Source organism: Gigantopelta aegis, chromosome 4 (genome assembly GCF_016097555.1).
Source record: "Gigantopelta aegis isolate Gae_Host chromosome 4, Gae_host_genome, whole genome shotgun sequence".
In the NCBI taxonomy this organism is placed as follows: domain Eukaryota; kingdom Metazoa; phylum Mollusca; class Gastropoda; order Neomphalida; family Peltospiridae; genus Gigantopelta; species Gigantopelta aegis.
In genome coordinates this window covers 86,111,191-86,382,024 of record NC_054702.1, presented here as the reverse complement: position 1 = coordinate 86,382,024, position 270,834 = coordinate 86,111,191, and the positions used below count along the sequence as shown (strand labels likewise).

Genomic DNA, 270,834 nt, shown 5'->3' with positions numbered 1-270,834 from the left:
TGTTGTTGGTGGTGGTGGTGGTGGTGGTGGTGTTGGTGGTGGTGGTGGTGGTGGTGGTGGTGTCGTTGGTGTTGTTGTTGGTGGTGGTGGTGGTGGTGGTGGTGTTGTTGGTGGTGGTGTTGGTGGTGGTGGTGGTGGTGGTGTTGATGGTGGTGGTGGTGTTGATGGTGGCGTTGGTGGTGTTGGTGTTGTTGGTGGTGGTGGTGGTGGTGGTGGTGTTGGTGTTGTTGTTGTTGGTGGTGGTGGTGGTGTTGTTGATGGTGGTGGTGTTGCTGGTGTTGGTGTTGGTGTTGTTGGTGGTGTCGGTGTTGATACTGGTGGTGGTCTTTTTGTTGGTGTTGTTGGTGTTGGTGTTGGTGTTGTTGTTGGTGGTGTTGGTGTTGTTTGGTTTCTTTGTTTGTTTGTTTGTTGTGGATATTTTCGTGTTTTTTTGTTTTCTTACTGTTTGTTTGAGGATTTTTGTGCGTTGGATTGATCATTGAAATAAGCATGTTTTTCATTTCTATCCGGTCTTTAGATTAGTATCATGTGCTGCAAATTGCAGTTTGCTGAATCATTGCTTATTTCAGAGGTTATCATTCAGAAATATCAAAACTTTACTGCAAATATGCATTAGTCATAATTATACCACATATTTAATTCTGCCGATCCTTGATAAAAAAAAAAAAAAAAAATGCGAACTGTGATGGATGAGCATTAAAACCAATATGCTCTAGTATTATTTAGAATATCCTTAAAAACATAAACCGAAGAAAGGAGATAACCATCATCTTGTAAAAAAGGTTTAATTATTTTATTTAAACGTATTTGAAAACCCACTTCCCTGGTTTTTATTAACCGTATATCGAAAAGCATACAAAAGAAAATCTAGAATAGATTATACGTTCTTCGCCCTGGAGAATAAAAGGAGACTATAGTTTATATAAAACGTAAAAAGAATCACAAAAGACTGTTTAGGAAGACCAACAAAAGGCTATAGATTATATAAATCTTAAAGACGATAAAAGACTAACAAAACTAAAGTTTATTTAGTTTGAGTTTGTCACAGCAATATAAATATTTCGGTGAAGAGGATGACCAATGGATTGAATATTTCACTGAAACGTTCACCTAGATACCGCTAATTCAATATGTGTAGAAAGTAATATAAGTTTATTGTAGTAAGTAGGCCTAACTAAGCGTGTTTATAATGTAAGTTATTTTGAATGTTTATAGTTTTGTTTAACATTTGTGGGTCAAGAGGATGTTTCTATTTGTAACTGTTGAAACTGCAATCGTATGAATAAATATCCATAGAGGAAGATGTGTTTTATTATTTAAAGGCCTGTTCTAAATATAATGTTACATGATTATAATTGTAATGGGGTGGGGAAAGGACCTTAATTGTTTAATTTGTATACATTTGTAAAAAAAAAAAAAGGATTTAAACATTTCTATTCTTTCATTATTACTACTAATAATATACATTCACTAAAAATCGCGTATTGTTTCTTATGTCATTAAATAATGTATCTATTATTTTGTATTATTATACATATAATTCGATATATATATTACATCAATGTATGAACATTTTTTATATCATGTAAATATACATATACATGTGTATTTTCCAAAACATGGATGGATGGGAACTCTGTTAACGTGCCCATATCCACTGAAGGTTCAGGCACGCCCATCCCGGATCAGGTCAGTGTTTAACGTGCACATTCAGAACAAGTTGTAGCGCGCCCCTGCGCGTGCTGTAACCTCACCGTGGTGCAGGGGTGTAACATTCTCTTTGAGAATGGCCAATACAGCACAAATTGAAGTTTAGAGTAAAATTCGGTGTCCGTAAAATTCTGTGATATTTGTATTTGTATTTTTGCACAGTTCTTTACACTGTTTTTGTTTAAACCTTGAATTTTTATATTGATGTTGATCATCACTTTATTTATTTGCATTACCATAGTTTGACACCCAATAGCCGATGTATTTTTCGTGCTGGGGTGTCGTTAAACATTCATTCATTCATTCAAGTTGTAGCGCACGCCTGTCCTGGGCACAGGTGTCGACCTCAGTTGGCTCTTCCGTCCAGGACAGGAAAGGGAACGGGGCCCATCCCAGATTTAGCCTCTGACTTCACCAGTGACCAATACCGGGACGGGAGGGTTTTTCCAAAACAAATTATTTTGAGAAAATCATTCACTTTTATAGTACAATAATAATCTTCAGTTCTAAATAGACTGAAGGTCTGGTATTAACAAATGGCATTTATACATTTTACTCCTTGTTTGTATTAACCCATTGTTGATAATGATGACGAAGGATTCGATTAAAATCCATGAAGGTGTGTTTTATACTTTCAGTGGAAATAAGATCAAATCGCTGTCTTCTTTTACCGACTTGTAATGGTTTTCAACAAACTTAAATATATTTTATAGACTTCCAATGTGTGCATTCTTTCACTGGATCACATCAAATGTGCAGATAATACCCTTAAGTTATGTGAGCCAATTGTCTCGTGATATTCTATCCAGATGTGTCGAGATACGAACAGCCTGGCTGTGGCAGATCAAAGCCGCGGACGTTGAACAGCTCTCGTTGAGTTTGCGACTAAAATCACAATCGTAAAGTGGGTGCCCGTCAGACTGGCACCGGCCCGATTCATCACAGACACTAGGAAAACCATTCTCTAGTAAAAACAAACAATTGCACAAAGTTCAGTATTCAAACTAAGCTACGGAGAAGTTTATTGGTTGACTAGGAAAACCATTCTCTTGTAAAAATAAACAATTGCACAAAGTTCAGTATTCAAACTAAGCTACGGAGAACTTTATTCACCGGCTAGGAAAACCATTCTTTTGTAAAAACAAATAATTGCACAAAGTTCAGTATTCAAACTAAGTTACGGAGACGTTTATTGCCTGATCAATTTTATAGTTTCTTTCTTTCTTCTTTGTCGCTTTAACTTTCTTTTATTTTTTTGTTTTAGTCCTTACTTTTTTTTTTCTTTCTGTGATTCGTTTTTCTTTCTTTCTGTGCTTCTTCTTTCCTGCCTTTCTTTTCGTTTTTCTTTACTTCTTTCTTCCAATTCATGTGTGCCAAACTTAGCGTGCTTGACATTTAAGGCTACGACGCATCTACGAAATCTCGGAGACTTTCTTTGGGGACTCCCCAAGACTTTGTAGATGTATCGTGGCCTTTAGAGTTATACATGATCACTAATGTACGATGCATCATCACCATCACCATCATGGGACAGAAGAAAATGATGATGATGATACTGATAGAACTGAAAAAAATGGTGATGACATTGGTGGTGGTGGTGGTGGTGAGGATGAGGAGTAGGACTAGGAGGAAGAACACGATGACGACAATGATGATGATGATGATGATGATGGATTTGTTTTGGATTTGCCTGTTTTATTATATAACTTTGAGAGAAAGACTAATTATCAGTTTTGTTTTGTGGTTTGTGGTAATTTTTAGGGCAGAGGAGTTTTATTGGATTTACTGTTGGTTATAATAAACACTCATATTATATACCTTTTTTCTGTACATATATATTATACATGGGGCGAGACATAACCCAGTTGTAAAGCGCTCACCTGATGGGCGGTCGGTCAAGGATTTCCGTCGTTTGGCCCATTGGGCCATTATCAGCCAATGTAGCGGGTTTCCTCTCTAAGACTATATATCAGAATTACCAAATGTTTCACATCCAATAGCGGTTAAACAAAACTAAACCTTACTGGGAGGTGAGGGGTAGCCGTTAAAGGTATGATAGTGAGGGGTTTTCTTTTTAAAGTTGGGCATTTTATTGAACTGGAATCGGTACTTCTTGATGATGTTCCTTTTAAAATGTGTATATAGCTATTTTGAATTATGTTTGTATATATTCAACGAAGAACTCCTGTTGTCATCTTGTCACTGTAAATAACTATTGTACAATAATTCCTGATATGTTGTCGTTTGACGGCCTGAATGTACCGAAATAAAGTAAATTAAATTAAATGTAGTCTTTGAAGAGTATCTGCATGGCTTGATGGATGGTGGTCGAGTTGTTGGTGTCACCTAGAATGCTGGCTTGCTGGTATATATATGCCTTTGTCGTCCCACACTGTGAAGTACCACAACGTGCACGCTCTCCGTGACTCTAGGCGTGAAAGATGCTAAATGTCCCAGTTATTTGGCTGTACCCTGAGTACTCGGCGACAAGCTCTGGGTTGGTAATCTGATTGTGTTGAGGCCTCTCTTTTCTAGTCGTGGAGAGGTTTGGTTATTTAAGTTCCGGGTAAGTTGAGTTCAGGGTGTTTAAAATGCACATTCAGAGCCAGCTGTTATGGTGCACGCCTGTCGTGGACACAAGTTCTGATTACTGCCAGCTCTTACGTCCAGGACAGGAAAGGCTTGGAGAGCACAGACAGCCTGACCGGGATCAGAAGTGAGTGAGGAGGGTGTTTGGTGGTACGGAATTTGCAATGTTTCCTTTTACAAATTATAGTCAAATATGAATGGTTTTGCGGCTAACTTGTTTTAAGAGATTGGGGTTTCGGTGTGTAGACTTCGCTTTTTGTTTTATTGGGGGTAACCGGCTCTACATTGTACACGCCTCACCATTTTGGGTGGGGGTGCATGGAACCTTGGGTTGCGGATGATCCAAGCTGGATGGAGAATCCAGAAGATGTGCGGTTCCTTATCTGGCTGGGCAGATGCAGCAAGTGGGGCAGAGTAGCTGTCGGTTTTGACTCCCCTTACCCCTTTTCCGCCACTGACGCTCTCTTCTTCTTGGGCTGCCTATTCTTCCTTTTTTCCCCTCTTTTTTCTAATCGATTGGAATACTCCTAATATAAAGACAATGGTAACCACAGCCGTATCTTTACGTCGCAGTTTACACTGAAACACATTTAAATCCCGAGACTGTTCATGTTTCGACAGAGAGAATTTTCCAAGAGGTCTTCGTTCTGGCAATCTGCAGAGTCTCGGCTGGAGTGAATGGTCTACCATTTTATGTGTATTTTTTATTCTTAACAAGGGCACAACTATACCCACCCATCACTACAGGTTCCTACGAGCTTGCACAAAACTAAATGTACATCAAGAATAAAATTTTAAATGGTTAATTAAATTGGCAAATAGATTCATAACCATGCCTGGAGGCGCATATTTTGAAATGCCTTATTTAATGTTTTTTTAAGTAAAACCTTCTGCAAACGAGTGCAAAGGAAAGAAATATTTGTTTAACGACACGTAACGGCACGTCAGTATCATTGTTAAAGCCGCACACTCTAGTTCCATCCAGCGAAAACAAATTATAATTTGGTTAATCTACAAACCTGTAACACACTTAGATCACGTTTTTATCAAATGGAGTGAAAAAGCAGGTGTTATATCGATAAATACCATGGGAATCCCCATGTCCCAATTGCTTGAAATAATTTTGAAAGTTAGTATTCTGATGTCACCGGTAGATGTCGCTCGAAGCAAAACAATGCCTACGTCACGACAAATTTCACAGACTTGGGGTGCGTTCGTTTCACCTCTCCTGGACATGTTCCAACTGTTCTGTCCTGGTTGTATCCCCTCTCCAGATATGGTAAGACTTAGCAACATTATTGGTTTTAAGGGTTTGTAACGTTTTGTATTGAGACACTTACTTGTCTGAACTTTATTGTTACTGAAAATGTTCACGAACTGTGAAGAAAAATCTCACAAATGAACAACAACAAATCGGATGTTGATTGGGCGAACCGTGCACGAGAAAACAAACCGAACCAAAATGATAACAGTCACGTGATATACCAACGTCTGTGACATTGAAATGGAAATATCCCCTCTAAAAATAGATTGGACCTCGCTTGCTTAACGTTTTTTTCTCGACAACACATCAGGATTACCAAAAAGCACTTCAGGTGAATGGAAATGTGTATTCTAAATAATAAAATGTAAGTAAAGTGCAATTTTATTTGTGAAAAATGGGGTTTAATAGCGAAAAACAACGCCGTAATGGTTAACAAATAAACGTAACTAGGGTGTGTCCCTTTAAACGAGAGGGGCGGGATTTAGCTCAGTCAATTGAATGCTCGCTTGAGGTGCATACGTCGCAGGATCGAACCACCTCGGTGGAACCATTCAACCTTTTTCCCGTTCCATCCAGTGCACCACAACTTATCAAAGGCCATTGTATGTGATTTCCTGTCTGTAGGAAAGTGCATATAAAAAAATCCCTTGCTACTTTAGGAAAAAATGTAGAGTGTCCGAATTACCAAATGTTTGACATTCAATAGCCAATGATTAATTAATCGATTTGCTCTAGTGGTGTCGTCAAACAAAATAAACTTTCTTTCATTATTAAACAATGGTCTATTTGATGTCTAACACGTGATTATTTTGGCATATCGTCCATACTATAAAATACTTCTCACAATAAGTAGCGAGATGTCTGTTACATACAGTTTCCAATAGACAAGACAGTTACACATACTACAGCCTTTGATGTATCAGTCGTGGAGAGTAGTACTTGGTACTAATGTGAGTCACTGACTGTGACGGGGAAAACATGAATCCATAAAAGGGGATTGATCCCGAGGTACTTTAGTATCACTGAACGACATAGACTGCCCCGTAAGCCGATGGAAAACCTTTGGCAGGTATGTATTACCCATAAAGTAAATGGATCGTGAAAGATGCTAAACGTCCCAGTTATTTGGCTGTACCCTGAGTACTCGGCGACAAGCTCTGGGTGGTAATCTGATTGTGTTGAGGCCTGTCTTTTCTTGTCTTGGTTGTCTAAGAAGAGGTCGGGTTATTTAGATTCCGGTTCAGTTGAGTTTAGGGTGTTTAAAATGCACATTCAGAGCAAGCTGTTATGGTGCACGCCTGTCATGGACACAAGTTCTGACTACTGCCAGCTCTTACGTCCAGGACAGGAAAGGGTTAGGGAGCATAGGCAGCCTGACCGGGATCAGAAGTGAGCGAGGAGGGTGTTTGGTGGTACGGAATTTGCAATGTTTCTTTTTAGGAATTATAGTCAAACATGAATGGTTTTGCGGGTAGTTTGTTCAAGGAGATTGGTGTTCCGGTGTGTAGACTTCGCCTTTTGTTTTCTTGGGGGTCACCGGCTCTACATTGTACACGCCTCACCATTTTTGGGAGGGGTGCATGGAACCTTGGGTTGCGGATAATCCGAGCTGGATGGAGAATCCAGAAGATGTGCGGTTCTTTATCTGGCTGGGCATGTGCAGTAAGTGGGGCAGAGTAGCTGCCGGTTTTGACTTCCCCTACCCCCGTTCCGTCACTGATGCTCTCTTCGTCTTGGGCTGCCTACTCTTCCTTTTTTTCTAACAGGTCGGAATACTCTTAATGACAATGGTAGCCATAGCCGTATCGTTACGTCGCAGTTTATGTTGAAAATTGCCTATCAGTCCCAAGACTGTTCATCTTTCGCCAGAGAGAATCTTCCAAGAGGTTTTCGTTCTGGCATTCTGCAGAGTCTCGGCTGGAGTGAATGGTCTACCATTGTATGTGTCTTTTATAAGCACGCTTTCACACCTTTCACGAGAGCTTTCGTGACAGCACATATATCACGGCTTTCGATACACTAATCGTGGAGTACACAACATATATGTATACGTATGTTTTGTACGTCTCATGTTTGTACATATATATTATGTATAATAAATTAATGTGCTTTAGAGGTGTCGTTAAACAAAGCAAACTTTAGATACATTTACTTGTTTCGGCATGTCTGGGTGTATAGAAACCTTAATTATAACCGTATCTAGTTAGCACTGCAAACACTACCTTCAAATGATTATTTAAGTTCATTCGGTGCGCATAAAGTAAATATGCTTCAAATGCTTACTGAACTAATTGGGTAAACACGTTACTCAGGTACATTTTTAAGACTGTCGTGCTTATATCGGCAATCCAAATAAACATATTCGTATTCGTATATCAAATAAATGTTCAAACATACTTGTTGTGAACACAACGTATATATTTACCAAAACACCAAATGCACAGTGGTAGTGCAAGGGGAGTAAACCCTAAAGACTATTGGCTGTAATTGTTATATCATTTATCTCCCTTTCATTTTCAGTTTAGCAATAGTTTTACCATTAAGTGGCAGTGGTACATGGTGTTTTAACTGTTTATGAAAATATATGGATTACAGACTCGTAGGCAGGTTATTTAAAGTGGTAGGTACAAGTTATTTAGGGGGTACACTAAATTCTTTATTTTTAAATGACTTCAATCGCGAACAAAATAACAATGGTTTAGATGACAATTTTCGTCTTTTTAAAAGTTATTTTCGTGTTCAGTTCGTGTTCGTGGATTTTATTCTTAACAAGGGCACAAATATACCCACCCATCACCATAGGATCCTACGAGCTTGCACAAAACTAAAACAAATGTACATCAAGAATAAAATTTAAAATGGTTAATTAAATTAGCAAACAGATCCAGAACCATGCCTGGGGGTGCATATTTTGAAATACCTTATTTAATGTTTTTAAGTAAAACCTTCTGCAAACGAGCAAAGGAAAGAAATATTTGTTTAACGACACGTAACGGCACGTCAGTATCATTATTAAACGAGAGGGGCGGGATTTAGCTCAGTCAGTTGAATGATCGCTTGACGTGCATACGTCGCAGGATCGAACCACCTCAGTGGATTAATTCAAATGATTGGGTTTTCCCCGTTCCAACCAGTGTACCACAACTGGTCAAAAGCCGTTGTGTGTGCTTTCCTGTCTGTAGGAATGTGCATATAAAAGATCCCTTGCTACATTAGGAAAAAAAATAGCGTGTCAGATTTACGTGTCAGAATTATTAAATATTTGACATCCTATTGCATGATTTGTGCTCTTGTGGTGTCGTTAAATAAAACAAACTTTCTTTCATTATTAAACAATCGTCTGTTTGATGTCTAACATGTGGTTATTTTGACATTTCGTTCATATTATAAAATACTTTTAACAATAAGTAGCGATATAAAGTATTTAAACGATAAGTAACGAGATATCTTTTATATACAGTTTCCCATAGACAAGACAGTACATACCACAGTATTGTATGTACCAGTCGAGGAGAGTAGAACTTGGTAATACTGTGGGGCACTGGTTGTGACTGGGAAAACATGAATTTATAAAGGAGGATCGATCTCGAGTTCCATCGCCACTCAGACCAGCACTTGAATACCACTGAAGAACAAAACTTGCCCCGTAAGCCATAAAATAAAACGGTAGCACAAATGTATAGCACTGTATTAAAACCGTACAATTAAGGAAATGGTCACGGCCATATATATATATATATATATATATATATATATATATATATATATATATATATATATATATATATATAGGTGTGTGTGTGTGTGTGTGTGTGTGTGTGTGTGTGTGTGTGTGTGTGTGTGTAATATATATATATATATATATATATATATATACTCTTCAAAAGAAGAAACGCAAAACCACATTGTCGTAACATTTGGAGAATTGATTTAATTATTGAATGGTGAGTCCGATAATTACCAAATGTTGCAGGATTGTTCACAATTCACTCTAGTCCATTGTGAGTAAGTGATAGGATACACCACCAAGGTCAAGGTCATCTGGAGTCAATACCGGGTGTGGCCTCCGCGTGTGTTGACAACTGCCTGGCACCGCCTGCCCATTGAAGCAACCAGAGTACGGATGACGTCCCGGGGGATGGTGGCCCACTCGGCCTGCAAGGCTGCTGCCAGCTCGGGCAGGGTCTGGGGCTGTGGTTGTCGCTGTCGGAGGCGTCGGTCCAACTCGTCCCATAGATGCTCAATTGGGTTCAAATCCGGTGATATCGATGGCCAAGGAAGGACATTAATGCAATGTTTCGATTCGGCAGGCTTAGTCTTGGCATCTTGTAACTCGTCTACGTCGAAATGAAAATGAGGCATCATTGCGAGCACTGCAGCTTTAAATACCTATCACTACCCCAATCTTTTCCCCGAGTTGCACGTGCATTCGCTAAAATCTTACCATTTCACGCCGATTTCCTGCAATTGTCGCACAACGTGCCACAACGTGCGTTAAATTTGTTTTAGGGTGCATTTGGGTATGCTGTCCCATTCCAGAAACATTAACAAACATGGGTCATTCAGCAATATTGTACCAAAAAAAACCCCGATATTTTGTAAAATCAAACACTTTTGTATATATATATATATATATATGCCGTGGAAATATTTTTACCACGGTATTATTCACGGCAGTTTTATGGATGTGTAAAAGAGGAGTTTAATTTGTTAATATGACAACAACAAAAAAAGCATGAAGAAAAGTGACATGGAGAATTGAAAGTTCCACGGCATGGCCGATTTTCGTGGTTAATTGCCAAAGTTGAATACAACTGCTGGTACATATAAATCAATCTATGCTTGTTCGTACCCAGTTTAAAATAAAAGGGGTGGAAGTACAAGAAAAAAATCATGGCATATTAATTAATATTAAATCTCCGTGTAGATAAAAAATAAAATATAAAAAAAAAGGCACTTTTTTTCTTAATATTATTATTTTATTTTTTGGGGTATTGCTAGGTTCGGCCAGGCTATCTCAGGCTCCGTATTCATAAACGTGTTTATGTCAATGTGTGATACAGTTTATGTTTTATACAACCAAAAGGGGATCTCAAAACCGACTTTCTGTCCATGCGGTCAGAAAGCCTGTGAATTTACCAATCTAATAGGCGAGAAAGGGAGATAAATATGTACTTTATACAGCTGAAATATTAAAACAAGAGTTGTTTACCCTTGTGGTAATATAAGCCGATATAATATAATATCTTTCGGTCCGTATCTTTCTCCCCTCGATCAATAGACACCTTTGGACTCGTCCAGCAAAGCTTTATTACCGGTTCCTCGTTCAAGGACGTTGTTTGGCAGCGAGCAGTCGTGTGTTCCCAATAGTCGTAGTTTCGTTTTTATTTCTGAGCGTATATTTAAATTTTGGACCGGTCACCTTGCGTCATCATGTGGTCTTCTTCGACTGGCAAGCGAACCATCACCACCTATTATTCTGATGGCACCGGGCCCCCGAGATCCGAAACGAAGACCTACACTTTCGGCGGCACCGATGGTGGACCGAGCATCGGTTTCGGAGGGGGCAATGTAGACATTGGATTCGGTTCCTCTTTTGGTGGAAGGGGCGCCCAATTCAGCTACGGCGGAGGAGGAGATAGTGGTGGCAGCAGTGGATTCCGTCTTCCCGGAGGAATTGGCTTTGAAGGATTCACCAGCGGCGGAGGAGGAGGAGGAGGAGGTGGGAGCAGCGGCGGGGGAGGATACCGAAGGCGATGCACTCGGGATACCCAGCCAGACATCATCGGACGGCCGAGCAGGAAGGAGAAGAAAAACCCGTTTTCGGGCGTCAAGAATCAGAGTCACGCCGATATCGTGAAGAAGTGCCAAGAAGAAGGTTTTCTGTTCGAAGACCCCGAGTTCCTGGCAGAAGATGGCTCCATCTTCTTCAGTCGCTTACCCCCCAGACCGTTCGAGTGGAAGCGACCATCAGTAAGTATGCAGCTCGGTGACTCAGTGTAGTTCTATACTTAGATACACCTGGTGCTGTGCCATAACTACCCAAGTCATGCCATCACAATAATTATAATATTAAAACAAACGTGTTTTACTTTTGTCCGAATTTTTGGGGTTACTGAGGTGAGTGGGTGGTTGGGAGAGGGTGGTAAAGATAACTGGTCCAGGGAACAAATATTTTGGTTTTGTTCAATGAAACTTGGCTTAATTACTGATTATTATTCAATTTATTGGGTTATTGTGTTACATGATGACATGGTTGAGTAGACATCAATTTATTATGGCCAGTTCTGGAGTGTTAAAGAAAAAACCTAGTGCTGATTAATATGCTAGATGCCCTTTGCCCAAGGCAGTGGCTAAGCGTGGATAGGGCCACCGGGACAGTCACCCTGGTCCACTGGTTGGGGGGCACAATACTTGCCTTGCCCCGGACGCTGGCAACCCACGCTATGCCACTGGCCCAAGGACTACAGTAGCCTATACGTTTTGACAAAAATCATTATTTGTGATCAAGATTGTATCTGCACAATGCACAGTCATTTTGGGCATTTTGCAAAATAGTGGTTGATTCATTGAATCTCTAGTACCTAGTGTCTATAGCAGGACAGATCCTTCGATGGACCATATACATCCTTCCTGCTCCCAAACTAATCACTGAGCATTGGTTGTAAAAGGATATCCCATCATACCTGCTGCTCCACTAAGCTATATTCTGATACCACTTGATGAAGTCACATACAAGGAATAAAAGTCACTTCCATTTGAAGAAATACAGAGTAAAAGTAAGTTCTGATTATAGAAAAATTGGGGTAAAATCTTGAATGCTTATAAGGCTTTTCTTATTTTTTGGCTGTTCATCAAATGATGCAGGTTTCTTTCAAGTGCTCATCCTGATCCTAAGGAATGTGATGCAAGGTCAAGGTCATTTAGAACTTGGTTGAAGTATTTCTGTTTGCCACTGGCCACATGAAAATTGTTATTGAAAAGGCACAGCTCAATTTTTATTATTATTATTATTATTATTATACACCATGTATTATCAAATTGTGACCCATTTCCATGACCATTGTCTCTCAAGAAGAGATAATGTAGACAATTCCTGAAGGTAGCCTATTTTATCTTGTTTACTCAGTACTGACATGATATATTAATAGTTTTCCTGTGATGGAAGTTCTTGCTTTGTACAATAACTATATATTCTACTTTGTTTAAAATAAATAAATTTAATAAAAACTCCTTCCCTCTGACATTTGTGGTAAAAAAAAAAACAAGGATGTTCACCACCTTATTTTTATATATTGGCTTAATGCTTGAAATGTGCTTATAATTTTTATGGATGACATTCATATTTAATGTGACTCAGTGAGTGTTTTTCAAGTGATAATCTTTGAACAGCATACCACCCTTCAGCAGTCATTTGGAATTTGTCTTTTGTTTTAAAGGATTGTTTTTATATTTTGTAATATACCGGGTACACTATGACTGTTCATAAAGTGATAATGTTTCCGCTAACTCAGTTGGTTCATTGCTCACCCATTTTTCAGTTGTGCATTACATGTACACAATCATAACAGGTTACCTGAATTTTTATTAATTTAATTAGGGTTGGGGGTTTTTGAAAGGGGGGGGGTGTGAGGGCATAAATGATACATTGTAAATGGCTTATTTATTTGAGGCCTAATTTAGATAATTTACTTTGATGCCACAAAAGTTAAACCAATCTACATGTATGTTTTTTTTTAAAGCAGTTTATAATACATTTGTTTATTTAATTAGGTAAGTTACCAAAAAACACTGAATACTATCCAGTGAAGTATATAAACATATGCTTCACCTTTCAGGAAACGCTCCACAGATTGTGTTAAAAGTTATTGTACTTGGAGAAAGGACATTCCTCGGGCTGTTTACAGAAGCTGTAGCTTACTGCTTCCATTATCAATCATTTCAGCTCATACTTGTGTTATGATGTGTCATCCTGGCCCAAGGCTAATTTATTTTGTCCTATTAAACTTCAACTTGTTTATATAGGCCAGAATGAGTGGCAGTAAATATGATAAATACCAGGGTCACGCACGGATGAGAGAAGGGGGTAGTTTTACCCGCCACCCACCACCCCCCCACAAAACTGAAAACATGCATTTGTTAAAAGTGTCCCATTTTTGTTCCTCAGGGAGAACCTCTATTGCTGTGCCTTGATTATTTTTGTTCTACCACCCATCATATTTTAGGGCATGTACAGCCCTGAATACTGAATCACTTAAATTATAAGTTGAGAGTAGACTTGGTTCAAGCCTCATGGTTGTATCAATACATACACATGTTAACAGGTTAATTACAGGTATGTTTGATATACAGAGGGGTCATGCTGTCAGTATAGCTCAATTAACTGCTAACAGTAACAATAATACACACACACACACACACACACAGATATATATATACCCTGTAGATCTTAAGAAGTTGGCTACAGTACATTGTATAAACAGGCATCGAAATAAGTCGAGAATAATTGTTCAGGTTACAAGCAGGTTATCACATATCAAGAAAGTCACCATGCCTCAGTAGTCTAGCGCCATCTTGCCTTCATCAGCACCATGCTGCCCTGAGATTAAACAAGCCTTTTTCACTAATTAATTCTAAAACTGCCTCTATAAAACACCAAAAAAGGTTTTATTAATTAATAAAATATGCCTTTTATATCTTTTGCCATTCATTTATTAAAGCAAGTACATGAATTACATTAATGTTTATTTCAATTAACTTTTATGTATTTTAATGAAATACAAGTGCCCCGAAAATGGTGAAAATGCCCCAAAAGTGTTCTATTGAACTAAAACTAAACTGCCTAAAGTTTGATCAACTGAGTGTTATTTTGATACACATACAGTATCAGTACAATGAAAGAAAGAAAGAAATGTTTTAGTTAATGATGCACTCAACACATTTTATTTATGGTTATATGGCGTTAGACATATGGTTAAGGACCACACAGATATTGAGAGAGGAAACCCGCCATCGCCACTTCATAGGCTACTCTTATTGATTAGCAGCAAGGGATCTTTTATATGCACCATCCCACAGACAGAGTAGTACATACCATGGCCTTTGATATACCAGACATGGTGCACTGGCTGGAACGAGAAATAGCCCAATGGGCCCACTGACGGGGATCGATCCAACGCCAACTGCGCCAGTACAGTGGTATCAATGAATAGCAAAGTGGGGGCGGGACGTAGCCCAGTGGTAAAGCACTTGCTCAGTGCACGGTCAGTCTGGGATCGATCCCTGTCAGTGGGCCCATTGGGCTATTTCTCGCTCCAGCCAGTGCACCACGACTGGTATATCAAAGGCCATGGTATGTACTACCCTGTCTGTGGGATGGTGCATATAAAAGATCTCTCGCTGCTAATTGAAAAGAGTAGCCCATGAAGTGGCGACAATGGGTTTCCTCTCTCAATATCTGTGTGGTCTTTAACCATATGTCTGACACCATATAACCATAAATAAAATGTTTTGTGTTGTTAAATAAAAACATTTCATTTCCTTCGAATAGCACAGTATCAATGTGTATGGTAGGGATTTTATAGTAAAAACAAAAATATAAGATGTGTCTTAACCTAGGTTACCAGGTCTGTATTTTGTGGTAACCTGTACATGAGTTAACACTATAACTGACACATTGTTTATTTTGATGCCTGTATAAATATTGTTTTAGATGGCTAAATAAATAATTTGTTACAGAAATACTTTACATTTTTACGAAAGTGACTACAATAAAACTCTTTCAAGAGTGAGACTAGCTGTGTTCTATGTATGTGAAAGAAGTTAAGTATCATTAGCTAGTTAAGTGTATGATTCCTGTTGGACCGTCCCATTAACCGCTTGTCAACAATCAATACTCAGGGACAGAAATAATAGCTGGCATATGCATATAGCACAATTCACCAGCTATTATGTGTGTTTGCAGTAGTTGGCTCAAACTGCTCAATCAATCAATCAATCAAAATTACTGATAAAACTAAACTGTTTTGTGTTTTATTATAAATATTTACTGATACTGAGCACATGAATTCAATTGCCAGTGCACATGAATTGCCAGTTCTGATAGTACATTTTGTACATGTATGTGTATCAAAAAGAAAAAAAGCAAAAAAAGCAAACAAAACTAAAAAAAAAAAAAAAAAAAAAAAAATGAAAACCCTCATCTGGACATTATTCAGGGAACATTTTATTTTCTAACTTTTGATTAGCAATATTTCTCTAGTCAATTGAAAATTTATTAGCAACTACCTGTATAGTGTTTAATGGTTTAAAATTGTGTTGTGGTCTCTGAAACTTGCAGAGCAAATTGCGACTCAATACTGAACAAAATGTTCCCTATTTATTACTGCTGGCATGTGTCAATGAAAACCTTTACAGCATACTTCAATTCTGAAGTAGTTAAATTCAAATCTTTGCGCACTGAAGTCTGTTTTCCTTGTCTGTCACATATACTAAGTTACAGTTGCCCTACATGTACAGATAGATTGGTCTATTGAGGCTAAATTGATTAGATGCTGGGAGACGAGGTCAAGACCAAGAATGCAAGCCATATGTACCTTGCATTAACATACATGTATTGTATTTATCAATAGTTTTAAGTACACACATTAAGTCATTATAAGTTTTAATATTATGAAACTGCTAACATAATTAAATAATGACAAGTAATGGATCAAAGGCATATTTCAATAAATTATGCAACATTTTGTCAGCATGCATATGTATGTACATAATAAGCAAAATTATTAATTGGTTTATATTACATAAATTAATGTAAATAATTTTTTAACTGACTACTCAGGCCTTACACTGGAAATAAAAAAATTTTTAGCCAGTTTTCAGATAATTATATAAATAATTATTTCTTGAAAATGATTCAATGTAGCCAATTTAAAGACATTTTATAAGTCAAATACTATATGTTGTATTAATTAACAACTGGCTAATTTGGCCATGGATAGGGAGAACTTTGCTACTGCTGTATCTTTTTATAATATTGGAACTTATTTCTGTCCTGAAAAGTTATATGTATGTTCAGTGAATTAGGTATGGCTTGCCTAAAACAGATATCAAAGCAGTACTAACTGGCACTCACCAAATTTGCTAATCAATAATTTGAAAGCAGATGGAAAATGTTAATTTAATTTGGCAAAATCTTTTAATAATTGACATTTTTAGAAAATACCTATCGATTTCTGCAATTTTTTAAGTTTAATAAGAAATTTTTATGAAATAGTTTTGCTCACCCAGAACTATAGCCCTGTAGTGGATTATTGTGATTCATTTCAACTTATTGTCGTGCTTATATCCAGTTAAGGTTCAGACATGCTGTCCTGGGCACACACCTCAGCTATATGGGCTGTCCAGGACAGTGGGTTAGTTGTTAGTGGTTAGTCGTTAATGAGAGAGAAGTGGGTGTAATGGCCTTACACCTACTCGCTCTTGATAAGAGCAGGTACCGAGCTTCGAACTCTGTACCTACCACCAGCCTTATGTTTGATGGCTTAACCATGAGACCGGTGGATTACGGTAGTGTGAGAGAAGCCATATAGCTGCTGCTGGCATTTTAAACTGTTCTCACTGATTACAAACAAAGGAACACAGTGTGCACTTTTCTACAGTTAGCCAATAATTACGTTAATGATAAACCACCATTATCATGCTGTCATGGAGTATTGTGTTTCCAGCATTCCCACATGGTATAACAATTAGCCATAATGGTACAGGGTAGTTTTATGTAGGTGACTGTTCCTTGTAGCTGTACAGGAGTATGACTATTAGCAACTTGGGTAAAAGATTACGCATGAATGCACTGCCGATTTTGGCACTTGTACTTGTAAGAGACTGGTTGCTATAACAACCGTTTATGACTGAAGTGAGAAAGATAATGATGATACCTTTGCTTAATAATACAGATAAGTGAAAGCTCCTGTGTCTTATCAGGTGATGTTCTGACAGTGTCTGGATCACAACTCTGATGAAACCATTTCACAGTTAATTAGTGGGGGTGTAGGTAGTATGTGTTCATGTTACTACCCTGGAATTCACCATTCTAACCTTCACAGGATAAAGCCAATGTTTTTAAGTCAGTAACCAGTTAATCTCTCTCTCTCTCTCTCTCTCTCTCTCTCTCTCTCTCTCTCTCTGTATATATATATATATATATATATATATATATATCTATACCAGCAGAAAACTATAATAAAGCTGACACTTAGTTGTATCATGGTGATAGTCACCTTTTTTAGTTGTCTCCAAAACAAAGAAGAAAGTATTCCTTCATGTATATAAAGGTGTGAAAGCCGTTCAAATTGAAATACATGTATATGCATAAATGTACTTTGTTGAAATACCTCATTTGAATCATAGGTCATGGAAATATAGATGAAAGGGTTTTTTAAGGTGCATAATATATCGGGTTTTTTAAGGTGCATAATATATCGGGTTTTTTAAGGTGAAATGGGGTTTTTAAAGTGCATAATATATCAGTGTTCGAGAATAATGGTATCCTGATATCCCGGGGATACCAAAATTTAATTTTGGATACCAGACTTCAAGAACCCAGTATCCCACCGGGATACCATATAATACTAAATTATCAGGTGGGATACCAGATTTTGAAATGTTAGTATCCAACTGGGATACTGCCCAAATTTTTTAATCTCGAACACTGTATATTCAGTTAAAATTTGTGCACATCCATGCCACACACAGTAAATTGGTAACAAAATATGTTACAAAGTGGGGTGTACGTTTCTGTAAATTTGAAATAGAATTTTACTAGATGAACCAAAACGTCATGACCCGAATAAATTAGGTCTCCAAATATAAGATGTTTTAGAAGATTTGTGCAATTTAGATGTCATGCCAAACTAAAATGCATTGGACGTTTTAAAACTTAAACTAAGCCATTCTTTTAGAAGGTTGCAAATGGTATATTGTAGGGACTGGTTTTATAGGTTTCTATACTTAAAACATTAAATAAACCTGGAAATGTACCATTAGATTATGTTCTACCCAACTTATTGATGGCTCACAAATATTTAGATGAAACATATCGCATAATAATAAGGCTATATGGCATAAGATCTACAGAAATCATACAGTGACTTGGAGGCTGAACTGACTTGCACAGCGACAGATTTCACACAAAAAGTCAAAGCACATTAAAACTGTGAATGTTAAACAATGAAACAGATGCTAATGACCGGATCATTTGGGTTAGATTTATGTATGAATTATTTCAGCTTTTACATCACATAAATATGTTGATGAACTTTCATTTAATTTGGTTGGATTTATAGGTTTAACATTTGTTATTTATGTTTGCCTTGATGATTAACTACTTGTACATAATTATACTGGTAATATATGTACATGGTACATAATCATCGACCGAGAATTTACTAGTCTATCGACAATATCAAATTCTCAGTTGACTACCGGTATATATGTAAATGTGTAATTTATGCAATATTCTGTACAGGTCGATTCTTGTTCACTGTCAAAATATATGCTTGTAATTATAATCCAAGTTGCATAACATTATGATACAATTTTTAAGCAGCTTAGTGTTACATCATGATCAAAATGTGTCATAAACCTGAGAGAATTGAGGCTAATACACTTAGGTAAAAATATGTGGGTTAATTTGGCTTGATCCTTTTACCACTCAAACGATCTCCAGCTAGGGTGTACAAATTACATAGCGTACTGGGACGAAATATCTGTGGAGGGATATAAGCACAAGATAAATCTGTTTCAAGTTAGTCAGGTGTTTTATTCAGTTGCTGTTAGGAATCTAACAGGTGATAATTACCATGTAACCCTTTGTCTAAAGAATAAAAAAGGAAATTAGTTGCTATTCTGTTCCATAAGCAGCAAGGCGTTTTTATATGCACATTTTCAGAAAGGATACTCTAGTACATGTATACAACTCTTGAAATTCCAACTTTTGAAATTTCAACTTTTGAAATTCCAACTCTTGAAATTCCAACTTTTAAAATTCCAGTTGAAAATAACCCACAGGATCCATTTATGGATATTGATCCTATATTCTACAGCCTGTTATATTTCCATGTAGACACTTTGCCATTATAAAGTACACTAGATGTAACCGATGCTTAGCACTGTGATGTTTTGATGGGGTATGATGACCGTACAATGTGATTTCCTCAAACAAAATGATCGGCATATAGATAGCCAGCCCATGGCCACTTCTATGCTAAGTGACAAAGATAATAGAATCCACTGCCATTGTATTGACAGAATGTATGCAAAGTAACAAAGACGGTAGCATCCATTGCCATTGTATTGACAGAATGTATGCAAAGTGACAAAGACGGTAGCATCCATTGCCATTGTATTGACAGAATGTATGCAAAGTGACAAAGACGGTAGCATCCATTGCCATTGTATTTATGAAATTCATCTTTGTATGCAATATTTCACACAATGTGTGTATGGTAGACGATTTGAGTTCAGAAAGATCCTTGCAAAGTACAGCATTGGATAAGTATAAAGAACGTGGTTGGCAGTACAAATCAAAAGATGAGAACCAGTCAGAATGAACGGAAACTTAAAATGGCCTTGCGTGTTATAATAGAGAGGGGGCACAACGTAGCCCAGTGGTAAAGCACTCGCTTGATGTGCAGTCAGTTTGCGATCAATCCCTGTTGGTGGGCCCATTGGGCTATTTCTCATTCCAGCCAGTGCACCATGATTGATATATCAAAGGCCATGATATGTGCTATCTTGTCTGTGGGATGGTGCATATAAAAGATCCCTTGCTACTAATAGAAAAATGTAGTTAGTTTTCTCTCTAAGACTATATGTCACAATTACCAAATGTTTGACATCCAATAGCCAATGATTAATAAATCAATGTGCTCTAGTGGTGTCATTAAACAAAACAAATATTAACTTTTATATTAGAGATCCCACTCAGAAGAACATTAGGAAGATGATGGCATAATTGATGACATACTCATTCAAAGTGACAGGCCATCAGTTTCAGGAATGTTGTCACAAAGTACATGCAGATGTGCTGTGGTAGATGTCTTAGTAAATACGTACATATAAATTAAGGTATGATGTTATATAACATCAATGTATTATACAACTGTTGTGTATGAAGTGTATATGTCCGCAGGCAGTGTAGTATGGATTGGAATTTCTAATAATTACACAAGTATGCGACGGAATTGGCAGCAGATTGTGTGGATCAATATACTGAATTAAGTTTTATGAACTCGCCCATTCAAATAAGTTGTTGTAGGTTTGCTTATGTTAATAAAAAGTAATGAAATCTTAGCAACTATTTGTACATCAAAGTTACACCTGGTGCATGCACTGTAAAACTAGTACCATATTGAAATAAGGACAGCCTATTTTTGTCTAGCCATTATGAAATATGAGACTAATCATTATGTTTGCATGTAAGGTTTACTCAGGTCCCACAAAATATATTAGCAGTTTTATTAATTTGGTTAGAAAATCAGAAGTTAAATTCAAGTTTTAATTACCGTAGCTAAATAGGCTTAGAGACGGTAGATCTACAAAGAGTGGAGTGGAGCAGATAATTTTAACATGCTTATATACCATGAAGGTTTCAAGCATGTCTGTCCCAGGTCCAGTTTCTGGATAGCTAGACCCGGGACAGAATTCTACAAAAACCAAGCAATTTTCAGATTATTTTTTAGATGAATTAGTAATGCAATATATCCACCAAATCCAACTTTACTAAACTAAGTCCAATGGCATAACAACTATACTTCCGAAGCCAGTTGTTCAAGGTAGCTTGCAATGAAAGGTCACCTGGACCTGTAATGACATTGGCTGATGTCAGACCCAGGCAGAACATTGCCTCAGATTACAGTTATCTTCCCATTTGGTTGTCCAAAATTTGACCGCGCAAGTAGTCTGCTGTTTGACTGTGATTATTTCATGGCAGACAGCTATGAAGTGGCAACTATTTGACTGAAGTGACAGGGGATAGCATGTAGTTTGTAAACATGTGTAACTTGTTGACATTGAACACTTGTTTGTGGTAATTCCGGCCCATGCAAAAGTAGTGCTTTTTGTGTAAAATGGGAGTACTCCGGCCTGGTTTAGAGGGTGTGTCTGTTTAAACCAATATGCTGGGAGAAAGAGCTGGACAACAGGGGTTGTCGTTTTCAGGGTATGTGTCCCCCAGGCAGGCAAAGGTACATACAAAACGTCACGGGCCTGCTGATATTAATAAAAATGTTATAGCCACTAAGGCTATATAGAAACATATAGCGAAATTAATTGTGGTCTGAGGCAACATATCAGTAACATCTGACTTCAATCTGACAGCCATCTGTTCTTCCATTCTTCCATTCTTCACTGAAAGGTGGCTGGTACACTGTTGTGTGTGTGTATTGGTGTGTGTGATTTTTATTTACTGGTTTATATTCCACCTCTGAGAGTAATGAAATCTTCCACAGTCTTTATTTTTTATTTAAAATGTAATTATTGCCACATTCTATCATCAGATTCTGATGAGTATGTTAAAGTATTTAATTCAGAAACCTTACAGAACCAGGGATGTCGGAGCAAGGGCAGAATTTGCCTACAGTGCATGGTGGAATTCTCTGATTGCTTTTTTTTCCGATCCCAACCATTGCCAGACAACTGGTATGTCAAAGACTGTGGTATGTACAGTCTGTCTATGGGAATGTGCATATAAAAGATCCTTTGCTGCTAATGAAAAAATGTAGCTGGTTTCCTCTGAAAACTTTGTGTCAGAATTACCAAAGCTTTGATATTTGATATCCAAATTCCAGTAGTGAATGAATGTCCTTTAGTGATGTTAAACATGTACCAATATTTCTGCAAGAATTGATTTAAGAGCAGCAAGATGGGGAATACCTCATCCCACATCCACGCCCTCTGCCTCTTTTAGATCCACTTTCTATTACATACCACAGTATTTGGTGTACCAGTCATGGGACAGTGGTTTGGATGGAGGGAAAACCTGAATCCTTGGATGGCGATTGATCCTGCAACAGTTCACTTTACCACTGAGTTACTTCATACCCACTTTAAAAAAAAAGTTTCCTGTATTTCATATCACATTATTTAAATGATTTGACCAGTCAGTTGGTCAGTAGGCATTTTAAGATTAAAGTATTTATTATTATTATTTATAAAATGTTACATAAAATGACCACTAAAAATAAACATTAAAAATATTAGCATACAAAGAATATGCAAAACAAGCTTTAGATCCACTGTTTTGTAACATTCATTCATTTGAACATATTTTCGTGCTTATATCCAATTAAGGTTAAAGCATGCTGTCCTGAGCACACACCTCAGCTATCTGGGCTGTCTGTCCATGACACTGAGTTAGTTGTTAGTGGCTAGTGAGAGAGAAGTCTGTGTAGTGGTAATTAAAACTTGCTAATGTGGAAGGAAGGAAATGCTTTATTTAACGACGCTCGCTAAAGGTGGGTGGAGATACCAGACTACAAACCCAGTACCTACCAGCCTTATGTTTGATGGCTTAACCACGACACCACCGAGGCTGGTAAAGAATATTCAAAACAATGTTTAGATCCACTGCTTTGTAACAACACATATTTCTGCAAGAATATGAGTACGAGTTTAGAATGTGTGTGTTAATCCCAAGTTGAGTGAGGAGTAGACACAAGTGCCGTGGCCACCTTGCTGCCTATTAGCACAGCACTGTGAGAGTAAACAGTTTCCTCCCATACAGTCAGCACTGATAGGGTTCTGGGCCACACCGAGATCCAGGTGAGTTATGGTATGTGTGGGCCGTTACCCTGGTAGTGTGTTTACCTTTCTAACAGGTGTATTGGTATAAATTTAGTAAAATATTGCTGACCCAGTTACAGTTCTACCGGACAGCTAGTTCATACTTCAGAATGGATATTATCAATGCTTGTTTTATCCAACAGTTCATTCTTCAGAAGAGATGTCGGCATGTTTTACCAACAGTTTATGCTTCAGAATAAATGTCGGCATGTTTTACCAACGGTTCAGGCTTCAGAATAGATGTTGTTGGCATGTTTTACCCAACAGTTCAGGTTTCAAAAATTAGTTGAAAACAGTCATTCAAGTTTTCAGGAGGTTACCACAAAACAATCCCATGGAAAGCAATACTTACTAGTTTATTCTTGACAGCATCTGAATAAACAGAAACAATTAACACTGTACACTTTGATCATTTGTGTTTTATTCAGATTATTAAATTGGGCTACTATGGGCCCAACCAGTGCACCATGCTTGATGCATTTGTCACCTATACAATTGGGCTACTATGGGCCCAGCCAGTGCACCATGCTTGATGCATTTGTCACCTATACAATTGGGCTACTATGGGCCCAACCAGTGCACCATGCTTGATGCATTTGTCACCTATACAATTGGGCTACTATGGGCCCAGCCAGTGCACCATGCTTGATGCATTTGTCACCTATACAATTGGGCTACTATGGGCCCAGCCAGTGCGCCATGCTTGATACATTTGTCACCTATACAATTGGGCTACTATGGGCCCAGCCAGTGTGCCATGCTTGATACATTTGTCACCTATACAATTGGGCTACTATGGGCCCAACCAGTGCACCATGCTTGATAAATTTGTCACCTATACAATTGGGCTACTATGGGCCCAACCAGTGCTCCATGCTTGATAAATTTGTCACCTATACAATTGGGCTACTATGGGCCCAGCCAGTGCACCATGCTTGATACATTTGTCACCTATACAATTGGGCTACTATGGGCCCAACCAGTGCTCCATGCTTGATAAATTTGTCACCTATACAATTGGGCTACTATGGGCCCAGCCAGTGCTCCATGCTTGATAAATTTGTCACCTATACAATTGGACTACTATGGGCCCAACCAGTGCACCATGCTTGATACATTTGTCACCTATACAATTGGGCTACTATGGGACCAACCAGTGCTCCATGCTTGATAAATTTATCACCTATACAATTGGACTACTATGGGCCTAATTTAATCAACTTTGTGATGTTACAGTTCATTGTAAAGACTTGCAAAGATGATGCAATGTTTTTTAAAAGAGCTTAAGATACCTTTTTGAATTGGGGCCCTAGATCTGTATTTTTGTGATGTCATGTATAAAATTAACAGATGCTCTGCTTGCTTTAATGTCTGCAGTTTAAATTACCTGTGATTCATCCGGTGTGAGGGTTATACACTGGTGCTTTGTTATTATTAGTTCATGCATAATTATGACTATTGATCCTATCTTCCTCTGATGCTTACAGACTGAGCTGTTGGTTATCAAGAAATAGCTGTTGGTTCATGAAGTTGGGGTAACTCTCCTCCAGCCCCTCCCCCCCTCCCACACACACACACTTTGGAAAAGCATAAGCTACATGTATATATACTACTCAAAAGAATTTAAGGGTCAGACGATATTTTCAACATTATTTTCTGAATGTCAATTATATTAGCTAGACCATAATGTCATGCATGGTATTGTTCCATTTTGATGAAAGTGGATCTAAGCAACCCATAAATGAATTAAAATCCACTGTCATTGACACTGTCGACTAGTTCTAATGGCGAAAACATGCTTACATTTGCACGTAAATTAGGGAGAAAGCGAAAGGTCTGCTAGTGCCCATAACTTGCTTTTTCACAAAGCGCTTCATTTGCACGCTTTGCACGTGTATTCCATGTTCCCAATGCTGAATTTCCATATAATTGGAGCTTGCGTTCGTGTACGGTGCACACTCCAAATTCGACAATGGTACGACTTCAACTGACTATCGAAGATCGAGGAAGGGCTATTGCTTGGCTTCAGGATGGCAATACGCAAAGAAATGTTGCTCTGAGACTTGGTGTCAGTCAGAGTGTCGTTGGCCGACTGTGGCAACGGTACCAAGCAACGAATTCTGTTCGAAATCGTCCACGTTCGGGAAGACCCCGAAGCAATACAAATAGAGAGGACCGCTACATCACCAATATGGCTCTACGTCAACGCACAACCACTGCACGCCGATTACGTGACAATCTGCGGACTGCGACTGGAACTCAAGTGTCTGATCAAACCATACGCAATCGTCTGAGAGCCAATAATCTACGCTGCCGTCGCCAGGCTGTTCGACCACCACTCCTACCACGTCACAGATCGGCCAGACGTCACTGGTGCACACTTCATCTGCGGTGGCAACGTGTTCAGTGGGGTCGAGTGATGTTCACTGATGAGTCCAGGTTTAGTCTCCAGTTCAACGACGGTCAGGTTCGTGTCTACAGACGTCCTGGGGAGCGCTTCGCTGACGTTAACCTTGGACAACATCACCGGTTCGGTGGTGGCAGCGTCATGGTGTGGGGCGGCATCTCTATCCACCACAGGACCCCCCTCTATGTGGTGGATGGCAATCTGAATGGAATCCGCTATCTGAATGAGATTATCCGGCCGTTGGTTCTCCCAGGCCTTCAGCAGATTGGCGGCGGAGCAGTTCTGCAGGATGACAATGCCAGACCCCACCGCGCCAGGGTGGTAACGGACTTTCTCAGACAACAAGGTATCGCCAGGATGGATTGGCCAGCATATTCGCCTGACTTGACCCCAATAAAGAACGCCTGGGACGAATTAGGCAGGAGAGTTCGGGATAACCATGCCCCTCCGGCCAACCTTCATGATCTGGGTCAACTTCTTATGGCAGAGTGGCAGGCCATTCCCCAAGAGTTCTTCAGACGTCTGATCAACAGCATGAGGCAACGATGTGTCAAGTGTATTCGCGCCAGGGGTGGATTCACACACTATTAAACGAATGTTCTAATGTGTAAAATCCATGTTTGACAACCTTCAACTCTGACAGCATGTCATGTGACTTTCTTGTATACAGTGACGTTTATTTGTGGGTTTTTGTAAATATGGAACAATAAATAAAAAATTTGGTGTAGTTTACATCATCAATCTAATACACTCTGAAACTTATTTGGTTATACATTTTTGACCCTTAAATTCTTTTGAGTAGTATATATTAAGGGAAGTTATATCTGGTAATTCTGACAAATTCTTAGAGTAAACCTGTTCCATATTTTCTTTTGCAGTAAGGGATCTTTTATATGCACTTTTCCACAGATAGGACAGCACATACCACAGCCTGACATTGGATGGGATAGGAAAACCCCCATTTAGATTACCAAAGGCAGTAGGAATTTTAGAGTATTTCATTCATACCCACAGATGCAAGAACTTGTACATATTTGACGATTTTGTGGTTTTTGCATGATCATCAATCCTTAAATTTTTCACTAACCAAATTTGAAAAACTGAAAATGGGGTTGATGTCAAAAGAGTCACACTATGAATTTCAAAAACTTGTATGTAGTAAAAAAAAAAATCCCTTAATTTCCAAAGGTTTTTGTGTTTCTTTTATTTCTAGAATAACTGTAGCTTAGCCAGTGGCTTTATTTTTATTCACTGCCCAGGGGTCAGATTCACACAGCTCTCTTTGACTCTCTTAATTAACAATTAGTTTAGCACATTAGGATCCTAGTTCCTGGATTGTGTGCTCGGGACAGCATAAAACATGTGTACCTGTACAAACTCATGTGGCAGGTCCTTGATTAAAGCTATGGGTTACACCACTATAATATTAAGATTTTATTGTTTATGTTTTATTGGTTACAAGGAAATACTGTTATTGATTTCTTCAACTTGCTAGAATATTATCAACTAGGGAGTACAAATCCGAAGGCATTGATTTCTATTGTGTATTCTGGATGTCCAGTTACAATGTGTGTGCATATTGTTCCTTGGGGTGTTTTTTGCCTGTCATTCAATGTATGATATTGGAAATCAAGTTTATATGTTAATATATATTGGATATGTGTGTATGTAATATTTACTGTATGGTTATACATATGAGTTGCAAGTCAGGTGACTTGTTTTCGTGGTTAATCCGTACACTGACACATGTATAATCTATTTAGTGCAGAAATTGACTATCTACAATTATATTTCTATCCTTTCAACTGCTGTGGTCAGGTCTCTATACACTATACAGAATCTATTTACTGCAGAAATTGACTGTCTACAAGTTTGTGTTATTGATTTGGAAAGTATGGTCTAATAAAATATATGTGTACATCAACTATTTCAATATTAAAGGGTGAGATCAACTTTTGCAGTTATATTTTCTTTTTACTTAATTTCACTAATCACTTTAGCCTATCATCTCCATTAATTGTTACACATACTGTCACACTCCTATAAAGTTCAGTATATGGCAATCCATCTGTGTACTTACTGTCTTGTGAAAGAGTAGCGTAATGTTTAGACAGCAGTATTCATATTGATCATGATGCAGAAGTTGTTGCTAAACAAGTACTCATCTGGTTTAGTTCGTGGTTATCATAATTATAACCTAGGCATGAATTATACCAGAATTCTGCACAGAATTAGTGTCTAATAAATCTGTTTGCTGTAGAACAAAATTAAAATACAAAATTTTTGAATCATAATGTAACATTTAGTTATATACATACATGTATTTAAACTAAAATTTAAATAAAAATTTGCAATTAATTAAAACAATTTTAGAGATATATTCAAGTTAACATTCTCAGTTAAAGTTTGTTTTGTTTAATGACACCATTAGAGCACATTGATTTAATCATTGGTTATTGGATGTCAAACATTTTGGTAATTCTGATTTTTAGTCAAAGGAAACCTGCTACATTTTTCCATTAGCAGCAAGGGATCTTTATATGCATTTTTCTACAGACAGGAAAGCACATACCACTGGTACTGGGTTCGGATCCCAGTCGAGGCATGGGATTTTTAATCCAGATACCGACTCCAAACCCTGAGTGAATGCTCCGCAAGGCTCAATGGGTAAATGTAAACCACTTACACCGACCAGTGATCCATAACTGGTTCAACAAAGGCCATGGTTTGTGCTATCCTGCCTGTGGGAAGTGCAAATAAAAGATCCCTTGCTGCTAATCGGAAAGAGTAGCCCATGTAGTGGCAACAGCAGGTTTCCTCTCAAAATCTGTGTGGTCCTTAACCACATGTCTGACGCCATATAACCGTAAGTAAAACATTTCTTTCTTTCTTCTATGTTATGTACAGGTAATAGTATCCAGGCTAGGCAATTTAACATCCCACAGTGTATTAAACTTAAGTTTGAAGTAACATATCCATGGCTGTAGTTACTAGTACTGTGGTAACAGGTCCTTGGGTAACATGAGTAATCAAAGTGGTTTGTTTACTGTTAGATAAATGTTGTACATGTACCTACAATGGATGATGGTTATTTTTTCTGTTATATGAGAAAAGAATGCTAATCCTATCTACCAGTATAGTACAGGTATCAACACATTTTTTTAAGTCAGCCAGTACTAATATACTTGTAAAGAAAATGATCTATTAACCATTTTTATTGGCTAAATGTTCTCGCTCTAGACAAATTAGAAGTGCCCAGAGTTTATCGTGGAGATATCTTTATCATTTTAAGATAGTATGGATAGTTCAGTTGATTTGTTGAAATCTTATATGTGTACATTGAGTTCTCACATACATGTAGTACCAGGATACATGTACTTTATAACCGGCCTTGGTGGCGCGCAGTGGTTAAGCCATCGGACTACAGGCTTGGTAGGTATAGGGTTCGCAGCCCGGTACCAGCTTCAACCCAGAGCGAGTTGTTAAAGGCTCAGTGGGTAAGTGTAAGGCCACTACACCCTCTTCTCTCTCACTAACCACTAACCAACTAACATAAAAGTTTGTTAGTTTTGTTTAATGACACCACTAGAGGACATTGATTTATTAATCATTGGCTATTGGATGTCAAACATTTAGTTATTTTGTCGCAGTCTTAGAGAGGAAGTCCGCTAAATTTTTCTGTTAATAACCAGGGATCTTTTATATGCACCATCCCACAGACAGGATAACACATACCAGGGCCTTTGGTATACCAGTCATAGTGCACTGGCTGGAATGACAAATAGCCCAATGGGCCCACTTATGGTGATCGATTCTAAACCGACCGCACATCAAGCGAATGCTTTACCATGGGTGTGATTCTTGTATGGCTAAATTTCATAGAAAAGTGTTTTAAAATCTGTTATTCCTATTGTTTTATTAGATTATGGTCATAAAAATAATAACTAGACATGAGTATTACAACCAGGCATGAGTATTATCATTTGTTTTTTATTTCAATAAGTAAATGTGCATTGCAGTATGTGTTGTAATATATTACAGAATCTCTGAATGTATAAAAAAAAAAACGATGGCTGTATTAAAGAATTCATCAAATAATAAAATATTATTATTGTCAGTTGTATTGTTATGTTGGAAATGTTGATTGGAACATTTATAAAGCAGACACAAAGGAAAAATTGATTAAATAAAACCATGCTACTTGTCCATAATTGAACAGTGAACAAGCATATCCAGAATAATATTTGTCCACTCACAAGTTTACAAAATGTATCCTGAATATCTCTCCATTAATATTCTGTTCTGATCATTAGGCATGTTCGAAACGCTTGTGGTATATGAGCACGTAAACTAGTTACCTACCTACCTACCTACCTATCTAATCTTTAAATAAGTTGTGTATATTAAGATAAGCAGCCAGTTTATATTGATTTAATGAATGTAATGAATTAACATGCAGAAATGCATTGACATTCCCATCACAATTATCCAGAATTTATCTTACAAAAGTCATGGTGACACAATGGTCTAAAACTTTACCATGATTAATCCTATTTGGATTTTCACATTCTAATACAGTGAAACTCCTCTAAACCAGACACCCTCAGGACCAAGTAAAACATCAGGTTTAAAGAGGTGTGCAGTTTAGAGAGGTTCTCTACTGTACAGATATTTAAAAGGGGACCACAAAAAGGTCCTGTTTTGAGAGGATTCCAGTTTACAGAGGGTCCTGTTTTGAGAGGTTTCACTGTACGTGGTAAATTGGTAATATTGCCCGGCCATAGTAAATACACCATACAAGTAATGTGTGACAGACTGAGCACAGTTTGATTACAATTGGGATATAGCTCAGGTGGTAGAGTACTCGCCTGAGGGGTAATTTTGACATATAGTCTTAGAGAAGAGACCCACTACATTTTTCCATTAGTAGCAAGGTATCTTTTATATGCACCATCCCACAGACAGGATAGCACATACCACAGCCTTTGATATACCAGTCATGGTGCACTGACTGGAATGAGAAATAGCCACTGGCCTATGTCCTGCCCTTAATGTAATATAGTAACCATGTATATTGTATGTATATAGAAGAGGACCTCATCGTAAGTTAGTAAACATGGGCCCAATTTTTGTGTTATTTGTAAAATAAATATGTTTTCAATCAATCAAGTCTGTACCTGAATATGTAAATCATAACTTGTAAGGCATATGTTACTGTCCTGGAATACGAAATAGCCAAATGGGTCACCAACAGGGACTGATACAAAACTGACTGTTCATCGGGTGAGTGCTTTACCACAGGACTACATCCAGGTTGAGTTAGTATGCAAGTGAGATAGGGATGATGCTCTAGTGGTGTTGTTAAACAAAACAAACAAACAAATATTACATAACTGTGTATATAAACTACATATATGTTAAACCGTCAAAGACTGCATGTTTACTAGAATCTGGATATTCTGTATGCATTGTGCATTCTCACTTTTCAGTCACTGCGACCATTTAGAACATCATGGTTTGTTATTTGTATAGGAAATCAGGATGTGTAATTGAAATTAGCTAATGTGTTTATTGATAAACTGGTGATATGGCTTCCACAATTTCTTACAACACATCTATTGATTTGACTGCACACACATTAACATGGAACCATGCATCTGAATTCTAATTAAGAAATTAACTTTATAATTATGTTACAAATGTTACATTTTGGAAATAATATAATATAGTTCATCATTTTATATATAGTTTTGTTTGCCAGGCAGGTGACAAAAGATAAAATTTTGACTTGCTTCATATTATTTTCTGTTGCCATGGTTATGTGCACATTCTGATATATACACATAACTAGTACCGGTATGTAGGTGCCTGGATGTTACTTAATGTTGGAAAATACTCTAGAATTTTCATATAAATGTTTGCTGAACCATACAGGTATGCTAGTAAATATTATTCCTTCAAGCAAAGATTTAGGTGGGACCCAAGGGTCATGGGTTACTCTATTTTTGATCAAGTAATTAATTTTATATTTGTATAATGTGATGAGTCTTGTTAATCAACACCACCAAACTGTATTACATTGATGTTACCTCCCACCACCACTCCACCCTACCCTGAAAAAAAAGAAGCTATATCTGCACCCAGCTTGTATTTTAGCTTGAAAGAATTGTCACACCACAATACTGTTTAATTTTTAATGGACATTAATGGTTTGTCAGTAACAAATATTCCTTGTGAGCAAGACCGTGACTGTTTTGCTCTGATTGCGACTGTGAAGTGTCCATTGAACTAGTGAACTGGTTGGAGTTTGTCATTTATATACATGGGCAGACTTGACATCAAAGGGTTCTATATATATACAGTGAAACTCTCAAAAACGGACCCTCTGTAAACTGGAATTCTCTCATAATCGGACATTTTACATGGTCCCTTTTTAAATATTTGTGCAAAAGAGAGTATCTCTAAACCGGATACCCCTTAAAAGCAGACATTTGACTTGGTCCCAAAGGTGTCCGGTTTAGGGGTGTTTCACTGTATGTGGAATGTCATAAGCAGTTTGTAAAGAAAAACATTTTAAAAATTCATGCATGACTCTAGAAAGCTGATATTACACTGTAATACAAAGGAATGTAATTTTCTCTGATTTCAAATGATCATAATGACAGATGCAATGTACTTGTACTGTCAAACATTGGATAATAATTCCAGTTACTACATAGATTGCTTTATTGCTTTTTCTTTTTCTTTTAGACTAAGGCCATGTTGAGATTTATCCATTTTTGTTTATCCGCATCTGCTTCTGCACATGTTACCCATCATCTGTGGTCTAGTTTGTACAAACACCTGTCACATGTTTTAGCAAAATAACTGTCCACATGCAAACATATTGGAAATCATTTCTTTTCAAGTTTGATATATATAGCTGGAAGTCACAAACTGCTGAACACTGATGATAACGCTTTGACCACCCCCTCCTTTCCCCTTCAATGAAAATCAAATTAATATATTAACTCACCAACCTGTCATTCCGAATTGCTGTCTTCGGCTGACACCTATGATCATTCCAGCATGAAATTCATTATTATGACTTGATGTGTAACAGATGTATCTACATATGATTCTCTCCCCCATCCCCTTGAATTGCCATAGTTTATAAAAGCACATGTTATGATTATATATATGAAGAGCAAGACTTAAAAGCAGAGGTCTAAAATTGGTCCTAGAATGATTTGTGCAGACAGGTGTAAATATGCCAAAATGGGCAGAACTGTTTACATCAATTGATTTTAGTGCAAGTGAACTTGACAGACAATGGACAGTATGTGCAGAATGAGGTCTGGATGAAAGTAAAAAGGATACATCTGATCACAGAGCTCTTAAATTAAGATGTACCATTATTAAATTGTTGTTGAAAACATGTCTACCATCAGTTTTATTTTACAAACCTGTTCTATGTAAACAGACAGCCCAGATAGCTGAGATGCATGTTGAGGAAAGCATACTGAAACCTGAAATGAATGTTATGAACTAGATACAAACATGAAAATAGATAAATATGGCATTTAAATAATGTAACAGTAAACCACTTACAGCTGACATCGTCATGATTCTGGTAGAGGATTTAGATCACCGTTGTACACTGAACAACTCAATTATCGCATTCAGGACATGTATATAGCCATGTACATGTACTAACAATATGCCGAACATGTAACTTTCGAAACCATATGCAACAGTTATTCATTAAAATGGCCATAACTGACTGTATGAAGCTGTATCAGATAAAAACCGGTATGATGTTAATGGGATTTCCAGTCTATATATAGCTGTATGTACAGGGTATGACAGAAGGTAAACTGTAAGTAAATACCTGTATACACCCACCCATCACATTCCTGCCGGTGTTACACAGTGTCCTGCCTGCAGTTGACACAGATTTACGGTCAGTCAGAGGCTGGTGCGGTCCGAATAACACACATCACACCGAGAGACTTTTACCCTCACTGTTACAAACTCTTGTTTAGCTGTGTTACATGAAGTTTTCAAACCTGCATTGACACATAATCTAGGTGAATATTTCCCTGTGACAGAACAAGTCTCTTTGGCTTTTGCATAAAGCTTGAACCGGTTTCATTCTAACTGTGAAAAGGTTTGTTGGAAAAAGTATACAAACACTGTTATTGGCAAGTCGAGCTGTCCTGAACAGGAGTTCAGTTTTGGAAGTTACACACAGGTTTGAGTTGTCATTGCACCTGAAGCCAGAATGTCTGTGTTTGACATGTTCAAAGGATATCTGAAGGGACGTTCATCTCGTCGGCACAATAAGGATCCGTTTTTTGCCATCTATCATCAGGATTTTGCTTCGATTATAGAGAGTTTGACTCAAGAAGAAGAAGAAGGGGTTCTTTTCGAAGACCCAGAGTTCCCAGCAGAAAACGATTCATTGTTCTTTAGTCAGGACCCCCCACGTGAAATCGAGTGGTTAAGACCAGGTGTAAGTTTTACCTTTTCATGGTAATATTGTTTTAGGTTTTGTAATTCGGTTTTATAAAAGGAAGTAGCCAGTGTGTTTTCATAACATAGTGTTTATAATAACTTCATGCAGATGAAAAGGAGTAACCTGTGTGGTGGCAGCAGGTTTCTATCCTGCACATCTAAACCAAGTGTCACATATCAAATAGTTTAAAGTGTTCTGAAAACATTCCTTTTCTTCTTGTTTTGTTTAATTTTGCTAACATGGCAATTTTTTAAAGTTTACTCAGGTGTTAAATTGCTTGTAAAATAACAATTTAATAATGTGCATTTTATAGGAGATTTTGTACATGTACCAGTGTTGTTTGGGGGTGATAGGGATAGTGGGTTGTCTTTCCTGAAGTGAACATTTTGACATTAGATTTGGAGGAAAAGGAAAAAAACCCAGTATAAAATATGCTACATTAAGCCTCGCCCTTACAACTGATGTTTCACAGATGTATGCAAAATATATAAACTGGTATATGTTCATGTGGTGAGTGAGACCATTAAGAAATCTACAAGCAGTATTAATTTAACACATGTATCTAGTCAAAACCTTTGTTGGCATGCAAGCAGGCACTAAAATGGATATAAAACATAGGGCTCCTCTTTAAAAAGGTGGCTGCTTACTACAGGTCCATTTATACTTCATGATTAGGATTAATAAATGGCCTTGAGGCTGATTAGGGGTGGCAAAGCACTTGGTTGATGTGCATTTGGTTTGGGATCGATCCCCGTCAGTGGGCCCAGTGGGCTATTTCTTGTTTCAACCAATGCACCACAACTGGTAAAGACTGGTATGTGCTACCCTGTGTGTGGAATGGTGCATATAAATGCTTGATAGCCAATAGCTGATGATTAATAAATCAATGTGCTCTAGTGGTGTCATTAAACAAAACAAACCTTTTTTTGTGAGACTGATTGGTGATTATAAGTTAAAGGAGGATATTTGAGAAAGTTCTACTATACGCAGGGGTTGAAATTCTACTGTCCCAACCAGTTTTTGTCTGTCAACATCACCATGGGCTGGAAGATTTTATTGCTTGTCATCCCATCAGACCTGCAATTATTTTATGTTTATTATTCACACATTAGTTTGAATGTTTGGTCCGGCAGGTTTTGATTTGGGTCGGCAGTATTTGTAGCTTGCCGAAATTAATATCTGGCAGGCATGTCAGCCAATTTCGATCCCTGATAGTGATTCTTTTATAAATGTACTGGATTATTGCATAGAATGGACCAAACACAATATATGTTCAGGCTTTGATATGTGGAGCATAGAATAATAAAATTCACCTGATAGTATCTACTGTATACAGGGTTAATCCTTACATCTTAGGTAGATGCCTTTGACCATTGAAAGACAGTTGTATATACATCTTTTCATCAGAATAAGTTTCTAAAATTATTATGTCAAAAGGTTTTCAGCTTGTCTGACATTTTCATGTTCCAGTTGAAAGACGACAGTAACACTGGATTATTGTGTGACTGTAGTAGTTAAAATACTCTTTAGTACATGCAGGTGGGTTATGTTTATGATGCTTTTAAGTTTATACAGAGGTAACCTCCGGAAATTGAAAACTTATAGTATTGAAGGTGTGCATGTGTACATGTATGTAACTAGTGCAGTTATACACTAGACATACAACTTAAAGGAACACCAACTGTGTACACTTACTTGAAATTTAAAATTCTAATGTATAGTGTTAATTGTCAGTAGCACATATGTCCACAACACACATCACTACATGCACTGAGTGTACCTTGTCTTCATGCTAGAAATTAAATCACAGTTAAAGTTTGTTTTGTTTAATGACACCACTAGAGTATATTGATTTATTAATCATAGGCTATTGGATGTCAAACATTTAGTAATTTTAACATATAGTCTTAGAGAGTAAACATGCTACATTTTCCCATTAATATGCACCATCCTACAGACAGGACAGCACAAACCATGGCCTTTGGTATACAAGTCATGGTGCACTGGCTGGAATAAGAAATAGCTGATGGGGATCGATCCCAGACCGACTGTGCATCAGGTGAGGGCTTTACCACACAGAAAGAAAGAAATATTTTATTTAACAATGCACTCAACACATTTTATTTATGGTTATATGGCATCAGACATATGGTTAAGAACCACACAGATATTGAAAGAGGAAACCCGCTGTCGCCACTTCATGGGCTATTCTTTTCGATTAGCAGCAAGGGATCTTTTATATGCACCCTCCCACAGACAGAATAGTACATACCACGGTCTTTGATATACCAGTCGTGGTGTACTGGATGCAACGAGAAATAGCCCAATGGGCCCACTGATGGGGATCGATCCCACAACGACCGCACATCGAGCAAGCGCTGTACCACTGGGATATGTCCCACCCTTTACCACACAGATTATTGCTCTTGGGGTTGACTTTCATTTATCGTGGAGGTCAATAACAGTAATATTGGCTGGTGCATGCTTGGGTGAGCCAAGCTGTCTTCCAAGAACATCCCACATATGTTCAATGGGGAGAGATCAGATTATTTAGTTGGCCAAGGGTAATTAAAGCATTGTTGATGCATGAATTTGTCTGCCTTAAAGGTAGACTAAACTCCAGCAAGATTGTTGGAAAGATGCACACCCGGGCCACCAAGACATACTGACACTTTAACAAATGAAAAACGCGTAATTTTAGAATTAATAAAAAACTGTGATTATTCCTGCTAACTGGGGGCAGCCATTGTGTTTTGTTTTTGTGACGTCCGGTGGTATAGCTTGGGGCAAAGTGACGTCAGCTCAGGTCCAACTTCTCTATTAAGCACAGTGTAAACAAATGCTCTAATTTATGACAAGGCGCTTCGCTTTCATCAACCTGACTTGTAAAACAACATAAATGACTTGATAGTATAATAAACTATTTAACTATATATATTTCAGTTTGCATCAATATAACGAAATGGAGTTATAGTTTTGTTGGGTTTTTTAAATCCAAAGAAAAAATGCATATTATTAGGCCTGTTGGTAGGATACGTTCGAGCAAAAACAACCACTCACAATACTCAAGTGATAATTGTCTTTTCTCTGCATGGGACTACGTAATTGGTCAGTTTTGTGATTTTAGATGGGGAAAGTCTACTTAATCAAGGGTTTTACAGAATTACTTACAGTAATAAAGCTGGTAAAGTCCATTACGATTTTAGGTTATTACACAATACCCTGTGATCTTCATAAAAGAGGCACGTCTTTTTAGTGTGTCTAGACACAGTGTCTAGGGACCGTCTAAATATACACCTGCCAATCAAGAACCACAGGTACAGGCCACGGAAAGAAAAGACCAATTAAGCAAGAAAACACTCCGGCTATTATTTCAGTATGTGGGTTAATTTATATACAAAATATAATACAGTTATTTCAACACTTTGACAATGGTTTTTTATTTTTGTATTGAAAAATAAACCACATATATACATTGCTGTGTTACTGGGATGAATATTATTACAGAACATTGCGATGCATCCGCAAAAATCAGGTATGTTTTGTTTCTTCAGTTCGAAGACTAATTCCTGACGTGACACGTTAGGTATTACGTAACCACCAGCTCGCCAGAGGGCGTATTCACTGGGGTAGTACAAAATGGTTGTGTCCATTATATATAATAGCCATCACATTTAACCGTTTTATTAATTAACTATATGATTATACTTGTTGATAATATGCAATAATGTGCATTATGTATTGTTGAATATGCACACCAGTCCAAAAGCCTTGCTTTAGCATTCCTTTAAGAAGTGTTCTCACGTTATGATATTTGTAGAGATTTGTAATAGTGTGTAGAACATGTTCTAATCGCTATGATGTTGTCACAACTTGGGAGTATCTACAAAAATTATTACAATTTCGGGGTTCACATGTTACAATTCAAGTCTACTACAAGTCGTTACTATAAAAAGCATAACATGAGAATATCACTTTTTGGTTACGAGCATTGTTACATTGAAAAACAAACATGGTCCCATTCTGTTAGTCAGAAAAAATTACAGGCAGTAATATTTCCTCAAAGTAATATTGACATGTCAGGTTGCTATGAATGATCACCAAAGTTGTTGTGGCTGTAAGTAGTTCCACCTCACACTGTAACACTATATATCTCCCCGATTAGACCCATGAGTCATCTTTTGGTTCCTTTAATTTTTGCACTTTATATCATTTCCGACAAGTTTTTAAATCTTGGCTTCTCCCAATAAATTCTGTATCATTTAATGATGGATTGATAACTAGTTACAACCCTGTTATGATTCATACTATACTTATTTCTGTCCATATAATATATAGCACATAGCATGCATAACTTTCAAGTTTTATTTTCTTTCAGTTAAATCCTATGTTAAATTATTGCAAAATGAGAAATGAAAGGCAATAAGTTGTGGAATAAGTGAGGACAAATGCTAATGGGTATGACACATACTTGTATGTTGCTGGGTTGGGTTTGTTTTGTTGTTCATTTAATGTATTATGTCAAGTGATCTGCTATATCCTATATATTACACATGTACAGTAATCATACTGTAATGTATGCCTCACATGCAGATAAATTCAGTGAAACCTAAGGCAGTGTTAGAAGATATTCTCTTATAATATCACTAGCCTTAAGTCAGTAGATTGTTGCATGCATACAGTGGTGTAGGAAGGAAGGAAATGTTTTATTTAACGATGCACTCAGCACATTTTATTTACAGTTATATGGTGTCAGACATATGGTTAAGGACCACGCAGATATCGAGAGAGGAAACCCGCTGTTGCCGCTTCATGGGCTATTCTTTCCTATTAACAGCAAGGGATCTTTTATATGCACCATCCCACAGACAGGATAGCACATACAACGGCCTTTGTTATACCAGTTGTGTGGTGTAGGAAGGTGCCAAAAAGTGGGGGTGGGCACACTTTTATATTTACACACTTTTACACTATTATAAAGCAAATATAAAGCAAAATATCTGAAAAGTGGGGGGGCACATACCCCCCTTGCCCTCCCCCCTCGCTTCCTACGCCAGTGGCATATATAGTAATACCAGTGAGTACCGTATATTAGATGATTTTTCAAATAAGATGGTCTAGACAGGTGGCTGCTGATACAGAAGTGCCATTTGAGAAAGTCTGACTGTATGTGTGTTGAGTGTTAGAGTAAAATTTGTCAGAGGTCTGAGAAATGTGTATACAGTAAACACTGTGAGCTATGAGGATGTAGCTGGAAATGTAAAAATAGATTAATGTGTCAGCCAGGACATATGGTGCAGCCTTGTTAGTTCCTCTACAAAGCTTAAATGCTGGGTACCATACTAATATACCACACCATGATACCATACCATACCATGTGTTTCAACAGTTGCAGACTGTGTTGTTCATGGTAGTTGGTATTAATTGATACCCGTCAGTATGGTCACTTTGTCATTCATCGTCTTTGCATCTCTCAGTAGTTAACTGTATGCTGACCTAGTGTACCAGTTTGTCACTTGAAATCAATAATTGTCCTTCTTTTATTCTGTCCATTGTCCATGTATTACAGTATAGGTAAAACTATGAATACCGGTACATCATTATCAGGGCTAGCTCTGAGGTCCACAGAAAATTTCGTCAAAATATCTGTCAAACTTTAAAAACTGCAAAAACCCAGTTATTTTCTAACAAAATACATGTATCTGTTATTTCAAAGCTAGTCCTCGTATACTAAAGTAGTGTCGGAAATAGAATAAAAATGACTTTCGTCAATTATTTCTTTCATATTAAACTGACAAGTAAATATTTTGTAAATACCTATTTAATGATACTCTACCTAATTTAGCATTTACTTGTTTGGGCTCTCGTTGATGTACAAGGTGGTGTTTACTCTTGAAATTAAAATAAAAATTTCTGTAAACAGGAGATTTGTAACCTTTATTGGAACAGACTATAACACATTTTGATTAATATGTGTCAGTTTCATTTACCCTTAAACAAACTTTTAATTTAAAACTGCAAGTTAACTGATTATTTTGAATTGCCGCATAAAGTATTAATTATGACCAGTATATTTAGTGAATATAAAGTTACTTATAAATGTCTACCAATATTTTGTTTTGGGGAGGGATAGGGGTAAACCATGGTTATCAGAAAGGGTCCCTCACATTTATTGTAACAACAATGAAATTGACACACATTGACCAAAATGTGTTATAGTCTGTTCCATTAAAGTGCACAAATCACCTGTTTACTGACATCTTTCTTTTAATTTCAAGAGTAAACAACACTTTGTATATCAATGAGAGCCAAAACAAGTAAATGCTAAATTAGGTAGAGTATCTTTAAATAGATAGTTACAAAATATTTATTTGTCTGTTTAATATGTAAGAAATAATCAACGAAAATCATTTCTATTTCCGACAGTACTATAGTAGCTGTTAAAACTATAGCAAGAATTCAAATCATTGACTGTAAAAAAAAAATGTAATACATAATTTGTGACAAAAAAATATTCTACCCTCACAAAGACTATTTTATTTTCAATTAGTGTCATGTGGTTATATATATTTTCCCATACATAGGACGGCATGTTCTATCCATAGTCACTACTGTAGCCTTTTATATTTATAATTTAACAGTTGTTGAATGTTGCTTGTAATATGAAGTAACTATTAAAACAGGGCTTCTAGAATTTTTATAAAATCCACTAGCCATGGGATCAGTGATTTAAAAAATTTACAAGCCATGATTAAAAATTCACTAGCCCTACTTTACCTCAAGTCAATACAAATGACTAAATAATAGTAAAAATTGGATATTTCACCTACAGAGAGAGATATAGCTTAAAAACACTAACATTGGGGGTGGGGACAGGATATACATATTTGCAAAATAGACGTAACTGCAACATTTGACCAAAAACATTTCACTAGCCATCGGGCATGGCAATAGCAATTATTTACTAGCCCAACATTGAACATCACTAGCCATGGGAGTGGGGCTACCATGATCTAGAAGCCCTGTCTGGCATAGCAATAGTAGTTATTTACTAGCCCAACATTGAACATCACTAGCCATGGGAGTGGGGCTACCATGATCTAGAAGCCCTGTCTGGCATAGCAATAGTAGTTATTTACTAGCCCAACATTGAACATCACTAGCCATGGGAGTGGGGCTACCACAATCTAGAAGCCCTGATTAAAAGCTGCAAACAGTTCATTCTTACAATTACACACAATTAATCCTCCATCACTGGTATGCATCAAAGACCATGGTATGTACTGTCTGTGTTTGTTTTGTTTTTTAAATATCTTTGTTGCTACTCAGTGGTAAGAATGGATTTAATTTTTATGCTCTAGACCACACAACACAACTAGTACTATATTAGGCTAAATATTATATTATTAATACCATTTTCTTTTTTATGATATTATATTTTTAACAATCTAGTAATAGTATTCCATGTAAATGTATATTATGTTTAGTTGCATACATGTGTGATTTGTATGTCCTGTAACATCATATGTATGTATTTTGTACCAGCTCTGTTTGGGGCGTTTTTGTACCATAAATACTGATTGATTGACAATAATATAAGCTAAAGATAAGTGTCATAGTGTTCTTCTCCTCTCATCCACCCAGTATTTTGTTAACACAAGTTGTGAATTCTTCTAGATTATCAGTGACTATTCTGAGCAAGTTACAGAATGCAAGTTCCCTTGATGGACAGGGAGACAGAGATTATTTGGGTGTGTATTGATTGTTCAGTAAAGTGATACCTGACTACAAGTTGGTAATGATGGTATCAGGTTCATGTCCTTGTCTGTGGGGATCTGCTCATAATGCCAGGTGTTTACTGGCTGACCTTTAGGGTCTAACAAGTCAGAAATCATCAGAATACCATGCTGTTAATGTTGGAAACAACCAGGTGATGGCCAGTGCATTCGAAGCTGTGGTTCACTTGAATGCTGTTACTTTTTCTGGAGTAAGGGTACTGTTACAGTGAAACCTATCAAGACTGGACCCTCTGTAAACCGGACGTTTTACCCAGTCCCTTTTTAAAAACCAGAACAGAACTTAACCTCTCTAAACCGGATATCTCTTAAAATAGGATCCCAAGGGTGTCTGGTTTAAAGGGATTTCACTGTAGTACAAATATCACATAATATATTGTAGTTTTGACCCATTAAAACAAAAACTTATTGTCCGTCCCATCCTCCTACAAAAATGTTTTTTTGTAAATAATTTCAGTTTGGTTTGACATAAAAAGAAAAGTAAAAGTGTTTTGGAAATAACAAAAATATACTATTTTTGTGTCTAATTTACAAAACAATCGGCTTAGAAATAAATAACTTGTAGTAAATTCCATGGTATGAGAAAAGGCGTTCCCTTTGGGATGGACTGTAGTTCATGTTTTGTCCCAGTATTTATTTACCGGCGTCGTGGTTAGGCCATCGGTCTACAGGCTGGTAGGTACTGGGTTCGGATCCCAGTCGAGGCATGGGATTTTTAATCCAGATACCGACTCCAAACCTTGAGTGAGTGCTCCGCAAGGCTCAATGGGTAGGTGTAAACCACTTGCACCGACCAGTGATCCATAACTGGTTCAACAAAGGACATGGTTTGTGCTATCCTGCCTGTGGGAAGCGCAAATAAAAGATCCCTTGCTGCTAATCGGAAAGAGTAGCCCATGTAGTGGCGACAGCGGGTTTCCTCTCAAAAATGTGTGTGGTTCTTAACCATATGTCTGATGCCATATAACCGTAAATAAAATGTGTTGAGTGCATCGTTAAATAAAACATTTCTTTCTTTCTTTCAGTATTTATTAACTGGTGATAATACTGTGCTAGATAACAGTACAATAATGGAAAACAAGGGAAAAAATATGTTTGAATGTGCAATACATGTATTTAATTGAGCTCTAATGTTCTGTGATAACCAAGGTCCCATTGAAATACTAGTATTATTAAATTACATTGATGACAATTTCATTTAATAATGTGAATCTCCCATACACACATTTTATTAGTAAAATGTCACAGTTTTGTTTTGTAGCTGTGAAGAGAAGCATTATATTACTAAGTAGCTGTCATTTTAAAAGAATTTGTCAGAAAATTATCATTCTGCCTATCTTCATTATCCTCGTTGGTGGGCCCATTGGGCTATTTCTCGTTCCAGCCAGTGCACCACAACTAACATAGCAACGGCTGTGGTATGTGCTATCCTGTCTGTGGGATGGTGCATATAAAAGATTCCCTGCTACTAATGGAAAGAAATGTGGCAGGTTTCCTCTCTAAGACTATTATGTCAAAATTACCAAATCCAATAGCCGATGATTAATAAATCAATGTGCTCTACTGGTGTTATTAAACAAAACTAACTTTAACTTTATGCTGATAACAATTTCTTTTAATAATATACATATTTGCAAATCTATAGACAGACACATTTTGTTGGTAAAAGTTTTACAATTTTTTTTAATTTTTTTTGTAGCTGCGAAGTGATGCATTATACTTAGAAACTGTAATTTTATAAGAATTTGTCAGACAAATATCATTCATCTTTTTCATATTGTTGTTCAAAATAAAGTCCTATTTTCATTACGAAACAAACATTTAAACTAGTATTAGTAGTATTGCTTTATTCTTTAATAAAGTGAAGAGCTCTGGCACTGCCCCAAGCTGGTATTGGTGAAATAGAAAGTAAACTGCATGATGAAAGGAAATGGCTTGCTGCAGGACCAACGAGCGTATACTGTGGAAAATCACATATGATCTCTCTCAAATGGACTGTGCCTGCATTCCATTTTTGGTCTGGAACTTAGATATGCTGCAGGCAGTGTAGCTAGACTCGCTCTATCCAGTCATAGGTACGCTCTATCCAGTCATAGGTAGGGTAGTGCTCAGTCACTGTGAAGTGGGGATATCAATGTGAAAACATCTACAGTACACTTTAGACCTGGTTTCAGGAAGTGTATTGTAGATGAAACATAACTTTCTCTAAATATTTTTTATTCAATCCATGCAGTTGTTCACATTGTATAATTATAATCTACTTTACACAGAAATAAAAAAAAACCAGGAAGGAAATATTTTATTTAAAGAGGCACTCAACAGATTTTATTTACGGTTATATGGCGTCGGTTACATGGAAATAAAGTTATATAGTTAAAAGTGCTATGTATATGACGGTTTCATTTCTGAATAACCAAATAGTATTGCTGTACATTTATTATATGAAATGTAATGAAAACGTTAAAGTTTGTGTTGTTTAATGACACCACTAGAGCACATTGATTTGTTAATCATTGGATATTCGATGTCAAACATTTGGTTATTTTGACATCTATATAATCTAGTCTTAGAGAGGAAACCCGTGTCAGGTCAGGTCATAGGTTTTAACTGCACATTCAGAACAAGCTGTTGTAGCACACGACTGTCATGGGTTTTAACTGCACATTCAGAACAAGCTGTTGTAGCACACGACTGTCATGGGTTTTAACTGCACATTCAGAACAAGCTGTTGTAGCACACGACTGTCATGGGTTTTAACTGCACATTCAGAACAAGCTGTTGTAGCACACGACTGTCATGGGTTTTAACTGCACATTCAGAACAAGCTGTTGTAGCACACGACTGTCATGGGTTTTAACTGCACATTCAGAACAAGCTGTTGTAGCACACGACTGTCATGGGTTTTAACTGCACATTCAGAACAAGCTGTTGTAGCACACGACTGTCATGGGTTTTAACTGCACATTCAGAACAAGCTGTTGTAGCACACGACTGTCATGGGTTTTAACTGCACATTCAGAACAAGCTGTTGTAGCACACGACTGTCATGGGTTTTAACTGCACATTCAGAACAAGCTGTTGTAGCACACGACTGTCATGGGTTTTAACTGCACATTCAGAACAAGCTGTTGTAGCACACGACTGTCATGGGTTTTAACTGCACATTCAGAACAAGCTGTTGTAGCACACGACTGTCATGGGTTTTAACTGCACATTCAGAACAAGCTGTTGTAGCACACGACTGTCATGGGTTTTAACTGCACATTCAGAACAAGCTGTTGTAGCACACGACTGTCATGGGCGCAAGTATCGACTTACGCCGTCTCCTCATTCCAGGATGTGGACATTTTTTTTCCATTAGTAGCAAGGAATCTTTTATATGCACCATCCCACAGGCAGGATAGCACATACCCACCCCTGTCTAATAAAAGACCTCAAAACTTTTATTACATTTTGAGATGGGACATAGCCCAGTGGTAAAGCATTCGCTTGATGTGCAGTCAGTCACGGATCAATCCCTGTCGGTGGACCCATTGGGTTATTTCTCGTTCCAGCCAGTGCTCCACAACTGGTGTAACAAAGGTTGTGGTATGTACTATCCTGTCTGTGGGATGGTCCATATAAAAGATCCCTTGCTGCTAATCGAAAATAGTAGCCCATGAAGTGGCAACATCAGGTTTTCTCTCTCAATATCTGTGTGGTCCTTAACCATATGTCTGATGTCATATAACCGTAAATAAAATGTGTTGAGTACGTCGTTAAATAAAACATTTCCTTGCTGTTAGTAGACCTAACAATTATCAGATGTAATATCTTCTGAAATGTACATAATGGGTAGTCAAATTTTGTGTTAAAACTTTAACTCATGGTAAAAAGAATTTAATGCATTTGTTATGACCCATTTCTGTCTTATCGAAATGCAAAACAGATGGCTTAGTATGCCAGACCACATAGTTTTCATATGCATCTTGGCAAACTAAGTGATAGTTTGATAAAGCTTTGACAATTACTGACAAAACATGTTGATCTATACTATATAGTTATAACCCTCACAATTTTGATTCCACCCTGAACTTGTTTTCAATTAATATTCTTCTTTTTATTTAAAAATTTATACATAATTACTGTGGTACAAATATTTGTAATTTTGCACAGCTCAAACCTCACATGTAGGAACAATATGGGATGGTAGTGTGTCATGTACTATTACTAGGTCACTGTGACCTACTTTTCATAGTCTACTGCACATAACAGTAAATCCTTGTCCGGACCATATGTTGCATACAGATGCATACAGGACCATCAAACCTCACACGTAGAAATAACTTGGGATGGTGGTTGGTCCAAAACATAATTAGAATTGAATCATACCTGTAACATATTCATTAATATAGGTATGGTTTTCCATTAAACTCCTGATGGGGGTATCATGTACCTCACTGGTACTCTTGTGTTGTGTTATGCTGTGGTATTGTTATTTATTCATTATACATCACACATGCATTTCCAACACATGATATACCTGATATAACTATTGTTCGTACAACAATGACAGTAAAGTTTCCATCAAAACATGATCTATGCTCAGTGAACAAGATGTTGAACTGTGCTTTGTGTGATACACTATGTAACTACATACACTATGTCATGTTACAGCAGAACCATGTTTTTTCTCTCAAAATGATGTATAAATGGATTTATCACATTTTGGTTATCTTCGACATAAAAAATACTGATCGAAAGAAATAAGGGAACACATTGAATTGTTGACCAAATTTAATTCACTACCAGCATAGTAATGTCTGTATTTCTTACAAATGGTAGTGAATACCAGTAATATCATATTGACTGCCAGGACACTATGGATTCGGGGTTTTGGCTGCAGTCTATTTTTGGCTGTAGTCTATACTTGCTGTTAGGCCTACACCTACGTGTGGTGTAACTTGGGCAATCGCCCGGGCACAAAATTATGGACTGGTGGAAGGGACTTGGGGAGTGCTAATGGTCCACAGGTTAGGGAGCACAATACTTGCCTTGCCCCGAGCGCTGGCAACCCACGCTGCACCACTGAGACCTACTATTTGTCTGATCCGTTACTTTTTTCCTTCAGTATATGTACATTATGTTGACAGGAACATTCCTGTGTGTATTTTTGATATGATAATCACTTGAATCAGCGGACCAGTTGACATTCATAAACTGAATTGAAATTTTTCAGTGAAATACTTCTACAAACCAACCTTCCAGTTCAGACTGACTATTCACATTTTATCTGAATCACCCGTCATACACAATGCTATAGGCTCTTTATGTTTTATATATATATATATATATATATATATATATATATATATATATATATATGTACTATGGTAGTTTTACTCAATGTTTAAATTATCCGAACTGTTGTATTTCATCTTAACCAAACCAATTAACCATGGATTGGGTAAAGAATGTAGAAAGAAATATTTCTTCAAGAACAGCCCTGCACTTGGTTAAACATATATACTGTAGGCTGTTATAAAGGTGTCAAGCACATGGTGTATGTAATTGTAATAATGTTATAAAATACCAAGGGATTATTGTATGATGTTTAGATAGAATTTAAAAACCCTCATTAAAGTGAATATCCTTTGATATTATACCCATCAAAATAAAGCCTTGTCATTTTAGTCTTATATTGAATTAGGTAGCTTTTTCCATACAGCTAATACATGTGTATAATAATTTATAATACTGAAATATCTGAGACCATACCATCAGAAAAATAAATTGAAACTTACCAGTACACTTAAATATGTAAATAATTTAACTCCTAAAACTATAACTTGTATAATTTTGGCAGATGTTAATTTATTGTTTGTGTTCATATTAAAGTGTATAGTTAAAATTATAAACTGCTTACAAAACACTGCCAAATTATCACTCCAGTAAGTGCTTGTGTGACATTTATCAAATGTTAAATGTCAACCTGACCAATGTTTTATTAATAGGTCCTGCACTTTAAATGGTATTTTCAGACAGGGTGCAAACAGGTGAACTTTTGTAAGTGGGGGAGGTGGGGACTGACTGAGATTGAGAATGCCAAACTTTTTGGGGTGTTTAGAGGCATTCTCCCCTGAATATTTAAAAAAACCTAGATGTTCTAAAATGCAGCTTCCTGTATTCAACAAGTGAAATTCATCGAGACAAATGCTGATAAATGAAATTCTTTTTAAATGCATTTTTTTACAACATATAATATATTTGTGGTATACTTGTGTATACATTGAATATGTACCTAATTGTTGGATCCATTGAAATAATTCACTACAATTATAAATATTAATATTATTTTTTTTTAATCATTTGTTGTGCAAGGTATTATTAAATTACTATTTAAAAAAATGCTAAAATGGTTTGACTCCCTTTGGGATTCTCCAGTGGTACAGCGCTCGCTTGATGTGTGGTTGGTTTGGAATCAATCCCTGTCAGTGGGCCCATTGCGCTATTTCTCGCTCCAGCCAGTGCACCACGACTGGTACATCAAAGGTCGTGGTATGTGCTATCCTGTCTATGGGATGGTGCATATAAAAGATCGCTTGCTGCTAATCGAAAAGAGTAGCCCATGAAGTGGCGACAGCGGGTTTCCTCTCTCAATATCTGTGTGGTCCTTCACCATATGTCTGACACCATATAACCGTAAATAAAATGTGTTGAGTGCATCGTTAAATAAAAAATTTCCTTCCTTCCCTTGGGGATTCTGGGACATATTCTTTATAAATAAAATTGATGTCCAGAAATGCAATTTCCTGCATTCTGCAGGTAAACTTTATTATGACAAATGCTGGTAATTAAATGCTAAGTTTTTTTAATAATTTTTTTAAAATACAGAATTATTGTGGGAGGGCTAAATCCCCCCTCCCCCCCCCCCCTGCCCTGATACCCAAACCCACTCTGACATGCCTGATCTTATATTACAGAACTAAAAAGCTGTTGATTGTAATTTCTATCACAAGATTTGTCATGCACTAAATAATCATTAAATCATATTATTGTGTTACCTGGAAAATAAAAGGTATAATGGCATGTTTAGATTTCCCACCCTGCTGTCGTATCAGTTTACTCAACCTCTTAGTCTCACCTCCACTCATATCAGTTTACCCCAGTTCATCTCAACACAGACTTGTGATGTTATTTATTTGGTTACTTAAAGGGACAGACCCTAGTTTTTAAACACTACAGCATCTTTTTCACTATTAGAGCTGTTTAGGATCACTGAAATCAAACATGACGTATATTTTATTCTTTAGATTATCCATTTCCATAGAACTGAAGTGATTCTGGTCATCCTGGTGTTTTTAATACCACAAAAATGCATTTATAATTTTTTTTTTAAACGCACATGCATCTGAAAAGTAGCGATACCAGTCTTGGTGGCGTCATGGTTAGGCCATCGGTCTACAGGCTGGTAGGTACTGGGTTCGGATCCCAGTCGAGGCATGGTATTTTTAATCCAGATACTGATTCCAAACCGTGAGTGAGTGCTCCGCAAGGCTCAATGGGTAGGTGTAAACCACTTGTACCAACTAGTGATCCATAACTGGTTCAACAAATTCCATGGTTTGTGCTATCCTGCCTGTGGGAAGCGCAAATAAAAGATCCCTTGCTGCCTGTTGTAAAAGAGTAGCCTATGTGGCGACAGCGGGTTTCCTCTAAAAAACAGTGTCAGAATTACCATATGTTTGACGTCCAATAGCCGATCATAAGATACAAAAATCAATGTGCTCTAGTGGCATCGTTAAATAAAAAATACTTTACTTTACTGAAAAGTAGCGGTTTATTGATTCGAATTCTAGTCTATTTTTAAGGATACATGTATTTCCCGTTTCAAGGTCACGGACTCTTCTTTCACTCTATTATAACTTTATTCAAATGAGTTACAGGTTTGTAAATTAACTAAACTTTGTGTCCATTTTAAACGGGTTAAAACTAGGGTCTGTGCCTTTAATATTATTTATTGACCTTGTAGGGTCAAGATGTATCTCATTAGTAGAACACTTACCTGAAATGTGATCTGTTGCCTTCAGTGGAATTTTGTTTGTTTCTTTGTTTCTTTCTTCTTCTTTTTTTGGTATGATCGATAATCAAAGATCATGTTATGTTTTGTCTTGTCTATAAATGGAAAAAAAAAATGTGCTACTTTTTTGATAACAAGAGATTTCTTGTCTTTGTCACCAAACAGTTATGGTTTGAAATGTGCTGAGGAGTTGTTGAATAAATTTTCCTATCCTTTATTTACCCAGTACCTACTATGCTAGATATTACAGTTGAATCCTGTTGGCTTGAACCCTGTCGGTGCTCGAGAAAGTGTTCAATCCATCAGGTAGTTCAACCTAACCATTCAGTCAACAACGTGTAAGTGTAACTCGGGACTTCGGTTTTGGTTCGAGCGTTGCGGCGTATTCGACCCTTCCGAGTTCAACTCAACGAGATTGTACTGTATTTATTTACCTATTGCAGCCAGTAGTAAACAAACAACCTGTATATATTCTTAACTTCAGGTAACTGGGCATTCATTTTTGTGGATATCCCTAAAATCTTAGCACCAAGATCGCCTCAAGTACATAAGGAAGTTTAGTAAAATGGTGTGTCAAATCTCAAGCAAGTCAGTGCTCTATGTAGTATGATATAATATATTTCAAAGCACTGCAATATATTTAGATTAGCTTACATTAGGCAATGAATACATGACACTTTATATAGGCCTAGGTCTAGAATTGTGTGAATGTGTGCGTGTGTGTGTGTGTGTGTGTGTGTGTGCATATATGTGTGTGTGTGTGTGTGTGTGTGCATGTGTGTACATGTATGTAGATATATGCAATACATGTGTATAATGTTGTTCTTGTCTATGCTTGCTACATATCATTTATAATATATACATCAAGGTATGATATGTAATAAGCATTCACCAGTATTCAGATTAACACTCCACTAAAGAATTTACCTGTACATGTAGCTGAAAGATGACCATCATTTGATGGGTTAACCTGTAAATTTGGTACATATAGTATTGCAATTTTGTGATTTTATTTTTGTTTTATTTTAGGAAATCTGTGACAATCCTGAGTTTATTAGTGAGGGAGCCACTCGCTTTGATGTCCAACAGGGAGAGTTGGGTGAGGATTAAAATATTTAGACATTGGTATCCCGTATGTTAACCTAAAATAATTGCTATTTATAAGAGCAAAAAGCTGTCAAGACTAAGTAAATGAGCTTTTCCAGAAAATAACTGTTCTTATTAGTGGAATTAATTACTATTACTATTAGTATTACTATTTCTAACTCATAGTCACCAAGTAGGGGCATTTACGGTATGTTTTGGTTGTATTACCTACCATCAAATTATTTTTTGGCAAAAAGCCTAGAACTTGTGTTTGCTTTTATCATAAAGTCTGCTATAAGATAATTGTGGTAATAATATCAGACATGTTATGTTGCAGGTACCTCGATGACTAAGTTTTATACCTTGATATCGCAGAAAATAATATGAATAACATTTTACCATTTTAGAATCTGTAATGCATTTTATTGAAACCTTCTAATCATATTACTCATTAAAAACTTTTTGCCTTTCAAACCACATTAAACCATATGATCAAGATATCTACCGGTATCCTACAGCACATAAAGTATGGTATCAATATATTCTGCAGTCACAGGATATTAAATGAGATCTTTTATGGCATGATTATCTCACTCATGTTGTTTTTACTTGTAGGTGATTGCTGGTTGTTAGCGGCAGTGGCCTCCCTGACGTGTAACCCCAAACTTCTTCACAAGGTGGTTCCCCGTGATCAGAACTTCACCGATGGCTATAGCGGAGTGTTTAAGTTCAACATCTGGCACCAGGGGGAGTGGGTGGAGGTGGTGGTCGATGACCGCCTGCCCACCTACTGTGGTCAGCTTGTCTTCATGCACTCCACAGAGAAGAACGAATTCTGGAGTGCCTTGCTGGAGAAAGCTTATGCAAAGTAGGTTTATTTTTTTAGGCTAAACAAAATATCTTCTCTCTGAAGGGTGATTTAGCAATGTGTTTTTAAAACGGATGAATTGAGGCATGTTGAAATATTTAGAAGTTTGGAGACAATTATCAAAGGAGTTTTCTCCGTATGAATAAAGATAAAATATGAGGGTTGGGATTTAGCTCAGTTTATAGAATGCATGTCTGAGGTGCTTTCGTCGCAGGATCAAACTTCGTCTGTAGATCCATTGTCTGATTGGGGGGTTTTCTGTCCCAATCAGTGCTCCACAACTAGTATATCAAAGGTCCTATCTGGAAAAGTGATTCTAAAAGATCCCTTGCTGCTAATAAAAAAATGTAGATGGTTTCCTTTGAAGACTATGAGTAAAAAAGTGAAGATCTTGGAATTTAATTACTCCTTTTGATTCGTAGTATTGGTTTGTTACTAACGAGCTTGTATATCTTACCAGCTTGAACCGTAGAGATTTGACAAAATGAAAACAAGTTAGATTTTTATGTGGCAGCATTCTTCTTCATGTCTATCAATGTTTTGGCACATACTGTAGATGCTGGGAAGACACTCAACACATTTTATTTATGGTTATATGGCATCGGACATATGGTTAAGGACCACACAGATATTGAGAGAGGAAACCCGCTGTCACCACTTTTGTATACACCATACCACAGACAGGGTAGTACATACCACAGCCTTTGATACACCAGTCGTGGTGCACTGGCTGGAACGAGAAATAACCCAGTGGGCCCACCGACGAGGATCGATCCTACACCGACAGCGCATCGAGTGAACGCTGTACCACTGGGCTATGTTCCGCCCCTTGCTGGGAAGAGAGGCATATTTCTTTCAAAGTAATAGACAATGTTGTGATTGTATTTCAGTTAGATTGACGTGAGCACACAATTGCTGGGAAGAGAGGCATATTTCTTTCAAAGTAATAGACAATGTTGTGATTGTATTTCAGTTAGATTGACGTGAGCACACAATTGCTGGGAAGAGAGGCATATTTCTTTCAAAGTAATAGACAATGTTGTGATTGTATTTCAGTTAGATTGACGTGAGCACACAATTGCTGGGAAGAGGCATATTTCTTTCAAAGTAATAGACAATGTTGTGATTGTATTTCAGTTAGATTGACGTGAGCACACAATTGTTATTTTCTTGTTTCATTCAATGTGGATAAATATTATATGTTTTTATTTCAGTTCAGGATATGTGGATTGTATGTGACTTATTTTCTTATTCAGGCATACTGAAATATTTAGAAGTTTGGAGACACTTATGAAATTAGTTTTCTCCATGTGAATAAAGATAAAATATGAGGGTTGGGATTTACCTCAGTTTGTAGAATCTTGTCTGAGATGCTTTCGTCTCAGGATCAAACTTCATCAAATTTTGTCAATCATAAAAGAGTTCTCTTTTCTTTTCATTTCATTTCAGACTGTGTGGATCCTACGAGTCTCTTAAAGGTGGCAGCACCAGTGAGGCTATGGAGGACTTCACTGGAGGTGTCACGGAGATGTTTGACCTGAAGAAAGCTCCACCGAACTTGCTGAAGATCATGCTGAAGGCGTACGAGAGGGATGCTCTATTGGGATGTTCCATTGATGTATGTTACTTACCTCCCTTGCATGCAGCTAAAATCAATTTCTCCTTACACATATGAGCAGAGTTTTAAACTGTTGTTCACCAAGTCACCAACTGCGAATTAAAATTGAATTTGGCAAATATATACTATTTAAAAAAAGTAGGGGAACTTTAATAAGAATTTACAATTGCCAAAATTGTAAGGTATATTAGCTGTGGGGAATGGTTATATGATAATAGTGAATTAATTGGGCAAACATTACACCCGGTAGTTCAGTATTACAGTAGGTTTTATGACCACCAAAGATCTTAATTAAAGGACGATTGGGGTCAAAAGTGAAATATGAAAGTTGAAATTTTTTTATCAGTAAATCGCAAATTCAAACAATAAAAATGACTAAAAACAAAACAATAACAACTGTATGATCAACAGAATGAAAAAGATTGACAGAAATAATGTTCCACAGTGATTAATCGACCTTCCTGGAAATTGTCAAAATCGAGAATGACACCCCACGCACGTGTATGGGGCAACTGCGTGATGCACGTGCAAACTATGGAATGTGTTTCGGTGGGTTGATAAACAGACCTGAACATTCTTTACTAGGATGTCTGTGGTCAAAATGCATGTTACATCTAATAGTTGATATTAACATTAATATTTCAGGTTCCCTACTTTTTTTGAAGAGTATATTTTATTACTAATTTACCAAAAAGTTCATTCAAAAATTATCTGTTGTTTATAGATGTACTTCCATTTTTTGCTGTTTGGCTAAATGAAAGTCAAATTTGTGACAGATTTTGTTTTAGTAAATTTGCAAAATTGCTAATATTTTATTAGCCTATTAGCCTATTAGCTCCAGCCTAAACCCAATATGAGACATTACATTTTCATATAAAGAAAATTATAATGGCATCTATATGTGTGTATTAAATATCTCTGGGTATATGATATACAAATATTTTAGATATAGAGTTTGAGGCTTTTTGCATTTTTATTAAATTAGATGTTTTAATTGTATTTGCTAAATTTGTTTTAATAATTTAAAGAAGTTGGCATTGGTGGCAGGTAATCAGGTATCATATCCATATATTGGCGATATCAGAATCTCATCAAATATACACTTTGTGTTTTTGCTATTGTAGTCTAGACTAAAGACTGTCCCAGAAATTAGCATCTGAAGAGTGTGAGACCATAGTTTGTTCTATAACCATATAACACACAAAACAAATAACTTGGCATTACATGTTAAAACATCTGTTGCTGCTAATGGAGAAATGAAGCAGATTTCCTCTAAAGACCAAGGGCCGAATTTACAAAGCCTGTTTTAGACTTACGTGTAACTACGTACATTTACAATGCTTAAACACTTGCATTTAAGAAAAACAAGCTTCGTAAATTCAGCTCTAGGTGTCGGAATTACCAAAAGTTTGACATTCAACAGGCAATGATTAATTAATCAATGTGCCCTAGCGATGTCATTGAACAGAACAAAGCATAAAAAATCTTTATATGCATTTTATACAAATTCCATTATACCCAGCAGGCATAAAGTCATAATTCTGGTGAGTCTACCTGACATCCCTATGCTACTTAGTAGAACATCTAGGTGTTTCACTGCATATATTATTTTTAATAAAATGTCAAAACTTGATAGAGCGTTGAAGTTTTTATTTTTTTTATTTGCAGCCTGAAGGCAGTGCTTTGGAATCTGAGTTGGAAAATGGGTTGATTGTGGGACATGCATACAGTGTCACGGCTATCAAGCTGGTAAGCCAGACGACGGCCAATCAATCAATATGTTACAACTAACTTAGGTACTCTCTGATGATTACACGATTCTCATTTCAGAGGATAATAAAACAGCTATCTTGTTATTACCAAGTTTGATAATAATTTGTATTTATTACTGAAGTTTGTAATGGACATAAACTTTATTTTATTTTTAGTAAAGAGGAAAGTTTTGTGATTTTTCTTTTTCATTGAATTATTGAATTAATTGAATTAAGTCATTAATAATGATACTTAAAAATAATATGTCAATTCCACTGAATATTTTAGCATCGCAAAGGTAGAAGATGACACAAAAGTTGTATTATAAATGTTTTACTATGCTACATATTTGACAAACTGTCTCAATACATTAAAGATAAAAATAAAGCAATGGGATTTAAGAAATCTTCTTTTTAATACATTGACAGATGATAAATTATTTTGGAGAATATACATTAACAGTTGTAATGTGTTTCACATTTCAAATTCAGTGTGTATAGCCAGTGTTTATATATTCTATTTATCTTGCACCCAGTTCACCATTCATGTGTTTGCCCCAACCACCACTGCAAGTAAGCTGATGTTTTATAACAGGTTAACTATGTGTTTCCCACACTTCATTGGGGAGAAGTAGGTATTTGTGTGCCGTCAAGCTTGTACTGTATATCTTTTTGAGTTCTCCAATATATATTTTAAAATTACAGACTTAAAACAAGTTAACAGGAAATATGTGAAGTTTTATATGTAAAACCATCTTAGTCATGAAAGGATATTTTTGTTTAAAAAGACATCTCAGAGACAATTCCCATCAAAAGATTTTTATATTACAATTTCTTTACTACAACATAAACTACAAGCTAACCTTCATGTCTTGAAGTTGATACTGGATTTTTTCTAAGGTTGATAATTCATTTAAAATACTTGTCAGAATGCTGTCACTGATAATTAACTTGTTTTTTCAGTGTGAATGTAAAGCATTTGTGAATTTTTTTTTTATGTCTCTCTACTGTTTAAAAAGAGCAGGATTATACTAATTTTTACTTTTTTAACAAGTACAAGTTATGATTAGAAAATTATCATTGCAGAGCTTACATCTAGAATAAATGTGCTAAGTTTACAGTTAGCAAAATCATGTGTAAAAGCTTACATTTAGAAAAGCCACATTCTGCAGCTTGTTGCACATAGTGCCTTAGCAAAGCCACATTTCAGAGCTTACAGCCAAATGGTGCAGCTTGTTATAGTTAGCAAAGCCACATGCCAAAGCTTACGTTTAGCAAAATCACTTGCCAAAGGATATTCTAGCAAAACCACTTGTCAGAGCTTTTGGTTTGCAAATTCACTTGCCAGAGCTAGTGTAGCTACTCTGTGATGTTATGATTTAAGACTAATTCTTGTATTATTTTACACACGCTAAAACAGGATATATCTAAATCAGCGGTAAGTTGGTAACCATGATGAAAATTCCATCCCTGTCTCAGATCATTATTGCTTTTAAATTGATATCACTGTTCTTTTGTTGGATGGCTTATGAAATATTGTTTTGATATAATCACACAACTCAATCCATCCAATCAAGTGAAAGTTCCCAGCTATTTTTTACCGAAATATGTATCTAGATATTTATTTTGTTGTTTGATTCCCATATTTTTTTTAATCTTCAAAATGAACATTTGAAATTTAAATGATCCATATAAGTGGCTGAATTTTTTTAATTTCTTTTAGCAAGGAATTATACCAATTTTAGCATGATCCCCTTTGCTATTAGTGAAGTAATTAATTGGTTAATGTTTCTAAATGTAGGTCTGTTGCTCTTTTAATGTTTTCAATTGTTATGCTGATCATATTCAAACTACATGTATGTTAACATTTATGTAAAATTTAACAAGCTGAAAAGAATTTACCATTGCTCTTGAATTAATGTGTATACACTAACACCATTGGAAACACACCAGTCAGATTTATAGTTGTGTCAAAAGGATATGAGAAGCAATAATAATACATTTAACTGGTTTTGTATAACTGGATGTATTCCAGTAGGCAATAAATAATCCAAAAATAGTATACAAGTGTTAGGGTTATTGTTTATTGTGTAGCAGCCTAACACATGTAACAACTGAAAATTGGGTGGTGTGTATTCAGTAAAGTCCAGTATTCAATTTAATTAAATAAACCATGAACAAGGTTTCAGCTTTGCTTTGGTATTTGAGTTGATAGATTTGATTGAACATTTTAGACTTTTGCAGCTGGATATAATAATTAGTTTGTCTATATTCTGTTCATGAATTTTGACCTCGTATAAAAAAAAAACACAATTCTGAACCTAAAAAGTAAGGTGGGGTTTTTTTTTGGGGGGGGGGGGGGGTTTTTTTGCTTAAACAGGGTTCTTACGCATCCTGGAAAGTCCTTGAATTTTGTGAATTTAAAATCCAGGCCTGGAGTGTCCTAGAAAAAACATTAAATTTTATTGTATCCTGGAAATGTTCTGGATATTTAGGCCAAAAATGTATGGGGTTTTTTTTGGGTTTTTTTGCATCTTTACTTTTGTTGTCCTCATAACCTGTCTAAATTCAGACAACAATTTGTTATAAAAACATTCATTGATTGAACATTTCATGTCCTGGAAAAAAAAAAAAAAGTCCTGGAAATGTTTTTAAATTTAATTTCAAGTGTAACAACCCTGTTAAAAGACATTCATGAATGGAGATGATGTATAATGTTTGTCTTGTTTACTTTGTCAGGTTGATATCAACACACCGCGGATGTCTGGGAAGATGCCGATGGTTCGTATCAGAAACCCGTGGGGTAATGAGGCTGAGTGGAAGGGAGCATGGAGTGACAAGTAAGAAAATGGCTTTCTTAATCCAATGACCATTATATCACTGAAAACGAGATCCAACATAACATCCAATATAAGACAATATTGTAGTGTTAAATATCGTTATATCTGTGGTTGCTTTTCTGTATCATATAAAATGGCTATCGTAATACGATAACTGAATATGAGATCCAACATAACATCCAATATAAGACAATATAATAGTATCAAATATCTTTATATTTGTTGTTACATTTTCTGTATCATGTAAAATGACTTTTTAGATAGACAAACACCAGGGTGATCAGAAATCAGGGTGATCAGAAATGCATTAGGTTTGTCAAAATTAATAATTTACACACAAAAATGTTAAATAAGGTATAATTTAATGGGGGTAAAAGCTGTAAAAGCCTCATGTATTGCTTAAGAACTAAGGTTAGTAACAAGTTGTTAAAATGTCCTTATGCAGCTGCTTAATATAAATATATGTGTGTGGTTTATTTATCCTTTCTATTTGTAGGTCCCCTGAGTGGCAGTATATTCCTGAGGAAGAGAAGCAGGAGATCGGTCTCACCTTTGACGATGATGGTGAATTCTGGTATGTACTATGTGTTCTCCACAGGCTTCTTGCAATACATTTACCACTGTTCATCAATCTAGTCCATTTAGTCTCTCAATCCGTCCATTCAAGTTTTACTTGGATAATTGGTGCTCATTGCACTGCTTTATTGTCAGTGTGTTGTTTGTTAGTATATTTCTTTTCAACATCACCTGTCCTCAACAAATACCCTTGACAACAGGTAATGTATATAAAAGACAAAACACCTCAAATTTTCTCCATTTCTTTTCAACATCACCTGTCCTCAACAAATACCCTTGAGGAAAGTGATGTATCTATAAAAGAGAAAACACCTCATGTTTTCTCCATTTCATTTCAACATCACCTGTCCTCAAGGATATTTGTTGAGAACAGGTGATGTATCTATCAACATCAAAAAAGAACAGGTGAATCTATAAAAAAGAAAACACCTCAAGTTTTCTCCATTCCTTCTCAGAAGATGCAGGCAGTTTATTTCCTATTTCAGTTAGTGCTCCACAATTGGTATACCAAAGGTCATGGTATATGATGTCCTGCATATAACAGAATCCTTCACTGTTAACCAAAGAGTAACTTATTCAGTGGGTGGCGGTTATTTTTATTTCAATTCATGTGTTACACTTAGTATGTGTTTGACACCTAGACAAATATTTGTTTCCTGTTACTAATTATATTGTTAACATCTTGATCTTATTATGCTTACAGACAGGGTTCACATGCATCCTGGGAAAACCCCGGATAGTGCTTAAATTTTATTTTCATCCTGGAAAATTAAAATGTTTTAAGTGTATGAACCCTGTATAGGTTTCTCATTCAGCATGGGTTTGAAATATAACCTGGGTTTTTTATTAAAGATCATCTTTTTTTCTTCTTTTGGATTCATTAGGTATAAAAAAAGCATATGCCAACAATGTGAATTGGTGAAGCTGATCACATAATAGTTTGCCATGCTTTTTTCTTTCTTCAACAATAACACACAGTAATACAAAGTACAGTAAAACAAACACCCTGGTTCTAAGACCACCCCGCTATAAAGACCAATATTTTAAAGACCGGAACATTTCCTTATTTTATAGTAAAACTACCCCAGTATTAAGGTCACCTTGCTATTACGGATTACGGCCAGTAAAAACAGACCCAATGGTCATTTTCAGTGCATTTGGACATCACAAATGCGACCACCGCATTTACTTGTCATGTCACATAAGCGACAAATAAATAATGAGGTAAAATATTGCCCAGTTGTCCACGCCATGGTGTTGAAGTTAATTGCACGTATATATGTTGCTTAAACTAGCAATTAAATAATTTTATATTTATTTAGTTCGAAAGACAAAGGTATTACTTTTGAACTAGATAGTCATAGTTAATTTCTGGAAAGTACGATACACAATCATTTTATTATTTAACTTACACACAGTAATGTTGAAAAGTAACAGTGACACAGAGTAACATGTTTTTGAGGAAAGCAAATGCTATACAATTATGTTTCATAGAAACTGACAACAAACGATTAGCTGCAGTCAGTCAAGTGAGACAGAATTCACGTGTTTTTATTACCTTTAAGACCATGGACATCCTAAAACATCGGGAGGGTATCATTTGTCTAGATAGTTGGTAATCTCTGTTGTGTAATAATTAAGAAAAAGAACAGGTCCAAGGTCACAAACAACTGAAGCAGGTTTGACACTTGATTATTTTTGCATTCCAGTGTAAATGTTAATACACCCTTGGTTTAAATTGTACAATGAAACCCCTCTAAACCGGACACTCAGTGTACCAATTAAAATGTCCGGTTTTAATAGGGTATCCAGTTTAGTGAGGTTAATTTCTGTACTGATTTTTTTTAAAAGGACTGAAAAATGTCTGGTTTGGGGGGAATTCCAGTTTACAGAGTGTCCGATTTTGAGAAGTTTCACTGTATATGGAATTTAAATAAGGTATGGGTTACGGGACATTTTGTACCCGATTTGTTTTGAATGTTAGTAATTCGGTATTAGGACCACCCCACTATTAAAACCAATTTTAATAAGTCCAGCCGATGGTCACAATACCAGTACCAGCATAAAGTGATGTTATTAGATGTTATCCTGCAACCACTGTTTCTATAGACAGATTATGATGACCAATTAAAGCAAAGTCATAAACTTATACTAGCAGATTATGAATTTTGACATCACTCTATGATGTCACACGCATAGCTACATTACAAAATTGCTCATATGACCTCTAGGTCATCGTACAATGTGGCAGAAATAACAGAACTAATAGCTTTTCCCCTTAATTTTTATGGTCTGCAGGATAAAAATAATAACTAGTTACTGACGTTGGATATCTGCTTTATCCTGTTCAGGCCGAATGAGAAATTCCGCTCGGCAAGCCTCACCGAATTTCCCATTCTTACCTTCACAGAATAAAGCAGCGATCCGACGTCATTAACTAGTTATTCTCTATTATGTTCCATTACAACATCTTTGTACATTCATACAAAAATGAATAAAATCATATTGCTATGGCTAGAAAAATGGGATACCTATAAACTGTAATGATTATAACAGAAGTGTAATTGTTGCAGGATGTCATACAAAGACTTCTCGATGAACTACCACAAGTTGGAGATCTGCAATCTTGGGCCCGACTCTCTGGATGACGAGGACCTGGGCGACAAGAAGAAGTGGGAGATGAGTAAACACGATGCTGAGTGGGTCCGCAGGGTCAACGCTGGAGGGTGCAGGAACTTCCTCAGTTAGTACTGCTAACGAGTCAGCAACATTACATTAATAAATACATTTCATTTCAACTTATTTTCATGCTTATATCCAATTAAGGTTCAAGCATGCTGTCCTGAGCACACGCCTCAGCTATCTGGGCTGTTTGTCAAGGACAGTGGGTTAGTTGTTAATTGTTAGTGGTTAGTGAGAGAGAAGAGGGTGTAGTGGCCTTACACTTACCCATTGAGTCGTTAAAACTCATTTTGGGAGGGAGCCAGTACTGGGCTGCGAACCCTGTATTTACCAGCCTTATGTCCGATGGCTTAACCACGATGCCACTGAGGCCGGTTTGCATTACTAAATACCTTGCTCACTTTATAGCATAAACGTAGAAGACAGGGGGAAGGGGGGGGAGGGGGGAGGGGCAGGGGGCATTTGCCCCTCTAGTGCTGGAGCATATTCTAAAATTTGGGAAAACATAGAGATATTCGGGCAAAAATATGTGCTAACCTGAGACCTTTTTATAATGTATTTAGTCATTTCACTGTGTAAAGAGTTGTGCATTCCTTTTTCCATACTGCAGATGTGAAACACTTTGACACCCGAAGGTAAAAATTGTGAGAGCTTGTATGCTGCTCCATTAGATAGGTCTTAGTCTTATTCAACTTACTGTGCTAGCACAACAATAATGCTATACGACATTAAGTATGTATAATGTACACCCACACATGGGCAGACCGTATATCCTCGTTTTTGATTCTGCAGTCCTCCATTGTGGTTGTGTTTTCATGTGCTCTGACTTGTTCGTTACGTTTATTAAATTGTAAAATGTTTTTATTTGTCTTCTTACAATTTCATTCCATTTACTACTTTATACAAGGTCTATCTGCATGTGTTATGTCTACTGTACCATATTTTCTGTTTGTAGATACATCTACGTGGTCTATCTACATGTGCTATGTTTACTGTACCATGTTTTCTGTTTGTAGATACATCTACGTGGTCTATCTACATGTGTTATGTTTACTGTACCATGTTTTCTGTTTGTAGATACATCTACGTGGTCTATCTACATGTGTTATGTCTACTGTACCATATTTTCTGTTTGTAGATACATCTACGTGGTCTATCTACATGTGCTATGTTTACTGTACCATGTTTTCTGTTTGTAGATACATCTACGTGGTCTATCTACATGTGCTATGTTTACTGTACCATGTTTTCTGTTTGTAGATACATTCTGGACAAACCCCCAGTTCCGCGTGACCCTGACTGACCCTGATGAGGATGATGAGGATGAGGAATGTACGATGATTGTTGCTCTGCTCCAGAAGGACCGACGCAAGAAGAGAAAGGAAGGCCTTGACCTGCTCACCATTGGATACGTCATCTACAAGGTTACACTAACACTCACTACATACCATAATTAACAACTGTTAGACTCACTTGCTAACGCTGGTATATTCAGGAGTTTATATTACATGGCCTATAACATTAACTGATGGCCTACAACATTAATCTGTTATTCGCTATGTTCATCTTTGGCCATCAGTTTCATAAAAAAATGTCTTTGATGTACCTACGTTACATATCTTATGCTACATATCTCGCACATTAAAAAGATGTTTTAGGTTTTCAGTTGAGAGATAAGTGCAGGGTCTAGCTCAGTTGGTATAGAGCTCACCTTAGGTGTTTGGGACGAAGGATCGAATCCCCTCGGTGGACCCATTCTCTTTCTGGGGTTTTCACCCATCCCAACCAGACCACCACAACTGGTATATCAAAGGCTGTGATATATACTGTCCTGTCTGTGGAAAAGTGCAAATGCTGGTCACAGTTACCAAATATGCTGCAGATGCGTGTCGCAGTTACCAAATGTTTGACATCCAATAGCTGAATCTTTATTAATCAGTGTGCTCTAGTCGTGTTGTTAAACAAAACAAACTTTAACTTTCAGTTGACGGATGAGAACCAAGGCCCTCTGGATGAGAACTTCTTCAAGTACAATTCTTCTTGTGCCAAATCTCCGACATTTATCAACATGCGAGAGGTGTGTGGACGGCACAAACTTCCTCCAGGAACCTACGCCATTGTTCCTTCTACCTTCGAGCCACAAAATGAGGGTAACTTTCTGCTGAGAATCTTCACAGAAAAACCCAACGACACTGGGTAAGTCTTGTAATGCTAGTTTGTTTTGAGTTGTTACATAGTAGGGCCTCCACAAGTCCAAAATATTGGACTCGGGTACTCAAGGGTCAAACTCGACCCAGACCTGAGTACCCGACACTACATGATAATGACACTAAGGAATAAAGTAAAATAGTATTATGCATCTAAATTCCAGCGCTGAACATGCATACCAAATCATGCCACTGTATTGCATTTAGGAACCGGTTGATAAGTTCAGTATCATGACAGATGGACGGACGGCCAAATTAAAAAGAGACACTAGTGAATGATCATATAATTATTGTGTAACTTGTATAGCTGATTAGTATTAGTGCTGAAATTAATGACCTACATTGTCTCATTTATACGGGTACTCGAGTCCTGTGAATGGACTCGAGTCTTGCTAGACTCTGCCTGTACTCGAGTACTCATGGAGACCCTATTACATAGCATGTATATATTATCAGGCCTGTAGGCACGAGATATGGGGTAGGGGGAACAGGTGATGGGCAGGCCCCCCCCCCCCCCCAACCCAGTTTCTACAGGCGTGATTATTAGTATTTAACATTTACATATTTTTTGCTGTCCCATCTTGTTGGTTGGCTTAAAGCAGGTTTAGTTGTGTACCCTTTGTCTTCGAATAATATTGAATTCCCAATATTTTAAAACTTTGTTTATATCTGATTGGTCAGTTCTTGGGTTAATTCATAACATCCTTCTTACACATATATTTGATCCATTGTACACTGGTAAGAGAGAGATAGGGTTGTGGTGATGCATCAGAGCTTAAATTAATAACTATAATTGCATTCATGTACCTGCTTGACTAATGATGACATACATTTTTTTTTTCTTTTCAAATAATCTTTTTATTAATGAAGGTTCTGGATTGCAAATGAAGTTAAACTTGCCTAGTTTTTGTACTGATATATCCTTGTTTATATTTAATTTGTTTTATTGTATTTGATATGTATTAGTACCCAAATTTGCATGATTTTAAAAATTATTTTACTATGTTGTAAATTTACTAGGAGGCAGTACCCGGTATGTATTTTAACAAATTTGAAAACAAGCATAAAAATTATATTTGAAAATTCTTTTTTTTTCTTTTTTTTTAAATCCTTCCCTCCTCTATTTGAATTTTGAAAATTAACATAATGATGATTGTTTTTGAAAGGATAATAAAACAAAATGGCTGTTAATTCTGAGACAGCTGAAGTCTTTGATTTTTTGCTGCCTGACAGCTAAGTTCACACAGTGATGATAGTATTTGAAACAGTTTAACATTTTTTGGCTAACCTACTTGTTTATAGTTCACTGCTTGCCTCTGTAATGGATTTACAATGTATAATAATTTTTATATTTTGTTTAATCAAATGTGGTCAGAGTTGTCTGCATGTAACTTACTATTACTGGCATTTTTGTATTAAAATGTAAATATTTACACAGTTTGGAAAGCCGTGGGTAAGAAGCTGTTTGGTCTGACATTGCAAGTGCTTGATGTTTAATACACCCGGGCAAAGTTATATTTCTATTTAATCATTTAGAAGACAGTGAAGTAAATCAGATTTCATGGGCAACCGATATATTTTCCTAACAATTAGGAACATCAAAGAAAGGAAATGATTTTTTTAAAGATATTTTTTACTTTTTAAAATTTGTGACTGTTGCTTGGATTTGGCATCTAGATTTTGAAGCTATTCAAGTAACATAGAATTTGTGTGATAGTTTTTTTGCTTTTCATGCCTGAGTCTGAATTCTAATTGAAATATTTATAAGCAATGAGCAAGGTATATGTTAAAAATATTCTCAAAATATTGTAAATAATTTTTTTTTAAACCCCAACAAACTATTATGTAATGTCTGTTTAACATAAGATTATACAAAGTAATTATCTGACCCTTTAAAATTCTTACATTGAGTATGAGAATACAGTTTAATTCAGATGACTTGAAACTGTACATGTATTACACTCATATACATGATGTCATGGATATCATGGATAGCTAAATGCTAGTTGTCTGATTTACATTCTCTGCCTTCATGTTTTATGCTTGCCAGTTGTCCATCCCTTGTTTGCTAGTTGCCCTCCATTGCTTGCCAGTTATCATTGCTTGAGAAATGGTCCTTACCTACATCACACTGATACTAAATAAGGCATTGGTGTTTATAGAACAAAGTTGCATTTTGAAAGTTTTTAATAAAAAAAATTGAGTTTGTTTGCTGTTTCTTGATTAAAATTCTAGACTAAATTCTGATTCAGAACTGACTAAAACACTGACTTTGTTTCTGAACTAACAGATTTTTGAATGTCATTTTCAAAAAAAAATTAACATTGTTTATGCCTTCATTTGTTTTCAATTTTGATAATCCAGTATTAGAAATCTGAATTTAATAACTAATTGTTTGCTGTCATATAGAACCATTGCTTTCTTGAAAATGAGAATGTACATACTAATTTGTGATGTATTGTCCCTTTGTTTATATTGTCTTCTTATGAGACATTGCTACGTTTGTCTGTTTGTTGCTTTTTTAGTTCTGTTTTACTTTTTAATTTTTTTTTTTTTTTAAATACCTAATATAGCTTTAATACAGAAGTTATAAGAAACAATATTACATAATTAACACTTGTTTTGGTTATTATATTATTTTTTTTATTTATGCTTAGCATGTTGTTGGTTTTTATTTGCTGATTTAAAAAAATATAATAATAAATTATTTTGTTCTTTCCTGTTCTACTAAATGTGGTTTTTAGTTCAGTATTATGTAAGCATTTATTTTATGTTCATAGTTGCATAAGCATTGATTTTTAGTTTTGTTTTGTATAATTACTGGTTTTATATTATGTTGTTCAGCTTGTTTAGGGATTGAGTTTTGTAATTTTTGTTAAATTATATGCTGTTTTGAATTTTGTGCTAATAATATTATTGTTCAGCTCTTTTCTTGTGTGTTATATTAATTCTGATATCAGCATCCAATTTTCATGTGTCTTTTTTTTCTTCTTTTTTTCAGTATACTGGATCAAAGAACGGGTTACTCGGATAATGTGGTAAGTGATTAGAAAGTAGTATAATTAGTACAGCTATCTATTTCTATGATGGTCCATATTGTAAATCACCCCACCCCCACACTCCTCCACTGTCCTTAAAATTAGTAACACTATTTTGGTTCTATTTATAAATAAATTTATTATTGTTGGCATTTTAAAAACAAATTGTAGTTCTAATTTCAAGGACCGCTTCTTGCGCATCTTGCATGCACATGTAAATTATAGTGTACTTCTTGTCACCTGTTTCCTTTCTGCAGACATAAAATAGACTTACAAATAATAGTGTACATATTCTGTCTAATAGCTTAATATTAGCAATAGGTAAATTTTTATCACATAGTATATAGTCAAAGATTCTTGGTGTTTTTGTAAACAGTATTATCCAAGAATAAAATGTAGTGATGGAAAGAAATAAGGGAACTCATCAAATTGTAGACCAAATTTAATTCACTACTAGCGTAGTAATGTCTGTATTTCATACCAAGTTGTAATGTTGGATTGAATGTCTGTAGTGTTGAATGAGCTGCCTGACAATATGAATTGATTTTTGATACAGTCATTATTTCATGTTGCTATCTGTGTGATCCTTTCTTTCTATCCATCAATATATTCTGTTCAGATTATTGGTTCATTTTGAATATTAGGATCATAGGCTCCCATATTTGTAGGGGTGGAGCAGGCTGATTTCCTCCCCCCCTTCCCCCTCCGAATTACACGAAAATGCCAGAATCTGGAAAAACAACATTTATTCACATACTGCCAAACAGCTATATATGGTTGTAAATGAATCACTACACATTTTTACATGGATTACAACTAATTTTGTGGGTACAATGATGGAAATACATGGTAAAAAAAGGTTTCGTGTCAGCACATTTTGCCCGAATATCTCTATTATTTTTGCCCGAATTTAAGAATTTGCTCCAGCATTAGGGGGCAGTTCCACTTCCTCGTACCCTTATGATTAGGATTAAGGTTAGGGTTAGTTTTAGATTTAGAAGAAACTATTTCAGGGCTGATGATTTTTTTTTTTTTGGTGGGGGTCTTTTTTTTTTTCTTTTCTTTTTTCGCAGGGGTGTTTTCCATTTTTGAGGTGGTAAGGTTTTTGGTTAAATATATTTGTTATTTTGAGAGAAAGTAGATTATAAAATAATTTTGATCTTTTTAATACAAGGTATCAAATACAAATATAATATATTACAGATAAATTAGTGTATCATGTTTGATGAAAATAAATGCATAATGGACTCATTCTGAATAGGCTTTTTTAATGACTCAGTTGATGTTATTATTGAAGACTCATCCTGAACAGGTTTTCTTATTCAATTTTGTGAAAGTATTCTAATATAAATAGTCCAGTCCAAATTTCTCAAAATGTGCTTTAAAAAGGCGTTGTAGGCTTTTTTTGTTAAAAGTAAGCAAACACATTTATTAGCGTAGTTCAGGGGTGCTGATTTCAAATATGTTGTTTGCTTAGCTCTATTTTGAGTTTTTAACCCCCCAAAATTCAAAACAAAATGTCCACCATGCAGGATACTTTAAATGCAGTGTTTTATATTATAACTAATAATGAACACTTTACAAGTTAGGCAAAGGTTGGAAAATAACTATTTAAACATGATTTAGATACACCAAATTCAGTAAAGGTTTTTCTCACTCCCACCACTTTTCTTCCATTGTTTTGTCAAATACCAATTTCTTGTGAAATATAAAGATTATACTTTTGAAATATAAAGATTATACTTTTGAAATATATGCCTTCAAAAACAATTGCATCTAAATTTACTACAGTTTTTAAAATTCACGTTATTTCAAAATCTAATAGAGATGACCAACAGTTTAACACATGACATGTGATTTTGAATTTGAATTGTATCTCCTCATTGACAAATAACTGAATGCTATTTTAATTAATACTTGAATATTTTCTATGTAGGTACTTTATATTTTTCACCAAGGATTCTTAAGAAAACGTTTGTTTGGCATCAGATTAAAACACATTATAATTTTAATATTCTTGAGTTAATTATGCAACAGTTATGTGTGGGATCGATTAATTTGTGACTAGTTGTAACAAATATATGTAAAACAGCAGAATATAACATTTGTAACTTTGAGACTACACCTTTAAATATATTTGGTTTTATTTGTGATGTATAAGTTACTTTGCACTGCCTTTGTAGTATAATATGTATTTTATCCCACTTTGTGATGTGTAGCGTCGACAGTACGGAGGCGCAGCTCCACAGTCACAGCGGCCAATGCAGTCGTCAGTAAGTTGCTGTCAGCGTGTGTGTGCATAACTGACGAGGTTTCTTCAGTCTTCGAGGTGTATGCCTTGGCATGGTTACGTTCACATGTCTTTAACAAGATTGTCTTGTGTATGAAAAAAAAAAAACTTACATTTCTTTCAGCCAAACTGTGTGGATTAACAAAAGAATGTGATTGTGAATGCCGTACTTTACTCACAGCTTGATTGATATATGGAAATAATGCATGTTTCAAAACAGTGTTCATGCTTGTAATAGTTTCAAGAGTTGGGATTAATGTTAAAGATGAAGAATCTACACTTGGGCTGCCTGTAGCATTGGAATTTTTTTTTTGAGTTTGATTCTGTAGTTGGATTAAACAAATTTAATTAGTTGACCTGATTTCCAAGCCTATGTTTTGCATTTCACTTGTCAAAGTGATTCAGCATTAGAAATTGTATGCATGTTGTCCACCTATGTTGGACATAACTCACTGGTACATTACTCACCTTAATGTATGATGGATATACATTTTACTCCCCAAAGTAGACTCCTTGGGTTATTTCCCATTCTAGCCAGTGTTTCATGTGCTGCCTTGTTCCATGATACGTAATGATGATCTAGATAAGGCATCTTAACATGACCCTTTAATAATGATATAATAAACTATATACTGTAGTTACATGAGTTTTAACTTTCAAAATATCTCTAATATTTTGTATCTCAAAGGCTGTGGTGTGCTCTCTTTTGTCTTTGGAAAAAATATATACATGTACATGTAATCTCTTAAAGGCATACTGTCAATGATTTAAAGACCTTATTTCTCTAAAATGGATAATGAATTAAAATTACATTAATTGTTGGAAACCAAATCTAGTTATCGCATCACCTTAACTGAACCATGATGGAGTGAAATCCATGTCATCCCTCTCGGCAATTTTAGTTTTTGAATTATGGACTATTGCCATAATTCAATTATTTTTGCAAAATGTCATTAATATATGGAGTATAGTGGTTATGAAGATGGTTGAATAAAATACATGTAGGGACAAATCAAATTATATTTGTTCAGGTAATACTTTGTTAGATCATTAAATAGGTCAGTGGTCTGTGACAATATGCCTTTAATAACTGTACGACAACTGATATTTCAAAGTCTGTGGTATGTGTTATTCTGTCTTTGGAAATGTACAGCTGATAATAAAACAAATAGGCTTTGTCGTGGCAACAGATTTCTCCTCTTGGGCTCTAAATAATGTATTGCAGTGTTACACCTAACAACTGCAGATTAAACAGTCTACTTGGAGTGTTGATAAACTTTCCTTACCTTAACATGGTTAATATGTGTGTACCCTACTTGTTGTATTGCATGCTGTCTTCAAATGATTCAGTTGGGATTTTCGGGAATTTTTTATTCCAAAGTTGGGGATTTATCCAGGATCTTTTGGCAGGGTCCGGTGTCTGATGGGGATTGGGGAAATTAGTGCGAGTAAATCATACTTGGGATATTTTTCAGACCATAGAATGATTGGATTGGGAAAATTAGTGCGAATAAATCATACTTGGGATATTTTTTCAGACCACATAATGATGCAGTATGCCACTGTTAAATTAATTGATTACAATATTACAACAGATACATATATATTGGGAAATTTTAGCATACAAATTGGGAATTTTCAGTGCCACTTTCATTTGGGAAGGGGCCTATCTTTGGACCCACAGAACACCTGGATAAATCCTTGGAAGTGTGTCCATTGTTTATTTCTTAGGGGTATTTTTTTTCATTTTAATTTAAGTTTTATAATTATGTTCAGTGTGTTCATGCTATGAATCTGTCACCCAGTTTTTATTTTAATATCACATTCCTTTTGTTTACGTTTAACTGAATGCACATTTATTGAAGTGTACTTTGTTTTAATTGATAATTTGTGTAACTTAATTTTGTGTGTGTTTTTCTAAAGCACGTGTACATAATATTCTTATTGCACGAGGTTGTCTAGATATTTAAAATGTGATATTTTAATAATTATTTTGTTATTAGTATTTCACTTTGTTTCACTTTTGTAAAACTAATGAATGTTTTAGATTTTTTGGTAATTATGTGTTTTCCATTTTTTTTTTTAAATAGTTTGTGTACATATAGCCTACCTGTATTTGTGTTCAAATATGATTTCTTTATAGTTTTAATATGTAATCTATATTACTTCTAATACCTATTATTTCTATAAGTGTTGTTTTTTGGCACTCTTTATTTAAGTATATACTGCACATAGTTTCAGGGTTTCTTCTTAGGTTGAAAATAAATTGAAATAATTGAATAATTCATATATGCAATGTTTTGCTAACACTCAAATTCATGAACAAATCAGAAATGGATAAAATTCATCAGTTTGGTGCATTACTACTGATCAGACCATTAAACTTGTAATGGGTAGGTGTAAACCACTTGCACCGACCAGTGATCCATAACTGGTTCAACAAAGGCCATGGTTTGTGCTATCCTGCCTGTGGGAAGCGCAAATAAAAGATCCCTTGCTGCTAATCGGAAAGAGTAGCCCATGTAGTGGTGACAGCGGGTTTCCTCAATATCTGTGTGGTCCTTAACCATATGTCTGACACCATATAACCGTAAATAAAATGTGTTGAGTGTCGTTTTTTTTATTTTTTTATTTGTATTACAGAAGACAGCAAGTTTATGAACTGTTTTAAACCACTGAATTTTATCTGTACTTCACATTTGCTTGACCAAATCTAGTACACATATGTTATGTTAAAGGATAGTATCTGTGTTTTCAATGGAGCATGGACTAATTATCTTATTTATAATGCAAAGCAATAATTTTCTATATGCAATTTGAAAATAAACTCAGTGCATGTGCAGACATTAAAATATAGTTTTTGGTTTATTATGAAAATTCTTTTTTTCTTTTTAAATTCTGCAATTCAAAATGCAACCTTTAGATGTAACCCTGAACACTGGTTTTCCTATTACTCTAGTCTGTATATAATATTATAGTTGTGTGTTCTAGTTGTTTGCTCTATAAAGCAACACTGGTTTTCCCAGCACTCTAGTCTGTCTATATACATGTAGTTTGTGTTTTGAAGATGTTTGCTCTATACACCTATGCACTTTATGTTGTTGTTGTGATATATACCTTATAGTGTATGCTTCTGTTTATGGGTGGTTTATGCCTACCACACTGGTACCTCTCAAGATGAGGTTGTTGCCACACCTGCAATTCCAGTGTCCGCTACACCGGGGAAGGTATTTCTCTTATTTCACATAGACATCAATGAACTGCTCATATTAACTGAATTTAAATTTAAAAGCATATTGTAGCTGTGCCTCAGGGCTTCTAGAATTTTTATAAAATCAACTAGCCATGGGATCAGTGATTTTGAATATTTACTAGCCAAGATTAAAAATTCACTAGCCCTACTTTACTTTTAAGTTAATTCAATTTTACTAATAGTAATAATGTTGCCTAAAGAGGGAGATAGAGCTTAAAAACACTAAGATTAGGGGATGGAGGTGAGGGCAGGATATTCTTATTTTACAAAAATATATTTAAATGCAGCATTTGACAACTTTTTTTTCACTAGCCATCAGGCATGGCAATGGTAGTTATTTACTAGCCCAACATTGAATATCACTAGCCATGGGAGTGGGACTACCATAATCTAGAAGCCCTGTGTGCCTACATCTATACCAAGAAGAAACAGGAAGAAAGAGAATTGTACAGCACTGATTTTTTACTGTATTTATTCAATTATGAATTTATCACAAATAATTTTCAAATTCATGCTATATTTTGTGATCCTGTTAATGTTAGGCCTTTTCAAAGTCATATTAATCTCAGTTTGTATACAATCATACCTCATGTCTGTTAAGGCTATTATACACTGTCACATTTTAGGGTTTTAAGATGTCACCCACCAAATTGCCAAATGTGAATTGGGAAATTATTTCTTAATAAATTTCAAAAAAGAAATGAAAAAAAAGGCTAAGATTTAGCATCTTCTTGGAGCTTTTACATTGAATTTAGCTGAAACTTTTCAAATTTGCTAGTATTATTTTTGTGTAACTTAAACCCTGTTATTTCTAACAGAATGTAGAATTCTGCAAAAAATAGCTTTGTTTAATAGTGTCTTCTACTCAAGTCTTACCTTTGTGTATAACTATATAATAATAAATATTATTATTACACTACAATTGCATTAACAGTACAGTAATTTAAAACACAAAATTGAAAACAATACAATTCAAATTTAGCTTCTATAATTCTTATACAGATATTGTGTTTAAAGATTCCAAGTTTGATATTTTCATTTGAACTTTATGTTACAAATTCTCAATGTTATCTTTTCTTATTTGTTAAGATTTACACCTGTAATTAGCACTGTTTGAACTGTTGATTAAAGCCATATTATTTGTTCATCTTGTACAGGTTGCCAGACGGATTGTAAGTTATATGAGTGAAGTTACTTCGTGTCGTACAGTTCTATACTTACAAACTTATCATCATTTTGATTCTTTAATATGTATTTATAACTTGTGAGGTGTGAATTGTCAACATTATTTTTTTCTTTTTTTTATCTTAAAAACAAAACTCAAATCACTGATAAAGCATGGTTTTTCTGTTCCAGTGAATGTCCTCATTGGTCGTTTTATTATTTTGATGGAAAACATTTACCAGAAAATAACCATTATGTCATCAATTTCTGAAAATGTATTGTTTGTATTATTGTGTCACACTTGTGCTATTTGTTTTTAATATCTGTTACAGAATTATGTCACAAGTCTTGCTTATACAAACTAAATAAAACTACAACTACTGGGTATGTCCTTAGAGAAAGATTTGCAATACAAATATTACACTGAAAACAATTGGGTGGTTTTTTTAGTACATCACACAATACAAATAGATATAGTTCATTCACACTTTTCTTTATTATTAGCTAAAGTCTGTTTTGAATGTAGTGACAAGTTGTGTTTAGTCTTGTTGACGTACAAGGTCATAGAAATTATTAATTAGTTTTTTACAATATTGTTCACTTGAATTTAAATATCACCTTCATAAACTGCAAATATATGTGACTTACACATCAAGGTATAGTAACACTGAATGTTTGACCTACAGTTAATTGTATATTTAGTGTAGCATTCAATCTTGAGGTGGTTGTTATTGGGAGGTTTTTAGGCAGGGAGAGTTTATAGAAAACACAAGTGCTAGGATGACCAATCTTGTCATAGTTATATCTAACGATACACAGGGGCTGATGCTTTCACATTCAGAATACCCATTTAGTTTTAAGGCAGGGAGAGTTTATAGAAAACACAAGTGCTAGGATGACCAATCTTGTCATAGTTATATCTAACGATACACAGGGGCTGATGCTTTCACATTCAGAATACCCATTTAGTTTTAAGGTGCTTATATGAGAATATATTCCACTTTTACGGTTTTTATATGAGAAAGGGTGGGATATAGCCCACTGGTAAAACACTCGCTTGATGTACGATCTGTCTAGGATCGATCCCCGTCGGTTGGCCTATTGGGCTATTTTTGGCTCTAGCCAGTGCACCATGACTGGTGTATCAAAGGCCATAGTATGTGCTATCCTGTCTGTGGGATGGTGCATATAAAAGATCTCTTGCTGCCCTCCTTCCAATTCATCCTGGACATAAACATTGATGCATGCTACAGAATATGTCCATGCATGCAGCCAATAGACTTCTACTTGTGTTTCCAATTCTGAAATCAGCTCAGTTTCAGCATGATTTTCTTTTGTTGGCTGATTTGTTTTTCTCACGTTTATGAAGTTAAAAGGTGAGATATAGGTACATGTATTACTTTACCAACAGTGGCAGCAGCCATGGCATCAAGTTTTGTGTTTATCACCATTTGTCACAAACTATAAATCTGACATCAATCAAACTTGGTTTATAGTTGCACCTGTGGATGTTCATCACAATGCATTTCGAAAATTAAAAAATATATAGATATAAACATTTTATTGAATTTTTTTAAACTAGTTTTATTAAGTTTAATTTTTTTTAATAACTTTTTTAATTTTTTTTTTTTTTTTTAACATGCATTAAAATGAATATCTGTAAATGCAACTGTCAGTGACATTGAATGTTTATGGTATGTGAGACATTTAATTGCACAGAACTTTGTTTTATATGACGGTCAACTGATTGGGGGTTTTTAAGGGGTTTTTTTACCAATGGACATTCCAAGCTTCCTAAAATATTTCCTTGTTTTGTTACTATTTGTTTATTTCATAGGTTTTAATAATATGTTTCCTCTTAGAGAAGTAATGTGCAGGACTTTGCACATATTGTGTAGCAGGCGTAAAGTGACTGTCTTGAGTTTTTAGGACTTCTGTTTGTTCCCCCCAACAAAATAAACACATCCTGCTATTTCCTGTTTTTTTTAAAACATTATTTTATTTTAACATGAAAACAAAACCTTAACATGTTTTAAATTTATAGTGGATAATTACATTTGGAATTACCTTTGCACAAATTATTTCAAATTTCATTAGGCCACCAAAAGAAATAATAAATTCAGATGTACAGAATTATTTTACACAAAAATCGAAGTTGAGATACTACAAAATATTGCAATGTCTAGAAATGCATTGTTATTAGAGATATTTATATTCTAAGAAAAAAATGTAAGTAAATTGTAATTTTAATAATGTAAAAATATTTTATTTGTTGAAACCTTTTAACATGGCATCAAACTGAGGATTTTAGTCCCTTTAATGTTGTTAATCTGCATGTGTGAAATAAAGGTAGCATGTATCAGTCATGTTTTAAGCACATATCATGGCTTATTAATGTCAACTTTATTTTGTTTTTATTATTATTATTTTACTAGACTGTTGACTCCGGAGAAGAATACCTGGTATACATCATACAATTGGTTTATGCATTGGATTTCACAAGCTTCAGCTCTTTGCTTTCATATATTTAAAAAGAAAAATTAAAATAAAATTTTGATTAATCATTTTTGAAAGAGAATATGCCATTGGCAAAGTATTAATTTTAAAATTAAATTTCTACAGTATACATAGACTTCTTATGCGTAGCTGTATTTGGTTTTATTGCTAGTTGCCTGTAACTAAATACAGTTATTATGAATTTATATAGTGAGTAATTGTTCATTTAAAATAAGTATAATTTGCTAAGCGTAGTGAATTTGTTTTTTGCTTTTGTAATAATGGTTTATAATCTTGTGTTATACTGGTACATATGCAACATTTTGTTACTACATAGTATAGGTTCCATTTCATATTCTAAATACAGTGACTATTATTTTATGGTTTTATGGTGACAATATATATATATATATATATATATATATATATATGTGTGTGTGTGTGTGTGTGTGTACATGTATATTGATCCAAGATCACAATGCAATATAGATTTTTGGGGTTTTGTTTACAGTTTTAAATTTTATTTTAAAGTCATTGCGTACCTTTGCAATATTTAGATTACATAGATGTTTCATCGTAATAAGATGTATCAATGTGTTGTGTTTACTCTTTTTGGTATTGACAATTTGTATATCAGGTGAACATGTATAGCAAAACTGAAATATATTTATGGATTGTAATACTTACAGTGTGATCTGTGACTCATACTTAAAGATGGTTGTTTTGTATATTATTTATGATGTACATGCTGCTGAATTACCATAATAAGGAATACTTACATTAGTCATAAAGTTGACACAGTAGTTTTTGACAGCTTTCTGATATTTTTTTTAAAACTAGTAACATAGGTGACTGAGGTTTACAAACAATAGAAGCAAGTTCATCATTACATTAGTGTCATGCAGTCTGTATTATTAACAAACTTTAAAGTAAAGTTTATAATGTGATGTCACGCACTAATAAATGACTGGCGGGCAAAAAAAGATTACTTGTGTATTAAGGTAATATGTTCTGGTTGCCAAACCTTAGTTGAATACACACCACAACTCTAAATCAACATGACTTTGATTTTAGTTATAACATTGATAAGATTCTGATTTTAGCATTTCATTCATGTTTGTTTCAGGTTCAGAAAATCTTGTTTTGTCAATAACCTATGTATGTACCGAGATAAGATACAAGATGGGAGTCTTTGTATTATGATGATAAAACAAAAAATACTTGAATATGCTTCAGAAGGTTTATTTTTTGCAGGACTAGTAATATGTCAGTTGACTTTATGCACACTTAAATTAAATTCTATCTTAAATATTACTTTTTCACTGTTGAAGGTTAAAGCAGTACAAAGGTACTGCATTATTTATTCATTACAGATACATGTATAGATCTGAAATGTTATAATTTTTATGTTTATAAAAAGCACACAGATATCTAAGTATGAAACAATGTGTATTACACTTTCAGTGTTTAGTTTCATACCAATAGTATTTCATTATTTATTCATTATGGAATATAGATAAATGTATGTACATATAAGCTATATCTATGAAAAGCACACAGATATCTTAAGTATGAAACAATATTTATTACACTTTCATAGTTGAGTTTTAGACCAATAGTAGGGTCTATTGTATTATTTATTCATTATAGAATATAGATACATGTATGTATCTGAAATGCTATTTTTATAAAAAGCACACAAGTATCTTTTCAGTATGAAATAATATTTATTACACTATCACTGTTGAGTTTTAAACCAATAGAAGGGACTATTGCGTTATTTATTCATTATGTTATATAGACACTTGTATATATCTGTAATGCTATTTTTGTAAAAATCACAGCTTTATGATGTGTGATCGGTGATACTCATCGGTATGTTTGTCCTGTGTGTTATCCAGGAAGCTCCGCCCCCAACTGATGAGGAACAGCAGCAGGAGGATGCGCTGAAGCAGAGTTTCAAGAGGATCTCAGGCGAGGACATGGAGATTGATGCCTACGAACTCCGTGACATCCTCAACTCAGTCTTCACCAGAGGTAACAACCAGCTTTATTTACTTATATTATAAATGTTACAGTAATACTGGCAGTATGTCTTCACCAGAGGTAACTGACAGATCTATTAGCATATAACATAAACATTACGGTAATACTGGTAGTATGTCTTCACCAGAGGTAACACCCAGCTTTATTAGCATATAACATAAACATTATGGTAATACTGGTAGTATGTCTTCACAAGAGGTAACACTCAGCTTTATTAGCATAAAACATAAACATTACGGTAATACTGGCAGTATGTCTTCACTAGAGGTAACTCCCAGCTTTATTTATTAGCATAAAACATAAATATTACAATAATCCTGGTAGTATGTCTTAACCAGAGGTAACACCCAGCTCTATTAGCATATAACATAAACATTACGGTAATACTGGCAGTATGTCTTCACCAGAGGTAACTCCCAGCTTTATTAGCATATAACATAAACATTACGGTAATACTGGCAGTATGTCTTCACCAGAGGTAACACCCAGCTTTATTAGCATATAACATAAACATTACGGTAATACTGGTAGTATGTCTTCACCAGAGGTAACACCCAGCTTTATTAGCATATAACATAAACATTACGGTAATACTGGCAGTATGTCTTCACAAGAGGTAATTCACAGCTTTATTAGCATATAACATAAACATTATGGTAATACTGGTAGTATGTCTTCACCAGAGGTAACTGACAGATCTATTAGCATATAACATAAACATTATGGTAATACTGGTAGTATGTCTTCACCAGAGGTACCGTATATCTTCGCCTGTAAGTCGATCTCGGCTATAAGTTGAGTCCCTAATTTCAAGCCCTGAAAACTTATTTTTTTTATTGACCCGTTTATAAGTCGACCCATGAAAAACAACTTATAAATATTGAAATATTTCTTATTTTCAGCACATGAGAACAATAATGTACAATATTTGAACAAAAGAAAATTATTTTACAAACTTCGGTTTTCACGTTTTGTACATCGCAATATAATCAGACTATTCCAATCAAACTATCATTATTACATAGCATCAAAACGAAATATTCCCTTAGTAGAAAGTGAAAGCTGTTTGACTGTTACTGTATGGTACTGTACAGATGGTTTTGTGCACAGACAACAACTTTATTTATAAACACTGACAACAGATCACTACGATAAAACTAAAAGTATCACGTTTTGCCGCCATATTATTACATGTAAGGAGGATAACTGGAAAGTACACTGGTTTTTGTACCAAATGATGTGTGTCCCTATTGCTCTAGTGAACTGCAGAGATCAGTCTATTTTAAGGGAAGGCTCAGTAATATTCATGAAGTTAATCACCGACAAAACATTGTTTGAACAACCATTAATGCCAGTGACCAGATTTCAAAATAAACTCAGGCAACAGGTAGTTAGTATTGTTTACATTTTTACTATTAGTGATGACTGTTATTTTAACTAAGTGGACTGTTGTCTTGGCATGTGAGTGAGATCGCACGCCTTTTTGCATAACCAAAACCATTCTAATGCCAAAAAAAAATAGGTTATAAAAAATAAATGTGTCTAATTAACATATTTGAGTATAAATACATGGCATACTTCAACAATAAAACTTGTAAAATAATCCCCCAAACAGTAATATTTTTTGGTGAAATTTGTTTACCCTCTTGTAAGTCAACCCCCCAAGTTATAAAATAATTTTTGGGTGAAAAAAAATCGACTTATAGGCGAAGATATATGGTAACTGACAGATCTATTAGCATATAGCATACACATTACGGTAATACTGGTAGTATGTCTTCACCAGAGGTAACACCCAGCTCAATTAGCATATAACATAAACATTACGGTAATACTGGTAGTATGTCTTTACCAAAAGTAAAACCCCGCTTTTATTAGCATAAAACATAAATATTACTGTGTGCCTGGTAGTATGTCTTTACTAGTGGTAACATCCAGCTTTATTACCATAAAATATGACTGGTGGTATGTCATCACCAGATGTAACACCCACTTTATTGGCATAAAACATAAACATTCCTGTATGACTGATAGCAACACACAGCTTTATTAATATATAACATAAACAGTATGATATGATTGGTAGTATGTCTTCAATAGTGATAACAATCAGTTTTATTACCATATAATATTACTGGTAGTATGTCATTACCAGAGATAATACCAAACATTATTAGTATAAAATATAAACATTAATGTATTAGTAGACAAATATTTATCAAGAGACATCCCATCATTCCATTTCTTGATTTGTAATCATACCAACTAAAATTTTATTTAGACAATATTAATCTAGTGAATATGTGCCATTAGTTTTATAGGTAGCACTATATCAAATGTCAAATAGCATTTCACCTGATAAATATTTGAGTAAACTTCAGATAAAGCATTTAATACTGCTATATGCTGAATACTGCTTAATACTGAAATATGTGACCAGACTTATTGTCATATAAAATTTTATTTTATCCAGTTCAAATTGGATCATCTATCTAGAAGAGTTTATCACTGCTTTCATCATTAAACCTCTATTCAATATCACAATATGACTGTTTGCATAATTATGTCAAATAAAACCTATCTGTGAAGAATGAAAAATAAGTATTTAAAACCTGGATATATATTCCAGATATTATGTGTTTAAAACAACAAGCTGCTGTAGGTTATGAATATACTGTAGTCTGGAATATTCCGGTATCAGTAGTTTTGATGGATTGGAAAATACTACACCCAAAACAGTGATTTGAAGACGAGCATATTGAAGATGCAGGATTTTTCTAACTGTGATTTTTATGACATTAAGTAAATACTTCGTAATTAGATTAATACAATCTTGTTGATTTTACTTTCCATGTGTAATATTCTGTGATATCCATATGGTGTCTGTAGTGAATAATTTTCAAGTATTTAATGGACATGAAATGCTCTGAATATGGATGCTGTTATTACATTATTATATAGCTGAGCATACACATCCAATGGACAGTAAATATCTTAAAAAGTTTTGTTTTTATTTCCACTCTTAAAATGTAGTATATTATATTTGATGAACATAATGTAGCCCAATTTATTTGCCTTATACATTACCCAAGGCTGTACTGATAGTAGTTCCTGATAGTAGTAACCACCACCCTCCACGGCTGGACACCTTTTAAAATTGTATATTATCAGTATAGATATCACTATACCAAGTAGCATCTCATCAGGTGTTGGTTCGAAGTACATCCAGTTTTAAATAGATCGTGGAACACTGGAATGCCTACCAGTTGTGAGATATTGACCATGACTTGTCATAAAAGGTTTAGTTTTTAATGTAGTCATCGAATTTCATTTGAATTGGTGACAATGTATCTGGTTCTATTGTGCTTGAAACATGCTATGTGCCACTAAAATTACCATAACAATTTGTGTGTGGAACTTAGATAGTCTAAGATAGAACTAAGATAGTCAAGGATCCAAAATGAGCAACTCGAGCTGCCATTCCCCTCCCTCCCCCATTCCCTGTTTATTATAAATGCCAGGTGACATTGTGTTGATGTCTTTGGTGTACATGTTGACAGAAATGCTGCATGTCTGTGAGATTGTATTTGGTGGTCTGCACCTTATGGTACAGCCATGTGTTTAATTGAACAAACATTCCAGTATTCCACTATTCCAGTATGGTATTGGATAACCAAAGTACGTATTCCAGTTGGCTTTCTTGTCTTACAGCATTAAATTTAATTTATAAGTGACAAATGTACAAAGAACCTTACATTCCAACTTCATTTTTTGTGACCGTATAATTTATATATAGCCATAGATAACTTTAATTGAAATGCAGCTATTAAATCAAGAAAATTACTGGACATAAACATGTGCATGATACCCATGCATGATAAATATGTAAGATTTGTACCTGTTGTATAATGTTAATATCACAATTACAAAGTGATTTCAATGTTATTTTATATTTTATTAAACAACAAAAGAGAAAGTGCATGCATTCATGATACATAATGGAAATAAATGACTCTGTTTTGCAGATTTACAAAGATGGCAAAATATAATAAACATTTGGTTGACACATTTATGAGACAAAATAAAGTTTGAATGATTGAAGTTTAACAACTGTTTGTTTTCGTAGCTTGATTTACTTTGTTGTTATTATGATTACTGTGATCAGTATTTTGTGAAGTGTATTTGTACGTTATTTGTGACCATGTTTTAACTTGTTGATGTTTGTTTGCCAGATGGCTTTCTTGGTAAGACCAATGATGTTCACTTCTGCTTTTAAATGTACTGTAGTGACCTGGTGTTTGTTGACAGTCCACTAGATCGGTGTACGTTCATTTGAGCATTTCACAATAAAGTCGTTTGTAATTGTTTTATCCTCAGTACTAACTGGCAGTGGTTATACTTAACGTTTTTAGATTTACTTGGGGTTTTTTTAAAGTTTAGCTTAATTTGACTCATTATTTTGGAAGTGGGTTAATAGGTTTTGGTGGATATTTATTTATAGGGTTTACTTATTTATTTTACAGTAACTTTCTTTTGTTGCTTATATTCAGTTAAGTTTCAGTTGTTTGAGCTGTCCAAGACAGTGGGTTAATTGATAGCTGTTAGTGAGAGACAAGCCAGTGAAGTGGCCTTATGACACTACAGCATTAAACCATTAAAATTAACACTTCATCACTGAGCTGTTAGAATTCATACTTTACCATTGAGCCATTAAAACTCGCACTTCAGCATGGAACCATTAAACCTCTCACTTCACCACTGAGCTGTTAAAACTCACACTTCAGCATTGAACCATTTATACTCACACTTCATCACTGAACTGTGAAAATTCACACTTCACTATTAAAACTCACACTTCAGCATTGAACCATTAAAACTCACAATTCATCATAGAGCAATAAAAGTCCACACTTTGCCATTGAGACAATAAAACTCACACTTTGGTACAATGCTTAACATAATATTATTATTTTTTACTGTCATTAATTTTTATTATTATATTTTAATGTTTTCCTTATTACCTGCATCAAAATTAAAAATAATTACATTGTACAAAAAAACCTTTTAGTCTGCTATCAGTTTATTTACCAGAACAGTAGAGTATCTCATTGATTGTATTTCACAACTGTTAAAGTAAAATGTGTTTACACATTGTTTTCTTTTGAAGGTGGAATTGTGAAATGCTCATATGTTGCATGAATATTTTTAAATTTGGTCAGATACATTATATACATTTAGTAGCATAATTTAGATTAAACAAATATATAAATACATATTGTACTTTTATTATTTCTTTATGTTTTTCTTAACCACAGTCTTATGGACCTTAGAGCATACCAGTAGTTAAAATAATATATTGACTCCAAGGGGGGTCCAGGGGCCTGGATCCCCCGCTTTTTTGAAAACCAACCATAACCTATAAGGGGAAACATGATTATATTAACTGTCTGTGTAAAAGGAGAGATCAGTCATCACATTTGGACTTCTCCCCCCACCCCCCCACCCCTTTAGAAATCCTTCATCCGCGCCTGTGACCACATGCATTTATACCACAAGACTAAACCTGTGTATAGAGGACATATTATGTTAACACCATCCATTCCAGCATTTGACTTCCAGTGACATGGTTCAAGTTTTTGTTGTATTAAGACAGTTTGGTTTTTCACTGCAAACTCATTGTGAACTTTTCACTCACTACAGCCATTAGGGAGACCTTTTGTGATCAATATTTCCATCTGTGTCTTTTATGCCTTTCTAATTTCTATGTCCGTGTTCAGATTCAGATTTCTCTAAATATTTTTTTTTATAAAATTCTTATTTAGTTGAACTATTTTGTATGGCAGAGATTACAAATAGTGACAGTTTTGTATTATATAAAGGAAATTGCTCATAATATGTTTGTGGTGCCAAACACACAGGTTCTGTTAATTATTTTCTAAAACATGTCATCTGTTGAGTATTTATTATTTATTACTCAATTTTATTAATTTAAATATTTATGCACCAGTAAGAAATATAACATTTAAACATGTATACATAAAACCCCATTTTTTTTACAGTTTGATTAAAATATATATGCAACTGCTTATTATACCTATTGTCTGTCTTATTACTATGGAAATCTTTTAGAATTTTATGAAAGTTTTTTCTAGTCTAAAGACGTGGAGGTGCAAACCCATAACCTTTAACTCTAAGACTAGTGATATAATTTTAAAATAAAATCACTATACTGTATCCCTAGTTTTATATGCATATGTGTAAAATATATATTATTAGTTTCATAATTATTTTTAGTCAGTATATATACCGTACTAGTAGTTTGAATGTTATTATCTATTGCCTGGTTCTGGTTATTAAAATGTATGTAGTTTGATGGAATTATGAAGATTTTTATTACAATATTTGGTTCCAGAATGTGTATTTGCCTGCAGAAAAAAAGCTTCTCAGTATATCAGTTCAGCTTTGTAGTTTATGGATTATTGTTATATCCAATTTCCCTTTGCAGGTTTTTTGTCTTCTTTTTCTCTATCGGTCCCTGTGATTTCGTTTTTTGTTAATTGCTGTACCCAGCCTCCTGAAATCTTACTTTCTTTCATTCATCATTTTGTGTCTAATCATATTAGAATATTTTCTCTCCCACACTTTCTGTATTTCTCTCTCTCTCTCTCTCTCTCTCTCTCTCTCTCTCTCTCTCTCTCTCTCTCTCTCTCTCTCTCTCTCTCTCTCTCTCTCTCTCTCTCTCTCTCTCTCTCTCTCGCCTTCCTTTTTCTCTTTCATTTTCGTTTTGTGTGTAATAATTTAAGAATACTTCCTCTCATTTGAGAGCAATACTTCATAGCCGCTATTGAAAGCTTATAGATGCTTATCATCATGGGTTTGCATGGAATTACCATTATTCAGGTGTTACAGCATGCAAAATGCTGCACAAAGTTATTAGATGGAGCCATGTATCCACCAAAGTTGATTATTATAAGGAAGAAAATAAAAACTTGAATTTTTATTCCAAGTTAAAGTAATTTTGTTAGCAGACTCATAAACTAACAGATATTTAACTGGAAATGTGTTATTCTATTTCCTTTGTCATCCTTATTAATTTGGAAGAGGTTAAATTATAATTATTTTTGTGGTGATGGAGGAATTTTTGTTTATTAAATATTTGTTACATTTGATATAAGTGTAACTATTTCATATTAAAGATTTTTTAAAAATACATTATATAACAGCAAGAGATAATATAAGTTTCATAGTAATTTTATTTTTCAGGACACAACTATAGCCTGTGTCGGTTTTCATGTTCCTATTAGGAGTAATTATTTTCGTACTTAAATGTTTTTTTCTTTGATGATTATTATTAACCTGTTCTGTTTTTGTCATATTGTTCTTGTTGTTGATGTCATATATATGCAGAGGTTTGTTTTAAAATATTGTGTTATTTATTAAGATGTTTCAACCAGTTTGTAACATTTGTCTTTTCAGAGTTTGCCTTCCCTGGTTTTTCTATGGATACAGTCAGAAGCATGGTTGCAATGCACGACGTATCTTTTCTATGGACAAGATTTTTTATAGTCATAATAGCTGTATATGTTGGTATTGTTATATATTTTTTGACTTCTGGCACAGCTGTCTGGGTCATTGAGACATACAAGACCCCTCACCATGTCAAGGAATGGACCATGAAGAGAAGATTTCTTTGTTATATCAGGGTGCAGAAAGTACTCACCCACTCGCCAAATGCAAGTAAAAATTCTGATGGATGAGTTGAAAAATGCAAAAATGCAACAGGCGATCCGTCCTTTTGTGACTGGCTGTAAATTTCATTTACTATTATTTTTATTCTTTACATTAAATCCGCAACTCCGCATCAGCCATGACAGAATTCCAAACCATTCAAACAAACGGTTCAGAATGATGACGAAATAGTTCAATACACAAACATGCATATATGTATGCATGTATATTGATAATTTCAAATTAGAATATTTGCCATTTTGTAAAATTTATCAAATGCCATTATATTTAAGAAGGACCTCCATCTCATTGTGAGCAATGATGTGCATCACATTTTGTTAGAGTGCAATCATCTGTGCAATCATCTGAGACCAACAAAGAAAGATATATTTAGAAAATAAATGTGATAGAAACACATTTCAATTCTTTTTCCGAATTTTATTTTGGAATGTTTGCTTATTCTAATTTTTAAAAAGATGTACCTGTGATATACATTTTTTCACAGCTCTTTATACTGTATTAAAAAACAACCATATTTTGGTATTAGTATAAATAATCATTCCTTCATAATATTAGGTGGAAGATAGAGGGAGAACTAGGGAGAGAGTGAGAGACACATGGAAGAAAAGCTGTGAAAGCTGTTAATAGTTAGTAAAATTGATTTCCCTCCCCAATACATTGTCTGGCTCTATAGATGATAGAAACACATTTACAACGTCACTGGGGCAACCAGTTGAGTGGGATTTATTATATTGCTCTTTATTTGATGCCCAATTTTATGTATTTTACTTCATGTTTGGGTGTTGTAAAATATTAATAAATTAATTTCATGATTTGCATCCTTAGCCAGCTCTCAGGGTGACTTATCTGGTAAGCTTGGCTATGACGAGTTCAAATCACTGTGGGTGGATCTCAGGAGATGGAAAGTAAGTTCATATGGCAGTTCACTGTAGACAGAAACTTATCTCATTAACCTTACCTTTGATGACAGTCTTGCATGACATGTTTTTAATATTCATGCAACTTTATATTAACTGAATCATTAAACGGTTGTTTTTAATACCAATACAATAAAAAAAATATTAATTACAGAATAAATTAAAAAAACGTTTTCACAAACCAAAATTTGTTCACATACCTATATTCAAATTTGTTTGTAACATATGAACATATATTAATACGAAATAAAAAGTTGAAAATCTGAATATTGAAAGTATTATTTCCTTGTTTTGTAACAGATGATTTTAATATTTACCAATTCATTTTAACAGGGAGTGTTCAAGCAGTTTGACCGTGATCAAAGTGGAAACCTCAGTTCCTTCGAGTTGAGAAGTGCACTTAATTCTGTTGGTAAGAAATTCTGCTTTTTGCCATTAAAAGTATTTTCACTGATCTCTGTAATATATTAAAATAATTATATTTTGTTCTCAACTGCAATACATTTGCTAAAGGCCTACATTGAATTGTTGTTTATATAAATTCTATATTATTTTGGACTACGGTTGACCAGTCTCAGATTCACATCCCAGTACCTGTTCAAACCCAGTGTTTTTTAATGACTAAATGGAGGGGGGGGGGATGTAAAGCCATTACTCATACTTATCAGTTACTAAAAATTAATTCTGGTTCCAACAGATCCCAACAAGTGAAAATACAAGCATAAAAATTATTTAAAGATATGTTATATATTGCACACTGTATTGTATTAACTATACAATGTATTTCTTATGTAACACAGTGTATGTGTATTGTGTTATACACTGTATTGTATTAAAGTTATACAAATGTATCACATTATCACCTTCTACATATTAGCTTATATTAACACACTGTATTGTTTTAAATTGTATTGTGTTATGTTATTCATTGATTTATATACCAAGAGAAAAAAGTTTAGCAATTTGGTACTACTGCATTCTGCTTTAAAATACAAGCTACATTCATTGACGTGACAGTTACACATTTCATTTTGTATTAAAAATCTCCTATTATTTATACTAACAAATCATCCATCAATTAAATCCAGCATGTGATTTCACTTTGAAACTCACAAGTTTTCTTTTAAGTTCATTTACCAACTTTTTAAATCTTATTGTATTATGTTCTACCCTATCTTTTGTTCTACCACACACAGGATTTCATGTGAGCAACCAGACTCTGAGATCTCTGGTGATGAGGTACAGCAACAAGGAAGGACAGATTGAGTTTGGAGATTTCATAATGTGTGCAGTCAGGCTGAAGACCATGCTGTGTAAGTCACCATATAAGAATGTCATTTTTTTATTTATCATTCACATCTTTTAAGCATATGCTACTTTATTTTTTATAATTGGGGAGTAATGTGCCATTTCATGGGTGACTTAAAACCAGGCATGGTGGAAGCAAATAGAGATGGGGGGAGGGGGGACTGACTGAGATCAATGGATAGAGACTTTGTTAGGGCAGTGTTCTGTTTTGAAAGAGAAGTCTCCAAAAATAAATATCAGTTATCCATGAGAATACTTTTAAACAAATCACATGATGTGGCGGGTCACACAATCCTGGTCAAAATATCATTCCTAATATATTTGGTTATCAGTAGTGGAGTGTTGTAAACGAGTATTTGTAACCAAATTTAGCAAATCATCAATGATTCTGGATTCATCTGAATGAAATTGTTTTCAAAATCTATTTAGCATTTAATTTATTTAATTAAAAAACCAAAAAAAACCCAACCTGTTTTTATGTTTGTAAATTGAATCATACAATATATTACTTTTTAAAATTTAAAATGTTGGTTGTACATTACATGCAATTTTATAGCTAACTTTATCCCTCGTGAATGGATTGGCAATTTGAGTGGACAGTATGATATAAGTAAAGACAAGAAAATACCAAAAGTACAACGTATACATTCTATTTTCTTTTTAGCTTCTTTCAAGTCCGCGGATGTACAAGGCCAAGGAGTTGCAGCGTTTGATATTGAATCAGTGAGTTTCTTATTTGTCTTCTTTATTGTTATAAATATTTATTATAATGAATGTTACATAAACAGGAGAAACACAGTGCAAACTGTATGACATTTTTTGGTGCTTATTTTTGCATGAAATAAATAATTAAATTCAGTTGTATAATATAACAAAAATACATGTTTTAATATTTTTTTCACACTTGAACACGTTTGTCGTATCTGTGTTGTAAACTTAACTGAGACTTAAAATATTTATTTCTGTTCATATTTAAATTGCATAAATATATTACTGTCGTGGCATGTATGTATTATGGAGAAGGCCTAGTAAGTTGTATAACTTGTGCCTTATCCATTTGGGTTTGTTTTTTTAAGCAATAAAATCTGGTTCAATCAATCAACTAAGACTGTATTGTAGAAATAAAGTTCATTAACAATATAGTGTAATATCAGGCCAACCAGCATTGACTTGTTCCCTATAATCGGCCATTGCTCTTTGTATTCATTCAATCAGATGCATTGGTTACATGTCGGAAGGAATTGCCTTTGTTATTCAGTAAATATTTTAACCATGTCAACCTGTTGCTAGGTGAATGTATTAATCACGTAGGCAGCTAAGGCCAACATGTAGTATTTGACAGCTGTCAAACAACAACATAGAAGTTTCAGACACGAATATCGACCATTGTTTCTGTGTTTTTATTTTCTATGTGATTTTTTATTTTATTTTTAGGCTAAATATAGTTGCAGAAATATAATACGAGGGTGTGAGATATCAATGCAAAACAAATAAGCACCATTTCAACGATTTAGATTGCTATAAAATATATACAGTGAAACCCCTCTAAACCGGACACCTGTGGAACCAATAAAAATGTCTGGTTTCACAGGGATCCGCTTTAGAGAGGTTAAGTTCTGTACTGGTTTTTAAAAAGGGACTCTGTAAAACGTCCGGTTTTGATGGAATTCCGGTTTACAGAGGGTCCAGTCTTGAGAGGTTTCACTGTAGATGGAAAGAAACTTAGTGCCTAATGTACAAAGCCTGTTTATATCTCACACATACATTTACAATGCTTAAACACTGCATATAAGAAACACAGACTGAGTAAATTCAGCCCTTAATCAATTATGCATTTCTTTTCGTTTCTTTTTTCAGTTCACCCAGATTACAATGTATTCATGAATGTTGTTCTCGACCCTCAACGTGCTGTTGTTGTTATGAGTAAAGCTGAACAAAACCACATCATACTCAACTATCTGTTCTTTTACTGTTGTGGACTTTTTAAATTATTGTGTGTCATGCTTATTGTACATTCAAACACTTGTTCTAAAACAAATCTAGTCTTCTAGCACAGTTTTTTTTTTAAACATCCTTTACACATCTTTTATACATTATTGGTTGCCGAAATTCTGATTCATTATTTCAGTTGTGGGTTGGGTGATATGTCAGTATATGCATTCACTTTCTTAAATGTTAAGCTATGTGGTAAATTTTTGTTAGTTTATTATAAAGAATTCTAAGAAATCTTGCCATATAATAATACTGATTCACTCAACTGAACTTAAACTCAAAATAATTTTATTTAGTCTCTTTTAATTAATGGCGAGTAGAGATACATGTCTTCCATGATATTGGAAATGAACTGTTAAATTCAGCAGCTGGGTATATACATGTATATGTGATAACCAGCAAGTGAAATAGTGTTTAATGTAAAAGAAAAAGAAAATAACATTATAATACTGTAACAGGATTTTCATCAGGATTTTTTTCAAGATGACCAAATATGCCAGAAATATTTGCAGCATGTTTGTGTATCATCATTATTCTGTGAGGATGAATGGTGGCGGTTTCTTGATATTTCAGCATTAAACCTTTACTATTCTAAAAGATATGTGGAAATTATACACATGTTAACAGAACTGCAAATTTGGATAAAGGTATATTAACAGCAGCATGATGAAATTTCAAGGTGCTATGTTTTATTTATGTGAAGTCTGCATATATGATAACAGTTTGAATGGGAATATTTTTCTCAAATTGAAAAATCAGTATCTCTGCTATCTATCTGTCATGCATATCATAAATGCTGTTTGTATTCGAATAAAATGATTGCTTTTTAATTTGATATTCTTGTAAATTTGGTTGATTCTTGTCAAAGCCTTATAATCATGAAAACCCCACAAATACATGTAGCTTTAAAAAATTAACCAATTCAAAAAAAATAATAACAAGATAAATATCTTGCATGCATGTCTGAACTCATTGTGTCCATGACAGTCATTTAACTCATTTTCTGTACAATGCAGTATTTCGTATATAGGGCCTAATGATGGAATTGCATGGCTAATTGGAATTAAAAGGTTAGAATCCTAAGAACAGTGCAAAGCTTAATAAAAATGAAGTCGCTTCTTTTTTGTGTCCATTATGTGTGTCCTAATGTAATTATAAATTTTGCCACCAGTAAGTATATAGTGTTCACAGTGAAAACTGAAAATTATGGACAGAAAAGTGCTTAAATCTATACACTGAATGTATCATTGTTGGCATGGTGGAGAAAACCATAAAGATACCATTAATGTCTTAGACTGAACTGTTGTTCGGTTGTAAACATAATGGTAATAAAATGTGAGCAAGTCTCTTGAAATTGAAGTTTCTGTTGTACAGGCAAATGTTCACTGAGGCCTTTGTTATGCATTTTTTTCATAAATTAACTGTTTACAATAAACACTTTTCAGCATTTTGCTTGTTTAATACTAAGCTGTGATCTTTGTTATATTTATACTGTTTATATTATCTTGGTTCATGTTTTCGAAACTGTATGAAACCGGCCATTTTTTAACAATTAATTTCTGTTATTTGATGCATTTTTCATTCTTTTTAAGAAACTTTTTTTTAACATATGCATTCATAATATGGTACACAGGGTTATCGGTTGACATACATATGCAATTTTAAGACTTTAATAAATTCATCAAGAGATAACAATTTAAAAAAATCTTTATGTATGGATGTAATAATTGCCTGTTTTAAAGAACCTAACTTTAATATTTAGCTAAAGTTGTTATGAAAACATTAGTGGCATAAATAGCTGACGGGCAAGAAAAGGAATCTGCCATTTAGAAATAACAAAAGAAACTACACAATATCAGTGGTGGATCCAGAAACTACACAATATCAGTGGTGGATCCAGAAACTACACAATATCAGTGGTGGATCCAGAAAATCCATTTAGGGGCCCCCAATGACATGTCACAAATGTTCCGAAAGGGATTCCTCCAATTCTTCAATGTAAAATAAATAAGATTGAAATATAATTTAGGGGGCCCACTTTAGATCTGCCACTGAATATTAGTTGTCTTGTACTCCATATATTTCAGTTTAAAAGAGCAGCTAAATATTAGTACATTTGTATACTATATATTATTCTGATCTAATATAAACTCATAATATGCAACTTTTAATATTAGTAATTTAACTACTTACGTCCAATTCCCTTTTCCCCTGTATTAGAAGATTGACTTTATTGTCTTTGTGCAGTATTTATCAGAATTAATCTTTACAGTGTATCAATGTTTGTGTAATAGTTACTGTTAGTAACAATAAATAATGTTGCATAATTGTCTTACTGTTTTGTCATTTGATAAACTTTGTAGTGATATATTTTTTTTTAATGATTTCATCCTGTTGTATTTTGTAACAGTAATGCATTTGACTTGGTTAATAAATGTACTGCTGAACATAGTATGTACTCGCGTGTGCCATATTAAACGTTCATCTGGCAGAGTTCCTCATACATTTAAAATTTTGTACCATCTGAAATGTCAACAACACAAAATGTTATCCTGGATTCTATTTAAAAAACAAATTATATTTCTAAATTAGTTGTTTGACTTCTATATTAATGACAATCATTTATTTGAAAAAACGCACAAAAACTAGTGTGCCATAAGAAATCATTGGTTGAACAATAACTGGAAACAATACATTTCTGAGAAATAAAGCAGTTCTGGTATGCTATTAGCAAGCAAACTCGTGTTTTTATTTTATCCATGACAAGGTTAGAGTGGTTCATTTAAAAAGGCCCACAGCATATTTATGTTTTGTGGGTATGAAGGACAGTGTTAAAATATTACCATAACATCTTGCTGAACAAACGTGAAGTTGAAATGTGTGTGAATAATCTATTATATAACTGTTATCTTGTCCATAACAATTTTCCATTATTTTTATACTAATGTTTGACAATTATGTAGCCACTCCCCTTGCCTGAGAATAAAATAGGGTTTTTGGTTCAATTTTTTAAAATTATTATTTTGTTTTACAATGTACGAGTGTTATGAACTACTTTGAACATAATTTTAATTGTTAGTATGTCTATAAATATATTAACATCTTAAATACTTAGTTTGCTAGTGTCTTTTGTAACTGTATTATTATTTTTTGTTTTTGTTTTGTTTTTGTTGGTCACTTAATGTATTAATTTGCGAATGCAATCCACTGATGCAGGTTATTTTTTTCAACTGAATTATTTGTGGGTTTTGTCCTCAATTGTAACTTTTATTGTTAGCTAGAAAATGTTTATTAATTTTGTGAATGTAAATCCACTATTACGGGTGTTAACTCAATCATATTTCAAAATGCAAACTTCTTTTATAAACCTGAAGATGTTTGCTATACCACTGCTTCGGTTTGCTGTTTTAAAATACATATTTCAACTTCTCAGCTTCCATTGTACTAGTATAGCCTTTAGTACATCAATGTTGAACATTATTTCAGTTATTTTTTAAAATAATATATAACTACTTGGAGTGTTTGTAGGTATTAGTTGTAAGTTATAGATTAGTGAATTATTAATTTATGGTAACTATCTTATTAGTGTTCTTTTGTGCATAAATTTATGTTCAGAGTTTAGAGATTTTATTTTCATTCTATCAATTTATATAAAAGCATCCAAATACAAATATATGTAAATGTAAGGAAAACAAATAGAAAAGCTATTGTTGAAAAGGGGTATTTATATATTATGGGGTAAATAATGTTTGTTTGGGGGGGGGGGGGGTTTAATGGGATGGGAGATTGTAACTAAATATTGCTGTTGCAAAATGCTGCAAACAGTATCAAGAACTATAATGATGGTTACAAATGGAGTGTTTCTAATAATGTAGTTAAGAAATATTAATAGAATAGTACATATCAGATCCACAGGTACCCTCAGACTGCTGCAAACCCTTCCAATTGTCTTTATTAAATATACTGATGGAGAGAAATATGGGTGTTATATTGATATTGTAGATCGAATTTAATTAACTACTAGTGTAGGAATGTCTACAGGTGTAAAATATGAAGATATCACATGGGATTGAATATGTTGAATGAATGTCAGTAACACAATAAACTTCCTGATACTATGGATGAGGGTTCTGGTTGCAGTCAATATTTGCTGTTATTCGTTTTTGGCCTCTTTTTATTTCTTTCAATCATTATATAGTGTAATACCTCACTTTTGCGGTTATTATTTATGTGCCTCTTCTTTCCATCATTCTTGTGAAGCGGTTGGTCATCGGATCGATCCTTCTCAGTAGACCCATTTGTAGTTTGGGCTGTTTTCCATTCTAACCAGTGGTCCACAACTGGTTCATCAAAGGACGTGGTATGTGCTGTCCTGTCTGGGAACGAAAGTGCATATAAAAGACCCCTTGCTGCTTATTGGAAAGAGTAGCCTATGTGGCAGTGGGTTTCCTCTAAAGAAATATGTCAGAATGACCATATGTTTGACGTCCAATAGCCGATGATAAGATAAAAGTTTGTTTTATTTAACGACACCTCTAGAGCAGATTGATTTTTCTTTTTTACTTCTTTCCATCAATATATCATTAGTATAATACCTCAGTGTTACCCTCAAACAATAGTTTGAGGGTATCTGTGATCAGATTACTGGTGGAGGAACTTTTGTTGTTTAGTATAGTAGTGTGTGTTATTGTGGGAGTAGCTAGAATGACACATACTTTGTGTGGGAGTACTAGATTGGAGACAGATTTGTTAAAGACCAGATTTTAGAAATACAGTCAACCTTGTTAAGCAGCCAGCTGACAGAGTATCAAAAAGCGGCCTCTTAAAGCAGGCGGCTGCTTCATATAGGTTAGTGTGTACTATATTAGTTGCTTGGGTGGATTTTAATGCAGTCTATTAAAACTGGCATCACCAGGAATTGTTTACCAGGTGTTCATTTTCAAAATGGATCAATAAATTTTTTGGCTAATATATATTTTTTTGTTCAAAGGCAAAGAACTGCAAAAAAAAAAAAGAGGAACAAAAATTGCTAAAAGGCAGTTCATTTGCATTCCCTAAATCACCTTGTTGATATACCAGGTGAAGACAGGTGACTGCTTAATGGAGGTGGCTGCTTTAGCTGGATTGACTGTATTGTGTTTAACACTGATCAGCAGTGATGTTCTGCTATGCTTCATGAGCTAATAATAACTTGTGGTGAATTTACCAAGCTGTAGTTGTAGATTTGTTAACAGTTTTCTTTTTGTTGTAAATTGTCGCCCTTATTTCTGCTATTGCAGATATACTTTGTAACCTTATAAAATAAATTTTGAAAAATGTTATCTTTGGCTTTGTATGTGTGTGAATATTATATATTACCTTTACTTTGGCACCCAATAACATAATCATGAGGTGGGATGTAGCCTAGCGTTAAAACGCTTGCCTGATGTGAGGTCTGTCAAGGATCGATCCCCATCAATGGGCCTCATTGGGCTATTTCTCTTTCCAGCCAATGCTGCACAACTGGTACAACAAAGGCAATGGTGTGTACTACCCTGTCTATAGGATGCTGCATATAAAATATCCCTTGCTGCCAATTGGAAAGAGTAGCCAATTATGTGGTTGCAGCTGGTTTGCTTTCATCATCTGTGTGGTCATTAACCATATATCCGACATGATATAAGTGTAATAATTAAAATGTGTTGAGTGCATTGTTAAATAAAAAATATTCCTTCCAATAATATTGCAATGACCAAAACAATTCTGTGTCGGTTCGAATGTCAAAAAGGCCTTGAGCAAAACCATGTGTGAATTGTCTAGGATTAATTGTATACATTTGTGATTAAGATGTTCAAAATGTAATAATAATATTTTGTCCATAATCACAGATAAGAACAGACAAAATTCACTTTTCTTTTTGAAAAATAAATTGTGAAAAATTACTAAGGGAGAATAATTCTCATAAAAGGCTTTGGTCAGTTAACAAATGTGTTGCACACTTCAGTACAAACGTTTGAGTATAGCTGTTAACTTGAAGAGCATCTCAGTCAGGTTACGGTTACTGCATTTACCACATCGAGATGTGTAAAGAGGACTCGACATATAAATATATGTTTGCCTTCTAAAGAATTTGGTAGAATTGCTAACCAAGTTACATTTAAGTTTATTAAATATCAATATAGTCACAGTGGTATCTGAATATAGGTGACCTTATTGTTGCTGTTTTATTATTTATTGGGGTTTTTTTGTTTGCTTCATTTGACCAGTGGCTGGATAGATGACTGAAAGAAAAAGGTTTTAACTTATTTTTCAGTTAAATGCCAACTGGTCCCAGATTATCTCTTAAAAAGCATCCCACCTTGTTATTTTCTAACCTGATGCAATTCCTAAGTATGATATCATTAAGATTAATGTTAATGAGGCTTCAGTGGTGTCATGGTTAAGCCATCGGACATACGGCTGGTAGGTACTAGGTTCGCGGCCGAGTACAGGCTTCCACACAGATATTCTCTCTCATTAACCACTAACAACTAACCCATTGTCCTAGACAGACAGCCCAAATAGCTGTGGTGTGTGCCCAGGAAAGCATGCTTTAATCTTAACTGGATATAAGCATGAAAATAAGTTGAATGAATGAAAATGAATAATGAGGTCGTGACTTTGTTAGTAGGTCGTGCATTTTGTGTTTCAGGGGCAGGATGTAGCCCAGTGGTAAAAGCGTTTGCTTGATGTGTGGTTGGTCTGGGATCTATCCCCGTGGGTGGGCCCATTGGGCTATTTCTTGTCACAGCCAGTGCACCACGTGGTATGTGCTGTCCTGTCTGTGAGATGGTGCATATAAAAGAACCCTTGCTACTAATGGAAAAATGTAGGTTTCCTCTCTATGACTGTCAAAATTACCATATGTTTGACATCCAATAGCCGATGATTAATAAATCAATGTGCTCTAGTGGTGTCGTTAAACAAAACAATTATTTTTTTTTTTTTTTTTTTGTGTGTTTCAGTACTTAATTAAGCTAAGCTATCCATTTTCCAGTACACAGGATTTTGTAGATATGTAACAAAGAAAACAAACTACATAACTGTTAAATCTACATTCGAAACAAAATAGCTTTGATTTGATGCAACTAAAAGACTATTTAAAAGCAAAGAATCTTACTTGAAATACAAAACTATGCAAATAGAAAACATCATTTTCATATTATAAGACTATTCAAACAAACAGTTGTACATGTATTAAAATGATATTCAGATATGGTACATCCTAGATGTACTGAAATAATTTCACGTAAAACAATAATATTAAAATACTAGTTCATAATTAGTTCACCAAGACTGGTTGATTATATTTACAAGCATTTCATTAATGTTTGGTGAAAGAAAAACAACATACTCTCCCAGTATAAACACAGGCCCCTAGCCAATGGGGGGTCGGGGGGGGGTCATTCACCTCCCACCAGTGGCTTTTTTTTCAGTATGAACCAGCCCCCCCCCCCCTTCCAGCACTTCGCGCCTCAACATAAGCCTATACGACACCCCCCACCCCCCCCCACCCCCTTCTCAAAATCCTGGCTACAGGCCTGAGGCATATTAAGTTGTTCAACTCTTAAATGCAGTTTAAGATTCTGTCTGTCCAGGAATAAAATTATCTTAAAAATATGTTTAGGTGGGGTTTTAGGTTTTGTGGAGGTTTTACTGAAGTATCTGATTTGACCCGTATTGTACATAATTAGGTGGTATACAAAAAAAATCTATATACATAAGATATTAGACATATAATAATAATTAACAAACAGGCAGTTCCAACTGAAAGTAGCTGAGGATTTCTACTGAAGTAAAATCCTGCACATTTTTAATAAAATATTTATAAAATATCAGTGGCAGATCCAGAAAATCCATTAGGGGGCCCCTAATGACATGTGATTGAGAGCCACACATGTTCCCAAAGGTATTTCTCAGATTCTCCAATGTAAAACATGAAAATAATTAAATTAAACTATAACTGTCGCAAAAGTTAGGAGAGGGGGGTGGCCTACCCCTTAGATCCGCCACTGCTGGTAGTAAGAAACAAATTAAAATAAAACTATGGAGATTTATTGATAACATGATGTTCATATTTTATATTGAAACAATTATTTTACCACTAAAAATACGACATTATTACTTGTCCGCATGTTGCTTTCTCATGCCTCTTGCATCAAACATAAATCACTTTTGTAAAATGAAATCCCTTTCAGAACCCTTTCCCCATTCAATATAACTCCCAATTTAAACATTTCACAGCCATTAATACCTAAGATGTCACAATGACCATTTCTTAAATATATAAAATTAAACCTGGTATCTTTTAAAAAAAATGTTTAAACCGTAACAAAACTTGTATTAACCACTCCATACTTCTCACATTGCACACATGTAGCAAAGACCGGTTAACAAGCATAAATTCATCACCAACGCTGGGCTTACACGCTCTACACAGTTTGTTTGGTGAAACACGATTGCACAGACTACTACCAATATTAAGATGTTTTCCAACCAGTTACAGAGATAACACGCCATTTAGACTGTGAGCGTATTGGCTCAGTTTTCGATCCAGTACTGATCCGTGCTGTTGTACCACTTCCACAGGCACGCTGACCACTCCAGGGAGATGTTGGGGTTGGTGTCCAGTTCGCGCACGTAGTGGCCCCACAGTTTGGGCAGTTCGCCGTTGCTGTCGGGGAAGGTGGATGGTGTTTGGTTGTCAAGGGGTGGTTGCAGTTGTAACAAAAATTCTTCACCTGGAATAAAAAAATAAATAATAAAATAATAATAATAATGAAACCTCTCTAAACGGGACACCCACAGTTTCAAGTAAAAAGTAGAATTTAAGGAGTATCCGGATTACAAAGTTATTGTCCTTTACTGATATTTAGAATGGGATCGTCAAAAACGTCCGGTCATCTATTATTTTGGTGACACGTTTATTTTTGTATCGCAATTGGCAAGTCCTATACCATTGTCTGTGGCAACCGAAACGGGGTGTAGGTAAACCATAAAAAAAACCTGCAATCCACATTCACTGACACTCGTAACTGTTATGACAAAAACATGATTTCATTTCCACCCTAAATAAGGCAACGCGAAAGGGCAGTTGTGTATAGTGTACTAAACGCTTTATTCGCACGTTTTGCATGTGCCATCTGTTTTCCCATGCTTGACTATGTATGGATCTTGCGAATGTCGATGGTGCGCATTCTAAATTCGGTGTTAGTTTATCATTAGGGCCTATTCGATTGTAGCAACGCTATTTAATTGGACAACGAACTAAGTTCAAAATTGTTAGCGAATAGGAAGACCGTTAAACCGGACAACAAATCGAGAAAACAACTTGTGTCACTTATCATTATCACATGTAATATGGCTCCATATGGTCGCACCACCACTACACGCCGATTATCAGACAGTCTGGATCCGGGTGTCCGAGAAAACCATACGAAATTGCCAGAAACCCAAAACTGCGCATCCGTTGCCAGGCAACACAACTGCTACTCCCAATCACGCCACAAAATGTCTGGACGTGACTGGTGCACAGTGCACACGTGTGTGGGGGAGGTGATCGTGGTGGTGTTTTGTTGTTGACAGGTGTATGGTCTTCAATTTTATTTGGGGGGCAGGCTGATTTTTGCCCGAATTAAAGGGACATACCTTAGTTTTTAAACACTAAGACATATTTTTCACTATTATAGACGTTTTTGATAACTGAAATCGTACTTTACTTAGATGTACATTCGAAGTGTTTTTGGTCATCCTGGTGATTTTAATACCACAAAATGGATTTCTCATATATTTAAAAACGCACGTGCGTCTGAGAAGTAAAAATTATGGAGTCGAGTTTTACTCTGTTTTTAATGGCTATTTCCCTATTTCAAAGTCACAGACTCATGTTTCACTCAATTGTAACTTTGTAGATTAACTAAACTTAGTGTTAATTTTCAAGGGCTTAAACTAGAGTCTGTCCCTTTAAACGAAAATGCCCGAATCTGGATAAAACCGGGTTTTTTTTTTTTTTTTGGGGGGGGGGTTGGGGTGTGTGTGTGTGTTCATATTAGGATTACTACCAAACTGATTGCAAACGCATTATTACGGGTTTCTCTCTTCTTCTTCTTTTTTCTTCTTTTTTTTTCACCACAGATTACAACTAATATGAGTAGAATGATGGAAATACATGATGAAAATGTTTCAAGCTAGCTCATCGTGCCGGAATTCGAGGATTTGCTCGGGGAGGGGTGGGAGGAGGGGCATCCTTATGTTGTTGCTATAAGTTTTTCAATACATTGGCTATTCATAACTACAGGAAGTACATGGTAACACTAATGTACCGTTTCAAAGCTACTAAATTATATTTAGTGTGTAAATATAGAACTCATAAATTGACAGGTGTTTGTTATTTTGCTTTAGAAACTTACCAATTGCTGTAAGTGTCAAACTCGCGCAATTAATAATAACAGTTTTGCAATACATAGGTCTGAAACAACCCTTCTTCCTGCCTCGTTTTGCTCGGTGGCTTTCTTCTATCGATATTCTCATTTGGTTGTTGCCCAGTGAATGCTGCATAAACTGAATCTTCAGGAATTTAACGTTTTGCATTAAATAAATGGCCTCCACGGACTTCTCCATCGTATGAGGTGCGACGTTTGAATTGGCGAATCTCAGATACAGTCGACAGGGCTTGTTGATAAAGGGCTGCAAGAACAGCGGATAACTTTCCATGGGCACCATCCATATTGGCCAGGGGTTTTGGAATGGTTCTTGGACCAAGCTTATTTCTCCTGCAGCAGGGTCTCCGTTGCTTGATGAAAATATGTGCTTGCTGTTGACAGATTCGACCGCGTCGTCATAATCAGACGAGCTATTTGATGGGGATTCCGACAACGCGTCCCCGGCATCCCACAGAGAACGGTTAAGTACGTTAAGCTGATCGTCGATTATCTTCAGTCTGTCTCGGTCTTGGACGATATCTTCGTGTATGTCATCTTCAGACGGTTCTACGCTAACTTCATACTGATGGCCCTCTTCGTACACAACGACCACCTGCCTAATCTTTGGAATATTCGGTGAACTGTGTAGTGTGGCGAGTTCAGGTATTGGGCCCGGGTCCTTTTCAAATGGACTTTTCCAAAAATGCCTTTGGCCAGATTTGGGGTCTACTCGCGGCTGTCGAACCGGTGGATCGACCAACCTGCAATAGACTTGATAGGGTCTCTGGCGTTGTCCATTCCTGGCAGCACTCCAGTCTACAGGTCGACGTTGCCGGTGACTAGGCCTAAATCGTTGTCTGATTCTGGTTAGGCCTTGCCCCATTTATTTTCTTTTTGGTTTTTAAACGCCATTATTTAGTACAACGTGACTATGAACGTGTGTTCGTGGATGTACGCATCGTTGCCATAACAATGGCCCCAACAACTGAATGACGTAAAAGTTTAATTTTATGCTCATTTTAAAAGCAGATATTCATCAATTACGTTGACTGATTATGACGTCACAGTTACACAGAGAGGGGTGTGGGGAGAGAGAGAGAGAGAGAGAGAGAGAGAGAGAGAGAGAGAGAGAGAGAGAGAGAGAGAGAGAGAGAGAGAGAGAGAGAGAGAGAGTTCTAAGCACCCACCTTATTTTCCGATTTCACTATATTTAATAAATAATAAAATAAAAATAATAAAATATAAATGATATGCAGGAAATGGAACCAAGGCAATGGCTAAACAATATGAAATATTGTTAAAAGATCGCAATTTCGATATATACAGGAGTATGAGTCTATTTGAATATGTAGGTGCTGTGAGCACTGTGATAATCAAATTAAACTGTTTCGACGTAAATTAATAAAAATGTAAAATGTTTGCACGTTGCGTATACAGCAAATAAAATCGATGTTAAAACTTAACATACATTCCGAAAGAAAAATAAGATATTGTATTAGATACTATTTCAGTTAATAAATCTATACTTCTATCGCTTTGATAATAAAAACAACAAATTCAAGGATTTGTATAATTTCAATTTTATAAATAGTTTGATTCTGTTATAAACTGGAGTTCAGTTAATTAGTGTTCGATATACATGTGCTGTTATTAAAACGTACACGCGTACTTAAAAACATGTTTTTAATGAGGGCGGTTTTGGGGGTTTTTTGGGGGTTTTTTTTGCCTTTAAAAGCTTCCATTCCAATCTGCATATCGGAAGAAGAGTAAAATAACAATGAAACGGCGAAGAACAAAACAGAATCAAAACACTTGAGATGTTAACATTACAACTTACCAGATCAGCTAGTAAAGAGCGATTCTTCGGGTCCGCCTCTCCTTGACTGATTAGTGAACCAGCCCTGTTTGCCAAAGACGTAATCGTCACGTAGTCTGCTTTCAGCTAGCTGTTCACCAAGGCAACAACCGGGGTAATTGTCGACATGGCGTTCAAGCGCCTTTGCCTGGAAGTCTCAAAAAAAGAAGTAGTTAAAACGACTGGACGCTTTAAGACATAGTTCAGACAATATCAACTGGTAGTAGATGTTGATCAGCCCTACCAATGTGCAGAAAAGAAAAACAAAGCGAAGAATAAAAGAAAGGATTAAAAAGAAAATAGAATAATGGTCCAAATCGTATGGATAATTTTTGCCAATTGAGGCATCACCTATGAAGTCAACTCCCTTGACAACTGTGGGGACTCTCTCCACATCTTCCTTGAGCACTACGCCCAATGGGATTCATGACAACGTTACCATTTTAAATAGGCTACTTAACTTGCACTGTTTTTCAGATTGTATTTTATTTTGGAAAGGATTACTATAAATCTTCATCATTATGGGTTAACCTGAATGTACACTAAAACCTGAAAAACATCTATGTGCAATTGTCACAGCATCTCATTAATAACCCTGCAAGGAAAGCGACTGCTGTATTTAAAATTAATAATAATAAAATCTTATAACTCCTTTAAGACAACTAAGGAATCATGCGTGAGTGGGGGCCATTTACTTATTGTTAAGACGTAGCCACTTTGGTAATTAACTTGAATATAACTTCTCCAACTGTTAAATATGAAAATGTGTAGAGAATTCCAGACTATAATGTATATATATTAATAGTGCTGTTATGTGTGTATTATGATGTTCTGTAAATTAACCAAAGTTTCGGTAATAACAGTAATTATTGCTATTTTGATCCAGGTTATTTAATTACTCTAAATTACGCAGACTGCTGTGACTCGAATGTTTAAACGCATTAGATTCAGTGCCTCATGGACGAGCTAAAGCAGCTAATTAACTAGGCCTACCTGTCCACTAATTAACCCTAGGTGTGAACAACTGCACTTTACAAACACAGATATATTGTTGGAACTGGTCTTCCAGCAGCCCTGTCATGGATAGAACTCTCTGGTAAAGTCAGAGATTGTGCCCACGACTAGCGTGCGTGAACAGTTCTCTGATGGAAGCATGCCACAAATTACCCACACCCTTCCGGCAGCTAGTTGGGCTACAATTAAATAAGTTCCACGAGGTCCATTATGAGCAGATAAAAATCTTGCTGACAAATTATTAAGGAAGTTAAAAGGTTTTTTTTGTTTAACGAGACCACAAGAGAACATTAATTTATTAATCATCAGCTATTGGATGTCAAACATTTGGTAATTCTGATATATAGTCTTAGAGAGGAAACCCGCAATATTATTCCATTAATAGCAAGGGTTCGTTTATATGCATAAGAGAACAAAGGAAAGATAATAAATAAAAAAGAAAGGAAATAAAATGTATAGGAAAAAAAGAGAAGAAAAAGAAAGTCAAACCAAACCATAACGTAGAGTAGATAGAATGAAGGGAAATAAATAAAAGAAGGACAAGCATTATGAGAGCACTGTTCATATCTCCTGAATTTATGGGAAAATCACCATAAAATATAAACTTGATCAGTAACAGGCATTGCAAAACAAAAGTCCAGGAAACAATTATTTTAATCTCCTAAGTTATTTTAATCTCCTAAGTTCAATGGAAGTCAAACTTGATCTGTAACAGTACAGTATAAAGCTATACACACAATTCCAGGTCAATATCTCAAGGCCTTCTGGGAAAAAAAGAGTCTGGAACACAAATTTTCACATCTCCTAAGTTCAAGGGCCATAGGCCCATCAAAAATGGGTAAATTACCATGAAAGTCAAATTTGATCTGTAACAGTACATTATAGGAAGGTAGGTAACTAGTTTTATGTGCCACTGGGGTTTCGAACACGCCCATTCCGAGTCTTTGATATGATCGTGGGCCCGACTCGGGACAGGACTTAATTACTTAACATAATTAAGAAAGTTTGATTTAAGTTATAATAATAAATGGAAAGAAAGAAAGAAAGAAAGAAATGTTTTATTTAACGACGCACTCAACACATTTTATTTACGGTTATATAGCGTCAAACATATGGTGAAGGACCACACAGATAATGAGAGAGGAAACCCGCTACTTTTTTCGATTAGCAGCAAGGGATCTTTTATATGTACCATCCCACAGACAGGGTAGTACATACCACGGCCTTTGATATATCAGTCGTGGTGCACTGGCTGGAACGAGAAATAGCCCAATTGGCCCACCGACGGGGATCGATCCCACACCGACCGCGCATCGAGCGAGCGCTGTACCACTGGGCTACGTCCCGCCCCTAAAAATAAATGGGGTAAAGGGGATAGTTTATTGTTAGACATGCCTAATAATAAATGGGGTAAAGGGGATAGTTTATTGTTAGACATGCCTAAAAATAAATGGGGTAAAGGGGATAGTTTATTGTTAGACATGCCTAAAAATAAATGGGGTAAAGGGGATAGTTTATTGTTAGACATGCCTAATAATAAATGGGGTAAAGGGGATAGTTTATTGTTAGACATGCCTAAAAATAAAATATATTATAATTTAAAAATATACTCAACTAACAACTGACATAACTGACATGATTGGTGGACATAAGCTCCAACTGGCTGGTGTTAGATCCACATGTAATAGTGGAGCTAATTTTAATATATATATATCGTCAACGTCCCTAACTGCGTTATGCTTCAAATTCCGTTCACTTTGTTTTCTCGTGCACGGTTCGCGCAATCAACATTCGATTTGTTGTCATCGGCATGTCGTTCATTTATGAGGTTTTTCTTCACAGTTCAGGAACATTTTTATAAACAATAAAGTTGAGAAAAGTCAGTATCTAAATACAAAACTTTACAAACCCGTAAAACCATTAATTTTACTAAGTCGTTTTTATTTAGTCCTTAAAATTACCGATATCGGGTCCACATGACTCGTAGAAATTGACTTAAAATGGAGAAAGATTAATTAACTTTTGGTGCGTGTCACATGACCTCACACGTGCCAGATCAACAAAGCCAAAGAATTTAATTTTTACGATTTTTAAGACCCCTGTTGTTAGAATTTGTTTTCAATTATTATGTTCGATCTGCAAAAGATATGCTACATTTTTGTGTCTCTATTGTAGTGAATAGTATTCATAATCCATTCATAACAGTTGTAAATAATTTTGAGTATATAAATTGTGTTAATTTAGAATCAATTCATTAAAAAAAATAAAAAATTACAAACTATTCGCAGGTATGAACGTAATGCCTATCAGTATTGACATCAAGTGTGAGCGATGTGTGTTGATAAAACGCGGACCGGGCCAGAACGCTTGATAAATTGAATTTTTCCTTTAAATTTTTTTTATAAATTAAGTGTTCGGCAACTGTACATAATTAAGAAACATATATTTTTTCATGTAGTTGCCTTAAAAATTGAAAATGACGAACCGCACATGCGCAGTACGATACTTTTTGCAAACGCATGCGTCTGAACGCAGTTAGAAACGTCGAACCCTTTGCTGTTTACCGGAGGGTGTTTCACTTTTATTTATTAGAATGGATTTGTTTTACGTCCACATTGTTAATTTTTTACGTTACTTAATTGCAATTTATTTTGTTTCACGTTACTGTAGTTGAAAAATGTAGAATAGTATTTCCGTAAATATCGTATTCGTGTTTTTGTCGTTAGGTGAACGCAGTTTGGACGTCGATGGTATATATATTTTTAATTTGTCTTGTTTTCGAAACATGCTTATTTTAATGTTTGTTTGTTGTTTTATATGTTAAACTGTGAAATAAAGGTGATTCAGCGGGCCGGGGTTTTACCATGTTTCTCACTCTGGATGCGACTAGCGTATGCAACAGAAAAAAAAATTCAACCTCCACTGAGGGGATTCGAACCACGGTCTCTCAATACGAGAGACCAGTGCTGTACCAACAGAGCTAATAGGGAAATTACCACTAGCTACTGCCAGTGCTGTACCAACAGAGCTAATAGGGAAATTACCACTAGCTACTGCCAGTAGGAGCACTTTATTCCAACACTACTACACATACACTACACTTTTTCTCATGTCAGTCTTTCCTGGGCGCTTGGCGCTACCCTTTACCAACCTTTCCCTCAAGGACATAAATAGTGTAATCTTTTTACTATTATTTGTTTTGGAAATTCCCAGTCAAAAATAAGCGTCATACTAAATTATATAAAAATTATTTTAAAGTAAATTTCATATACTATTCGAACAACGCATCATAATCCCACCCCACCCCTTTTTTAAAAATAAATAATTCAAAAGTGTCCTACTTAATATTACCCTTCCCACACCCGACCACTGGCCATGCTAGAGATTGGGTTTAGGAGAGACGTCCCTGGATCTTAAATTATGTAAAAATGCGTAGTGATTCGTTTGTAACCGTATAGGCCTATAGCTGTTTTGTATTAATGCTAATTTGAATTTTCTATTTTGTTTTTGCACCACCAGAAACTCCATATGTATAAAGCTGTATGTTTTAGTTCTGAAAGCGGACCATTTGCTTCAATAATACGCCCCTGTATATATATATATATATATATATATATATAATCCAGATTTGGACATTTTTAATTCGGGGGAAAAGCCCAGCCTGCTCCCCCCAACCCCTGCACAAATGGAAGCCCGACGGCCCGTACGCCTATGTTACATGTACTGTAACATACTGATTAAAATAAAATGTTCACACATGCTAGCTACAAATTTGATATGTAGGCTACCAATCGTGAGCACTGGTTGGACCGTGAAAAAAACCGCATTGGGGAGGTTCGATCTTGGGTCCAAAGCACCTTGAGCGAGCGTTTTACTGAGTGAGCTAGATCTCGCTCCACAATGTACACAACTACCTGGTACTAGCAAAAAAAAAATTAAAAGAAAGAAAGAAAAACACACACACCTCCCTGCCACCACCCCTGAAAAGACCATAACCAAAAAAACAAACCCTAAAAACAAAAAAAACAAAAACCAACGAATAAACAAAATAAAAACAAAACAAAACTGCAGTGTTTGACATCCAAAATAACCGATGATTAATAAATCAATGTGCTCAAGTGGTGTTGTTAAACAAAAACAAAAACTTTTAACTCGCTGAAACGTGGCTGATACGGGGTAGGATTTGTTAAGCAGACAACTACTTCCGGTGATGTCGGAGGAAACAAATATGGCTGACGCGAGAATTCTTTAATTGAAGTTTTATGTTGGTTTTGTGACTGGTCTAGTTAGTGCGATGTCGTGTCAGTTGACCGTATTGTCACGATTTCATGATATTTCAACTGTGAAAAAATTCCTGTTTCCGTTCTGGCGGGGAAACACTCCCGACAAGGAGACTGAAAGTGCTACATTCAGCAAGGAGGGTAATTTATTTTATTAAATTATTGAACACCTCTGTTACTGTAACCAGACCGATACATTCGAGTCACAGTCCTTGACGTTCTGGACAGACGGAACAGTAATAAAACACTCTGGAATACTGTTCCAGAACGGTGTCATACTAAAAAAAATAATAATAGGGGGCTTGTCTGTTCACAGTTAGTGTCCTGGGCCCATATTTTCGAAGCTATCTTAGCATTACGAAATCGTGAAACCACCGTAGGCTGTGACGTCACTATAGCACATGCCATAGTGATGTCACAGCTTACGACGATTTTACTATTTCGTAGGCTAAGATTGCTTCGAAAATATGGGCCCTGTTCCACGAAGCGATCTTAGCACTAAGATCATCTTAAATGCATAACTACCTAATTCACTTAAGATGATCTTAGTGCTTAAACTGCTTCATGGAACGGGGCCCTGGGCTTTTTTCCAGAAACGATCTTAGCATTAAAATGAATTTAAGTATCGTCTCGGTATGTATTATCATGGTGCGGTATGTTTTTTGGCACACTATCTTTAAATAGGAATTGTGCATCATCAAAGAAAAGCTATGACGTCAAATGCAGAAGTTTTTGTTGACGGAAGTATTTTTTATTTATAAGAATAAAGCAATGTTTACAATTTGCCAGTTTGTGGTAAGTATAAACAATTAAAAATACCATGTAACTAACAGTACTATTTTCTGTAAGGCACTTTTTTAACATCTATCAATTTTTATGGATGTCTGAATGAGTCCCTTGTCCTTATTTTACATGCACTGCATACGATTATATTTGGCTAGGATTACATGACCTTCAAGTGCATATTACATCTTAAAATAATATCTATTCAACATGAAATGTGTAGTGGACATTATTTTGAATACTAGCAATAATCAACAAACAAAACAAAATAATTGAAGGGCTGTCAAATTTACTCCACTCTATCAATGTACAAATAGTGACTATGTTTGCACTAGGCTATATTGTTTACATGTGATGATGGGGTTAACATTTATTTTAATGTTGTAATTTTTTACGTGTATTATTAATATGGAATTTATGGACCACCATACTTCATTTCATGTTGTTTGGAGTTATTTTTCTTGAATATTGGTCAATCAGACATTATCTGGATGTTCCACTTCAAAATACATATCGCTTCAAAAAGGTTAGAATAGAAAAAAAAAAAGAAAGAAATGTTTTATTTAACGACGCACTCAACACATTTTATTTACGGTTATATGGCGTCAGACATATGGTTAAGGGCCACACAGATTTTGAGAGGAAACCCGCTGTCGCCACTTAATGGGCTACTCTTTCCGATTAGCAGCAAGGGATCTTTTATTTGCGCTTCCCACAGGCAGGATAGCACAAACCATGGCCTTTGTTGAACCAGTTATGGATCACTGGTCGGTGCAAGTGGGTTACACCTACCCATTGAGCCTTAAGGTTAGAATATTACAGTATACACAAGTAAACTAAAACTAAAACTAAAAATCTCACTATATATTTATATTGAATTTAATGTTTATATTTTAATGATATATATACATTAGGTTATGTCTGTCAATAATAACAAGAAAAACATTGTTATTTTTACACTATGCAAGATCGTTGCTTATCCACGCCAAAACTCATACCATAATATAATTATTCATCTAAAGTGATCTTAGCGCTAAAATTGCTACGTGGAACAGGGCTCAGTAATCAGTAGTCACGTATATCAATAGACAAATAGTCTCGCATGTCACATTGTTTCTAAGCTTGTGAGCATGCGCAACCAGCGACCTCACATTTATTAACAAGTTTACCAAAACACTTCCTGGTTAGTTAACAGAATATGTAAAAATATTAAAACATTTTGATAACTGATTTATTACATACATATTTAATCTTACTATAGTAACAAAGACAATTCTAACAGTGCAATAAAAATAAAAATTATTGCACAAAATTTTGCATGCGTAGTTATGTGTTCACCCAAATAACATTGTGTCCCTAGCTAGAACGTCATTTGGTCTCATGGTATAATATTCTTGCATACCATAAACTTGTGCAATAAATAACATGGCAAAACAACTGGTATGTGGTTCTGTCTATATATTACATAATTTATTTTCATCCATGAAAAGTCTGTTTTCTTTATCTAATACCAAATAATAGGGTCTAGAGACAAAAATTGCTGAACATGTAACAAGAATGGAGTGTACCACTATTCGTTAAATTTTACGTAGTACACCAAAAGTGGGCTCTAAAAACTTGCATTGGCAAATGAATTCAGTAGTAGATATTTATAACAAATAGTGAGTTATATATACAGGGCTGGACAAACTAGTTAAGTAAATAATTATTTTATTGCTTTTTGGTTATGCATGTTTACTGTTTGTCAAATGCCGGACCTGTAGTGACTAGATACATCATTGCACATACATTATCTCTTCTGGATGAAAGGGGGGTGCTTTCAATTCACTAAAGGTGCACTATTTATTTCGATTGGGTTAGGTTTCTCCAGCCTTCTAAATAGTGGATATAGCAGCCATTCAAATCAGCTGTACCTACCTATTGATTTGACATCGTAGGTAGGCAACCTTTTCATGGTTCAGAGTCTGAGAAAGTGCTGTACCCATAGTAGAAATGGCTACTGTATCTACATGTATAGCCAGTGTTATTTACATTCTTATTCATAATACCAGAGGCTGAGTATAGTCTTTTGGCAGAGTAGACTCATCCAAAATGCAATAAATAAGTAACAACAATATAGCACATTTATTATTTTAATGGTATCATTTTAGCCAAAAGATTATACCATAATGTTCTTAAATGAAGACTGTTTAAAAACACTGTTCCTTCACTTCCTGTTATAAGCATCATATTTGATATATGAAGGGCATAGGATGCATTGCCTTGATTATAAACTGCACCACAGAAAAGTTTAATATTAGTACTAAAATTTGTGTAATGAAAAAAAAAGACGTTTTGTTAAAGTTTTATTTTGGTTTTCATATACACTAACGTAAAGACATAAATAATAGAATTGAAAATTAATTTTGTTGTAATTATAATAGAAATAAGGTAGTTAATATTGTCAATTTGATATTTTATTACTGTGGAACTTGTTTAAATATGTGTATAGAAGTTGTTGCCAGTAAACTTATTTTGGCAGTATATTATTTTAGAACCCGACAACTGGGATGTTGATTGGGGATGGAACGAGGAGGAGACTGTAGTGGAATCTGAAGACAGTGCCGGTGTTGTCAATAGTGGTAATAATGGACAACACAGGTGGTTGCAAGAGTGCATTGTGTCTCTGTCTCCAACCAATGACATGGTTGCTTTTGCACAAGAAGATAAAATCTGTGTTTTGACTCGTAAGTTTGTTACTTGTTTTGTCTACATTTCTATTTATGGTATTTCTAATTCCAAAATACCTAAAAAGCAAACAAAACCCCATAAACAAAATCCCCCCAAAACATTTAAATTTCTGAAGTAATTTTTTAATTATATATTTTCTCTTGACACTAATTTTGTCAACCACTAATATAGGGTAGCAGCCAAAGTTACTGTTTTTTTTAACTGTACTGACTCAACTTGTTTAAATATTTTGTGTCTTAGTAAAGTTATTAAAGTTTAGGTGAAAACTTGTGTATAACAGTGCTTTACTAAATGTAACCCTCATTTTCTTTTTTATATTCTTCAGCTTGATACCTTAGAACGTTTACATCTTGTCTATTGTAATATTTAATATATAATTATTTTCTATCACAGAAAAATGGAATCCCAGCCACAAGGGAGAAGACATGGACACACAGTATTCCGTTGCCTGGCAGAGCAGTTTAAGTCAGGAGGAAGGGTGAGTTACTGTCGGCTTTCTTTTTATAGACCTCACCACAGCCCTCTACATAGCAACTGATTTGGTTGCATATGTGACCATTATTTTCATCTGGCGACTAAAACATTTCACTATCTGTATTCAAAAATAGAAGTAAGCGCCATCTGGCTCCTAGATGGAAAAGTAAACGTAGAGGGTGGCTATCACTCTCACTCACCTGAGACTAGTTCAGGAAGAGTAAGTTTTTGTCTGCGTTAATGGCTGCATTTATATGGTATCAATATGGTAATATTTGAAATGACTCTCCATTATCTAAATTTAGGGAAGCAATTAATCACTTCCATCAATTTTTTCACATTGAGGTCTGCTTTTAATCATGTGTCTCAGGATTTAAAAACAAAATGAACTTGCTGCTTTTATTTAAAAAAACTAAACAAGAAGTAACAGTCCAGAAGTTTGTTTTATTTATTGCATACTTGGGATCTTTCCATTTGCTGAAGATAGTTTTAATCATATTAAATACATGTGATCATACAACTCCATATCTGTTAATCATTTTGTTCAAACATGTTTGATATGCTATCGTTCATTATTGTCATGAGAAATACTTTAATGGAGATATTGATGCAAAGTCATATGCAAATTGAGATATTGCTACACATTAGTAAACATTAAATAGTAATGGTTAATCAATTTTAAAATGGATAATAACTATTGCTAATCAAGTTTTTTTAAACAAAATGTTATGTTGTTGCAACTAGCATCGATAATGATTTTTGTTTTTATTTCAGAGAAATAATAAACTGTGTGATGTGTCTGCCATTGGCTTCACAGAAACGGTAATGTCTGTTCACACCATTTGGAGTAATCCACAAAGCAATAATATTGACCATATATAATATACATATACATCAGTCATTTTTTAGAATTAAAAATTTACTAAATAATGTACAGTAGAACAAAGATAGTTAGTACCATACTTGGGTTAATCTAAAATCACACCTTATGATACAATGAAACAGACACTTTCTAAATGTAGTAAAAAAGTCAGGTTATTCATACAGCTTCAAGATCTGTATTTACTTAATGTATTGAATTGTTTTTTATATATATTATTAAGCAGGTGTAAACAAGGCTTTTGTAAATTTTAATTTCATTGATTGATCTTTAATGTGGTTTAATGCCAAGAACTGTGTTGAAAGAAAGTGAGTGTTGTATTGTATTGTTGTATTGTAGAAGTACACAAGGCGCTCCAGACTGGACCTGTGTTATAGTAGGTTTCTCTACGGGCTACATCAGGATGTACACAGAGGTAGGGACAACATACAGACTTCATCTTGTCTGACTTCAATAAACCATCTATTTACTGTATTTATTGTCTTTTTTTTTTTAAATCTGTGTTTAAAAGTTAATGACTTTATTTTTTTATAAAATGAAAAGCACAAGCACAGAATAAATAATCTCGAGTTCTAGATTTTGCAATATGTTTTTTTTTTTTAAAGACTTAATATTAAAGTTTCTATATGGAATATTATGTTATATAAGTAATGAATAATAAAGTTTGGAATGTATTCTTGATGTTCGGAATGAAATAACAGTGTGTGAAAAAGATTAGTAAACAGACAAGAGAATCTGAGATCATTAAGAACAGGAGTAAAATAAAGTAAAAATTGTGAGACAGATTTGCAATGTAAAACATAATTGAGCTCCAATTTCAAAGATTGTAGCTATCAAAATTCTTCTTTGTGATGTTTATTGCAATATCTAGACTCACTAAGCAGATGCATAGATTATATAGCGTGTTGTATAGAGAATATGCCTTTCTGTTAATAATAAATTAGTTCTGTCTGGGACTATATCAGAATATTTATTTATGAATAGAAAATTGTGCTGAATCAAAATAAAATAAGCACATTAGTAATGACCATTGTTATAATAATAATGATTTCAATTTTAAATGTAGACTGGAGTCTTGTTGTTGTCACAACTCCTACACATGGAACCAGTCCAGAAGCTGAAGTGTCGAACCTACGAATCACCCAGATATCTTGGCATGGCAGAACAGGTTGGTCTTAACCTTTTTATATTTTCTGCAATTCGTAGGGCTTGACATATTTACCTTATATTAAAAAGGGATTTGCTGATGCTTTGCAAATCAGCATAAGTTTTGAATTGTGCTAATGTACTGTTTGTATTGAGCCAATACAGTACAGTATTTCTGTTTATGAACTGCAAGTCATTAACAATGGAACTGAAAAATACTGAGGACTCTGCAGGTTTTATGTTGTGTGTTAATAGTACTAATTAATTGGATGACAATAAAATAAAATGAGCTTTCAGTTTTGTGGGAGAAAAGTTAAATAAAATTCTGTACATTTTCAGCATGAAGAGCTTGTGATTCTTTACCGGAAGGCTGTTGTGTCTATAGATGGCTTTAGTTTAATTCAGTCACTTCGTGCATGCAGAAATCAAGTTGCAAGGGGTATGTATTGTTGTAATAACAACTGACTGTTTCTTGTAGATTACTAAATCACACAGAACCGAATATTCCTTTCTAGAAAAATCCTGTACTAATAGATGATGTTAATTATTCTTTTATTAATTTACTGGTCAGATAAAAGTGGTAAACGTTTGGTGCCAAAATAGGAATGTCAAATGTTTAAAAACATTTTTTTAACCCTAGTTGCATTATTTAACTTTACACATTTTTATAATTATATAGTTGATTTCATTCTGAATTATTTGAATGGTGTTATGTAATATTATATCAGGATTCGCACGCATCCTGGAAAGTCCTGGAAAGTGTTTAAATTTAATTTTCATCCTGGAAAGTGCTTAAAACTCTTGGAAAAATGAATTAACCTCCTGGAAAGTCCTGGAATTTTATTTATTTATTTTTTCATTTAATAATAATGATTTGGAAAATATATTCATAATTAATCATGTTTGATGTCTGGTTCCAAACTATATCTATTTATGTATTTTTACAACTTTAGCATCCATGTGATTTATCTAGATTAGGTGTAGCTTATGTTTGAGATGTAACAACCACTGAATAAACAGTGTACTGGGGTGTCGTAAGCAAAAATTCATTTCCAGGTAATGTATTCAGACTCCTGGAAAAATGTTAAAAAAAGGTCCTGGAAAATGAACCATAATAGTGCTTAAAAGTCATGGAAAATTAAAATATTTGAAGTGTATGAACCCTGTATATATTTCTGGAAATATTTGTGTTGAATGTTTAGCAACAGCAAGTGGCAGTGATACAGGACTGCAGCCTCCACCTTTAGCGTACAAGAAATGGGGATTACAGGGTCAAGACAGAATCAACGACCATGTTAGCTGTGGTAAGTTACACATATCTGTTTGTCACATATAATATTATGTTAGGAAATTGATAGTTAGCTTGATTTATTTTCACCGAGGTTATTTAGGTAGTACTAGACCAAATAACTTCCGGCTGGGTCAAAGTTCGAGGTGCACCCAATTTTTGATAGAGAAGTGAACACCACAAGTCCTGTGATTGGTTATAAATGTGCGTGTGTTGGTTGTAAAAAATAATAGTTTCATCTGGGTAAAAAAAAAATGCAATTTTATTTCATCTAGTACCAGTGTGTTAAGTAGCCTTGTGCTTGAAACATGTATGGGGTACCTATAAAAAAAAGTACTCGAATTTTGTGCAAAACTAGGGTAGTCATAGACGCTATCCGTTATCTCAGAAACGAGCAGCTTGACCCCCAATTTTTTCTGATTCACTTTAAGTGTGAGAGGTGGTAGTATTTATATCCGTGGCGTTTATGTCGATTGATACGCTGCAGGTAGGAGTTTTAGCCACATATGTTACTATTGTCGTCTATGGGATTTGATTTGGTAGTATACACCCTTTAGAAATGTTAATTTAAAATATAGTAAACTTATTTACTTGAGTTTGAAAATTTTATTAAATAAATTTAAAACCCCCACAGACCCCCCAAATTTGTAATTTTAACTTATTTCTATGCTTATATCTAATTAAGGCTCAAGCACACTCTCCTGGGCACACACTCCAGCTATTTAGGTTGTCTTTTCAAGACTAAGTTAATTGTTAGTAATTAGAGAAAGAGACAGACATTTATGTAGAGTGCATTAAAATATACTCTGGGTTGGAGCCAATATTCCTTAAAGGTAGACTAAACTAGAACAGCCTTATGTGTTGGAAAGATGCATACCCGGACCATCAAGACATACTGACACTTTAACAAATGAAAAACGCGTAATTTTAGAATTAATAAAAAAAAACGTGATTATTCCTGCTAACTGGGGGCAGCCATTTTGTTTCGTTTTTGTGACATCCGGTTGTATAGCTTTGAGCGAAGTAACGTCAGCTCAGATCCAACTTCTCTATTATGCACAGTGTAAACAAATGCTCTAATTTACGACAAGGCGCTTCGCTTTCACCAACCTGCTTGTAAAACAACATAAATGACTTGATAGTATTATAAACTATTTAACTAAATATATTGTAATTTGCATCAATATAACAAAATGGAGTTATAGTATTTTTTTTTTTTTTAAATCCAAAGAAAAAATGCATATTATTAGGCTATTGGTAGGATACGTTCGAGCAAAAACGACCACTCACGATACCCAAGTGATAATTTTCTTTTCTCTGGGACTACGTAATTGATCAGTTTTGTGATGTTAGATGGGAAAGTCTACTTAATCAAGGGTTTTACAGAATTACTTACAGTAATAAAGCTGGTAAAGTCCATTACGATTTGAGGTTATCACACAATACCCTGTGATCTTCATAAAAGAGGCACATGTTTTTAGTGTGTCTAGACACAGTCTCTAGGGACCATCTAAATATACACCTGCCAATCAAGAACCACAGGTACAGGCCACGGAAAGAAAAGACCTCTCGATTCACTAATATCAAAACCTATATTAGCTTGGCCATTTACCTTTCGACCGACCGTTCAAGATTGTGCCAAATTCCCTCAATCAAAATTGCGCACCCTTTTCTCTTTGGCATTTAACTGCTCCATTCAAATTCCATAGCACCACCACCACCCCCACCCGCCTGCTACCGATTTGTTTGGGCTGCTGGTGCTCCCTTGCACCTGCCAGTGCAGGCGGTCCCTCCTCTCCCCCCACCTTTCCTGTCAAGTCCGACTCTTGTGCCCACGACAGGCGTGCGCTACAACAGCTTGTTCTGAATGTGCACGTAAAACCATATGACATGACATGACAAGACCAATTAAGCAAGAAAACACTCCGACTATTATTTCAGTACGTGGGTTAATTTATATACAAAATATAATGCAGTTATTTCAATACTGACAAAGGTGGTTTATTTTGTATTGAAAAATAAACCACATATACACGTTGCTGTGTTACTGGGATGAATATTATTACAGAACATTGCGATGCATCCGCAAAAATCAGGTATGTTTTGTTTCTTCAGTTCGAAGACTAATTCCTGACGTGACACGTTAGGTATTACGTATAACTGCGCCCGTTATATATAATAGCCGTCACATTTAACCGTTTTATTAATTAACTATACAATTATACTTGTTGATATTAAGCAATAATGTGCATTATGTATCGTTGAATATACACACCAGTCCAAAAGCCTTGCTTTAGCATTCCTTTAAGTCAGATAATGTAACCACTACACCTTTAACATACTAGTACATATATAATTATAGGTTTGCATTCCACCAATGCATTTGATCAGCTGCAGATGGTTTCAATGACTGGAGGTTACAACGCTCAAGTGAAGAGTTCTCCACCAGCGGCCACTCTGTATCTTACAGCAGGCATGGGACCATACACCGGCTTTTATTGTGCTATTGAGGTCAGTATTTTAAACAGTCACTTGTTCAAACCGGCTTTTTAACAATACTGTTTACTGTCATCTGTCTCATGAAAATGATGGTAACATCTTTTTCTAAAATTATGATTTCTTTAGGTTTATTTGTTTTCATTTAAAAAAAACAAAAAAAACAAATGTCAGCATACATCTACCAAGTTTTGCTAAAAAAATTAAGTTTGTCATACTGGAAATCCGATTGTCTTAAACTTATCATAACCTTGTGGGATGATGTGCAAACACTGAAGTGTTCCTCTATTCAAATTGCAAAAACTAATCACACTAAACCCAGCATTATTGTATTGTTACAATTACTTAAAATTCAAACTTTAAATGAATCAACTGAAATGTTAAAAAAAATTCCATCAATTAAATTTGTTTTATTACTTGTGATATTATTTAAGTCATTCTTAATAATATAGTGTATTGATTTTTAAAACATTCTTTTACCAGGGAAGCACACAGCCTATTCTATCTGAAGTCGCACTGGCAATGGCAAACAAAATAAAGACAGCTCTGATATCTGCAGCCAGGTATGTATCTTTTTCATTAGTCTCTGTCTATTCATCCATCCATCCATATGTCTGTTGTCTGGCTATCTGTCTGTCCCATATATAGTTTTTCTGACTTTATTTTGCAATGCCTCAAGATATTAAGCTGAAATTTGGTCTGTAGCTTTATCATGAAGTTTGACTTTCATGGCGATTGGCCTTTTTTTTAAAACAAAGTTATGGTCCTTGAACTTAGGTGATATGAAAATTTGTTGGGTGCTATTGACATGTGTTGTTTGATTTAACCTGCAATGGTCTTTAAAATGTTGATATATTTATTTTTTAATTTAGCAGAGCGTAACTAAAAGATATTTTGAACTTTAGTTAAGTTTTAATGCAAAAGCAAATCCAAGATTATGAACAAGTAATCCTGAGTATAAAGGTCCCTCAAACGAACTTCATGATGTCTTCATGAGAACTTCGCTTTTACATCCCAGTTAAAATAACACTAGTTTGTGTGTGGAAAGAGAGAGAAAAAAATGACATGGTCGTTTGTAGACAAGCAGTAAATATACAAAGTTACTTTCATAATAATTTTATATTTATTAATTTATAAATACATGTAATTAAATATTTGTTTTCAGTGGTTGGCTTGGATTTGGTGGCAGACAAAGAGATGAAGTTAAGGACAAGTTTACTCCAAAGATAGAACCTGCTACACCACTCTCTTCAAGGTTTGTCATAATACATACTGTTGATACAATAGTTATAACGGCAAATTATCCAATAATCAGTAATGATTAATTAGGTAGTCGGCATGACTGGATATTAGTGGAGGAAATGTTATATTTATAATCACACTATTTGAATGTCCGGTCAGATAAAAGTTAATTTGTATTTAAATATCATAGATTACAAACACTGACTAAAATATAAATTATCATACAGGTTTGGCCTGCCTGACCAGCGGAGATCTGGGGACAGTATAGCGTTGTCACCCAATAATAAGTATGCGGCACTGACGGACAGCTATGGAAGGGTGGTTCTCATTGATGTGGAAAGAGGAATCGCTGTCAGAATGTGGAAAGGTATGTAAGATTTGAAGTGTTCTTGTATCAGCCTCATTGGTGTTACCAAATATAAGGCTAGTAAGTAGGGAGGTGTAAGGTCAGTGCACTGACTTCTCTAACTAACCACTAACTATTAACCTTGGTCATATATGGAAGTCCTTATAGCCCATGACACTGTGCTTGAACTACAGATGGATATAAGCATAAAAATAAATGAAAATATTCATATTATTGTTTTACATGAGCTTCTTGGTGTGTTGTTGTTGTTTTTTGTTGGGGGTTTTTCTTTCTTTTTTTCTTTTATTAACACCAGAAACAAATAGTGTCATGGTATTTACATACTCTTAATATTGAATGAATTAAGTCTTTTGGAATTTTTATATTACACTGAATAAAATATTCTTACTTCCAGTACGAATTGTCATAACACTATGAAATTAACAATATTTTACACATAATTTTTTGTTTTAATTTTTGAACTTAAACCATAGAAACCAAACTATGGTTTTCTATGGTTAGAAAAGATTCTTTAAAATGATGACACAATAATTAATAAATATATTTTTATTTAGGCTATCGTGATGCTCAGTTAGGCTGGATACAGGTTCGTGAAGATGACACACAGAGTGGAGGGAACAAGGATCACTCTAGAGTGGCCCAGTTTCTTGTCATTTATGCACCTCGGCGGGGAATTCTTGAGGTATGTTTCATCTGATGTTGTTAATATTGTGATATTGCTTACAAGTGTGATATGGAGAAGATATTATCTTTTGTAACATTTTTTTATGCTTAAATAATCATTTGGAAGACAACAAATAACAACAATAGCTTTTTATATAGATTTAAAAAAGAATACACATTTAAAAAATAGTAGACTAGTCTGTTGGTGATTTTTTTATCCCAACTAGTCTACCATGACTGGTATGTGTTTTGTCTGTGGGAAAGTGCTGTTAATGGGAACATGTTGCAGCTTTCCTTTGAAGATTATGTGCAAACACAGGCAAAGCACATATTTATGTTTTTGTTGTTATCTTGGACAGGCCTGAGTGGTGTAGTGGTTAAGCGCATCATACTTAAGCAAGTTTAATAACTCCGTCTAAGACCACTACACCGACTTCTCTCACACTAACAACTAACCATTAACCTGCTGTCCTGAACTGACAGTCTAGGTAGCTGAGATGTGTGCCCAGGATAGCTTGTTTGAACCTTAATTGGATATAAGCATGGAAAACAGTATAAATGAATGTTAGCTTGTTATAAAACTGCTGTCAACTTCTCTAGGTCTGGACAGCAGCCACTGGGCCGAGAGTGGCGGCTTTTAACACAAGCAAGTGGTGTCAACTTATCTCTCCTAGCCATGGCATGATGGGACTGAATATTGTAACAAGTCGTGGGGTCAAGACGAAAGTGTTTAGCTGCGCACTCATTGAACCAAATGGAACCATCAAGACACTGGAGGTGCCATTTCACTTGGCATTGAGGTTTGTTACGTTATTCAAGACTTGTTGAAAAGTATAATCATTGTTTTGGTTTATTTAGAGAATGAAAATAGCATGTATTACCATTTGCTTGTTGTGAAAGGTGGAAATATATGTACATGGTGTATAATAGTAGTGTTATTAACATATTGGTAATATTAACCTGCTGTATTATTTGTTGTTTTATGGTATATCAAAGTCTGTGTTATGTGCTGTCCTGTCTTTGGGAAAATGCATTACCAAATGGTTGACATCCAGTAGCTGATGATTAAATAAATAAGTGTGCTCTAGTGGTGTTGCTAAATAAAACAAATTTTATTTATTTATTTATTGTTTTAAAGACAAGGGTTGGATACAGAAGGAAGGAAGGAATATTTTATTTAACGACACATTTTTAATTACGATTTTATGGCATCAGTAAACAGCTCAGTTTGAGATTGTGAAGTGTTGTATCAGTATCCCTTGGTAGACTTGTCCAAACCCTTGTCCCATGACTGGTATACCAAAGGTTGTGGTTTATGCTTTCTTGCCATTTGTCACACATTAAATAGTTGTAATTTGCTGAGTTGTTGAACATATTGTTATTTTCTCTTGTTTCAGTGACAAGAGCAGTAAGCGTGCCCGGGATCTTCATCTACTGAGAAAACTCAAGTCTACTCTGAAAGAAAATTCTGAAGCATCAGGTATTAAATACTTTTGACAGCCAATTATATTTAATATGAAATAATAGTTGATTTAACTACATTTTTCAACATGCATTTTTCACTACTTAAGATAAGTAGTTTAGGTAAAATTAATTGAGTATCTCTGATTTGATGTAAAAACCTGAAAATATTTAATTATTAGTATTTTTTTCTGTTACAGGAGCATTGGAAACCACAATTAAAGACTTGATTTTAGATATGAGGATAGCTAACATAGCTCAGCAGGTAAATAACATCCAGATATATTTCTTATTTCAAATCAGTTACAAGTCAGTTTTATATATATATATATATATATACGAGGTATGGCAAAAAAGAAACAAGAGTATGTCAGTAAATCATTTATTATTTAAAAACTGAAAAAATCAAAGATTATCTCCTTCAAAATAATTCCCATTGGCTGTTATGCACTTTTCCATTCTTTTCTTCCATGCAGCAAAACATTTTTGAAAATCCTCTTCTGGGATGCCCTTTAACTGTTCTGTCGTACGTCTCTTTATGGCTTCCACATTGTCAAAACGGGTCCCTTTCATGAAACATTTCAGTTTTGGAAACAGAAAAAAGTCACATGGGGCAAGATCTGGCGACTAGGGTGGGTTTTCCATTGTTGTGTTTTGCTTCTGTGCCAAAAACTGTTTAACCGATGGCGCCGAATGAGAAGGAGCATTGTCGTGATGAAGAATCCACTTGTTGGACCACAGATTTGGTCTTTTTCAACGAACCTTTTCCCTTAAACGTCCTAGCACATCTCTGTAAAGGTGCTGGTTGACCATTTGCCCTGGTGGAAGATATTCGTGGTGCATAATACCTTTAATGTCAAAAAACACAATTAACATTGTCTTCACTTTGGAACGGGACATTCTTGCCTTTTTCGGTCAAGGAGATGTTATCGTTGTCCACTGGAGGCTTTGTCTTTTAGTTTCCGGGTCATACTGGAACACCCATGACTCATCCCCTGTGATAACACTGTCTAAAAGGTTTGATCAGTACAAATGTCCACTCTTTTCTGTTTTTGTTCATCCGTCAGAAGTTTTGGCACTATCTTTGCACACACCTTTCTCATGAACAAATCTTCAATTAAAATCTTCCGAATCGATTCCTTGTTCATGCTAAGTATTTCAGACACCATTCTAATTGTTAAATGGCTATCACTACAAACTAGCTTTTGAACTTTTCTAATGTTTTCATCAGTTTTGGTGGTTTTTGGTTGACCTGATTTTTGGTCATTCGTGCACATCTTCTCGACCATCCAAAAAATCTTTTATGTCACTGAAATACCCGAGCACAAGACATTGTCTGATCACCATAATTTATTTTTAACGTACTGTATGTTTCAGTCGCAGTTTTGTTAGATTTAGCTAAAAACTTAATGTTAATGCGCTGTTCCAAGTTTCTTTCACTCATTTTCTGACAAGGGAGATGACACACATCTTATCAAAATGAACGTAACACAATTAATATTTATCCGAAACAAGCATTTGAGCACTTCTTGGAACCAGGAAAGACTGTAATAAAACAACATAAAAGCAGTTTTATCATATAGTGGGTAGTGCCTAAGCTAAACAATTAGTTTCATTTCTTTTTTGCCACACCTCGTATATATCTTTATGTGAATAATGTATATTTCATGATCTATTGAGAAAAGTAATATTGATATTATTATCATAAAATAATTCACATTTACTAACTTAATATATGTTGTATGTACATTTGAATGTAAATATTTAAAATCTTATCTTTGCTTTAATTTCTGTTAGTACTCTGTTTATATATGTTTAGCATTTTATTCTTCTTGATTTACACAGAAAATTACAGGTTAACGGCATAGGTCATCAGCTTTATCCTGTGAAGGGAACAATGGAGAATCTTGACAAGCAGAATTCCCCATACATCCTGAACAGGATAAAGATTTTAACCTATGCCATTAACCTATTGTTGTTTTTTATCCTGTAACTTTACAAAAAGATTAGGAAAATCTACACAAGCAGCTGTTTTGTAGTATGACCTACAGAATTAATTCTTGTAAGATGCATTTGACACATCCAAAAATAGTTTTTAAACTTGTATATCTGAATTGTTTTATTTACCCTATATAGCATTTTATTTTGATATGTTGTATTGAAATTAACCACTTAAAGAATGTTATATGTAACTGAAAATTTATTCAAAGCAATCAAGTAGTCAGACAGATCATATAACAAGCGATAAACTGCTAGTAGCCATTTATTATTTTGCTTTAAATGGTCACTACTGGAGGTTAATACAAACAGTAGTTACATGATAAAAGTATTTTACTCTTATTACCTAAATGTCTTGTTCCTCAATGTTTCTGTTTCTTGTTTTAATACAGGCTATGGAACGAGTACTTAGTACCAAGTATTTGTCATGTGGCATCATGAAGAATGTTCTTAGGGCTTGCATCCAGCAGATCAATAACAGAGGTAAACAGAAATATCTCATCCTTTAATATCTTTGTAAGCATTTTATAGCAGTTATTAATAGCAATATATGCTCAAACTGTAAATATGCATTTGAAAATAGAAATTGTGAAGAAAAGAAAAGGACAATCCATTTGATCCTCTTGGAAACTGAACTATTTTGTGATTACCATATGATTTTACAGAAATAAATCTGATTCTATTAGGTTTTAGATCAGGTCATAGAGTTTAGCGTGCACATTCAGAGCAAGCAGTTGTAGTGCATGCCTATCATGGGTGCAGGTGTTGACTTATGCCGGCTCCTGTGGTTTTACATAAATATATATAGATAATATTTTCATATACTTAACATTTGTGACACCCAATAGCCGATGTGTATTTTTGTGCTGGTGTCGTTAAACATTTATTCATTCATTCATTCATCCAGGACATGAAATGATTGGGGTGGATGGGAGAATGGATCGCCTGTGCTTGGCAAGTGCAAGAGAGCACTCGCAGCCCGACCAGTCAGTAGCAGGCAGGATTTGGTTTTTAATTTAGTAACACATTTGAAAATCTGATTATAACCAATTCAAATGGTTGGAGCCATTCTCAGACTAGTCTCAAGTTAATGCTAATAACTGTATATAGCCCCATCAATAATATAGTCTAGTTTTTTGTTTATATTTGTCTTGTAATATTTCCAGCTGAAGCGAGCGTGGACATAGACAGTAAGCTGTTTTTGCGGTTTTGCCAGGCTCAGGACAGTCTGTTACATACATACTGCATGATAGAAAAACAGTCGTCGGGCAGTTCTCAATCTACAGAGAGTGTAGAGTCGGAGGCACAGGTACATCATGATAGTCTATTGGTGTTTTTCAAGTATTGTAAATGGCAGAAGTGTTTGGTGGATTTTTTTGTGTTTAGTTTTTTTTACGTATTTATTAATTTACTAGTAAGATTGCATAATGTGATAGTTACTGGACTATTTCAGTTAAATTTACACTTTTTAGTATTTGAAATAAATAACATGATTTTAAATCCAACTTTTATATGTTTACTCTAATAGATTGGGTTTTTTTTTAGTTTGGGTTCTGGTTGTTTGAAGTACTCTGTTTTGTTGTTTTTTAACATTATTTTAAATTATTATAATAATTATTATGTTGTTTACCAAGCAGAGTAGCTTTTGATTATTTACATTTCCTAAACCTATTAAAAGCGTTAAATGTTGTGAATAACATAAAAGGCCATCATTCATTTGACTGACTACAGCAACCCACCTGGTTATATTCTAGATGATAGCTAAAGTGCTGGGTCTGACGATGTCTGAGAGTGAAGCAGTCCTGTCCCAGGTGGGGACGTTCACTTCCGTTTACGAAGCACAGAAGCCCCGAGTGAAGTTTGAAGAAGACAAACTGGGCATCACATCATTTTTACACAGTTTCTCATGTCATCTACACGTCAGTGACACAGACACCAACCGCTATGGTGTCATATCTCTACACAAGGGAAACTCAGACGACAGAAATCTGGCTCTGGGTAAATTAATACAAATCCAGTCAAACTTTATTATATTGATCCCTGTAATTCAGGATATCTGTAGCATAATAACTTTCACCAATGTTTAGTATGTTTATCTTAAAAAAACACCTATATAATCAGGTGGATTGTCAATGAATAAAATATCTTGAGCTAGTTGATTCAGTTCCATAAACATTGAAATAGTAAAATTTGATTATTTGTCTTTTACTGCTGTCCTACTTTTCCTACTTTTTAGGCCACTATACTATTTTCCATACTTATTCTTCAAAATACCACCTTTGTTTTGGTTTTTACTTTTTACAAAATACATCAGTGTAATGGTACCCAAATGTTAAATATTTTATAATATAAGAGATTTCATTTTCTTCTTTTTATCTGCTACAATGGAGGATAAGGATAAAGATAAAGCTGGGACAATCTGTTGAAGAAAAGTTAGTCACTGAAAAGTCTTTTGACAAAACATTTGTTGACAAAACGTTCAGTACTATAAGACTAAAACTAGAAATATGGCTTTTTATGGTCCTCCTAGAGGCGTCCATTCCAACCAGTGCCTCGTAACTGTTATATCAAAGGCCATGGTATCTGCTGTTCTCTCTGTTTAAAAGTGTATATAAAAGATATCTGTGTGCTCTTTGGTAGGCAGTGGGTTTCTTCTTTAAAGGTGTAGATAAGTGATTGAAATAAGCCCCAAATTTAAAATATGCTGAATCAATAAATCAGTACTTATTCCTTTTAGTTTTCTGTACTTAACATGTATATTAATATTTCATGAATTTTTCCACTATTTTCCAGCTAATTTCTTTTTCCACAACTGTCTTTCCAATTGTTCCTCATCTGGTGATCTCAGCATAGTTCTACAAGATTCCAGTCTTTCTCCTGAACAGATTGTTGTAAGTGTTAATAATATATGGATTACTCTCAGTTAGAATTTTGGTTTTCAAACAGATTAAACAGGGAATTAGTTGTTGGTGAAGCAGACTCAGATCATTCACAATACACTGCACAGGTAAATCACTTACAATGATAATTTAGAACTTAACCAGGTATATTCATTCTATGATGTTTCTTTTTATGTAACATAGTTTTAGGCTGTCTTGAACTCTAAAATGTTTGATGCCATACTTGAATGAATATTTTCTTTTCACATTACCTGTCCTCAAACAAGTGCACCTCTCCCCACGCAAATGGTCTGGTCCGAACATCCCAACAGCCAATGGGATGGCCTAAATTCTTCTACTGCATACTGCTCTCTAGTTCCGGTCACATGACTGTAACTTCCTTCTTTTTCTCTTCGCTAAAGGGTCTGGACGTCTTTTCTTTGGCTCTGTTTCAGAGTCACCTTTTTTTATCTTCTTTGGTTTTGTATTCGTGTATTTTGGTGGAATCCTTTTCCTCCATTGTATTCGTTGTATTTATTACTTCGTTTCGCGTATTTCACTTGGTTTTCCAAGTGTATATTTTACTTGAAATGTTTGTTTTATGTTGTCGGTTAGCATCGTGTCGGCCACCATTTGCATAATGCTGTCTTTTGTTGACCAGCTTTGTGCTTTTTCATGGTTGTTTTTTCTTTCTATTTCACAGATAGAAATTATTATCATGTCTGATGTTAGTGTTCAACGTCTTGTGTGTGCGTGTTTACGCTGTAAGAAGTTTACCGCCGCTGACGACCCACACGACTTATATCCGGGGTGTCGTGTTCCGTGTGCTACTGATAGGCTACTGGCCTATCAGAAGATGAATTCTCTGCGTACCTGACGGTGGTGTCAGCGAGGCTAACAAGGTGGACGTTTTACATTCCATCTTGCCGTCCATGCTTCAAGAGACTATGGTGTCGATGGGGACTACTTCCAAACCGGCGGATTCGTGGTCAGGACCGGTTCCAGTCCCCTCTTCGAGCAGTTCGGTTCCTTCGGTTCCACCTGCTGAGAATTCAGATGACAAGCGTCCTGTGGCCTCTACTCAGCCCTCTAAGAAGCCTGCTCATTCCGTTAGACGTTCTACAGAATCCATGGTTCGCCGATCATCGGTACCGTCACAGGACAAGGACAGGGCTTCATCGGCACATCGGAGTCAGAACCGCAGCCGTTCTCTGCGGCCCTCACAGCTTCCTACGGGTTCCATGGACTGTCATTGCAGATCTTCAATTGACGTGGCTTCCAAGGCCTCTGACGGTTCTAGACAGGACCGTCCACGGTCCGGATTACCTACGGCATCCGTTACAGCAGACCGGCTTGCCTGTGCTCAAGTTATGAGACACTTCGCAGATGAGGCTCCAGCAGCCTCCGTCATTGATGGGTACTGAGGGTCTTTCCGGACGATGCGTCAGTGCCTTCGAAGCTGTGACCATAACCGATTTCCACGATCTTCACGGCCTCCCATGGGCATCATGGACTCTCGTCGCCGATCTTCGGTTGAAGCGGCTTCCACAGTTTCTGAGGGTTCCAGGTTTGGTTCATCCGCGGCTTCCAGTCCTGCCGATCGTCTTGCCTGTGCGTGAATTATGAGAGATTTTGCATAGATGATATGAATTCCGTGGACCACATGACGGCGAGGGATTGCCTGGCTGCGGTCTACGACATATTCCGTCACGTCTACTTCCGCCTTTCAAGACAGGCCCGACACCGATGTTTGCTTTGGTTGTTCCTTGGTGGCCGGTACTTTGCAAGTCGATGCTACCAACGATGTTGCAGATGATGTTTTCTTTCATGGCTGCCGCCACGGTTCTTGTGGTTTCAAGGAGGGTCCAGTGACGGTTCCAGCGACACCTTTTTTTGTGTGTGTGGCCCTATCCTGCAGCTTTGCTTTTGCCGTTTACGTCGCTTGCGGCTACTGTGGAAAGGATTTCAGCAGTTTTACTGGGTTAGCATTCGTCATACTCTTCTCATCACCAGTCTGAGTCGTCCTCCTTTCATCGGAGCCGTGCACGCAGTCGGTCTCTACGGCCTGTCACGGGTCCCACGGACCGTCATCACCGATCTTCGGCTGATGTTAGCTTCAAGGCTTCTGATAGATCCCGACCGGACTTTTCATGGTCTCCGTCTCCAGCGACTGCCATTCCTTCCGATGGCCTTGCTCGCATTATAAAGAATTTCTACATGATGTTCCAGCCCCATCTGTGGTTGAAGATACAGTGTTCGCAGTTCATCTGTCGATGTGTGCTTGCCTTGCTGCTGTTGTATGTTACCGTCATTTTCGCATTCTCTGGTACCTTTGACGAAATGTCCCGCTTCGATGTTTGCTATGGACATTCCGCCTGATGACAAACCGTTTTTCCAGTTACCTGTCAATTGTCAGTTCGCCGCTCTTCGCCGATACGTTTTTTTAGAAGGTTGGGGAGCTCATCTCTGCTCACCAGACGCTGTCCGGGCTGTGGTCTCCAGACGAAGCCGATCTACACATCAACCTGTTGGAGATGTTGGCAGTTTACAATGTAATCCTTCATTGGCGACAGATGCTGTCAGGCGCCTCTCTCATGGTAGCCACAGACAGTATCACTGCAGCAGCTTACATCAATCGCCAAGGCGGAACACACTCCAGCTGTCTTCTTCAGCTGACGTATCGTCTTTACGAGTTGGTCGACAACATTCCTCTCCAACTTCGGGCTCGCCATATTCCTGTGGTCTTCAATGTGTTAGCCGATACTGTCTCGCCCATCGGCTCCGCAATCGACGGAATGGATTCTGCATCCGGAAGCGTTTCGATGGGTGTGCGACAACCTTTGGACACCAAACATCGACTTGTTCATGACACGTTTCAACCATCAGCTGAGGGTTTACGTGTCTCTGGTACCAGATCCCGACGCCTTAGATCTAGATGCCTTGGCCATCAGCTGGGATCGGATGGACGCTTACGCTTTTCCACCACCCATCCTACTTCCCAGGGTACTACAGAGGTTTCAGAGGTTCACCTGTCTGCTACTCATCACCCCGATGTCGCCATCCAGGGTGTGGTTTCCAGACCTTGTCCGTCTTGTCCAACCACATCCACTACCTCTACCAGACTGGGATCATCTGTTGTTGCATCCCATGTCATGACTACACTATCCATGTCCTCAGCTGTTCAAACTGCATGCGTGGACATTATCACCAAGAGTTTGAGGAAGTAAGGCTTTTCTTCCCAATTCACAGTAGCCATTTTGAAAGCTCACAGATCATCCACTACTTGCCGCTTACAACGTCCGATGGCTTTGTTTTTACTGATAGTGTGTCCGGCAGAAAAATCAAACCACTTTTTTTACTGTATTTACAGATGTTTTTTTGAAGTTGAAGGGGCCAACCATTGTTGGCTACGTTTCGATCATCGCTATTGTTCGTGATGTTGCTACTGGATCGAAGCTATCGAGCATCCCTGAGATACATAAGAAGATCAAGTTTGTTCATTCTCAACCACCGAAATGGGACTTGAATCTTGTGTTACGAGCATTGTCAACCACACCTTATGAACCGATTGAATCGTCTTTACAAGACTCGGACGACAGTGTTTTTACTTGGATTTGCCATGTCTGCTCGTGTCTATGAAATCCATGCACTTGATGTGGACCGAGACCATCATGCGGTTACCTTGGGGTTCCTCATGAACTTTGTGGCAAAGAATCAGCTACCCGACCAAGCGCCTCGCCCGTATGTCGTTCAAGCCCTCTCCTCCATTGTCGGTCCAGCGGATGTTGAGGACTTGGCTTTGTGTCCTGTCAGAGCTCTACCCCACTACATCGAGAGGACTAGATCTTTTCTCCCCACACCGCAAAAGACTTTTCCTCTTTTGTAACCACAGTCGTTTGACGAATATTACGAAGAACATGGTGACCACCTGGATTCGGTGTTCAATCCTGAGTGCCTATCAGAAAGAGGGTTTGCCTGCTTCATCTGCTACTAACCCGCATGAACTACGTGCCTTGGCTGCCACAGTGTCCCTGCACTGCAACACACCCATTCAGCACCTTCTCACTGGTTGCTTGTGGGTTATGGACTCCATATTTGCTACCTATTATCTGAGGGATGTCTCCACAGAAGACGTTGAGGGGTTGCATCATTTGGGTCCTGTTGTTGCTGCATCGACTCTGGTGACTACAAGCCGTCCTCGTTGTCGTTGATGTCTGTCAGATTCTGGGCTGCATCCTAAGATGTCTATTGAATCGACAGGTGAGGACTGCTTAGACTTTAGTTCTTTTGCACGGTTCACACACTGGTGCCGGAACTTTTGTCACGATAACATTTACACTGCATGTAGTTATCTGTTGTCATTAACTAACAGTTCTTTGGTGTACTAGACAGAAAACACTCGGTGGGGGGCTTGTTCAGTTCAATGTTCTGACAGTTGTCGCTTGTTATTACTAACACTTCAGTACGTGAGGGGTTACCTAACACCAGCATCCCTGGTGGCTACGTCTTCCCACCCTGTCAGAACCAGCATGAGATGTGGCTTTCCGCCTCCTGGTCCATATGTTCTAGGAGCTGTACCTGCCACTGCTGACGGATGCCACCATTCTGGTTGTTGTTACTAACATCACCTGCATTGGTCTGTGATGGGCATCCCCAGGAGGAGGGCTTACCATGGTTGGCCTAATTCTTCCACTAGTCAGCCTCTTTCCGGTCTTGGGGAGTTATCAGATGCATCTACGGATCTCAGAACCCACCACCATCTGTTGAATGCTGCACTTGTTTGAAGACAGGTAATGTGAAAAGAAATGGAGAAAACTTTTGTGTTTTCTCTTTTATGGATACATTACCTGTCCTCAAGAATTTCATCCCGCCCGAGCCTCCCCGCTTCCTGTTCTCCGTGCGATGTGCTCAGGGAAAAAGAAGGAAGTTACAGTCATGTGACTGGAACTAGAGAGCAGTATGCAGTAGAAGAATTTAGGCCATCTCATTGGCTGTTGGAATGTTCGGACCAGACCACGCATCTCAATTATTATTTCGTTTTGTTATTAAAATGAAACTGTAGATTACTTGTTATATTTTCAGACACTTTTGTTGTTATATTGGTTGTCTTCTAACAACAGAAACTGTTCCTCGTTACCACATCTGCATCACATTTTAAAAACATTAACTGGAATGACAGGTGAGTTGATATGAGTTAATATATATAACCATGTAAAACTAAAGAATCAAAATAGTGCTAATAATTAGCTAAGATTCCCAGACCATGTCAGTAATAAGCTTTTCAAAAAATCTATTATTATAGTTGTGTGTAAAATAATGACAGACAGGAATTGGTGTTTTATTTTGATTTTGATTGGTTAATCATATTTTCACTGCAATTTGTTAAGTCTCATGTTGCGTTTCAGATAAGAGTGCCCTGATAGTTGACCACAGTGAAATATCACCTTGGTGGCAGCATATTCGTGATGCCTGCAGTCAGTCAGAAAATATCCTAGCTGCATACCTGTTGGCCATCACTTGTAGAAGTCTTGCCATTGAAATACACAGCAATCAAACCAAAGCAAAAGTAAGTGTTGTGAATATGAATATTCATTTGGCCTGATTTTTAAACCAGTGGCAATTGACACTTCATTCACTGCTGACTGTTTGGTAGTCGATTAGAATACAAGCAAAAATTGGAGCAGTTTTCTAAGATTACTTGTAAATTTGAAATTTTTTGAAATTATGGATGTGAAAATGTCTTAGCTTAAAAATTGTTTAAATATATGGGCTGAATTTACAAATCCTGTTTTTGACTTACAGGCATGTAACAACATGTACAATACTTAAACACATACATTAAAGAAACACAAACTTCATTAATTCAGCCCTATATGTCGCATTCCATAACAATAGTTAATTTCTTCTATGTCATCTGACTTGAATTTTAGAATAAATGTATATGAATAAAATAAACCATCAAATTATTAAAATAAGACTATATTTTGCTGTTTACAATTTCCATGATTTGAACATGTATTGTAAAATACTTTTACTCCCTCACAGTTTATATACGTGTATATGTATACAGTCAGGTTGATGGTGAAGGATGGGGTGGGGGTGTTGTAAACGAGTTATTACAAGTCCCTATGATTTCCACCTGTAGGACCCTGATGCAGACACATCCAGCGTTGAGTCTGACAAGTCTGACCTATCTTCTGAGTGGGAAACGCTGGCCGTGGACATGGAGAACTGGAACCTACTCGTCAAACAGCTGGAGGACATCCTTGCCCTCAGCACCTTGTTTCACCTCCGACTTCCAGCCAATCACAGCACGACAGCTGGAACAGCAGAGGAGCCAATCAGAGTGTCTGTAGCAAAGCTTCTTGAAGGTGGAAGAGGTTTGCATATCCTTAAAAGGATTTTAATTTTATAACAAAATTTTGTGTGTTTTAATTATATAAGAAATAATAAATATATTTAGAGAGAGATTGGATACCAAAATGTAATAATAAATACAAGTTCCACAACTAAAATAATTTTTTTTTAATATTCAACTATACAACTTTGGCCAAGAAATGACATCCTAATAATAGTACAATTTACAATTATTTGAATTTTATACAATTTACAAATCTAAATTTTAAAATGAAATGCTGAAATAGAAACATGTTATTAATACGTATGGTTTATTAGTTAAGATTATACTTTATGTGTGGTTGACTAGGGTCCATCTCGGAGGTGGTAGCCCAGTATATAACACGGATGCACCTGAGTCCACAGTCGTTGTACAAGAACTACCCAGCTGACAGCACAGATGGAGAAAGTCAGCCTGAAGTGGAGGTTGAAAAAGCTGAAGATGATAAAAATAAACACAGCCTATCACCGTTAGAAAGGATTCAAGGTTTGATTTGAATTATGTTTTTTCAATTAGTGATTAATTGTTTTATTGTTTAGCAGGCAGTATTATGTTCTAGTTACATTGACAATTTAAAATGAAGATATTTATTTAATTATCATATATAATGATTGCAGGATATACATGTTTAATAAGCATAAACCCAGATGTTTGACTCCAGAGTATATTGGCAGACAGGTCACATATATCTTATTACCATACAACACAAATGAACAGACAGACACATTGCTTGTGATGACAATAAAACTGTACATTTTGAAGAAGAACACCCTGTTCAATTTAACTTTTTAAAGTATAAGCAATTACTTATATATTACTCATGAAACATCTTGAAGCAAATTTATTTTACTGTTTTTCAGTTCAACTGGACTCTCTTCGTGAGCGGTTTCCTCACAGTTTAGAAAACGATGTCCTGTTGTCAAACTGCTGCTGGGAGTGTGCTGCACTCTGGAACCGCGACCCAGAGGTACTGACTTCAGATCAAGGAGTCGCATAGTTTTCTTATCGTATTTTAGCCTGACCTCTCACCATGTCGATTTCTCTGGACTGGTCTCAACATCCCAATAGCCTATCAAGTGGCTACAATTTTTAATTATGTCTAGGGCATCCACTTCCAGTCACGTGACTATGCTACTGTTAGAATTAGCAAATGTTTGACATCGAATAGGTGATGATTAATTAATCAATGTGTTTTAATGGTATCGTAATACAAAACAAACTTTATGCTACTTTTAGCTCCACAAGAGATTAGAACTGTTTAACTTGGATTCCAGAATGTAGTCATTTTAATTCCTTGAACCTGGAATCAGTTTTATGGTTTAGTTTTCCTTCATGCAATGTCATTTTATGTGAGAAGATATGTATCACATCTGTATGAGGATCTTTAATTCTGATGTTTTAGATGAGATTTGATTAAAACATACTTTGTTAATTTTATTGTTTTATTTTCAGAATATACACAGTCTGCAATTATCTCTTGAGTTTCTCGTGCTTGTACAGAATGCTGTTCTGAGACAAGGTTGGTCATTATCACACTGATTTTACTAATTAAATATTTTTAAAACGCTTAGCATTTTTATTACAGTATTTTAATACTTAACTTTGATCAGATTATGAACTGTGACTGTTGGTCAGAAAATGAAAAAGTAGCTTTTACTAGTTACTGTTTATCCACAATTACAGCTTTTATTGGTGAGAATTTTTGAAAATTTTAATGGCAATTTTAACTAAAAATAAACCTTGTTATGATATTTTCTCGCCTATTACTATTATTACAGTAACTGTATTTGCAGAATTGTGTAACCTTTGTATTTTTCAGGGGTATGTTACATGATGTGGCAGATGTTTATAATGAAAAGAATGTTGGCTGCTGTACATTTAATGGAGAAGGTTAATATTGCTTTTATTTATTATAATTACTCTAGTTTTCTGAGTGTATGAAGATTTTATGACTATCCATTTAATTTTAGTCAGTTGCATGTTGTGACAGCTACTTGGGTTTTTTTCCCCTGTTTATTAGTATTAATGCCTTAATACATGTATGAATAAAAGTTTAGTCATTTAAAACATATTTTTATTTTTAGGTTGGTAAAGCTCCGAAAGAGAGGCTGTGTAAGAAGGTAGGTGGTATAGATATTGATTTAATAGTCCATGTAATAAAGGATTGCTTTTTCAGTTTGCAATCTTCGAACAGTAGTATGGTAAATCTGGGAAGTTTTGCCATTTGCAACCGATTTAGAGTTAAAGATACTAAAATTTCACTTTTTGGGGGTCAGAATAGTGCACTGTACAAAACATTACATATTTATTTCTCCAATCTTTCAAATAAGAAGAATGATGGATTTGTTTTAGGTCGCATGTTGATTCAGGGAACATTTTGTTCAGTATCGTGTCGTAATTCGCTATGCAAGTTTCAGAGATCACAACACAAATTTAAAATGTTTAAACAGTAGTTGCTAATACATTTTTAATCTACTAGAAATATCACTAATCAAGATTTTGAAAATAAAACGTTCCCTGTGATTCTGTATGTATTACCCAGTATATTACAATCTTAATTGATCATATCTTCTATTTTGAATTAATTTGTTGCATTGAGTGACTATTTTTCAGGAGGTTGGGATGATTGACACAGCCATGACGGTGTTTGCTCAGTGTGTGTGTGATCTTCTGCAGACTACCATGGATGTAAGTGCAAAAAAAACCTGACATTTCAGGGAACAGGGGTTTGAAGGAATATATATTCAATTTAAAGTAGACCCAAGTTAAATATGTTTGTTCATGGATGTTTTTATCACTATATTCTTAGCTTTGATATTTACATAATGATAGCTGTAATTGAAAAAAAAGAAGTTTGCTCATGTACATTGATTGATTGTTGTTATTAATACTGTAATGGAAAATTGATAGTTTAATCTCTACAGTCTCTGTTGTAATACATGTGTATATTGTAAATAACTACCGCTGATGGATCTTTTGGTCTCTTTATATCACAGTCTGCAGGTAAAAGTGCTAAAAACATTTGTTCTCAAGTTATTTCTAAGACAACTTGTAATAGGTGTAAACCATTGATATTGCTGTTACAAAAATTTTAAGACGGTCATTTATTGAAAGATCTTTTTCAAGATCTATCCATCATTACATTTGTAGAAATCATTAGAAATTGCCTTAGATAGCTATTCTTTAGACTGTGTTAATATAGCATTCTCTGCCAAGGACCTGCCTCCGAACCTATTAGTGTATTTATTGGACAGTAGATTAGACATCTCATGTAATAGAATGACATTATGTGCTGCCTCCTGTAACTGAATTAAGTCCTGCCCTCATCTTCAGGCCTGTGAGACTTTCAAGCTGCATGGACGACATGATACCCCCGACCACTTAGTAAGATTTATCTCAGTATGATAAAATAATGTATATATAGTTTCAAGTAACACACTAACACTTGAGATTGGCATGCAACATGAAAGTCCTACAAGTTTGTTACATACAGTGAAACCTGTCTAAACTTGATAACACAAGGGATGTAATATTTATTTAATGTAGACAGCATTTGGTGTATAGAGGTCACATTTTAGTATTTAGAAAATTTGGGCCCGTGAAATTTGGTGGTTTTTGATAGGATTCTGGTTTGTTCAGGGTCTGGTTTTGACAGGTATCACCGTGTGTGTGTGTATATATATAATATATTATATCTCCCACCAACAAAAGTAAATATTTTTGTACTACATGTATTATTAATTTTCTCCCATTGATTTGGACGTTGTGAGTCTTTAATTTTATGTTCACAAGTTCTCACTGATGGAGGCAGATAAAAATTACATGAAGATTTTTATATCTTTAAACATATTTTTAGACATTTTTATCTGATGACTTGAGTGGTCTGTATTTTAATTAACTATATGAAGTGAAGTTCATCAATTTTATTTTTAATTTAACAATTTTAAATGATTTATTGCAACTTGAACTTTGTGATTTGATTTACACTTATAGTAACAAGAAATCCATCCATACTACACCTTACTGATTTCTCTAGCAATGCATGCCAATTACCTCCCACCCCATAGATGTGCTTTCAGTTAAACTGATTTGTTGGTGGGACATTTTTGTATCATTTGTCATGTTCTTGTAGTTTTTTATTTTTTATTGTTTAAATGTGCATTATGCTGTTTTCATTTCTGGGTGTTTTGGGGGGGGGGGGGAGGGGGGGTCTTTTTTCTTTCTTTTTTCCATATTTCTTATTTGTTTTTGTTGTTACATTTAGTTTTCATTTGTGACAAGCGTTTCGAGTGTGATTATTGAGTGGAATTTCAAGGTTGTTTTTACATTTACTGTATGTTTAAGATCTCATCTGCCAATACCCAATTTTCTTTTCAACATCACCTGTCCTCATAACTAGTGCATATTCCCTACGATTAGTAGACTGGTTCGAACATCCCAACAGCCAATGGGATGCTTAGATTCTTCCAGTGTGTACCCCTTCTTGTTCCGGTCACGTGACTATAACTTCCTGTACCAAATGCAGGAGCTTTCTGGCGGGAGGGGACCCGCATGACGTCTGTCCCGGGTGTCGGTCACCCTGTGATGTCGAGTCACGTTGTCTACTCTGTCTTCCTCTCAGACCGGCTGAATTGACAACTATTTGAAGGTCTTGTCTCAGCGGGCTAAGAAATGGGATTCTGTTTCGGCAGCTTCCCCTCCAGCTACGCCGACTTTGGCGTTTGTGGCTGAACTGCTCAAGTCACTATTACCAAGTATGGTTCAAGAAACTATCACTTCGCTACAAGCCACTACTAGACCTATGGCTACCGTGATGGTACCGGTTACTACTCCAGTGTCTACTACGGTGTGCGCTATGATGACCACGGCTACCACACCGACGGATGCTATGGTGTCTCGACCGCCTAGGGATTCCACTGCGGATCATCGCCGATCTACTTCATCTGTTTTCCACAATCTACGGCTTATTCCAGTCGCCGTCATCGGTCGCGAAGTATACAGGATCATGTCTCACGGTCACCCTCCGGTTCCCGTTACGGTCGTTCATGGTCTCCACGACCTTCAAGTACTGTGGATCGGCATGCTTGTGCTAGACTTTTGCGGGACTTCCCTGAGAATGAACCACACGGTTCCGCCGTGGATGATACAGATACCGCGGATAACATGACTATGAAGGTCTGTTTATTCGTTGTTACGAGCTTCTACCATTGCTACCTAAGCCACTGGCGCCTACCCGGAAGGGACCGGTTCCCATGATTGCTACTGACACAGCTCCAGAGGATGTTGTGATTAAATCTTCACGGGCTCCATGGATTATCGTCGCCAATTTTTGACTGAAGCGGCTTCCAGAGTTTCTGAGGGTTCCAGACGGGACCGTTTACGATTCGGTTCGGTTTAGCTGCGGCTTCCACTATTGACGATCACCTTGCTGGTGTGCACATTATGAGAGCAGATGCGTCTTCGACTGCTTCCATTATAGATACGGATTTGCGGACTACATGATGATGAGGGGTTGTCTGGCTGTGGTTTACGACATGTTCCGTCACGTCTACCTCCGCCGACGCATTCCAAGATGGGCCCGACACCGATGATTGCTTCGGATGTTCATTGACAGCCGGTACTTTGCAGGTTGGTGCTACTGACAATGTTGCAGAAGACTTTGTTTCCATGACTGCCACGGTTTCTGCGATTTTTTTTATTTTTTTTAAAAGAAAGAAAAAAAAGAAGGCGGGTTCAGTGACATTTCCAGCGACACCTGTTACTGGCCCTATCTAGACTTCGCCTGTCTTGATGTTTCCGGATGCGTTCCATCCTGCGGCTTTACTTTGCTGTTTACATTACCTGCGGCTACTGTGGAAGGGACTTCAGCGGTTTCACTGGGTTAGCGTTCTTCATACTCTTCTCGTGACCAGTCTGAGTCGTCTCACCAGAGCCGTGCACGCAGTCAGTCTTTATGGCCTATCACGGGTCTCATGGACTGTTGTCACCGATCTTCGTCTGATGTTCGCTTCCTGGTTCCTGGGGGATTCCGATGCGCCTTTTCATAGTCTCCGTCTCCAGCGACTGCCTTTCTGTCCGTTTGTCTGCTTATGTGCACATTATGACGAATTTCCACATGATGATCCAGTCTCATCTGTGGTTGAGGATACGGTTAGGATACGCATAGAACCTTCGACGATATGTCTCGCTCCGAGGTTGATACAGACATTGCGCCTGATGACAAACTGTTTTCCAGTTTCCTGTCGATTGTCGGTTTGCTGCTGTTGCTGTTGGGTCACACAGTCAGTTGTACTACGGCATAGATTCGACGTTACATGCGTACCGGGTTGGTGTTGACAACAGAATGCGTCGGTCCAGTGGTTGTTCGATGACTTTACCGATATATTCGGCAGATCGATTGCTACATCCGGTGGTGTTGCCTGTCAGTCGCTACTTCCTCTGGCTCCGGAAGTTCTCCAGTCGCCATCACGCGGTTTTTTTTTTTTTACCGCGACTATTTTACTATGGTCCAGTGCGGTTTATCCTCTCACTGTGTTCACTGTTGTTTCGCCAGAGTTGTATCTCAGGTTCGTACTGCAGGGAGTGCACTACGAGTGGATGGTTTTGCCGTTTGGCATTTCGGTAGTTCTTTGGCTGCTCACAAGAATAACAGCCTCAATGGCGCGGGTTTTTCATCAGCAGGGTATATCATTTTACTCATGTCTGGACGACTGTCTTTTGAAGTGCCAGAACAAGACGAAGTTAGCGGGCCAAGTCAGCTACGTACTTCAGTTCTTGAACCGTCTCGGATGGATTGTCGACCAGGAAAGGTCTCTACTGCTACCAACACAGAATCTCCAGTTTCTTGGGATTCACTTGCGTACCGATCTGGGACTCCTTCAGGTTCTTGCAGCCCGATGGACCAAGATTCAATCTGTGGTATCCAAAGTTCTGGCCGAACTTGTGACTTTCCATGCGTGGCAGAGCCTACTGGGTCTTTTGACCTCAACCCAAGTCTTGACTGGGGTACCTGTCACGAGGCGGCCATCGTTGGGCCACGGGGGGGAGCTTGTCGTCCACTAGTGAATGGTCTAACGATCTACCGGTCACGAACCTCGGTGCAGGGGGACTTGCCAAACGCACATCCATCCAGCTACAGGGTCGCCTGCAGTTACAGCGTTTACAAGTCTTCCTCATTCCGTACATCACGTTGAACAACCCCCGACTGATGATAACCCTTCTCAACAACCTTTGACCCTGTCTGCAATGGTAGCTTATTTCGTCAAATGTCTTAGGCGGAGTCTCTTTGATGCCATTCCAAGCGACCGACCATCTGTTTGTGGACGCCTCACGAGAAGGTTGGGAAGTCATTTCAACAGTCAGACATCGGGGCTGTGGTCTACCATCGAAGCCAGTTTCCACATCAACGTGTTGGAGCTTCTGGCAGTGTTCAATGCGATACGTCCTTGGTGTCGGCACTTGCTCCATGCAACTCTTACGGTAGCGACCGACAACGTGACAGCGGCGGCCTACATCAATCGTCATGGCAGAACTTATTCCAGCAGTCTGCTCAATCTCATCTATCGTCTGTTCAAGCTGACAGATTCAATCCCGCTGTAACTCAGAGCATGTCACATACCAGGGGTGTTGAATGTTCTGGCAGACACGTTGTCAAGACCGTCCGCTCCACAAAGTACCGAGTGGATGCTCAACCCAGAAGCGTTCCGGTGGGTGTGTCACAGGCTGTGGACACCAACTGGTGATCTTTCTGTGACGTGCTTCATTCGTCAATTCCGATCGTACGTGTCACCAGTACCGGATTCCGACGCATTGGATCTCGACAGCTTGGCCATCAGTTGGGACAATCTGGATGCGTATGCGTTCCCGTCACCAGTGTTGCTACCGAGAGTCCTCCAGCGGTTTCAGGAGTTCCATTGTTGGATACTTCTCATCGCTCCAAAATGGCCAAGCGGAATTTGGTATCCAGACCTACGTCTTGTGGCACCAGATCCTCTACCGCTACTTGATTGGGATCGCCACTTGCTTCAATCCATGTCGAGACAGCACCATCCACATCCAAGCTTGTACCAACTACATGCGTGGACCGTATCTCCGACGGTTTAAAGAAGAAGGGATTTTCTTTGACCACATCGGCGATTTTGAAAACTCCATGTTCAAGGGTTTCAAGCACGAGGATCAGATTCAACGGTTTCAGCCACCGAAATGGGACCTTAATCTAGTTCTGAGGGCCTTGTCTCAAGCACCTTATGGTAGTACTATACCAAATAACTTCCGGCTGGGTCAAAGTTCGAGGTGCACCGAACTTTTGATAGAGAAGTGAACACCACAAGTCTTGTGATTGGTTATAAATGTGAGTGTGTTGGTTGTAAAAAATAATAGTTTCATCTGGGTAAAATAAATGTGCAATTTTATTTCATCTAGTACCAATGTGTCAAGTAGCCTTGTGCTTGAAACATGTATGGGGTACCTGTAAAAAAAAGTACTCAAATTTTGTGCGAAACTAGGGTAGTCCTAGACGCTACCCGTTATCTCAGAAACGAGCAGCTTGACCCCCATTTTTTTCTGATTCACTTTAAGTGTAAGGGGTGGTAGTATTTATATCCGTGGCGTTTATGTCGGTTGATACGTTGCAGGTAGGAGTTTTAGCCGCATATGTTACTATTGTCGTCTATGGGATTTGATTTGGTAGTATACACCCTATAGCACATATTCAGTGCATAATAAAAAATATTATGATTTTGTCATTTTATTTAATTAAACTATACTGGTTGATTAATTAGCCATCACTCGATCATGCAAGTTCACAATAACCTTGACCTTGACAATAATCTCTGTACATGGCTCTGAATGGAGTTTGAATCAAAGTTAGCACTGAAGAAAAGTTGGTTTTGGCCTATGATTCATACTGTAAAGATTTCAATAATTTCTTTTTACATGGTATTTGACTTGCCATATACAACTGCTCTTAAATATGGTATTATATATAGGCAACCTGAACTAAGATTTTAATAGCAATTTATTTTTATATTAAAAATAGCATGTGCCAATAGTGGGTTAATGTCTTTAGTTTGTCATTGTTAATTTTTTATGTATGAAATTCTGAAAACTCAAATTTGTAAAGAAGTTGATTTTTATTGTCATTTTGACATATTTATAGGGTGCTAAGTTATATTTTAGACAAATTTGTAGTTTTATGCAAAATTTAAAGTAAATTTGAAGAAAAACTTTACCGAAAACATAATTAAATTTGTTGTCACTATTGTGCCTTCTGTTCTTATTTGTACATAACAATAAGGTTGTTAAACATATACTTAGATCTCCAGATCATTTTTGTTTCTTAATAATCACTTAGCTCTCATGAAAAGCATTTTGAGTTTATACTAGATTCAGAACCAATTTTTTCAGATTTGATTATCTGCCTTGGATTAAGTTGATAATTTATTTTATTGTTAAAGCTGTATTACCTAATGTTACTAGCTAAATAAAATGCTGGATTACAGATTGTAGGAATACATCTAATGTACATATTGTATTCATCCGGATTAGAAAATAATGCCAGAAAATAGATGTTCGGGTAATTTTGTCATTTAAAAATAGTTTTTTTCAGTAATTAATCAAAAATAAATGTGTTAAAGCTGCATGATTATTCCAGATATCACAACTATTAAAACCTCCAACTACAGTAGGCTATAAATAAAATATAGTCAGGAATATTGGTGGCTGCCAATGGTTTTGATGGTTCATTATGAAAATCAGCATGGCCGATGGATTTGAAATTCCCACACCTGGTAACTTGAAGACACCCACACCCAGCATACAGGATTTCCTCCCAACACTAATGTTCAGGACATTAAGTCATTACTTCATACAGGTACAGTCATGTTTGTGTTTCCTTCCTCAGACAGTGTATTTTTTTAATACTGATATTTCTTTGATGTGCCTGTTAAGGTCTTCATAATCTAGGGGTCAATCAAGTGCATGTGTTTTAATGGCATTCTTTAAAGGGGTAGAGGTACTCTGACTATCTTTGTTGTCTCTACATATATACCTGAGTACACACACCCAACTGAAAGTAAATATCTTCAGGAGTTTTATTTTAAAACATTTTGTTGTTTAGTATGACATATTGAATTTGTACAAAACTATATGCAATATATATGCTTTTTGAGGTGTACATTATATCAGGTTGCACTGTAGAAACAACAGTTTCAGTGAGGTTGTCAGTTTATGTCAGAATACACCAGATCCTGGTTGTCATAAAGACACATAGCTGGACACTTTTTGAAAAATGTATGTTATCAGTATAGGTAGTACTATACCAAATAACTTCCGGCTGGGTCAAAGTTCGAGGTGCACCGAACTTTTGATAGAGAAGTGAACACCACAAGTCCTGTGATTGGTTATAAATGTGAGTGTGTTGGTTGTAAAAAATAATAGTTTCATCTGGGTAAAATAAATGTGCAATTTTATTTCATCTAGTACCAATGTGTCAAGTAGCCTTGTGCTTGAAACATGTATGGGGTACCTGTAAAAAAAAAGTACTCAAATTTTGTGCGAAACTAGGGTAGTCATAGACGCTACCCGTTATCTCAGAAACGAGCAGCTTGACCCCCATTTTTTTCTGATTCACTTTAAGTGTAAGGGGTGGTAGTATTTATATCTGTGGCGTTTATGTCGGTTGATACGTTGCAGGTAGGAGTTTTAGCCGCATATGTTACTATTGTCGTCTATGGGATTTGATTTGGTAGTATACACCCTATATTATGAGCCTGCTGCGAAGGCCTCTTAGAGGTTTGGACAAGGAAGACGGTGTTCACGATAGGGTTCACTACAGCGGCAAGAGTGTCAGAGATACATGCTTTGGATGTCGACATGGTGCGTTTTAATCACGACTACTCTTCATTTTCACTGAGTCTTTTGATGAACTTTGTTGCTAAAAATCAGTTGCTGGATCAATGTCCTCGCACCTATGATGTTAAAGCACTCTATTCCATTGTGGGTTCACATGATGTGGAAGATTTGTCGTTGTGTTCTGTTTGAACTCTTAAGCTGTACCTGGAGAGAACTGCCACCTTTCGCAAACATCGACAGAATTGTTCCTCTGTTGCAACCAGAGACATTTGAAAGACATTACTAAAAACACAGTGTCTACTTGGATACGATCCACGATTTTGTGTGCCTACCAATCAGCAGGGTTACCTCCAGTCGGCATCTTAACCCACATGAACTGCGTGCTTTAGCTGCTACTATGTCGCTGCATTGTAACACTCTGGGTTCCAGCATCGTATCCGGGGTGTTATTGGGCCACCGATTCCATCTTCACTAACTACTATCTGCGAGAGGTATCGACCGAAGACGTAGAGGGGTTCCATCATCTGGGTCCGGTGGTTGCAGCTCAAACTCTGGTTAACTCTGGTCGTCCTCGTTGTCATTGATGTCGGATTCAGGACTGTACCCCAAGATGTCCATTGAATCGACAAGTGAGGACTTCATTTGACAAATTGTTTTTGCACACCTTTCTGAAGTTTTGCACTGGTTGGTGTCAGAACTTTTTGTATGGATAACACTAGTTAGTCAATGCACTGCACACTAACGACCTGTTTTCGTATTAATTGAACTAACTTCTCCACCATTTTACTAGTAAGAAAAAATCGGGGTTTTGTTGGTTTAATGTTCTGATGGATGCTTCCACCATATTTGTTTCCGTTTGGTATACAATTATTGGTTGGATGGTTACGTAACACCTGCATCTGCGGTGGTGACGCTTGTCCACCATTCAGAACTTCCTGGTTGGAGAACGAATTTCTGACCCTTTCCGTAATTCACGACTTCGATCAGCCACACCACTGACGGATGCCACCTTTCCCACTGTCAATACTAACAGCATGGATATTGGTTGTTATGCATTGCTTGGAGGATGGGCTAATTTTGGTTGGCTTTCTTTCTTCCACTGTCAGTTTCCTACCGGTCCATGAGGAGAAGACTTGTGCATCTTCGGAGTATGGAACCCGCCACCATCTGTTGAATGCTGCACTAGTTATGAGGACAGGTGATGTTGAAAAGAAATGGAGAAAACTTGAGGTGTTTTCTCTTTTATAGATACATCACCTGTCCTCATGGGATGATTCCCACCCTTCCTCCCCTCTTCCAGTTCTCTGCGATTCACTCAGGGAAAAGAAGGAAGTTATAGTCACGTGACCAAAACAGGAAGGAGTACACAGTGGAAGAATCTAAGCCATCCCATTGGCTGTTGGGATGTTCGAACCAGTCTACTAATCGTAGGGAATATGCACTAGTTATGAGGACAGGTGATGTTGAAAAGAAATCTATAAAAGATTTCTCCAGTTTTTTGTGTGTGTATTAAACATACTTTCACTTTGCCATCCATCTGTCCATCCATCCATCTGTATGTCTGTGCATCCATCCAATCATCCATCCATCCAGTGGATACCATCCATCCATCCTTCCATACACCCATCAATCCACCCACCCATCAATCCATACATCTGTCCATCCATCCAAACATCCAGCCAATGTTTACTTCCCAAATGAAGAAACTAGCCAAGGTGTGTTTGATATATGTGGTAAACATAATTTTTATAAACATGTTTAAATGTATTAAATTATTATGTTTAAATTATCGCAGTGATAACTGTTTATTTTACCCTTGATTTGTGTTCAGATTTGTAATTACATACAAATGATATAAGATATATCATGATACATCAGTGTAAAGTGTACAATTAAATATTTTACCTCAGTAATTTATATCATCCACCTTACTATTTGAAACTGCTTGGATGAAAAATAAATTATCGTTGTGTCCCAAGTTTGTCAGATATTTGAACAATGAAGCTGTATATTTGCAGGCAAACTGTGAGATGAACGAAGTACCTGTGTTTAACTTGGAGCCAATCTGGCAGCATATTCATGGTCCGGCCTCGCTTGGAGAACTCGCGGTGGACCAGAAACCAGTGAACTACCACTTGACTCGTCACCACTATCATCTCGCGGTCATCGTACACGCTATTCTAGTCTTCAACATGAAATCTGTCAAAGTGTTGTCACTCTTCGATTCAAAGGTAAATCTCTTACCTGATAAACACCACACTGTTGTCATCATGCACGTTATTCTAGTCTTCAACATGAAATCTGTCAAAGGTAAATCTATTACCTGATAAATGCCAAACTGTCTTGATGTCATCATGCATGCTATTCTATTATTCAACATGAAATCTGTCAAAAGTGTAGTCACTCTTCGATTCAAACGTAAATCTATTACCTGATAAACACCAAACTGTCTTCTTGTCATCATGCATGTTATTCTAGTCTTCAACATGAAATCTGTCAAAGTGTTGTCACTCTTCGATTCAAAGGCAAATCTATTACCTGATAAACACCAAACTGTCTTCTTGTCATCATGCATGTTATTCTAGTCTTCAACATGAAATCTGTCAAAGTGTTGTCACTCTTTGATTCAAAGGCAAATCTATTACCTGATAAACACCAAACTGTCTTCTTGTCATCATGTATGTTATTCTAGTCTTCAGTATAATGTCTGTCAAAGTGTTGTCACTCTTCGATTCAAAGGCAAATCTATTACCTGATAAACACCAAACTGTCTGCTTGTCATCATGCATGTTATTCTAGTCTTCGACATGAAATCTGTCAAAGTGTTGTCACTCTTCGATTCAAAGGCAAATCTATTACCTGATAAACACCAAACTGTCTGCTTGTCATCATGCATGTTATTCTAGTCTTCAACATGAAATCTGTCAAAGTGTTGTTACTCTTCGATTCAAAGGCAAATCTATTACCTGATAAACACCAAACTGTCTGCTTGTCATCATGCATGTTATTCTAGTCTTCGACATGAAATCTGTCAAAGTGTTGTCACTCTTCGATTCAAAGGCAAATCTATTACCTGATAAACACCAAACTGTCTGCTTGTCATCATGCATGTTATTCTAGTCTTCAACATGAAATCTGTCAAAGTGTTGTTACTCTTCGATTCAAAGGCAAATCTATTACCTGATAAACACCAAACTGTCTGCTTGTCATCATGCATGTTATTCTAGTCTTCAACATGAAATCTGTCAAAGTGTTGTCACTCTTCGATTCAAAGGCAAATCTATTACCTGATAAACACCAAACTGTCTTCTTGTCATCATGCATGTTATTCTAGTCTTCGACATGAAATCTGTCAAAGTGTTGTCACTCTTCGATTCAAAGGCAAATCTATTACCTGATAAACACCAAACTGTCTTCTTGTCATCATGCATGTTATTCTAGTCTTCGACATGAAATCTGTCAAAGTGTTGTCACTCTTCGATTCAAAGGCAAATCTATTACCTGATAAACACCAAACTGTCTTCTTGTCATCATGCATGTTATTCTAGTCTTCCACATGAAATCTGTCAAAGTGTTGTCACTCTTCGATTCAAAGGCAAATCTATTACCTGATAAACACCAAACTGTCTTCTTGTCATAATGCATGCTATTCTAGTCTTCAGTATAATGTCTGTCAAAGTGTTGTCACTCTTTGATTCATGGGTAAATCTGTTGCTTGATTTCCCCAGGGCCTTAAGGCGTAGCGGCCCGACACGCCTTGGTCCGTAAAGTAAGCGCTTTGACAGCGTGGAAGCCCCTTAAATCAATTGCCGCTACGCCTTGATTTGAAGTGCTTTAGAAAAACAATTTTCACAAGTACGAGCGTGGAAGTCGACTACCTCTTGCAAACAATTTGTGTACCAGTATATCAAGCACATCTAATTACTATGACAGGTAAAACACTTCCTAAATACCTAACAATGGACCAGTTGTCTGCTCGCAACTGGTGTTTAGTAATTTTACCACATCTACTGGGACCGCTAATCCGTCAGGAAGGCGCTTACGCGTAACGGGATTCCCGTGCCGAGCAATCACGCTTCAAGGTCGATCATAGAAGATGCCCATTGACAGAATCAGCTGTACCATTTAACTGAATAAACGATAGATGAAGCACTTTTTAAAAGTACAGTTAAGTTGGCAATCAATCATTTCTATCCTAACACCCCCTTCCCAATACTCCCACACACTGAAAACATCCAAGGCTCTCGCTGTCGGTAGTCAAATTTGCCATTGGCTAATTAAAAATTATTTGCAAGTGGCTAAAATTTTGGCTAAACCATTTTCTATCTTCTGATGTGAACAAACAGTTACATATCTATCCAACAGCTCAAACATAATAATAATACCAAATATTCAATTAGTGTAATAGCGATCTTGCGACCGGTAACGAGAAAATCCAGAATACAGTGTAGGCCTTATGATGTTTGTTTATTTTAATAATCACTGTTATTAATTTTAACCGCATGCATTCGACATGTATGACAGCAATGTGATGGTAATTCAATGTCTGGAAGATCTGTAACTTGTTATTTTAACTTTGTTAAGTCTTTGAACCAAAGTAATAAAAACAAACAGACATGTAGGGCTATCCTTGGAGCCGAGTTCAGCCAGATCGAGCGAAAACAAAACGTTCGCTACACTGGTTTGTGTGCTTCACGTTAAACCAAATGGACACGACGGACACCAATCAAATAGTTCGCGAACGTTAGGAAGAACGTTCGTTGGCTGAACCGAGGAAAGCTCTCGACACGAATATACGTCGCGCTTCAGTCAGCTGACACCCACGTGTCAAGAGGCTTCGTTGCGGACATTGAACAGTACGATTACACAGAAGTAAATCTTGATGTAAATGTGTAGAAAAACAATAGTTGTTTGCATCAATGAATACCTGACGGCAGTTTAATTTATTTCCTTTGTCTTTGTTAATTTTGTACCTATGGTCGAGAGATCGCGATCATGGGAAATGAACATACAGTATAAATTTATACAAATTGCAGTTAAACGTACGCTGAATTAGCTTACAATAATCATGTTTGTTAGATAATGTTAGATATATATTTGTACGACTGTGAGGTGACATTTAATAAGTTAGATGGATTTTTAAAAGACCGTAAATTTTAATTTTATTAACAGCTGTTTTGTTGTTGTTGTTTGGGTTTTTTTTATAAATGGAATATACTGTGAAGTCGGCATTCTTAGCCTAGGTATTTTACAAGAAGAAATCACAAGCATTTAACACGACGCTGAAATCAACAGCAACAACATGGCACAAATTATGAAATTGTTGGGGGTGGGGAATTGATGGGTTACTTTTAAAAAAAAAAGCTGGATTGAAGGCAAACACTTAACTATTTTCAACCCACTACCCCACTTATTTTGGCTTGATTTGTGTTATACTGATTCTAAAAATGTAAGTGCCTTAAAAAAATCCTGGGGAAAGGCCTGCACAGTCTTGCTGTCAATATGTATCTTTTCTAGTCTTCAGCTTAAAAATAGGTTAAAATATCGATACTATCTGAATTTAAAGCATTTCTACCTCTCGATTTAAAAAAAAAAAATTCATGTTCTTTTCTTTGAACTATGAAAGCCATTTTATTAACCGAGTGAGTTTCTACCAATATATTAAAACATTTCCAGTTTTATTTAACTCATTTAATTTGTGTAGTTTATAACTCTAGTTGACATTTTTATTTAAAACGAAATACATTCCTTTTCAGGGAAAGAACAGTTTTTTCAAAGACTTGCATTCCCATCCACTTCTTCCAAACCAGAATGTTGATACTGGAATTTCTCTCAGTCGCCGAACGGTAAATTCAGTACACATTTATCTCACAACACTAAACTTAGTACACATTTATCTGAGTACAAGCTTGACATTATTTTCTGTTTTAGATGTTTATGGTAATAAGTTTTAAAATGGTTATATTGTATATAATAAATTCTTTTGCCAACAAAAAGTTTATTTAATACTGATATTTAACAGTGTCAGGGTATTAACGAAGGTAAAAATTAATTACTATGACATTATTTGTCAATTTATTTTTCATTGCAAAAGTTTCATAATACTAGGAATATATATTGATTTGGTGTGTGTAAAGGGCAGAGTAATGTTATGCATTTAAAATAACAATTGTTTATCGTCAATTTCCATTTTAAAAAAATTCTAGTTATCTTTTTTGCTCTATGTACAAAATACTGTCCAGTTTACAAAATCTTGTTCTGTTTTTGTGCTAACTTATCTAAACCCAGTGGTTCCAACATTTTCCCCCACATACAATTTTTTGACAAAAGATTTGTACAATTTACAAAAACAAAATATGTTTTCAGTTTTTGTGCCGAGTTATCTCCCATGCAGTTCAAACCCTGGAGAGTCCTGACAAAGAAGCGTCATCACCAGACAGTCCCACACATGGTGGATCTCTGCACCCTCTGTCGAGTCACAGCAAGAGACAGAAGAACACTGCCTTTAAATGGCCGGTGATGGTTCTCGAGCTGGCCAAGGACTTTGGTCTCGATGTCGACCATCTCAAACGTCATAACGTCTGCGAGCTCTACTCTATTGGTCAAGATAAACTGGCTGAAGAGGTTAGGATTTATTTAATTTACCCAATCCAGTCATAAATAGCATACACACATTTCTCCATATATTTTTTCGCGGTCAGTTTATTAGAAGTTTTGCAATTTCCTTCCAAATTAAATATTTTGAAGGCTTTTTCTAATGTATGTAGAGAGGATGATTTTCCGTTTCAGATTTTGCCACATTCCGTTTCAGATTTTAGCAAATTCTGTTTTTTTCCATTTTTGTGTTCAATTAGTGTCATGTTTTATTGTTATAAACTATATACATTTGTTATATTGTTTCAGCTCTGAGCTGATTTGCTATTGCTATTTTTTTAAATACCTGTAAAAATAATTTTTGAAACAAACTTAAAAAAAAGAAAAAAGTGTATAAACCGCACCACTTGGTTCCCACCTTCATCCGTAAATAAACCGCACCTTTAAATAAGCCGCGGTTAAAACAAAGCCACGAACTTAATTACGGTTAATTATTGTTTGTATTTAATAATAATAAAGAGATCCATTCTCCCTTAAATTCAAACAATAAATAATTGTTGATTGTGTGGCTTTTAGTTTCATTTCATCTGATGGATTATGGGTAAGTTTCATTTATAAACAAAACACACCGTTGACAAACCCCGCTATTTTCGCGAAAATATGAACAAGAACTTTGGTAATGTGTTGTTCGTAATCTTATATTAGTTGCCAAAAACTATGTCTAAATAAATAAATACATGAGAACATTTTATTAGTTCCAGTATGATTACAAAAGCGTGAACCAAAAAAAAAAAAGGGGGGGGGGCACACGTGAGAATTACTATTTTAGTACTCACTCGATTACACATGTATGTTTCTCTGTAACCTAACTAGCGTGTCGTGTGCACAAATTACATATTCAAACGAGGTCGAGTCAATCTGGATATAGGCCAGTAGTAGTGAACCGAAACTAAGCACTGTTCTGTCGATCGTTTAAAGTTTCGACATTATTTTATAACTTTAAATATATATATATATATATATATATTTGCCTAGAATTATATATTCAGAGCCTGTAGCACAAATAACAGCCCAATTTCCAAGATATATATTTTGCAACCCCCTCGGGGAGAGGGGGAAAATGTACACAATGATGACAATGCCTCACCACGGGACCCCCTGAACCGCAGGGTCTGTAGCATGTGCTACATGTGTTACAATAATAAACCGGTGAGAAGAAAAGTAAAATGCTATTTTTGTGTGCAATTTAGAAAACAATCGATTCAAAAATAAATAACATGTAGTAAATTCCGTAGCATGAAAAAAGGCATTCCCCGTGGGACGGACTATACATGTGAAATGTTTCCGTACAAATTAACGAATATGCCCGAAGTTTTATGAAATTACGTTTTCTGGCGAAAGCGTTGTGTAAATTGGCTATGCTTTTGAATCGTAATAAGTATTATTGAAAAATATCGAAATTGAACGTACTAGAAATCTTATTATATAATCAACATTCTAAAATTGTATTAGTAAATGTTTATTTTTATATTTCAAGTTAAATTTCACTATGTAAAGTGACACTATGCGTATATTATCAATATTGAATCTTAAAACTACTAAAAATATTTATTATGGTGCTTGAACCAGAAATACAACTTTTGAAGGTTATTTTTAAAAAATTGCAAATTCCGTTTCAGTTACTAAATTCCGCGATTCCGTCCGTTTTTCCGTGATCACAGAAAATCATCCCCTCTATGTATGTGATCATCTTATTTAATAACTGGTTTGAAATGATAAAAAATAAGCAATTAGAGTTGTTCCCAAATTGGAGATAGGAGGCACTGTAATTATTATTTTATGCTGGGTCTTTTACAAATTTTTCTTTCTGCGTATATGGTTTAAACTAAAAATATTTTGTCAGGTAGATATACTTTAAAAAAAGTCACTCCTTCCCTATGATCAGTTTAGGAATAACTCTTGGATAAAATGAACATAAATAGATCACACTGTGTACTAACCACCTATCTATAAAAGACACTTCAAAGATGTTCATTTTAGAATCAAATATTGTTTTAATAAGGAGCATCGGTTCAAATAGCTATTTTTGGTCACTTATAAGTACAGATGTGAATACAAGGATGCATTTGTAAAAAAAGAAAGAATTCTATTTGGTTTCAGGTTTTGCTAACAGTTAATGATCATGAGATTATGGGGTCACAGCTGTTGCTCATTGCAGGACAACGTATTGCTCACTATCTGTTTAAATGTGACACCCCAGACACTGTTAAGATTGTGTCAAGTATGTCAACAACTCTCTCAACATGGCTAAAACAACAGGTTAGTGCATAAATTACTCCAATACCACATATAGTACTTACATTTATTCATATTTCCCAGTTTTTCTGAAGATATTAATAAACAACACTGATCGAGGCTATCTTGATAATGGCCACTTTAGTTTTGTTTTTTTGTGAGAAATACCTGGAAGATATTTAACCGTTTTACCAACAACGAAAATCACGAAATATTGGAATATGAATCAGAGTTACTTTCCAAACAAAATTCTATAATAAAAAACACCAGATTTTGAAATAACATATCTATGTTGGACACCAAATAGCCATAATTTAATGTGTTGAGGTGTATTCCTTTGCTTTATAGTCCTCTAAATAAGTCATGAATGACTGCTTTTATCATTTTGGTCATTACATTTAATTATTCGTGAATTTTATGTAAATTGGTGCTGTTTACTATTTGTGATAAAAACAACAAAAATTCAAACAACACAATGCTTTACAGCTGTGATGATTTGGCTTTCAGCTCTAAATTATTATTTGTATTTTCAGTTATTAATATAAGTTGGTGACATGTATGTACTGGACATATTAATATCTCCCCTGAAAAACAATAAATTTGTTATTACTGAAATTTTTTTGACATACTTTCAGGACCGTGAGCAGCTACATAAGCCTGATGTAGCCCTTGGAGACACAGTTCTGTTGTTAGGCCATGTGGCCAACTACCTGCATGAGGGACATTCTGAGTACAACCTCGCAATTTCATTGATTGAACTAGTCCAGACATTAACTACTTTCAAGCCGGATGTATAGTTCACAAATACTCATTAACAATTTATTTGTAACTGTGTAATTCAGTGGTGTGGGTTTATAAGTTATTGAATTTTTTTTTTTTTTAAATATTTTTGCAAGTTGCCCTTAACTGGTGTTTTACACCATAGTGTATTAAATCCAGATGATAGTGGTGTGAACTATTGGTATACATGGTAACTGCTTTTTAGTTCTTTTTACCTCACAAAATATTGCAAAAATTGGGTCTACTTAAACTTGAAAATATTTCCTGCAGTTTGTGACCGTGTATGAAATAGCAGTTGTTTGCGATGATTATTATGTTAATATGGATACACTTTTTGCTTGTCATTTATTGTCCAATGTTTGATATGCTCTATATTCAATTCAATATTCAAAACATAACCTGTTATATAAGTATAACAACACATTCAGTTTTGAAAAATTCATCATGGAACTAAACTATGTGGGGGGGGGGGGGGGGGGGGGGGGGTTTAGTGGACATGTTGGTGTTGTGTTTAAACTACTATTTGAGTATTTTCAGTGTAAAATAAATGTCATATAATATTGCTCTCTTGACTACTTTATCTTGCGGACAGTGGAATGACATTACAGCAGCAGCTTTAAGAATTGAGATGCCCTGAGAAAACATTTCTGATTTTGTACTCCATGGATTAGTACTATCTTTATTATCTATAAGATTAAACTGGAAAAAGTAATGAAAATATTGTCTCCTGGTATAGGTTTGAATAGTTCCTCTGTTGTATATTGAACTGTGAATTTGCACACGTCTTTCAGTTTTGCTTTTATTTAATGAATTTCTTAATGTCATTGATTAGATACTCTTGTTTACTACATGTTTTGATTAGATATAATCAAAATATAATATTATGTACAAACTGTTTATCAACTATGCAAGTTGTGAACCATGTGGACTTTGGCACGGAACTTTTCATTACTATTTTATTAAAAATTAATGTTAAAATGTAAAGCACTGTTATCCATTTCAATTTAAAGTGCATTTTATAAATAAAATATGTTTAGATAATTTATAATTCATGATTATGTCATCCAAAACCTTACATATTTTTGTTAATGTTTCCGTTTACTGGTCTGATTAGTTTTACTCATCATGTTTCGCATTGTTGCATAATGGCTTAAAATAAAATGTATACTATAAGAACTATTTAAAATTTGTTATTTACATATATTTTATTATGTTTTAGAAAAACATTCAGCACATGTCTGTAGAACATGCAGAAATGTAATGATGACTATGATGTGGTATACAATGTTTATATTAAGTTTGGTTTCCCCCACGGCACTAATGACCGCCAGTAGTAGGGGTGCATAGTAGGTGGTTACAAGTGCCTCTTAACGATGCCAGAAGTAACTACTGAACACTCCCCAAAGTGGTCAGACAAAGCCCACAGCTAAAAGCTGATGGGAAATGGCAGGTGTGTGGCACAGATAGCCACAAGACTGTCGCAATTGGAGAGACAAGGACTGGGATGTGGAGGTGGATAGGGAAATAAGTTGAAAGATAGGAGGAGTTGCCAGATTGGGAAGAAATGAGATTGAATTTAAAGGAAAGGGGGCAGTGGGATAATAAAAAAATTAAAAAAAATAAAAGTCTGGTTTTCCAAAAATCTGACATTGCCCTCGGACAGATTTATGCAGACCAGACACATTTCTTTTGTATGGATCACAGTCGAAGAGTCTGTGTCAGGTGTGTGACATATCGCAGAGTTGAAATCTATTCAGCTTTGAAAATCTGTTGCATTGCATCAGTGTCCATTACAGCTTTGATGGAAATGGAGATTTTGACTTTGATTCGCTCAATAATGAATGTTGAACCACAAGAATTCCCTCAAATGATGCAACCTTGTATAAAGGTCATTGATTTTTTTTTCTTCTCTTTTTAGCTTTCTAAAAATTGGATCTAGAAATAATAGACAGCAATCTATATTTGAAGGTAAATGCTTCCACTATTTTTTCAAGAATGATGGAATCTTGCCTACCTAACAATAAAATAAAAATTAAGTAAACAATTTTTAATACAAAAGTTTATTATATTTTATCATAAAATATAGATATATCTTATGCTATAAGAATATAGCTATAAGTAACCTGCTACAAAAACAGTTACTGTACTGTATTGCTTTCTGCACTGAGATACTGGATTTATCATATACGGAGGTGGGGGGATGTAATTAAATCCCTCTTTTTGAAGAACAAACTGAGCCCTGGACTCGCAAACAAAATGTGAACGATTATTAAAAGAAAAAAAGGAAAAGTAACTACTGTTAATTATCCATAATTATATTCATTACACATAAAATATGTAAAAGACATAAAATTAACCCAAATTATAGATAGTTAAATATTCCTGCATGATAGCTATGTTCACCATGTTACATAGGGGAGATTACACAAAGAGACCAAACATTACTGAAAACACTTGTTTTTTAAGTACATGGGCTAAAAACCTTAGATAAGCCAACAATGGAATTCTAGATAGAGCACTAAAATGATTTATTTTATAGTTCTAGTTAAAATTTTCACAATTCAAATGCGTGAAAATATAAAAATACAATTACATTGTATTTTCAAAACTACAAATAACTCCACAACACGTATCATCCCATGCCACTATCACATGACACAATAACAGTAATATCTAACTACGAGTCAATAATATTGATGGCAATTTTCCTTTTTTCCCCGAAGTTTGCTAGAATAACAAAGTTGTTTGCAGCATTGAAATCAAAGCTACCATCACATTTCATCTAGAAAATTACAAGTACATTCATGTATAAATTGTCAGGAATTCCCCATTGTAACTTTGACAAACATCACAGAATAGTTAATCCTATCAAAACATCACAGAATAGTTTTATGATGCTAACAAATCCTCACAGAATAGTTAATGTCCCATTCACTAAACATCACAGAATGACACAAATCTGTCTTCAACAATTTTGTCAAGTAAAAATAAATGCCACAAAAAATTGAACTGTAAAATGTTGAGCTGACTGGATGGCTGAAGACAAGATATTTTTGGAAGTAACAAGCACACGTGTTCAACACTGTGTCTGCTATTCCCAGTGTCCTGCAAGCACGTCAATACACCGTTCACATGGACTGCTTGCCGACTTGGCTGTGTATCGACGACATCGTTCACAGATGTTACCTTCGGCAGGCATTATTATCAGTTTGTATTCCTCTGGCATTAAAACAGTCCCTGAGGATTCTGTAAAGAGAAATAGAGTAAAACGGTGTGTTAATATATAATTTGTTTTTGAAATCTGAATTAGGAAAGATAGAAAGATATTCTTCTTTTAGGGTAGCACTGTAAAAATAGTGTATCACTAGGCCAAAGATAAAAATTCCTCAAATTTTTTATAGAACATTTAATAATGCCATATCCCTCAGTGGTGAAATATGTGATAGGACTTGTTGGGATGAACTATTGTTTTATATATAATTCAAATTTAATTAATATTGGGGTACTTAAAAGTGTGTCTGGTGTCACTTAAATGATCATGAGTTTTTGTGCAGAACTAGGGCAATCAAGGACTCTGAAATGAGAAATGTACGGCCCCATTTACTTTGAGGAATCTTATGATGAGGTGTTGTTATATTCCTGTCTACATGGTGTACTGGTATAATTTTTTGTTGACTAAAAGATTGCATGTAGCATCTTTAACAACATAAGTTACCATATAGAGATTATTATTATACGAGCTTGTGTGTTATACTGATTTTATGAAACGAGTGTCAGGATTTTTGTATTGCCTGAGCAAGAATGAGGGTAATACATAAAATCAGTACGACTCGCATGCGAGTGTAATAATTTCGTTATTATCCATATTATTATTGTTGTTTTCTTTATGAATAACAAGACCCAACTCAAAATATTTCAGCCACAACTAGAAGGAGACGACGAAATGACATATTTCAAATGCACAGTCTGAGCTAGGACTGGAGAAGCAATGTCATGTTATGACGTCGCTTCCCAAAATTATGTCATTACACTTGTTATTACATGTGTGCTTCGTATGATTATTATTAACTCGGTTATGTTGAACCATGTGGATAATAATTTCGATTATGGATTTCATTTGGTGGTGTGCACCCTATAGATTGAAAATCACATTGAAAGAAAGTCTATCTGGGATATTACCATGAGGTGATACTTACTTTCACTGTAGACATTACAGACTCCATCAACAATCTGCGAGTCGTCAGGAATCACGGGCGGAGGTTTGTCTAACACACTGGCTTGAGACGTCTGCAGAATCTCATTCAGGGCGGAGGTACTTGATGTGACCTCCTTTTGGAATTCCTGAAGAAGATAAACTGCTTTTAAAACATTTATTAGTCCCTTGCTGTTCCAATCGGAGGGACTATACATTTTTTCTGTCCATCTGTCCCACATATAGGTTTTTGGATAAGATAATGAGCTGAAATATTGTGTGTTCACTTTAAATTATTTACCCAAGTAATTGATGAAATTAGAGTTAAAAATAATGCCTGTTCAACTAATTGTTGGTAATGCTTACTATTATTTATAATACGTTACTGCAGGATTATAATGATCATTTGAGTTCACTAATAATGGCATAATCTAATTATTTTATTTTTTTAATTCTTTATATTGGAATTGGTACAGTTGTCATATATAAATTACATATGAGGCACCATTAATCAGAACTTTATTAACCCAACAATGTTTACACTAAGAAAAGCTAGCAAGAAGAAGATATATTAAAATAACAATTGTCTGTGGTATTCAGTAATGTCGCTATGAATTTTGTACTTACTCTGAGAATATCGTGCAGAATCCGACTGGCAAAGATGGCGATGTCGTACTCGACCGGGTCCTCACTCCCCAGTACACCGTGAAGATCATTACGGATATCAAACACTGGCTTCAGATTCTGCATCAAGTCATTATTGCACCACTCCTCCTTGGTATCAAACCACTGTGTTTTGAAAATACTTGTTTCTCCTAGAAATAATCAGTAATATAGCTAAAAAAAATTTCATCAAATATTATTTTTATCTAAAACAATAAAAATTTGTTTAATAAGACCTAACGATTAATTGATATAAATATGCAATGGTCATGTCTTAACAATTTTAGAACATCAAGGCAGCAGAATATAAGACTAGTTAAAAAAATTACAATTTTAAGCTAGTTTTTAAATGAATAATCTTTAATTTAATTTTAATATTAAAATGTCATTTTCCTTCTTGTATGCTGGATTAAATTCTAGTGACCTTTCAGACAAATATAGAGAGATCTACACTTTTTGAGTTTTTATTACCTTTTTTAGTTATACCTTTTTCTTCACACATAAATTGATCAAACTCGACATTACACAAACATTTGCTATATTTCATGCTATTACATTTTTAACAATATTTCTTAATAAATCTTACCTGAAATCTGCTTGTTTTTGGGGTAATGTCTGTAAACCTCCTCTGCAAAATGAGGCAGGATGGGTGCCATGGTTTTAACCAAAACATCCAGGAGATGATACTGTACGGTGAGACAGGACAGACGAGATGGGTCTAATATACTGCTGCAGTAACATCTAGATACAAACAACAAAAATGTTCATATCAGACCACTGTCGGGTTTTTTGGTCAGGTTGTATGAAAGTTAAATATAAAACTGAAAGAGAGAACTATTTTTTATCCTATAACTTGCCCATAATTGTGACGTCGTAAAGCCATTTGATATTTATCATTAACTCGGCAACTTTACAACCAACAAGACTTGTGTACCTGAGCGTAACGTTTTTATGATATTTAGTTTTAGTGGGTGACGTCAAACTACATTTACCCTAATCGTAATGACATATTACTGGTAAGGCAACTTCTGAACTTTGATTTACTAAATATCAAATTAAAATGTTATTTTCAAATTCTTATAGGATACTGTAAAATCATTTATTTTCAAGGGGTGTAATTTTCGCGCTAACAGAAATTAGCCATGTTCCTGGAATTAATATTTCGTGCATCCCTGATTAAAAAAAAAAAAAAAATTAACAAAATTAGTATGAGTGTTTATACAGTGAACAATTAAGACGATCCAAAAACAATCGTTTGATCGTGTAGGCTTTCTACCAGATCAAACGATTAGGGTGCAAAACAGGTGACGATATCGGACATCGACGACAAACGTCAAATTACTGCTTTGCTAGCAATCACTAAGAGTGGAGAGATGTTACCACCACAGGTAATCTATGCGGGGAAAACAGACCGGTGCCATCCAAATATAAACTTTCCTGACGATTGGGACGTTACTCACACAGAAACACATTGGAGTAACGAATCGAGCATGCTCCAGTTTATTGAGAATGTCATTGACCCATATGTGACCTCGACCCGAAAAGAACTTGGCCTGCCACGTGATCAAAAAGCCTTGTGTCTTTTTGACGTTTACAAAGCTCACAGAACGGAGAAAATATGCGAACTGTTAACAAAAAAATACATTTCGATTGTGTACATTCCTGCTTGTTGTACGGATCAGCTTCAGCCATTGGATTTAACCGTCAACAGAATTTTCAAAGATGAATTGAAACGGTGCTTTCATGTGTGGTACGCAAGTGAAGTTGGAAAAAAATTGGATGATAACGAGGAAGAGTCTGAAAATGAGGACAGTGTTAAAAGTGTGAATGTTGACATAAAAACCAGCATTGTTAAACCAATTCATGCACAGTGGCTAATTGAAGTGTGTGAGATTGTGTCAAAGAAAAAGAATCTGATCATGAATGGTTTTCGCAAAGCCGGCATTCTTGTTGATTGATATAAAGTGACTAACAATAGATCGGCAAGTTTCACCAACTTCATTCTTACGTAAGAACTTTAAATACCTACTAGTAAGCAGTGTTTAATTCCTTTTCCCGTGTATGTTGTTCCTCAATCACTATTACATGCATTGTTTGTTTTGTAATAAATTAATTGAAAATGATTTTTTTTTTTTTTGTTACACACCATATATATCTGGGTCCATATCTGTGTTCTTTTGAACATTTGGGAATTGTACATTTCTATAATCAGGTCGTCTAGTAACAATTTGGTGATCAAATTAGAATAGATTAATTTTTCACGGGGTTGTAAATTTCACGCTAAATGTTTTTGCGCGAATTGCGCAAAAATTAAGTACCCGCGAAAATAAATGATTTTACAGTAAATAGAATTCACTACTCTGTTTTTTAATATGTAAAATATCATCCTCATCTAGTTAATCAGTATTACTAATACCAATTTACATAGACTGGGTTGATACTTCCCATATTAAAAAAACACTTGTGACGAATCATCTCTACTGGAGAAATATAGGATTTGTTCTAAAAATAAAAAAGGAGAATTCCATGAGATATGTACAAAGGTCATATTTTCTTAAGTACCTCTCGAGTCTGAATTAAATATTTATTTTTAGTAGGTGATGAAATTATATACAAGAATAACATTGACTTCTCACTTACAACTAAGCAATTTCAACAAAAATATCAAACAAAACCATTGCTATTTAATTTATTAAACACTGCATTATCAAATCATAGATGGATATGTATATGTCTGAAAGCTTAAAACAGGTCCAGTAGTATAAAAGTATTTGACGTTTTAGTTACTCAGGAAGAAAAACTCTTCACTAACCTGTCCTTGATGGTGTAGAAGTAGCTTGAAACATGAGTGTTTACAAACTTCTCTAAACTAAGAATCACTTTACTGTAACTGAACTCATCATACCACTTGGTAACCTACAGAAGAAAAACAAACACTACATGTTAGGTTTACCATGAGTGAAGTAATGTCAAAAACACAGTATCATTTTTACAAAAAATCCCACTTCTGTTGATACCTCACAAAATTATTTATCTACATTTTGAAATTATCTGTATTATGTTAGAAATAAAATAACATCAATTTAATATAAAATAGGATTCAAAGAAATAAATTAAAGGGACACACCCTAGTTACGGCTATTTGTTAACCATTACGGCGTTGTTTTTCGCTATTAAACCCATTTTTCACAAATAAAATTGCACTTTACTTACATTTTATTATTTAGAATACACATTTCCATTCACCTGAAGTGCTTTTTGATGTTTGTAAAACCACGACGTTCTGTCGAGAAAAAACCATTAAGCAAGCGAGGTCCAATCTATTTTTAGAGGGGATATTTCCATTTCAATGTCACAGACGTTGGTATATCACGTGACCGTTATCGTTTTGGTTTGGTTTGTTTTCTCGTGCACGGTTCGCGCAATCAACATCCAATTTGTTGTTGTTCATTTGTAAGATTTTTCTTCACAGTTCGTGAACATTTTCAGTAACAATAAAGTTCAGACAAGTAAGTGTCTCAATACAAAACGTTACAAACCCTTAAAAACCAACATGTCTAGGAGAGGTGAAACGAACGCACCCCAAGTCTGTGAAATTTGTCGTGACGTAGGCATTGTTGTGCTTCAAGCGGCATCTACCGGTGACATCAGAATACTAACTTTCAAAATTATTTCAAGCAATTGGGACATGGGGATTCCCATGGTATTTATCGATATAAAACCTGCTTTTTCACTCTATTTGATAAAAACGTGATCTAAGTGTGTTACAGGTTTGTAGATTAACCAAATTATAATTTATTTTCGCTGGATGGAACTAGGGCATGCGGCTTTAATGAATGGATGTTTACTGACACCCCACTACAAAAATAGAGATTGAGTGTCAAACAAATTCAATATCCTATAAGTATCCAGACTAATTCCAAGTACAGAAATAAAACATGATGCTAATTTCCGGGGCTAAATTAAGCATAATTACTATTGTGTGCTGAAACCAAAACCACAATTTTAGCAGTGGACTGATAGATAATCTTTCTTCACCTAATGTTACAACCAAATTTTGAAGGGAAAAAGAAATATAGCAGGAAAAAAACAAAACAAGATGAGAGATTTCGGTTCAACAGACTAAATGTAATTTTTGAAACTTGGCCAAACAGGTTAACCAGATTCAGCCTACACGACTTAAGAGTGTAAATACAAACACAAACCTGGGTACCAAACTCATGCACTAAATGCAGCATGTATTTGTCCTGAGGCAGCAGATCTTCATATGGAATGGTTTGAGGAGCTGGCTCAAATTCATACAGATTGCCAAGGAGAAATCTCAGAGATTTTCTAACCTTCAAAACAGTGAATAAACAAGATAATTAAATTTCAAATGTAAATAATTTGGAGTAAAATTAACATTCATTGTATCAAAAATAACGCATTGAAGAGATCATTAATTTGACTAAATACAAGGGAAAACTCTATTCTGTCCCATTACCAAAATGGACCACAGATACCATGACCAGCCAGGAAGCACAGGCTTGAAAATAAAAATAAGGTACAGTCATTCAATTGCTATTTACTTCCTAGTTGCTTCATTACTATAGATCTCCTTGATTGCTTTATCCATTTATCTGACTTTCAATAATGGTTTTATACAAATTAAAAATTGGGTATCGGGAGAAAATAATTCAGTATTCATAAGAAATCACCTACTTTATACATTTTTTCATTGAATCCGTTGAGTATGTTTGGCCCGATCATGATGTTTGTGTGATACTGTGCGTTCGCTGCCCACCACCGCAACACATCAGCTCCATAGGCAGGATCAGATTCTTTGTTCTACAAATGGGATAAGAATTTAAATTCAGAAAACAATTAGTCAACAAAATTATAAAATAATTACATTACAACAAACATTAAAATGAGTTATAACTTAAAAACTTGAACATTAATTATTTTCACATCGTATTCTAAGAGTCCTTGGGAAAAAAAAATGGACCTTCAATAAAAAAAACATTTAATTTTTAATTTTTTTTAAGGTGGTCTGTTTGGTGTTTAAAAAAAAAAAATCTCATGAGAAGAGGTAAAAAGACCCTTTCCTGTGTATTGGCCAGATCACAAACAGAATAAAATGTAATGATTTTGTTTTACCTAATTAAACTATCCAACAGAGCCAGCAAACTCAGCCAAATTTTGGTTAATTATCACAATAATTATTATTTCTTGAACAGTACTTAGTGTTGGAAGACCTTTTATCATAAGTTTAACATGTATTATTGTTTTCCTTAAATTCTGACCTTGCCACCATTGACTACAATAGCAGGATCCACCACATTGCCAAGTGATTTCGACATCTTCTTACCATGTTCATCAGTTGTAAACCCATGAGCAAGTAGATTCCTGAAGGAACACACTTAAACAAATAAAACAATTAACACAAAACATGGGCCTTAATATCAGGGAAGACACTTAAATATAACAATAAAAATTGGGTGTTAACACCAAAAGAAAATAATAATAAATAAATAATAATTTATATATATAAATCCCAATCCCAAAACAACCAAATTACACATACCGAATTCTAATTTAGTTTATATATTTAAAACAAATTCCAAAAAAAATAACTACTCATGCTCTGTTCGATTATTTTTGTTTAAGTTCGTCATATTTGGTTTGACTAATAAAAGTCTGAATTTATCAACCTACAAGCAACAAACTGACATGGTTAGTAGCGTGGCCATTGGCCCATGCTTATAAAACTGGACTCGAATCTCTATTGACATCACACACATGCAATATGTATAGCGTTGCCATGACGTTAAAAGTCTCAGATTCTATTAAAAGCCTTGAGTTTAGGCTCTAAACGTTTTATAAGCATGTGGTCTGGCCACTGCTTACCTGAACGGTGGTGTCTGTCTGAGTGCCGTGCTAGTGAGCAGTGATGTCTGAAACCAGCAACCAAACTGATCGAGACCCTCGTAATACACATCAGCCTGCTGCCCAACATCTGATGAAAACACAGAAGAAAGTACTAACTTGAATATAAATCATATTTATAGAATTTATGGTATTTGTTTTGTAAATCATATTCAACAAGTTACAACTGATAAAACTTTTTTCTTTTTTAAAAATACTTATACTGACCTCTCAACAAATTGGTCTGAACATCCCAAAAGACAATCAAATGGCTAGGCTGCTTATTGAAAAATAGTAGCCTACGTAGACAGCCATGGAGGTTAAACCATGAAACTTAAGGCCCAAAACATACAGGCTAGAGGTTTTTGAAGCTATCTTAGAGCTACAATATCGTAAAACTGTCATAGGCTATGATGTTACTTTGACTCAAGCCATAGTGAAGTTATAGCTTATAATGGTTTTACGATATCGTCGTTTCGAAAAATCTGGGCCCTGAAGCCGAGTATGGTTTGGCAAGTATGGAACCAGTTAAAAAAGAAACATATTGAATCGAATGTGACAAAACACACTGCATTTGAACTGGCACAAACTACAGATCTGACAGAAGATGACAAAAATAATGTGAAATATTTTGACAGTGCCAGACTCACCAGACTCAGTGTGTTTTTGGCCTAAGACTTACAGGTGCACATAAAAAGAATTGGAATATACCTTTCAGTACTGTAGCCCAGGATACTCCACTATCAAACCAGATATCAAGAATATCATTTTCCTTCACATAGTCGTCACTTTCTCCCAACCCTTCCTGTAGAAAGAAATTACTGCTTGATATCTAGTTATCTATGAATACGTTTACTTTAAAAAAAAGCAGTTAAGTAAATACAAACTACAGTTCCACAAAAAAACCATAAACTAAACTCTGTGTAAGGCAATTAAAAACCAGAGCTCAGTTGTTCAAAGCATAGTTAGGTTCAGTAATTTTGTATAAATCCAAAATACAGTTTACATTTGATGCCCATGTATTTTCCTTTGTCTGTTCTAAATCCCATTTCAACATATCTCTTCAATTACTATAATTTATTTTAATTCAGTATTTAGTTTGAAAATATCTCTTAACAAATGATTAGGCTAACTAATGTTTGAACAACTGGCTCCTGAAGTAGCTAAAAACATCCCGGTAGGATTAAAAAAAAAATTAAATTGCTGTTTATGTTGGATTCTACATCCAATTAATCACAATAGGTGGTCAAAACTTTCTAGAGGAGGTTTTTATCTTGAGGCTAAAATAAATTAAGTTTCACTTTAAACATTTATCTGTGATAAATTGTGTCAGACAACCAATTCATATTAAAGAGTTTTTTCTGCAACAATATCAATTTCCTTATGATTAGCTATTTAAGAAACCTGTCATTTGATTGAAAATTTAACAACCTTTCATTTACAATAATAATTTTAGTCATATGCAAAATTGTTATATAATATTATAATAAACACAAGTGTTTTGCAACATATAACATTTATTTTGTTCATAAAGACAACACTAAATGTTTCTATATTCTTGAAATAATGTTTCTTGTCATTATTTCAGAAGGAAATGTTTGATTTAACAACGCACTCAACACATTTTATTTAAGGTTTTATGGCGTCGGTTATTTTAGAAGACAAATGTGTACTTATACTACATATTAAACCTGCTACTAATAAATAAAGATGGCTGTTTAGGAAAGTAAGATGTGGCTAAAAGATAAATACATTTCATAAATTTGGCCCACTATGCCTACCTTCTCTAGTAACGAGGTGGGTAGAAGTTCCAACATTGGCAACGTCCACCAGCAATCAGCACCATGTTTCCGGATCAGGTCATACAAGTGATCGATTGTCTTTCTACAAATGACAAAGTCATTTAATTTTAAACACATGGAATAATGACCAACAGTAATATTTAAAACAGTGAAAACAAGCGATGGAAAAATGTTTGACAAATTACGCTGAAAAAAGTAGACAGATTGGTGTTAGCAAAATAAAAGGAAAAGGACAAACCTTAAATCAGAAAAAATGAAAGGTCAGGACTTTAAAAAAGATTTACTATCACTCCAGGTTGAAAATAAACACTCTTTTTTACTTTTTGGAGAAAGGCAGGAGGAAGATAGAGGGTATACACAAAATAGCAAACTTTAGCATATATTGAAATCAACGTCAGTGTGATATGAATACATGTATAATATATCTACTTGTTAATAAGTGTGTCTCCAGTTTCTTTGTGGTAAAATACAGGTATTGGTAGACCCCAGACCCTCTGTCGAGAGATACACCAGTAGGTACGTTTTTCCAGCTGAGACAACATTCCTTTTTCTGAAGACTTCGGAAGAATGTTTACATCTGATAACATCTCCTGAAAAGAAAAATGGTTAGTAATTATCCATGTACTTCAAAGCCCTGACACACCATTCTCATAACAAGTATCTATAAGATCTTGTGCCTTGTGAAATTAACCTGTTTAGGCATCAGAATGTTTTTGGTATACTTAAAACAAACACATTATTATCAGTTTCACTGCATATTCAAGTCTGAAAAATATTTTAAATTGATTAAGAAAATTGACCAATATATACATCTTAAAAAATTAAATTTCCATTATATTAGTTATCATATAACGTCATCCCATTGGTTTAGTCGTAACAATGAGAGTTTGTTCATTTCTCATGAATGGAAAAATTACGTCATCAGGGAACGTCATATCTGATGACGTCATTTTATATTGATAATTTGTCCTATTGAGTGTTATTGTTTTTAACCCCAAAATAATTAAAAATAATATATGAACTTTTAGTGTTATTATTTGCATCTATTGTTCAAATTTAATTATAAGTATTGTCTATTATTTCTTTTGTGTTCATCTGGGTATGAAAAAAAATTCCATCTGCAAACTTATGTGAAAACGGCTTCACAAATTCACACAGTTTGTGGATGATTTTTTTTTTATATATTCTGATGAACGTAAAAGAAATAACAGACAAATGTATTTATAAAATCATATGTGTAAAAATGTGTCAATCTGAAATCCAGTCATCTTTTGTTGATTGTTAACATATAGGGGCCAGTGATAATTTGCTGGGCTGAAGCGCAGTTGATCTGGGATTGATCCCTGTCGGTGGGCCCATTGGGCCATTTCTCGTTCTAGCCAATGCACCTTGACTTGTAAATCAAAGGCCATGGTATGTGCTATCTTGTCTGTGGGATGGTGCATATAAAAGATCCCTTGCTATTAATGAAAACTTTTAGCAGGTTTTTCCTCTAAAACTGTAAGTCAAAATTACCAAATGTTCGACATCCAATAGTCAATGATTAATAAATCAATGTGCTTTAGTGGTATCTTTAAACAAAACAAACTTTAACTTTATTAACATGAAAGAGAATGACCCTGGTTGAACGTACAATAGCCTTGTCTCTGAGCTTGCTAGTGTCTATAAACCACTGCTGACTGGCGCGGATTATCACAGGTTTCTTTGTCCTCCAGTCATACGGATAACTGTGAACTATGTCCTCCACATGCAGTATATAAGATTCCAGATATTTAAGAACTGAAAATAAACACAAACCAATTACAAAAGAAAATATTGAACTGAAAATATACAAAAACAATTACAAAAGAAAATAATGAACTGAAAATATACAAAAACCAAAGAAAAAAAAGAAAGAAAGAAGTGTTTTATTTAACGACGCACTCAACACATTTTATTTACGGTTATATAGCGTCAGACATATGGTTAAGGACCACACAGATTTTTTTAGAGGAAACCCGCTGTTGCCACATAGGCTACTCTTTTACGACAGGCAGCAAGGGATCTTTTATTTGCGCTTCCCACAGGCAGGATAGCACAAACCATGGCCTTTGTTGAACCAGTTATGGATCACTGGTCGGTGCAAGTGGTTTACACCTACCCACTGAGCCTTACTCAGGGTTTGGAGTCGGTATCTGGATTAAAAATTCCATGCCTCGACTGGGATCCGAACCCAGTACCTACCAGCCTGTAGACCGATGGCCTGCCACGATGCCACTGAGGCCGGTCATACAAAAACCAATTACAAAAGAAAATAATGAACTGAAAATATACAAAAACCAAATACAAAAGAAAATAATGAACTGAAAATATACAAAAACCAATTACAAAAGAAAATAATGAACTGAAAATATACAAAAACCAATTACAAAAAGAAGAAGACATGCATATAGAGTAGATTAAAGACAAAATCTGTGAATTTTAACTTATTATTTAAAATGGGTATTCATTTAATAAATATAAATTTAACTTTAATACATACTGTAACTAAAATGGTATACATGCATATGAATGGAAGCTTAGTAATAACGGGAAAAACACATGCATTTGGTGTATCTGGTGGTGGTTGGTAAAAATATCATAATACTATATAATTCAATCTACATTTTAATGTGAAAGTCCAGTAGAGAAAAGCTGTGTGACTTTACACTTGCTGCTGGCAACATGATTTTAATTCATTTCCAATTATGTTGTCAAACAACACTCTCTGATAAATATTTTGTTGACATTCTTTTTCTAGCCATGGTAAATATAACATAGAGATGCCTTCAACAAAGTCTCTTTGGCATCAAATTTAAGATTTGATCAAGCAATCCTGGGTGCATACCTCAGCTATAAGGGCTGTCCATCTAGGATAAGACTTAATGGTAACTGACGGAATTTTTGTAATTGCTAAATGATACAAAAGAATAATAATGATGCATGGACTATAGTGTACAAAACCTGCAGAGTTTGCTTCATCTCCAACATATTTTCCTGCCAACCCCTGACCAACATCATCCATGTACCGTCCTTCAGGATCTACATGACATGTCTTTAAAAAAGATAATAAAGGCACATATTTACATTAAGTATGATGTATTCAGGGCTTCTAGAATTTTTATAAAATCCACTAGCCATGGGATCAGTGATTTACAAAATTTACTAGCCACGATCAAAAATGCACTAGCCCTACTTTACTTAAAGTTAATATAATTTTACTAAATACTAGTAATAATCAAATATGTTACCTTAGAGGGAGATAGAGCTTAAAACACTAACATTGGGGGGTTGGGGTGTGGATGGGATATTCATATTTACAAAATAGACTTAACTGCAACATTTGACCAAAAAATTCACTAGCTGTCGGGCGTGGCAATAGTAATTTACTAGCCCAACAATGAATATCACTAGCCATGGGAATGGGGCTACCATAATCTAGAAGCCCTGAATGTATGGTCTAAAATGATAAAGAAAACATTCACTATTATATAGGCAACTCATCACAAATATTGTGTCTTTTATACACATTTCCACTTACACGTACAAGACAACAAATAATACAGCTTTTGATATTTATTTTAAAAAATAATTAGGGAAAATCATACATCAGTAAAACTTATTTCTCAAAATATTTATAAGGAACGGAATCTTAAATATTTACTATTTTCATTTTTATTTTTTTTATATGTTATAAAATAAATGACATGTGCCCTTAGAATATACTAAAAAAGGGCATCCAAAAAGTGACACCATCACAATGACCTGGAGACAATGTTAAAAAAAGAAAAGAAATATAAATTACTGTACATGTTATTGTGTGAAAATATAAAATGTTTTTTACAGATGTAACTGATGAAAACTCACAATGGGAATACCATGCCTAACAGCCAGCTGAAAGTCGTCGTGTCCATGAGCTGGAGCTGTGTGAACTAATCCTGTCCCTTTACCTTTAACCACGTGGTGTCCAGCCAGGAAGGGCAGTTCTCGGTTGTTCATCGGGTGAACATATGTAGCTCCATCTAGCTTTCTACCTGTTCATAAAGATAATACCACAAGAAATTAAAAGCAGCGAACTTGGTATCAAAATAACCTCTTAGTTACATGTTAAAACGTTATGGTCCGATTTCTATTTCTTTGATTGAGCAATTTCAATTAAACCATTTTAGATAATAAAAAATCATATCTACTGTTACTGAGCCACAAGCTTTAGAACCATAATTATTAATGGATTATTCTATTACAGATTTAAAACTATAAACAGAATATTTAACATGAACCTTAAAGTAAAGTACATAAATATTGTCCCTATTAGAAAATATATTAGAATTATATCATCCAGCTGTCAGGATTTAGATTCAATTAACCACGTTTCATTTTTAGTATAATTTTTGGGGAAAATTATGCATCTTACATTGACTGCCAGTTTTATGTACCAGTAATAAAAATAAAAATTGGTCGTCATTTATTAAGTGGTACATGTTTTGTTTTGTGAAAGAAACATTAAAATGTTAGAAATGCACATTAGAGTTTATACTTACAAATGCTGAATAATCTGAATAATTATGATACTAAGCCTACATCATAACATAAGCTAATGGAAGCTGTCGTTAAACTTCAGAAAACAGATTATAATGGGATTTTACCATCAACAACACCACTGAGTTGTAGTTTGCTGTCAATTAATGAAGCGAGTTTTTCAGAAAAACTTTCCTCACAAAGAAGGATTTCATTGTGCTTTCCACTCTTCCACAGACAATATCTAAAACAAAAACAAAAAGGGGAAAATAATGTTACTTTTCGTTCATTTATACACAAAAAATAAATACATATACACACATAAAGCTAAAAACTAAAATTATTTATCAACTCTTGTTTTCTGGGTAACAATGAATATTATTTTATATGCCACAGCATTAAAGGTGCACTTTTTTAGATTAACATAAGGTCAATTATATTTAAATAAATCTTTCTGAAATGGTTATTTCTACAAAGAGATAAATTCCAGATTCAACCACTTCAATCATATACGTATGAGGATTCTGTAATGAAAAGAAACAATGTCAGTGAGGGATACATCTGATCATACCTGAAAAACCTACCTAGCATGGTCAACGATGACAGTACAGACACAATAACTAAAACAAATTGTCATTAAAGTTCCATAAAGACGCCTTATAGGATTGTAGGAAACATTACAAAATCTACAGTTTGCAAAAATATTAGAATATAGAACTTACTGTATTCCTTCTCCATAACAAATAGCTTGGTTAAATGGTAGTGTCCACGGTGTTGTTGTCCAAACTACTGCATACACAGAAGAATTTCCTGAAAACATACAACCATGGTTCTGTAAGGTTTTAAATGAAACTTCGTGACTCAAACATAACATCATTATCATATAGTATCATAAACGTCAATTGGGATTGTAAAATGATAGAAAAAGAATTTCACAGATTACAGAATTAAATCATTACTATTAAAAGTTTAATAATTTAATAATAAAATTACACATTTTAAAATCTTTTTATAAAAAACTCAATTTGGCAGAAATTTTAAGAACTATCTAATCACATTTAAAAACAAATTCTTCCTTCTCATAAAAATAATTTTAAACTGCCAACTTATATAATTTGACAGTATACAACTGCCCATGATCTTTTTTTTTCTTCAGCACAAACTGTACATGGCTGTAAAAATATATTACACAGAGCAAGAACCCTTATTAGCTAATAGTATTTATATATACTCTAGTATGAAGTAAATGTACCGGCAATGTTCTTAATGTCGTTAGAAACCTGTGCCATTGGAAACTTGACATAAACTGACTTGCTGACATGTTCCTCATTATATTCCAGCTCTGCCTCTGCCAAGGCTGTCCTTTATAAATTTTAAAATAGTCCAAATTAGCATGTTAATTTGTTTTCCATCCATTTAACTTTTAAAACAAATTAATAAATGAATGAAGGTAGGGGTTTTTTCAATAATATTTATGTACCAACACATTGTGGGATTTGTTGATTATTTTAATATTTTTCCAAGGTGCTCCCAAGTTGGCGGCCGACTTACGACTGGCTACTGGCACAATGGTTCACCCTTAAACCGTTCGTAATCGACTCCATGATGCTGGTTTAAGAGCTCATCGCCCTGTAGTAGGGGTTCCATTAACACGACGTCATGTCGTAGAACGCTTGAGGTGGGCCAGGATTCATCAGCAGTGGTGTCTTAGACAGTGGAACGAAGTCTTGTTCACAGATGAATACCGATTCTGTCTAGAGTTTGCGGATGGTAGACTAAGAGCATGGCGTCGGCGAGTCGAACGGTACGACGCTGCAAACATCATCGAGCTTGACAGATACAGCAGAGGCAGCATCATGGTCTGGGCGGGAATTCATTCCAACGGCAAAACTGACCTGGTTACTGTTAATGGAACATTAACTGCACAACGATATTGTGACGAAATCATTACACCTGTTGTCTTGCCATTTATGCAACGCAACCCTACGTTCACATTTCAGCAAGACAATGCCCGCCCTCATTCTGCCCGCATAACTAACAAACTTTTGCAGAGAAATCACATTCAAGTCTTAGACTGGCCAGCCAGATCCCCCGACCTTTCCCCCATTGAACACATGTGGGACATCTTGGGTCGACGATTACGAGAACATCATCCACAACTGAACACTGTTCGTGACCTTGAACTGGCGTTACGTCAAGAATGGAACCAAATTGCTGCAGTAGAAGTTCGTAGGCTTACGTCCAGCATGAGACGTTGTTGTACAGCCGTTATTCGCCAAAATGGTCGGCATACAAGATATTGACATTTGTGACAAAATCTAATTTTTGTACCCTCCTGTTTGACAATGAAGTATCCGTCCATAAACGTAAATTTACTTCCAGGCTTTTCAAATAATCCATTTTACTTAATTTGACTGGTTTTAGACAAATAATATAAAGTTTGAAGACGATTTAGTGGGAACTGCAATACTTTTTTGGTGGAGTATATATCTATCTCTCTGTCTCTCTCTATCTCTCTCATGCTCTCTCATTCACTCTCTGATTAAATTATAACTGTTATTTATACTTTTGATAAAAGGAGGTCAATAAAAGACAAGTCGAAAAAATCTGTCTTACCTAGAAGATGGCGACCAATAAACAGGCATGTAATCTTGATAAATATAACCCTGAAATTAGCACACAAAAAAAACACCCTTAATACAGATAAACAGAAAAAAACCTTTACTACTATTAAGATACAGAGAATGTTATATAAACAGCCGTTTATACCATTTATCTTATAGGTTGTTTCAAAACGTATTTAATGATTTTTCATGAGTTGTAACACAATTGGACACAATTGTGATATTCATATATTCTATACAAAAAACTAGGTTTGTATTTACCATGAAAGAATCAATGAAATTTCTTTAAACTGATCTCCAGTTACGCAATTTTAAACCATTACACAGCAACCCTGTAATTGCCCATGGCAATCGGTAATGCCGTGGAGATTGCCATGGATTTGTTTCATTCTCTTTTTTTGCTGTGGGCTAATTAGAATTTTTCCCCCACTGCTTACAGTGGACGCTTTCTTAATTGCAGAGGTTGAACAGTAGTTGCTAATCAATTTTAATTGACTAGAAATATTGCTAAATTAAACAAGAGTTCGAAAACAATGTTTCCTGGAAACATAATGCTGTGTGATACCACAAACATGACAATGTTCCCTTTTTTATCTTTAATCATATAGAAAGAGTAGTGTCCTGTGAGTGCTGAACATTCATAACCAACACACACACACGTTTTTACTATTGTCTTTTCACTGTATTTGTTTCTTTGTTTTTGGAGTAAGATCTTGCTTAGTAGGTAGAGTACTCATCTGAGGTCTTTGGATCAAAGGATTGAATCGCCCTCATCACTGTGGTATGTGCTGTCTTATCTTTGCTTCAAACAATATTTACTGCTGTTCTCTTTGTGGTCAGGGGATTGGCCAACATATTGAGGCCTCTCCCAGAAAGTGGGAAAGTGAATATAAAATAGCACTTGCTGCTAATGGTAAAATGTGTCCTCTATGACTATGTGTCACAATTATCATATGTATGACATTCAATAGCTGATAATTGATAAATAAATACATAGATGTGCTCTAGCGGTAAACCCCAACTTCATTGTGTTTTAATATGACTATAGTGCAATACCGAGTTGCACCATCATTAATCAATAATAACCTTTTCAAACAAGCTGTAAAAGATTTGAATTTGATCTGCCTGGTACTGTGGGCTAAACGTTGTGTAACAGTTATTATTCCAATCTGCCATCACTCCCCACCGGCGAAATGATTCTTTCTGATGCTTAATAGCCTGTTCAGCAAATCTACGAGCTACAAATATATAAAGAAAATTTGACAATGAAGCTGACTGAGAAAAAATAATCCCAATAATGCCTTAATCTGAATACAGGTTCAAGTTTGTGGGTATTTAATATGTGGATTTAAAATACACTTGATAAAAGTGATTTTGACAAGAGAGTTGGAATTTTCAGCTGACTGATACATTTTGTTTTCCTATTATCTAAGTATCTATGTTTATTAATAAAAATATATATACTAGAATTCAATAAATAATACTAAAAAATTTATATACAATTAGTTTTCTTCTCTTTTTTCTAAATTTTGTTACCAAAAATGTGTATGTCTTTTAAAAGTGTATGTCTTTTAAAACAAATTTAAGTACAAATAACAAAAACCAGTGACTTTTTCTTCAATATCAATCAATCAAAAATTATAATTTAAAAACATTTCTTTAACTTGAAGGTTACTACCTTTCTTCCTGATATCAACAGGTGTCATAGTTTTTTGATCAGTTTTCCCACCTTCCAGAGCTTTGAGCTCGATAGGAAGACCATGGCAGTCCCAGCCAGGGATGTAGTGCACCTTGAAACCTCTCAGTAGCTTGTATCGGTTTGTGATATCCTTCAAAATCTGTCATTATAAATACAGACACACTAAATATAGTCTTCTTGCAACTACCAAACAAAATTTGAAACACAGTTCAAAGATTATGCCTTATTCAAATGAGGCAACATGACTGGGATCCAGATAGGTGGCATTTGTGAATGTAACATCATACTGACAATTTATCAGTGTACCGGTATGTCAAAGCGAGGGAGAGCGAGATAGGGACAGAAAGACAGAGAAAAAAAGTGAGAGAGAGAGAGAGAGAGAGATATAGAGATATATATATATATATATATATATATATAGAGAGAGAGAGAGAGAGAGAGAGAGAGAGAGAGAGAGAGAGAGAGAGAGAGAGAGAGAGAGAGGAGAAAGTGAGAGGAGAGAGGAGAGAGAGAGTGTGGGAGGAGAGGGGGGGGGGGGGGGGGGGGGGGGGGGGCAAAACATAGTCAGAGAGACAGAGAGTGGGAATGAGACTGGATTAAAGGTAATTCCAATTGTACACAATGCCTCACACTTCAAACTTTAGTTCCTTTAAAATACTAATTTACAAGTATTGAACTTAATTAAACATATGTCAAATTTGAGAAAATTGAAAACTATACTGACCTTGTTCAATGCATGTCCAACATGTGGTTTCCCATTAGCATACGGTGGTCCATCATGTAAAACAAACTGACTTCTTCTATCTTGACTTGACTGCCAAGCATACAGTTTATCAAAACCACAAACCTAAAAATAAATACACAAAACTAAATAAATAACTTAATATTTTATTTATCATGTTTAAATAACAATTCACATTTTATAATTCACAAGGTGGTCAACTCTATTCAGCTGCTATGTGTTTCAGGATGTCACTTCGCCATTTTTAAACCAAATTAGTGAAGAGAGCAATGTATACAGGGCTTGAAACGGCCAGTGGTCAGGTCACCAAATGTGACAAAAGCCGTTTGGGCGACTTAAATATTTAAAAAAATAATGGCGTTAGTCACCCAAAGAATGTTATTTGGGCGATCTTCTTTCTATAATATATTAGCTACTATTAATAATTGTATGGCATATATTTATTCCACATTAAAATCTTGCTAGTGGGTTGCAAAACTGAACATATTGTTGATGAATATTTTGTGTTTGGACTGTCTAAAGTAACTTTGGGCCACTGAAAATTAAATTTAAGTGGCCCAGATATTTGTTTTTGGGCCACCATATTTTGTGGCAAGTTTCGAGCCCTGTGTATAAGTGTCATAGAGGAAAATAATAAAATGAAAATATGGCCTTTAAATTTGTAAATATTTAAATTGGAATATATATTTCAACTTTAGATTTAAACAAAAAATAAAACATTATTTGATAAATGCCTAAAAAAACGTTATTGTAGAATAAAGCTTTTTTGTGTGAAAACAATCCTAAACCTCTGTGTGCATTCTTCACTACTTACTTGCAATCTGAGCTTCTTTTTAAAGTAGGCTTACCCACTTAGAATCCTCAAGAATAAATCAGCATGCATGCACAAACATACTCGTAAGAATAACAAAAGAAGTGGTATTATTAACCAAAAGGAAATACCAAAATAAAGTTTGGTTATGAGCAAATTCTTACATTCTTGAGATGTATATAAATATTGTGGAAAGTTGAGACAATACATTATTCCAGCAAGTCATGTCACCGTTCTAGTAAGAGACCATAACAGAAATTAAAACTCTGAAAATGCCAGAATTAACAGGCATTTTGGAAATAATAAAAAATACTTCTTTTTCAGAAATAAATAATTTGTAGTAAATTCCATAGCATGAAAAAAGTCATTTTCCCTGGGACAGATTATAGTTTATTACTGCTACTGCTACTAGGCTAATCAGCTAATTATATGCAACATTGTAATCATTTTTACTGTTAGGTCATCTAGCTTTATGGATAAAACAAATGCTGCCACGAAGACCCTCTATTATAGCAGCCATATCAGATTTTGAGTTAGGTGTGAAGATTCGGGGTTGCGTTTTTCATTGGATGCAAGCCGTTTGGTGATGTGTTCAGGATCCGAGACCGAACTGCTTACACCCAGAGGAACAATGTATTAAATATGTGTGCAGTTTGTTGGCCCAACCATTTTTACTGGCAGCACATAACAGACCTGCCTTTGATAAACTGAAGGAGAAAGCATCGGCACCAGCAGTAAGATCACTGGTGCTATATGTTGAGAAAACATGGATTCAAAATGCATCTTGGCTGACTACTACCTGGTCCATATTTTGAAGGTCCATCAGAACGAACGACAACGTAGAAGAGCAGCACTGGTGCATCAACCACAAAGAAATCTGTCTACTACGTGACAAAGCCCAGAGACTGCCACTGCTGATGACAATGACCAGCAAATGTAAACTGAAACGCTATCAGCAGAAGATCACTAGTTCTGTGCAACATCAACTGAAAGGTCTCTGGAAAGCTTATAAAGAAGACATGCTGTCATCCAGTCATTGTCTCAGACAACTCTGCAAATTGAATGGAGCCTGGTGCTGACATTGCTGCCTCTGTCGCAAGCACTGCCAAAGATGAGGCCCAGAATAACCTATTCAAGTCTACAGGGTCCATAGTTCAAGACCAACTGCTGCCGGCTAGTTTGTTTTGAAGTGAGTTGACCTGCTCCCATGGCAATAAAACAATAATATCATTATATGCATCATCATTAAAATGAACCTTGGTACATCAAGCTTTATTTCATGTACTACTAATTGGAATAAGCATGCATGCTAGCTTCTGCACAAACTAACACATTATTTATTTTCAATTATTTTTTAATCCAAAGTTAAAGTTTGTTTTAATTAACAACACCACAAAAGCACATTGGCTATTGGATGTCAAACATTTGGTAATTTTGACATAGTCTTAAAGAGGAAACCTGCTACACGTTTCCATTAGTAGTAAGGGGTCTATTATATGCACTGTCCTGCAGGCAGAATAGCACATACCTGATACCACAGCCATTTGATATACCAGACAAATGGAATGAAAAATAGCTAAATGGAACACCAACGGGGATCGATCCCAGACAGACTGTGCATCAAGTGTACACTTTACCACTTGGCTACCTCCCACCCAGGCAGTGGGGTGAACCAGTTTTGGGGAGAATTGATTAGTATTCAGTTATGATGTTATCATTCAAAGTGACTTACTCTTTGAATTTCAATTTCTCTCTTTGCAGCAACTCCATCTCTTATCGTAAGAGGAAAATTAGTTTTGGGTAAATTCAATGTCTTTGAATACCTCTTAGATTTTGTACTTTTGTGTCGCGCACAAACATCAAATAAACGTGATACGTGAATGAATGCTCTATTTGACCTCTGAGAATGTAGTTTTATCACAGAATACAGTTGTGAAACAGATCTTTCCATAGTTATAGCAAACGTGACAATTGCATTAAATACAATATTACATAACAATACACAAATGTCTTAAATATATCTTATGTGACATAGTTGATTTGCAATAATGTCTCAATAACAGCAATTTTGAAACGTCAAAACAGTCATGTTGTATGGGCGCAGCCACATTACTGTCTCGCAGAAAACAAAATTATTTGGTTCAAACGTCCCGACTCTTAATGCTAAAAGTAAATCAGGGTTTCTAGACGTTTCGTACCCAAACCCGTTCGTACCATACCGTTTCGTAACCACTAGCATACCAGTTCGTAACCAATTAAATAATGTCATACATTACACCTAACATTAATATATATTTTTAAATACACAATTATAATGTTATATTACAAACATATTGTAACAGTTAGCAAAAAATGTGTTGTAATAATCACTCAGTATCTTTTATAAGCATTAAATGAGCAATTATGTGCTGTGCATCACTGAAGCATGCCGTTTCGTAACCAAAAAGCATACCTTTTCGTAACCAAAAAGCATACCTTTCCGTAGCCAAAGAGCAATTATTTTGTCATAAACCCATTTAATATTTGATTGTATTAACCCGTGTAATAACAGTATGCAAATTTCATGTCATATGCAAATTTAAAAGTTCATAATACTACTTTCACCTGTCAATAATTGAAGGACTCGGTGCTAAATAGGTCACATTTTGAAAGTTTTGAGAAATATACCAACATATAAATTTTTATTAATTTCACATTTACCTTTACCATAAATACAATTGTATGAATGTACTGGGTTTCAATATCTCTATATATAATTATATAATTATGTTAATATTACTATGTTTGTAAATATTATTATGTTTGTACATAAAAAGTTTTTTGTCATGTAAAAAGAAAAATGTTATGTGTTTGAAATATATCAACAAATAAGCTGACTTCGCTTGACATGATTCTTCGTGACAATTTCTAATCGCTAATTATTAAAATGCAGTTGGCTTGGATTTTTGTTGTTTTGTTTTTCATTAAATAACATGTACAAATGTGGGTACGAACTGGTATGCCGATGTTCCTCTGGTTACGAACTGGTATGCCTTTGGGTACGAACTGGTATGCTTTTGGGTACGAACCGGTATAGTACGAAACGGTATGGTTACGAAACGACCTGATACCGTAAATCAGTACAGTCGAAGTCAACCACTGAATATTTTATCAAAATTAGTTTATATTAAATGACAGTTTCTGATGTTTTAGTCCTAAATAAATATAACGATGAACCATGACATTAACACAGAAGTCTCTGTTGCCTCATCGGGATTAATGATCATGATGTCGTGTTATTTTAGACCCAATAGACATGATAATAAACACATAATATTATTATTTAAAGTTAAAGTTATATAATTATGAACCCTGTAATTTTTATATTATTTTCAACTTTGAATGCTATGTATGAATGTTTTTTTGGTTGTTGTCGTTTTAAGTGTTTTGTTCTAACAACAGGTTAAATATTAAAGGTCAAGGTCTCGTAAACAAAATCAGCTGCTTCCGTATCCGAGGGCGGGCCTTGCGCAGGAAGAATTGTTAGCATAATATGAAAAGGGAAATGTAATTATTTTACCAGACATGGCGAATTAAACATGCGGGTGTCGGATAGATTTTCCGTTTTATATCCTAACATCTTGCTGTTGCCAACAAGCAGACTGTCTAATGATGACAATGTCATTTTACGAGAGGGTTCGGGGGATGCCCCGTTAAAATCGTTTCCTCGTCTGAAACCAGCGTTATCCCCGAGTGTCGAACTGAGCTTGACAGTTGTGTATGTATCACTGTATGCACTGTTGTTCTTAATAGTGTATGTGCAGCTATGGATGATTTGGTACTATCGTCACAAACGTTTCAGTTACCAGACAGTGTTCTTGTATCTGTGTTTGTTGTTTTCTGGTCTCAGGGTGTCCCTCTTTTCCTTTTACTTCAACAACTGTGATTTGGCTAATGACCTGCCATGGCCAGTCTATTGGATTTTATATGGTTTGCCTGTCTGTCTTCAGTTCACGACATTGTGTCTCTTGGTGTTGTTCTTTGCTCAGGTAAGTTTTCAAAAAAAAGGTCGGGGGGGGGGGGGGGGGAGAGAGAGTACTCTGTTTCTGTTGAGAGTAGAAAATTATAGTCTATTTGGGTACAGGAAATATGAAGGCTTTTATATCAGTCCTTCACATCTGAGGTGCATAATCCTTAATTTTATCTCGGAAGCATTTTTATTGTCCACCTAAAAGTATGGTAACTTTAATTTTCTCAGGGCTCACACTGGAATAAATTATTTAGTATTCATCAGTTTTCAGATATTTGGAGACTTTTTCCTTGAACATTTTTAAAAAGTGGCTAAATGTATGAAAATGAGCAATTGGCAAATTTGGCAATGGCAACCCCTACAATTAAGAAAATGTTAACGGCAAAAAAAAAAAAAAACCTAAATATAGTTCAAGGCAAAAAAAAATTGCCATGGAGAATTTAAAATTCCACGGCATTACCGTTTTCCGTGGGCAATTGCAGGGGTTGAATGGACAGGGTGAGTCCTGTGTCTAATGGTTCAAAATTATTTTAAAATTCATCAGTCTACTTGTACTATATATTTTTCTATTTACTCCACTTTTTCAATCTTAATATTTTTAACAAAATTAATAAGCAGGTTAATGAAATTAAATTTTGTTTTTTAATTTTAATATCTGGCAGTAGCAACAGTGGCCACTACTTGTGTCTCCTACTTGTGTGGTTTTATGCTGTGTTACTAGTAGATCATACCTTTAGGAGTCATTAAAAAGTTGTATGAACATCATATTATAACCATATAACCAGAATTTATTAGTTCAATTTCATAAAATCCAAAACCTTTGCCATCCAGTCCAGTTAATTGTATTGCTTATGTTATTTAATTCAATCCTATGAAATAGATATATGAAATGTAAGTACTATACTAAGCTCATTGTATTCTATCCAACAAACCTATCTAATCCAGCTGAAATCCACCTAAAACAAGAATGTAGCCCATAATGCTTCCAGTGAGGGTCTATCAAAACATAAATCCAAATAAATGTTTTAGCATGGGGTCCTGTTTAATTTTTACCATTTTGTTAACACCCTCTGTTGTCCTACTGACCATTCTATTAGATCAAAATCAGTACAGTACTGATAGCTGTCCAACACCATCTTTTCAGTCATGCTCACAGGATATATTTAATCATAGTTTTATTTTTTTATTAAGAAAGTATGTGTTATAAATGCATGACTGTTAAATCTATGGTAATAAGATTTTTTAAAAAAACCCACTGCAAAAAGAGTAACATACACCATTAATACAAAGCCAGTGATTCACTAAATTGATGATGATAATGATACTGATAGGCCTAATAATCATCATCATTATAATTGTGGTGATCTTATTTATTACGATCATATTATTTATAATGGTGATGATTGTGGTGGTCGTATTATTATTTTTGAACTCCAGTCCATCTTAGATTCAATTACAATGTATTTGATTTGACTATGTTCCCAGGAATACCACCTGGTTTTACACAGGCTACTAGTAGTATAGAATTCCTACATATTTACAACAAGGAATCACTATTGTGCATTTTCTCACATTCAATTTCATTTACCATGGCCTTTGATATACCAGTCATTTATAAAATAATAATAATGTCTACAGTACTCAGTGTTACCAGCCAGTTACCATCTAATTTCAACTTTGTTTGCTCATTAATAATAGCTATATCACCAAATTAATGAAAAAATGTGACAACTTGCCGATTTTGTAATGTAATAACTTTAGTTTTATCTCAGCATTTTCACATCTATCACCAAATTCATAAAAAAAAAAACCATGCTGGATGTCCATCCATCATTACTGTGGTGATAGATCATGTTAATTAGGCTATATTGACATTAAATAGTTAAAGCTCAAGCCATGTCATCTATTAAAAGTGATCCTATAGTCAACATGACGTAATCATAACATCAAACATCAAAATGTATCCCATCCCAAATACAGTGAAACACCCAAGGGATAAGTAAAATGTCATGAACTGAGGGGTATCCATTTTACAGGAGTTTTTAAAAGAACATGAAAAATATCCAATTTTGAGATGATTCCAGTTTTTCAAAGAGACCAGTTTTGAGTATTATCATTGTGTTAAGTAATTATATAATTCATAATATCCAAACCCATTAAAACTGTTTAGAGTCTTTTAGATATCCTGTTCATCTTTATTTGTGTTTTGTCATTTTACAATCAAAGTCTTTCTTGTCACATGCAATTAAAAATACCCATGCCATCCATGCTTGTTCCATTGTATACTATATCCTGTTTTAATGTTAACCATTTATCCAGTTCCACCCAAACAAATCCCATACATAGCCCAGTGGAAAGTAGTCAGTCAGAGATTGATCTCTGCCAGTGGGCCCATTGGGCTATTTCTCATTCCAGTCAATAAATCATGACTGGTATATAAAAGGTTGTTGTATGTGCTCTCCTGTCTGTGGAATAGTGCATATAAAAGATCCCTTGCTACTAAATAAAAATGTAGCAGGTTTCCTCTCTAAAACTATATGTCAGAATTACCAAATGTTTGACATCCAATAGCTGATGATAAATAAATCAATGTCGTCTAGTGGTGGTGTTAAACAAAACAAACTATAATTTTTCTTTAACCCACTCAGACTTATCTTGCTGTACTATCTTCAGTTTATTGTTATCCATCTCATCCACTTCACAAGTCGGTTTTATTCCAATTAATAAAAACAAACTTAAAGTTAACACTTGTAGTTTTTTGTAGCATATTGGCAAAATCATGGAACCGAAAGTCCATATTATAAATTTTTATATTACAGTATATTATTATATTCTAACATAATCCCCCACTGCTATGATTAATGGAAAACAGTACCCCATGGGTTTTGATGATCACAGGGCATCGAACTGAAAAAAAAGAGTATTTCCAATAAAAATTTAAATCAAGTGGATTGATTAAGCCCATGTCATCTTATCGAGACTCATTTTACAACTATCGGTATCCCATTTCATGTTGGGATGGGACGTAGCTCAGTGGTACAGCGCTCGCCTGATGTGTGATCGATCTAGGATTGATTCCCATCGGTGGGCCCATTGGACTAATTCTTGTTCCAGCTAGTGTTCCACAACTGGTGTAACAAAGGCCATGGTATGTACTATCCTGTCTGGGATGGTGCATATAAAAGAGCCCTTGCTGCTAAATGAAAAGAGTAGGCGATAGCCAGTTTCCTCTCTCAATATCTGTGTGGTCCTTAACGTCATATAACCGTAATAACGTGTTGAGTGTGTCATTAAATAAAACATTTCCTTCCTTCCTTCCTTCTCATTTCATGTTAGCACATCTGGCCAACTTATATAATGCATTCAATGTGAAGCTCATCGAAATTATTCCATTCAAGTCTATTTCATCTTTTCCTCTGGGACAATTGCTAGCTTTTGCACGTGCATTAGTTGCAACACATGCAAGTGAAACCTAACCCATTTCATCATATCCATAGCCAGTGAGTGAATAAATGTTTAATTACATTCTAGCATTAACAAAAACATTGACTACTGGGTGTCAGTGGATAAAAAACAACAACAACAATGCATCAGTGCTGTTTATAAACATTCAGTGATAAAACAACCATGGGGAAAACCTACAAATTGGCAAAAGCAAAATACATATATACATTTTTTCTGTACATATAACAGGTAATAATCTTGAAAAACTAAATATCTTAATTATATACTCTGTCAAAAAAGAGACGCATAGGTGATAGGGAAAGAGGAAAAGTGTTTGATTTTACAAAATATCGGGGTTTTTGTGTACAGTGTTGCTGAATGACCATGTTTGTTAATGTTCCTGGAATGGGACAGCATGCTCAAATGCACCCTAAAACAAATTTAATGCATGTTGTGCGACAATTGCAGGAAATCGATGTGAAATGGTCAGATTTTGGCAAATGCACGTGAAACTCTGGGAAAAGATTTGGGTAGTGATGGGTATTTAAAGCTGCAATGCTCGCAATGATGCCTCATTTCTATTTCGCATACCTGGTTTGAGAAGGGTGTTTGCATAAACCATTCGGAACCGACTTCGAGAAACGGGTTTATGGGCTAGGAGACCGTATGTTGGCCCCGTCCTGCGACGTCAACATCAACATTTACGTGTTCGGTGGTGTATGAATATACAGGGGTGGAACTTGGGAAACTGGTAGCGAGTATAGTTCAGTGATGAGACATGTTTCCTTCTACAGCGACGTGATGGACGACAACATGTTTACAAACACCGCAATGAATGTTTTGCCAACAATTGTGTCGCCCAAGTTGACAGATTTGGTGGAGGGAGTGTCATGATGTGGGGAGCCATCTCATACACCGGCAAAAGTGAACTTGTGTTCGTACAAGGCAACCTGACAGCTGTACGCTACTGGGATGAAATTCTTTGCCGTCACATACTTCCCATGGATTGACAGAGAGAACTCTTTCAGCGGGACAATGCCAGACCACATATGGCACGTGTAACAATGGATTTCCTACAGAATGAAAACATTAATGTGCTGCCATGGCCATCAAGGTTGCCAGATCTCAACCCCATTGAACATCTATGGGACGAACTGGACAGACGTGTACGCCAGCGTAACCTGGAGCCTCAGATGCTTCCGCAACTGTCACATGCACTGCAGGAAGAATGGGCTAGGATTCCATGTGCCCAGATTCAGAGACTCATTCAGTCTATGCCAAGGAGATGTCGTGCAGTTATTGCTGCTGCTGGTGGCCACACAAGGTACTGATTTCAGCGCCCTCATACGACGCTGTTTGGTGACGAAAACACCTCCACTGCCGTCAGTTCATAGCACGAACATTGTCACATACTCATGTCAAATTTTACTGTAATACAAACATAAACACGAAATTATGCCACTTTGTATTAAAGAGATAATTCCATGAATATTTCGCCTATGCGTTTCTTTTTTGACAGAGTATATGTTGTAAATATACAGGATGAATAACATCACATTAAACAACAAAGTAAACAACATCAAACTTTGGTCCACATTTACTTGGTTTCTGATGTCATGCTAGGTTGTAGGTTTTCACATTTGACGGCTCATATCATTTACTGTTTATGATTTAAAGATAGTTCAGAGAGAAAATAAATGTGTCCCCCACCCCCAACAATGAATAGTTTTTCTTGATTTAGTATAGATACTTTTTACAAGTTCAGTAAATAATATATAATTATATATAATCAATGACTACCGGTACATCATTGTTTACATAGTTTAGTTTCTCTGTCCGTGTCAATCAATAAAGTGAACCGAGAATAATGAGGTCGGTTACCCAGTAAACATCAGCAGCAGACTTCTCATTTTCACATGACTGATATCTCTTTGTACTTGTTGATTGTTACTATCAGTTTGTCACGGCAGGACAAAACAAAATAGTTTTGTATCTGATGCCATGTATAGCTGTTGGGTTATATATCATACTCGGTATTTGAAACTAAACTACAGTAGTTATTTCTTGTACCAGTGAATCATTGCCAACATGGGAGAGTGTTATAATATATACACACATGAACAAATCAAAATGTATTTCAATAGCCATCACTAACTCATACCTATATTTTAGTGACAAGTTTTAAAATTTAATTAATTCACTTTCAAAAGATTATCTAAAATCTTATTTGAATACAAATGAGTTAAATAAAATAAATATATGTATTGATATTGACATTTTCAAAAATAGAAGAGGTTAATCCAGCAAATGTCAGACAGAAAGTAAAACATGTTGATAAAAAATCCCCCAAATAGACCTGTTTAAATTGAGATAAATCAGCTGGTTCTAATTTGGTATTGTTTTGAAACGTTTTATTGTACAGTGAAGCTTCTCTAAATCAGACACCCTCGGGACCAAGTAAAAGTCCGGTGATAAGAGGTGTCCGGTTTAGAGAGGTTCAATTTTCTACTGATATTTAAATGAAAAACATCCAGTTTTGAGGAAATTCCGGTTTACAGAGGGTCCTGTTTTGAGAGGTTTCACTGTACTAGTCAGAATAATTACACAACAATTAAATGTTTTGAACAGTGCTCTTTGGAATGAAAAAAAATATAACCAGTACCGGGTATTTGGAAAATATTTTTTTTTTTATTCAGTTCAGTTAATATGTTTAACAAAGTACAGTACAATAAAACCCCTCAAAACCAGACCCTCTGTAAACCAGAATTCCCAAAAAAAGAGTATGTTTTTACTATATCTTTTTAAATATCAGTAGATAACAGAGCCTCTCTAAATCAAATACACCTTAAAAGCCGAGTTTTTATTTGGTTCCGTCGGTGTCCAGTTTAGTGGGGTTATCATGCAGAATTTGTTTTCTGCATCTCCTATTTTCTGATTTATTCCAAATTATAATTGGCTTTGGTCATAACATGGTGTATTCCAATAGGCCTAATGTACTTTAGAGTAAAAAAATTTTCAGTATTTAAATTTGATTTTGTTTATTTTTCAGGTTGTCTTTAAAGCTAGAGCTAAATATGAACCAAGCAAATTCAAGTAAGAAATATGTTTGTGTTTATGGTTACATCCCGCTTTAAATTTTAAAATCAAAATGTTTGTATATATATATATATATATTTTTTTTTTTTTTTTTTTTACTTATTATAAATATGGAAAGTAGTATTTTGTCAGGGAGTATTCATGTTGGGAATGAACAATTTTATATTAAATTTAATTTTGCAATCATTTTGTTATTTTATTTTTAAGAACAAGTTGTTAAGAAAAGAAGAAACATAAGGGAGGGTCTAGTGCTGCTTATTGACAGCTGGCTTGTTGAGTAACTTTAATAGCATGTTTGACAGTATTTGCTAGTAGAGTTAAAAGAGTCACCTTTAATGCTAGGCTCAGACTACCAACTGCCATGACAAAGTTGGCCAACTTTTTGCCCTTGTGATTTCTACGACTTTTGTTGCTAGTTGATTTTCGTCATATACAACTTCTACAACCAATTAGTTGTTAATCTGAGCACACCCATTGTAAGTTGGCAGTTGGGGAAATTACAATGCAACCATTGAGTTGGCCAACTTTGTTGAGACAGTTAACAGTCTGAGTTTAGCATTATAGCCACCTATGTTAAGAGGCCATTTTATGAATTTTTTTCCAAATCATAGCTCTTCCTATCTTAAAAAGCCATATATTGCTGTCCATTTTGCGGCTGTTCAAAACAGGTTTGACTGTTTTTGTTTGTATGTTTTGTATAATGCAAACATGGTATTATTAAGAAACATTATTAAAACCATGCCAAAAAATTTTTTTTCTCTCTCCACAGGCGTCCATTGCGGGTCTTGGTAATAATTGCCATTATCTTGTTCTTCGTCTCAAACATTGTGTGTGCAATGATAGTTAAGCTACATGAAAAATCCTACAAATCAATTCCAATGGAACTGCTGTATGTTCGTGTTGCTATTAATGAAACCTTATTTGTGATTTTCGGAATTCTTTTATCCTTCTGCATATACAAAATGTCCAAGTTGTCTTCATCCAGTTTGGTGTTAGAGGCAAAGGTGAGACATTTGTTTAAATTATTTTTTATAAATTACATTTGCGAATAATGTGGAACATGAAAATTAAAAATATCTTTTAAAGTCATTGGCATTTTTTGTGGGGGTTTTGTGGGCTTTTTCTTTTGTCGTGTCTACTGATAATGTTTTAAGTCACAGAAGCCTATGTTTATATCATTTTAATCTGGTTTTGCCACAGAAATGAAGTGAGGTTTATTGCAAATAAATTATACATTTTCATATAACGTTTACGGTATTATCAAGAAGTTGGAAGTTCAGAACTGAATACAGATAAGAAAAAGATAATATAAGCATCATTTTAATTATGTGTATTCTTGCTTTCAAAATTCAAGTAGACTTTTGTTTTGAAATATTGTAATTATCACATCATAATGATATATTTATCATATGAATGCTTTAAAAAAAAAGTAAAAATATATATATATATTATATATTTAATTTAATTTTTTAAATGTCTTTATTTTCAGGGAACAACGATGTGTCAGGCAATTGCTGCCTGTGTTGTGATCTTACTTCTGTTTACCTCGAGAGCAGTGTACAACTTTATATCTATATATCCAGCAGTTAAGTCACGCATGCCAGGCTTTGGTTATGACTGGGTCAATGTTTCTGACCAGGTACATATTTGTAAAAATATTAGCAATTTTGCATAAATAAGAGCAATATTCATATAAATTCTACAATGACTTACATCTTTTTTCCCTTCTCATTTTCAAAAATACAACTATTTTGGTGATTTATGTATGACTATTTTTAAATTCAACAGTGAATTGGATCAATTTGTCTGTCTTTTTTTAAAATTCAACAGTGAATTTGCACCAATTTGTCTCTCTTTTTTTTAAACACGGACAACAAAGTAATGTTATGTTTTTAAAAAGAACAGTGATTTTGTTAAATTTAATAAATTTCGATCACACAGATATTGCACATATTCTAAGATGTCTTGTTTATTTTTAGTTAAATCAGTATTCTATTAGATCTGTGTCTTTCCAGTAATGTACTATATATTATTGTTTCTTTTGACAATTTGTTTTATGACTAATGAATTTTAATTGTTATTTTATTTTTCAGGCTGATATCACAAACCTACAAAAAGGTTATGCCTATGTTTCCTTTGGAATTGTACTGTTTGTGTGGGAGGTCCTTCCAACATTTGTGGTAGTTTTATTTTTCAGAGTTAAACGGGCAATTAATTCTGTGGTAAGTTTTAGCAATAGCATTTTAAAATTTACTTATGCACATGGTAGGGTGGGAGACAATGTTTTTGTTTATCCAACACCACAAAATATTTTTTCTTTTAAATTTAAACTAAGAATTAAATAATAATAATGGTACCTTTGACCTCCTCTGTGTAATTAATCTGAAATATCTCTTATTATATGATGAATATTTCTGTATAATAAATACAAATGCTATTTGTATTGGGTCTTGCAGATAACTTCTATAAGGTGTCATACAACATCTAACTTTTCAGGAATAATATTTATTCTGAGAATTGCAGGTTTAAAGCCAAACAGTTTGTAAAATTATACAATAGTAAAGAGTTTATACACATTTTAGGTTATATTTATTGAATTTTCTATTTCCCATCAGCTTCAGCTGTGGGCTCAGTGGTATACTGTGTACTCGATATTGTTGTATTTTTATGTCGGTGAATACTGTTGTATTTTCAAATCAATTATAACTCTTGTATTTTTATATCAATTAATATTGGTGTATTTTTATATCAGTTAATATTGGTGTATTTTTATATCAATTAATATTGGTGTATTTTTAATATCAGTTAACATTGATGTATTTTTATATCAATTAATATTGTTGTATTTTTATATTAATTAATATTGGTATATTTTTATATCAATTAATATTGTGATATTTTTATATTTTTCAGTCTCTGAGCGACATATCATCACATAGTAGTTCAAAAGTGTTCTTTTTTGATAATCCACGTCGATATGATAGTGAGGATGATCTTTCTCAATCAGTTTCTCATTCAGCCAGGTTAGTACATCTGGTACAGTATCTTGATTAATATGAATCTCCCTTCAGCTCAGTTAGTATAATGTATGATCCAGTCTGACCATGTACACATATACACTATTGCTTGTGGGTAAGTGGTAACTTATAAATAAATAAATAGGGGATAGGATGTAGCTTATTGGTAACACACTTACTGAGGTGTTATGGGTCATAGTATCAATCAATCATGATCAAGTGTTTTACCCATTCCAACCAATGCCCCATGACTGGTACATCAAAGGTCCTGTCTCGTCTATGGGAGAGTGTATATAGAAGATCCTTTTTTTCTTTTTTCTGGTAGTATATTAATGGCAGTATCCATTTGAAAGGTATATCATTATCAAGTTCAAATTGAATATTGTTACCATTCAGTATTTTTGCCTTAATTGTTTATCTATCTTTGCAGTAAATGTATGTGATTTTATTTCATCTAGTACTACTGTGTCAAGTAGCTTTGTGCTACCTCAGACGAACGCTAGGCCTACTGAGTTGAGTAATTTTATTAACGTGCCTCTACCCAAACATGGGGCGGGGGGTAGCCCAGTGGTAAAGAGCTCGCTTGATGCGGGGTAAGTCTAAAATCGATCCCTGTCGGTAGACCCATTGGGCTATTTCTCATTCTAGGCAGTGCACCACAACTGGTATATTGAAGGCTATGGTATGTGCTATCCTGTCTGGGATGATGCATATAAAAAATCTCTTGCTACTAATGGAAAAAATTTAGCGGGTTGTCTTTTGAAAACTATATGTCAAAATTACCAAATGTTTGACATCCAATAGCCAATGATTATTTAATTAATGTGCTATAGTGTTGTCGTTAAACAAAGCAAATTTTAACTTTTCATTTGACTAAAGTAAATACATGTATATAAAAAAATGTTAATTGTAATTTATTTTCTTGCCAGAAACCAGACCCAGGATAGACATGCCTGAAACCATAGTGGTATAGGTGTATGTTAAAATAGTTCAAGTTCAAGTTGTAATTGACTAGCGTAGGTCATTGTAAACTACATGTACTTTCCTTCTTGTTTCAGTCCATATGAAATCAGTAATGCACATTCTGTGAACTATGGAAGTGCGAGAAACACTCCAAAGGGTACTCCAAGAGGGACACCCAGTCAAAGAGGCTTTACAAGAATGGCTCCTCGGACTGGCTACGGCTCCATCATGAGTTCAAGTCTCCCTGCTGGCAGAGTTGCTTCTCCACCTAATCAGTATGGCCACGGAGGACCGTAGTATTGTGTATTTAAACTGTCAGAGGTTGTAATATCGTGTATTCACAGTATGACAAGTTGTAATTATTCTTATTATATTTATGACAAGATTGTTTTTTGTAAATTGAGAAAAGAAAATTGTCCTTTTTTATTTAGAAGTGCATGTATGTTCTTACATTGTGGAATGTATCGATTTTGAAATTGAAAAGGATCAGAAAATTAGTGAGATTTGTTGAAAAATGTGTTGGTTCCTGTTGAAATAAATATATTTCATACAACATGAAATGGTTAAAATGAACAAACTGTTAATCTGTTAGTTTTTGTTAATTAGCTTGTAATAATCAAATGGCTAATATAACTGTCAAGAATGTGACTTCACATTGTTTTGTAAGAACTCTTTTTTTTTATAAATTTTTCTCTCCATTTATTTTCTTAATTTGTAAAATACAATTACGTATTTCACCTATGTTCAGAACAGACTACTTAGATATCTGAGGTGTGTGCCTAGACGAGCATGTTTAAACCTTAAATGGATTTAGGCATGAAAATTACAGGCCCGTTGGAACGACTTTGGGAGTGTAGGGGGTGGTGGGGGGCACTGATGGATCGGGTGCAAACTCTATATCAGATATTGGTTACAATGGCAAACATTAATGTGATAGAAAAAAAAAATGCTCACAAGTGGAGGGCATGTCTTCTCCCCATCCCACCTCCCCGGTTCCTACAGGGCTGAAATAAATAGAATGGATGAGATGTATCCATAGTATTACTGTTTCTGTACACTTCACATTCCATTGTATGATTATGTACATACAGGTATTTTTGTATATTGCATTTTCATAGTAACATTGTGGGGTGTGGTATGCTGATGTAATTATATTAATTCAAGCTGCTTGAACATTCCATAACTTTTGTGTAATAGTATATTCTAAACTTATTAAATATAACATAATATTGTGAAATATATTCCAATATAACACTAGTATGATATATTGGCCTGAGTTTTAAGGCTGGTAGATGCTGGGTTAGTGTTGCAGTGCTGGGTCCAATCCAGAATTAATTCATAACTCTGAAGGCTGGTGTAAGGCCATTATACTGGTTTAGTAGTACCTCTCACTAACCACTAACCATTGACCCCTGTCCTGGACAGAAAGGCTAGATAGCTGATATGTGTGCTTAGGACAACATGTTTGAACCTCGACTAAAATGTAAATAAAAGAAGGAAAGAACAATATCTGTTAATCATACTTAAAGACATAAAATGTGTATACCAAACAAATTTATTTAACTTTTGTTATGTAATTTGCTTCATTAATAACTCTGCTGAATGATTTATTGCTTGGTTGTTGTGATCAGTACATGTTTTAGGCCAAGTGTGCCCACAATACACCAATATTAATTTATTGTTTGTTTCACATATTATGGTAGTTCAAGTGTCAGTTATATGAGGGTGATTGTTATGTAAGACGTTTATAGACAGTTTGATGGTACTTGAGAAGATTGTCTTGGACATGATAAACAGTCTGTCGGTTTCTAGAATACAATTAATCAGTTTACATGTACATAATTATTTTTAAAATAGCATTTGTATTTAGGTTTCATGACAAATTTTCATAATTTCTATTGTTATGTTCTTGAATAAAAAATTTAGATTATGGGCTAAAAAAAATTATAGACAAATAGCAATATCATGTGCTGGCATATAAAATGATGTTTTCCTTCCAGCCATCCAGACATATGGCTGCCTGGATTAAACTTTTGTTAACCTTTAGTTAAAATTCATGTCAATATGAAATATGTGTAATATGAGTTGTAAATGAATTTAAAATGATCAAATAAATGTAGCACAAAGAACAATGTTACAATTACAAAATCTTAAGTAGTTGCAGTAGTCTTGGGTTATTTTTAACTCTGGGATAAAACCGATTTCATTATTTCCAGCCTTAAAGCAAGCATACATTTACAGGTATGGTTGAAATGGATTTAAAAAAACACAAAAAAAAACCTAATATACTGTGATAAACTATTACAAAATTAATATAGAAATTTTGCTCTAAATTCCAGAGTTGATGAAGCATTATTTATCAAATGGTACCATTTTTGCCTCCCACAATAGGTAACAAGAACTATTAACACCTCTTTAACACCACAGTCAAAATATATGTATACAGTTTACGTTCTATGTATTTGTATTAATGGGTTTTGGGTTGGGTTTTTTTTATACACTTCTGTTCAAACATGGTATATGAAATGTTAATTAAACTGAGGTTTTACATGAGAATTTATTAGGTTTAATTTCTTATGCATCTTCTAACAATTTTCAATTGGAATTTTTTTTAAACCAGAATTTTTTATACCATTTTTCAGTCATAACTGCTTTTTATATGCCCATCTATGATGGGTCGTATTATGGTGTGGCATTGTTCATCCGTGGCGTTGTCCATCCGTACATCCGTCTGTTAACTTTTTCTTGTCCGGACCATATCTTGCATACAGATGCATATAGAACCATTAAACCTCACATGTAGGAACAACTTTGGATGGCAGTGTGTCATGTACTATTACTAGGTCACTGTGACCTATTTTTCACAGTCTATATGCATATAGGACCATCAAACCTCACATGTAGGAATAACTGGGGATGGCGGTTTGTCACATACTATTACTAGGTCATTGTGAACTACTTTTCATGGTCTACTGCACATAACAGTAAATCCTTGTTCGGACCATATGTTGCATACATATGCATACAGGACCATCAAACCACATGTAGGAACAACTTGGGATGGTGGTGTGTTGCGTGCTATTACTAGGATACTGTGACCTACTTATCACGGTCTACTGCACATAACAGTAAATCCTTGTCCGGATGATATCTTGCATACAGAATCATCAAACCTCACACTTAGGAGCAACTTGGGATAGCTGTGTGTTGCGTACTATTGCTAGATCACTGTGACCTACTTTTCAGTCTACTGCACATAACAGTAAATCATTGTCCTTATCATATCTTGCATACAAGACCATCAAACCACATGTAGGAACAACTTGGGATAGTGGTCGGTCCAAAACAAACTCTTCATCCATCCCATTGCAAAAAGGTCACAATTAGAATTGAATCATAACTGTAACATATTAATTAATATTTATGGTTTTCTATCAAACTCTTGATGGGCGTATCATGTACCTCTGGTACTCTTGTTAAACATTTGGTTAGTAAACGCAGAATTAATTTTTTATGACATCTACCTAGTTAATTTTCTTGCTATTTCAAGTCTGAATTATAGGGCACATTATATATTGATTTTATTACCCAGGTAATTTTTAGTAATTGTATACCCGATTATAAATTTTTGCAGTAGAGATTAATTTACTGCTTATATTTTCAATATATATAGTCAATATTTTGGAAATAACTACCCTTACTGTAAATCATCCCAAATAAACTGCCAAGATGTTATATATTCCAGTTTCTTCAAGTGAGCATTTAAAGTGGAGATTAAAATCAAAAATTAAAATATAATTCTGTACATTGTACACTATTGTATATATTTCAGATTATATTTATGCACTTTTGTTTACTTGTTACTTTTTTTTTATCAAGTTAAAAACAATAATATATTTATGATGTAATATTTGGAATTCTAGTAGTAGATTGCTATTTATTATAATACTTCATGTATTTTTATATCATTATTATTTTTAAACATTTTCAGCACTCTAGTAGATATATATATATATATAATCTGTCTGTACATTTTTCTTCTAAAAATATTGTATTCTTGACAACCTAGAACAGCATGAAATGTAATGTATGGATTATAATTATTGACAGATGTCTAATATCTTTCATTTAGATGTGTATTCTTCATATTGTTTAAATTTCTTCATGTAAATATATCTAGACGAAAGCAAAGACCCATTTCATTTGCTGATAATGATATGAATTAAAAGTTGAAAGTAATCGACACAATGTACATATATATATATTTTCTGAAGTTTTCATGCTTGGATTTGTTTCCCCCGATTCTGTACATCAACAACGGTATGTACTGTTCCGTGGAACACAGAATGTGCATATGAAATTATAAATAACTATTGTTTGAAAAGTATGGCAATACTGCTGGTGATGGTTTCTTCTTTTATCCTAAAACAATCCTTGGTCATTCTAATATCATACTGTTGTATTTTAATACCATAATACATCTTCCTAATGTCATACTGTAACATTCCAGTATCACACTGTAACCTAATACCATATTGTAACATGTTCATATACTGTCATCCTAAAACCATATTATATGCTGTATTATGCTTATTAATGTTCCATCCTATCTTATACAAATATAATGCATTGCAGTATTTTATTATATTCTAACACTGGGTTTTTTTTTTGCAACATAATTAATTCCATTCAGTATTATTCTAATATACTGTATTTTTGCACTGTATCGTACTACTATAGTCCATCCCACAGGGAACACTTTTTATTCTATGAAATTTACTACTAGTTATTTATTTCTAAGCCATTCGTTTTCTAAAATACTCACAAAATGTTTTACTTTTCTTCTTAATCAAACCAAACTGAAATTATTTACAGAAAACATTTTTGTAGATGGATGGGATGGACTATAGTATATTGTTATTATATCACACCAATTATACTAACTTTATCCTGTGTCATCTTATTTCCATATTCTATCCTAGTACTATATTACCCTATCCCTTTGAATGTTACTTTTAGGCCTATATATTCCATGTAAAGTTTGTATTTTTTTATTTTGTTTTTTTTCAATGTGGCATTAATAGATATGTATCGGGTACTGTTTTACTATTCAGTTAGTATAATTCTTGATAGGTCTATGAAATTTTTCAAAAAAAAAAAAAAAATTTTTTTTATCCGATACGTCAGAAGTACCTTTCAGTGTTCAATATACACTTTCTGCTTTAATTCTGATAATAATCTAAATTAGTCCTTAATTATCATGTAATTAATTATTAATGCAAAAATAATAAGAATACATTTTAGCTTGTGTTCTTTCTTTTAAGTCATGTAAAAGAAAGAACAAAAAGTAAATTGAAAACATTTTTTTTTTACACATTTGTATATGTTTTGAGGTTTTATAACTATTTCTGTCTTACTAATACTATTTCCAATTATCTTCTGATCATACCAATGCTTTCAGTATTTCCTTTGTACTCTGTATTGTACAGATACAAGTTTGAATATTATATTATAATATTTTGCTGTGTGAGTGTGTAGAATATTCATCAATACTTGGTAAAAATAAATAATTTGTATTAAACCTGCTGTGTCACATCTGTAAATTAAAAATATATACTAGAATGATTTAGTATATTGATTTGATTAGTGCTATTGACTGTGACTCGTGACTATAACCTCAATGACAGAATAAATCTGTGATTAATCCTTTTGAGTTCTGTTTTATATCGATGAAACATATACATGTATATACTTTTCACAAAAAGTTTAGCAGCAATTAACTTTGAAAATTAATTATCATTTGAGAATATTGTTAAAATAATTTAATGTGTGGTGAATTTTTAGCGTGTTTATCTTTTCTTTTTTCTGTTTAAACTTTGTGAACCATTTGGCATGGTATAGGTCTTTCAGAACTTTATTAATAGCCTGGTCAAAGTTTTGTTAGTTTTTATTCATTCCTTTTAAACACTTGAATCATTTAATGGTTATTCACCAAGTGATAATGGATAACCACCCAACCTCCTTAAATTTGTGCCCAGTACAAGGTCAGTGTTTTTTTTAGAACTAAAATGTTTTAATTTTGCTTTTAACCCCTTGAACTCGTGAATTTACTCTAATGTGAGGTTGAAGTCATTTTGAATTTTGTTAGCTTACATACCCCGTACAAGCAGGGTGTATCAAATTATATAATAGGCTAATTTTGCCTTTCAAGTATAAAGTTAAAAAGTTTGTTTTGTTTAACACCACCACTAGAGAAAATGGTTTATTAATCAATGGCTATTGGATGTCAAACATTTGGTAATTTTGACAGTGTCTTACAGTGGAAATTGCTACATTTTTCTATTAGTAGCAAGGGATCTTTTATATGCACAATCTTATAGACAGGATACTACATACCGCAGCTTTTGATATACCAGTTGTGGTGCATTAGTTGGAATGAGAAATAGCCCAAGGGGCCTACCGATGGAGATTGATCCCAGGCCAACGGCACATCAAGCAAGCACTTTACCATTGGGCTACGTCCATATCTGTATACCATATACCATGTATTCCTGGTTGGCAACTATTAAAATGCCAATGTAATGGCTACTTCAACTAGCTTAGGTTGCTTTAAAGGAACAATTAAGGCATTTGGCCTGGTATGCATATTCAACGATATATAATGCACATTATTGCTTAATATCAACAAGTATAATCGTATAGTTAATTAATAAAACGGTTAAATGTGACGGCTATTATATACAACGGGCGCAGCCATTTTGTACCATCTCAGTGAGTACGCCCTCTGGTGAGCTGGTGGTTACATACCAGTAATACTTAACACGTAATGTCAGGAATGAGCCTTAGAACTAGAGAAACACAATCTACCTGGTTTTTGCAGGATGATAAATAGTCATACATAGCAATGTTCTGTAATATTACACATCTCAGTAAGCCAGCGATAAGTATATCCAGCACTATATATATATTATTTTTCAATACAAAATAAAATACCATTGTCAAAGTGGCTACACAAGTTGAAATAATTAAGAATGTTTTGTCCATGCATTAACCTACGCACTGAAATGCTACACGGAGTGTTTTCTTAGTTAATTGGTCTATGCTGTTAGTTGCTTCTACCTGTGATTCCTGATTGGCAGGTGTGTATTTGATTGATAACCAGACGAGCCAATTAACTGCCGCTGTCTAAACACAAACATACATACCGGTATTGTGGAATATTACCTGTCACCCATAAAATGGTAATGGACATGGTTTATTACTGTAAATAGTTCTGTAAAACTATTGATTAAGTAGACCAATTACGTAGTCCCAAAGAAAAGAAAAGTATCACTTGGGTATTGTGGGTTGTCGTTTTTGCTCCAACATAGCATATCAATAGGCCCAATAGTGTACATTTTTCCTTTGGATTATTTAACAGAGAAAAATACTATAACCCCATTGTGTTCTGTTAATGCAACTTGAAATATATTTAGTTAAATAGTTTATTATATTATTACGTCATTTATGCTGTTTTACAAGTAGGGTTGATAAAAAGAAGCACCTTGTCAAAAATTACTGCTTTTGTTTACATTGTACATACAGGAGATGGTCAGGAGCTGACATCACTTTGCCCCAAGCTATCCCACCGGACGTCACAAAAATGAAACAAAATGGCTACCCCCAGTTAGCAGGAATAATCATGTTTTTTTATTAACTCTAAAATTATGCGTTTTTCATTTGCTAAAGTGTCAGTATGTGTTGGTGGTCTGGGTATGCATCTTTCCAACACATAAGGCTCTTGTTTGAGTTGACCCTACCTTTAAGGCTGCAATTTCAAGAATATTTTCCATGCAGAGATGTACAGAATACACTGTCTAGTACTTCATGTAGCCTTCTTCAGTTCTAGGAGAACTCATTGGTAGAATGGCTTCAATAACATTTCATTAAGAGGGACTGATTTGAGAAGTAGAAATCTTCTTTTTTTTACATGTGAATTGATCGAGTATTGGTATGTTCAAGCCTCTTTGAAATAAAGTGCACTTTATTATCCATATTGTTCAACTACACCGAGATAATAATAATCATACGAAGCACACGTGTAATAATAAGTGTAATGACGTAGTTTTGGGAAGCGACATTATAACATGACGTTGCTTCTAGAGTCCTAGCTCAGAATGTGCATTTGAAATATGTCATTTCGTTGTCTCCTTCTAGTTGTGGCTGAAACATTTTGAGTTGTGTCTTGTTATTCATAAAGAAAACAACAATAAGAATATGAATAATAAAGAAATTAATACACTCGCGTGCGAGTCGAACTGATTTTACGAAACGAGTGTCAGGATTCATGTATTATCCTTGCTCTCGCTCGGGCAATACAAAAATCCTGACACTCGTTTCGTAAAATCAGTACGACACACAAGCTTGTATAATAATCTCTATATATTATTGTCTTTTGCCCAATGGTTTGACAGTACTAGTCTTCACTATGATTACTTTTGCATTCATTTTTGTGGATGTTACCGATATTGCAAGGTTAATGTTGCAGTCTGTCAGTTGCCATGAAAACTGAAGCTGTAGGTTTGAATCCTGTGACATACATTGTGTTTTAATTATGCAGAGATGAGAGTTTTCCACATTTATCCAGAATTCCAGATTTTTAATCATCAGTACAGTGTTTCTGGTTTTCACACTATTTGGCCAAAATGTTTCATATTCTCTGTCCAAAATTTACAATATGATTTTAGCTGATACTTTACATGTATTCTAAATGGGGGTTGCCGTTTTAAATTGTTGTGCAACCTCTAACCCTAACACCAATCTCGATACCTGACCAACAATATATCTAGATTTTGTTTCAAACCCACATTTGTCTTGGATTATATATATGACAAATGTTACTATGCATAATGACTTTTTACAAACCATTTTTAATGTTGGGTAAACTAATACAATGATTTTATGTCACATGTCTGTGAATTCATGAGATAACAGTTTTAAGGATTTATTTCTAGTTAATAAATATTTCAGCAAAACATAAAAATAACCATTCAAGAAAATGGCTTTATTTTCTTAAACATGTAAACAACAAAAACAACAAGATAAATAGATAAGTACTCAATACAACGACTACAAATTCAGAAGCAGTAGTTGCGATATTTTGTGGAAAAAACAAGTGCTGTATTTTAGATATATATGCACATTTTGAAATACAAGTCCCAATCCAGTCACATACATACTTGACTACCTGAAACAACCTACCAGTATATTTTACATGCTTATTTTTATTTTATTTTTTTATAACCTTTTTTTCCCCCATCAATTTCTTGTTTGAATTAATGAAAATCAATCTGAACAAACTTGCCAAGCAACAGATCATGAAATGAAATTTTATGCAATCTTATTCCTTTAGAGAACCTCAAATAAACGTTATTGTGTGCCATGAAGACTGCTTTAACAGGCCTCGGTGATGTAGTGGTTAAGCCATCAAACATAAGGCTGGTAGGTACTGGGTTCGCACCCTGGTACCGGCTTCCACCCAGAGTAAGGCCACTGACTTCTCTCTTACAACTAACCGCTATCCCTCTGTCTTGGACAGACACCCCAGATAGCTGAGGTGTGAGCCCAGAACAGTGTGCTTGAACCGTAATTGGATATAAATTGAAATGAAATGTATTACAACCGTCAGGACCTTGATCTTTGTTACTATTGTGGAAACTTCAATAAGTATTTTGCTTTGAAATCATTGTGTGTGGAATACAAATGTAAATTAACAAATGTGATTTTTATTTTGACTACAATAAAACCTTGATTATTTCCATCAAACTCACAATACATTTTGAAAATAGCAATGAAAATGGCATAAAAAATAAAACAATTGCTAATGTATTAAACAATTCACAAATGGGTTTTATTAACAATTAATAATTTAAATTTCAGCACTATATACATCAAGAATGTATTTTACTTAATCTTATTGACAATTAGAGGAGACAGCAATAAACTACTGTACAAAAACAGGATTGGAATAAGTTAAGCAATGTTCTAGGTATAACAAGACTAAAAGGAAGGCAAGCATGCACTTACACACACAATGAAAGAGAGAGAGCGCGAGAGGGAAGGAGAGAAAACAAAGAGCGAAAGACAGAATGAATTAAGGTACTAAATACACAATCATACAATTAAATTACATATTCATTAAAACTGGAATGTACTATTTTTGTAGCACAAATATAGCTTCCTCAATATATATTAAAAACATTTTTAAATAGCAAAATACACCTTACAGTACATTTAAATTGTTTTTCATTTCCTCTAACCCCCCCCCCCCCCCCACCTTCCCATTCTCGACCCATACACTAATGTAGATAAAATCTGATACCCATGTTGATATTCTTAAAACCAGAATGTCCTAATTAGAATGTGATATTATCACTTTGACTCCAATTAGTTTTACTTTTCACCAAGCATTTTGTCTACTGTTACTAAAAAAAACCCTGTGAAAGTAATAAAAAAAAAAAAATTCAAACATGTTTTCTCAACTGCTGAACCAAATTTTCATCTAACCAATACATTTTATACAGGGAAAGCAATTGCTTGACAACCTGTCTCAACATCAAATACTTGAGCCTTAATTTACAGAACACAAAATCAGAATCTTACAAAGCTTCTCAGTGTTCAAGGATGGCCTGGTGCTATCATATGGATATGGAAAAAACTGCTTTTAAATTTGTTTCAATTTATTTTCACCCTTTTATTGCATTTAATGTTAAACTGTTTTAAGTTCTAAACAAAGCAATACAAAACACAAGTTTTATTTTGTCATTAATAATAAATGTATGGTTGTAATCTTAAATATTGGTTACAGTAGTTTAATTTCGCAATATTTGCTACCAGTAACCAGTATACATTAGTGGATCAACCACTGATGAGAAAAATATGCAATTCTTTGCACATAATCTTTCTTTAAAAAATGTTCCAACTACAGTGAAACAGTCCTGTCTAAACTGTATCATGCCGGGGACCTAATATTAGACCTAATATTTAGACAGGACCGGTGTTTAGAGGGTCGCATTTTAGAATTTAGAACATTCGGGACCATGAAATTGGACAGTTTTCACATGATTTCAGTTTGTTCAGGGTCCAGTTTAGACAAGTTTCACTACCTATATAATTTGCTTTTAAACCCTCAAAATGGCATCCCTGAGCTCAAGTTTTTGAAAACTAAATATCCTGCCTTACTAGCAGGGTTTCTCATCTTCAGCACTGATCTAACATTCTTAGCAGGCATAACTTGTCTAGCTATGACAAAGATGAGCTATTTCATAGAAGGATCTTGTTTTGTACCGTCCAAAACACTTGTTTATTGCAAATACATTTAAAACTAAAACAATGTGTAATTTAGTCATTATTCCTAGGCCCAGTGTATATATATATATATATATATATATATATATATATATATATATATATATATATATATATATATATATATATATTCACATACATACAGCTTTGGTCTCTACAATCTTCAGATATTTTTTTATTAATTGCAATAAACAATGAAAGTGTTCTGGAATGAACAAAAAGGAGATCCCTTATATGAAATAGTCCTCATATAAAATAATACCATCCAATAATTATTGACTAAAATTCAAATTTCTAAAATGATTATTACTTGAGATAAATAAGATATCTTTGGTAACAGCTAACGATCATTTTAAGAAATTCTACCTTATTAAACCGGGAAAACTTATCTAAACAAATTTCATGTGTAAAGAAGCTGTTGTTAATGATAGATAATGATGTATGGCAACCACATAACATGTAGTTACACTTTTGTACTGTTGCAGTAGTTCAGTACAATAATTACAGTGCAACAATCATAAGAATTATCACAGGAAGGCAATGTAACAATACACAACTCATTAGAATGGCATTCAAAATTAATATTCATACATTTCATGAATATACTAACATTGATCTAATTAGACTATACTAAAACTACTGTGAAACAAAACCATGAAAACAAGCAGATATTAGAGAATCTGAAATATCAGTGAAAAGATGGTCAAAATGCAAGTTTCAGATTGTACAACAACAAAAACAAATAAAATCAAAAAGCAAGTAATAAATTACACAGATTGCAAAGCATGATTATCATAAGCAAACAGTAGAACATTGACAATATTGAAACCCAGTGGTTTAGTTTGTCTACATTCTCGTCATGGGCATACAGTGTTCGAGATTAAAAAATTTGGCCAGTATCCCAGTTGGATACTAACATTTCCAAATCTGGTATCCCACCTGAGAATTTAGTATCCCATTTAAATGAAATTCATAAATAACATCATAACAAACTTGGACGACAATGTTCTCATTCCCAGTCTATTGAAGTGAGAAAACATCCAACAAAAACAATAGCAACTCGGCGGTTCCCAGTCTATTGCTACGCCGCTCTTGCTCCAGTGTAGCATTAGACTGGGTACAATTTGGGGGAGGGGGGGTATTGTTATGGCATAGCATTAGACAAGCTCGAAAATACTTTTACTTAACTTATCAGTACATAACGACTTTCATTGTTTTAGTGAAAACTAAAAATGCAGGATTTAAAAAAAAAAAACCCCAAAAACATTATATGACATCCCGGTGGGATACTGGGTTCTTGAAGTCTGGTATCCAAAATTAAATTCTGGGATATCGTGATACCGTTAATTTCGAACACAGTGGCATATCTGAATTATACTGGAACAAAAAAGCAAATGGACTATTACCACGATCCATACCATAACATACTGTATTTTCAAGTAACCTAATTGGTAAAGCACAATGTATGTGTTGCCCAGATGCTACCATCAGTTATCACTTGCCAATGTTCACATTTAGGCTAGTTCATCTCAAGTTGGTTTTTTGTTTCAGTACATCAGTGAATATAGACATGCCAGTCATGGTGGTCAGTCAGTTGGCTTTGTTTTTCTATTTCAAATGTAAGGAATGATATATTTAAATTTACCTATTATGAATTAATCATCATTTCTACATGTATAAACACGTCATTTTTCATTAAAATACTCTTAAAATAAGACATAGTATTTGATCTAAACTGCTGTGATGCTATGTCTCAACTTAACCTTTGATCTTTGTTTGCTCTCTGATTTTAATTAGGTTTTTTTTAATACGGCAAAGGTCCAGATATGGTAACTATTATTTGAGAATATGAAAGTTTTTGTGCTGGGAATTAAAGATGCATTACTAAAAAAATAATTTTTTTAAATCAATCACTTCCACTTCATCAATATCGATATTTCCAAAAAAAATTGTTGCATCAGCATTTTTATGAAGATAATATTGGCATATACACATTTGTAATAACTCTATTTCTTGATGCAGACACCAGGGAATCTTGGAGAATGTGCCCAAGACAGTCGTGCTTGAACCTTCAGTGGATGTAAACACGAGTAAAATGGGTGATTGATTAATAGCGATAATTTACAGTAAATCCAAATTGTTTTTTGTGTAGGTTTCCGTTTACTGAATGATTGAATACCGGTAATACAATGTGGGTTTTTTTCTTCATATTATTGGGAAAATAAAGCACTGCAATCATTATTCATTCAGCATTTTAGCAATTCTTTGCTGTTCACAAAACTTTCATGATCTACAGTATTACCTAAATATACATATATTTTTATACCAAATTACAATTCATAATAAAACGGGGGTTTTAAAATAAGTTTTACTGACTGTCAGACTACAGTAGGTTACAGCATAGTTGTCAAGGAGAACTAAAAACAACAGACTAAAAAGACCTTTTATAAAGATGGATCTGGAAATTATGTTCTGAAGGAAAAAAGAAACAAATAAAATGATTTTTAAAATTTGAAAATATCCAGAATTTATTCTATAAGCATTAAGCATAGTTGAATTTTTTTTTTTCATATTCAAGATTAGTAGAATTATTACAGTAGTGAAATTAAAAAACACAACAGTGAACAAAAATAAATAAAACGTCAAACATTAAACTTAAAACCATTACAAAACGTCCTATATTCTAATTCACACGAGACTACCTGTCCAATGTTCCTTAGCATAATGCCTTGGAGAAAGATAAACATACTCCACAAGTGTTAAGTAATTATATACATAAAGATACTTTTCAAGTTATCAAATATCTACGACCATAACCTTATTACATAAATCAGTGAAAAACATTTCTGTGTGTATTGCACAAAGCATAACAACATTAATATCGATGACTAAAAAGAAATTTAAGTACCACCAACAAAAAAGACCATGTGCATTTATTAACATTTAGAAGTATGTGTGTTAACAAAATTGTATACATTGGGAAACACTGATATCTACAAACTACACTGATGAAAATGATATGAAACCGGTAGCAGGAATGTATTATGGAGAAAAAATTACAATTTTTTAAAATTGCATTTATACATGAATGGTTAGAAAATTTCAGTGTTAATTCCTCCTAAAGAAGTACAAAAAAAAAAACATTTTGTCATGTGGATTTAATTATGTAACTATGGAGCCCCAAAAAGCTGGTCTGATGATCAAATTAATGGAGTTCAAACAGGAATCAAAATAGTACATGATGTATGTAACTGTGGTAAGAAGTATCTAATGTTCATGTTTATGGTAACTTAAATTCTGAAATGGAAGTGAAACCGAAGATATGGTTTAACAAATGACCAAAAACTAGTTATATCACTATTTGATATACGAGATCATATAACATAAAACATATACACATTCTAGCTTTGCTAGAATTTGTTAAACATATTAAGTGTAAACAAAACACTTTAACATGATGTAACACCAAAATTCAAGCTCCTAAACACTTTAACAAGATCATAAAAAGGGCAAAATCCTCTGCAATATTTTGCTTTCTTTTGTATTAATGTTATTTTAGACTAGCTGCCACATTGTAATTTAATTTGAAAAATACACATAAAAAAGTCATAAATCACCCAAATGATTTTCTGTTAATATTGTTTCCACAAATTATTTTTTCACTGCAGTTTTCATTACAGCCAAGATTTTGCCAGTTGCACACAAAAAATACAATAATAATTTTTTTTATTAACAGTTAAACCTATTTGAGAGTACACCATGTGACAATTTGTATTTACACATTAAATCCAAAACCATTCACTGAAATTAAACACTATTAGCCGAATTTACAAAGCCTGTTATAGACTTACACATGTATTTATAACTACAAACATTTACTATGCTTTAACACCTGTGTTTAAAGATGACCAGCCTTCATAAGTTCAGCCCTACAAGTACAGATTTCTAACAATAACTTAATTACAAACAATGTAATTAATTTTAGCTAAAAAGACATAATTAAAACTGGTTTGTGAGAATATTTAAGAAACAGAATCCTGTACCTGTGTCCTTTTGGTCCCATTTACTGCAGAATTAAATGATTCACCTGTCAAACTTATTTAGTGTCGCTGATTGTTGCATCTATAGACGATCATCACAATGCATGTTTAAAAAAAAAAAGCAAAAAAAAAAAAAAATCTTTTCTTTTTTTAATACACTGAGATGAACATTCATACTCATAGATGTAACTATAAACCAAGTTTCATTGATCAAGCACTTGTAGTTTGTGAGAAATGGAGCTAAACATGAATGTTTAACACTGAGTTAAACACAAAAGTTGACACAGCTGTCATTGCCGAGGCCACTGCCAGCAGATAAGTACTACCTATATCTCGCCTTTTTACTGCGTACAGGTGAGACATAAAGTATCACTCATTAAATAAGCTTTGCAACAATTTATAAGATAACTGGTATCTAATGGCCACTCATGTAGTATTCTTCATGCTTGTGTATTTGACATATTCATTTCGATGATCAACAACAAAATGGTGGTTAACAAGCTTCTGACCTTTATGTTTCAAAAACATAGCCAGTGTGTATATCTATCCGGGGCTAATAAACACCTACACATTTGTTATGAATTCCCAATTCCTTTAGGTGTTTAATCTAATTTCTTGGTTTTTAAAGTTAGATGATTAAGAATAAAAATGTGCCAGTGCAATTTAAGATTGTTTCTTTCTTTTCTTTTTTTTGTATAATGCCTACATACAATATTACCATTCATCATCGTTGCTCTATCCAAAACAAACATTGCTCCAATCAAAAAAAAGACATTTAATAAATATGCTCATATATGGCAGTCACCTATGACAGTCACGTAAGGCAGTCCCTTTAAAGTCAGAGACATTTTTCAGACAAAATTTGTGAGCATTGCTAGAATAAAAGTTTTGATTATTTATGAAGATTCTGAAATACTGCACAAATGCATTACATTGTGAATCACTTGTCACAACAGAAGTGCAATATTGTGGAGTTTTTCCTTTGAACATTGTGACCAAATCCACACTATTATTGGCTATTTCTTCAATAACTTTCATCTCTTTCACTTTAACTTTGCACGGAATTCTTCCAAAAAGTGGATACTGTTTGACAACCTGCAAAATTAACAATGTAATCTCAACAACATGGAATACAACCCATAATATTTTTAATTGTAGATTTTCTTTTTTTAATTTTTATGACAAGGTATTAAAACTAGTAAATACTGGGAAAAACACATTTAAAAATCAGTACCATGTATGACCTACTATGAATAAAATTAAATAAATTCATTGATCATTTTCAAATATATATATTTTGATGCAATTTTCTTTCATGATTATTCTTTGCAAATTCCCAACTATCTGGAGAATATTTTGATGTACCTTCTTTTTTCCATTATTCTTTGGAAATTCTCAACTAGTATTGATCTGGCTAGGTCGATACCAAATCTCTACTAATATGTATCATACTAAACAATTAGTTTGATGTAAATTAGATGACATATTTAGTGGGTTTTAATTTTTTTTTTTAAACATCCAGTCAACACTATTGTGCTCCCAACCCATTGGAAACCACTCATGGTCCTTCACACAAAGAACCCAACCCAAATGTCTCCAAACAGACAACCATTCTGAAGCCTCACCACAGGATAAACAGTGCTTACCTTCCAAAAGCATTAAAGAGTGTCACGATTTCTGTTCTGGTGAGCTGGAATGTTTTCTTGCTCTTTGCATTAACAGTTGACTGAGGTCCAATAGTATCACCCGAAAACAGGATTTTTAATGCAGTGCCCATGCCATTAATCTGAAAGTAATGAATGAATAAGTGAACAAACGAATGAATGAGTCAGTGAATAAATGAACATATGAACGAATGAATGTTACACAAATATTAAGAGCTACCAGTGGCCAAAGTAAGCAGAAATTCTTAGGTGTGTCAAAACACAGGTACTTATAGGGTTTTTTAAATTAACAATATCAGCATGAATATAACACAGTTTACTGCATCAATGCCAGGTTCATAAATATTAAATACCTAATACACATAACACACCATAATTGTAACTGGTGTGTGCATTATACTATATAAAAGATGCTTCATAGTTTTATGACTGTGCCATATGAACATGAAAGAATGAATGAATGAATAAATGAATCAATAAACAAATAAATGAATGATACCCATGCAAGAAAAACACTTGTCAAGACCACTAATCCATTTTTAATATATTATTATAAAAGTGCCATCTATTTCCATCAAGGTTTTCAAAGGTAAATGCTTTCAGTAAAATAAAGTAAGACAAAAAGTAAGTATATAAAGTAAGCACCTAGCTAAGATTAATAGGCAAAAACTTCCGTAAGAACCAAAGATTTTATATCCACATGAAATGACTAATTATGTCATGTTGTCTTGAACACTGCAAAGTTTCTATATCAGTATTTATTCTGCTTATTATTCCTACCTGTAATTTTCCCCAAAGCTTGCATTTGTCACAACCAACACAGTCCATGATACGGGAAATATTCCTGAAATGATTTCGAAATTCTTCCTGCAAATCAGAAAAAGTATTATTAACAATAAATGGATGTGAATGTAATATTTTTAAAAGTGAATATCTCATGGTATTTAAATGTGATTAAGTGCATAATATGTGTTAGGGTCACAATCTCTATTTGTAGGTCAAGTCTTATTTTTCTTTGTAAAATAAATGGGTTATTGTTATAAAAATAGCAACCACAAACCTTTAACTTTAAAGCCTCTTTTGAATTTCCTTTGAACAACTGGCTCTCATCAAAGTGATCTGAAAAGGAACTGAAAAGAAGACAAAATATGAAAAAGAATCTAGTGGCATTGAATGTCTTGCCTATCATAAACTGGTGTAGTGTAAGCTAACTGCATTATTTATTTATTTGTACCATAACTGGTCAAAGGGCGTGGTATGTGCTTTTCTGTCTGTGGGAACATGCATATAAAAGATCCCTTTCTGCATTAGGAAAAATGTAGCAGGTTTCCTGATGACTATGTGTCAGAATTACCAAATGTTTGATATCCAACAGCTGATGATAAATTAATCAATGTGCTCTAGTGGTGTCGTTAAACAAAACAAACTTTTATTTATTTATTTATTTGTTTATGTTAATCTGGCTCTGTATTCATAAACATATTAAAGTCAAAGTATGATACTTATCTAGTATGTACTTTAAATATGTAGATAACTATCATACATTAACTTAAGTACATTTATAAATACTGAGCGTGGGGTTGTTGGTGGTTTTTTTGTGTGCCGTTCTTTGATAGTTTTCAAAAACAATTAATGATGTTACTTAAGGGTTAATCTATTTTTATTTATTTAACAAAATATTAGTTTGTAAAAATATACCAATATCGACTTACTTGATAATATGTAGAAGCTCATGAATTCCTTCTTTAACATCTTCATCTTCTTCTGAATCTCCTGTATAAAATTCTTCCTACAAAATTATAATTACATTTATTATATAAAAATAAAATCGAGCAACAAGTTATACATCTTTACACCTGGCACCTTGCTTATAAAACATTTAATGTCTAGACTCAAATCTTTAATGTCTTGGGACTGACTTCATTAAAAAGTTAAGTCTAACTGTAAATATTTATAAGTTCCTGGTATTTCAAATACACAATTCATCTCTACTGTTATCAATTGTCTGTAACATAGTATTGTTAAGTGTACCAATTTTAAAATTAACTGTTTTTATTACATATATCTCCCAACTTGAACATTTCAAATTACTAATACATGTACATATAATTACTAACTAATATGGTAAATAAAAAAAAAATATTCACAATTATTAATGAACATAATATGGTTTGCTTCTTTTAGTTTTTAAAGCTCATGAATATTAATGTGTGCTTATGTTAAGATTGTTGACAAATACGTTACCTGAAGCAGATATGGAGCTGCTTTAGCTATTGCTCTCAGTTCTACTAGGTAAGTAAAGTATAGATTCTTCAGCCTCTGGGGACCTTCGCCATTTGTGGTTTCTGGTTCAAAACGCCTTTTAAATTCTTTAACATTTGGACCCCAAACACCTTGTCCAAAACCATTTATTGCTGAAATATACAGGTAAGTAAATATGTATTTGCTCTGTCAATACAATTTTAAAATATTCTTTACAAATATGAAATATGTAGAATATTCTAGTATTAAATAGCCTAGCATCATGTTCATATACCACAAACTGCGATTACCATATCCAACAAGAGAGGTCTTAACATGTGCCTAATCTATTCGTTTGTTAAAAACAATAAAAGATGTTTCAGTGAATACCATACAGGCAGATGTCATTGTATTGACCTTTGCTGTCTCATTAGCTCAAAAACACTCTTACCTGTGATATATATATATATATATTTTTTCATGACTTTATAATGTGTTTTAATTTAACGTTAAAACTTTTAGTTCATTACATCATCATGGTTTTGGGGGGTTATTTTTTACTGTGTAGCAATGTTAATATATCTAGACTATATTCATACTTCATGATTTGTAACCATTACACTTCTGCTATAGATCAAAGGAAAAAAACCCACTGTCCATTTTTAATTTTGGTTAAATACATGGAAACTTATCTTGTTGCTGAAGTGTCCGAAACAAATAGTTCTAGATAATGGCACTTTTAAATAAACACAATATTTTTTATGAAAATAATGTCATGGAACAATTTGTCAACATCGAGATATCCTGAGTTAATAAGTAATTGGATGATTGAATGTTTGATGAACCCAGGCACAAAATACATCGATTACTGGGTGTCAGAAAGACGTAAATACAAGACTGACTTGATGATTAACACCAATATTGACATTCTTAAGATCTTTAATCTCATTAGTGTAATATTTGTTAAAATCAAATTTTAAATATTTAAAGTCGAAACAGAAAAAAAAAGGGAGAAGAATCTGTTAAATATTCCTAATTATCATAAACATTTAATTAACATTAACATTTACTTATTTTAAATGTTCTTATTAAAGTTACCACATAAACTTATGTGGTTACTTGCATGGTTACTTGCATACTTTCAGTGTCTTAATTGACAGCTAATAGTTCCCAGTGCAACACTAGTGACATTGTATGATGCAATAAGGAAGTTTGGCTCGGTAAGAGATGGGGTTTAAAACGTGTGTGGTTATACACATTTATTGCACATGTTGGACAACGGGAAACCAATTTAATCATGGTACAAATAAAATATACACTTTAAACTACAATAATATTAACAAGATTTCTACAAATATACAAAACCACATAAAGCAATGGATATCTAGTGTTTGCTAACCTGGTGTGTAATATCTAGCCGAGAGGTGGGTGTTGATGCTTGTGTGAAGACCGGAGACCATACGGTAAAATACACGTTTTTCAAGACACATATCTGAAAAAAACAATTATAAATGAATAAAAAACGAGAGAATTTTTTTTATAATACTTAAAATGTGATGGATATTAATGAAGTAATATATATATACTTTTACTAAGTATTTATTTAATGTTAGGTGTGAAATTTAAAATTATATTTAATATATATGATCAATATACAGTTCATATAATAGTTACTTTTAAATATGTGTCTTTTAAACATTTCATACATCTGAAAAGACTGAGACACAAAATACTACAAGTTCTTATGTTATAGTAAATCCACTTTCATAAAGATTTTACAAGTGAAAAATATAATGCGATAAAACTGATATCTATTAGGCACAACTGTTCATGAAGGTCTGTTAAATACTCAAATACATAGATAATAAGTCATTTGATCTTTCTTGTATATTGTTATACTCAAATGTAAGTCATTAACATCAATTTATACTAAACAAAAAGATTGTATGGAGTTTGCTGGCTTTGTAATGTTTCTGAGTAATAAAACCTTTTTAACAATTAAAATCACATTCTGAATACTTTTTTTTTTGTTTAAAATATCAGTGTCAATATATTCTATGTGTTTTTGGTCATCCTAATATTTAAAGTAGCCCAAACTCAATTTTACTTCTCAATAATTTTGAAGGCATGAAAAAAAAATAGGGCATAAAATTAAATTACTACACAGATTAGAATTGTCAGAAACACATTGAATATATACAGACACTTCTATTCTAAGCATGAAAATGTCTTTAATACCAATAAGTAACTTTAGAGGTTAAGCTTAAAAAGGCTCTACCAGTGTTAGTCAGAAACGTTTCACAAAGTATAAATTACTAGACAAAATGTGTACAAATGATAGTAACACATGTATTAAGAGTTATAATTTAAACAATCATTTTACAATATTACATCACAAGAGGAAAGGAAATGTTTCATTTAACAACGTATTCAACACATTTTATGGTTATATGGTGTCGGACATCACAAGAGATGCTAAGCATTCATGTAGCATAGTTAAGTAGCGCTGCACAGGCACAGATAAGTAGTGCACAGATAATTCAATACTTCAGGAAACAACAATGGTATACACGTCTGTAACTAATAGGTTTTAAAAATTAATAACGGGTTAAACCGTATACATATTTTCAAAAGTATATTTTTTAATTTAAAAAAATATTTTATGAGTTTTCATGTCAATGTCAAAATTTCTAATTCGTTGGCTTTCTTTGTTACTGTAGTAAAAATAGTAAGACAAAAATATGAATTAAGTAGGTTTATAACTAAAAACGTTTTTAAAATGTATCTACCGGTACTGGTTTAAAGTCGATTTATTTCATTATTATGTTTGAAGTCCTAACCAGAGTGAAACGTTTGGTCGTTAAGACTTAAAGCTGTAATCTCTATATGTTTTATTATATATTAAATACCTATAGTCTATTTCAGTTTCATTTGACAGAAAAAGAAAAGTTGAAGTGTTTTGAAAATAAATTAGAAACCTACTATTTTTGTGTACAATTTAACAAGCAATCGGGTCAGACATAATTAGATTGTAATGCATATTATAGTAAGAAAACAATGTTCACTGCTGGGAAGGACTATAGAACAGATCATCACAAAATGTTTCCACCCTGATACACAAGTTATAATTTCCTTTAAACCTTGTTTACAGTCCATGTCTCATACAAATGCTCTGAATATATGTAATAGACATTATGTGGAGAGACTTGTGACAAAACAGCAAAAAAGTACTCTGCAGTTGTTTGAAGACTTTTAGCAAATATGCCAAGTGACATAACTCACGAAAACATATTACAGTAATAACATTTTATGACATGGGTTTTATGTTGAACTCCAAGAATAGCATTTTATCACTCTCTATACACCTGTGTCACATAAGTCTGCACAGCATATAAGTCTGCACATGTTAATTACCGGTATATTACATTACATCTTAAAACAATTGTTGGCCGTATGTTTGTAAACAAACAAGCAACGTTAATTTAATTAATAAAACAATTGTCAAAACAACACATCTTGATTGTGAATATATATGTATAAAACTGATAGATACCAATTTGACTGAACAAAACTCTGAATTAATGCACTAAAGGCACACTTTTGCCAGCCTCGATCAATGTGTTTTTGTATCACATGTTAACACATTTGTCTGTCACCATTGTAATGATCAACGTTGTATATCAATTTACACAAGTTTACATAAAAATTGCAATGCATACCTTATTGTAAGTTATGAATCTATAAATGAAGGAAATGTTTTATATTATCTGTTGACATAAACATCCAAGCATATTTCCCTCTGAGTGACACAACACAACTATATGGCTGCCTAGAATACAAAGCATGGCCTTATCTGTTTCATAATGATAATTCTTCTATATGGTTAATGAAAAGACTATTTGTGCTCAGTTATACAGTTAATAACAGACAACATTTGTTGAATAATGATAATTAATTTTGACATTGGCTTTTTTATATTGTCATTTTGTGTTATCCAAACTAAGGAGCATGGAACACCATTTATATTTATCTTATTTGCATAATATAAATTAATCTGAAACAAACTATAATAGGATGTGTCCGTTGTCTAGAACTTAAATTAAGTCTAAATCCATTACCTGTTAGTTGTTTCTGTGAACAGTAATGACAGAAGTGGTCGTTTTAATGGTTGCTGCACAGACTTATATGCCATCTTGCAGGCCAGTAAATACACGAGGTGCCACTAAGAAAGCACTCATTATTTTGAGTTTGAAAATATTATTTAATTTTGTTAATTTTAGTAGTTTATTGTTCCATTGTATTGTGGCAGTAAAACAAATATTTTTAAAGATAGATTTTGCCTTTAAAATGTAACACAAATACTTAGGTGTTAAACTTTAGTGCCTCCAGCGTAGATATAATATTCTTGTGCACAATAATATGAGTAACTTGTCTGTAATGCACAATGAATAATATGCCAAATATAGAATATACTGTGAAACCCCACAAAACTGGACCCTCTGTAAATTCCCTCATAACTGGACATTTGTCACGTTCCCTTTTTAAATATCAGTTCAGAACACAACCTCTCTAAAAGTTAAACTGGACTTTTTACTTGGTCCTGTGGATGTCCAGTTTAGAGGAGTTTCACTGTAGTATTATATATATGTGCAATACTCTAAGATGTAAATCTTGGTAAATATAGTAATAACAGATGAACAAATGAATGTTCAACAAAGAAACACATAAATAAACAAAGGTATAAACACATTGGCGAAAGTTTAATGATGCACAAGTAGCATAACTATTATAACTAACATAATAAATAAACTTTATAAATTATTCATAATAATATTTTAAAAATCATTATTTTTGTATTAATAATTAAAACAAGAAATACTACTGCCACTATCTAAATATTATGCCAAAAGAGACAAGATTTGTATTTATTTTTCTAATGTATAATAACTGTACATGGCTAATGATATTACGGTAACTATGAATCTTCAATGGAAAAGTAGGGGGGGAGGGGGACATAGCCCAGTGGTAAAGTGTTTACTTGATGCGTGGTTGATCTGGGATTGATCCCCATCGGTGGGCCCATTAGGCTATTTTTCGTTCCAGCCACTGCACCACGACTGGTATATCAAAGGCAGTCTGCTATCCTGTCTGTAAGGTGATGCATATAAAAGATCCCTTGCTACTTAGTAACTAATGCAAAAATGTAGCAGGTTTCCTCTCTATGACTGTATGTCAAAATTAGCAAATGTTCGAAATTCAATAACCGATGATTAATATATCAATGTTCTCTTGTGGTGTCGTTAAGCAAAACAAACTTTACTTTCAATGACTAAGTAAATACTGTACCAAAGAAAATAACAAATGCAGGCTTTTTATGATTTGTATGATTTATTTTATCTCCAAACAAAACAAAACTGATCAATTCTTTAAGTTTAAATACAAATTACTTTATGAGAACATGAGCGTATATATAATTAACTAATTATAAACACTAACCAAATCATGCCATATTTAGAAAACATAAAATTTGTCATAACCCTTGTGTTAAGTATTAAGTGTCACTGTTATATTATAAAAATACAAAAGGCAAAATGATAGAAATAAAAGCAGAAAGAAAACATGAGACTCGTATCACTCATGCAATAGAGTACATGAAAACATGAGACAAATTCAACTTTTACCTTCAATATGGGGCTCTGCAAACACAGGAATAATGGCAAATGGGATTAATTATTGCAAGCAATGGGAAAAGGTTATTACAGGAAGCTATACCGCAAAAACATGCTTAAAAGCATGCAATGAATGATGCAGCCCAAGTAATTTATTTTTCTGAAACTATTGTGTCACATTTTGTTGGTGTTATGAAAAATTATAATTAATTTGTTTTTTAAATATAGACCTCAAATTAAAGAGCTATAGATAAAGACATACCGGTAGGTGTAATTAAGAGATTCTGGGGGAAAAACTAGTATTTTTAATAGTTTCAAATATTGCCAGATGTTTAAGTAATATTTACAGTAGAAAAATGGAAAATAAAACATTTAATACCATGTAAATAATCAATAATTCAGTTACTTTAAAGTATTCTGGACTAAACTTTAAACTACAGTGATACCCCTCAAAACTGAACACTCTTGTAAACTGGAATTACATAAAAATTATATGTTTTTCAATCTCTTTTAAATACATGGTTCAGTATAGAACGGAACTTCTCTAAACTGGATACCCCTTTAAAATCACTCTTTACCTGATCACATGGGTTTCCATTTAGAGGTATTTCACTGTATATTTATTTACTAAAAACACATCTAACACTGGTACACACAAGTAGTCAGTTAGTTTACATGCAAATTTTACTGACACATTCAAATTTAATGAATACCATACTAACCGTGATATTTTGCTGCAAAGTAACATAAAATTATAAGGAATTTTACACTATAGTAGCTAATCTTAAATAATCCAATTTATATACTTATGGCCTTAATGTGGATAAAAGAAATCATAAAAGCAAGGGTTTAAAAACATTTTAAAAAATAAGAAGAAGAAGGAATGAATCAAGCAGTTAAACCTAATAAGTGTTACAATTTATTTTTGGGGGATATGAACACAATATATTTTTGCCATATCAATTTGCATATTACTAGGGCAGTCAGATCAAATATGAGACTTATGTGTTGGAAAGATGCATACTCAGACCATCAACACATACTAACAGTTTAAGAAATGAAAAACACATAATTTAATTTTTAGAATTAATTTTTTTAAAAACATGATTATTTCATGCTAACTAGTAGCAGCCATTTTGTTTCTGTTTTGTACATCTGGTACTCAAGCTTGGTAGGTAAGTGAAATCAGCTCCTGTCTGATTACCTACCAAAGATCCACCTGCCAATCAAGAATCACAGTTGCAGGCAACCAATTTACTAAGTAAACAGTCACTTTATCATTTCAGTAGGTAGGGTTTCTAAAATACACTACAGGTTAATGTATGGACAGTATTTTTTTGTTTTTTTTTTTTTTTAGCAACTTTGACAATGGTGGTTTATTTTGTATTGGAAACTAATATATACTTATTGCTGCTTACTGGGATGGATATTATTACAAAACATTGTGATGCAAAAATCAGCAGACCGGTGGGTTTGTTTCTTCAGTTCTATGACCAATACCTGATATGACACGATAGGTATTACGTAACCACCTGCTCATTAGAGGGCAAATTCACTGGGATAGAACAAAATGGCTGCACCAGTTATATATAATAACCGTCACATTTGTACCATTTTAAATATACCAATATACTTGTTGATATTAAATAATATGCATTAGATATCATTGAATATAGATACCAGTCCAGAAGCCTTGCCAGAGCATCCCTTTAACATTATGCAATTTAGGATGTGTCTCAATACTTACAATATAACTTTTTCTCAAAACATTTAATGGTGTCATGTAAATGACAAAGTTTGTTACAAATTAAAATGACTTAAAGCATGCTAACATGCAAATAGCTGTAAAATCTTCCAATAAATGTACATATAAAGTAACATTACTTATGTGAAATATAGAAAATATAAAAAGAACCTACTTGAGTGGAAAGACTTCGGTTCATATCCGTAGGTAGGTTGTGGCCTAAAATACAACAAAAACATCTTAAACATTTACAACTTGTTAGTTGCTTACTTATGTAAAAAAAAGAGAGACATAATTTGAGAAATAAAGAATCTAATAGAGGAACAATAAATATAGTATATTAACTGATTGGCTGTTACTGGGTGTCAAATGCATACTGTTACAAACTACTGACCTATTTAATGGCCCAACAACCTATTACTTGAAAATATAAACCTTTGATTTGATTTGATTCAACCATCTACATAACCACCATATTCAGAGCTAGCTCTGGCACTGGTCAAATTCGCCAACTGCGAATTTTAAAAACAGCTGGCAAATTGTATTATGAATTGGCGAAATAATTTAATGAAAAAATTGTTATTTTGTTAGAAAATAACCAGGTTTCTGCAGTTTTTGAAGTTTGATAGAACATTTGGCAAAATTTTCTGTGGACCCAGGGGTTCGATGGGTTCGACTGAACCCCCCCTGAAATCGCTTTTTTTATAATTTAATATATCTGACACCATTATATTTACTCAACATAGAAATATATGCCCAATATCTCTGCAATCTATTTTGGAACCCCCCTTTTCAAAATCCTATGTATTGGAAACCCCCCCCCCCCCTTCAAAATCCTATGTACACCCATGCCCTGATATCCTACTTATTACTGACATTAAGTAAAAATAATCGAATTATGATAATGGTCCATAAATCAGAAAAAGTAATGGTGATATGGACAGAAATCAGATGTTTGATGTATTATATTTTGAGTCACATGATGGACAATCCCCAAATATTAAGTGTCAAAATGTTTTACCAAGCTTGTGTATCAAGAAAGCATGGTCAACCTTGGAGAAGTGGAGCCAACCGAAACAAAAACAATGTAAACAAGTTATTAAGAAACATTTTCAACATGCACCGAATGATAATAAGTTTATACACTAAGTGTAGTGGTATAAACATTTTAAACAGGACAATCGTAACTAGTCACTGTATTGGGAAATATATGGCTAGCTGTATGCTGACTACCTAAATTCACAAGATTATCACATCCTTTAATCCACCATGGCAAACTCATTAATCTGCCAAGTATGTTTTATAGCTACTTGGGTAATTACATAATTATATTAGTATTCACTACGGCTTAGGAATGCTTACATTTTTAAAGTGCCCCTAAAAGTGTACTAATCTTGTAATTAGGTAGTCACCACTCGTGTCTGCTGGAATTGTCTGCCAGTGTAATTGGCTACTTGCTTCAGTTCGGTAATGAATATTAAGTCAGATTTATTTTGGTATTTCACTTTAGACACTGTCGACACAAAATAGTGAAAATATCACACAAATGCAATGTGATCAAGTATCTTTCATACACTTTTCATGGAAGAGTTTCAAGATTCATAAATGAAAATTTCTGCTGTTGATGTGCAATTTCCTCCACCATTGTTCAATTATAACACTTTGGGTGATACAATAGCAATGTTTGGTATCCAAAATGAATGTAATTTTTATTTATAATCCATATTTAGAGAAATTAGGTGCTGTAAATATGTGACAACATGCCTTAATGGTATAAGAGATTATAAGTACAAATAAACAAATAAATAAACATAACTTTTCGGAGAACACCTGTACCATTTAAGAGAAAACTATTTTTTCATCTTTATATTGTTTATAATTTAACATTTATTCATTGCAGTGACATATAAGCTAAAACAAATCATCCTCACTTGAAACAATTCTCTTCATAAATAGTACGCCAAATGCGCCGAGTGGATGCTCCCTTATATCCAGTGTACCGCTCAGGATTCAGCAACAAATCAACATAGGACAGGTCCGCTGAGGATTCATCTGAAACGTAAACAGACATTAAAAGTGAATTATTACAGCTACAAATGTCACCTGTTTTAAATATCTGACTTAAAATCATTAAGTGCCCTCATTATGCTGGTAGACAGGAGTGGCGACTACATGTATGTAAATAGACATTTACATGTAAAAAATATGACATACAGCCGTAGTAGGCTTAGCTTATGAGACGCTGTTCTAAAATATATATATTAGGCGAATGAGCAGGAATTTTGGCAAGCAAAGTTTATGGGGGGTGGGGTCGAGACAGTGTGTTGAAAAAAAAGAAAACATTTAATTGAGGGGCTTTTTCGACCCTCCCCCCACCCCCAAACCTCCCCATAACACACATACTTGAATATTTTTACTACAGATACATTCAAACTGCATCCACCTAGCTTCATCATAATCTATCTAAACATCTGCCTTGCCCCAAAGCAGTAAATTTATAGTACATTCCAGTAACAATAATGCATTGTTGGTGGTTTAAATACAAGGAATGGGCAGGCTATGCCTACAGCAGAGACATATCTAGGATAGCCCCAAGATACACATGTAGATATGAAGTGACAAGAAGTTAGATAACCAGTTGATAAATTGTAAAGGCTGCTGTCAGAATGGTAACAAGGTGATGACATAAAAAAAAAAGGGTGGGGGCACTGTCAAGGGCATGCCACAAATGTTAAAAGGGCATTTATCAGTATGCGATTAGTTGCATAGACTTATCACATGCGACTAAATTGTACTGTGATAACACCTAAATCATAACAACATTAGTCGTATACGACAAGTCGTGTTGGAGTCGTACCGATTAGAACATGTCCTATTTCTCACAACAAATAGTAAGCTCTCAGTCAATCAAATCAAATAAACGTTCAACTGTTCCATGTTTTTACCTTGCAGGTATTTGTTTTTTTTTGGGTTTTTTATTGGTTTATAAAGTTAACATGTCAAAACCCATAAATATATTATCGTCCAGATGTGGTCATTCATGCTTTCTTTTAGTTGATGTTTGTATGCACATACATTTTCCACAAAATATTTTTACAAACATGAACTTTCTTTAACATCATCAAATCTCATGACGTAACATCTTCCCAGACACACAATTCAAGAAGCTACAACAAATCGCATACGAGTAAAATTAACACTGATGCTGACATCCATCATATAATAATAACCAACTCTTTATTTGTATCATTATTATATCCGAACACTCACCATCTAAGTCACAAAACAGGTCTTGTGATTCATCATACTTTGTCCAGTTTTTGAAGGCTTCTTTGCTCTCAGCACTGTAAACAAAATTATAATACCAGTAAACATTTCACCTGATGCAATCTTGAGGTATTCCAAATCACCATTGGTTCTGACCAGGAGGGGTGTTACATAGAATCCATTAGTAAAAAAAATAATAATAATATAATGGTGGACTAGCAAATCATTCTGTGCAATGACCTCCCTCATCATTCAGACTGTGACCTCCCTTTATCTGTCAAATATTAATAAATGCAAGGTCTTTCTACCGAAGACTGTTTGCCAGGATGGACAGGATGTGCTTGAGGATATCTCAAATAAGCTGGAACCCACCAATCTAGACAAGATTAAGTGCGAGACACCCCAGGCTGCTACTGGCACCACTCACAATCCAAATGTACTTCATGTGTCATATACCAACTGTGTGTTCAATTTTTAAAGACACCTCTACAAATACAAAGCATGTGGAAATATGACTTTGATACTGTGTTGATACAAAAAACAAAGAGGGGCATTGGGGGAGAGGGGCATTGGATGGTACCCACTAGTATGACCCTGATTTGTTTTTAAATTTATTATTATTTATTTATTTATTAAATAATATTATATTTTTTAATTCATTAGTTGTGACCTAACTTCACAGTATTGATCAAAGCTTGCCCCATGGTGATTTCAGAAATAAACATTGGTTTCAGATCAAACTTGGGCTCAATAAATCAAAGAACCACATGGAATTGAAAACAATGTTACACATTGTTAGAAACATTGTTCACTTCACTGGTGGTAATAACATGTTAGTACATTTTGTGTTTAATGTTTGGTACAGTGTTCCTACAGGTTTGACCTTTTAAATGATTTTTTTATTTATTTTTTAGCAAACCTGCATTTTCGTTTTATTTACTGTGATAAGGAAAGGAGGGATGGACGCAGGGCCAGATTTAGACCTTGGGGGGCTCAGGGCACTTCAGGTTCGGGGGGCCCTCAACACTGAAATTAAATTACATGACAAATAAATAAAAAACGAATTAATTTTATAATTATTACTTCTTTTTTTTTTATAAAGGAAGTCCTTGGTCTGGAGGCCCCTCTGGCAGGAGGGCCCAGGGCATTTGCCCCCTTATAAATCCGGCACTGGATGGACAGGGGTGTATTTACCAATTAAAGGCCTAATTTCTTAAATTTCTTTAAAAAAGAAAGAAATGTTTTATTTAACGACGCACTCAACACATTTTTAATTTACGGTTATATGGCATCAGACATATGGTTAAGGACCACACAGATTTTAAGAGGAAACCCGCTGTCGCCACTACATGGGCTACTCTTCCGATTAGCAGAAAGGGATCTTTTATTTGCGCTTCCCACAGGCAGGATAGCACAAACCATGGCCTTTGTTGAACCAGTTATGGATCACTGGTCGGTGCAAGTGGTTTACACCTACCCATTGAGCCTTGCGGAGCACTCACTCAGGGTTTGGAGTCGGTATCTGAATTAAAAATCCCATGCCTCGACTGGGATCCGAACCCAGTACCTACCAGCCTGTTAAATTTCTTTAAAGACTTGGGCCAATTTCCAGTCAAATACAGGTTCATATTTACAACATATGCATTACCTGTTACTTAAAGCAATTTTTAAACATATTAATCAAAATACTAAAATCATATTACATTTTTGTGTATTTTGTATCACATTAATACAGCAGATTTCATTCCTTTCTCCAGATATAATTTCTTCCTTTTATTTCAATAAAAAATATGTTTAAAATAAACAAAACATCAGTGTCCCCTACCTCTCCCCCAAAAAATAAATAATAAAAATATTGGTGTATCTGATTACAACAAAGACATTTTGTAAAGTTTGGCCTAATGGACTTTCATCAGAAAAAAAAGAAGAAGTTATTTCCAAACCTTAGAGTTCTGTCTAGAGCTCCCAGTTCTCTTTCCTCTTCACAGGAATCATCCTCATTAGATTTCTTCGCATACTAGAACATTAACCAAACACATACTAATACATTAAACAGACCAGTATTTAGTGCTTCATGGGGTGGGACGCAGCCCAGTGGTAAAACACATACTAATACATTAAACAGACCAGTATTTAGTGCTTCATGGGGTGGGACGCAGCCCAGTGGTAAAACACATACTAATACATTAAACATACCAGTATTTAGTGCTTCATGGGGTGGGACGCAGCCCAGTGGTAAAACACATACTAATACATTAAACAGACCAGTATTTAGTGCTTCATGGGGTGGGACACAGCCCAGTGGTAAAACACATACTAATACATTAAACAGACCAGTATTTAGTGCTTCATGGGGTGGGACGCAGCCCAGTGGTAAAACACATACTAATACATTAAACAGACCAGTATTTAGTGCTTCATGGGGTGGGACGCAGCCCAGTGGTAAAACACATACTAATACATTAAACAGACCAGTATTTAGTGCTTCATGGGGTGGGACGTAGCCCAGTAGTAAACCACTTGCATGTACGCGCAGTCGGTTTGGGATCAATCCCCGTCAGTGGGCCCATTGGGATATTTCTGTTAAGATCAACAGGAGATATAACAGGATTTATGGATAGAATACTAATATAAAAACAAAATAATAAGAGTAAAGTCGTCACACCTTGTTCAAATTAGCAAATATTAACAAAATAGAACTTTTGGGGGGTTTATCAAAACATTTAATAATACATGTTTTCCTTTTGATTTTCAGAAAAGTAACTTCCACCAAACACATAACAGGTCAATGTTCTGACTATATTTTAGTTTTATATTACTTAATTGTTTTCAGCTTCATATTAGTATTATTATTATAAGAATAATTGTTTTATTTATTGAGAGTAACACATTTAGCAAATGCTAATCTTCCCATGACTCTCAGGTGCTAAACTAACAAATATTTGAAACTTTTCTTGCATGCACATATGCATGTAATAATATAGATAGAGAATACTACACGAGTGGCTGTTAGATACCATTTATCTAAACTTGTATGATTTTTTTTTAAATGTATCTAGCAAGTGAAAGTGAGTTGGATACGTTTTTAAACAACGACTTGTAAGATAAATGGTATCTAACAGACACGAATGTTGTCTTTTTCTTTTTACATATTCTGAAGAAAAAAACTTTTTAAAATAAATTTATATGTCTTTTCCAATGAAAACCTATTTACAGCCCTTGCACTTATAGTTAACTTGAGTGTCACAGACAGGTCAATTTCAGGTTATCTTGTATATCATGGAGTTATCGATTTTTCACTGAATGGTATTGCATTGATGACCTGGTCATCACCTAGGAGCAGCCAGTTGCATGTCTTTATGAGTTAACAAGTACGTGTTATTAAAAATAACGAATGAATGGGTGTGTAAGAAATAGATACTTTTTCAGTTGCATTAAAAACATTATTATTATTAACAGAAATGCACAAACCTTGTTTTCTGGCTTCTTTTGATTTTTTACTAAAGCTGGAGGAACTGAATCCTGAAATATAAAATACAAATTCATTTGAAAACAAATATTCTCTTTGTTAATGTTATCACTATTTTTTTAATTGTCATATATGTGTGCCTGCTTAACACAGGTTTGAGTATATTAAAAAAATATTTATGATATAAGATACTCATGATATCCATGCCATAAACCAATGTGATAATTTAGTGTATAAACCCGGTTAATAATGGTATGCAAATTCTCTAATTAGTTAATATTAATAATGTGTTGCTGTAAATTGATTATTTACAAGGCAACAAGACCTGTATACCTGAGCATAACATTTTCATAAGATTTAGTTAAAGTGTGTGACATCAAACTAATTTGTGCTAATCGTGATTTCTGATGGAGGCAACTGTAATTTACTTATTTTAGAAGTGTTATAGGACAAATAGAATTCACTACTCATGTTTTTTAATATGTAAAATATCAACCTAGTCTAGCTAATTGGTATCTGTCGAGGCTCTGCAACATAATTTGGTTGATATTTTCCATATTAAAAAACACTTGTGACGAATCCTCTATATATTATATACCAACCTCAGGACAATTGGAAACATGACAATCTTTCAGAGCACATCGACTATCATCACTCCAAAATGGACACACCTTTTTCAGATTAACCTGCAATTAATAACATTTAAGAACATAAAGATGATAAATATTGACTTTCTCTTTTTATTGACAGAAAGGTACACTTTAAAGGAGACCGGACACCAAACCATATATACGGTGTAATGAATTTATTTGCCGTCATCAACCACAACACGCAACTACCGCGCTCCCCTTATTGATCAAGTTGAGTGTGCCAGTCTTGGTTGGGGTATTTTTTCGCCGATCTCCGATGTTTGCCGGAAACTGTCAACAATTGATGAGCTAGACCCGTGACGTCATCGATGAGAGGAAAACTGAAGAAACTACCAAGCAGCATGGACGAACTTAGCAATTCGAGTGTGTCCAGCTTGTGCTAATGGCATCAAACCGTATCAGTTTGAACCACTTATCAGAGATTTTGTCCCTAATCCTTGAAATGTTGTCTTAGACGAAAATTTGGATGAATAAACTGCCGACGAAGACGAGGAAGCCACTGTCATAGACTAGCATACAAGCATTTTTTTTAAATATAATTTTTTATGACATTTTTAATGTAAATTGAAGCAAATGAACCTAATTGGAAGAAAAGCACACAAAATGTAATAATATTTCATCATAAATCTTGTTCAGCATAGATGTAAATATGACACGTCAGTGGATATTCCATAGGCCGATTTCGCAAATTTGCAAAAAGTGTCCCCTACTGACCAAAGCAAGATATAATAATTTAACAAAAAACTAAAATTAGCACAATTTTCTTTGTTCTCTTAACTAGTTATCATCCAAGTTTTAATGTGTTTGGTTAAACCGTGTATTTTTAATTATTAAGAAAATGTGTTGCCAGTCTGCCGAAACTGTCCACAGCCGGGTACAGAAACAGAAATGTTGGAAAATATTATACTGTTGCCACATACAGACAATCACTTTACAACTAATATGTCTTATCGACAATATTATTATGTAGTCTTTGCATTTATTAATATAAAATACAACAGGCCCGAGAGAGAGAGAGAGAATGCTACCCCCCCCCCCCCCCCCCCCACCCCACTTATGAGCTTTATTTATCACATTAATTTTTGCCATTGTAACCAAAATCTGATGTAGTTTATACCCGGTCCGTCAGTGCTAATTAAACTAATTAACCATCATTCCTTCTGGCCAGAGTATATATGCTGTTCCTGCCAAAGTGTTACCATTTTAATTTTAACGACAATATACTGAACTGACGATAAACATTGTTAACTAACGTAATAATTCCCGTTTTGAAGGTGTTTTGTTATGAGGTTAACAAACCAACTAGATCAAGAGACGTTAGTATGGAGTCATTATGGGCTGTCAGTGAAAATTAATTTGGTAATTATAGGTAAACAAATGTGAAGTTTAAATATTCGTATGTGAACAAATTGCAATACCTTTATTTAATGTATATCTTAAGTACATACTTGTTTTAATTTTCACATTAATAATATACCATAACCTGCTGTATTAAGTTGGTGTAAAGCCCGTTCGATGACAATAATGCGTCCATGTTTTAAAAAAACGTTTGTGTTTTTGAAAATCAAAACCATGATGTTGGCCGTTTCTTGGGATGCATTGCTGTTACTGTTGCAGTTAACCATCATACAATTACGTCGACAGTATATAATAACACTAATTATCTTGTAAATTAAATTTCCGATAAACCTGGAGTAAAAAAAAAGAAAAAAGACGACAACTAAAAGGCACAACCAAAGAATCAACACGTGTACTGGTATTGCTTGGTAACTCTCACCGATGACGTATTGCCTTGCTTTCATTCAGATCTATGCATAATCCCGCCCACTTCTGTTTTTACCCCAAACCAAAGACGCGCAGCTGACCGGTGCCTCGCAGCGAGCCGGGCGTTAGAGTAATGTGGTCTTTGACGCTAACTTAATCCATTACACACTACATGTCTTTTGGTGTCCGGTCTCCTTTAAACAGATATGTTGTGGTCATGACGGGTTATGTAAAAAATAAATGGTTACCTGATTTTGTTTTTGAGTAACCCATAAATGGTTTATGAAAATTTTCACTTCTCAGTTCGGGTCAGTTTTATAAACCATAAATACATACACGTATCTTAAATACATGTATCTTAAAATTTAACTTGTCTAAATATATAAAGATGATAAAAATAAATATGTAATAAATTACTATACAGCGTATGTAATCATGATTTTGTGTTTACCATCTTGAGTTTTTGTTTCTTTTGCTTTGTATTAGTATTACATACTGACCTATTGCTAAAATGTAAAACCTTTTTTTTTAATGTACCTATTTGTTAACAGTCTTTATGACTAAAATTCACATAAATTACTAGTGCTCACTGGTATAGTGGTAGCAGTCACCTTTTACATACATGTGTATCATGAAATCCTGGAAACTACTTGAAACCAAATATGTGTAGATGAAAAATGTGTATGATAGATATATACTAAGATTCTCACCTTGAAATACCTGAAATAATTTCGCGAAAGAAGACTGTTTAAACGAGGGAAAATCTTGTTGTTGTTAAGCGAATCCAATGTTTCAACTTTACAGGAACAGTCATCAATTTCACCCTTCAACTGAAAACAACACACATATAAATTCAATAATTTTTTCTTCATATGTAATCCTCTTAATACTACTATGAAACCCCTCAAAACTGGACCCTCTGTAAAGTGGAATTTGCTCAAAAAAAGGATATCAGTACAGAAAATAATCTCTCTAAACCAGATACTGAGACAAAAACATTTAAATAGCAATTTGTACAAAAATGCAACTGATGATAAACAGTATTTAACAGTATTTTTAACAGCCTCTATTGTGACCCATTTTAGTATTCATTAATTCCAGTATTCATGTTTGATACACACAATAAAAGTTAAATTTTATTTGAGCAATGAAAACATTTTATTTTTATCATTTAAATTTTTAAAACCCCCCACTTATTTGGCACCAAATTTGTAACACGATAAAAATGGTCATTCTGTATTTTATGTCCAATGACTCGCTTCAGATTTAATTGGTCATAACTGATGATTTTTACTTACTGTCATTTGTTTATTGAGCAATTGCTAATAAAATATTAGAAACTTTTAATTTTGTTAGGAATATCACAGCTTATAAAAATATTGGAAGTGGTAGTGTTTATTATTAAAATCATTTATTTTGTGTGCCAAATAATATATACATCACCTTTACAAAAACTAAACTACTTTTATCAGCTAGAAATATTGATGCGATTGATTCATTTGAAGAAGTTAGAAATAAAGGAATATGATCCTACATTCGGGAATAACTTTAAAAAAATCTTTATTATTTTTCAGATATCTTAAAGCCGCACACCCTAGTTCCATCCAGCGAAAATAAATTATAATTTGGTTAATCTACAAACCTGTAACACACTTAGATCATGTTTTTATCAAATGGAGTGAAAAAGCAGGTTTTATATCGATAAATACCATGTCCCAATTGCTTGAAATAATTTTGAAAGTTAGTATTCTGATGTCACCAGTAGATGTCGCTCGAAGCACAACAATGCCTACGTCACGACAAATTTCACAGACTTGGGGTGCGTTCATTTCACCTCTCCTGGACATGTTCCAACTGTTCTGTCCTGGTTGTATCCCCTCTCCAGATATCGTAAGACTTAGCAAAATTATTGGTTTTAAGGGTTTGTAATGTTTTGTATTGAGACACTTACTTGTCTGAACTTTACTGTTACTGAAAATGTTCATGAACTGTGAAGAAAAATCTCACAAATGAATAACAACAAATCGGATGTTGATTGCGCAAACCGTGCACGAGAAAACAAACCGAACCAAAATGATAACGGTCACGTGATATACCAACGTCTGTGACATTGAAATGGAAATATCCCCTCTAAAAATAGATTGGATCTCGCTTGCTTAACGTTTTTTTCTCGACAACACATCAGGATTATCAAAAAGCACTTCAGGTGAATGGAAATGTGTATTCTAAATAATAAAATGTAAGTAAAGTGTAATTTTATTTGTGAAAAATGGGGTTTAATAGCGAAAAACAACGCCGTAATGGTTAACAAATAAACGTAACTAGGGTGTGTCCCTTTAAACTTTGATTGGCCCATGAATATGACTGACAATATCTCAGGTTCAGCTATGGTTGACAACAGTCTCTCTTTGCACCCTTTTCCGATATGATATCAGCAAGGAATCTTTTATTTGCGCTTCCCACAGGCAGGATAGCACAAACCATGGCCTTTGTTGAACCAGTTATGGATCACTGGTCAGTGCAAGTGGTTTTACACCTATCCATTGAGCCTCGCAGAGCACTCACTCAGGGTTTGGAGTCGGTATCTGGATTAAAAACCCCATGCCTCAACTGGGATCTGAACCCAATACCAACCAGCCTGTACACCGATGGCAAAATTTCTGATCAATTACAACAAACTTTATATAAGGCTGAAAAACAATGTTTCCAGGAACCAAACCCCTGTAGTACCTAAAAAAAAGAAGTGATGACCTGGTTTTTTATCTCTGTTTTTTTTTATGTACATGAGTATTATATTTTCTCAAAAAAATATTTTAGTATTATTAGTATTATTTCATGAAAATTTATCTTAACCTGTAGAGGTGAATAAAGTTTCAAAAATAAATTACTAATTTAGGGGTTTTTAAAACTGCATGACCTACCCTATTTTGTCACGTTTGATCCTAAACCATTGTCTCATTTCACTTCTATTAATTAATTGGGACTGGTGATTCCCACCTGGGTTTTTTTTACCTTATTTACATTTGCGAGATTTTACTACCACACAGCTTGTACAAGCAATCAAAAACATGTTTTATTAAGGTTGTTTCCTGTCCATGACACTTGAAAGTGAAAAGAAAATAGTCTGTTGTAAATGACGATGTAAAAATTCAATATTAATATATACTTATTGATTTGTTGATATTATGCGATGACCAATGTCAGAATAACATTTATCAAATGTACATCAGTGGAGGAAAAACATTGTGAGCTAGCAATGTTTTGTTCTGTTTTTTAAAGCCACAAGCCCATCAAGGCTACAGGTTTTGCATTCGTCACGGGATGCAGATGATTCATCCACTAAAAATTTGTCCACTGTTGAACTCAAGACGATTCGTCCACAACCAAAAATTGTTCTTGAACAATTCGTCCACTATAAAAAAATAATTATTGGTTATTTACCATATATATTTCATCCATGGACTAAATAAATGTACGGACACTTTTTATTTTAGTGGAATATCAACACTGAGAATTGCCAGAAAAGTGCAGATTGTAACCTAACCTAACAGCTTTGCCATGCCAATATCTCTGACATTGCCAGTGGCTTTGCAGCAGAAGGGAGGTTACCAAGTATGATGTGGACAATTTGATAGACATAGTCTATTATAGTTATAATATTGTAATTATAATAGGGTATGCAGTCCTTGGTTTTTAAAAATTATAGGCGAGTGGAAAATCGCACACCTCAATATGCTACTAAGGCGAGTGAAAAATCACTCTCCAAAATAAATAAAATAGGCAGTGTAGCTCCGATTGGATTTTGACTGGTACGTCTACAAAATTGTCTGTTAAACCAGTATTTCCCGAATTTGTTCAAGAAAGAGAAATACCAGTTTAACGACTGCATGGAAGCCACTGCCATGTTTTTAAATTTTATTGTTTTAATAAAAGGACCTTCCTATCAGCTAAATGAGCTATGAAAACTGTTGATTTTTGTAAATAGTGGAAATAAATATACCCATCTATTTTGCGTGCGCCGTTTGTTGAGTGTAATGTGCACCTTTTGTTGAGTGTAATGTGCGCTGTTTTTTACATAAGCGCACTTTATAAAGCAAGGTCTGGATATGGTATTTTTGACAAAAATAACGCAATTTTCACCCGCTGCGCATTGATTATTATCTTCCAATGCAAACTTCCTAGTAGAAACAATGAAAATCATGTACGAGTGTGTGGAAAAATATGGGCCTGTGAATGAAATGTGTACGGTAATACAGCAATCGCAATGTAGAAATGGTAATTTAGCAAGAGTTTAGTTCCTAGATTTATTTTCTAAATAGTATGTCAGAATTATAGGTGTAACTGATGAGCAATTTGAATAACAACATATTAATAAAGTACTATAATGGACACAGACAGACAAGTTGATAGTGCTACTAAAATTTAGTTTTTTTCATATCAGAGTTCGACAAATCCGCTAGCCCGACGCCCGTGGCTAGTGTTTTTTAAGTTCGGGCTAGTGAGAACCGCAAAACCACTAGCCCGCAGGGCTAGTGGTTTCCACCCCCATCCTTATCGCTCGATCGTGAGTTTTTTGTGTTTTTTTGTTTTTCTCTCGGCTGAAATTTCGTTTAATAAATTTGATTGTGACGTTTGTCATCGAATAATATCAACAACGCAATCAGTATATAATGATAATCCACTTGAACTAGGTCTGCAAACTGCAGTAACATGCTATCTCTACATCGCCACAGTTACAGCATGCATTGTTTACTTTTCCCTGTCAAGTTTCTGGCACAAAAAATAAGTTTAATGACATGCTTGTTTTGACTGGTTGGACACGTCACGTGGTAGTTAATCTCGCACATATGAACTTGGAAATCTCACACTTAAGAACTTGGAAATCACCAATTGCGACGACAGGTTAACTCAATCAAGTAAACCCCGGTCATGCTTTGAATTTCAGTGTTTATTTTATTTACCTGTTGTTTTCTAATTTTACACTTCTCTGACGTGGTTATCGGCAATCAGGAAAACAATTTACTTTAATGGTAACGCACATGCAATGACTCTGCTTGACCTATTTGTGTATCGGTCTGGATAATGTGTCACAGCTGCCGATACAAGATGATACCTTTTTTGTTCATCAATTAACAACGGATTAGATGTCGCCGTTATATTCTTTTGATATCGGTCTGACACGGGATAATGCCCAGTATTTGAGCAATTGGCATCGCCGTTCCTGGCGACATAAATAGTATGGCCCTAAATGTATAACCCACTACCGAATACACTGAACCATCTATTACCGTGTGTCACACTGTCGTACCCTCATTTAAATTTAATTATTTTGATAGTGGGTTTAGATATCAACCATGAGTTTGCTCAATTATTTTTCCCCTGGGGGAGGGCAAACGCGAAAACGCGAATGACGATGGATCACACTTGACAAAAAAACAAACGTACAAGACGACAAAAAACTGAAAGTTACAACATGATTTAAGTGTTTGTTTTATTTTACTGTTATACTCGTAAATGTGTAATGTTACAATTTTTTTTATAAAAATCCAGTTATAATTGATCAGGAATTTGGGCTAGTGCTTTATCTTGGTGGGCTAGTGGTTTTCACAAACCCACTAGCCCTGTGGCTAGTGACTTTTCAAAATATTTGTCATACTCTGCATATACTAGTAATTTACCACAAAACAAAAATAATTAAAGGGACATACACTAGTTTTTAAATAGTAAGACATATTTTTTACTGTTGGGACTCTGGGAGCTGTTTTGGATTTTTTTAACTGAAATCATACTTTACTTAGATTATATTGTTTAGATTATCCATTTCCATACATTCAAAGTGTTTTTGGTCATCCTGGTGTTTTTAATATCATAAAATATATTTCTCATAGTTTTAAAAACGCACATGCGTCTGAGAAGTAACAGTTATGGATTCCAGTTTTAGTCTATTTTTAGAGGGTATTTCACCATTTCAAAGTCACAGACTCATGTTTCAGGTTTGTATATTAACTAAACTTGGTGTTAATTTTCACGGGTTGAAACTAGGGTGTATCCCTTTAACCATTTCAATTGCTAAGAAATAACATTTTAGATTTATTGGTCTAAATGTTGTAATCGAGTGGACAAATTGTCCGAGGCAGGTGGACGAATTGTATGTGACGAAACGTCTGGAAACCTTTGTTACTTGCCCCTTTTTAAAAAGCACTAGCCCCACGTGTTGGGCTAGCGGAAACTCTGCCTATTTCTTGATTTGCTTTTTTGTTGGTTATTTTTGTTTGGGGGCAGGGTTGCTCAGCCGCTCCCCTTTAATTTTCACTCAGCGAGAACACTATACTTTATAACAAGTTTTAATCACAGCTTATGTATGTTATATATTCCAGATCACTGTTGGTCATTATCACTGGAATCCAATGATGAGATCCACCATATTTGATAAAAAATAAAAACATTACGTAATAATCATATCCTCCATTTATATTGAAATCTGAAGGCCTATTGGCAGTATTGCTTATAAATCTGGTATCAATATCAAAATGGTGTTATAAATCACTCACACAAATAACCTGCTATGATTTTTATTATCATTTTTTTATGTCATAACTACAAATAATTAATGAGAATATGATGAAATAGCAAATGTAATCAACAACTCAAGTTTCAGACAAAAAATCTGAAAGCCGTCGCCTACCTTACAAAAGCATCCCTTGTTTTCATCTCTGATTTTGCTACTAAAATTGTCTCCAAGAATAAAGACAGTCTCAAACGTTATTGTCACTACTAGTAATATCCAATGCCAAGTATATCGAGTCATTTCCGTAAATACAGTCAAACTAATTCACACCATCTGTCAGAACTGACAAGTGAAGTGCAATAATTTAGAAGTTTCCACGTTCGTGAAACCGGACCTAACAACTTCCAACGGAAGTACATTTGCAAAAAATAATAACTTGCACTAATCAAGCACAAACAAAAGAAAACAAGAAAAATAAGTGTATATATATTAGTTCAATTACATTGTGTCTTGTTATTTTATAAAACTTTAGTAATTTTTTGATTTTATTTAAGTTTAAGTTAACGGGCTTCGCGTGCGTAAACAAGCGTAGGAATACAAACACCGGATGTTTATGTGGCAAACTATGACTTTGTTTGAAAACGAGGCTGAAAAATAGGATTCCCTTTTTGACTGGGATATACCTTTTGACCCTATCATGCCTATGTCGGTTTGACATGAGGATTTGGATATAAGCGCAGAGTATGATGGCCTTGCTTCGTCATACAAAACAGACAATAGCCAAATTTAAGCATATATCAAGAATTTTAATAAGTAAATATTCCAAAATATGTCTTGGTAATGCAAAAATTTATACATTTTTAGTGATTTCCAGTGTTTTAAACACTTTCAACCCTCATTTGCCGGGTAGTCTACCGTTTAGAATAAAGTCGTATGCATTGTCGGTTTCTGACAACACATTTTTTTTTTTTTTTTTTTTTTTTTAAATATTTGGCATCACAGACCTCTGATGTGTTTTTAAGTATACTCGTGACAGTAAACTAACAATGTTACTGACTAGCACAAACACTGCATGAAGAAACCTGGTAGGCCTACCCGTATCTGAAACAAGTTGTCTCGGATAGCCTAAGGTGTCGGGGGGGGTTTCTTCTTGCAGCATCTGTGCTAGTCGGAAGCATAAAGGTAATGCTATGAGTGAATTCCAAAATAATCAAAGTACAGGTTTGTGGTATCTTTGTTTAATTTTGGCAAAAAAATCAGCCTGCACAGCCCACCCACCCCCCACCCCCCAAAAAAAATTAAAAATAATAATTGGAGGTTCTACACTTATGTTAAAGGGACAGACCTTGGTTTCCACCAGTGAAAACTAACACTAAGTTTAGTTAATCTACAAACCTGTAACTCATTTGGATAAAGTTACAATTGAGTGAAACATAGTCTGTGACTTTGAAATGGTGAAACCGGCCTCGGTGGCGTCGTGGTAGGCCATCGGTCTACAGGCTGGTAGGTACTGGGTTCGGATCCCAGTCAAGGCATGGGATTTTTAATCCAGATACCGACTCCAAACCCTGAGTAGGTAGGTGTAAACCACTTGCACCGACCAATGATCCATAACTGGTTCAACAAAGGCCATGGTTTGTGCTATTCTGCCTGTGGGAAGCGCAAATAAAAGATCCCTTGCTGCTAATCGGAAGAGTAGCCCATGTAGTGGCGACAGCGGGTTTCCTCTCAAAATCTGTGTGGTCCATAACCATATGTCTGACGCCATATAACCGTAAATAAAATGTGTTGAGAGCGTCGTTAAATAAAACATTTCTTTCTTTCTTGAAATGGTGAAATACCCTAAAAACAAATAGACTAAAACTCGGCTCCATAACTGTTACTTCTCAGATGCACATGCGTTTTTAAAAATATGAGAAATGTATTTTGTGATATTAAAAACACCAGGATGACCAAAAACATTTCGAATTTACGGAAATGGATAATTTAAACAATAAAATCTAAGTAAAATATGATTTCAGTTATCAAAAACAGCTCTAATAGTAAAAAATATGCCTTATCGTGTTTAAAAACTAGGGTATGCCAAATTAGCATATTTAATTAGCTTCTTCTTTTTTTAGTTTTCGACTCCCAACTCCTAATTCCACTAAAATTACAACATTTGTGTACATGTTAGGCTTGATCCAAAATGATGTATTTTTAGTACTGCCTTTTTCTTCTTTAAAGTACCAGTAGTTTGAGCTTTTTAAAATTATTATTATTATTCAGTAACTGTTGCAATGTTGAATATTTACATGTAAAGGTACTCTAAACAAATGTTTTTTAAAAAGCCATTACCAAGATGTATTATGAGTCAAAGAAAACCATATTTAGTTCTGACTTTTAAAAGATATTTTTTTTATTATACTTCAGGTGCAGATACATGTATTTGTAATGAAGTTTCCAGGAGAAATACACGTCAGTTTTCAACAACTCCAGACATTAGTTTACTTCGTCATTTGAAAACTCGAATCAAACTGAATGGACCAGTGACAGTTGCAGAATACATGCGAGAAGTTCTTACAAACCCACTAATGGTTAATCTTATTACATTTAAAATCTTTTGTAGCATGGTCAAGCATATTTTATTTAATTAATAAATACACCACAATTTAAATATATATACAGTTGAATCTCGTTGGCTCGAATCCTGTCAGTGCTCTAGAAAGTGTTCAATCCATTGGGTAGTTTGACCTAACCTTTCAGTCAAAATTGTGTAAGTGAAGTGTAACTCCGGACTTTGTTTTTGGTTCGAGTGTTGCAGTGTATTCAACCCTTCCAAGTCCAACCCAATGAGATTCTACAGTATTATTACTAATTATTAATATTAAATACTAAATATTTGATTTTAGTATGCATTAAATGGATACATTTTGTATTTTTAGACAGTTTTCAAATGCACTTTATGGTTTCAAAGGTAACCAGTCAATTCGTACCATAGTCATTTCATACCAAATTTTACCATTTCGTACCCAAGTCATTTCGTACCATAGTTATTTGGTCATTTTGTACCATTGTTATTTCGTACCATGTCTGTTTGGTCATTTCGTACCAAACTCATTTCGTACCTCAATCATTTATTGTGCAGTTTAGTTGACTGATAGATAGTAAAATGTCGAATTACTGATTTAAAAATAAACATTAGGCTAATGCAGCTATATTGAAGCTCCACCTTTAAGAAAGAAAGAAAGAAACAAATAATAAGAAAATGATGATATATTACTTTTATTACTTTTATCTTCAAATGTTTTCGTTCATCATTATAAGATGGGGGGGGGGGGGGAGTCTCGTATAATATGAAATGATCATCAGTGACAATATACATACATCATGTTCATTTAAACCTTTGCTCACTTTACAAGGTATGTTTACACGTCAGCGTTTATTTGTCAACAATACAAATAAGAAGTGGCATACCATGACAAAAATATGATACCAAGTACGAAACCACTATGGTACGAAATGACCAAACATTATGGTACAAGATGGTAAAAAGTAGGTACGTAATGGCTATGGTACGAAATGACTGTGGTACGAAATAAACAAAGTGCTATGGTACGAAAATACCATAAACTATGGTACGAAATGGATGGTACGAAATGACTTTGGTACGAAATGACTAGTAACCATGAAAATTACCAGTGCAGTATTTAATTGGTAAGATGTTTTATTTTCATTATTTCAGGGATATTACATGAATCGAGATGTATTTGGTAGTGAAGGAGATTTTATTACATCTCCTGAAATCAGCCAGATGTTTGGTGAGGTAGTTATTGTTTTATTATTTTATTATTTGCTTCTTATTAATTTATGATCCAGATGATGTTCAAGATGTTTTATTGACAATTATTCATATCAAACTTGTAAATCTTTTTCCACAATGAAATACCTCCCAGCTGTAATATAACATACTTGACAAACCATTTTACCGACTCTCTCCTCATTCAGTTTTCTATCTATCTCTCAATAAATCCACCTATCCTGTCATCTCTCATTACGTACATTCATCCATTTATCCATCCATCCATGTATGCATTCATCCATCCATCCATGTATGCATTCATCCATCCATGCATCATCCACCCATTAACTGTCATTCATCCATCTGTTTATCCACCCATACACATGACATCCATCCATCCATTTTTCCATCCATTATTACACATCTATGTTATATATTATATTACATATTATATCTGTCCATCTTTCCCAACATCTTTCCATCCATCCATTATTAGTTATTATTTATCTATCCATCTGGGGTGAGACATAGCCCAGTGGTACAGCGCTCACTTGATGCACTGTCGGTTTGGCATCTATCCCCGTCAATGGGCGCATTGGGCTATTACTCCAGCCAGTGCATCACAACTGGTATATCAAAGACTGTGGTATGTACTATCCTGTCTATGGGATGGTGCATATAAAAGATCCCTTGCTGCTAATCGAAAAGAGTAGTCCATGAAGTGGCAACAGCGGGTTTCCTCACTCAATATCTGTGTGGTCCTTAACCATATGTCCGACGCCATATAACCGTAAATAAAAATGTGTTGAGTGAGTCGTTAAATAAAACATTTCCTTCCTTCTTTCCTTATCTATCCATCTATTAAATTACCTATCCATCAAAAATCCATTTATTAACCAGTTACGTAATCCATCCACTCATCCTTTAATCCACTCCTTAACCAACCCAGTCATCCATATATCAATTAATTTCATCTAAATATCCATTTCTAAATTCTATCCAACCAACCAACCAGCCTTCCTTCCATCAATTCAAACATATGTCCATCCACCAATCCGTTCATGATTAATTAAAATGTGTTTATCCATATAACTATTCATTCATTATCAAGTAAAATTATCTATTCATCCATTTAATTATTCATTAAACTACCCACTCATTAACCCATCCATCCATTAATTAATTCATTCCTTAACCTATCCATCTATCCATCCATTAGTGTACTGGCCCATTAATCCATCCTTCTATCCATTATTAAATTTTCTGCTACTAGCCAGCCAGCCTTCCATCCATCCATCCTTTCATTTATCCATTAAATTACCAACCCATTAAACCATCCATCCATTAATTAATTCCTTGACCCATCCATATATCCATTCATTAATGTGCTCACCCATTAACCAACCTATCCATGCATCCACCCATCCATCCATCCATTCATTAAAACCACCCATCAGTCGGTCATTCACTCATCCATTCATCCATCTATCCATCCATCCATCTATCTCTCCCTTTCATTAATCCACCTACCTGCCCATCCATTAAAATACCAACCCATTAAACCACTCATCTATCCATCTATTCACCAGTCCATCCATGCTACCATCTATCAGTTAAACAACATATTCATTCAACATACATTGTTATGTCACACCCACCAACCCACCCACCCACTCACTCAGTTACCCATTCACTCACTTAATTAACCACCCACTCATCTACCTATACATGAACATTTGCTCTATTCACTAACAATATAGGTATATTTTTTCATCATAATAAGAAGCAAGCCCTGCTGTTGTGAGGTATCACAGCCTATAACTAGAACACTTTGTTTAGTTGATAGGTATCTGGTGTTTGAATGAGTGGATGCAGGATGGCCACACTAACAAGTTACAGATTGTGGAACTGGGTCCAGGAAGAGGAACATTAGCAGATGATATGCTCCGGGTATTTTGTTATCATTTTGCTGCATCAAAATGTTTTTAATCCAACTAGATTTAAGTTTCACTTTACATTGTAACAAACCCATTGATTACATCTTATTTCATGCTGTTTATTCTTAATACTTACATAAAATAAATTCTAAATCTACATGCATATGCCTGTACAATAATTAAATGCTAATCTATATTTAATAATATTCTTGTTGTGTGTAAACGCATAGGTTTCTTTTGTCGTGATTAATTCGCTGTATTTATCTTTTCTACTGAAATATTAAAATTTGTATCACATCTTTAATTGGAAATACGGTTGTTTTTTTTTTTTTTTTTTGGGGGGGGGGTTGTTTACCACACAAATGCTACTTGATTTGTCTGTGTATATTTTATATATCTTTTTTTCATTGTTACAGGTGTTTTCCAAGTTCAAAGAGGCCAAGGACAGTGTTTCGCTCCACCTGGTGGAGGTCAGTCCGACACTTAGTGCGATGCAAGAGGCCAAACTGACAGGCCAAGATGTGAAGTCGATGCCAGTGAAACCTGACAAACTGAATGACAACAACAAACATTACAGAGAATGTATTTCAAAGTATGGCCATCCTGTGTACTGGTATAAAACACTTAGTGATGTGCCCAGAGGACTTTCATGTTTTGTGGCTCATGAATTCCTTGATGCTCTGCCGATACACAAGTTTCAGGTGAGCAGTCATTGAATTTGTTCATATTTAAACTCAGTGTTTCTGTTATATTCATCAGTATGTATGTAGGCCTAATCTTAGCCAGTTTACATTTGTTTAGGGTTGGGAGATAGATAGGAAAAGTGTGTTTATTCGACATTGGTATTAGAAATGTTTTATCTGTTTGTAAAAATCTAACCAAAAAAAAAATGATATTGGTAGATTTGTTTTATCAGTGTATTTTTCTTGTTGCTTTCAAGCTTATTTTATATTCTGAATTATAGTTACATCTGTATGATTAAAATGCATATATGAATTATTAGCTTTTAATAAAGGTTGATTATTATTTTGTTGTTTAGAAGACAGATCGAGGCTGGTGTGAAGTTCTTGTTGATAGTGATGACTCTTCAACATCAGAACTCCGGTTTGTCCTGTCAAATGGTCCAACGACGGCACTCAAAGTTTTCTTGCAGGTATGTCAGGGAATGTAGAACTGATCTTTTATAGGATTTAAATTGTAAAAAGCAGAACATGGATAATCTTTTCCACAATTATTGTAAAATTAAATATGAATGTACCAATCAATTTTTAAATGTTATATACCAGTATATATATATTTTTTCTAAATACATCTAGATTAATTGTTAATTTAGATTCTGATTTAAACCAAATATAATTATTATTTATTTTTTTATATATTAAATCAGTTTGACATTTAATTCTACAGAATTCTTGTTGATTGACTTATCATGAGAAATTTATGTTTGACCACCATGTTCAAATACTAGAGACTGTTGTAATTTCTAGGTAGATCCTGATGACAGCAGAGATCATATTGAAGTCTGTCCAGAATCTGGTATAGTCATCCAGGAACTTAGCAGCAGAATCAACCAAGATGGAGGATATGCTCTTATTGCTGATTATGGACACAATGGAGAGAAAACAGACACATTTAGAGTAACTACCTGATACTTATTAGTAAAGCAGCATTTAAAACTTAGGCATAATATCCATTGCTTCAAGCTATGAAATATGCACATACGTGTTAATAACACATTTCTTTTTCATGCAATTTTCCTGTTTATGGTAAACTGGTAGTCAAGTAAAATATAAGGTCAAAAGTGACTATTTAAGAAAAAGTTTTATATTTATTATCTGGTAATAAAATTTCTAGTAAGGAGTGTTCTGTAATTTTTCTCATTTTAGGGATCTTTTATTTTCTTATTTTACGGCTTAGTAGTTATCAAGCCATGTGCTTATAAAGATTTTAGAGTGTAGACTCAAGACAATTAATGTCATGCATGTGACATCATTAAAGATCTCAATCAAGACTTTAAAGTTTTTGTAAGCATCTATAATTGTCCATCAGATTACTGGACCAAGTATATATTTAGAGAATAACTAACAAGCTATGAGGAATTATGAATTATCTGTCCCGAGTGAATGAACGTCGTAAACCCGAGCCTTTGGTGAGGGTTTTACGACATTCATTCACGAGGGACGGATAATTCGTAATGAGTTGGTTATTCTCTTTATTACCCATTGTCCATTTTAACTGTTTTTAATGTAAAAATTTCTCTGCAGTCTACAACAAAGACATCAGCCATTACGTCATATAATCTTATGTGCATTACATGATGTAATGTAAGTGACGTCATAGCATAACAGCATTCTTTTTACAGTCAAATGTTTACAGGACAAAATAATAAGACTGTAGTTGCATTAGAAAATAGTTATTTTTATATACTACTGAAGCCGCTGCTTATGAAAATATACCATTTCTTGTTTACGGCCATGGCAAGCAACCAACCAAACATCATCATTTTTAAGCCAGCCAATCAGTGGCTGTAGAAGCAATCACACTGTGCAGAGATCGAAAAAATATTACCCCGTATATTTGAGCCCATATGGGTAATAAATATATATAAAATGGTGTTCCAATTGGACTAGCTCGATATCAAGAATTACTTCATCCTAAAGTATGTAATCTGAATACTTAAAAACATCTGTTGCAGGGTTTCAAGAAGCACCAGTTACATGATGTGTTAAAGGATCCTGGATCAGCCGACCTCACAGCAGATGTTGACTTTGCTTATCTCAAGAAAGTGACAGAAAATCTGGGTTGGTTCTTTTTAATTTGTAAATTGTACATCACATGGAACCGTAAATGCTAGACTCTCTGAATAAGTATCTAGTGTTCCTGTGAAAATTATGCCAGTTCCATAATAAAGATCATCTCTATAGTTTGTCAAGAGTGCAGAGTAGATAAAAGAAATAGTCCCAAATTTATTCTATTGGATTCATGATGGGTGAAAGACAAACAAGATCTATGCAAAAATTTGTTTTCAACTGTTGATAGTCATATATGCAAGTTTTGTGACGTCAGACATTACCAGCATGTATGTAATAAAATCTACTTTAAAGAGAATAATTATAAGAATCGGGTGGAATTCTTGTTAAACTGTCATCGACAGATTGGCCATGCTGTCATGTTCCAATAGTTTTAACAATTTTAATCTAAATAAAGGATACTCATTTGTGGTGGTGGTGTGTGTGTGTGTGTGTGTGTGTGTGTGGGGGGGGGGGGGGGGTAATATAGAACTGTAGTAGTCTATATATATATATATTTATTTTCAGTCAAAACCTATGGACCCATCACTCAGCAGACATTTTTAGAAAATATGGGAATTGGAGTGAGATTGCAGGTAGTGAAATATGATTCAGTATATCATTTCATAGCACATATGTGCAAAAGTCAATAAAAAGCATTGGTTTTAACCAAGCTGATTGTTGTAAATGTAGTGCAAGTACACTCCATTTAATTGTAAAATACAATTAATTAAAAATAATATCTTGATTAGTTTGAAAATTCTTCTTCTTATATTATAATTGTGAATGTCTGCAACACTTTATTGTAACCGTTTTTGGTTCCTGTTGGGATTTACCTGCACTTGTCTTCCTTTGTGATAAGCTGGTGATTCAAGCAAGAAAAAGTAAAGTTTGTTTTATTTAATGACGCCACTAGAGCACATTGATTTTTTATCTGTCGGCTATTGGACGTCAAACATATGGTCATTCGGACACTGTTTTTTAGAGGAAATCCACTGTTGCCACACAGGCTACTCTTTTTACAACAGGCAGCAAGGGATCTTTTATTTGCACTTCCTACAGACAGGATAGCACAAACCATGGCCTTTGTTGAACCAGTTATGGATCACTGGACAGTGCAAGTGGTTTACACCTACCCATTGAGCCTTGCGGAGCACTCACTCGGAGTCGGTATCTGGATTAAAAATCCCATGCCTCGACTGGGATCCGAACCCAGTACCTACCAGCCTGTACTGGCCTAACCACAATGCCACCGAGGCCGGTTTCAAGCAAGAAAGACAATGTATTATTTCCTGTAGAAGTTATAATTGTGCTATTCTTTTCATATGTCTTAGGTTTCTTTTTTTTTGAAGGGGGTATAAAGGATATTTCTTAGTACAAAATCAGTATTTTAATGTCTTTAAATATGGTCAATGTAATTTGATTATAGTTGTGCAGTTATTTTTGTATCTCTTAGTTTGGTTGGGTTTTTTTTGTTTTTTTTTAATATACATGTACAAAGCTTTCAAAGATATTTCTTAGCACAAAATGTAAATTCAGTCAATACAATTGAATTTTCTTGTACAGGTCTTGCTACAGAAAGCCAGCACAGAGAACTGGAAGGACTTGATTTCTGGATACAAGATGTTGACAGACAAAGACAAAATGGGAGAAAGATTTAAATTTTTAGCCATATTGAAACAAAAGGACAGCAACTATATACCAGCTGGTTTTGTTCCACCAAATGTTATGAATTCTATGGAAAGTCAGAAAATAAAAAAATAAATATGGAAATTTTTCATCTTACCCTTTTTTATGAAAGATTTACAGCTTCCCAGTTTTAACAAAGGAGGAATATTTGTCTGTCCATCAACTGTTATTTCTGCTGTCAGTTTTACACTATTAGTCTTAGTAACCTTTATCTTTCCAAACATTTTCTCTTTTCCTAAATGGTGTGTGTGTGTGGAAGTAACTCGGTGGTAGAGCACTCACCAGAGGTCTGATGGATCACAGGATTGATTGCCGTCGGTGGAGTTTCTGCCATTGAAACCAGTGCCCAAAACTGGTCCATCAAAGGCTGTAATACATGTATGTACTATTGTGTTATGTAAAGTGCATTTAAAAAGAAGAGAGAGAAAAAATAATGTAGCAGTATAGCAGCAGAAGGTTACTTTTCTCCACCATGGTAGAGTGCTTGCTTGGGTTTTAGGATCGAACCACCTTGGCAGACTCTAATTTTTTCCTGTCCCAATCAGTGCCCCATGACTGGTATATCAAAGGCCAATCTAATTAAAATTAGCTCCACTATTACATGTGGATCTAACACCAGCCAGTTGGAGCTCATGTCCACCAATCAAAACCTTACTTGCAGAATCCTGCCGGTGATTTAAAACGTAACAACACTGCGTAGTCCCCAATGTCCAGGTAACATTTCGTCTGTAAATAATATTTAAATATTGACCAATCACACTTCGCCTTTTATAACGTTATTTGGGAGCATACAAATTCTAAAAATATCGGGCGAGTCTATTTTAGTGGCCGCATACCAATACGGGCGAACCATACCAATACGTACGGGGTCTTCAATTTTACATTAAAAATTATTTATTTATTTATAAAAAAAAACCTAACTAAATCAGTCTTCAGTTTTACATTACAAATTATTTATTTTATAAAATAAAACATGTTTTAAGGCATTCGTAATTCACACGATACATGTCATATACCCTCAGGATAATTCAGAATGTTTTAAAATTATTTTTAAATCACTGGCAGGATTCTGCAAGTAAAGTTTTGATTGGTGGACATGAGCTCCAACTGGCTGGTGTTAGATCAACATGTAATAGTGGAGCTAATTTTAATTAGATTGATCAAAGGCTGTGGTATATGTCCTATCTGAGGGATAGTGCATATAAAAGTTCTATTGTGCTAAGGCTATAATAAAATAAATTACAGATTTTCTTAAGGATTGTCTGTTATTTATTTTATGTTCATCAGGGTATGAATACAAAAAAAATCATCCGCAAACTGAATCGGCAAAGCCGTTCTCACATAAGTTTGTGGGTGATTTTTTTTTTTTTCATACCCAGATGAATGTAAAAGAAATAATGAACAATACTTATAATTAAATTTGAATTATACTTACTAATAATAACACTTAAAGTTCATACTTTATTTTGAATTATATTTGGTTTACAAACAATAAGGCTCGATATGACAACTTGCCCATATAGCAACATAATTTTTACATTCATCAAGAAATGAACAAACTCCTGTTGCTATGTCTTGACCAGTGTGATGACGTTATATCGTAAAAAAAATTAACAAATTTAATTATATAATGGACAAAGTATTTTGAATCTCTGCATCAAATGACACAATATGGACATAAGTTGGGATATCTTGGTTATCACTAACTGGTTAAACTTGACTTGTCAAATAAATGCCATTGGTTTGTTCTCCACAGAGATTAGTTGGTAAGTTCCAGACATATGCTGTAAATATAGATAACAATGAATGAATGAATGAATGAAGGTTTAACGACGCCCCAGCATGAAAAATACATCGGCTATTGGGTGTCAAACTATGGTAATGCAAACAAATACGGTGATGATCAACATCAATATAAAAAAGACAAGTTTGATTATTTCATATTTTATAAATTGTAATTATTTACAAGTAATGACATGATTTTTCAAATGCACAAATATACAATTATTAAACATTAATATATTATTTATCATGATTACAAATGTTTTCAAAATTAGAAGAAAAAACTGCAATAAAGGCTGAATATGTGTAATCTTTTTAAAATATATATAATGATTGTTTGATATCTAGTCTGATGTCGGTCTTCTGTTAAGTTAGAAACAGTAGTACATGTTTAAGGTAAACTAAATTGATATATTTACATTTTTAAACTTCTGTTTTTTCTTAAAGATTTGTACTTTTTTGGTTTTACATACATTTATTTACAAATATTTACAAGCAAAACCCTTGTACCATTTTTGGTTTTATATACATGTATTTGATATGCATGTGTATGGATCTATCTATCTATATCTATATATATAACATGATGCAAAAAGGCTGTTTAGTTGGGGGATTTTAAATGAAATATTGTTTCATGATCATTTGGGTTCTAGACATCTAAACTGTATTTACCTAGTAAACTGACTGTATCAACAGTTACCTTTTATCATTAATGTACTAATTTGTCAATACCTATATCAAGAAACAAATGAAAAAGGGTCTTACAATATTATGGATACATTCTACCAGATAATATTTTAACAGTCTATTTACACCACATACAGGACGGATTGTTGATACATCAGAATGATTTTAGCATTCAATTCCATATTTGTCAAAGTTCCTGAGAATAATTCCAAGCTGAAGATGGACTCTGCCAGTGGCCACTGTGGTGAGTTTGTATCTCTGAGAACCACTGTACACAACATCAGGGTTTCTCAGTTCTGCGGCACCACCTAAAAATTGTTGTGAAACACTCTCAAAAAATGTGCCAGATGGCTGCCACGTGGGACAGTCAATCTTGTGAATGCCAGGAGACGTGGGAATGTGACAAAAACCATACCCATAAAGCTCATTTCGCCCAAACCTGTCCTGATGGTAGACTTGAAAATGCATCTTTGGCCAACCTGAAACAGCCAAATAAAATTTGTAAACTAATGTCACTGGTATTCATAAAAGAAAAGGTTGTTTAGGAAAACATTTTTACTTTGATAAACATGTTTATGTTTATAAGGTTTGGAGGGATAAACTAACTAACAGTGCATTAAATGAGGTTTGCAGTGTTTAATTTCACAATATGGATGTCTGTATGAATTTACAGTTTGTAACCGACACGAGAACAGAATGTCCTATTCTTTTCTGGGGGGGGGGGGGGAATGACCTGTGGGGGTGGGTTTTTTTTGTGGTTTTCAAGATCTATGAAAACCAAATAAGCTTTAAACAACAATAAAATGCATGTACCCTGAATTCCCTTTGTTGTAAAGTGAACATCAATGGGGTGGCACCAGTAAGCTTCCTCTCTATTCTGTGGGTTGTCAACTTGAGTTTGACCCTCTCTTAAACCTGCAAGCACTTTCCAGGCACCCTCTGAAAATGTATCAAAAGTATATATGTAACAATTACATGTAACAGTAAGGTCAAATTTAGATTTAAATCCAGTTAATATACTAAAAAAATATTTATCTTAGAATTTTATATTTGAAATTTTCTAATTTAGAACTGAATTTGCTTACATTTCATCTCACACTGGTAACATATAATACCAATATTAAATTATTATTTGACAATATTTTGGAGTAACTATTTAAATAAGCTTTATGTACGGTACTGCATTTCATAACTAACTGTACCTGTGTGAATTCCCCATTTGCAAAACAAACTGTTGTCAGGAAAACCACTCGCTCCAAGAATCTGACCAATAACATGGACTTCACCCATCTGTAAAAGTAAATGATATCATTATTACAGTATGTATGCTTGTATTAAGGTCACTATATATTTGTCATTCATTACCATTGTATCATTATAGGAGTTTCTCATGGACTATTGTACAGTCTGATAGTTTTTGCTGTATCACAGGCTTTGAACATAAAATTGTTCAGTAGTAGTTTCGTATCTCCTAAGTTCAAGTGCCATAACTGTCTAAAAATGGGTAACTCGTCATGAAAGTCAAACTTGATCTCTAACAGTACATAGTAAAGCTATACACAAAATTTCAGCTCAGTACCATGAGACATTCCGATAACAAAGGCTGAAAAACTATATGTGGGACAGGTGGACAAAAAGACAAAAATAAAATCTGTAGTCCCCTCCGTTTGGACTGGTAGGGGACTACAAATCATCTAGCCTTCAGTAAAAATCAGTATCCCTATTACTTCATTAACAAAATAAAAATAGAAGGCAGTTATTTATTTTTTATTATTATACTCTGTCAAAAAAGAAACACATAGGCAAAATATTCATGGAATTATCTCTTTAATACAAAGTGGCATAATTTCGTTATTTATGATCATATCACAGTCAAATCTCAAATGAGTATGTGACAATGTTCTTGCTATGGACTGACGGCAGTGGAGGCGTTTTCATCACCAAACGGCGTCACACAAGGGCGCCGAAATCAGTACCTTGTGTGGCCACCACCAGCAGCAATCACTGCGTGACATCTCCTTGGCATAGACTGAATGAGTCTCGGAATCCTAGCCCAATCTTCCTGCTGTGCATGTGACAGTTGCGGAAGTGTCTGAGGCTCCGGGTCACGCTGGCGTACACGTCTGTACAGTTTGTCCCATAGATGTTCAATGGGGTTGAGATCTGGCGATCTTGATGGCCATAGCAGCACATTAATGTTCTCATTCTGTAGGAAATCCATTGTTACAGGTGCCGTATGCGGCCTGGCATTGTCCTGCTGAAAGATTCTCTCTGTCGATCCAAAATGGGAAGCATGTGAATGCGAATAAGTGTACAGCTGTCAGGTTGCCTTGTACGAACACAAGTTCACTTCTACCGGTGTATGAAATGGCTCCCCACATCACTCCCTCCACCGAATCTGTCAACTTGGGCAACACAGTTGTTGGCAAAATGTTCATTGCAGTGTCTGTAAACACGTTGTCATCCATCACGTCGCTGTAGAAGGAAACGTGACTCGTCGCTGAACCATACTAGCCACCAGTTTCCCAAGTTCCACCCCTGTACATTCGTGCACCAGTGAACACGTAAATGTCGATGTTGATGTCACAGGACGGGGCCAACATATGGTCTCCTAGCCCATAAACCAGCTTCTCGAAGTCGGTTCCAAATGGTTTATGCAGACACCCTTCTCAAACCAGGTATGCGTCCAGCAGTATTTGTTGCTGTGGCAGTTCAGTGACGCAGTGCAGAACCCGGATGTAGCGATCTTGTGCTGCAGTTGTTATGCGAGGTCTTCCACTTCTGGGCCAGTCTTCAGCTGATTGAAACTGCTGGTACCTGTCCCAGAGATGTGAAATGGTGCTCCGATGGACGTTCATGTGGCGTGCGATTGCTGACTGTGATTCACCTAGGCGGCCTATTGCAATGTTTTGATTCGGCAGGCTTAGTCTTGGCATCTTGTAACTCGTCTACGTCGAAATGGAAATGAGGCATCATTGCGAGCATTGCAGCTTTAAATACCCATCATTACCCCAATCTTTTCCCCAAATCTTACCATTTTACGCTGGTTTCCTGCAATTGTCGCATAATGTGCGTTAAATTTGTTTTAGGGTGCATTTGGGCATGCTGTCCCATTCCAGGAACATTAACAAACATAGTCATTCAGCAACATTGTAAAATAAAACGATATTTTGTAAAATCAAACACTTTTTTTTCTTTCCCTATCACCTATGCGTTTCTTTTTTGACAGAGTATATTAAAATTATCTCTACTGGTCTACCAGTAGATCTAACAGCATTGCGTAGACTCCCATGTCCAGGTGACATTTCATCTATAAATAACAATTTAAATATTGACCAATTACACTTTGTCTTTTATAGTGTTATTCGGGAGCATACAAATTCAAAAAATATTGTGCTAGACTATTTATGCATTAGGCGAACTTGTTGGTCTATTTCAACATTAAAAAACAGGGGGAAAAGTGCATTAATAAATTTTGGATTGTATACTAGTATAAACAGATTTTATGGCTATACCATCATGGGGGGGGGGGGGCGGGAGGAGGGGTTTCATCTTGAAACAAATTTTATATAAAATTTTATAATGAAATTAGTTTCCGACATACTTTGTAATTCACCCGAATCATTTTGTATACCCTCTGCATAATCCTGAATGTTTTCAAATTCTTTTCAAATCACTAGCATGATTTTGCAAGTAAGGTTTTGATTGGTCGAATGAAAGGTCAACTGGACATGAGCTCCACAGATCCACAGGTAATAGTAATTAACCAGGGGAGCTAATTTTAATTAGATTGAGGAAACCTCCTACGTTTCCATTAGCAGCAAGGGATCTTTTATATACTTTCCCACAGGCAGGATAGCTCATACCATGGCCTTTGACTTTTTGAAATATGTTTTAACTGTAATTGTCAAAATTTAACCACAATATTATGCTTTATCTTTAAATAAATTTTAAAAAATAGAGAGAAAGAAACCAGTACGTAACTACAGTGCTAGTCATACAACTGTTACACATTTAAATAATTCTATACTTTACAATGCTGATCAAAAAGTGAAATTAAGTAAAGCAAACTAATTATGGACAGGATCCGTGTGCTATCAAGAGCTCTGGTGCATGTGGAATTATTATGTAATAGATTTGTATTAAATCTTTAATAAATATATTTTTTCATTTGTGAAAATCACAAACTTTCTTTTACGAAATCACAACAAGTGCATCTTGCATATTTTATTATTTTATCTTCTGTCCTTGGTCACTGGATTATCATATTGATTTTTAATCAGTCGCAGGATGATGATCCCTGTCACTGTGTCAAAGGTGAATACACACATAAATGTCGGAAAATCATGTTGTTCAGTTTACACCTACAGATTATTAACTGGTTATTAATTAGACCAGTGCCACCATTAAATAATAATAATAATAAAAAAAAGATTAAAAAAAAAGACTGGTTTCAAAAAACCTGAAATGGTGCCTAAATCTGACATGTCACAACATGGTGTGGATGTTAAAATTGTTACAAGATCGGCTATGAATCAGTGATCTACAATAGTTCAAGTTACATTCGACAAAAGTAACATTTCACTTACATCTGTTATATTTATACACCACAAATCTGTCCCCGGTTTTTAACAATAGCAATAATGACGTTTGTTTTTATTTAGAACTAAGTTATTTATTATTTACTATCGTCGACTGAACATTAGCTTTACGCAGCAAGTAATTAAAACCAGTTATTCGGTCTGATAGAATCAACGGAACAGAAAGAAAAGAGACTAAAACTACGACACTTCAATGTATCATGTAGTGCACACGTGAACATATAGATGATGATGATGATGATCTTAAGGCCTTCTTTAAAAAAGGATTATGTACAATTAATTTTTTTCATCCACATTGTAAAATAGTCTGATCCTCTCTCCTTTCTCTTATTTATTTTTGGATTGTCTCATTATAAATTTTCGGCGGTGCAATATTTTTTTTTAAATTACTTTTAAAAAAAAGAAGATTATTATTATTATTTATTTGTTTGTTTGTTTGCTAGTTTGTTTGTTTGTTTGTTTATTTATAAATAGGCTAGTATTATAAATGTATTATCAAACGAAACAAACATCAATACAAACAGAAAATCCAATAATATAAATAAATTAAACAAAATAACATTTGTATATTTAAATATGTGAGTACAATTAAATTTAAAGTGAAACTAAATTACTCGGTAACATGTGGATCTTTCTTTTATTGGTTTCGGGGGGGGGGGGGGCGAGGCGTAGCCCAGTGGTTTGGGATCGATCCCCGTCAGTGGGCCCATTGCGCTATTTCTCGCTCCAGTCAGTGCACCACGACTGGTACATCAAAGGCCGTGGTATGTGCTATCCTGTCTATGGGATGGTGCATATAAAAGATCCCTGGCTGCTAATCGAAAAGAGTAGGCCATAGTGTGGCGACAGCGGGTTTCCTTTCTATATATCTGTGTGGTCTTTAACCATATGTCTGACGCCATATATTCGTAAATAAAATGTGTTGAGTGCGTCGTTAAATAAAACATTTCCTTCTTTTATTGGTTTCGGTTGCCATTTAGTATGAAACAGTTAGTATAGATGATCCTTTGGTCCTCTTTCATCGGTAAAGTATTCAAGCCACAGTTTCTGTAAAAAAAAATAACGACAAAAATATATGAAATATATATATATTAATTAAAAAAAATAAAAATAACAACAATAAAAAGTTGCCTTATATTCTATAAATCCTCTACAACAATATAACCACAGATACGAAACTAAAGCAAAATATAATTTTGAAAATGGCCGCTAAAATGAACGACGAAGAGTTTGCAAGAATTTTACAAGCTAAAGTAAAACATAAATTTACTATTTTATAATTATACCCTTCGCGGCGGATGCATGATGGTTTTAAGTTATAAAAATATGAATTTAGGTTCTACCTAGATAGGAGCTGTCAGTAGTTATTGTTCCATGTGACATGATGATGATGATACCGGCCTCGGTGGCGTCGTGGTTAAGCCATTAGACTACAGGCTGGTAGGTACAGGGTTTGCAACCCGGTACCGGCTCCAACCCAGAGCGAGTTCTTAAGGGTTCATTCAACAAGGCCACTACACCCTCTTCTCTCTCGGTAACCACTAACCAATTAACTCACTGTGCAGGACGGTATGCGGTCAAAACGGCCCCATGTTGATGATGATGATCATGATGAAACGGCCCTGAACATGTAAGTCAAAACGGCCAAAGAAAAAATTGAAAATGGTCAAAGAAAAAAGTAAAAACGGGCCAAAGAAAAAAGTTAAAACGGCCAAAAGAAATGGTCAGAACGGCTAATAGGTACTATCACGTTAAATTAATTCCCATTAGTAATAATTAGTAATCAGTATAGCCTATGGAAAAATATCCGCCCGGTCCCCCCTTCACCTGACCCTAACCCTAACCCTAACCTCAACCCTAGCCCTAACCACAGCCATAACCCCAACCCTAATCCCAACCTTAACCCTAACCCTAACCCTAACCCTAACCCTCAACCCTAACTAAAAATAATAATGGAGGGGACCGGGCGGATATTATACCCAACGCAATATACTATTGCAATTAAAACCACCAATTAACATTTTATTTAACAACACTGATAGCCCGACCCGGCCGTGCCCCCCCCCCCCCTCCCCCCCCGGACGAGTTCCAAGTGGTGCTACTGGAGGTGGGGGGGGGGGGGGGGGGTGCGTGCCCGCCCTGTAATTTATTATTTTAATAATTCAATCACAGAAAGGTGTCGTAACGTTCCCACCCCACAAGATATTTTAATAATCAAAATAAAAAAGGGGGTAGTGGACCGTATAGACTCTCCGAGTGAGTGCATATCGCCTGAACAACGTGCCTATCCCCAATTAATTTAATAATTATTGTACCACGCTTTGGTGTCGGTCCCTTTGATTTTAATTTGGCCAAGATATTACGTTCCCCACTAAAAACCAATAAATGCATTGTATTCACCTGCTAAAAATTAATTTTTTTCCATGGCACTTCAAATTTTCGAGGACGGGTTACACATTCATTCATCACTCGAGATTCATCTAGTTAGACCACGGTTATTGTGTCACTCAACGTCCGCAATAACCGTGGTCTAACTAGACGAATCTCTCGTAAAACTAAAAGGATGATGTAACTATAACTTAAACTGATTTATACCATTATCTTTGTGTAGATAAAATACATTTTTAAAGTATTATATCTAAGGCCGGCTTTACTTTTTTCAAGGGCCGTTATGACTTTTTTAATTTGGCCGTTTTGACTTTTGTTAAGGGCCGTTTTGACCAATTATTGTTAAGGCCGTTTAGTACTGGGGCCGTTATGACTATGATCTGTGCAGGACACCGTGCTTGAACCTTAATTGGATATAGGCACGGAAATAAGTTGAAGTGATGATGATTATGTGCGCCAGTGCCATATTTCCTTCCCTTCTCTCTCTCTCTCTGTCTCTCTCTCTGTCTCTCTCTCTCTCATTGAAGTGATGATGGATTATTTGCGCAGATCATGCCAATCTCATTCACTTTCCCTTCTCTCTCTCTCTTTGTCTGGTCTCTCTTCTCTCTCTCTCTCTCTCTCTCTCTCTCTCTCTCTCTCTCTCTCTCTCTCTCTCTCTCTCTCTCTCTCTCTCTCTCTCTCTCTCTCTCTCTCTCTCTCTCTCTCTCTCTGTCTTTGATAAATCACACACACACCCCAATTACATGGATATAAATAGAGAACCTCGCCCGTACTCTCAAATTAACCCTAACCCTAAATCCTTGACCCAACCAATGTCACGTTACGGTTGGATATTTTTCCCCAAAAAAATCCTATTTTTGTGGATGGGGTGGTAGCCACAAACAAATTATAGATAGACATTGTTTCCATAACATGACTAACAGGTTGTCAAGGTTACCACGTCAAAAAAGTTAAATAAATATTATTACTATTTTCCTATCACTTTCTTTGCTACCCAAATCTGTGACTTTCTTTCCACGAGGGGCTTGCCTGATCATGTGCAGTCGTGTGGGATCGATCCCTGTTGATGGGTCCATTGGGCTATTTCTCGTTCCAGCCAGTGCACCACGACTGTGGGATGGTGTATTTAAAAGATCCCTTGCTACTAATTGAAAAACGTAGCAGGTTTCTCTCTAAGACCATATGTTAAAATTACCATGTGTTTGACATCCAATAGACGATGTGCTCTAGTGTTGTCATTATTCTGGATTAACAGATTAATTGCTTATTATTATTTTGATGTTGTAACAAATCACTTTTCATTTTCCAGTTATTTTTGGAATGTTGTATCTTGTAAGGGCCATTCCGTGGTAATGATTTAAGTCAGGACATGACATTCTGACTCTTATGATCTCCTTAACTAAAAGTCCTTTTTAAATGGAAATGCAGTTTTATCATTTATAGGCTCATTACATATAGTAGTATTAGCATGTCAGGCCGAATTTTGTTTTTTGTAAAACAAAATTGACTTATAAAGTGAAAAGTAAAATGTGCCAGGACGTGACGAAAATGGACATGACTTTTTTAACATTGCAGTAAATTCCAAAACTCTGCTTTCCTGGTAGAATGTTTGCTTATTGAAATACACTGTTTAAAGGAAGGGACAATCAAGGCATTTGACCTGGTATGCATATTCAATGATATATAAAGCAAAATTTGTTTTATTTAACGACGCCACTAGAGCACATTGATTTTTTAATCTTATCGGCTATTGGATGTCAACTCCTCGACTGGGATCCGAACCCAGTACCTACCAGCCTGTAGACCAATGGCCTAACCACGACACCACGAGGTCGGTCTCAACAATATATAATGCACATTATTGCTTAATATCAACAAGTATAATCGTATAGTTAATTACTAAAACGGTTAAATGTGACGGCTATTATATATAATGGGCGCAGCCATTTTGTATCATCCCAGTGAATACGCCCTCTGGCGAGCTGGTGGTTACGTAATACCTAATGTGTCACGTCAGGAATTAGTCTTCGAACTGAAGAAACAAAACATACCTGATTTTTGCGGATGCATCGCAATATTCTGTAATAATAGTCATCCCAATAAGCCAGCAACAATGATATATTTATGTTAATACAAAATAAACCACCATTGTCAAAGTGTTGAAATAACTGTATATGTTGTATTATGGTTTGTACATAAATTAACCCACGTACTGAAATAATAATCGGAGTGTTTACTTAGTTAATTGGTCTTTTCTTTCCGTGGCCTGTACCTGTGGTTCCTGATTAGCAGGTGTATATTTAGACGGTCCCGAGACACTGTGTCTAGACACACTAAAAAGACGTGCCTCTTTTATTAAGATCACAGGGTATTGTGTGTTAACCGTACGGACACCCCTCTAATCGTAATCGATCAGCCGTCTGCTTTATTACTGAAGTAATTCTGTAAAACCCTTGATTAAGTAGACTCCCATCTAAAATAACAAAACTGACCAATTACGTAGTCCCAAAGAAAAGAAAATTATCACTTGGGTATCATGAGTGGTCGTTTTTGCTCGAATGTAGCATACCAATAGGCCTAATAATATGCTGCTTGTTTTCTTTGGATTTTTTTTAAAAAGAAAAATACTGTAACTCCATTTTGGTCTATTGATGCAAATTGAAATATATTTAGTTAAATAGTTTATTATACTATCAAGTCATTTATGTTGTTTTACAAGTCAGGTTGATGAAAGCGAAGCGCCTTGTCGTAAATTAGAGCGTTTGTTTACACTGTACATAGAGCAGATGGACGGAGCTGACGTCACTTCGCCCCAAGCTATACCACCGGACGTCATAAAAACGAAACAAAATGGCTGCCCCCAGTTAGCAGGAATAATCATTGTTTTTTTATTGACTCTAAAATTACGCGTTTTTCATTTGTTAAAGTGTCAGTATGTGTTGGTGGTCCGGGTATGCATCTTTCCAACACATAAATCTCTTGTTTGAGTTTACTTTACCTTTAACACAATATCCAGTCTATTTCTAAATGGCATATAGCAATTTACTAAAAAAGTATTCTTTATGATGTAACATTTACTTTTAAAAATTTCGGTACAAGCCAGGACGTGACTTTTTGTCCAGTTCACTTATACAACTAATAAATGATATGTATATCAAATACTACTAATGAAACACTGTTAGTTTATGAAAGCAATGATATTTACTGGTTTTACGTATTTGTATCATCAAAATAAGTGCATAAAATCCCAATTAATTGATCTGTCGTTGTGCAAAAAAAAAAAAAACGTCTCATACAATATTCATATAATATACTTTTATAACCAGTAACCATATCATTTGTCAACAAGATTGCTTATCCTGATGTTGCTAAGTCTGGTGATTTTTGTCTTACCTGTACAATACATGTACAAACTAAAAAGATGAAGTATCTAGGTGTTACTTTTTCGTTGGCTGCGGCATCACTTTTGCATTTAGCTCAACATTGATTGTACAAATGTAGTTTCATTTCTCATAAATTACATGTCCTGCATCAGTAAAGATTCAACTGGATATATTAATATTAAGTTAAAACTTACCATAAAGAAATTGGCACTTCAGAATACATGTTGAAAAAATAACAAAACTTTAACCAGTATTATTCTTATGATCATCTCAGTATGACAAGAATTATAATATTAAACTTTTTTTCCCAGCAGGTTCAGGGCTCAAAATAGTAGCCTGCAAAAAGTAAATAATTTTTTAACCTAACAGGGATGTAAAAATTCTAAAATCCATGTCAAAGGATCTTATTTTTCACACATTGCATGAAACCCTTCTCTCATGCCATGCTGTCTTATTTCCAGCAGGCTATATTGGTTTCTTTTCTAAACAGGACATTAATTTAACTTGCTATTTAAAAAACAACAACAATCAAAAGCCGATAGCAGTCTATATTTTACTTCCTATTTGTAGCCTAGAGGTGACCTTAAGTTCATGAGAGGCAGTTAATATTACACACTTGATGTTTATGTATACATGCCCTACATGAAACACTTCTGTCACATCATTTCATTAAAAGGCTTATTGTTTACATAATTTCATTAAAAGGCTTATTCACATAATTTCATTAAAAGGCTTATTCACATAATTTCATTAAAAGGCTTATTGTTCACATTAATTTCATTAAAAGGCTTATTCACATAATTTCATTAAAAGGCTTATTGTTCACATTAATTTCATTAAAAGACTTATTGTTAACATTAATTTTATTAAAAGGCTTATTGTTCACATTAATTTCATTAAAAGGTTTATTCACATAATTTCATTAAAAGGCTTATTGTTCACATTAATTTCATTAAAAGGCTTATTGTTCACATTAATTTCATTAAAAGGCTTATTGTTCACATTAATTTCATTAAAAGGCTTATTGTTCACATTAATTTCATTAAAAGATTTATTCACATAATTTCATTAAAAGGCTTATTGTTCACATTAATTTCATTAAAAGGCTTATTGTTCACATTAATTTCATTAAAAGGCTTATTGTTCACATTAATTTCATTAAAACATTTATTCACATAATTTCATTAAAAGGCTTATTGTTCACATTAATTTCATTAAAAGGCTTATTGTTCACATAATTTCATTAAAAGGCTTAGTGTATTACATATTTAGATGTGCATGTAACCCACTCACCTAAATGTGTTTTGTTTAATTGTTTATTTCAGTTTGATGCTGAAGACACTTACTACAGATCTCTGGAAAGCAAAAGTGAAACAGACACCGATGCAACAGGTGATCAGTCAAAATAATAACTTAGAAAGTTATTCATCTGATCTGTTTCAAATTGGTTCATGTTTTTGTGTTAACTACTTCAAAAGAAATCACAAATCAGAACAAGAAACAGAAAAAAATGGAAACTGTAAAGAAAACTAGTAATAAAGGTGGTTACGATGTCATAGATATTTGCTCAGGCAAGGAAAAAACTACAAATGTTTTTGAGAAAATGAAGAAGAAAGCTGTTAGTGCAGAAGTAATTAATGTAAAAACCTCATTAAATAACAGTGATGAGAAAATACTGAAATGTAACCCTGTTTCGCCTTTCAAGTCGAACACTTCATTGTTAAAAAAACAAAGAAGTAAAACGCATGAAATGTCAGACAGTGGATCTGAAAGTGATAACAGTAATGAACTGAAGTTGAAACACAAAACCAATGTTAAGTCCCCAAACGTCATTGATAAATTGACATTATCTCCATCAAAACATCCTTTACATCTCACTTCAAAATCACATTCTGTAAAAATAAAACACAGTGAACGACATGACATATCGGACAGCGATTCAGACGACGATTCAGACGACGGCAGTGAAAGGAATAGTCGACATACCAGAAAAGCTGAGCTTTCCACAGATTCATCTCAGAAATACTCCACATTGCTACATGATAAAATGAAATCAAAGGGTACCTCACCCAGGCTGGAGAAACCTTCAGCTTTAGTAATGAGAAAGAGTGATGACGGTGAGGGTTCGAAATTGAAGAGAAAACCTGATCATGGTCTGACTACAGAGAAAACTGTCATTTTAACAGGTAGTGCTGAAGATTCAGGTAGCTTTGAGGATGCAACCAGCTTGACAAGTAAGAGTGAAGAAACATGTGCTGGTGACTCTAGACCATTGTGTAAATATGGATCAGAGTGCTTCAGGAAATCACAGTCACACTTGAACGAGTTCAGGCATACAGGTATTGTACTAGTTACAAATGCTAATACTTAATTGCATGTTTTGGAAATTGAATGATATTTATTATTAGTCTTCTACCAGTCCAGCCCGATGGGACTATAGGTTTCGTCTGCTTTTTAAATTTGTTGGGGTTGGGGGTTTTTTGGGGGGTTTTTTTGTAGTGCCTCAAGATATTGAGCTGAAATTGTTTGTATAGCTTTATCATGTAGTTACAGATCAAGTTTGACTTTCATGAGGGTTAGCTAATTTTTGACAGAATTATGGCCCTTGAACGTTTGAGATATGAAAATGTCTTGGGCCTGATATTATTCTTGGAATGCTTGTTTTAAGATAAAAAGTTGTTATCAGTTATTTATGCTTAGACATTATTTGCATGTATGTAGCTTATTTTTACATTTAAGCAACTTTGATTTTCATCATTGTGTATTGACATATTTTTATCATTCATATTTAAAAATTTTTAAATTATTAACAAAGTTCATGTTTAGCTAAGTATCTGAGATCACAAAGTTGCGTGAGTCAGGCCCCTGGTCAGACACGTTTTGGAAAGTGAAATAACTAAAGTGTGTTTTATGTTGTAGCTAAAAGAAAGAGTGACACTGCAGATGGTCCTGCTGCTGTTAAGAAGGCTAGACTAGGAAACGGCACAAAGAAGAGTGCGTGTGAAATAGTGGATGAGAATCAGCCGTTCAGTTTCTACCTCACCAAGGTTACAGGAATTGATCACAAATACAATGAATTTGCTGCTATTAATATAAAAGGTACAAACTAAATGTCTGCTTTACAAAATAAATATTTATGGATTCATGATTATATGTATTTTTAACTTATTGATACGAGGCCTGGTACCTATAAAACTTTCAGAATTTAGACTTAAGACGCCAAACAGATTGCATGTGATGTCATTAAAGATTCAAGTCTATAATCCGTACCATCATTCTATTAAAATGTTTTTTGTAAATAATTTCAGGACGGACTATAGACAAAATATTTATAAGCATATGTCATAAACTTTAATTTGAGGTTTTGGCCAGAGTTATTGCCATTTACAAAATATGTACTTCAATCAGTAAGAATAATCAGATATTTTTTCACTGTTATTAAAGTTAATGTTTGTTGTGTTTAACAATACCACTAGAGCACATTGATTTATTCATCATCGGCTATTGTATGTCAGACATTTGGTAATTTGACATATATTTTCTAAGAGAGGCTATATTTTTCCAATAGTAGCAAGGGACAGACAGGATAGCACATATCACAGCCTTTGATATACCAGTCATGGCTGGAACGAGAAATAGTCCAATGGGGCCCACCAATGGGGATTGATCCTAGGTCAAACGCACATCAAAGAAGTGCTTTACCACTGGGCTATGTCCCATCCTCTCACGATACTATTAAGATAAAATATGAAATTGGTTCATTGTTGTCATATCAAATATAACATTGATTTATGCATTTCTTAATTTTATGATGATTATGTATAGATTCTTTGCAAATGCATTACTCATTAATATTCTTCTTTTGTTTTTCAGATATTTTGTCACCTAGTATGGGAAAACTTAAAGAATCCTGTCAGGTGAGTGTTTTCTATATCACCATTTTATCATAATTCTTGAACATATTTCAGTCATAATATTTACCACAGTGCACAATTTGTAGGTGAAGGCAGGATTTTGCTCAGTCAGTTGAGTGCTTGCTCGAGGTACTTGCCTAGCATGATTGAATCACCTGGGGGTTTTCTCGTTCCAACCAGTGCACCACAATTGGTCAAAGGCCGTGGTATGTGCTTACCTGTTTGTGGGAAAGTGCATATAAAAGATTGCTTAATAATGTTTGATGGTAATATATATTTGAAACAAAAAATCCAGTCCTATACATTTTATAATCATAGTAAATAAACAAACAGAATAGAAATGGTAGCCCAGTGGTAAAGTGCTCGCTTGATGCGCAGTTGGTCTAGGGTCGATCCCTGTCTGTGGGCTCATTAAGCTATTTGTTGTTCCAACCAGTGCACCACAACTGGAATATCAAAGGCCGTGTTATGTACCGTTCTGTCTATGGGATGGTGCATAGAAAAGATCTGGAAAAATGTAGCGGATTTTCTTTTTAAGACTGTCAGAATTACCAAATGTTTGACATCCACTAGTCAATGATTAATAAATTAATGTGCTCTAGTGGTTTCGTTAAACAAAACAAACTTTAAACAAATAGAAAAACACAAGAAATAATTTTTCCAAGTTAGGTTATTTTGAGGTTTGCAGACCTCTGAAAATTGAAATTTGCAAACCCATTTAATAATAGATTTAGGTAATCCATTTTCTTTTTACAGAATTCACTATTACCATGTAAATAATACCGGTATGCTAAATTCAGTGTGTGAACGAAATAGGTTACACAAAATTCAATTTGTGTGCTAATTTGTATCATTCTAGCAGTGATCACAGTTTTCAGTTTGATTTATATTACAAAATCAAAAATCATCCATAAGGTTCTGCTTGAAAGTTTAGCATAAACATTTGTTGACTTCAGTTTTGTATATAAATCTGTCACAATGATCCATTAAAAATTAAAAAACATTCATGATAGTCTCATATAAATAATGAAAATAATGCAGTTGGGCTTGCTGTTTTGGAGTTGGGTTCACCTTTCTTTATTTTTTTTACCGGTACTATGAGTATGATGCTGTATGTTAAGTTAGAGATATTATATATTTTTGAAAAATTTACATTATTTGTTCAATCTTTGTGTAGGTCCTTTGCATTGTATTTGAATTTTGTATCGTAAACTCACTATCTGATAAATTGTTGTCGATTTTGTGTTACAGTTCAGCTTTATGATTGACATAAACTGGCTAATGAATCAATATTCAAAGGAATTTAGGTTTGTAGATCCAAATATAAGATTTTATATGGACTGTTTTTAGAGTCTATTTGCAACAAAAGGGAATCAATGAATTAACATGTAAATATATATCAAATAATGCTGAAACTCCTATTTTTAAACATATGAAACTTTCATAGCATTTTTTTAACAAACATTTACATAAATTTCCAAACAAGTTACCATCAAATTATATAGATTAAATCTGGTTTTTAATATAGGAATAAAGATAAAATGCTGGGTCAGCTAAGGTTTGTAGTTGACCTGATGTAATTTGATAGTAATTTGTTATGAATTTTATGAGAGTTGCAATGGGTTTAAAACTTAATTAATATTGTTTTTATACCAGTTATAGCATTAGTCATCATAGAATTATATGCCATTCCATTGCTTCCCTTTTGACACAGACAGATTATGTTACAATGTCAGATCAGAAGTGCTAACTTTTCTAAAGTATGTTTTCTTGTATATACTCGCTAAATTAGATGTGTAATAGAACTTTTACTTTAGAGTAGATTGCAGTGGACAGTTTATATATATATATATATAGATAGATAGAGATAGATAGATAGATAGATAGATAGACAGATAGATAGACAGTTTATATATATATATATATATATATATATAGATAGATATAGATAGATAGATAGATAGATAGATAGATAGATAGATAGATAGATAGATAGATAGATAGATAAGATAGGATAGATAGCTATATGTATGTATGTGTGTGTGTGTGTGTGTATGTATATATATATATATATATATATATATATATATATATATATATATATATATATAAATGTATAAATGTCCGATATTAGAGGGATCTGGTTTAGAGAGGTTAAGTTCTGTACTGGTTTTTAAAAAGGGACTCTGTAAAACGTCCAGTTTTGAGTGAATTCCGGTCCAGTCTTGAGAGGTTTTACTGTAGATATAATACATGTATATAAAGTTATATTTTAAATACTATATGAGTATGATTAAAGGTAATTTGTGACTGATCTTTTTATTTAGTACTTTAGTAATGTATACAGTTTGTGTTTGTTTATTTTGAATCAAAATTTATTTTTAAAGATTAAAATATATACATTCTATTATGACAGGAATTTGCCGCTTTTGATAGTACATGGTAAACAGCGGGCTGAGCTAGCAACATTTTTATCTGAAGCCTCTCCTTACCCCAACATCACTTGTTGCCAGGTAATGTTATCACCTTCAAATTAAAATCAGTGATATAAATAAAAGTAATAATGTTTTCTTTCCCGCCATTTTGGATTACACAGTAGTTTCCATCTGTTGATCAGGGTCAGAGGCTGTTCATTGTTTTTGAAAATAAAAGGTCATTTGAAAACACTATGTGGTTTTATCTGTTATGTACAGTGAGGTTAGTAACTGTAAGCATTGGTGGCAGCAGTAAACGCTGAAAATTGTCACTTCTATCCTAGTAAGTAATGAACACTTGGTGTCATCTGTTGAAATGTGAATCTTATTTTGCCATAGTATCTGTTGATATATTGGATGATTAATCAGGCTTTTGTAGATAATGTTATGTAGTGTTATTATCTTTTCAGGCAAAGTTAGAAATGTATGGAACACATCATTCGTAAGTATTTTATACATACATGGGGGAGGATGTAGCCCAGTGGTAGAGTGCTCACTTAATGCACAGTCCGTTTAGGATCGATCCCCGTCGGTGGCCTCATTGGGCTATTTCTCATTCCAGCCAGTGCTCCACAATTGGTGTAACAACGGCAGTGGTATGTACTATCCTCTCTGTGGGATGGTGCGTATAAAAGATTCCATGCTGCTATTTGAAAAGAGTAGCCCATGAAGTGGCGACAGCGGGTTTCCTCTGTCTATATCTGATGCCATATAACCATAAATAAAATGTGTTGAGTGTATTGTTAAATAAAACATTTCCTTCCTTCCTTCTTATACATACATATGTAGAATACCAGTTATACTGAATAATCACAAACTATGTAGTATTACCATTGTGTTTTCATTATGTGTGTGTAAATTTTGTTACTGAGAGAGTTATTTAAATTATATTTCTAAATATATCTACTGAACCTTTCTTGTTAAATGTTTCAGGAAGATGATGTTTCTTCTGTACGATAATGGAATGAGGGTTGTGATTCACACTGCTAATTTGGTTGAGGGTGACTGGTACCAGAAAACACAAGGGTAAGCATTGTTTCTTTATGGTGTTTATAATATTCAAAACTTGATTGGTACGAGAATTGACATGATTATATTTAAACTTCATTTAAGTGCAAGGTAGTATAAACTACTATGAGTACAAAGGTACATCAGCTGTTGAGTATCAAACAAGATAAATGTGTATGATAGTAATAAATTATCATAATTGAATTCAGAAAGGACATGACAAATGAACACAATACAGTGTACGCTGTCGACAACTTATTTTGTTATTCAGAATTTTAAGTTAGCATTGTCCTCAACTTGTGTTGTACAACTAGATATGAATTTAGACTGCAGAACATACAATTGCTTTTCATCTTCATTCAATAGTTAATTTTTTTCACAAGGAGATTCAGAAATGATCAGTCTGTAATACAACATTGTGATTTTTTAGCCATTTGTCTGTCTCTGTCTGTCTGTCTGTCTCTCTGTCTCTCTCTCTCTCTCTCTCTCTCTCTCTCTCTCTCTCTCTCTCTCTCTCTCTCTCTCTCTCTCTCTCTCTCTCATTTCCTGTTTCTGTTTCTGGGTTTTTTGTCATAAAAATAATTTTGTCATTTTGTCTAAATGAATTTGTTTTGATGTAAAAAAAATAAAAAAAATCCCAACCTCTAAACGACCTGTGTATTCAATTTTTAGCTTTTTTCAACATGTGACATCAGTTTCTATAATTACAGTGTATGGGTCAGCCCATTGTTTCCAAAACTGGCCCCAGGAGCCACTAATAGTGGTGCAAATATTGTTGGAGACTCTCCTACCCATTTCAAAGAGGACCTTCTAGAATATCTGGAATCATACAGGTCCCCAAAAATGAAGGTTTGGGAAAAACACATCCACAGTCATGACATGTCAAGTGCCAAGTAAGTATGTGTTGGGTGCTTACAAATTAATCTATTACTATAATTGTTGAAAGTTGTTTAATCTTTCAATTTTGTGAACTCAACCAGTAGTTTTAAATACATATTCTGGAATATTACTGGATTATTTTTTTAACTTTTATGGTGTAATAATTTTAGGTGCTTATTTTTCTGTATGTTTGTTTTGAGTAAAGAAGTTAGAAGTTAGAATTCAGTGTTGGTTAAGGAGTCAGTGGCTTTCTGATAATACTATTTTCCTTTCAACTATTTTTAATATAAAATAAAATATATCATCATACTTTTAAAAATCTGTACATTGGTTTGTTTTAGGGTTTACATCATTGGTTCTGTGCCTGGAAGGCATACCTCTGTCAAGAAAAATAGTTTTGGACATCTGAAACTTAGAAAAGTAAGATTTTCATACCCACTGGAAATACAGTAGTCAGGTTAAATCAAGGATTAAAATGCTGATACTCACTGAAGTTTCAGTATGGTAAACAAAATAAAATCTCATTTATACACGTTATTTTATATAGTTTCAAGTGGCATTATAATAAGCATTAAGCTTTGTTTCCACATGTATGTTGATCGTTTCTGTGTTCTGCAAGATGTAAACTCATGACTATGTAAATAAGGTTTTTGCCGTTCGTGACCCATGCGTGGGCTGTGCAAATTAATTTGGAATCGTCTTAATTGTGAAACTTCATATGTCACATTATTGTATTAGTTGATATTGGTGAAAAAAAATTATTTATTTATGCAGCATTTATTAGCATTTTAATAAGTTGTCTAATATTTTTTTATTTAAGGTTTTACAAGAGAACGGGCCTGATGCTGCTACATTAAAAAACTGGCCTGTGATTGGTCAGTTTTCCAGTATTGGGTCTCTTGGATCAACGAAAGACACCTGGCTGTGCAAAGAATGGCTGCAATCTCTGTCTGCTGCAAGAGGACTTTCAGGGCCTACACCAGAGAATAATTTGCTTTTGGTAATGTGTTTTTTTTATTACCCACCTGGTAAACATCTGTGTGTCGTACAAATTTCGTACACACCACTAGGTGTATAGTAGTTAACTAAATGGCGTCATCTTCCCTGTTCTCAGCTCTCTGCATTTGCATGTCTCATGATGTTGGAAGTGATTGTTAGATTTTACAATATTTTGAAGGTGGGTAATAAATAAAATACCACACTCGTGTTCACTTGTGAACTTCCTGTGGTATCTGACATCTCTTTTGTTTGGTCAGATACTAACATGGGAAGGTCACGTGTTTCATTAAAATGATATCTTGTGAAAAAATGCATATAGTATTCTATATATATCGGGCAGGACATAGGCCAGTGGTAAAGTGATTCCTTGATGTGCGGTCGGTCTGTGATCGATCCCCATCGGTGCGACCATTGGGCTATTTCTCGTTCCAGCTAGTGCACTGCGACTGGTGTATGTACTACCCTGTCTGTGGGATGGTGCATATAAAAGATCCCTTGCTGCTAATCGAAAAGTGAAGTGGTGACAGCGGATTTGCTCTCTCCTCTCTCAATATCTGTGTGGTCCGTAACCATATGTCTGACACCATATAACCCTAAATAAAATGTGTTGAGTGCATCGTTAAATAAAACATTTCTTTCTTTCTTTCTATATATATCCTTCCTGTCTTATCACTGTCTTATCACAGAGATATTCCAGAGTTTGATCAAATATACATTTAATGATAGTGCCCCCACCTCCCTGTTCCAATGCATGTATATATATTTATTATTCACATGGTTCAAGATATTCAGGGAAATATAACCACTGATTTCACGTGTACATCAAATGAAGCGACATCATATCTTAATGCGGCTTCTCCAATGTTGGCTCCGTGTGTGGTAATCACTTACCAAAATGACGTCATTTCGCCATCTCCTAGTTACATTTCAAACGTTTCGACATGGTCCTTGTTATTTGTAAAAATAATTATGGATAATGTGGATAATAAAGAAATTATTACAATGGCGTGTGAATCGTACTCATTTTACTTGGGCAATACACAAATCCTGACACTTGTTTCATAAAATTAGTATGACACACAAGCTCATGTAATAATCTCTATATACAAATATGTAATTGTGTCACGTACCTTTTAGGTGTTTCCATCTGTAAACAATGTAAGATCGAGTCTGGAGGGATATATGGCTGGAGGATCGATTCCTTATCATTTCAAGACTGCCAAGAAACAGTTGTATCTTCATCAGTTTTTTCGGTAAGTTTGCCTTTCATTTGATTTTACCATAAGTATACACATGCTTTTTTTTTACACTTACAATTACTACAACGGTCTTTACAAATTGCCGAGATACCATAATATGTCTGACGCCATATAACTGTAAATAAAATGTGTTGAGTGCGTCATTAAATAAAACATTTCCTTCCTTCAGAATTAAATATTTTACTTATTTGGTTGCAGCAGTTTTATATTATAGCTAATATATATTTGTTTTGTTTGATGTTATTGTAGACAGTGGAAGTCAGAAGGCCGTGGTCGAAGCTGTGCTTCTCCTCACATTAAAACATACATCCGTCCATCTCCTGATTTCACAGAAGCAGCCTGGTTTCTCGTTACAAGGTAACCAAACAACTACTATGTGACTTTATAAACACAAAAACAAATCAAAGGGTTCATTTCCAAAAAACTATATGTCAATTTTCATCATTTTGAAATTTGAGAAAAACATGATTTTGCTACAACATGTGTAAATCACACAAAGCACGGTATTACATTCTGTTCAATAGGCATATTACTGAGTGGTACTAATATACATACCTTCATTGCTAACTCTAAATTTATAAATTATATTGTATAATTTTCATTGTAGAAGTAATAGTTGTGTTGAATTTCAGTGCCAATTTATCAAAAGCAGCTTGGGGTGCCTTTGAAAAGAATTGCAGTCAGCTGATGATCAGATCATATGAAATTGGAGTACTTTTCCTGCCAAAATATTTTGTGAGTACTAGTGTACTATTTGTTTTAGTGAATCACCTTGGAAAAAAGTTGGAGAATATTTTCTAAGATGTTCAACCTGTAATACCAAATGCCCTCCCCTTATATCTTTTTAGCAAGTAGTTTTAATACAATCAATGAATTCTATAAAAACCTCTTACCTAAAGCATTACTTATGTAATGAATAACCCTTTATTGTCAAGCATGGCAACTGTATTAGGTAATATGATCAGGTTTTTTTGTTGTTGTTTTAAACTGTTGACTAAAAGGTGGGGATGGTTTTGGTTGCAATTTATTCATTAGTCACCTGCTTATAACCATTTTTGTTGAAATATTTACAATTTGCTGACCTGCTTAAAAACCACTCGTGTTGAAATATGTATTAAATGTAATTTTAAGAGCACAGGTCATTGATATATTCTCAGTCTGTAATCAATGTTTATAAACAATTTTCAAACTTGGATTAAAAGAAAATGACATATGAACCAAAACACCATCAGTTATTGGGTGTCACCCAAAGGTTATCTGAATGAAAGAATGAGTAGGAATGAATTGCAGTGCTTGTCTTTCAGGGTACGTTAAAACTGACCACCGATGCAGAAGCAGCAGCCTCCTCTTCAAAGCCTTTGTTTCCACTGCCCTACGACTTGCCACTCACCAGATACAACAAAGGAGGTGTGTTTCATTTATATACTAGATTGTTACTTATTGTGGATCAGTTTTAGTATTTACACATATCTGGCTTTATATTTATAGCAATTTCCTTTAGACCTAGTTTGGATATACACTACAAGAGCCCTTTCTTATGGCTATTCCAGAATTGATTACAGGGGAAGGCCTTTTTTTTTTTGTATATTCAACACCAACAAAATAAAACTTTGCTTAAAGCATCTGTGCATTGAAATATTTTTTTTCAACAATAGACCCATATAAACGAGTAAGTACAGCGACTCCCACATGTGAACAATTCTGAAGTTCACACTGAATTGCCCTTATAAAACTTGTCTAAACTTAAGCCTCAAAAATGGAATTCAGATTGGAATCCAATAAAAAGTTTGAGGAGTCATAGCACTGCAATTCAGTTTATCGCACACCTGTTATTTTGATGTAGGTTTGAGCTTTGATTTATGAAACTTACTGCTCTTTATAATTACTATGAAAATAGTGTACTTTTGATACATTTTTCTTGTTTTACAGATCGTCCCTGGATGGTGGACATTCCTTGTGTTGATCTTCCAGACACTCATGGAATAATGTGGTGTCCACCAGTAGATGACTTGTGATGTTTTCCTGCTACACCATGCGTACATTCATAAAGAACTGTATACTGCCCAGTGTCTTTCATCTGTCATCAATTTCTGTTGATGAACATTTGACATCAATGTTTAAATATTTACTATTCTATGAATTTATTTTTTAGTTTGAATTCATAGACCTTGTTATAAGTCATTCCTTTGGAAAACAAATTTCAGTACAAAATAAATATTGGTGGTTTTATATAATTATGTACGGTATTAAAATGCTGAAGAGCATCTACAGAAGCCATTTGATTGGATTCTATTTTGGTATACAGGTAGTTTGGTCAGCAACACCAAAGCATTGTACTCTAATCATGTGAACATTTACCATGAAGAGTAAGAAAAATCACATTCTACAGATCATTGTGGCTTGGGCCACCCTTTATTATGTATGTGAAGTGAATAGTGGATTATCAGCACTAATACCCTTTATGAATATCATATAGAAATCTGCGACAGTTTAAAAAATCTGTTTATAAAATAACGGGTTTACAAATTTGGATCAAACTCATTGGAAAACTAAATATATGCTTGTTAGTTGGTATTAGTTTATTATATTTAGTATTGTACATCTGTTATAGTTATATTGTAATCATGTTTTTGCGCAAGGTCATTCTACAAAGTATTAAATCTATAAGCAAATTATTGGACTTATTTCTGATGCATCTTCTACATGTGGAACTGGTATATTAATGGTTTCGCTGAAGCACTTTACACTGCATGTATACACGGAATAAAATGTGTTGGCAAACACTTTAGTATGGAAGTCAATTCAAGTCGACTTCCAGGCCATACATTTTTGAAGCCATTTTATTACAGATATGATGTAACTGCCATAGGCCATGGCTTCATTAAAACACTTACTATAGCCCCCATTTTATTATAATATCACAGTGCCAAGATTTTTTTCAATAACATGGGCCCAGACTCTAATTCAATTAAGGTTAAAGTATTTTACCCCAAACACATCTCAGCCACCTGTCCTGTATATCATTCCAGTGATATCACCTTAAGTACACAAGGTGTATACAAGATATCTTTGTTGAACGGGATATAGGGGTCTAATTCACAAACTCTTGGCAATCTTGCTTAAGAGAGCTCTTATACACTTAAGGTTACCTTGACCGCAAGATCTTTTCTTGGTTACAACACTAAAATCGCTTCATAAAACTTCATTTGTCAACAGATATCACTATGAGGTAGTTTGGGCCGTGAGATTGGGAACATACTCTTGTCTCTTCGAAAACACTGCAAGTTAGTTGGTGGGAGAGGTCCGTGTGGTGGCCTTACACCTGTTGTAAATGCTTAAAAAGAAGTATCTTACTTACAAAGATTCATAGTAATTACAATTTATTATTATTGGTTTTTAATAATGGTGCAGTACATGAACCTGCAACAGATATTGAATACACCCATTTACCTTTCAACAGAAAAAATACTGAAAATGAAATCTGCCTCAACAAAAAGACACTACTTGGTGTACAGGAAGTTATCTTAACGGTTTTGGAGTTGTGCTGGGCAGACACTGAATTTGGTCATTCTGTTTATTTTAATGGTAAAGAAAAAATCCCTAATAGCAAAAGGCACTTCTAGAGCATCAGGAAGTTTAAGCTTTAAAGTTGTGCTCTGTAAACAAAGTTTAAACTTTTGTTTAACAATACCACTAGAGTACATCAGCTACCACTAGAGTACATCAGCTATCACTACATTTTCCCATTGAGGGATCTTTTATATGTACATCTCAGACAGAATATCACATACTACAGCCTTTGATATACCAGTCGTGGTGCACTGGCTGGAATGAGAAATGGCCCATAAAAAGAATGCTTTCCAACGGGGCTTTGTTCAGCCCTCCTCTGTAATAAGTTAATTTGGTTATTCTATTTGTTTATATGGTCAGATCTAAAAAGAAAGAAATAGGAAATGCTTATGGGGAAAATATTAGGTAGGCCACACCCTAACCAACAAACTTTGTGGTGTGCCCCCTTTAATCCTGACCATTCTCAACTTATTTCCGGCAGACCAGTTATCACACACATTAAAACTTAACATGAATTATATAAAAAAAAAAAAAAAAACTACAAAGAGTTCCCCATGAAACCATACATCTTAAGAGTGGTTTTAAAAACCCATCAAACAAGTAAAATTAGAGCTGAATGTTTTTAACTACTTGTATATCCTTAAAAAAAAACGTTTAAAATAAATTTAATGTCTTTTTAAACTAAAAATTATTTACAGCAGTTAACTTATGCATCATAGGGCAAGCACATTCAGGTCAAAATTTGAACAAAATAGCTAGGGTGACCTGAATATCACCTAGGAGCAGTCGAAGAAAGGAAATATTTTATTTAACGATGCACTCAACACATTTTATATGGCGTCAGTATGGTCATGGACAACACCGATAC

The 270,834-nt window shown here is 34.7% G+C and overlaps 9 protein-coding genes across 24 annotated transcripts; 5 read left to right on the top strand and 4 right to left on the bottom strand.

The window, feature by feature from the left end:
* Positions 1-10,893: 10,893 nt before the first annotated feature.
* LOC121371298 (calpain-A-like) lies at positions 10,894-92,371 on the top strand. Of its 9 annotated transcripts, none has more exons than XM_041497091.1 (22): positions 10,894-11,536; positions 51,193-51,262; positions 51,865-52,117; positions 53,567-53,735; positions 55,404-55,484; positions 58,226-58,326; positions 58,823-58,900; positions 61,476-61,645; positions 62,845-63,008; positions 63,569-63,780; positions 65,230-65,244; positions 66,793-66,829; positions 69,049-69,102; positions 73,530-73,544; positions 77,934-78,069; positions 82,311-82,322; positions 85,555-85,613; positions 86,664-86,732; positions 87,078-87,156; positions 87,941-88,057; positions 88,717-88,775; positions 89,910-92,371. In XM_041497091.1, the coding sequence occupies exons 1-22, from the start codon at positions 10,997-10,999 to the stop codon at positions 89,934-89,936; spliced, it is 2,517 nt and encodes an 838-aa protein (XP_041353025.1). In that variant the 5' UTR covers positions 10,894-10,996; the 3' UTR covers positions 89,937-92,371. The 9 variants fall into 9 exon arrangements, with proteins under 9 accessions (XP_041353025.1, XP_041353027.1, XP_041353028.1 ...); XM_041497099.1 differs by lacking the exon at positions 10,894-11,536 and adding an exon at positions 33,723-34,305; XM_041497093.1 differs by lacking the exon at positions 65,230-65,244.
* A 4,731-nt stretch (positions 92,372-97,102) lies between these two features.
* LOC121371303 lies at positions 97,103-101,461 on the bottom strand. Its single transcript, XM_041497105.1, has 2 exons — positions 100,472-101,461; positions 97,103-98,803 (listed from the first exon to the last, which is right to left on the bottom strand). The coding sequence occupies exons 1-2, from the start codon at positions 101,364-101,366 to the stop codon at positions 98,604-98,606; spliced, it is 1,095 nt and encodes a 364-aa protein (XP_041353039.1). The 5' UTR covers positions 101,367-101,461; the 3' UTR covers positions 97,103-98,603.
* Positions 101,462-107,574: 6,113 nt separating this feature from the next.
* LOC121371295 (rab3 GTPase-activating protein non-catalytic subunit-like) lies at positions 107,575-154,129 on the top strand. Of its 2 annotated transcripts, XM_041497088.1 has the most exons (35): positions 107,575-107,773; positions 110,950-111,141; positions 111,539-111,623; positions 112,394-112,441; positions 112,839-112,914; positions 113,566-113,667; positions 113,985-114,084; positions 114,848-114,949; positions 117,296-117,444; positions 117,913-117,992; positions 118,595-118,684; positions 118,899-119,038; positions 119,593-119,720; positions 120,302-120,501; positions 121,099-121,181; positions 121,363-121,427; positions 123,553-123,643; positions 124,327-124,469; positions 124,915-125,158; positions 125,954-126,051; positions 131,122-131,218; positions 131,445-131,605; positions 132,185-132,419; positions 132,746-132,922; positions 133,297-133,403; positions 133,889-133,955; positions 134,256-134,326; positions 134,521-134,556; positions 135,050-135,124; positions 135,770-135,820; positions 145,306-145,518; positions 149,044-149,133; positions 149,654-149,911; positions 152,042-152,200; positions 152,812-154,129. In XM_041497088.1, the coding sequence occupies exons 1-35, from the start codon at positions 107,647-107,649 to the stop codon at positions 152,971-152,973; spliced, it is 4,302 nt and encodes a 1,433-aa protein (XP_041353022.1). In that variant the 5' UTR covers positions 107,575-107,646; the 3' UTR covers positions 152,974-154,129. The 2 variants fall into 2 exon arrangements, with proteins under 2 accessions (XP_041353022.1, XP_041353023.1); XM_041497089.1 differs by lacking the exon at positions 135,770-135,820.
* An 869-nt stretch (positions 154,130-154,998) lies between these two features.
* Positions 154,999-178,034, bottom strand: LOC121371296 (isoleucine--tRNA ligase, mitochondrial-like). Its single transcript, XM_041497090.1, has 23 exons — positions 177,665-178,034; positions 175,104-175,226; positions 174,359-174,518; positions 173,767-173,918; positions 172,673-172,722; positions 171,309-171,418; positions 170,779-170,866; positions 170,185-170,300; positions 169,406-169,572; positions 168,503-168,593; positions 167,154-167,299; positions 165,950-166,110; positions 165,500-165,602; positions 164,430-164,523; positions 163,701-163,809; positions 163,097-163,199; positions 162,513-162,638; positions 162,017-162,148; positions 160,624-160,727; positions 158,398-158,552; positions 157,776-157,963; positions 157,153-157,297; positions 154,999-156,202 (listed from the first exon to the last, which is right to left on the bottom strand). Exons 1-23 carry the CDS (start codon positions 177,881-177,883, stop codon positions 156,048-156,050), a joined length of 2,997 nt encoding a protein of 998 aa, XP_041353024.1. The 5' UTR covers positions 177,884-178,034; the 3' UTR covers positions 154,999-156,047.
* Positions 178,035-179,430: 1,396 nt separating this feature from the next.
* LOC121371294 (G protein-coupled receptor 137Ba-like) lies at positions 179,431-193,811 on the top strand. The gene is made up of 7 exons (XM_041497087.1): positions 179,431-179,960; positions 186,435-186,478; positions 187,251-187,485; positions 187,971-188,120; positions 188,575-188,703; positions 189,395-189,504; positions 190,557-193,811. The coding sequence occupies exons 1-7, from the start codon at positions 179,511-179,513 to the stop codon at positions 190,756-190,758; spliced, it is 1,320 nt and encodes a 439-aa protein (XP_041353021.1). The 5' UTR covers positions 179,431-179,510; the 3' UTR covers positions 190,759-193,811.
* A 9,218-nt stretch (positions 193,812-203,029) lies between these two features.
* LOC121371293 (ERO1-like protein beta) lies at positions 203,030-233,225 on the bottom strand. Of its 3 annotated transcripts, XM_041497084.1 has the most exons (17): positions 233,001-233,225; positions 227,026-227,145; positions 224,504-224,587; positions 223,904-223,954; positions 222,376-222,449; positions 220,436-220,509; positions 219,097-219,217; positions 217,341-217,384; positions 216,144-216,155; positions 215,434-215,448; positions 211,152-211,244; positions 209,756-209,925; positions 209,224-209,300; positions 208,572-208,641; positions 208,292-208,378; positions 207,494-207,633; positions 203,030-206,942 (listed from the first exon to the last, which is right to left on the bottom strand). In XM_041497084.1, exons 1-17 carry the CDS (start codon positions 233,121-233,123, stop codon positions 206,891-206,893), a joined length of 1,407 nt encoding a protein of 468 aa, XP_041353018.1. In that variant the 5' UTR covers positions 233,124-233,225; the 3' UTR covers positions 203,030-206,890. The 3 variants fall into 3 exon arrangements, with proteins under 3 accessions (XP_041353018.1, XP_041353019.1, XP_041353020.1); XM_041497085.1 differs by lacking the exon at positions 215,434-215,448; XM_041497086.1 differs by lacking the exons at positions 215,434-215,448; positions 216,144-216,155.
* A 260-nt stretch (positions 233,226-233,485) lies between these two features.
* LOC121372336 (protein arginine methyltransferase NDUFAF7, mitochondrial-like) lies at positions 233,486-243,105 on the top strand. Of its 3 annotated transcripts, none has more exons than XM_041498636.1 (10): positions 233,486-233,636; positions 235,236-235,399; positions 236,548-236,628; positions 238,444-238,554; positions 238,958-239,242; positions 239,581-239,694; positions 240,029-240,178; positions 241,237-241,342; positions 241,859-241,926; positions 242,897-243,105. In XM_041498636.1, exons 1-10 carry the CDS (start codon positions 233,567-233,569, stop codon positions 243,092-243,094), a joined length of 1,347 nt encoding a protein of 448 aa, XP_041354570.1. In that variant the 5' UTR covers positions 233,486-233,566; the 3' UTR covers positions 243,095-243,105. The 3 variants fall into 3 exon arrangements, with proteins under 3 accessions (XP_041354570.1, XP_041354569.1, XP_041354571.1); XM_041498635.1 differs by having other exon boundaries at positions 233,500-233,660; XM_041498637.1 differs by lacking the exon at positions 233,486-233,636 and adding an exon at positions 233,670-234,044.
* Positions 243,106-244,472: 1,367 nt separating this feature from the next.
* Positions 244,473-250,322, bottom strand: LOC121372335 (B9 domain-containing protein 2-like). The gene is made up of 4 exons (XM_041498634.1): positions 250,078-250,322; positions 246,691-246,778; positions 246,302-246,427; positions 244,473-245,967 (listed from the first exon to the last, which is right to left on the bottom strand). The coding sequence occupies exons 2-4, from the start codon at positions 246,776-246,778 to the stop codon at positions 245,654-245,656; spliced, it is 528 nt and encodes a 175-aa protein (XP_041354568.1). The 5' UTR covers positions 250,078-250,322; the 3' UTR covers positions 244,473-245,653.
* Positions 250,323-251,281: 959 nt separating this feature from the next.
* Positions 251,282-269,069, top strand: LOC121371292 (tyrosyl-DNA phosphodiesterase 1-like). 3 transcript variants are annotated; one of them, XM_041497083.1, is made up of 17 exons: positions 251,302-251,342; positions 257,189-257,255; positions 258,050-258,202; positions 258,783-258,962; positions 259,737-259,780; positions 261,029-261,084; positions 262,194-262,290; positions 262,662-262,693; positions 263,185-263,277; positions 263,970-264,152; positions 264,480-264,558; positions 264,959-265,138; positions 266,275-266,390; positions 266,646-266,753; positions 267,029-267,131; positions 267,701-267,803; positions 268,326-269,069. In XM_041497083.1, the coding sequence occupies exons 1-17, from the start codon at positions 251,304-251,306 to the stop codon at positions 268,409-268,411; spliced, it is 1,719 nt and encodes a 572-aa protein (XP_041353017.1). In that variant the 5' UTR covers positions 251,302-251,303; the 3' UTR covers positions 268,412-269,069. The 3 variants fall into 3 exon arrangements, with proteins under 3 accessions (XP_041353014.1, XP_041353017.1, XP_041353015.1); XM_041497080.1 differs by having other exon boundaries at positions 251,282-251,342; positions 257,189-258,202; XM_041497081.1 differs by lacking the exon at positions 251,302-251,342 and adding an exon at positions 251,398-251,719 and having other exon boundaries at positions 257,189-258,202.
* Positions 269,070-270,834: the final 1,765 nt, after the last annotated feature.

Coding starts and splice junctions, on each gene's coding strand:
- LOC121371298 (XM_041497091.1), top strand. CDS start 10,997: ATGTGGTCTTCTTCGACTGGCAAGCGAACCATCACCACCTATTATTCT. Junction 58,901..61,475: donor GACGATGATGGTGAATTCTG/GTATGTACTATG, acceptor TAATTGTTGCAG/GATGTCATACAAAGACTTCT. Junction 86,733..87,077: donor TGGATCTCAGGAGATGGAAA/GTAAGTTCATAT, acceptor TCATTTTAACAG/GGAGTGTTCAAGCAGTTTGA.
- LOC121371303 (XM_041497105.1), bottom strand. CDS start 101,366: ATGGGGCAAGGCCTAACCAGAATCAGACAACGATTTAGGCCTAGTCAC. Junction 98,804..100,471: donor TTTGACACTTACAGCAATTG/GTAAGTTTCTAA, acceptor TTTTTATTCCAG/GTGAAGAATTTTTGTTACAA.
- LOC121371295 (XM_041497088.1), top strand. CDS start 107,647: ATGTCGTGTCAGTTGACCGTATTGTCACGATTTCATGATATTTCAACT. Junction 107,774..110,949: donor TGCTACATTCAGCAAGGAGG/GTAATTTATTTT, acceptor ATATTATTTTAG/AACCCGACAACTGGGATGTT. Junction 132,420..132,745: donor GCTTCTTGAAGGTGGAAGAG/GTTTGCATATCC, acceptor GTGGTTGACTAG/GGTCCATCTCGGAGGTGGTA.
- LOC121371296 (XM_041497090.1), bottom strand. CDS start 177,883: ATGGAAAGATCTGTTTCACAACTGTATTCTGTGATAAAACTACATTCT. Junction 173,919..174,358: donor TGTTGATATCAGGAAGAAAG/GTAGTAACCTTC, acceptor ATATATTTGTAG/CTCGTAGATTTGCTGAACAG. Junction 162,639..163,096: donor TTGTAGTCAATGGTGGCAAG/GTCAGAATTTAA, acceptor TCCCATTTGTAG/AACAAAGAATCTGATCCTGC.
- LOC121371294 (XM_041497087.1), top strand. CDS start 179,511: ATGCGGGTGTCGGATAGATTTTCCGTTTTATATCCTAACATCTTGCTG. Junction 179,961..186,434: donor TGGTGTTGTTCTTTGCTCAG/GTAAGTTTTCAA, acceptor TTTATTTTTCAG/GTTGTCTTTAAAGCTAGAGC. Junction 187,486..187,970: donor GTTTGGTGTTAGAGGCAAAG/GTGAGACATTTG, acceptor CTTTATTTTCAG/GGAACAACGATGTGTCAGGC.
- LOC121371293 (XM_041497084.1), bottom strand. CDS start 233,123: ATGACTCGATATACTTGGCATTGGATATTACTAGTAGTGACAATAACG. Junction 209,926..211,151: donor GGCTAGATATTACACACCAG/GTTAGCAAACAC, acceptor TGTATATTTCAG/CAATAAATGGTTTTGGACAA. Junction 209,301..209,755: donor CAGCTCCATATCTGCTTCAG/GTAACGTATTTG, acceptor ATAATTTTGTAG/GAAGAATTTTATACAGGAGA.
- LOC121372336 (XM_041498635.1), top strand. CDS start 233,567: ATGATGGCCTTGCTTCGTCATACAAAACAGACAATAGCCAAATTTAAG. Junction 236,629..238,443: donor TCAGCCAGATGTTTGGTGAG/GTAGTTATTGTT, acceptor CACTTTGTTTAG/TTGATAGGTATCTGGTGTTT. Junction 238,555..238,957: donor TAGCAGATGATATGCTCCGG/GTATTTTGTTAT, acceptor TCATTGTTACAG/GTGTTTTCCAAGTTCAAAGA.
- LOC121372335 (XM_041498634.1), bottom strand. CDS start 246,778: ATGGGTGAAGTCCATGTTATTGGTCAGATTCTTGGAGCGAGTGGTTTT. Junction 246,428..246,690: donor CAAATGGGGAATTCACACAG/GTACAGTTAGTT, acceptor ATACATTTTCAG/AGGGTGCCTGGAAAGTGCTT. Junction 245,968..246,301: donor TACAACAAAGGGAATTCAGG/GTACATGCATTT, acceptor TGGCTGTTTCAG/GTTGGCCAAAGATGCATTTT.
- LOC121371292 (XM_041497080.1), top strand. CDS start 257,374: ATGGAAACTGTAAAGAAAACTAGTAATAAAGGTGGTTACGATGTCATA. Junction 266,391..266,645: donor TATCTTCATCAGTTTTTTCG/GTAAGTTTGCCT, acceptor ATGTTATTGTAG/ACAGTGGAAGTCAGAAGGCC. Junction 267,132..267,700: donor TTTTCCTGCCAAAATATTTT/GTGAGTACTAGT, acceptor CTTGTCTTTCAG/GGTACGTTAAAACTGACCAC.